Raw genomic sequence first — 288358 nt, forward strand, 5'->3', positions numbered from 1 at the left:
GTGTGAGGGCAGAGAGAAAGGAAGAGAGGAAGACGAAGAGAGACAGTTAATGACAGACAAAGAAAAAGAATTGAGTTGTTTTCATGTCCATCAATAATTCAGTATGTGTATTATTTCCTGTTGTGTGCAGCTGCAAACTTCATGCATCAGCAGTTTTAAGGAACGGCAAACTATCTGAGTCAGACACTCTCACACCCACCCACACAAACAGGAGGATTAGTGATCATTTGTGTCGTTTAGCACACAGAGGTGTAATTTATGTAAAGATGGGATTCTTGCTATGAGAAATTCTGACCACTGAAAACACATGGGTTGGTTATTAGTGTACCTTTTTTATCGGTTTCTCATTTCCATTTATCAGCACCTATACTTAGCATAACTCTTCACTGCAGCTCCATTAAATATAAGTGCACCATCTCTTTGTGCTTCTGGCAGGTATCTTAATCTTCTGACTTTCTCTTTTTCTGGATATAAGTAAAGCTACTCCTTTTAAGGTGCTTTTAAACTTTATGTCCATGTCAACAAAGGATATATGCCTAGTGTGAAAGTGATCGTTTGCACTGATATACATTATTTTGGAAGAGGGAGGTTTTGCTTTACTCTGACCGCCCAGGTGGCTGTTTTGAATACAACATTAAATAATAGATGAACCCACCTACCCAGCATCAAATTGCAGTGAGACACATTGTATTTTGTCTACAGGAGTTGGTGGAGACCAAACAAGAACTAGAAAAAGATGTAATGTTGTACTTACATTATTTCAGGTTTAAAAACATGACTATTAAAATGCAAATGTCACTCTCTGTAAAAGGCAGCTGTTTGTTATGCAGTATGGTGCCCATAATTAGCACAAATATCTGTAAAGAAAATCTCTTCCTGTAGATTAAAGGCTGGACAAAATCAAGCCAAGTTATGGTTAAAGAGGACATGAAACAAAAAACGAGAGATGCTGACTAAAGTGCTTAAAACCAATAACAACATTTAACTGATCAAAATGAAACTGAGTTTATACTGTTGGCAAGTTTTGATGACGTTGCATGGTGCTTAAAGATACGATGGTGGGATCTGAAAATGGCTAAAAATGGAGAAGATGTGACAGTGAAGGGTGAACCAGGGTGGGATTACACTTGATCATCTTTGCACTTTGGACTGGGCACTTGTAATGGCAAAGAGGAACTGATCTGAGAAAACGAGATGTAAGATATAAGCTTTTGTGAATTAATGCAGTTGTATTAAAAATCAAAAAATGTTATATTAAAATCAATTTGATATTTGACTGGTAAAAGAAGGCACAGAGGGGATTTCTTCTCTCCTGTCGTTACCTGTGAGGAGTCTTGCTACTTCTTTAAAAAAAAAGCTGTAATCCCCAGGTATCTTTTTAGCACTATAGTATATAAATGCAGAGTCATACTTCACTATTTTGGGGACCAATTTTGGGGATTTGTTTACGCATAGTTTTCATGCTGTGTGGATATTCTTAGATGATCTCTGGTAGCCATTGTTCTTCTGTATCTGCTGCTGCTGTTGGAGGGCAGGGTATGATTTGTCGGGGGGTCAAATAATCTCATAACATCTGCTCATAAACTTCTGTTTGTCCTGCAGCAGCAGAATTAAATGTCATAGTTGAACAGGTGTGCACACCAAGGCCAAATGTCAGGCCCCGACAGATCAATGGCTGCTCACAAAAGATGTATGTGTGTGTGTGTGTGTGTGTGTGTGTGTGTGTGTGTGTGTTTGGGCAGGGGATGAGGTAACAAGGACTTTGATTAGACTGGATAAAAGCCAAAAGCCATTTTTTCAGCTGCGCCTGCTCCCATCATAATCCTCTTCATGCTCTTGGGTTACTAAACAGATGCATACTGCCAAATGTAACCACATTTGGCAGTATGCATCCTTTATTATTTTCCCTCCCTGCTTTTCTCCTCTTGGGCAATTAGAGGAACCAGAGCTAGCAAGCCAGAGGATAGCCATTATGTCGTGTTGTGTGTATACCCATGTGATGTGCTTCAGGGCAAAAAGAGAGAAACCATTTTCTCTTCCCACAGCAACAGGAATGGATCAAAGTAATTGGACAGTTTTGTTTACACCTGGGCAGTGCAAAGCTTTATGTGCTTATAAGTGTACGTGTATTTGTGTGTGTTTGTGTGCTTTCTATGCCCCCAAGACCGAAAACGCTTTGCATACAACAGCACACATCTTTTCAAACACACACACACACACACACACACACACACACACACACACACACACACACACACACACACACACACACACACACACACACACACACACACACACACACACACACACACACACACACACACACACACACACACACAATCAGTAAAAAAATGTCTCTACATTAGTGTTGAATAAAACATGGTAGTAAAAGTGTGTCAAAGTCTCAGGGCAGAGGGAACAAGATGGAGGGTTTCTGCTCCAATATAATATCAGAAAGGAAGTGTGCATGCCTTCCTGTAAGGGCAAGGAAAAGATGTTACAGAGAGCAGTCTGGGTGTTTTGTTGCTTTGCTGCTCTGTTCTCATCTCTAGTATCTCACAGGCTTTTTAGTTAACTTCCTTTCGGTCTCATTCTCAGTCTGTCTGGCTGTCTGTGTTGCTTTTCCTCCCACTCATTACAATCTGCTGTATCTGCGCTCAAAAGCCTCTACTAGTCGCACACACAAGACACACCTAATTAACGCAGGTCTTTCTCACACAGTACACCCATCTCTTGCAAGGGGGAGGATAGCAAAATAAATGAGAGAACAAGGGTAATGGATGGGAGAGGAGTGGAGGAGGAAATTAGTAAATGGACAGAGGAGGTTATTACAGGGTGTGATCAAAAGAGGGACAGAAAAGAGGAGCAGGCATAACAGAAATGTATGAGCTGCTCCACTGATCAGCCGGCCGACACTGATCGCTCTGATTGTGGCAAATTGAATCCCTTCTGAACTTTTCTGCATTTTTTTGTGTCTGATGATAAAATTCGCTGATGGAAAGATATTGAGCTTAATTCATTCTTTTATCTCTCCTATTACTGTAGTTACTTTTGGGGAAACAGGGACGACATATAAAACACACACACACACACACACACACACACACACACACACACACACACACACACACACACACACACACACAAACACACACACACACTGACCACAGAGAAAGCTGTCGTTAATCTGTGTGGTTCTTCTATTGATTGATGTGATGAAGGTTGTTTTGCATCTAATTCACATTAGACAAACACCAACGGGGTATTTCTGTACTTGTGAGGACCCTCATAAACATAGCCCATTTCCTAACACCTTACCCTAACCTTAAAGGGTAACACCATTAATTTTGCACTCTAAGTCTATTACCATCTCTTTGGAAGCACTACTGTGAATGTAAAAAAAAACATTGTAATAAGTATTTTGTCGCCCAAGAGGGAGCTGCACAAAATCTGCAAAATTGCTTCTTCACTTGGACATTATTCAGAGCAGAAGACTACAAGTTTGAAAAATATAAAAAATAAACTGTTGGTGTGGGTTCAGAAATAAGTGAGCTCCAAATGTCAGATTTAGGTTATCAGCTTGAAGTTGAGTCTACATTTCATCACTTGAGATGCATTGCTGGTACTATAGGAACTTGATTTCAACAAAAAGGAACAACGCATGTACAAAAATAAAATCTTTATCCCAGTTTCTGCTGCATCGAATTTAGACCCTTTTTAAAAATGTGTCCATCACAAGTGTTCATATGAGTGCAATGCTAAATGGGTGGAGTAATCTAAGCCCTAACCCATAAATACCAGCTGCCTAGCCCTGAATTAAACCTTAACCTAATTCTCACCTCTTAAACGTCTTAACTTCTTAGAGCCAGGTTTTTACCAAACGGCCATTTTGAAGGTCCCACCCAATTACTACATTTTTCAAAATGATCTCACTTCCACGGTCTAACACTCAAATAAGTCAAGACAAAAAAAGACATACAAGCAAACATACACACACAAAGACTTAAAAAGACATGTTCAGACATCGTGTCTCCTCTCATGCAAGCCTTGATGCCCGTGAAATACATTTTCAGTTTAATAACATTGAATATTGTGCCTCCAGATCAATTTAATTCCAATCAAACACGCTCCCTCCTTCTCGTTCATGTGTTGGGAGGAGCCGGCGTGTTGTTGTGGAGAAGTAATTATTTGCTTGGCCAGTCTGAGCCTGCTTTGAGTCTCAAGGACGGACTCGCCTGCAGCTACAGTACCAACCAACACTGCGATCACAAAACGGAAATTGGCAGTGAGGGTGTGTAAAAGCGTGTGTGTGTTTTGTTTTTCTGTGTGTACGCTGAAGGGGCCGTGACTTGAATCACGGTGTGTCCTTGTGTTTTTTGTGTGTATGCATGCAGAATGTATAGTGTGGCTCATATCTTTCAGAGCTGTGTTGGTATGTTTGTGTGTGTGTGGGCATATACTCGCGTCGGGATGTGTGTATGCCTGTGAGCCTGTGTAGAGCAATGGCTCGTTCCTGCAGGTCTCCACCTTAGGGAATCACAGCCCCACCATAACGTATACACACACACACACACACACACACTCTTTTGTCACACTATAAAAACTGGGATGGGGAGCAGGAAATTGAGGTTGGAAAGGAGATTGGGGAGAAACTGGGAGCGTGTGGGTGGGGAGGAAAGGAGGGAAGAGAAGGTTTCAAAACAGCACAATGTGGGGAAGACAGAAAGAAGGAAGAGAGAGGAAATATAAAGAGCTAGAATGATAGAGATTGGAAGGAGGCCAATTGAGGAAGAACATCTGTCATGAGAGATGAACTGATCATCACGGAAGGGCCAGACAGATAATGTTTCACTTTCTGGCCCTATAAAATATGTTTTTACGACGGCTTTCCCCAGTTGACTGCTACCTGTTTTTATATGGCTCTGTATTTGTATTTATGTGTGTGTGGGTGGTACAGCGTATTCAAAACATGCATGCTGCCATTTGTGTGACGTGTGCTGGTGTCCATGCATGTGTGAATGTCCATAAACAGGATGATTATCGAGTGTAAAGTGTGTGTGAAAAGGATTTCATGGTGTCATTTTCTTTGGTGTGTTTTTCTGAGTTTCTGTGTGTGTGGGTGCATCCAGTGTGGTGTGCAGCTGTAAAGCTGTGCCAGAGAGTTTTGAGTGATTGCCTTGGACTACCACAGCCAAGAGACCAATAACAGGAGGCGGCTCAAGAAGGCTCCTGCCAAGTGACCAATGATTAGATCCAACAGAAGGACACCAGAGCTGAATGGCCCGTCATTCCTCGGCTTCATTTCTCCTCAGAGCCCAATTCCAAGCCTCCCCGAGAAACTGGACGGCTTTTCTATCGTGAGTGTTTCAGAAATGCATTGGTTTACACCCTGGGTCTTTAGTTGTGTTCAGGGCTCCGTAGCAGGGAGAGCATGTGGTTGGAAAGCGTGCTATGATTGGAAATGATAAAGTGTGTTTAGTTCAATCAGTTAGGGTTTTTACAAGAAATTATCTAAACAGGATGTGGTAAATATTGCTCATGAAGCTCTCTGCTAACTCTTATGTTATTTCTCTGCCTGGGTTATAGTTGTCAAGCCTACTTGGTGTGTGTGTGTGTGTGTGTGTGTGTGTGTGTGTGTGTGTGTGTGTGTGTGTGTGTGTGTGTGTGTGTGTGTGTGTGTGTGTGTGTGTGTGTGTGTGTGTGTGTGTGTGTGTGTGTGTGTGTGTGTGTGTGTGTGTGTGTGTTTAGTGTCCAAAGGTGATCATACGAGAAAATGCTTTGTTCTTTGCCTTGCAATAGGTTGGTAGTGTCAATCAGACAAGATGCGGAGATTTATTAAGACATTGTGCATTTTTGCTTATGGCTTAGTCATCGAGATATGTATATAAGAAGAAGACTTCTGCTTAGTGTATGAGTAGATTCACCCCAAAACCCCAATCTTCCTGTTTTTATTGTGGCTCTCTTCATCTGTTCATGTACCAAAATACATAACTGATATTGCACCATGTGTGTAATTCTCAGTAATAACACTCCAGACTTGTACTGTTCAGGCAGTAAGACCCTCGACCCCCTTAAGACCAGAAAGGTAGGCACAGGTGTGTGCTGTAGGTTTAAACATAGGGTAAACGGAGAGTAGAGGAAAATAACAATCTGGTGAATTCAGAGAAGTACATTACTAAAGCGGTAAAAGACAAACTTTACGATATTATGATATCCACAACATAAAACGGTAACTTGTGCCATATGAGGATATCAATATTATATAGATACATACAGAAGGGGCTGGTAAAATAAGATTTTCTTCTTCTTGTAAAGTGTACATGTTTTGTTTTAAAATAACTGCCATGTGTGGAATAAACAAATAAACCAAAAGAAAACAAAAAAAGGAATGTCTCAGGCCTGACTCAGACCTTTTTTATTAAAGTCCCATCTAGGAATATTTTTGATCAAGGTTTTATTATTTAATGTAATCTAATCCCAATAACCCAACAACTGTTATGCACCATAAGAGACTTGAAGAACAAGAAATGCACAAAAAAAATCAAGTTTAAGGTTTAAATATCATGGGGTTACGGTTGTAGCCATCCATCCATCCATCTTCTCCCGCTTATCCGTGGTCGGGTCGCGGAGGTAGCAGTTCCAGCAGAGAGCCCCAAACTTTCTTTTCCCTGGCCACATCAACCAGCTCTGACTGGGGGATCCCAAGGCGCTCCCAGGCCAGAGAAGAGATATAATCCCTCCATCTGGTTCTAGGTCTACCCCTTGGTCTCTTCCCAGCTGGACGTGCCTGGAACACCTCCCTAGGGAGGCGCCCAGGTGGCATCCTAACTAGGTGCCCGAACCACCTCAACTGGCTCCTTTCGACGCGAAGGAGGAGCGGTTCAACTCCGAGTCCCTCCCGGATGACCGAACTTCTCACCTTATCCCTAAGGGAGACACCAGCCACCCTGCGGAGAAAACCCATCTCGGCCGCTTGTACCCGCGATCTCGTTCTTTCGGTCATGACCCATCCTTCATGACCATAGGTGAGGGTAGGAACGAAAATGGCCCGGTAGACAGAGAGCTTTGCCTTTTGGCTCAGCTCCCTTTTCGTCACAACGGTGCGGTAAAGAGACTGCAGTACCGCTCCCGCTGCTCCGATTCTCCGACCCATCTCACGCTCCATTGTTCCCTCACTCGAGAACAAGACCCCGAGATACTTGAACTCCTTCACTTGGGGTAAGGACTCATTCCCTACTTGGAGTGGACAGTCCATCGGTTTCCTGCTGAGAACCATGGCCTCAGATTTGGAGGTGCTGATCCTCATCCCAGCCGCTTCACACTCGGTTGCGAACCGATCCAGTGAGTGCTGAAGGCCGCAGACCGATGAAGCCATCAGAACCACATCATCTGCAAAAAGCAGTGGTGCAATCCTTAGTCCACCGAACTGCAGACCCCCTCCCCCACGACTACGCCTCGAAATCCGATCCATGTATATTACAAACAGGATTGGTGACAAAGCGCAGCCCTGGCGGAGGCCAACCCTCACCTGAAATGGGTCCGACTTACTGCCGAGGACCCGGACACAGCTCTCGCTTTGGGAGTACAGAGATTGGATGGCCCTGAGTAGAGACCCCCTCACCCCATACTCCCGCAGCACCTCCCACAGTGACTCCCTTGGAACCCGGTCATATGCCTTCTCCAAGTCTACAAAACACATGTAGACTGGATAAGCATACTCCCAGGCACCCTCCAGGATCCTTGCGAGAGTAAAAAGCTGATCCGTCGTTCCACGACCAGGACGGAATCCGCATTGTTCCTCCTCAATCTGAGGTTCGACAATCGGCCTGACCCTCCTTTCGAGTACCTTAGAGTAAACTTTCCCGGGGAGGCTGAGTAGTGTGATGCCTCGGTAATTGGCACACACCCTCTGATCCCCCTTTTTGAAAAGGGGAACCACCACTCCGGTCTGCCACTCCTTCGGTACTGTTTCCGACTTCCACGCAACGTTGATGAGACGTGTCAACCATGACAGTCCCTCAACACCCAGAGCCTTCAGCATTTCTGGGCGGATCTCATCCACCCCCGGGGCTTTGCCACTGTGAAGTTGTTTGACGACCTCAGTGACCTCCCCCCGGGAGATTGGTGTCGATCCCCCTTCATACTCCAGCTCTGCCTCTAACATAGAGGGCGGAGTTGTCGGGTTCAGGAGTTCCTCAAAGTGCTCCTTCCAACGCCCTAACACTCCATCAGTTGAGGTCAACAACGTCCCATCCTTACTGTACACAGCTTGGATGGTTCCCTGCTTCCCCCTCCTGAGGTGTCGGACAGTTTTCCAGAACAACTTTGGTGCCGCCCGAAAGTCTTTTTCCATGTCTTCTCCGAACTTCTCCCACACCCGCTGCTTTGCCTCGGCCACGGCTGAGGCTGCTGCCCTTCGGGCCTGTCGGTACCTTGCAACTGCCTCGGGAGTCCCCCGGGATAACAAATCCCTGAAGGCCTCCTTCTTCAGTCGGACGGCTTCCCTGACCACCGGTGTCCACCAGGAGGTTCGAGGGTTACCGCCCCTTGAGGCACCTAGGACCTTGAGACCACAGCTCCCCGCCGCGGCTTCGGCAATAGAGGCTTTGAACACCGACCACTCTGGTTCAATGTCCCCAACCTCCACAGGAATGCCCGAAAAGCTCCGCCGGAGGTGTGAGTTGAAGGCCTCCTGAACTTGGGCCTCCTCCAGACGTTCCCAGTTCACCCGAACTACACGTTTGGGCTTACCAGGTCTATCCAAAGGCTTCCCCCGCCACTCGACCCAACTCACCACCAGATGGTGATCAGTTGACAACTCCGCCCCTCTCTTTACCCGAGTGTCCAAAACATACGGCCTCAGGTCCGATGATACGATAACCAAATCGATCATGGACCTTCTGCCTAGGGTGCTCTGGTACCACGTACACTTATGAGCATCCTTATGTTCGAACATGGTGTTTGTTATGGCCAATCCATGACTAGCACAGAAGTCCAGTAACAAACCACCACTCCGGTTCAGATCAGGGGGGCCGTTCCTCCCAATCACTCCCCTCCAAGTGTCTCCATCATTGCCCACATGTGCGTTGAAGTCTCCCAGCAAGATTAAAGAGTCCCCTTCAGGAGCCCCATACAGGACTCTTTCCAGGGTCTCCAAGAAGGCCGTATACTCTGAGCTGCTGTTGGGTGCATAAGCACACACAACAGTCAGAGTTTTCCCCCCCATAACCCGCAGGCGTAGGGAGGCAACCCTCTCGTCCACTGGGGTAGACTCCAACAACGAAGCACCCAACCGGGGACTTGTGAGTATCCCCACACCCGCCCGGCGCCTCACACCTTGAGCAACTCCGGAGAAGAATAGAGTCCAACCCCTATCCAGAAGTAAGGTTCCAGAGCCGACGCTGTGCGTAGAGGTGAGCCCAACCAGATCCAACTGGTAACGCTCCACCTCCCGCACAAGCTCCGACTCCTTCCCCCCCAGAGAGGTGACGTTCCACGTCCCCAAAGCCAGCTTCTGTCGCCCGGGTCTGGTCCGTCGAGACCCTCTGCCTTCACTGCCACCCTTCTGGCAGCGCACCCGACCCCATTGCTGTTTCCCGTAGGTGGTGGGCCCGCGGGACGGAGAAGCGGACGTGTTGCCCACGTTGCCTTTTCGGGCTGTGCCCGGCCGGGCTCCGTGGCAAGCCCGGCCACCAGACGCTCGCCGACGAGTCCTCCTTCTGGGCCTGGCTCCAGAAGGGGACCCCGGGCTTCCTCCGGGCCGGGTATCCTCACTTCGTGTGTCGTCTTTCATGAGGTCTTTTGAACCAATCTTAGTCTGGCCCCTTGCCTGAGACCAATTTGCCATGGGAGACCCTACCAGGAACACAAGGTTCCAGACAACACAGCCCCCAGGTTCATCAGGGCACACAAACCTCTCTACCACGGTAAGGTGCTGGTTCTTCAGAGAACGGTTGTAGCGTCCTCTCTTTTTACAGATGTCAAGAAAGACTGCCAAATTGCATAGAATCTCAGAGCAGAGCCTTGGAGAAATCTTATCTTCTTTTGCTTAAGATATTTTTTAATCTCTTTGATCCAATAAGAAAGAGTGAGAGTCATTATAAAACAATAGCTTTTTGTACGTCGACCGGCTGCTCCTCACAGCTCCAAACATCGGCGTAAATTCCCAAATATGCGTTATTTTGTTGAACTAATCGCATATTGGTAATATAAATGGATACTATCTTGCCTGAAAAAGTGACATAACTTCATAGCAGTTCATTTGACAGCTTATAAACACTTTCATTGGAAATAAAGGTTCAGAAAGCTGGCGACCCTCATTAAAATATATGCACTTACGCTCTAAATGGAAATGCTAACACAAAATATAGCATTGTGGAATCGCCCTAGATCAGACAAAGAATAAGGTAAATAGACAGGAAGTCTGATCAACACCACTATGGCCCTTGGTTGTTAAACTTGGTGTGACTGCCTTTAATTGATCTGCTTTCCAGTAGCACACACTGAGTTGTGTTGGAGTGTAATTTCTCTTTTCTTGTGTATGTATAGAGGGACTTTAGCCCATTATAGTGCTAGAGGACAGATTGGTTTTCTTTAGCACTCATTTTCTTCAGAACGTTATTTTCCAAAGCAAAATGTAATGTAAATTGTTTTGAAGCATGCATTTATCATGTTAAGCCCCAAACCTGTTTTAAGGTCTCAGGCTCGAAAATGACATTCCCAGAAGAAATGACAGGGGTACATTTTACCCCTTTTTAAAAGGGGTAAATTAATCATATTTTTTCTCAAAGCAATGATAAACCTGTGAGTTGGATGTAGAACAGTCAGAATCAATATAGCATTTTTTTATTTTAAAGTAAATTCAGATTGAACAAAATTTTAATTATAGTGTCCGTCCAAAAGAAAAACATTACTGAAAACCACCCTTGAATGATGGGATCGGAGACTAAAAGCTTTAGGAATCCAAACTATAACATATAATAAGTATACCCTGTATCAAGATTGAAGCAAAACAAGTGACATTTGACCTTTCTAGAGTGGTTTAGCAACAACAACAAAAAACACCTCTGGGGTTATTAGGGTGGATTTGCCGTTTCTCTGGAACCCATTGGTCGATTTTGATGATTGACACCTCTTGTCAACCGTTAGAGCCAATAGAATCGAGGGGGAGATCCTAAATCCACATGCACGTTAAACATTGAGGAGTGAGAGTGATGCACACGCAGTTTGCACAAACCGAAAGCTTTGTTACACTCTGAAAACTGAAAACTAGGTTTATTGATGATGGATTATCAGTAATCATTTCAAAATGACACAGACACATTGGATTAACCTTCATCAGCGTTTTTATCATTTTAATGCCATTGAACACAACTTTTGATCAGAACAAAAGCAAAGGTAAAAGTATTTGCCGTTTGGCTCAGTAAAGCTACGTTTTGTGATGTCTGGGTTTGCTTCCCCCTTTTGATCGCACAGTGATGATGCTAATACTTCTAGAATCTGTGGATTTCTACCGTGAGTTCTGTGCTAAGTGCGTTAGCCTTTTTTCGCTCAGGGCTAATTCAGAGTTTCGGCGTTAGACTTGTGTTTCGTTTAGCTAAAAATGGTTCATATCGTCAGTTAGCTGAGTTTCTTCCCGTTAAGTGGATATGACACATTCATAGTTTGTTAAATGTTAAGAAACCCCGCTGTTTCTTGCAAGATATTGCGTTTTGCCGGCGGGGGCATGGGGCTTAACAGGTTATTCTAAGGGTTTTGTCTTATTTGGTTTTTAATTACTACTCTGTACGTTTTAGTTCTAGTATTTTCTCAGACTGTATAGTTCCTTCTTTTTGTTTACCCAAAAAAAAAGTCCTTCTTAGAATTTGTGATGCTTAACCGTGTCTGCTGCTTCATACTTGCAGATTGGGAATAATGATTGCTAACGAAATGAAGAAGATGGGGTTTACTGCGTGTGTAAAAGAGGAAGCCTTTATAGAAAAACAAGGTTAAATACACAGACACCTTTTATAAATAGAAAATAAATAGAACATTTAAATATTGACTCCTCCCTGCATTAGAGTTATAATGTTTACAGATTGGTGATGATTTAACTGTATGGTTTATTCGGATGATTTTGTTGGTTTTATCATCTGTACCTGTTTCTTCTTTGTCTGTGCTATTGTAGCATAACTCTCATTAGTTAGTGTTATAAGCTATGAAGCAGTTTTGTTGTTGTTTTGGTATGTTAAACTTACATAGCTCAGTTTATCAGATAACAGTTTAGTTATGCAGGACTCAGGAGTCCCCAATGATGGACACACAGTGTGTGTGTATTGAGTTGTAGAATTGATCAGATAGAGCAGCAGGGTGGTCCTGCATATAGTTGTCAGTACATCCTGAAGAAAAGCCCATGTGAAATCTGGCATAAATAAGCAGTAAGAGTTTAATCTGCTGTATTCATCGGCTCCGTTCAGTCTTTAATTCATGGGTAAAATGAGTCAGGCCTAGCTGTTGGTCTACGGGGCCAATTTATGAGCAACACATCTTCCGTCTGTATAATTCACAAACTGACCTCGGCTGTTTGACTCATTGATTTTTGCTAGAGTGGGTCTCCTAAAGCATCCCTCCCCTCCTGTTGGTGGGACTTCGTCCAGGAACCACTGTGTTCCGGCTCTGTGGCTCGGGCACATGCTGTGGTCGTCACAGGGTTATTGGGAAGGTGAGGAAGGCTCTGGCTGGCTGGTCTGCTGGGTGCTCCGGGTTTCTGGATGTGGATGGCTCCCACAGGACCTGCTCCCACTGATCATTACTGTCTATGAATAGCTGCTGCATTGCAGATGGAGGGAGGAGAAGGAAAGGTACACGGGAGGAAATTATGGAATGGGTAGAGAAGAGCTAATGGGTTGTGGAGAAATGGGGAATAAGGAGGTATGTATTTATGTTTTTTGTGCGCATGTGGGGAGAACAATTTCATTTTCAAGGATACTCAGGTCCCCCACTGTTTTCAATTTCCTGTTTTCAATAGCTGCTGAAAATAAAAATCAGCACATTAGAACACAAAAACAGCCAATTGTCGTCAGATTACTAAACAAAGTGTGTGTGTGCAAGTGAGAGACAGAGAGAGAAATGTTTTCGGTGAATGACTGAAAACAGCCAGACAGGGTGGAAAAGAAGATGATGAAGAGGATGTGTCCTCCGCCTTCTTATTGCTGAGCAGCCTCAGGAACCACCATGTTCACTTATTATGCGATGAACACATTCATAGGACACTGCCATTTTAATTCACTGAAGTCTGTATCCTACATTTAATCAAAGACTGAGATATTCCTTTTTTCATCACCAACATTAGCTTTGACCTAAAACCAAATCGTATCCTAAAATGGAATGGCTAACGGGGATCTACTTCTGAGATTTAACTCCAACTTGACTTTGTAAACAAATTAATGTCCATATCTGAGTAATGCCGGGCTAGAAAAAGGGGATTTTTGATTTTGTCGATTCCTCTGATTCAGGCAATACAAAAAACGCACATTCAGACTCACACAGAAAAGATAAATATCACCCTTGTTATGAGAAACATGTTGCCAATATAGATTGACTGGTGGGTTCCACCGACTCTTCAGTTATTTGATCGATTGTCTGGCCTTTTTGATGATGATGTTGATGATGATGATGAAAAGTAATTACCATTTCGCTCTGCTACAAAATTCCTGTGGCCTAAACTGGCAGAAATGTGACATTATTTTGCCCTTGTGGCAAATGTTTGAGGTTTGGTTTCTGCATGAAAATGCTTTGGCACTAAGGTTAAAACTCAGACCTCTCGCTCTCTCCTCTCTCTCTCTCCGTCCCTCTCTCTCTCTATCTCTCTCATAAATATATACTCTCGGCTTCATTCCACTCACTTCGTCCAGTCGCGGTTAACGGACGCGCGGTTGCTAGGAGCTTTAACGGCAGAGCGGCACGGGCTCTCCCCCGCCATTTCCTCGTGTCGAGCCCTGGAATGTCGAGTAGCGGCTCGGGCTCTTCCTCGCGGAAGGAGTTCGATGTGAAACAAATCCTCAGGATCCGATGGAGGTGGTTCGGTCACCCCTCGGTCCCTCCGCCTCAGTCCCCGCCGCTGGGAGACTACTTCGCCGGGAGGAGGGCGGGTGGCACCTCCGGAGATGGACCTTCAGTAAGCGGCTCTAGCACCTCCAATTCAGCCAGCGCGAACCCTAGCTCCGAGAGTCACAGCGGGCTGGTGGCTAGCGGCAGCGCCGGGTCTAACCTGTGTCACGGTGCCAACAGAAAGTTTGGTGATCCGCCCGGGAGTCGTGGCGGTCCGGGTGGAGCGGCAGCAGGAGCCACGGGGAGCTCCTGTCCCCGGTCCTTCAGCCAGCCAGAGTGCAGGAGCCCCTCTGCCGCGCTGTCGTGGGTCTCTCCGCCGCCTCATCGTCGCTCCCGTCCGGGTACGAGCATGGATCCCCCCGGAGAGGCTCCGGTGCTGCCGCTGGTACCCGAGCCACCCGCTCCTGTCAGCGTGGAGGAGGAGGCGCAGGCACTGGCAGCTTCGGGCACCGAGGAGAACAATAACCACTTGGAAACCGACTCCAGCTCCTGCAGGTAGGAGCGGGCTCGGATTGGTTAATATGTGTTAAATGTCTGTCTCGGGACATTGTAGCTCAAACTAAAGTTGTAGGGCAGAAAAAAAGTCAGTAATGTTCTCAATCTCAAAACCCAACTCCCTAAAGTTAGGGCAAGAACATCTCCACTGGTTGACTAAGCTTTTACAGGAAAGCAAATGGGTGTTTTATAATTTAATGAATCATTCTGCTTTATCTTCAGAAGTTGTAGATAACTGACATTAATTCGTCATCATTGCTGGAAGGTGCACTTTGTGGTTATGTTATGTGGATTAACTGAGAAAGAAGCTAGTCACAGAGTATAATGCAGCAGTCGAGGGCCATAGTACAGACAGACAGACAGAGAGAGGAAAATGATGGCTGAGTATCCTACCTTTGGGACAGCATGTGGTCCACTGATTTCTCCCCTCAACCTCCTAATGAGGCTCCAAGAAAAAGCTCTTAGAAAACACAAACGCACACTCTTGTAAATATGGGATTTTCAGAGTCAAATTAACAATATGACTCCAGGGCTCCTCATATAGCTAGATACTACACTTGACATTTATATTGTTTTGTCTTCAGTGACTGATTATCTTAAGCTTAAAGCCTTCACAAATCCTCAGTGCTTTGCATGTTTATGTGCACACGCGTGATGGTGTGTTATGCATTGGTGTGGCCATCCAGCTGTTGTGTTGTAAAAATGGCATTAAAATATTAGTTGCCATAGAGACAGCAAATCAAGCCAATTAGGGCATCAGAACTCCTGTCGAAGAAGATTTATGTTTTTTTTATGATGCAGCTGTAAATGTGATAGAGTAAAGGGAAATACAGACTGTGTGTGTGTGTGTGTGTGTGTGTGTGTGTGTGTGTGTGTGTGTGTGTGTGTGTGTGTGTTTTTACTATACTCGCATAATGATGCATCTGAGCCTCTTATTATACACTGTGTTCCCAAGACACGTCAGAAAATATAAATGATTCATACTGTAGGACATGCACACACTCTCACACTTTAGAACAGCTTTCTTTGGGAGCAAAACCTGATGTATTGTTTTAAATTGATTAATGTTGGAAGTGCTCACAATTTCACAGCATGTGTATGATTGTGAGACAGAAACAAATAAATGGAAAGAAAAATGTGTTTTGAAAAATGTCTTCTTCGTCTCTTCAGTGATGATGTCTGGCAGGGCGGAACATGTGTAACCTCTGCTTAATAGTAATGCATATTTACACCCCAGCCTCATTTACATAAGCAAAGACAAATCATGAAACTTGAATATAATTTGGTTATGTATTGTGCATGTGCATGGAAGTAGCCATGTCCCTCCCTGCATGGTGGTTGCCATACCAACACAGCTATTTCTAATGTCTATAGCTAACATGGGCAGTTCTGTGCATCACATTTTTGGGTGATTTCTGTATGAATTCATCCCCTCCCTCTGAGAGCTCCTGTGTACAGCATGATATTCCAACAACGAGTGGCAGCATCCCAAGTGGGATCATGGAGAGGGACACACACTAAATCCCAGAGTGGCTGAAGGCTCGGCTCGACTCCACTGATCTCCTCCTCTCCTTTTTTACTTTTCACCCCACCCAGCTCCCCCCCTCCCCCTTTAATCCTGGTGTGCCTCCCTTACTCACTCTCTCTCCCCCTCTGTCCCGTGTTCATCTCTGCCCAGGTCCATTCATTTTCCCTCTCTTTTTTATCCCTTTTTTAATGTGTTGGGAAACAAGAGTTTGTATGTGTGTCACGGAGCGGGTTACGTGTGTGTGTGTGTGTGTGTGTGTGTGTGTGTGTGTGTGTGTGTGTGTGTGTGTGTGTGTGTGTGTGTGTGTGTGTGTGTGTGTGTGTGTGTGTGTGTGTGTGTGTGTGTGTGTGTGTGTGTGTGTGTGTGTGTGTGTGTGTGTGTGTGTGTGTGTGTGTGTGTGTGTGTGTGTGTGTGTGTGTGTGTGTGTGTGTGTGTGTGTGTGTGTGTGTGTGTGTGTGTGTGTGTGTGTGTGTGTGTGTGTGTGTGTATACACAGTGGTGTTAGTGTACTTGCCTGGTGCAGGGCTTTAAAAAAAATCGGGCTGCATGGTGTTGCCCCAGACCCTAGACATATTCTCTCTCTGTCAATGTTGAGTGCCTGCCAGGCTCAATTAAGGGGACTGGAAGGCAGCCTTCCCCCACTTCAAAGCCATCTCCTCTGGCAGTATTTAGCCACGTTCGTTTGTTACATACACACGTTCCGTTCGGCCCAGACACTCAAATACACACACACTCAAACACACACACACCCTCAGTAGGACAGGAAAGCTAGCCAAAAAGCCTCCTTGGAGGGTTAGATTAGGATAGGGGAGAGAAGACTGAGGTAAAGATGGATGATAGGATGAGGTGGAATGAAGTGAGTGATGGATGAGATTATCTGAAGATATAAAAGTGAGGACGGGAGGCGGCTAGAGAGGAGCAGAGGACACAGGAAGATCACTCCTGCTATAGCACATCAGCAGCCAGCACACACACACACACACACACACACACACACACACACATCTAATTGTGTGCATGAATACACACAATGAATGCCACGTAAACCAGTGTTTACTAAGAACCGTTCTTATCAGTGAGAACATTTTTTAATTCAGCTCATTTCATTTTTAAGAGCTCAAAATGATTAATATATGTATTTTTCAACTGTTTGGACAAAATACTTTGATATCCGGTTTATAACAATTTATAGGGCTGACTATTGAGAAATGCTTAATGCTCCACATTGTTTACCAGCTAGTCACTAACTTTGTCTTTTTTACTTTTGGTGCCTGGCAGGTAGTGTACAGAAGGTTCATCTGACATTTTCTTGCATTAAAACTGAACTTAAAAGTATTGTTGCCAACTGTGAAATAAAAATATAATGATACTAAAATGCTTGACTTATTCTCATTCAATTAGGACTTTACTATTTAAAGATTATGACTTGTTTTATTTTGAACATTATCTGAAATCTTGCTGAAATGCATTTGAGTTTTAAAAATCTTTGTATATTAGTTAGAATTAATGAATATTTCATTGAGGTTCAAAGGTGCCATTTGGACATTTAGTAACGCTACTTCTGCAAACAAAAAGATATACATGAAGGGAAGAGTAAACATATCTGCATACATGTGTGTTGACTCAAAAGGATGAGTCGCCTAACTGCATTATATTTTATTTTGTTTTGAATTAAAACCTCCAACTTGAGTTTTATGTTTAATGTAAAAAAATAGAAAGAGGACACAATAGAGGCACTTTATTTCAGTTTTATAATCCTGTATTTTAATAGATTATGTTGTATTTATGGTGCACACAACCACATGTTCCACTCCCTTCCCGGAATCTAGGTCCTCATCTCTCTGCTTATTTCTGCGAAAATATGCCTGTGTAAAATTGTAATTTAGGACAGTTTGATTTGCAACATCGCAACCACTCACACACATACTTCCACTTCCCTAAAAGCGTGTGAATTGACTTTAACTGTAGAGATGAAATGATACAATCCGTGGAGTATCGGCTCATTTCCTATCTCTTTGTGCTGTAGGGCCAGTCCTGCCACTTCTGCTGCGAAATTAAAAATGGAAATACAGCCCAGGCTCTCATAAATTAAATGCTGGTTTGGGAGCAATGATGTCTTGTACCGGTAATTCACAGGGTAGCTATACTTCGGTCCTGTACTTTGATGAAGACACATGCACATACCATTTCACACACTCAAACCCTATCAGCTGGCAAAGGCAGAATAAGATATAGACCGCTCCGGGCTGCAACACTTCCACCAGTGAATAACGAATGTTGAAGCCATCCTGGCCCAAAACACTTCTTCATGTCTTGCTGATTGTAACGATACAAGGGAACTGTTTGTTATTAGGGAGCAATTACTGCACATCTATTGGCTCTGCTCCCTAAGCAATTTAATTGGCAGCTTTTCTTTTAAGTGAGCAAAATTTATCTGGCCATTAACTCCTGGTAATTAGACCATTATAGAGTTTTTTCGTCTGCTTCTGGCGACAAACTGTTACCCTGTTGAGAATAGAGGAAGAGAGCAAATATGTAGGAGGATGTGGCACAAGAAAAACAATGGCACATGGATGACCCCCAGCAGCTGGTGTAGCTCCACGCATCTGTCTCTTTGTCATGAATAAATTAAAAAGTAGCACCAGGAACACATGCAATCAAAGCTTATGTCTCTTTCTGTTTGTCCATGTGTTTGTGTAAATGTCCGTCTTTGACAGGACGTCCAACAGCAGCGCCACACTGTCCTCATGCGTGTCGATGGAGCCATGTGCATGTCCAGAGGATTGTATGTTCACGGCTCTGTCTCACGCCGATGTCACCTTCCGCAAAATGGAGGGCCACCTGAGGTCCCGGCAGCTGTGTGATGTCACACTGGTGGCTGGAGAAAGGCGGATACCTGCACACAGGTAAGAGCCAATGAAAATGAAGATGTTACACAAACATGCATATAAAAGACGTCACCTTACTACTTCTTTGATGGCACCCGGAGGATTGTTGACATCCACCTGGATCCATTTTCATCTGCTTCTTATATATAGACACATTGTCTTTTCTAGCATTTGGACTACCTATGTTATAAATGTATTATCTTTTTAATTTACACACAAAATCTATTGTATGTCTGTCCGTCCTGCAAGAGGGAGTTTTCTTCAGTTTTTTCCCCATTAACTGTGGGGTTTCTCTGGGAGTTTTCCATTGTCTGATGGAGGGTCCAACGACAGAGGGTGTCGTATTCTGTATAAACTATAATACCCCCCTCAGGCATGTAAAAATGTGTGGGCTGCAACTAATGGTTATTTCATTGTCGATTTAAAAGTATTTTGGTTTAATAGATCCTTTGTGCATATAAAAAAGATATTCCACTAAAAATGATTTTTTTTTAAACTTCACCAGTGTAAAAAATAAGAAATAATACCTCCTGTAATATTTGCAGAATGAACGATTAAATGAAAGCTCTAATCATCATCATAAGTTCATGTAATCCACTTTTGGGCCTAAATTTGCTGGAGACTTTGCAAAGCATACATAATCTATTTAGATCATACAATTGTCAGTTTTCAATTGAAATGCCATAAACGTGTTGGGTTTAGCTTCCTGGTTATAATTTGATGACGATGAATAGAGAAACAAAAATTGAATGAAAATGGAATGAACATAATTGATAGTTGCTGCCCTAAAACTAACATGTACATTTTGCTTTTTGCTATGTACACACATGCAGAAGCACTGCAATTGATCTTCATCAGCACTTATAAACATGTGCCTGTACACACACATTGACACACACACACACACACACATGAGGACACATGCTGCACACACAGGATACTGTTTGAAAATAAGCCACACACACACACACACACACACACACACACACACACACACACACACACACACACACACACAGTAGCAACACAGTCACGCTCATCTCATAAAAGTCCCTTTTATTTTCATAGTCTCTCTGTAACACATAGTCAACTGAGCCCATGAATCATGCATCACACACACACACACACACACACACACACACACACACACACACACACACACACACACACACACACACACACACACACACACACACACACACACACACACACACACACACACACACATGCTTGTCACCCGCCTCATAGTCACCACTATGCTGTTGCTCTCTGGGCATGTAGCCACAGGAGCAGCAGTAGGGTCCATCTGCACAGAGATGAGACAGAAGAGCGGTCCTCCACCAGCAGAAAGACTTCTTTGCTCTCACTGCCTTCCTCCTCTGCCTCGTTTGATTTAGTCCTCCAGGCACAGATGGTGACAAACAAAAGACCCAGCAGTACGGGAATGCTAATGGTGTATGTGAAAGAGTGTGTTTGCATCTGAAGTTGTGTTTGTGTACGGGAATAGGGGTGGGAGTAAGATGTTTTAAAGTGGGTGTTTTGTTTGCAATTGATTTATTGTATGTGTAGGATAAAACGCTTCTATGGGAACAAAAAAGACACCCTCTATCTCTCCCTCTTCCTCTGTCTTACATGTACACACAAAAGCACCTAAATGCTTAATAGGCCACTTGTGCTGTGTACAGCTGCAGATCTCTTGTGGAGTTTGTTTGTTTGTGCACTTTGAGTAAGACTCGTGCTTTATATGTTCTTTGAAATGTAGAGCTAAATTATACTGTTTGTCTCTAGGGCAGTGCCCTATACTAACACACTATCTTGCAAAGCTATTTTTGTACCCTCAAGTGGACACCTCTGTTGTGCTACCTCAACTGATTTCAGTTAAAAAGTTCAGAAACGTGTGTACTGTTGTTGTAGATCAATAGCTAGGCATTTGGGGCCCACTTTGTGCATACTGTGGTTCAGCTTTACTTTACTTGTCATATGTAGGTAAATGCAGGGTTGGCAGTCAAATTAAATATATTTGACGAGAGAACAGGGCCAAGTCACTAATAAGAGCACAAGTAAATGAGTCACTGAATGAATAAATGGATAAATAAAAGTTGTTAACCTTTTTATAAAATATAAATGTTTTGTCAGTTTTTAAAACAAAAATAAAAATATGTAAAAGAAACATTAGCGATAACATTTAGATGTTTGGCCGACATAATGTTAACCATGTTCACCAAATAAATTGAGCATTTTAGCAAGGGCCTTAAACCTCTACAGCATACAACACCCTGTATCCCTAGACTAAGAATTGGACAAGGAAAACCTCCTTCATAAAATCTTTAACGTTGAAAAATGGTAGAAACCTCAACATAGTGTTGGACGAACTAAAACTCTGGTCCAATTGATTACAATTCATTCTGAGGGGTGCATGGTGATCCAGCCGATAATCCTGTAGACATTTCACTTGGATATGGGATGACTTTAACCTGCTGGTGGCATAAGAACAAAAGTTTTTTAAGAAACATCCTCTGGGGAACAAAAATATCTTTGCCAAATGTTCAATCCGGACAGAAGTGGTAACAGACAAACCATGCTGCCATCTCCAGATCTATTCCATTTGTGTGCCTAAAAAGTGTATAAAATCATAATAGTTGAGTAAATCTCTCCTACCAGTCCTCCTATTGTTCCCCTCTCTGTTTTTCCAACCAGTCTGCACCAAGCAGCACATCCACACTCAAACACAAACAGACGCAGATCAGTTTCCAGCATCCTTCCTTTCCTGAGTCCAACTCGTCTGTTTCCTGCTCTCTTCCCTCTGCCGCTTTGTCTTCTCTGTGCCTTTCCATTACTGAGTGACACACTGTCTGTCATGTCTCTATCCTCTGCAAGGTGCATTTGCGTTTAAATAAGCCGGTACTGTATATAGCCTGTGTCGCACACCGCAAGTCAGACTTAGATCCACATGAAATATTAAGGAGTCAAAATACTGTGTGTGTGTGTGTGTGTGTGTGTGTGTGTGTGTGTGTGTGTGTGTGTGTGTGTGTGTGTGTGTGTGTGTGTGTGTGTGTGTGTGTGTGTGTGTGTGTGTGTGTGTGTGTGTGTGTGTGTGTGTGTGTGTGTGTGTGTGTGTGTGTGTGTGTGTGTGTGTGTGTGTGTGTGTGTGTGTGTGTGTGTGTGTGTGTGTGTGTGTGTGTGTGTGTGTGTGTGTGTGTGTGTGTGTGTGTGTGTGTGTGTGTGTGTGTGTGTGTGTCAGAGAAAGAGAGAGGAACAGATACCTGACTGGAATACTGGCAGAGCAGATTTCTCCTGACGATAGTGTTACTGTCTTTTTTTTACATTATTCCTGTAAACAAACACACGCCACTCTTTTCTGCTTCAGGCTATCTGTCAGGGTCCCAGTGTCACACTCGGTAATGAGGTTATACACATTTCCATACACACGTTAAATGTGAACACATGGTTACATATCTGTCAATCGCAACTTTAATGTGAGCTTTCTAACTTATCACCCATATTTAGATTAGGACATTAATAATACTTTACCCTGCGGTGATCTGGAGGTTGACTTTATGTGTCACTGCCATTTAGCATGTATTACACAGTCAACACCCCATACTCAAGGACAGAGCAAATGGTGAAAAATACAGATAATAAAAACAAATATCTTTTCGTAGCCGTTTATTACCTTGATATTTAGGTGTGTGTGTATTAATTTAAACATCACAATATTGCCAAGGGGTAATGGATTGTTGTTGTGGTGGGGAATTCATGGACTGTCTTTCCCAAATGACATTATAATTCCTCTCTGTCCTTTCTCTGACTTGCTCTCCTGTATACAACTTATCTTCTCCTCTTAGACTCTCTACCCTCTTCATTCTACATTGACCTAACATTACCATATTCCTCTCTCTTTCTCTCTCTCATCCTTGAGCTCAGCTGCTGTGATTGACACATGCAAATTGATAATCTCCTCTGTGGCTGCAGGGATTGGCATGTCTTTTATATACCATAGATAGAGCATACAGGGACTTGATCTGACTTGGGTAGTGTCTTATTTTAGCCTATATTGATTTGTTAAAGGACATTTTGAATTCTGTTTTAAAACGAGTGTAGATTTTTAAAAGGACATTAGGGGAAGAAACAGGCTCTTCTGTTACTGTATATCGTTGTCAAGCATCTGTTTAGTTTCAGAGATGGTCTAATGTGGCACCATTTTCAAAGATACATAATCCTAAACAGATGAAGTTAGGCCACTGTCCCATACGTCACAAGTTATGAATATGTGTATTAGATACCAAAAACAAACTGCTGTTGGGGGAACACATCTGAGCTCTTTATCCTCAATATGCTCACTGTGTACAAACATCTGGAGATGCCCGAGGCCCGTGCCAGGCTGTTGTTAGCACAGTTTTCTTCTTCTACCTCGAATCACATTTCCTCCGAGAGAGGAGATTACAATGATAGTGCCAATTGGAGGGAATTCATTTATTTAGAAGAATCAAGTGATTTATTGTTAAATGCAGATTCATTTTGAATCCTGTGTGGAGCACCAATGTAAAGATTTGATCCCATCTATTGCAGCAACAATAACAGTTTATTAACTTACTGTTTTTTCAATGACTTTTTTTGAGAGATAGAAAGCAGTAATGATAACAGGCACCATTAAACTAAACTTAAAAGTGTAATTTATTTCAGAAACACTTTTTGTTATATTCTATGGAATGCTCTTAACATCCCGATAGCAATGAATACATTAAATGCTTTGACAATAAATAAATACATAAAACAATTTCATCTGTGGAAGCCGTGGCGCTGGGCTAAAGTAACTGGATGGCCTACCTGCCTGTTAGCCTTCCATCTGTGCACAAACTTATCTCGTGCCCTCATTGGTCATGTGCGCGTTTGTGTGTGTTGTATTTTCAAATTCTAGCACACTCGAGCTGGTTTCTCCAAAATGACCTACCCCACCTTTAACTAACAAACAAACATTTAACTTCCTTTAACACCCTTTATGTTTTTTACTTTATAATTCAGACCTATGCAGTTAAAAGAAATAGCAGTCAGATAATGAAACAGAAAACATCTTTGATCACCTCCTAAACAGCTAGCTAGATCTCTGTTTAATCATCTGGAGAGAACTGCATTTGAATGATACTGATGCCTTTAATGTGACTTCCATGTGTTAACTAAACTACTGTGTGATATGTTGACAGAACGATAATCTGATGTGTTGTCAAGCTGTGTCGTTTCCATGCATCTCTGTTCTGAGTCTTCCCCTGTCAGTCCACCCTCTTCCTGTCAGTGAGGTCAGAGTCGTCAGTTCCTCCATCACAGCTGTCCGTCTCTTTGACTGATGCCTGACTCTCTCCACTCACAGGCTGGTCCTCTCATCCGTGTCCGACTACTTTGCCGCCATGTTCACCAGTGATGTGAGGGAGGCCAAGCAGGACGAGGTGAAGATGGAAGGAGTGGACCCTGATGCATTGTGGGCCCTGGTGCAGTATGCATACACAGGTATACAGGCTTACTGATCGCCTTTTTTGTGAAAAATATCAGTAGAGTAGTACTTTCAAGCAAACGGCACATACCATTAAGATTAAGGATATTATTTTTGAATCTTTTTAGAAAATTAAATAATTCTTTTTTGATCTATTTTCAAAATAAGCATCTTCAGTGCTTCTGACAGGGTTGAAACTGGAGACCAACCAACATATTGTTCACATCAACCTTACAATAACTTTGATTTGGTCAAAGTAACTGAGTAATACAGACATTGAATGGAGCTCCATGTACTGTACTGTAGCATCCCATGTGCCATGCATTTGTTAGCCACAACTTGGGTCAGGATAATCCCATCGGTAACAGACTATACAAAACCACTCCAGCTAATGTTCTCTCCAACATAAGATGTGACATGGGAGAGAACCCTGGATAGTTTTTATCAACTGAAAGTAACACACTTGTACAGAATACAGGGGGCAGTAAAACACTTTTCTCATTTTAGAAAGGAATAATTGGCCATTAATTGAACACTAATGGCCAATTCAAGTAAAAATACAATCTTATAGGCTATCCATGGTCATCTTTGGCCACCATCATGTTTTCAATGATAAATTAATGGACTTAGTATGGTCCTATTGCTATGTAACATTAAGGACTTTAATATCCAGTTGCTTTAGTTGATGGCAGTCTGACTCTTGATCTCAAAACCTTTTAAATAACAAACACTTGGATATAAATGTCTTTTTGTTGTCTGTAACTGTCTTACATGTCCTCGCTCTGTTTTCAGGCCGTCTGGAGTTGAGGGAGGACACCATTGAGTCCCTGCTGTCAGCCTCCTGCCTGCTGCAGCTGTCCTCTGTGGTTCAGGCCTGCTGTTCGTTCCTCATGAAGCAGCTCCATCCCTCCAACTGTCTGGGTATCCGCTCCTACGCTGACGCTCAGGGCTGCAACGACCTTCAGAGGGCCGCTCACTCCTACACCATGGTGGGTTTACGGCCAGGCTACATCCCCGCGATTGTAGAGGCACCTTAAGAAAATGAATAAAAAGCGTGTTTTGGAAAATGTGGTTCTGTCCATGATGATACAGTTTTCCTCCATCAGAGTTTGGTCATTTTCCAGTCTTTGTGTGACATTGAAAATGGGTTTCTCATTCACAACGCACGACATACCATTATCGCCACAATGGCAATTTTTTTAGCACAGGGTTGCTATGGTGACTGTGAAATAGCTCCTCCATTTACTTGGTTATTATTTTTCTATCGTTGTTCTCTCCTGTCTTAACAAGCCTCTCCTTTACCCTGCCTGCCTCTGCGTGTCTGCATCTGTCAGTGTTACTCTCTTTCTTCCTTTTTTCTCTTGTGGTAATTATTTAGAGAGGTGACTTTATCTAGGTGTCTGCCTTCGTCTATAATTCACTCTCACACACACAGACTCATTAATACACAGCTCACGGGATTATTACTGCCATTATGAAAGAGCCATACATAAAGTATACAGAGAAGGCTAGACCGTTTTTCTTCCCCCTTTTTTGATTCTTGTAGGTTCTGATTCCCTCAAAATGATTTAATAGATGTATTAAAAAAACACAAATGAGAATAGGAAACTATACAGTACAATACAAACTACTGTCGTCACCTTCCTTATGTGAGGCTGACAAAAATACTTAGCATAATGTTGGTAAACTGGGGATATATTTGTACTCCCGGTGATCGTGTCTGCCTCATCTTAATTTGCTCGTTGATAAAGAACAACAAATACTTGTGGATTATTTGATCAGTTACATTTTCAGATTGTCAGAAAATGTAACTTCATTTTTTTTTTTTTTTTATTAATAATTTAAGACATCTTCTGGTTTCAGCTTCTTCATTCTGATGGTTATCTTCTGTGTTTATCGAGTTACTTTATCTATGTGTTTAACCATTTTAAACCAAACAATAAATTGGTTAAATTAGGAAATTAGGAGTCCATAATTAAAATTACTTTTGCAGCTCGACTCTCAATTTCTAAAGAATCATGACATCCTTTGCTCAACCAAGCCCTTTTTTCCGCAGCTTTCCACCCTTCTTCCTCTGACCTTTCTCAAGCCCTCATTTCCTTCCTATTTGCCTCTCTCTCTTCTTGCCCTTTGATCCCTTCTCCACTCATATCTTCCTTTTTTTTCTCCATCTCTCATCTCCTTTTTTCATCTGCAATTCATTATTAATTCATCCTTCCTATTTTAAAATGAATCTGACTCTTTACTTCTCTTCTCTCTACACCTTTTTTATCTCTCTGTTCACCAGGAAAACTTTTTAGAGGTGGTAGGAGGCCAGGAGTTCCTTTTGCTCCCATTGGACGAGATGGAGAGGTTGCTCACCTGTGAGGACGTAAATGTGCCAGACGAGGAAACCGTGGTAACCTCTTTGCTAACATGGGTTAGTCACGACACCACCACACGAGAGAGCCACCTTCCTTCTCTGTTGGCACACATCCGACTGCCGCTGCTGCAGCCACAGGTGAGAGCTTTGTTGAATATTCTGATGTTGTAATTGACCCACTTTAAGCAGATATAACCAATAATGATATAATAATAATGTGACAAACGACAGCGCAAATCAATGTGAAAGGGGTCGCTATAATATCGTTATATATAATCTGTAACTGCTGGCTGTTTAGATAAGTTTGCCATATCAACTTGAAGGTGGATGAAGATGTGTCATTTGTAAATGTCAACTAGTTCCCCTTGTCACCAAGAAGCAAACTGATTATTGCAGGTTTAATAACCACGCGACATGATATGCTGTTGAACTTAAAACCAAGTCAACAATAACTACAAATGATAGCAGAAACACTGAGATGTTCTGCATTTTTTTGAGAAAAAGACTGCAATATGTATGTCCTGTCATGGCCAATAAGCAATCTGTTCCAAAGCTTAGTATCACCACCAATTGGTTTATCGCTTAGTGAGACTACCAATAATAATAGTAATGTTGTAGTCTTCCCCAATCTGCTGCTCTTTTCCCATAGCTCTCTGCTTCCCACTTGTATTCTATACTCCTGACTCCATTTTGTCTTTTTGTCTCAAGCCTCATTTGTCAATTAGAGGGACTATAATCATTATGCTAACTGTAGATCACAACCATAACTCTGTCACTTGAGCCGGTGTGTGTTTTGTTTGTGTATTTAAGTGTGTGCATGCATTCTTTTATCTCTCCTTTCTCCTCTGGTAATGTGGAGAGGGGAGGCAGAACCGCAGTTACATACACAAAAACACACACACCCACACACATGCATGTGTTTTGGACCTTAATTAAGTGGGATGCCTCTCTTAACTGCAGCTAAATTATTTGTTCTCTTGACCTCATTCATGACTCATTTTTCCTACTAAAGAAACCATAGAGATAAAACTCCCCCTGCGCCCTCCTCCCCTTCCCTCCTCTGTGTGTGCGGCCATACATCTTCCAGGTTTGCACTTGTTGGGTATAAAGTATGAACATCTCAGATATACGACTTTGCCCTGGTCAGCTGGAATCACAAGCAGCTGTAACATGTAATCAGGCGAGAAGACGGATGGCGCCGGTGGAGAGGTAGAGCAGTAAAGAAGCACCAGAGCAGAGAGCAAAAGCAAGACAGACAAAGAGCTGAGGGAGGATTCAGCCTTTAACAGTATATCCCCCACCAGCACTACCATGCTAAATTGATAAATGAATTAACATTCAGCAACCTAATGATCAGCAACAAACAAATATAGCGACGTATAAACCTCACACAGACAGTTGATCAATATTCATCAACCAATTAGTCAGCTCTCTATCTCGGCCGCTGTGTGATTTCTCATTAAGAGGATGTCAATGTGCCAAATAAATACCCTTTAATCCCTTCTCTCCTTAACCACTGCAACACACTGACACACACACACACACACACACACACACACACACACACACACATACTCTCTAATCTTCTCTGAGGAGCATCTGTCAGCCATAAATCGGACAGTGTGCACCGAACATATTGACAGGGCAGTAAGTGTTTGTGGGTGTCTTCATCAAGGAGACTACTTCAACCTCTTTCTCGGTGAATCAGTTTCTCTTAAAAATAGAAGCAAATGGTTGTAGTAACCATTTGAGAAACAGCCCAAACACCAAAAGGGTTAATACATATGTTGAAGGCTTTTTTGACTATTTGACCGCAGCCTGAGTATTGTAAGGGACATAAGAGAGTATTAAAGCATAACAACAATCTACACACCCTTAGGGTGGGAGTATGGGAGTGTGTGTGTTTGTTTGTCATGTGGTCAAAGCCCATGCTGCAACGCAGAGGAATACTTGCTCGCTTCACACTGGGAGGTAAAGAGAGGAGAAGGTCGCATGCCTGCAGGATTCAGTCTTATCTCGCCCTCCACATTCAGGCCTTCACAGCGTGATGGAGAAATAGCACAGGAGAGGACAAACACGTTTTTCTATCTCTGTCCTTCTTATACACACACACACACACACACACGCACACGCACACGCACACGCACACACACACACAAATGAGTGTCGAAATAGGGTTCACCCTAATTTGTGCCTCAGTGATTGTGTGCAATGGAAGCGAGGATTCACCCTGCCGTGTAAGCTGCTTAACCATTTACCATGCTTGCTTTACTCTCTCCATGTCTCGCTGAGAAAATTGATTTTATATTCAGTGACCAAATTTAATTATCTGCACTATTTATTTATTTGTAGTGGTAAAAGCACCGAAAAAAAGAGTGTGTAAAGCAACCTTCAGAGGATATAATGCAGGTTCCTTCAGCTAAATCTTAAAAACAGATTGATTATATTCTGGTCAACAAACGTTATTCTGTGTAATTATTAAAATAAGATTATAAGATTAACATTTGATTATTGGTGAAGTTGTCATTTTAAACGAGGTCTGTATTTTGTGATATTATTGTGTTATTTTGTTTGTTTGTTAGTACATTTTTTATTATAAATTTCAACAAAATATCAAAGGTCTGTTATTATACTTCTCTCATATTGAATCTCAGCAGCCATGTCTGAACATAGCCACTTCTGTTCACGCAACACATTCGGGTATACACACTTCTAATGATGTTTAATAAAAAATCTGGCTCATCTTGAACCTCTACTGCTTTCCATCTGTCAACACACACATACGCAAACACACACACACACACACACATACACACACACACACACACACACACACACACACACACACACACACACACACACACACACACACACTCCTATCTAAATGTAAATCATGTGATTCTTGCCTGCAGGGAAAACTTGCTTCACACCCTGCCTCTCTCACAGGCAGATTTCCTGTGGATGTATTTTAAAGAACAGACTGGTGAAATTAAGTGCTTCATGCTGCCACCCCTGGGGGAGGGGGGGGGTGTATTAGTGTTGGGGCGGGGGGGGGTTAGAGGGTATCGACTAGAGAGCTGCTGAGATGTTGAGGAGAGATTAGTTCTCTAGTGTTTCAGAGGATTAGTCTGCGCAAGTGTCCGTTTGTGTGTGTGTGCGCGAGCGAGTGTGTGTTTGTGCACTAATGGCTTCTGGTCTGATCTAATCTCTCAATCAATGAGGGAACAGCTTTCTTTCGACCCTCAGACCCCCACAATCAGGGATAACATTGTAACCCGCACATGCAGTACACAAATACCCTGCATTTGTTTGACTGTTTGTTAATAGCAGTTGTCACATGTCCCTGTGTGTCTTGATTCTTCTTCTTTTTGTGTGTGTGTAGTTCTTGGCAGACCTGGAGTCCAACCCTCTGCTGCGGGACAGCATGGAGTGCCAGCGGCTGCTGATGGAGGGGATGAAGTATCACCTCTTGCCTCAGCGGCAGCCCCTGCTGCAGAGCCCCCGTACCCGACCCCGCAAAGCCACTGTGGGGGCCATGTTCGCTGTGGGGGGCATGGACGCCACAAAAGGTACAAACAGTCCCTTTGATGTTACCTCACACCTCCATATATTTCATTTATATAGTATATTATAATTGAAATGATAAAAATCCTAATAATGATATCATCTTTATTCATAGTGTTCAGGTTTTTGGTTCCGGCACCAGAACATGCTCTTTTTGTTGAATGTAGGACATGTGTGTGTGGGATATAAAGGACACATTTGTTTTTTTTATTGTTGTATTTTTTAGTTTGAAAGATTTTTTTATGTTTTATTTTTATTCTGTTGATTTTTTTGTAGAAGGTCATTAAAAAAAATTGTGTGTGAATGGAAGAAAAAAAAGTTTATCTTATCCTATTGTAAGCAAGGGCAATGTTATAAAAAAAGGTAGACAGTAGAAAGACAATATATGCTCAAATATAATAGGTGGAAAAACAGCCCATTAAAATAAGACGGACCATACACCTAATGCTCTTTGTAGGTTGCAGCCTTGGTGCGCAATAATGCTCATCAAGGCCAGCTTTTTATATTCTACATGTTACTTTGTTGTTTTGTCCAGGGGCTACCAGTATCGAGCAGTACTGTCTGCGTCAGGACACGTGGAGGCAGGTGGCCATCATGAGTGGACGGAGGCTGCAGTTTGGTGTAGCGGTCCTTGACGGCCGTCTCTACGTGGTGGGGGGGCGAGACGGACTCAAGACCCTCAACACTGTGGAGTGCTACAACCCGCACAACAAAGCCTGGAGCGTCATGCCTCCCATGTCCACACACAGGCATGGCCTAGGTGAGAAGCTTGTTTCAATAGAAATGTATTATACACTCAGTGGACACTTTATTTATTACAAACGTCCTGAGATGATGTCTACTTCAATGATTGTGGTCAGTTTTTGTGTTTTTTCACAGTCATTGAGGTGTAAATCCAATGATATATATTTAGCATTAAAGTCATGGTGTAGAATAGATGTTGTACTGGTCTGTATTATAATATTCTGCCTCCCTCATACAGTATATGTAAATTGAAAGGACAAATAATTAGCATGTAACAGCACTTCACACCTTAAATACAAATGCAATATACCATACATTTTAAGACAATATCAGTGAACATCAAACATTTCTTTGATTGATCTTTGGTTCTTTGATAGATGTTATGGGAGGGATGTTGTATTGGATGGTATTACATGTTAAGTGCTTCATAAGTTGGCAGAGGATTGTTCCTACATAACAAAGCATTACAAAAGTTGAAGGAGTGCAATGGTGGTGCTTTATTCTTTTTTATAAATGTGAGCATGTGTGTGAATGGAGATTCTAGCACACATCTGGTACCACAGATGTTCTGGGAGATAAATCCTTTGAGTGTGGAGGTGTCAACATGCTGCTAACTCTGCATGCTTATGTCCACACAGCTCACCCTCTCGTCCTAAACGCATATGGTTTCATGTGCTTGTTCAAGCTGATAGTGTCTTGGTAGGTTGCCCTGATTAAATCATGCACATGTGCTTTTGAATCACAGGTGTAGCCGTCCTAGAGGGGCCCATGTATGCAGTAGGAGGACATGATGGCTGGAGCTACCTCAGCACAGTGGAAAGGTAAGAGGATACTTCACACAGCTGTTTTACTTTGTGTTATTTTCTGCTTAAAGGTTTAGTCTGAGATTCTAATCCAATTTACTTTTATATTGATCAAAATTCTCGTCATGGTCTGCTAACTGTCCATTCAAAAACAAATCTGGTCTTCACAAACGCTCTTTAAATAAGAAATAAATAGGGTGTACTGTATGTGCTGAAATGACTCCTATTGGAGTTTTTGAATGAATCTTTAAATGTCCATTTAGCTGCCTGTCTTTCTTTGTGTGTGCAGCAGACAGGATACCATTGAAAGAATGTCCGTTTAGCCATGTTTGTTTTTATTATGTGCAGGACTAAGAACTTTTCACCTCTCTTTTACCAGGTGGGACCCCCAAGCTCGCCAGTGGAGCTTTGTTGCAAGTATGGCTACACCCAGAAGCACAGTGGGAGTAGCTGTACTCAATGGAAAGTAAGGAAATTCACTCACTATTGCTTTACATTTCTACATCTATCAAAGTTACATAGTACACATGCACTGTAACATTGAACATGCGTTTAGATCTTTGTTTAGGACATCCATTGTTTTTGGATTCAGTATGGACTTGGATAAATCAATCCAAATTAATACATTTACTTTTTTAGTAGAAATGTAAAAAAAAAGTACTTACTACAGATATATATACTGCATCAACCTACCTCATTATAGTAAATAGCCAATGTATGCCCAAAAAAAGAGTCAAGTAATTAGCAACATGTAGTGCTTGAGCCCAAAGGAGAACATCTGTCAATGGCCTGAAACCAAATCGTTTTGGTTCTCTGGAGTAGGAAGAATTTGACTTCATGGGAAAACATACCTAGAGCTTCACACACTCTGCTTGTTTGGAAAATTGGGGTTACAAAGATCAAGTTATCTGCAGTGCTTTGCTGACACAATGGCAATACTCAATTACACACCCACAGTCCCTATTGAACCAATGCACCTAATAATCGTGGGATTTAATACGTAAAAGAGTTTTTTTGCAATATCGCAGCGCTGTTTTATTATTCAGTGCCTCTTAGAAAACTGGGGAGAAAGGCTTTTAAGATGCTAATTAATACAGAAATAACTGTTTTGTGCTAAGCATGCCCGGCAGAAGTGTGTGTGAGTATGTGTTGTGACTTCTCTGGGCTCTTTGCCTGATGGAGCTCATTCCGTGCTTGACTGGCTCTGATGCTGTCTTTCTTCGCTCTGCCAACTCCCCATCAATGAATGTGTGTACATACAGTTCACACACACACACACACACACACACACACACACACACACACACACACACACACACACACACACCCACACCACTGACCGAGGGACTGCTCTGGGTTGTGAAACCACCAAGAGTTTTAGCTGATTGATTTCTCTCACCTCACTGTATCCCCAAATACTAAGAAACACTCATTTAAATACACCCTTGCCCTATCTGTTTCGATGTCACCAAATTGAAAAGGGACTTCCAGAGTCCTGAAATGTGCAGGGTGTTTGGTAAGGCAGGTGTTTTGTGTTATCTCTGTGTGTGTGTGTCCAGAGGGATAACACTGTCTCCTGTCTTGCCTCCTCAGGCTGTACGCAGTCGGAGGTCGTGACGGCTCATCCTGCCTGCGATCAGTGGAATGTTTCGATCCCCACACCAACAGGTCAGAGACACAGGACTTCATTTTGCCAGAATGAATTGCTGTCTCCTGTTTGCTGTACTTTCTAATAAAGCGCCTCTGTGTTTTTAAGGTTATTTACCCACAGATCAAAGGAGACAGCTAACCCTCTCAGGATGTTAGAATAAACCGCATTCAAACAACTTCTGTTCAGTACATTCATTAGGTTCTTCACAAGGGCTCAGACAAGGTTGTTATTGGTCCCCTGAACATAGAGTTGTTCTTTATTTTAGAGCACATTTTGGAAGATTTTGAGTTTGCACATTTTCAAGGTGTTAATTATTGGAACAGTTTTAAGGCAAGGCCAAAGGGGAAACTAATTTAGAGGAATATTTGTATTTCATTTTACATTTTTGAGAATAAAGCCTGGAAGTTACTTAGTGTCAGATATTACAGTTTATTTTTCCATTTTGAGAATAAAGTTGAAACAAAAACAAGAATCAACTGTTCGGATAAAAATATACATTTTGAGATTAATTCTTGAAATGTAAAATAAAATAAAAATCTTCCTCCTCAATATATTGAGTTTTTCACCGTGATTATTCTCTCTTTCTCTCCTTGATGGTGACAACCTCCATTACAGGTGGAGTGCTTGTGCTCCTATGGCTAAAAGGCGTGGAGGTGTGGGCGTGGCCACGTGGCACGGCTTCCTGTATGCCATTGGGGGTCACGATGCTCCGGCCTCATCCCTCGCATCTCGGCTCAGTGACTGTGTAGAGAGGTGGGTCTATATTGTGTGTTAATCTGAAATGTTAAATTGTCAGTGCCCAATTTACTGTGTGATGTTAAAATGTACATACTACACGTTTTCAATTCTAGACATAGCGGTTATAAAAGAATAGGTGAATGCAACCAACTCTTATCCGGCTTATTTGCAAAGAGCAATATGAGAAGCTCGATACCACTGGTGTGTGGAATATTGAGAAGAACATGTTAAGCATTAAGTGCAAAAGCAGGACAGCTGCTCTGTACAAATAAAACAAATATGACGACCAAAAACAGTGAATTTGACTAATTACCACATTGGTTTTTTTAGCCGTTTGATGAGCGCATACAAAAACAGAAGACCGTTTATATTTGAAGGTAGAGTTAGGTCTAACTATTTTCTGATAAACAGATGACTTGCAACTTGCAACCTCATCACTGAATGAGATAACAATTCAGAATCACAATAGTGATTGAGTCTATTTGCAGTGTTCTGAATTGGACGTCTGGTGCAATTCTATCAAAAAAGCTAAATGCAAAGCAAACATCTGCTACTGTTGTAGATTCTAATTAAAAGTATTTAACCTGTGAAACAAGAGTTGACTTTTATTATAGTCACAGCACATCTGAGCTTCACCCTTATGGCTATCGTTCATCAAAAACGCATTTACATATCAAGACAACAGCATTTTTTGACAGCGGATCAGTTTGAAATATAGCAGGGAGTAATATTAGAGTCAGGAGCTGTTAGATGAATAGCTGCAGGCGACAGACAGACCTCCAACTTCTCAGCGAGGTTACCAAGTACTTTCAAAGACTCATGCCATGTGCAGCATCAAATCAGATCCCAGTTGCTCACAGAATGATGGAAAAAAAGCCAATTACTGCGTGACTTCATTATTAAAATTAACCTGGGGCCTGTGTTACTAAACTGTATTTGCTGTAACCACCAGTTAATACTGTGTTGCCAAATGCCCCATGAGAGAAATCTTATGGATTGCAATCGATGTACTCAAACATGAAATTGGATTGTCATCTAACTGGTGTGTTTCCCAATATGTTGAACTATCGAACACGCATGGTCTGCTTACAGGTATGACCCGCAGACAGATGTGTGGACGGCAGTTGCACCCATGAGCATCAGCAGAGACGCGGTTGGTGTTTGTCTCCTTGGCGACCGCCTCTACGCTGTGGGCGGTTATGACGGCCAGGTGTATCTCAATACTGTAGAAGCGTACGACCCTCAGACAAACGAATGGACACAGGTAACTCTCACAAACACACAAAACTGCAACATGCACATGAATGCAGTTTATATGCTTGGAGGGAAATAGTCAGTACAATTTAATAAGCTGTGTTGTTTTAAAGTACACTCATATACAGCAGATTTATATGTATCCACTTGATTGCATGTACATAGACACATGACTCTAGTTCAGTAAAAACGGGTAATAAATCCTGATGCACGTCAATAAAGTTGTTATATAAACACACACAGTTTGACCTTCCTGCAGCGCCTCTCTCATTTATCATTGTGTGTTTTCGTTGCTTTGTAAATGTGTATTTTCCTCGAGTTAATATTGTCCTTTGCCGACGCAGCTGTCAGAAAAAAGATGTTCCTATTTACACATGTATTTGTTTAAGTTGAATGATCACATATTTCAGCATCAGCATATCTCTGATCACACTACAGTTGTTACCTTATCTCCTGCATAGCCCCAGAGGGTTCTCACTCAAAGACGCTGAAAATCTGCTATTTTGGAGACAAGCACCATGCTGAGAACAAGAGGGGTGTAGAGATGGGTGGATAGAGGAAACTGACACTTTGAGATGAAGACAAACTGAGATGTGAGCGGGCATGTTGAGACCGTTAAATGTGTCCTCTGTTTACTGTCAGAATCTGAAACAAACAAGCCAGAGGATGGGTTGTCTGTCCTTTCCTGGTAGCACCACTTATCCTCCTTGCTTGAACACAAACTGTCAATCTTTTTACTTCAAAGTCAGACAACGTAGGTGGTAAATTCATGTTTTTAAACTGTCCGTCAGCTTCGACTATCGGTGTAGAGCCAGCGGCTAAAGGTCTTAACAGGACTAGACCACAATACAAATCTCAAGCCTCCCCTTGAAGCCAAAGAATAACCCTCACTTCCTGCGCCCTGCCGTGCTAAACTCTGTGTCTCCTTTGCAGAGAGTGAGGAGCTGAGGGAAGATTCACAATGCAATCCATTCCCTTCAGTTGACTAACTTACTTCAAAGATCAAGTGTTGACCTTGAAAACAACAGTGGGCAAAGCAATCTCATCTTAGATCTCATTTAGTAGTTATACTGGAGTTTCAAATCAAATCACATAATCTTTATCAGCAGTAAAGTGGGATTCATGGCTTTTTCACACCAACAAAATTGGCTTACCGAAAATAACATTATTAAAGCAGTGAGAGTGAACCAAAGGTTGCAGGCTGAAAGAAAGACATGCTGAAACTCGCTATAGAGCTCCCTAAAGATGACGGAAGCTTGGCGATGTGTTGGTTGTGTTTATCAAATAGTTGGTCCCTCCTTCCAGTAGTCGCATTGCTGAATTTCTTTTTTTTAATCAAGCTGTACCTCTGATTCTGGTTTTCTTTTCATTATTACCAGGTAGCACCTCTGTGTCTGGGAAGGGCAGGAGCATGCGTGGTGACCGTCAGACTCTGAAAACACAAACATCAACACCCTATGCTAGATAGTGCATGTGGCTCTGAGACCCTCAGTGTACCGCTACTGGTCAAGAAACCATCTGCCTGCCATCGTGCGACCAACGCCGGGAAGTTAGAGACTGATGACACACTTCGGCGGAGTCAGATTGAGCTGCCTTTCATTCATTTGAATGTTTATGTTTGGGTAAGCGTTAAATCGTGTGTCAGGTTTCTGAAAACGTTTAGGATTTGAACATCCTGATAACATATGCCACAGAAGTGAACCGCCATCGACACCCATGATGAAGAGGAATGTAGTGTTTATATGAGCATGAAGGAACACCTGTCGTCTCGCAGCTTATTTTCTTGCTTATTATTTTGTTCCTGCAGACAAGGCGGGACACACATGCACAAAAACCTACATGGTTGCTTTCAGCTTCTATTTCTGCTGACAGAAAGCTGAGAGAGACAGAGAGATATTGTCAAGAGACTGTTCGCGGGGCCTGATCCTTTTACGCTCTGGTTTCTCCTAACAATATCTGATGCCTTGCATTGATGCTATTTTAATATAGTCCCTATTATTTTATGCTGCAGTCGGTGAGTTGCTCTCCTCTGTCTTTCCGTTTCCTGCCTGCTGACAGATGAAAGAAAGACTTTTGACATAATCAGCACAAGCTTATGAAGGGCCCTGAAACTGTGACACACTTGTTTCTTTTCAGTCAAAAACATATCATAATGGTTTTTTTCTAATGTTTATGTTTACGTCTTCCTTGTTGCATCAGCTCACATCTGGAGCATACAGTATACTGTGACATCTATTTTATTGTAGCTTTTCTTACAATCTACAATGATATCATATCCGTTCTCATAGTTGAGGTCCATTTAGCACTGCTATTAGGTTTATAACCAGAGAAGTAATAATAATAATACAAGTAACTGTGGCCATTTGTTGATCCCATTTCCCACAGGGTCAGCTATCAGTATAGTGTGTGTGTGTGTGTGTGTGTGTGTGTGTGTGTGTGTGTGTGTGTGTGTGTGTGTGTGTGTGTGTGTGTGTGTGTGTGTGTGTGTGTGTGTGTGTGTGTGTGTGTGTGTGTGTGTGTGTGTGTGTGTGTGTGTGTGTGTGTGTGTGTGTGTGTGTGTGTGTGTGTGTGTGTGTGTGTGTGTGTGTGTGTGAGTGAGAGATTGCATGAACTATATATTTTCATCTCAAAATGAGAATCACCACATCCTCAATTCCCTGCTGTTTTCTCTTCCTCCCCATTTTCCCATTTCGTTGCCACACACACTACGTTTTAGTGCAGAATGGATACCCAGACAAAATGAACAACACATCATATAATGAAACCTTGATCCAGCTGGTGCCAATGTTTTTGTTTGATGTTGAGTTCAAAGCTATTATTATTATATGTGATGCTGTGGACAAAGTATAAAAGAGACAATGTGAATACTGTGAAACAACCTCATGTGTTCATATTTTTGCCCATGCTTTTGTGAACTTGCAGGTTCAATGCTGACACGTGCCACCAGCATTTTGTGATTCATACTTAATTTGTAGGCTCAACCTGCTTCTCTGGTGTGTGTGTGTGTTTGTGTGTGTGTGTGTGTGTGTGTGTGTGTGTGTGTGTGTGTGTGTGTGTGTGTGTGTGTGTGTGTGTGTGTGTGTGTGTGTGTGTGTGTGTGTGTGTGTGTGTGTGTGTGTGTGTGTGTGTGTGTGTGTGTGTGTGTGTGTGTGTGTGTGTGTGTGTGTGTGTGTGTGTGTGTGTGTGTGTGTGTGTAAGCAGCCTTCCTGTCTGAACTGATATATCTAGGGCTAATGTAGCCCCCAGGATGCACTTCACAAATACACGGACATATCACACACACACACACACACATACAATGACACACTTAACCACACAGCTGAAAGCCACGTGCCCCAGGAGCCAGTGAAGATTGAACAGCCTTCCAGATTTGCAGGCATGATATCTTAAAAGCAGAGACTGTAGGCTAGCGATTCCCCACAGCTGAGCCGATGTTTATTCAAGCCTAATGCACTGCTGCATTATTCTATTTTCTTCGCCTTCATACAGCTGCTTATTTAGAGAGTCATTCTCTTTAGATCAGAGCAGAAGAAGTGTGTCACCTCCACTGTGTAGAGGTAGTCAGAGAGTTTGATCTCAGTCAGAGGTTAAAAATAAAGACCGACATTCCAAATCATGTTATATATTCTGTGTATATTCTGTACATAAATAAATATCAAATCTGTATGTAGTCTAATTGCATTATGCTGTATATTATACAGCGCCAAATAAATCTATCATGTGTTATTGTGCGTTTCTGTTTTGTATTATGAATTGAGATGAAGCCGGGGTGTAATAAAGTGACACTGAGAAATGGTACAGTTGCTCATCTCCTCTTTTTGCACCAGAATATTACACCTTTTACTTTCCATTTCAATTATGTAATATATGCTTATGTAACATACTGTTATCAATCTTTTACACTATAAAAGTCAGGATGTGATTTGTTCCTGTTTTCTCCTGTGTAAAATAGTAATATACAAAACCTTACAATAACATCTAACTCATATTAATGTTACTGATTTCTGCAGTTTTTATCTGTCACAGATGCACTATAAATGCCATCATGGTGTAAATGTGTATGTTTATGTGTGGCTCTTATCTCTTAACAGCATCCCCATCAGAGCAGCCCTTTGCAGTTCACATTTTCTATGGTTTTTATGCTCCGAATTAATTTTCTTGGCCTGGGTGTTTAATATGAGTCCTTTCTCTTCTGTGCTGATGCTCTAACTTAGAAGCTACAGCCGGAGTCAGAGACACAGCGGCATATTGAAACGTTTTAAACAAGCCTGTAAGAAAGAGGAATGCTCACAATTTACAGATACTTTAACCCCAGGACAACAGCCAGGAGCCAGCTGATTCACTGTTATTTATCGCAGGGGAAGCTTTTAATCATAACCAGCTCTGACAAACGGCCCTCGGTGGCGCTGATAAATGAGACCAGTGACCTTGTCTTGCCACCTGAGTCCATTATGTAGGAGACAGAAAGGTCCGGACTGTCTGACTCCACATGTTTGTCATACAAGTGTTGAGGTACCCGGAAAACTATTTAGACATGCAGCTGCCTATGTGTCAGTGCTGCACACAAGTACACACATCTGCATCTACTAACTGTACTCAACTCATCGGTGAGTCAATGCAAACGTAAGCTGTGCAGCCAACTGTTGTCTAAAGCTTTATTTGAAAATCTAGTGTTGATCCGAAGTTTCCAAAAACATTGCGTCTGAATAAAGTATGTAAAACGATGAACAACATTTTTAAGAATATGGATTTTATTAAAGGAAGCAGCCATAAGACAGTCTTGTGTTTTTACAAGTCATTCAGAAGGAAGTGCTATAGCTTAATCAAGCAGCCAGAACATATCATAATGAGTGAATAGAGTGATACTGTCAGACTGTTTCTAAAAGTGTTCATTACAATCAACAGTGTTCTCACAATGTGCACAACTCTCCAACTACTCATCAGTTAGCATAGTCATCACTTTGTCTATATGTTTTTCAATGCCACTTCTTTTAAGTACTATATCATAACCTTATCAGGGATATTGAAACATATTTGGAGTACGTTTGTTAACCTTAAAGGTACAAATTGGCACATTGAATTCTTGTTTTAAGTGAAGCATGAAAGTTTGGATTCTACTGGTTCAATGTGTTGTTAAAGGTTAGATTATCCTGCAAGGAACGTCAATGGGAATCAGGCAGCCTAAATCGCAACATTAAAGTGCCTTGCAGCACTGCCAGAATCTACAGAATACTTAAGTAGGACTTTGTAATGCTTTCTCAATGTCTGTATAATTCGTTTTTCGACTTCACAACTGAATCATAAGCCTATTCTTGTGGGCTTCTTTGTACGGAATAAGGAAGAGATTAATTAACTGCAATCGATCAGAAGCTAATTTCCTCTGCAGCTGTTTGACCTCAACAGTGAATTTTTGAAAATGACATACTTTGTATGACTCATTGCAGGATTGCTTGTATTACAGTGATGTAATTGATCTTTCATTATTGGATTTAATAACAATGTAGTTCAAAAAAGGTGAATTGCAAAAGCATTGATTCACTCTTACTCGTTATCACTGGCAAAAAAATGTTTTTCACCATTTTGCTTGGAAATCATAAGTCGGCTCCCTTATGCGCATCTTAATAAGATCTAAGTCAGCATGGTGCTGTCTGCATCAGCTCGCTGTAGAACAGAGAGGACTATTTGTGTCACACCGCTGGCATTTCATTTCAGCTCCCACATTAATAGAGCTAAAATAGGCTCTCACCCTTCCATCAATGCATGGGAAAGTAAAGAGGGTGCGGAATCACCAGAGTGTTTCCTCTGCCTTTCATCAATAATGAAATAACCCAAGAGAAGAAGCAGCATGATGTATTTCAGATGAATGAAAGTACAGTGAGCCTGCTCAGTAAAGAGTTAGAGAAGCAGAAGATGGTGTATCCTTTCTTTCAAAGAGCATTATTGCTTATAGCCTTCTATCAAAAGATTAGAAGGGACAGAGCAGATGTCAGAGACAATGTGATAGTAAGTCCTAGAAGTTGTGCGAGTTTGCCGTCTACTGGATATGAGGTGTAAGCACACTTTCACAGAACATACTGAAGTACAAAATCATTTGCATTAAAATATACTTGGAAGTGAAAGTATTTAGGCATACGTTTTTGAGGCAGAATGGCTATTTAAATAATAATATACATTACATTTATGGATAATAACCATTAAATACCTTATCCAGTACTAGGATCACACGATCATCAAACCAAACCTCTAAATATAACATTTCAATATGTCTTCTGTGTAAAAGGCATATTCTGAGATTTGAATTTCATCCTATGAATATAGCCCGACAACGATCAATCTTAAAATGTCACATGATAAATGAATAAGAAAAGTATGGACAAAATACAGGTAAAAAAAAATAAACATGAACAGACTTTAAAAACAACAAAATAAGACTTTATTAGAGTAAAGATTAATACTTAGCAATCAACAATAAATAGGCTAGCTTTTTTAACTCATTATAAAGGCTGTCTGATGAAAGTGGAGTATATATATATATACTCTCTCAACCTTCAAATCCTGCCTGAAAACCCACCTTTTTAAACTGGCGTATTCTATATCATAATTCCTCTAAACTGATTATTGTTTTTAAGATTTTGTTTTTTAAGTCTTGAATTACTGTTTGACCTTCTTTGTTGCTAGTTTTTAATTATCCTCTGTAAGGTGTCATTGAGAGCTTTGAAAGGCGTCCATAAATAAAATGCATTATTATTATTGTAAGTAAAAAAAGTCAAAGATTCAATGTCATAAATATATAAGAAATAACCAATAAAACATTTTAAAAAATAGAGCAAGAACCAACGGAACAGAAATAAAAAATAGTGCAAGATAATGTTGCAAATGACCAATGTGCAGGTAAAGATGGTTAGAAGTAAACTATGTATGTAAAATAGTATATGATGAGCTAAAGACAGAATGTAAAATTAATTACAGTACAAGATTAAAATATAACCTTTCTTCAATATTACAACTCGTATATTATCTAACACAACTCATATTATGCTATATAAATATTTTAAACAAAAAGCAGTACATGTTCACCAAGCTCTACTTTAGAGGCCCCCCATTGGCTAACGGCTGTTGCTATGACATCGCCGTAGCTTCTGCAGACGCTTCAGAGTGAAGTATTGTGGGATACACACAACAGTGTCGAGGATGTTCTTTTTTACAGTAACCATCGATTAAAAGTTGAACTGATTAAACGCCATCAAGATGAAGGTGGGTACCAGCCAATCCATGTAAAGCGATTACATTGGTTTTTAGGATTTCAGGCTTGAGTTTGAGCACAGGAACGGCTTCAGACGACTAGCTAACGGAGCTACTTGCTAACGTTAGCGTGAATTAGGCAGCTAAGTTACTGTTGTGTGATCGGTGTATTGGATAAAGTTAGCTCGTTAGCTAAACCAGCTATTTTGTTGGCGGTAGCAAACCAACTACCAACTTATTGCGTTTCTAGGTGCAACTAACTCATTATAGAACTATGTATACCAAATGTCAGGGTAACATTGAGATATTCACTAAGATCATGCATTGTATCAAGACAACATTTAAGCATGGTGCTAGGTTAGTAATAATGAGCACAATAATCATAACCCAGAGTAAGTTGCGTCTTATAGTATTTACATAACTAAGTTCAATTTTTCTTTGGGAGCCACTGTCTCTTTTTATGCCCAGTTTATATTATAGGTTTTCTTTGTTAACTTAATATAATGACCATACAATTACAAATAAGGGAAACAAAGCAGACATCTAGCAAAAGTGAATGAACGTTTTACTGCATTGTAAAAAAAAGTATTAGCATCCAAATATACTTAAAAGTACCAAAGGAAAAAGCTGTCACTATGCAGAATGGCAAAGGTTATGTAGAGCAGTATGATATCGGCTTCCAAAATGTCTTCTATTAAAATACAACAAAATTGTTCTGGAGTTCAAAACTTATAGTAGTCTAATTTCACCACTTTTAGTCAGAGTTTATGTCTCAGCAAAGAATCATACAGCTCTGGAAAAAAATAACAGATCACTGCAGAATGATCAGTTTCTCTAGTTTTACTATTTAAAATTCAACAGACACTGGAATGGAATGGCTGTCATACATGTAGAGATTGAGATTAAGGAATAATCAGTGGTCTAATTTTCCCCAGAGCTGTATGTTTGTAATACATATGTCTGCATATGTTTATAACGTTGAAACGCGTGTAGATACGTTTTAATGTTCACCTGTTGCAGATGACAAATAGCTTTGGTAAAGGGTGATGATATCACTGTCATGCTTGGAACAAATCACTTTTATATAAGCACTGAGGCTATTTAATAAGCATACAAAAAGTGGTAAAAAGAGTGATTCGTCAGCTTTTACACTTTTATAGTCTTGGACCAAGAGAGGCTGTCAGACGTTGCTGCCTGCGAGCCCAATCTAAGATTGCTTGTATCATGTAAATGATGTGGAGTGAGCCATTTAAAAACACAGAAAGTGCATTCAAAAATAGTCATGAAAAAGATGGTGATTTAGATGTGTTCTATCACATGTTTAGGATGTATGCATTCCCTATAGCCCAAAACTTGATATCTAACTTGTTTTGACTGTTTATGTACACAAATATTCTTACTGGTGTATATTACACTGAACAAAAATATAAATGCAACACTTTTGTTTTTGCTCCCATTTTTCATGAGATTAACTCAAAGATCTAAAACATTTTCTATATACACAAAATAGCAATTTTTCTCAAATATTGTTCACAAATCTGAAAAAATCTGTGATAGTGAGCACTTCTCCTTTGCCGAGATAATCCATCTCACCTCACAGGTGTGGCATATCAAGATGCTGATTAGACAGCATGATTATTGCACAGGTGTGCCTTAGGCTGGCCACAATAAAAGGCCACTCTGAAACATGCATTTTTGCTTTATTGGGGGGGTCTGGGGGGGTCCGAAAACCAGTCAGTATCTGGTGTGAGGGTTAGGATTAGGGTTAGGGTTAGGGTTAGGGTTAGGGTAATGTTGTGAATCGAGTGGCCTGTGTTCATCGTCCATAACATACCCCTGCCCATACCATAATCCCACCACCACCATGGGCCACTCGATTCACAACATTACCCTAACCCTAACCCTAATCCTAACCCTCACACCAGATACTGACTGGTTTTCGGGCCCCCCCAGACCCCCCCAATAAAGCAAAAATGCACGTTTCAGAGTGGCCTTTTATTGTGGCCAGCCTGTGCAATAATCATGCTGTCTAATCAGCATCTTGATATGCCACACCTGTGAGGTGAGATGGATTATCTCTGCAAAGGAGAAGTGCTCACTATTACAGATTTTTTGAGATTTGTGAACAATATTTGAGAGAAATGGTTATTTTGTGTATATAGAAAATGTTTTAGATCTTTGAGTTCATCTCATGAAAAATGGGAGCAAAAACAAAAGTGTTGCGTTTATATTTTTCTTCAGTGTAAGTTTGATTGAAACTTTTTTATATTTCAGTGCTGCTGTACCCAGTGAACAGTCATAGCGCACATTCAATTATCTTTCTTTTTATGATGATTGTAAACTATTCCTGAGTTTGAAATCTTTTCAAAGGTTTATGTAGAACACTGCATTTGCTACTTTAATTTCAGTTATTTATATGCCTTTTTCCGAATAAAACAAACTAATCCTTGTGTGACAGAGCGTTTTCATCCTCGCTGATAAAGCCTGGGCGGGTTCTAACCTTCTGTATAAGTGGCAGAAGAGCCTTGGAAATTATATTGCTGTTGCAGGGTGAGTAATAAACAACAAACTTGCGTGATGATATACTTCTCTTGATATAAGTCATGATGGCACAGTGCCTAAAATGTGCATGGTATTTCTAATCATACAGGCAGGACAATTCTGTGAAAATATTTGATAGACATGGCCACCAGTGGACAGAACTCAGCATACCAGGGTAAGTGTGTGAGAAGTTAACATTACTTGTTTTCGTTCAGATCATAATCCCTTGCTGTTTGAAAAGGTTTGACAGTAAGTTCCTTTCATCATTTGACCCACCTCCCTCTCCCTTAGGCGCTGTGTGGGGATGGACTGGGATAAAGATGGGGACATTTTGGCAGTGATAGCTGCAAAATCCAGCTCCATCTACTTCTGGGATGCCAGCGTCAATAAAACCTCCCACATAGACAGCGGAATGAGGTATGGCCTTCCCCCAGAGAGAGAAATTAGCATTGGCTTAATCCTCTGAAAATCCAATGCCAGTGTTAAAGCATTAATCATTCCAGCTCATTTCGCTCAAAAGCAACTATCATTCTTTTTGGAGTAAAGCGGCTTTGAAATAATTGTTATTCACTTCTTAAACCCTGAGTATGCTTCCTGCTGTTTTTGCTTTCAACAGAGATCAGATGTCCTTTATTTTGTGGTCTAAGACCGGCCCACTGTTAGCAGTTGGGACAGTGAAAGGAAATCTATTGATTTACAATCAGCAGACCTCACGCAAGATCCCTGTACTCGGTAATATACAACTAAACACAAATGCACACACAGATTCTTGCTTATAGTTTTGTTAGTTTTCAATCTCTTCTATACTTGTTTATCTCCTTCCCCCCACCACAAATACCAGGTAAACACACAAAGAAAATCACTTGTGGGTGCTGGAACAATCAGAATCTCCTGGCTCTGGGAAGTGAGGACAACACTCTGAGCATCAGCAATCATGAGGGGGACACCATCAGACAGGTAGCCAAGAAGTACATCTTATCTTATCTTAAAACACAGGCAATACAAATCTGTTAGCTTCGCCGAGGCCATGAAACGACGTGGTTTTACATCAGATTATTGCCATTTGACTGTTAGTGTCATCAGTCAGGTCTTTGAGTGGGGTCATGTTGGGATGCCATCCCCATTGTAAGCACAAATGTTATGTTATTTTCCCCAGGCCTCACTGCACGGTGAGCCTGCTGAGATGACCTTTTCAGTGATGAAGACGGATGAAAGATCCGGTCAAGGAGAGAACACCGTAAGTCTAGGTTTTCTTCTCCACTTTCTCACTAACTTTAATTATCCACATTCTTCTGAATCATTTTTAAATTACATTTATAAAACATGTTTTCATATTAGTGTCTTGAGCTTAAGAATCACTTGTTTGCTTTGGTCATGATATCCACCATTGCCGATGTGTTTTAACTGTAAAAACCTATTAAAGCTGTCCAAAATGTACACAATATAGCAATATATTTCAAATGTCATTGTTTGAGTTTTACTTTATGCCATATTTGTACCTTTCTTGACTTTTCAGGTGAGTTTGTCTGTGGACAAGAAAATACTGATACTCTTCAATATCCACGACCCTGACAACCGGATAGACTTGACCTTCCAGCGTCACTATGGAAACATTGTGTCCTACCGCTGGTACTGCACGTTAACACACACTAACAAAACACTTGTGCTTAATCTTATCAGTGAGATATGTGTACTAAAGTCACTTCTCTTCCTCTGTGCGTCTCTCCAGGTATGGTGATGGGTATATACTGATCGGCTTCTCCCATGGGTACTTTGTGGTTATCTCCACGCACATCAGGGAGATTGGTCATGAGCTCTGTCAGGCTCACAACCATAAAGAAAGTCTCAACAGTGTGGCCATCTCAACAGCTTTAAACAAGGCTGCCTCCTGCGGGGACAACAGGTACACACTGGCTTTCAAGATAAACACCAGAACTGTGTTTATCAAGTGAACAGAAACTAAAGCCTTTTGCTTTCTGTTGCAGCATTAAGATCCACGACTTGTCTGATTTCAAGGACATCAGCAATGTAGTGCAGCTGGATGATGAGACTAAAGGTAAGACAGTCTGCCAGTTTTTCTGCCAGGGCTGTCTTGAAGGCACCACCACACACTTCTTTATGCTCTCTCTCCTCCTCCAGGTCTGGACCAGCTGAACTGGACAGACGACGGGCAGCTGTTGGCGGTCTCCACTCAGAAAGGGACGCTGCATGTCTTCCTCACCAAGCTGCCGATCCTGGGCAGCAGCTTTGGGACCCGGCTGGCGTACCTCACCTCGCTGCTGGAGGTCACCGTGTCCAACCAGGTGGAGGGGGTGAGAAACAGTATTACTTTAAACCCCTGCTCACACCATGTTATTTTTTCACGTCTGGTTTAGAGAGATATATCGATCCCTAGCTGCTCTGCAATTACAAACCACTTTCAATCCCTCGTTGCTGCCTTTTGCTTTTCAGGAGAGTCCTGTGACTATAGAAGTGGAAGTAGAGCCTACCTTTATTGCGCTGGGACCGTACCATGTGGCCGTGGGGATGAACAATAGAGCCTGGTTTTACGACTTGATAGACCACAAGCCTGGTGTGTGTTAACCAAGAAAAACCATGTTAATTCATAAACATATTATTATTTGTATAAACTTATATCATTAGATGAATACCTATGGCTTAACAGTTTTGTTTCTCACTCAGGTTTTAAAAAGTTGAAGGACATTGAGTATTTGGGGACGATAGCAAGCATGTGCCTTAACTCTTACTACGCTGCAGCGCTGTTTGAGGGGAAAGTGCAGCTGCACATGGTGAGTCAGTGCTCTGCTTCTCTTTTTATCACCAACAGTCATCCTTCATTGAGCAGGCTTTCCCATTTACTGTTTTTAGTGTGACTTTACTCCATATACTCAGTGTGTATTATGTTTAGATTGAAGGCAAAGATCAGGAGGAGAAGAAACAGATGAAGTTGTTTCCAGACGACGACAGAAAAGGGCGGATCCTTTGCCACGCACTCACCGCTGACTTCCTCTACTACGGCACTGATGTAAGGCCCAGCTTATCCTCCCCTCCGTCTGCCAACTAAAATGTATTCTAGCAGAAGTACTATTTTGTTAAAGTGGCCTTTTTCATTAAGACTTTCCTTTGGCTTATTAATGTAAGCTACAAATGTCTCTTAGAGCCACATTGAAATTAGGTTGCTCAGTAAGTAATGAATAGAAGTCTGACTTTGCACTTTTCCTTTTATTATTCCCCTCCCTCAATCCCCGCCTCTCCTTTTCTAACGGGTGTTATCTGTTTGCCAGTCAGGTAATGTGGTGTGTGTCTTGGTGGAGGACTGGGAGACTGTGAGCAGCTTCACCCACTCGGTTGGTGTGAGGAAAGTGTTCCCTGACCTAAATGGCACACGGCTGGTTTTCATCGACGACAAGAACGGTGGCTTCCTGCTCTCTCCTTCAAATGTTAGTACATATGGTAACTTACAGCTATGGTACTTTGGCTGCTTATAAAACTAGATACTTAAATATGCAGTGACTAAATATCATGGTAAGACAATACGTATTATATTCCATGTCTTTGTATGTGTCCAATCTAGGCCACAGACTCCTGCTTCGAGCTCCCCAACTTCTCTCCCACCATCACTGGAGTGCTGTGGGACAACTGGCACTCTGACAGAGGAGTGTTTGTGGCGTATGATGATGACAAGGTCTACACCTACGCCCTGCACAAAACCACCATATATGGTAGGATCACCACCATCACACACATTGCTCTGATGTGCTCGGAGGACAATATTGTCTGAGCCAAAACACTGCAGTAAAAATAAGCTTGATATTATTCTCACTTTCGCTGAGTTAATCATTTGAACCAACAATATTTTTAGCTACATAGTTTCTTAGTGACTAAAGATATGAGCTGTCTTTGAAATTCCCCCCAAAAATTACAATACGAACTGCAAATATTTGAATATGTAAATCAACAAAATACTATCATCTATCAGTACGTAATGAAAAACCAACGTGCCTCTCTCTGTCTGCCCAGGCCCCCGGGTGGTGTTGGTGGGAAGCACCGCACTCCTCTTTTCCCAGAAGCCTTTGCTCTTGCACAACGGGGACCTGACATGTCAGACAGCGAGCGGAAAGACCAGTGAAGTCACTCTGAGCACACACTCCTTCCTCAAGAATTCAACCGGCACCGCAACGGACTCACCGCCGGAGCTCAGCAAGCAGGTCGCCCAGGCGCTGAAGCTCAAGAGGTCGGTCATGTTGGAGATACTGACCATGTTTGATGTGTTATATTTTATATAATCCTCAGTTGGAAGTATATTTGGTTTTCAGTCAAATATGGGGGTTTTTCTTTCTGTGGTTTTGGTTAGATGCCGTTAAGGGTACATTAACAATATAAAGACAACTGTATGCAACTCCAATGTAACAGAAGATAGGTTTTTACATCTTTAGACACTATATGATATAAATAATATGTGTGTGTGTATTCCTGTGCAGGTTCCATGAAGCCCGGGGTCTGTGTCAGTCGTCAGGCAGCAGCACAGACTGGGCGGAGGTGGGCGGAGCCTGTCTGGTCCACATGGAGGTGGAGCTGGCCATCCAGGTGTACCGCATGAGTGGCAATGTGGGCATGGTGCTGTCCCTGCAGGGCATCCAGGTAACACACACACACACACACACACACACACACACACACACACACACACACACACACACACACACACACACACACACACACACACAGACCGGGGGAACCTGTAAATGACAGACACACGGTTTCAGGCTGACAAATCTGATACATCCCCCCTTCCCCCCTCTCTCTGTCCAGGGCATAGAGGACATGAATTTGAGGGCGGGACATTTGGCCATGTTTCTAGGTGACTACAACCTGGCCCAGGACCTGTATCTGTCCTCAGGCTGCCCAATCGTTGCCCTGGAGGTAAAATCGTAGATACTATTTATGTGTGCATGCGTTCGAACATGTGACAAATAGTTATTACTTATTTATTTTAATCCAGTAAAAAATGTAATTAATATTAGTGCGTGTGCGTGTGTGTTTTTTTTTAGATGAGGAGAGACCTGTTGCATTGGGACAGCGCTCTTATGTTAGCTAAGAGGTTAGCAGAAGCCCAAATTCCCTTTATTTCCAAAGAATATGCTGTCCACCTGGAGTTTATGTGAGTACACACACACACACACACACACACACACACACACACACACACACACACACACACACACACACACACACACACACACACACACACACACACACACACACACACACACATCTGATCTATCTACACTGTATTAACCGCTCTCTTTCTCTCTTTGTAGCGGTGACTATGTGAACGCTCTAGCACACTATGAAAAAGGCATGACCCAGAATAATAAGGTGAGTGCGATATATTTAATCTCAGCTTCCTGCAAAGATAACAGCGTCACACGTTTTAAACCTTTTGCTTTTTCTGTTGCCATTTGAGATTTGTCCTATCCATACCACATGTGACCTAACTAGCTGGTTAGCTTTTTGTTAACGCTGTTATGATAAGGAGATACTGTCGAAAAACAGATTTGTACTGATGTAACTGATGATACATTTCAGATTTTTAGGGATACAAAATGATTTATTATGTTCATTCAATGGCATGGGAAATCCATGTTTATGGTGTGACGCTCCCTAGTTAAGAATAACACAGAGTACAGAGCGTTTTTTCCAAAGAATACATTAAGGTTCCAGTCTGAGTAATGATATAAAATCATTTCAATTGAACTTTCTTTGAATCAACTCCGACATAGCCCCTAATCCCATTTGAAAATGTTAAAAGAATTATGACTCTGCACTTTTACATTTTGTTTGCAAAAAAACTACTTTATTCACAGTTGACTATCCGCCTATTTGCCCATTCAAGGTTTCAGTTTTTTTCATACTTCATAAAAAAAGCACAATCATATTGTATTATATTTATTTAATGCATGGTCAAAATACTCCTCTGGCGGAGCAGTTCCAGGAGCATGACGAGGCGTGTAAAGCCGGCGTCGCCAGGATGTCCATCAGGATGGGGGACATCCGGAGAGGAGCCGCTCAGGCCATCCAGCACCCGAGCAGAGTGCTGAAGAAGGAATGTGGAGCCATCCTGGAGAGCATGAAGGTAGAGAGGCAGCCTTTCCTCGTTAGAACTATGCAACAGCATTCTTTATGGTTCACCCGCATACATCCTCAAAAGACTTCAATATGTCCAAAACTCAGCTGCCTGCATGCTCACCTCCCCCCGACGCTCCGACCACATCACCCCTATCCTCCATGACCTCCACTAGCTCCCCATCAAACACCTCATTGACTTTAAACTCTTACTGTGGGGGAAACTTCTGTGTAGCAATGCAGTGGGAGTCACCGACTCAAAAGCAGACACGGGGAGAGCTGGAGCTTTGATGTCAAATAGTGATGGGTTTATTTAGGAGCTTCGGCCGGAGAATTCACAAAACAAGTCCAGAGTCAGAGGCGCCGACTTCACGGTAGAGTTGCCAAGTCAATTCTGAAGAACTCTACCCCAGACCCATGTATTTAGCTAGTTCAGAGAGAATAATCAACATTGTGCATAACAAGATAGAATCATAACACCTCTATCAGCTGACGCCAACAGGCAGGAACAGGGAGACAGAACACTGAGAGCACAGCAGCCAAGGTTACAGGTGTGTTTGCTCAGTCAGGACAGTTTGAACTGATACACTGGGTCAAAGTTATGGGCCTTGGAAAATATTTCCAGAATGGTTACTATTCACTTTCCCCCCCCCCCTCTCTCTCTCTTTCTCTCTCTCTGGAACTCCCTCCCCAGCCACATCCGATCTACCAACACTCCCTCTAAACTCACCTTTTCACTCTTTACTTCAACTCCTAATCCACTAACCCCCCTACCCCCTACCCACCTAGCTTAGCACCTTTTACTTTGTTGTTATTTTTCTTCTTTACTTGCTTGTAAAAAGCTTTGAGCATCAGGAAAAACGCTATATAAATAACATGTATCATTATTATATGTTTTGGATGTTTTAAAAAAAACAATATCATAGGTTACTGTGAACTACACAGTAACCTATGATATGTGTGTTTGTAGAGCATCAGATAATGTCTAAGTATGTGACAAATAAATTCTCATGAATCTCTTTTACAGCAATTCTCTGAAGCTGCTCAGCTCTATGAAAAAGGACAATATTATGACAAAGCTGCCTCGGTCTACATTCGTTGCAAGAACTGGTGAGACGAACACCAACACCCTCCTGGAACTTTATCCTTCTTTGTACAAGTTCACTTTATCCTTCTTTGTACAAGTTCACTTTATCCTTCTTTGTACAAGTTCACTTTATCCTTCTTTGTACAAGTTCACTTTATCCTTCTTTGTACAAGTTCACTTTATTCTTCTTTGTACAAGTTCACTTTATTCTTCTTTGTACAAGTTCACTTTATTCTTCTTTGTACAAGTTCACTTTATTCTTCTTTGTACAAGTTCACTTTATTCTTCTTTGTACAAGTTCACTTTATTCTTCTTTGGCGCACAGGGCGAAGGTGGGCGAGCTGCTCCAACATGTCTCCTCTCCTAAGATCCACCTGCAGTACGCCAAGGCCAAGGAGGCGGACGGAAAGTAGGTTCTTAGTGAATCTGCGTCACCTTGGAGATATTATATCATTAAAGGAAGAGCAGGTGTAATGTGTAATCTGTGCACCAGGTACAAAGACGCAGCACAGGCCTATGAGAGCGCCAAGGACTGGGACAACGTGATCCGCGTGCTGCTCGACCACCTGAACAACCCAGAGGAGGCTGTCCGCATCGTCAGGGAGACGCAGAGCATCGATGGAGCCAAGATGGTGGCCAGGTAGGACACAAGAGCAGAGGTGTCTACAAGCAACCACAGCCAAGTAGTTCTGTACTTTACTTATCGTCACTGTAGAGATAGTACTAGTAACCTTTGGTTTCATTAGCTTAATTTGTTTTTAATATTATTACATTGTTAATGATCCCCCTCCTTATTTAGTCTCCTGGTTCCCTAAATATGCTTTATAACATTTTTTCACACATGCTTTCAGTGTTGCTAACATGATCTGTGACTTTTTTTAATTATTAGTATGGCAGTTCAACTAATGACTTATTACCCAAATTGGAATTATAAGCATTGAATTGTCTAGCATTTGAAAAGCACTCTAACATTCATTTGAACCTTTTAGTGCTGAGTGAGTAGTGAGTATTTCCACTGCAGATTTGTTTTTTGATTAACTGTTACATTTAGGAAATGTGTTTATCCCACCAAAGTCTAAGACTCATCCACTTTAACATAACTATTCACAATGAATTAAAACAGACAAGATGCATCTCATTTGAAAAGCTGGTATGAGCAGATTTTAGATGTCTTCACTGATTAGTGATCAGTGTCGTTGCTAACTAGATTTCTGTGGCGTGATTTCTTAACTTTGTGTTTCATGTCCCAATCCGTCCCCTTTGCTTCTTTTTTTTACTTACTACATTTTTCACATATGTTTGTGTGTGTCTCAGGTTCTTCCTGGGGCTGAACGACTACGGCTCAGCCATCCACTTCCTGGTTCTGTCTCAGTGCAACGACGAAGCTTTCCAATTGGCCCAGCAGCACGGGCAGATGGAGGTCTACGCCGACATCATTGGTACGTCCCTGTGTGAATGTTTATATAGAACATACAGACTATTCTATAGCTGAATGGGTCTTACGTTATTTCCTGTTGCAGTATTTGCTAATAATGTTTTACCACTAGGTCCAATAAAACTGTCTATAAGTTGAATCTTAATGCTTGACTGCTGCGGTGTGTTCGTCAGGTCCTGAGGCCACGCAGGAGGACTACCAGAGCATCGCGCTCTACTTCGAGGGAGAGAAGAAACACCTGCAGGCCGGAAAGTTCTTCCAGAAGTGTGGCCAGTACAGCAGAGTGAGAACCCTCCTCGATTTGGATTTCGTTTTTCTGTGGTGGAGGAATTATGCAGATTTTTTACTTGGATACATTTTCTCATACCGCACTGTGAAAATTCTACAATTCCTGCATTCAAAAGCTAACTTCAGTGAAGGTACTTTACTGTCTTATCAGCAGAATGGATCAGTAAAAGAATAGAATATATAAACATAGAATTCATCAGGATCCTGTTATTGAAGGTGTTTTTGAATTATTATCACTGCTGTTTTATTATGTATGTTGCATTTATGGCTGTTGATGTAGGTTATGCTGTTTTTAAGTTTGGAAGTTTAATGTAAAGCAATGCATCATATTCTAAAACGCCATCATGAAAACATTATCCTGCAGTTTATCACAATCACACCATCAACACATCTGGAGATACATGGCTTTTCTCCGGACAGGAAGTAGAGCTATGGAGTAAAAAGACAGGGTGTCCGCGGGGTCTTAAAAACTATTAAAAGTTGATAAATCAATTTAGCGAAAATTAAGGCTATTAAAAAGTATTAAACGGCATTTTCCAAGGTATTAATTGTTGTAGCTTGTTTTCAATAAGTATATACATTGTCCAAAGAGGTGGTATTCTAAAGTGTGCCTGAATGTAATCACTGCGTAGGTGTGTAGTGTGATTCTGTGTAGTTTATTTATGGCATCCCGTTGGATTTGACATCATCACTGCTTGGTAGCGCGAAGGTCCGTTTACGCCGGTTGTTAAACAACATCGTTATGGGGAAATGCAAGTTTGCGTCCAAATGGTTGGAAGATAAGGAGGAAAGACCAATCAAGGATCAATACTGTAGTAAATGTGAGGTAAAGTGTGTCGCCAATGTGACCGGTTAAAACTCGAAGTGGCGATGAGGTCTTAAAATGTATTACATTTGACTTCAGGATTCCTGCATATACCCTGAAAGAACAATATGAACCTCTGAGACGAGTGGAGAATAAAGTAGCATAAATGTTTTCTCCCTGCGTCCCAGGCCCTGAAGCACTTCCTGAAGTGTCCCAACACTGATGACAACCTGGCTGTGGAGATGGCCATAGAGACGGTGAGAGCAGTTTGTCTCACTGAGCATCGCACTGCATGTACAGAAGAACGTCAACAGTTTGTTCATTGTTTTTGATGTGGGTTTCAGGTGGGTCAGGCCAGGGACAGTTCTCTGACCAATCAGCTGATAGATTACCTGATGGGAGAAAGTGACGGTATGCCCAAGGTAAAGAACACTCTGAAGCCGTCTCCATTGCATGTGTGTTAACGGCTGTGACTTCCCTTTGGGTAGTATTTCCCTTTCCCTTTAGTCTATGGGTGGGATACACCTCTTTAATGTATTCATAGCCAATTCTCCCTCTCCATGTCTCTCCTACTCCTCGTCTGGTGTGTGAAGTGTCTCTTCATTTGTTTTTGGGTTCATGTTTTTACACACACTGCAACAGTTAATGAAAAAACTGGATGTTTTTGTCAACAACTTTTTCCGTCACTGAAATGATAACCAACGTGATATTGTCGACCAAAAAAGATGAGACTAAAAGAAAAGCTTTACCCAGATCCTTCTTTCTATTTTCATCCCAAAATCCACATCTTCTGAATGCAGCCGTTTTGTGTCCTTTGCCACGTTGCCCCTTGTGAATACAATGTGTGTGAATCAGTCCCTGAGTGACACTGTGTACTAAACTGGTGATGGTTAGATGATCTTTCTTTCCTCTTCCCAGGATGCCAAGTATCTGTTCCGCCTGTACATGGCGCTGCAGCTGTTCAGAGAGGCCGCTCGCACCGCCATCATCATCGCCAGAGAGGAGCAGTGTGCAGGCACGTCTTCACACTGTGCTGCACCAATAACATTCTGTGAGATTTCCAATCCTCATTCTTTTTTCTACATGTTATTCCTCCAGGGAACTACCGTAATGCCCATGACGTGCTGTTCAGCATGTACACGGAGCTGCAGGCCCAGAAGATTAAGATCCCTGCTGAGATGGTCACAAATCTGATGATCCTCCACTCCTACCTGCTGGTCAAGGTCAGAGCGCCTGCTGTGTGTTAGCGATGTTTACTGTTGTCATGGTGTCTAGTAGTGATGTTACGTATTGCGCAGAGGCTTCGGAGCGTGTGTCGAGTAATTCCCGAAGCTTTTTGTGAAGCATGTATCGAGGCTTGTCTCGTTTTGGGCCAGTGACGTCACCGAGGACGAACGAAGCCTCGCTGCCCGTCGATACCACGTGACTGCTTCAGGAAGCGATTCAGATCGGTTGAACCACAACACTCATATTACCCATGGATGTATAATAAGAACCATATTACCCCTCCTGTACCCAGGCCCGGTGACACGATGGAATTAAGAGAGCTCAGACCCTCACTTATATAGAGGTCGGAACATGTCATAAATATAAATAAATAAAAGCATAAATAAATACAGGAATAAATAGCGTGCAGTGTTTTCAGGTAGATTCAGTGTGTGTGCTGTGGCTCAGCTGGAAAGCAGTTTACCCACGACCGTAGGGTCCCTGGTTCAACGACTGGTTAATACGTCTTTTTTGTTGTTAATAAAAGCTACAGCTAAATGAGATAATTGAGTTAATAAATGTATTCTTTGATATGGTTTAGCCTTTCCCAGGCTACAACATGGTTAAGCTTACGAATATTACTAAGGAATACAAATCCCGCTTTGCAATGTTTGCCAGCCTCCTTAGGCTTTTCAATCACAATCATTAAACTGGAATAAAAACAATATTGTTAACATGAAAATATGATTTAATGTCCGTTGTTTAGAGTTATTCTAAGGCTTTACTCATTGGGAACTCGGTATGAGATAGAGCACACTTTTGAGATGTCATAATGTCCCTGTTTTACACACTTTGACCAGCAGGGGGGGGTCTGTGCTCAGATGAACCCTTTTGCGAACCAATTGGCTTCATCTCGCCATCACTAGTGTCTAGTGATTCTGAGTCTCTCACACTCTTCCAGACCCACCTCAAAACTCATATCTTCACCTCTGTCTACCCATAAGCCCCCCCCCCCCATCATCAATCCATTCCTGTTGACTGTCTTTGTTTGTCCTTATTTATCCGTCCTCCCTTATACTGTAAAGCGTCTGAGTTCAAGAAAAGTGCTATATAAATATAATGTATTAGTTATTATAATTAGTCTTTGTTCATAGACTGTTAAGGATAAAAAATACATATAAATAAGTAATCATAGTATTGTATCTCATAAAGAAGTCATTGCAGAGCATGCCATAAATCGATAGTATGTCATAAAAGGTTATTTCATGTATTTATAGTATTTCAAACAAAGGTCACGGTATATTATGTTGTAAAAAAGTTTTAAAAAATAATTTGTCAATTTATAATCGTGTAGTATGTGAGTGTTGTAGAAGTAGTAGATCAGCTCATACAAAATGGCAAAATAATATAGTAGGATGTCAAGAACGTCTTTTGTAAAAAATTGTAGTTATTATAAAGTCTTCAGTCTTAACATGTGTGTTGTGTTTCTGACTTTGTACATTGTGTTATTATGCAGATCCATGTAAAGAGGGGGGACCACCTAAAAGGCGCTCGCATGCTCATCCGGGTCAGCAACAATATCAGCAAGTTCCCTGCACGTGAGTCCACACAGTGAACTCTACATATCACATGATAACAAATCTAAATCAAGTGGAAATGTCCCCAACATAAAGAAACCCAAACAGAGGTCTAATCAGTGTTCGTGTGTAGATGTTGTTCCCATTCTGACGTCAGCGGTCATCGAGTGTCACCGCGCCGGACTGAAGAACTCGGCCTTCAGCTTTGCCGCCATGCTGATGAGACCGGAGTACAGGAACGAGATCGACTCCAAGTACAGGAAGAAGATCGAGGCCATGGTTCGGTGAGAATGTTCACACCTCCTGTGTTCTGTCAAACTCCCCCCTCCTGCTGTTCTAACCTCCCTTCCTTTCCTACACGTGTCCTCTCCCTGCACATCCGTCCTCACCTCAGACGTCCCGACACCTCGGAGCTGGAGGAGGAGACGACCCCCTGTCCCTTCTGTGGCGCTCAGCTGCCGCAGAACGAACTGCTCTGCATCTCCTGCAAGAACAACCTGCCCTACTGCATCTCCACGGTACAACACAGAACCACTGACTCGTTCATAACACCCCAATAGTTTCCCTTGTGTTTTGTATCTTTACCCTTCTGTTTTCTCAGGGTCGTCATATGCTGAAAGAAGACTGGTCTGTGTGTCCTCACTGTGAATTCCCCTCACTCTACTCTCAGTTCACTCTGTAAGTTATGCTTTCATTTATATTTAGTTTGCTACTACCCACATGCAGACAGTTTAGGCACTTCTTTGTTTTCCAAAGAGATGTTTTTTAAATGTGAAATCTTCTGATCCTGAAAGATCAGAAGGTCACTGGTTTAAACAGTGGCCTTCTGATTCTCAAATCAACTTGGACGGTAGCAGTTTGCTAGTTTAGAGCTCCACTGGCACCTTGGTTTTTCTAATTCAGAATTAGTTGGGCTTTTTAGGAAATGCGCTTATTGGCTTTCCTGCTAAGATTGATACCAGGATGTCACTGTACCATACACGTGTTTTCGTAGAGTTTAAACCGACAGATTATATTGTGTTTATCAGATGTGCTGGCAGGCACCTTTTGACAGAGCCAGGCTAACGGTGTATTCCGAAGCTATAACTTTATATTTAACTTGTGAAATGAGGGGTATCAATCTCCCACTTTTCTCATGGTCACACTCTCACATCTATACTGAATGTATTTTGGTGTTCAGGTTGCTGGAGACAGAGACGACGTGTCCCATGTGCTCCGAGGCTCTGAGTGTCAAACAGGTGAAGAAGATAACCGACTGTTCCAAATACCTGCAGGCTGAGGACCTCGATCAGTGACAACATACTACTCATCACATGTATATAGATGTATTGTCCTTTTGTATTTGTTTAAATATGTCAGATATATATATTTTGGATGGATTGTAAGCAGCTTTTAGTTTTTGTATGTGAAAATCATAGTAGTTACATTTGTTTAAGATGCTTAATATGCTAACAACTGAAAAATAATAAATCAAATAAAGAAAGCTGTTTATTTAAATGAAATGTTTGTATTTTTCCTGGAGTGGCTGAAGATGATTCAAACGGGTCATTATGCTCTGGATTACTGGAGGAGTTTAGAAATGATCATTAAGATGATTTGTGGTTAAACCCTTCATCACGTTGCTTAGCAGAGTGAACACTGAACACAACTTCAAATCTGTTGCGTGAATTTTCCTCTGAGCGGATTAGTTTTTTTTTTAGATAAATGAGAGTCACATGATCTCTTTATAAATGTCATCCATCTGATTTTAAATCAAACGTAATACCAGCCTAAAACATTTTCTAAAAAGGATCTGATAAAGAAATCAACCAAAGACAAATAGGACCAACATATTTCTCTATTTATCCTCATGAATGTTTTTTTTTACAAAATCGCAATTTACAGGAACCTCAGTGCTAAGCGCAGAGCTCCAGCGTCTCTGTATTAAAGTCCTAACAAAGTCTGACAGTCCCGTACATCCGAGTCACATTATTTACAGCCTCCGCTCCTGGATCACTAACTGATGACGGTGGAAATGCTCTCACCTCCTGATGAGACGCACGTCACTACAGAGGACACATGATACAAGCTGGTATTATACATTTGTTCATTATAGAGACACTGAGCGAAACGACAGGAAGTAAAAAAAAGACATTTCTGAGCCATCTAGTCAAAGGAGAGGGACGAGTGAGTTCCCAGCGGAGGTTAAGACCCGACTCACAGCACACTGATGCTCAGCAGAGGGTCTCTAAGTGCAGAGAAAGAGTGTAACAGTCTCTGGGGGCTGAGGGGGGGGGGGCAGAGCAGGACCGTGTTCATTTCTTGGCCTTTCCTTTGCCTTTCCCCTTCCCAGAAGCCTCCTTGGTCTCCTTCTTCTCCTTGGTCTCCTTGGTCTCCTTCTTCTTGATAGGTTTGCCCTTCTTCTGCTGCAGGGAGGAACACCGCACAGACGTTAGAAGATATGAACACAGCGCTTTGCACGCAGTGAATGTTAGATTGTTGATGCTCTTACTTTGATCATGGCGTCCAACTTGACGCCCTCGTCCTCAGACTCCTGCGATTCATTGTCCACCTCCTCCGCTCCCAGCTCCGACTCCCCGGCACCCCCACCCCCGCGGCGGCCCTTCTTCACGACCTGCAGAGAGTACGGCGTCAGGTGGACCTCCTTGTTGTAGGCCCGGGTGAACGCTGCCTTCACCTGAGAGGAGACAACATGTTGCAGTGCAAAAATGTTACAATAAATCACTCTTATTTCCCCCTTTCACAATATTCAATATAGGCTCTATATACCCACAAATATACAAGGAGCTGTGGTTGTCTTTGACCATTTAAAATCTATTAAGCAGTAACCAGTTTATTTGAGGTTGTGAAGAACAGTTAAAATAACAAATGATAGAGAACAGTTGCTGTGGGTCAAGTGAGACCTATTTAAAATGAAAAAGGAAGTCGTACTGAAAAGCTGGCTCTGGAGTTTGTTGGGTGCAAATCGGCAAAGGTAAAAAAACATTTCTAATCTGTGACAATTTTAGCCTCTGTGATTTGCTGTTGAAACAAAAGTGAAAAAAGTTTTTAATAGAAGCTGCTATACTGATTATTGTTTTAAATTCATAATTGACTACATGTCATGTAGTCATGTATGTAATGTGTTTACTCTACTTGCTCAGCACAAAACAGCATGTATAAATAAAGAAAAGCTTAGGAACATGTTCACATTTCAAACATCAACTCGCTTTGTTAATGTTATTAAAGCTTGTTTCTGCTGCTCCCGATTTCTCTAAAAACACTCACTTTTTAATTTTGCCCTTGATGGAACAATTAAACAGGTGAGGAAGTGTATTTAGAATTGGCTGTCACAGTTATAGGTATAGAGGGACGAAGCAGAATGACACTCCGATAGATGCTGGAATAACTGGTATAATTTGTTATGCGTTTCCAATCCAATCTCCAAAATCTCAACAATTTAGACTCCTGCTGCTAACCTTTGACTCTAGTTTAGAGTAGGGGTCTGGTTGCCCCCCCCACACGCTGATCTCCATGAGGCTATCCACGTCCTCCCTGACCAGCTGGTAGTCATCCAGCAGCTGCACAGCCTGGGCGGCGCCCTCCGCTCCGAGCCTCTGCAGCGGGCTGAGTAGCGCCTGGCGCAGGTAGAACAGGTAGTCCAGGTTCACCGCCTCCCGGCTGCTCATCGTCCTGCAGGGGCCACACAGAGGACAATCTGATACTGTGACTACAACGTGTGAGTACTCAGGACAGTCAGATACTGTGACTACAACGTGTGAATACTCAGAGGACACTCAGATACTGTGACTACAACGTGTGAATACTCAGAGGACGGTGAGGAAGGCCGGCTCACTTTAATCCCATGTGTGAGGAAAGCTCCTGCACGATGCGAGAGTGCTTGCTGGTGGAGGAGTGCTTGCCGAGCCAGCTGGGGAAGGTGGGGAACTGACTCATGTAGCCCCTCATGAGCTCGCCGGGTAGCACACTGGCATAGACAGCCTACGAACACACACACACACACACACACACACACACACACACACACACACACACACACACACACACACACACACACACACACACACACACACACACACACACACACACACACACACACACACACACACACACACACACACACACACACACACACACACACACACACACACACACACACACACACACACACACACACAATCATATTTTCAACTGTATACGTTTGCTATGTCTGACTGTAATTGATATATCAGGTTGTCTGTGGGTTAGTAACAGTTGATCCATCAATGTAACATGTGTATTTGTCCAAAGAGGTTCAACGCAAACATTTGCATAAATGTAATCATTGTGTAGGCCCTTTGTGGGACTCTGTTGTCTTTGTATGGAAACCTTTTTATGATTAAACTGTGACTTTTTAGTTTTTTCACAACATACTATTCTTGGTCTTTTTTTATTATCACTTTGACATTTTAGATGGCATGCTCTACCCTGATATCTTTGACTTTTTGTCTAATATAAGGTAAAATGTACTTTATTGATCCCAGATTGGGAAATGTTTGCGTTGCAGCAGCATCAAAAACAAACAAGGGATTGCACATAAATAGAAATGAGTAGAAATAAACAATTCTAAACTGTAAACATCTCAAAATAGAAATAAAACACCATTTAAAAAGTAGAAAAATATACAGTAGACCGTGAAGATAAGAAATCTATAAACTCTGACAATAAAACACTATTGTGCCAATTTTCAGTTAACACAATATAACAATGTATTTGACAAACTAAATCATGACCTTCAAATACTCCTGTGTGTGTGTGTGTGTGTGTGTGTGTGTGTGTGTGTGTGTGTGTGTGTGTGTGTGTGTGTGTGTGTGTGTGTGTGTGTGTGTGTGTGTGTGTGTGTGTGTGTGTGTGTGTGTGTACCTGGGTGGGCAGCAGGGACCAGTTCTGCCCCGAGCGGATCCGTCGGTCCACCAGGTCTCCGTCAGAGATGGAGTCGGCCGCCTTGCTGAGCAGCATCAGGTGGGACTTGGGGTCCCCACTGTGAGGAGAGGAGGAACAACAACACACAAAGATGTTAAAGGAAAAGTCTAACCGTTGGAAATATTGGTTTTTTTCTGGTTGAGAATTGAGAAAATAAATGTCTTTCTTGTGGTTTAAGCATTAATCTAGGAAGAGCCAGGATGCAATTAGCTTAGCTCAGCACAGACACAGCGAGCCTCCCTCACCCCGCAGCCTTTGGCCGAACGTGCAGGTAGTTCTCCTGGACGAAGAGCGGCGCTAGCGAGTAGTCGTGGAAGAAAAGGTCGGATTTGTCGATGAAGCTCATGTGGGCGGTCTCGTCCCCGAAGGCGAACACCTTCCTGCAGACGTCAAACGGACCCATCTTCATGTCCTTGCGGGCGCTCGTTGCATCCGTCTTGCACTGATCGTACGTCATCACCTTGTCTTTGGCCGACCACATGCTGAGGTTGTGAATCACCTGGAGAAAGAAAAGAGGCGGCATGGTGAGGGGGGAGGCCGAGGGGGGGGGGGGGGGGGTTTAGAGATAACCCCAGAGATTATTAATGATGCTTTGTCTCCTTTACCTGTCGGATATCCTGATTGGAGGCCAGGATGATCTCATTCAGAGCTGGAGGGGGGATCTTGATTCCCTCCTTGAAAGCAAGGGACATCATGGCTCCCTGAAAAGCAACATTTAAATATTAACATTTGAGTGTTCACTTTACCAATTTAATTTGTGTGTGTGTGTGTGTGTGTGTGGGTGTGTGTGTGGGTGGGTGTGTGTGTGTGTGTGTGTGTGTGTGCACCTTGATCTGTTCCACTCGGGGCCTCTGGAAGCGCAGGTCGAAGCAGTGGTTTGCCAGCGACCTGATCTTCATGTGGTTACGATCGTTGCACATGAAGATGATGGGAACCTTTGACGTTTTGATCAGACTGATCATCTCCTGCAGAAAGATGTCAGAGTTCAGTAACGAGAAACATGATGCAGCCGGTTGTTGCTTTCAGTCCCCTGCTGCTACAGCTTTGAGGAGCAGTTCATTTATAGTCATTGTTTCTGTAGATGCATTAACAACAACCGACAGTAGTCTCATCACAAATCAGACATGTGAACCTCTGCAGTACATTTGTTTTATTTAAACCACACCTTTAATTTTGCACGTGAGAATCTGGTCAGAGAAATGTGTTATTTCTTTACCTGGATTCCTCCGCGGTCCTCGTTGCCGGCCATGCCATCGACCTCATCCATGATCAGGACGTGCTTACTGGTCACTTTCTGAGACGTGCCTACAAAACACACAACAACAGTTACACACACTACATAATATTCAATTAGATGCTAGACAAATGTATGTTGTGTTGATTCTCTAAGAGAAAATTATTTGACCTCTAGGTAAAACCTTAACTTGAAAATGGCAAATATGCAACATTACTATACTCTGCTTTTACTACAGTAACGCAGCGTCCACACGGCAGCGTGCGTCGAAGCTTGCCGGCGGGCGTGTCTGAAGCTCGACCAACAACCAATCACATGAATCTCCCGCCCCAGAAACACAAGCAGGCGGTTTGATTGGCTAGAGCTTGTACTGGCATATGATTTGATATGAAGCTTGAAAAGTTTAACTTTTCTCAACCTTCACCGCAAGCAAAGCGACGTGAAGGAACCACAATGCAGTTCGGCAAAGCCTGACGTCACCCCATTCAAAGTGAATGGGAAGCATTCAACGCACGCCGCCGTGTGGACGGGCCGTAAGTGACACCTCATCCTTTAGAAATCACAGCCTTTAAATGATTCTTGCAACAAGCTTTCATTTCAGAAACATTTAGAAGTACATGTGATAACACACTTCTAAAGCATGGGTGTCTAGTTCTAAGGCTGGATATGTGTTTTTGACAACCTTAACACCATTTTTGTTTTAGCAAACTCCATATCGAAATGCTAACAGTTGTCAGTTATGTTCTTTGCAGTCCTCTCATGCAACCATTCAATTAATAATAAAATACTTCTCATCGCTGCAACATAAGTACACCTTTTTCAGAAACCAGCACATGAATAAACGCTGACGTTGGTTCAGATGTGTCGGTACTGAAACAGAGAAACAACCGTAAAGAGGGATCACCTTTGTAGAAGCCTTCGATGCTCGTGTTGTTGAGTGACTCGGACACGACTTCCTTCAAACTGTTTTTGCTGCGAGTGCAGCTGGCGTTCATCTCCACAAAACTGAGGCCCAACTCCTGCAGGACCACACACAAACAACGGGAGAGGTTTAGTCAAACAGAGACCAAAGCAATATGTTTAAATGTTTAAGTTTAAGACATTTGTCCCCACTGGAAGTCAAAGGGGCAAGTCATAATCAGATAATAATACAGACTGGGAAGAAAAGCACCTAAAAACACTAAGTCTGTGTGTTTATACTGACCTCACAGACCAGGGCTGCTGTGGTGGTCTTCCCCACGCCCGGGGGTCCAGAGAGCAGAGCAGCTTTGAATCCTGAACCGTCATCTTTGCCGCGTCCAAACTTACCGAACTTTGCAACTACACAGCAACAAAACATGTTTCATGTTAAACTATGATTGACTGACTTTTCCCACCCACAAGCTGCATCCCTACCCTCAAAAACATGTTCACACCAGAGATCAAATCTAACATGAAATAAGTCTGACCACACGGACTGTAATGTGAATTGTGATCTGATTACTAAAAAGGCATTTCACACAGTTTTTACAAAAACTGTAATAAACGTTGCTTTGAGAAGATGATTTGTTATCATTACTCGGAATACTTCTCACACCTAAAAACACAACATGATAAACTGTGTGCTACCTGGTGGTTTGGAGGTGCCGTTGCCGTGGTGTCGGAACCAGTTCTTCAACCAGCGGAACAGCTTGTTGGCACAGCTCTGATCTCCCTGCTGGCCAATCACAGCCTTCAGAGAGAGTGGGCGGTACTTGTCCACCCACAGCAGGCTGGCGTCCTCCCCTTTCTCTGAGGGGGAGGCTGCTGAGGAAGAGGAGAGGCCCAGCTCCCTCCGGGCTGTGTGGGCCGAGCCCCTCCCCGGGGGGGTGTCTCTGCCTCGGGTCCCGGCGCCGCGGCCCGGAGCCAGGCCGGTCTTTGAGGGGCTCGGGGTGTGAGGGGAGCGGGAGTTACCCTTAGAGGGAGAGATCTTCTGAGATGTGGGGGTGCTCTTTGAAGTCCTGCCGGGGGGGGTCTTGGTCTTTGAGGCTTTGTTCTAAAAGTCAAGATCAACTGAAAGTAAATGGCATGTTTCTGCTGCTATAACAGATAGGCGCTGTATCAGAATCAGTATACCTGGATGTGGCCCAAAGAGGGGACATGTACATTGTTGAAGCAAAAGTGAAGAGCCAAAAATAACAAAATATGAATTTAGAGGCATGTATTTGTATACATGCCTCTAAATTCATATTTTAAGAGAAAAATACAACAATAAAGTAAATAAAGAGAGGCTACTCAGCAGTGAGTAGGAGCTGCTATTCGAGCGAAGCCATTAAACATCAGTCAGCTAAGTGAGCATTTGATGCATCGCCCTAACTGTTGTTATTTCTTAAAATAATAAAAACGACTGTGACTGTAAAGAACAGATGTTTCATATTCTTACATCTTCTGGGTTCCAACTATTCCACTGCTGGCAAAATCACTTTGTGAACAGCTTGTTTAAATAAAAAATATGAGAGCTTACCTCAGCTTCTGCAGCGACCTCGTACTTGGACTTCTTTCCAGGTTTGGTGCTGATCAGCTCCAACAGACCATCTTCATCCAGGATCTTGGTCCCAAGACTTTCCGCCTGAGCACAAAGCCACAAACTATATAGGTCAAAGGACAGATCCAAGGAAAAAACTAATGTAGGGAAATGTGTAATAGGACACAATGTATTAAAGCCAAATATCAAAGTGATTATAAGCTCCTATCAGCTAGTGTGTATAACTTAAGAAACAGTTCAAGTTAAATCAATCACACATATTTTCTACAGAAACATTTTTTTGTATTTCTGGATCAGGGGGGTCACCTTCTCGAGTTTGGAGGCTCCGCTGTCTCTGCCCTGCACCATGTAGGTGGTCTTCTTGCTGATGTTGCCCGTCACCTTGCCTCCATAGCGCTCGATCAGGGATTTGGCTTCATCCCTCTCCATGGACTCCATGACCCCCGTCAACACAAACACACAGCCCTCCAAACAGTTCTCTGCACCCTGGAGAACACACACACACACACACACACACACACACACACACACACACACACACACACACACACACACACACACACACACACACACACACACACACACACACACACACACACACACACACACACACACACACACACACACACACACACACACACACACACACACACACACACACACACACACACACACACACACACACACACACACACACACACACACACACACACACACACACACACACACACACACACACACACACACACACACACACACACACACACACACACACACACACACACACACACACACACACACACACACACTGATAAGGAACCAAAACAAAGGCAGTTTGAGGAAAGATGGTGGACGGTGTGAAGGCCGCTGTGTGTTACCTGAGGGATTTCCTTTGAGCCCAGAGCTCGGGGTCCGTCCCTGTTGAGGAAGTTCCTGAAAGCTGCCGTGTTCTTCTTCTTCTCTGCGTCGTCAGGACTCGTACTCGTGCTCTGATCCGTTTAAGAGGGGTTATTATAATTGTTTTAAATCTAACAAAAACAAATCTCACAGAAAGTCATCACAGCTTCTTTCGCAAACAGAACACTCATCCATTATGACTGCACCTTGGCCAATAGAAAAGGAAAAAACAATTCTCCATTACTATTTGTAGCACTTAACTAAATTTGAAGCTAATGCAGTAGCACTTTGGATCATGGAAAAGTTCATGTACTGTTCATGGATTCATGCTTTTCCAAGTACTGTATGTATCTTCATGTTTGATTGTGCTTATAAGTTGCTTTAGAGAAAAAGTGTCAGCTAAATGAAATATAATGTAATATATGTTGTGTACATACATGTGTTTTTTTGCTAATGTTTAATTATGATGGAAGAAATAAATAAATGGATTGATTAATAATCTCTACCAGGTAAACATGTACCTTGCTCACCTCTGGTTTCTTGGGAGACGTTTTAACCGTGGTTCCTGTTTTGGGAGTGAACTTCTTCTCGTAGCTCGGAGAAGCGAGGGGTTCCTTTTTGGGGGAGATTTTGATTTTTGATGGCGAAATTATTGTTTTGCTCTTTGACGATACATCTCTCTCTTCTTGCTCTTTCTTCATCGAGGCCAGTTTGGAGCTGGCTCTGACGGAGGCGGGGTTCTTCTTAGGGGTGGGACTAATGGCATCCTCCGACATGCTGCCTCTGCGGCTGCTCTTTGACGGACTGCTCAGGCTGTGCACAGCAGAATCTGGACTGCTCTTTTTAGGTAATGTGGTAGGGGCTGGTTTTTCATCAGAGCCTTTACGAGCCTGGATGAGGACACATGCACAAAATCCTATTTAATGACACTTGTGAAAATCAAAAGGTGGATATGCCTTTGTGTTGTTGTTTTTAATTACCTTCTTTGCTTGAGGCTCCTCATCCAGCATGGCCAGAGTTCTGGCAAACTCCTCATCCTCATGGACCTGCTTCTCCAGCTGAGTTAGAAAAAATAATGAAATGAAAAAAAATGGAAAAACAATAAGCTTACTTTTGAACAACATCAGTAGGTAGTAGGTTTGGTCAGAGCACCAAAATATTTATAATGTCAAAACTGACTTAAAAACATTAACAAAAAATACAAAATATTGAAAATAAGAACTTGTTTTTGGTCAATAGTCTAACCCAGTGGTTCTCAAATGGGGGTACGCGGACCCCTAGGGATACTTTGGAGTACTGCAGGGGGTACGTGAGATTTATTTTAAAAACAACATAAGTAATGCATTTAAACAAACTACTAATAGTAGATTAACTACTTTATTCAAAAGTTTACAGAAATTCTGGATAATAAAATGGGAAAAAAATGGAGAGCTCTCTTTTCCTCTCCCTCTCCCGGCAGCCCGTCAGGCTCGTGCAGCTCGCTGAACCTGTAATAACTTTAAGTGACCCGACAGTAAAAAATAAATATATTTATAACTAGTTTAGCTAGTTCCAGAGTAGATAAACTAGCTAAGTGTGTTAGGTCTAACTCTAAGTGAATTTTGCTCCACTCAACGGTCCGTCACAGCGGCGGAGCTGTGATCATGCAGAGCTGCGTGTTCTCCGTCAGCAGCTGATCTGATCTCTGATCTCTCTCTCTCTCTCTCGCGTCCGGTTAGACTTCACTCGCGTTTATGTCCAAATCTATCAGATCTAGCTAGTTCTAGTTAATGATATGACTGCCTGCTTATCAAAAGGACCTAAACATAAGCGTTGCTTGGCAACGTTGTGTGGCCGCAAAGTATAGTGCACCATTAGGCATAGCCTATGTTTATATGAGGGGTCAAAATCCCATCCTCATAAAATGCTAAACATTTGAAATATAGCATTTAAGTGTTTCTCAGTTACAATGTTGTTGTTTTAATAAATCAGACACCGATGGTGCAGCGCTGTACTGTCCTCTTTCTATAGGCATTTTGTCCCTAACAAATCGTTTCTGCGCTGATCAGGGGGTACTTGGCTGCATTTTTTTTTCAAAGGGGGTACATTATTGAAAAAAGTTTGAGAACCACTGGTCTAACCAATCGACTTGTTTTCTCTGTAATTCCGAGTGCAATGAACGAGCCGCTGTATGGTGACCAACCCACCTCCATGTCCTCGTGCATCTGCAGCTGTTTGGCGATTTGCTCATCACTCAGATCATCTGTGTCCTGAGTTGGCTGAGGAGAAGATACATTTACAAGGTCACTTTGTTGTGAAAGGATCCTGGTTTCATACTTTAATGAAAGACTGAAAAAAGCTGTTATCAGTAGAGTTGAGTGGTTGATACTCAGGAAGCCACAAATCCTGACAGTTTGGATGAAAAAGCCGTACACGAGGTGAGAAGACACAATCCTTTATCAGTACTCACCATCTTTCGTTTGGTGCTTGCTACGAGCTTCTTCTCTGAACGTTGGACAGCTGCACTGCCGAAGTAGTCGAGTACTGAAGTGGGGGTGTGTTTGGGGGCAGGAGGCGGGGCGGACTTAGGGGTGGCGGGTGTAGGAGGAGACTTCACCGCAGTTTTCCCCTTTGTGGAGGAGGGAGTGACGGGAGACTTCAGTCCCTCTTTGGCTCCGGGGCGAGCGTCTGACTTTGTCTGTTTGGCCGTGCCGTTCTGCTTGGGTTTAGTTTTGGAGACCTTCTTCAGGGTCTGAAAGGAGTCGCTGTCTGAGTCTACGACCAAAAACAAAAAAAGTCTTATTAAATACTGGCAAATCCAGAGTGCAAGTGTATAATCATTGAAATGTCCTCAATCGCCATCAAGACAAATGTGGCAATCAATGATGAAATGGATATCAGTTGATATGGACCCATTACCTGTCTCAGAGACATACTGCACAGGGTCCTTTTTGGGAGGCGTCTCTGATTTGCTCTTCTTCTGTTTCTCTTTGGGGGATTTCTTTGACTTTCTCACTGGCTCCTCGTCGTCGGAGTCTGAGAAGAAAGAAAAACATGATGCGCCACGAATACGCAGCAATGTGTTTAACCTTCCATCACAGCTGATCAAAAAGTCCCTAATTAGTGATGAAAGATAACTAACTGTGTCCCCTGAAAAACAGATCCTATGCTTTGTGCCTGACATGTAATGATACCATACAAGAGGCACAAACAGCAGCACAGTGCATCATGGGAATTATGCAGTAGCATAAATCTGACAAGTCAAATCAAGCAATCTGATTGGTTCTTAGCCGTGATATAATGCGCGTATACCACGGGTAGAATTGTAGTTACTTTTCACAACAAGTCAGTATCCCTCCACGTCTGAGAAAATCTACAACCGTTACAACTGTGACATTACGTCTGTTAAAAAAACAGAAAAGATCATACATACCAGACACTATGACTCTCTGCTTCTTCCGTTTTTTGTCACCATCCTTGAGTTTCTCCTCTGTTTTGGAGCTTTTCACCTGAAGCATATGAACTTGAAATTAAACTTGATCAATAAGATGAGGCAACAGATGAAGCACTACGGAAAGGAGGCAGGAGATAAGCATAACGTTCTTGCCTTGGTGGTCTCTTTCTTTTTGTTTTTCACTTCCTCGTCTGAAGAGAGAGGATTCTTTTTCTTCTTCTTTTTCTTCTCCTCCTCCTCCTCTGTTTTGATGTTTCCATTTGGAGCTGGTTTCTGCACCGCAGGCTTGCTTGCAGTCGCTGCAAAGAACCGCCTGATGTCCTGTTTGCACAAACACAAGTCAAGTCCTGTCCTTTAACTATTTAGTTCTAGTTTCTAGCAAACATGGCAGAAAGTAATGCCTCTCAGATGTTAAGATGTCCTGCTCCTTTGCTGAATAACTTTGAACACACTTAAAGACATCACCTTGGACTCTGAAAAAAGGGAGGGACAGTTTACACTATTTATGGAGGAAAGTATGAATCTAGAAAATAATCTACAGATTAATTAATAATCAAACAGAGCATTATTTGCAGTTCTAGTTATATCCTCACATAATGACAAATTGTGAATATACAACACTTTATTAGATGCAAATTTATGCTATGGTGTAGTTAAAATATTTGTTTTCAACAAAATGTGCATCATTTGAACTGCTTTAACAAATCAGCAAGCAAATGTAAATGGACACAACAAGAGAGCAAAATATGAGTATGTGTTGCTCGCTAACTTTAATTAACTTCTGAATATGTTTCCTCTTTAGCTGCAGCTAACACACTTAACTTCAGGATCAGCAGCAGCGATCAGGTTCAACAACAAAACAGGGTTACTTTAGGCGTTATGCAATCACGGTGTTTACGAAGACAGCGTACAGAGAAGTGCAAATAAATCGCTTTAAATGTGTCACGTACCATTATTGACAGGCTTCCTCGCAGTTTAGGGTCAGAAAAGTAATGAAATCCCACAACTGATTGGCGCGAAGCTGGATCCTGTCGCCTGGAGATGACGCACAACCGGGAGTCTGTTGCTGTGCGTCAGTTGCGTGGTTTTCGAAAACAAATATGTACTTTGTAAGAATGAAAAATAAATAAATAATATATTTTTTTAAAACACTCACTTAACATTTGGGTTCTGAAGGAAATGTTTGCTTTTTTGACAACCATTTCATAAAGCTGGGAGCAAATGTGCAGTATTATAAACCCTTATATATGTAAACAAAAGCAAGACACTTTACCAGACTGGCAATTTATTGATTTTTTGGGGGAATTTCACATGAATAGAGCCAGGTTCTTCAAGTCTCTCCTATAGTTTGTACCTTTCAGGGTTGAATTTAGAAACTCATACTGAGTCAATATGTTAAATATACAATAAGAAATGTTCCTATGTAGATATTATATAAAATACAAGACAAGGGTTTTGAGTACCTGAGACACTTTGATATGCTCTGTATAAAAAGAGGTAAAAAAAATTCAGACCTTCAAAATTAAATAAAAGATAACTCTTTTAAAAATACTCCTGCATTTCTTTTTTAACTGTGTAACTTGAAAAAACACAATAAGAGTGTGAATGTTTGATAAGAGAGCATTGACCCTGGAAACATACAATCCCATAACATATTTGATTTATAAAAAATAGTGCGTTGAGCTTTGATTTGTGGACAAGTATTCAAATTGATGTCTGTCTGGTTCAACAGGCTGCACATCAAGGCCAAAGCAACAGAGAAGATATATTTCCAGGAGGTTTACTCTCAGCCTCATTTCTTTCTTACTCTTTTCTCTCATCACTATCACATCAGCTGTTTCAACATCAACCAGGATGCTGACTGTGTCTCCACTAGTTTGTGCCATGATGGCTCTGACTAGAGCTAATGGTGATGGTGAGTATCTCTTGATACATTTTGTGAGCAGTAATATCGAAGCAAACCTTTATTGTTGAAGCTAACTTCACAGAAAAGCATGTCAAAAACCATATATATTGAACTATTAAATGCATCATATTCTGGCATATATGCAAACCATATGCATTAATGATGTCCTACAACACAAAAGTAACAAAGATAAGTAAGAATAGGATCTGGCTTTTGGTAATTGTTTTTCTATTTAAAGGATATGATTCCATATAATGATATAATTGACATAGCTTTTTAAATTGTAAGAGAGACCAGACATTGACAGTTAAAGCAGGAGACATGAAGGGAAGAGGATAGTCAGGTCTAAACTGCAGATACAACTTATTTTACTATCACTCTTTCGCCTAATTACTAATGAACTGTTTAAGGCTTTTTCTCCACATGACTAAATGACACCCAAACCAAGCTAAACCTGAGGTAACGGTAGCTAGTTTTAGATGAGCAGAATAGCAGTAGCCGCGATCTCCGCTTTTGACCATAGTTGAAAGCTTTAACAATATAAATGTGCTTTACAGAAGAGGTTAAAGTGCGTCAAACAGCCTTTTGCCCTATTTCGCTGAGCTGCCCTTCCGCAGGAAATACAATTTAAATGTGTTTATTTGAACTCTTTACAGAGCATTCTGAGACCCTCTTCTTCTCTATGTATTTCCCTATTATGCATATTGATATAGGCACAACTAATTAAATGTGATGTATTGTCATTCAGGCCTTTTACAATAAAAGGATTACACACTCATTTGTAAAAACAGACACAGCGACTGCCTGCCTCCGATTAATTATGTGACCCACTCTCGTGTTTGTCCTCAGGGGGCCTGCGGTCGAGGGTTCAAAAACCACCGTCCTCTCTCAGGCCAAAGGTCAAGCACCACGCTCAGGTTGTCTTCTTGGAACACATGGTGATTGACGTTTCTTTTTTGAACCAGCAAAAAGGAGTTGGGTTAAGTCTGAGGTAGAAAAGTATGAATATATGGATTTAGACTGCTTTTGAATAGTCTTCTGATGTACTTGTATGATTGACATTTCTATTGTAGATGCAGTCAGAGCCTGGGAGGAAACCTTGCCTCCATCCATAACTACGCTGAGTATAATCACCAAGCAGATGGCTTCTGAACCAGCGTGGGTTAGAGGAGCAGCTTGCCAACACGTAAGGTTTTGGTGGTGCCAACAGAATAGAAATATTAAAAGCTTTACATAACAAATCATCTTTATTTTGTCTTCCAGGGATTGACTTGGCTCTGGAGTGATGGTCTACCTATTATGGTGAATGGTGTCCGAATCAACCTAAAGGTGGTACAGAAGAGTGCCCTTTGCAGATCAATTATGGGGGTAAATCACACTTACTTTGAGAGCTTATTATAAATAATACGTACTGAAGGCAGTAGGATTGTTTTTGTAAATGTTGCAAGTTAATGGCTCAGTTGTAAATTGAATCTTAAAAAAAATAAAGGGTTAAAAATTGCACAATGATGTTTTTACATGAGAACAATGCTGGGATGACATACGTTGTAACCATAGACTATATATATGTATATATTGTAACACTCTGCGTCCCAATCTGTGTCAAGGCAGCCCACTGGCTCAGCCTTTACAAGGACCCTGAAGAGTCATGAAAATGCTGCTTTAAGCACTTTGATGCATTATCAATTATTATCATGATCCTATCCATCCCCACCCGCATCAATCACCGGACCTGGGGGGACAGAGCCTTTTCCGTTGCTGCTCCCTCCGTCTGGAACTCACTCCCCCAACACATCAGAGACTGCACTGACCTCACCACCTTCAAAAAAACTCACCTCTTCAATCTGGCTTTTAATGTGTGATTGTCTTTGTATTATTTGACTTTAAATAATTATTTGTTGTTCTTTTCACTATATCTGTAAAGCATCTTTGAGCACCTGTAAAAGCACTAACAAAATAAATCTATTATGGCAAAAATAAATAAAGGCTGAAACAAAACCGTTCAGCAAGTCTTTCTGAAGTTTACTAGTCAGTAAAAAAGTACACTTATTGATCAAACAAATGTGAGTTTTTACTGCTTTATAGGTGCACACATTTGACATACTAGGAAGTTATGGAATAATGTATTCTGATACAGGTCAATCCATATATTGACCACCTCCATGTACTCCCATGAATGCAGTATAACCATTGTAAGTCATGAGGTTGAACAAAAGCAATAGCATAATAATATTTAAAGCTCATTCAGCTGAATGGCTTTTCTCAAATGTATTCCCGCTCAACGACTGACCTGCAGCAAATCAAATGAAGGGGACAAAACAACTGAAGAGATTGGCTGGAAAAGTTGGTAGTTTTATTGGTCATAAGGACATAGTGAACAATTATTCAGTATCCTGCTGGACCACGGTGGTCTTCTCGCTCACATAGATTCCGTCCAGGAACTTCCTGATGTCCTTCTTTTTGACCGTGGTGGCCTGTTGGATCAAGGCCGCTGAAAATGTAACAAAGGAGAGTGTGAAGGGACGATTACATGAGGGTAGAGGAAAGCCTAATGTTACCACAACATGCCGAATGATTAAGGCCTGCAGGACATGAGCACTCCTACATAGGCTTTGTGTTTTAGAAAACAACTTCGATTAAACAACTGATTATAGATGCATGCAGTGGTTTGGGTTTAAGACAAACCATAAAGCTGTAGTAGAATAGACTCAGTGAAACCATGCTGGAGTTATGTGATCTTGTGTTGTCTCACAACAGAAACATTTGTTTTTCTTTTCACTAATTTGAAATCTTATGAACAAGCTACATCTTCAAATAGGATTAGTTGATAAACAGTATAGCCCGTTAGATTAAAAGGGAAAACATGGAGATGCTTTGAAACAGAAACATGTTGCATCACCCCGAGACAACAGAAAGGAACGTGCAAAGACAGAAACAGATGAGAACACAAGGGAGGCTTCGACGGTAAGTCTAACCTCAATGAGTGCAGATGTATATTTTACTGAGTGGCTTCCACTACTGTTCCCTTCTCAGACACGTAAACACCATCCAAGAACTTTCTGATATCCTTATTTTTGACTGTGGTAGCCTGTTGGATCAGAGCAGCTGGAACAAAAGGAGGTTGGGATAACACGTCACATGGGATCACAGTGATTACACAGGAGGTCAGAGGGAACACTGAGGAAGGGTACTAGAGATGAGGAATGAACAATGAGTCAGGAGGGACAGGTATAATGACACGTTTGGCTTTGCATTTCATATTTGTAATGAAATAATGACATGTTTGCATTTCAGCTTTCATTTGGTTGTGTGTTACCATGCACATCATAATTAACCAAATCCTTTATAAAGCTACAAGTCAAGCAGTCAATTCAATTACAAACCCAATGCACTGGGGTACGAAGCCAAATCACATACGTCGGTCCTACCGAAACACTAATGTATAGCAGTGGGCATGGGTGGGGGGGGGGGGGGCCAGGCTTAAGATCTCCAGTAATTGTCAGTGTAAATGTACTGTAATATCCTGTTAACTTCAATATGTCCCAATGGACTTCATTCCTGACATAAAATAGCTGAAGTCAGAGGGTCTGAGATGTATATCTGAGGCATTGTTTCGTTCAGAGCTCTAAAAAAATAATACAAGTTATTTCTGCTGAATTACTTTCAAACATATGCAACCTCCGCTTTAAACTGCAACAAGAACCATCAAGCGCTCTAACATGTCAGTCGTAAAAATATATGTGAACCATGAATGTTAAGAGGGAGTTCCACTTTTAAATGGTAGAATAAAATACTCACGCCATTTAATGAAAGAGTGCCAAACTCATGTTCGAGTGAATATAATAGTTTTGTAGCAAGGACAAGGAAAGGATCAGACAGATAAAACTAACAGCTAGTTTCTGGGGAGAGGCAGCAGCCAATCAGCCGCCCTCATGTCACCAACAGATTTCCGGTGTTATTTGTTTACATCTGAAAGTAGTCTAAACCAAGCTTGAAGGCAGCTTTGTTTAACTGAAAGTATATTAGGGATCCTGTTAGTCATTCAATAATGTGTAACACTTTAGTTAAAGAAGCTTGGTCTGCGACAGGGGGTCCAATAAATCAGGATTTGGGCTTGCAGACGGGTCAGGATATTTAACCTGCTAGATACCTCTCAGTGGCATCTTTAAAAAATGTAGTGATTGTTGACAAAAGGGAAAATGTTTCACACCGATGGAGTTTTGTTAAAGGCTAGGTAAAAGAAAAATGGCTTTAAAAACAACCTGTTCAGCTGTAGAGAAAGAGCGGTTACCTGAGTTTGACACCAGCTCAATGTCGTTTCCCTCCAGGATCAGCTCGTCCTTCTGGGCAGTGGACACTGCACAGTTCACACCTGAAGGAAAGAGATTCACTTTTCAGAATGGGATACAGCCTGCACCTCTGAGGAACATAAAAAAATACATGTAGCTCAATATTTGACAGAAAACACAATATTTCGATAACTTGCAGCAGACTCACCAGCCCTCATTCGGACGCGGCGGATGTATTTCTCTCCCAGGAAGTTCCTGATCTCCACCAGAGTTCCAGTCTCCTGGATGACGACGTTGATGGGGAAATGGGCGTACACCGAGCGCATTTTGTACCGGAAGCCCTGCAGCCAGACAGAACCAGAGATGCATTCAGCAAAAAACTAAATTGTTCAACCAACAATGGCCAGCCAGACGGCACAGACACAATTACTACAGTACATACTTATCCCATTGTGAAGTTGGATATGATCTTGATCTGTAAGGATGTGATTTCTGATACAACTCTGTATTGGGGATATTTCAGCTACTATACCAATTGTACTGTGATACTTATTATTAGTCGCTTTGGATAAAAGCGTCAGCTAAATGCAATGTAATATTATTCATTCTCAGAGAATTTGTGCTGTAAATTGTTCAACAGCTCCACTACACTAGTGAATCGTTAGTAATAATATTTACATTTAAAAAAATGGCATGCTTGTTTGAAAAATATTGCACATATGTTGTATTATTTTTGTTTCTGTTCCCTCTGTCAGTTTTGAAATGCAAACATACAGCAGCCTTAGCATGTTTTATTCAACAGAGTTTATAACTTAATTCTTGGTTAAAACATCATGCATTCACAGAACAAGGTACACATTAAAAGACAGATCAAGAGTTAATAAATAGATTTATCAGGTGAACTTCAATATAAATCAGAAAATAAACATTTTTAAAATCGGTCTGTACTCACCAAGGTGACTCCCTTGATCATGTTCTGGACGTGGCTGCAGATGGTGCGGACCGTGGCCAACTCCTTCCTGTTACCCCACCATTTATCCACACGAAGCTGAGGAGGACAGCATGAGTGACATTAGTCTCCTTGTCTTTAATCAAAAGCTTTTGGAAAGATTGGTGGAAAACCTCTGGAATTTTGCTTTTTTTTTTAACTTGTTACGAGCCATTTTGAGATACAATAGCAAAAAAAACTCATCAGAATTGCTGCACGTAGTATGCAGGTGTAAAAATATATATCTAAAAACTTCAGGAACTTTTTTTAAATAGTCAAAACAGCTGATCGGCCTCTCAAAGTGCAATGCTTTCCAACTTGTGATGGCATGTTTAGCTTTCATTTTTAATCTAGCAAGAGCCCTAACGTTCTGGATCATGTCCATGCAGAATTGACAGGATAACACTTCATAACTGAGGGAAACAGATTACAACCTTTTGCATCACTTTTAATTTCTTATCTATAGTCTTTAAATTGTCCTGGTAATCCATTCAATGATCACCCAGAGACATGTCATCGTGCCTACACATTTCCATTACAGCACAAACAGAGCCTTACCTTCTTCTGTTTCTTGCCCAGCAGACTGAGCTCCAGGTTGATGTGGTTAAACTCCCTGACGAGTTTGCCACGGGGCCCCTTGACAGTGACTGTCCGCCCCTTCAACCTCACCTCGACTGCAAAGAGAAAAAGCGTTTAGAAACCACACTCCACAAGTTAGGTTAAAACGCATGTACCTCAGGAATTATCCTGGTAGTGTGCACAAATCATCTTTCTTACCCTGGTCGGGGATGTCCACAGTCTGACTGCTGAGAATGGTCTTCATTCTGTAAAATCGAAAAGATAACATGTCAGTTTATGGTCTGAAACTTATTAGCATCATTTATTATGAGACATCTTCACTCTTCATAGCTACATTTCTATAATGACAGGGTGCAACATATCCAGTGCTGACCAGTCATGTTGTGCTTAACATTACAGGATTATGTTTGAGTCAACAATAAAACGTGATCATTGTAAAATACAGTATGAGCATCTCAGCACAGCCATACTGCTTTATAGCAACTAGCATTTGTGCTAATGTTAAGGGAAAGATACATTAGGCAGTGACACCAGTGTTACCCAAAACAGGACCAACTCTAAATCCTGATACTCAGAGTAATTAACAACTGAAACCACAAGAATACTGCACTCCAAAAACTTAATATAGTTAAACGAGCTGCGGCCCTGAGAAGGGACATGGCAGCCAGGCCTCAGACAAACAGCGGTGATGAAAAACAACTAATATATTTCTTAACACACCTAACGTTTAGGCAAAATACAGCTTATGTAGTGTAAAATAACTCTGCTTGCATTAGTTAGTTCACAGGTAAGCAAAAAAGATGTTTAATTGACACAGATGGAGTTAGATAAAACTCGGGGAATAATTTTCAGCTATCCTCACCTCGCCGGTAGCAAAGGAAAGGGGGAAGGAAGGACGTCACGACGCAAATGTAGAAAACGTGCGTGCCGTCATCAGGCATAAATAGACGATTGACGAACCAACACAATTCGTAAAATACTGTAGCTTTAAATTGAAAAAACACACAAACGACCACAGAAAAGTAGTTGTGTGTCTTTAAAATAGTTTTTATTATTATCAATCATTTTAATTACTCAACTTTCTTTACTTGTATACATTTGTTATGCCATCTCAATAATTCAATCCTTTTTAATATCTTTATTTCTTGCTTACAATATACGTGGTTTGTTACTAATTCTTATACAAATATAATAAATAACTCTTTAAGCGTATTTAATCAAGGTTGGAATAATCATGAACGCCCCAAGTCACACAAAAAATAGATATTTATTTCTCACCAATCTGCCTTATTCACTTGAACGCATCACCAGACCAAAGCAGCCGATTGTGGAGGTTTGTTTTCAATGACAGTCGCTTGTAGCTAAAGTCATGGCGCTGCTCAAACAAAGCTGTTGTGTCGCCGGACGTTTCTCCACAAATCATCTGTGGATGAGTCCGAGATGTATCACACATGTGAGTATTTTAACTGCTCGAATATTTTACAAACAATGACGGTATGATGGTTTTTCTGTTATTGGCTAATAATAGTATACTAAGCCTGCTGGTCAGAGGCCTTGAAGAAACGTGACGTATATAATTGTTTTTACTCAGCTGTAGTGACAGTTAGAAGGCTGTTCATAAAACTCCTCAAATAAAAGCTATGGTTTACTGACTTTATTGTTAACATGGTTTGTATATACTGCAATGTATAGCAATCAACAGTGACCAGGTTGTGTAAAGAAACTAATTACATGTACTCAAGTACTTTACCTAAGTATATTTTGAGAGACTTGTACTTTACTTGATTATCTCCATTTGTTGCTGCTTTGTATTGCTACCCCACTACAATTCAGGGGTAAATCATGCACTTTTACTCCATAACGTTTATGTAATACTTTAAGTTACTTTACAGATTTGGATTAATAATACGAAATATAATCAACACTTAAATAAGACTTTAGTTACACCTGGAGTAAATTCACAAGCTACCCTGCAGTATACAAAGTCATTCAAACTAGCTGCACCTTTACCAGCTTTAATGCATCAATAATTATAATCAAAACATATGACATATAAATATATATTCTGAAATGGGCCCATCTGCATTATGAGTATACTTCTTTAAGTATCTTTAGACGCTAATACTTTTGTACTTTTCCTTGAGTAACATTTTGAATGCTGGACTTTTCCTAGTATTCCTAGACATTGGTATTTCTGCTTTTACTTAAGTACAACATATGAGTATATCTTCCACCTCTAACTAACACTCTGTCCTTCCTCTGCAGGTTTACAGCAGCACTGTGACTTCTGCGGCAAAGTCCTCCCCAGACAGGGCCGAAAGAAAGAAGGAGCTTCTGGGTGAAGATGGGCCTGACCTACAGGACTTCATTTCAGGGGAATTATCTGAGAAAAGCAAGTGGGTCGAGTACAAAGGGAACCTGAAGAGAGACAAGGGAGCGAGGTGAGACATATTGCAGCAGTGAGAAAGTACACATTTTCAGTTTCTCCATGTGAGTGATGAATGTTATCAGAAGGGTTCAAAGACCAGATCAGACCAACACTTATCCAACAGACTTTAACTATGATAAGTCAACCTCAAGCCTGGGTGGTTCTGCTGTCATACCTTGAATGGTAATATTTAGTAATGGCATGCTACCCATGTAGATCCTCATACATCTGACATTTGCTGGTTGAAATTGAACTTCTGCTCATTTAAATCTAAATGTAGTGACATATATATTTTATCCACAGAGAAAAGACATCATTAAGTGATTTACTTTGCTAATGTTTTGTGACAGGCTGCGTCTTCCTCCGTGGCTGAAGACGGAGATTCCCATTGGAAAAAATTTCAACAAACTGAAGAACACTCTGAGAGACCTCAACCTGCACACAGTAAGTTGACAGGTGACGAGTTAAAGGAAGTATACGCAAAAGTGAGTGGAGAAATGTAATGAATGCTGACACTTCTAACTGGGGAGGGGGCATTTGCTTTTCCTGTATCATTGGATGGATGTTCACAACAAATGAATACCATGTTTTATTATTTTTTGATTGAACACATTTTATTCATACCTGTCAGAGCATACATTTCAGATATAGTTGCTGTCTCCCCCATGGTATGATATGTCAAATAGTCTTCATTTTAACAACCTTTTTGTTTAAAAAGGAAATAATCTCAAAACATTTTTAAATTGAATGAAAACGGAGAATGGTGGTTTGCTAATATTGAGTCTGGACTTGCAGATGTACAGTGGGGCAAAAAAGTATTTAGTCAGCCACCAATTGTGCAAGTTCTCCCACTTAAAAAGATGAGAGACCTGTAATTTTCATCCTAGGTACACCTCAACTATGAGAGACAAAATGAGAAAAAAAAATCCAGAAAATCACATTGTCTGATTTTTAAAGAATGTATTTGCAAAGTATGGTGAAAAATAAGTATTTGGTCAATAACAAACAAACAAGATTTCTGGCTCTCGCAGACCTGTAACTTCTTCTTTAGGAGCCTCCTCTGTCCTCCACTCTTTAACTGTATTAATGGCACCTGTTTGAACTCGTTATCAGTATAAAAGACACCTGTCCACAACCTCAAACAGTCACACTCCAAACTCCACTATGGCCAAGACCAAAGAGCTGTCAAAGGACAACAGAAACAAAATTGTAGACCTGCACCAGGCTGGGAAGACTGAATCTGCAAAGGTAAGCAGCTTGGTGTGCAGAAATCAACTGTGGGAGCAATTATTAGAAAATGGAAGACATACAAGACCACTGATAATCTCTCTCGATCTCGGGCTCCACGCAAGATCTCACCCCGTGGGGTCAAAATGATCACAAGAACGGTGAGCAAAAATCCCAGAACCACACGGGGGGGCCTAGTCAATGACCTGCAGAGAGCTGGGACCAAAGTAACAAAGGCTACCATCAGTAACACACTACGCCACCAGGGACTCAAATCCTGCAGTGCCAGAAGTGTCCCCCTGCTTAAGCCAGTACATGTCCAGGCCCGTCTGAAGTTTGCTTGAGAGCATTTAGATGATCCAGAAGAGGATTGGGAGAATGTCATATGGTCAGATGAAACCAAAATAGAACTTTTTGGTAAAAACTCAAGTAGACGTGTTTGGAGGAGAAAGAATGCTGAGTTGCATCCAAAGAACACCATACCTACTGTGAAACCTGGGGGTGGAAACATCATGCTTTGGGGCTGTTTTTCTGCAAAGGGACCAGGACGACTGATCCGTGTAAAGGAAAGAATGAATGGGGCCATGTATCGTGAGATTTTGAGTGACAACCTCCTTCCATCAGCAAGGGCATTGAAGATGAAACATGGCTGGGTCTTTCAGCATGACAATGATCCCAAACACACCGCCCGGGCAACGAAGGAGTGGCTTCGTAAGAAGCATTTCAAGGTCCTGGAGTGGCCTAGCCAGTCTCCAGATCTCAACCCCATAGAAAATCTTTGGAGGGAGTTGAAAGTCCGTGTTGCCCAGCGACAGCCCCAAAACATCACTGCTCTAGAGGAGAACTGCATGGAGGAATGGGCCAAAATACCAGCAAAAGTGTGTGAAAACCGTTTGACCTCTGTCATTGCCAACAAAGGGTATATAACAAAGTATTGAGATGAACTTTTGTTATTGACCAAATACTTATTTTCCACCATAATTTGCAAATAAATTCTTTAAAAATCAGACAATGTTATTTTCTGGATTTTTCTTTTTTCATCCTAGGTATACCTAGGATGAAAATTACAGGCCTCTCATCTTTTTAAGTGGGAGAACTTGCACAATTGGTGGCTGACTAAATACTTTTTTGCCCCACTGTATTAACTAGAAGCTAAATGAGGTTTGTCACTCAGACTTCTTGGTAACATACGCAAAATAAGTGTTTCCTACAACTATATCCTTCAAATATATGGCCTCAATTGATAAGAGAGTTTTACTTTGGTCATCACATTTTTCAAATGCACCCTAAAATGGCTTTTATATGAGGTGCTATCTATATATAGTTTTTGACACTGGAGACAAGCCAACATTAATCCTATGTTAGTTCTTGTGCACCTAACAACTGTGTGTGTGTGTTTTCTCAGGTGTGTGAGGAGGCCAGGTGTCCTAACATTGGGGAGTGCTGGGGAGGAGGAGAGTACAACACAGCCACAGCCACCATCATGGTAAGTGTCCGGGCTCACTGTGGCATCTTCTGCATCTACTTTTTCCTGACGGTATTAGAAGAAACGAGCTGCGGCCTTGATGACTGTGTGAATGATTTTTCAAAAATGTATGTAACTTAGGTTTTCTCTCTCTCTCTCTTTATATGTAGCTGATGGGAGACACGTGTACCCGGGGGTGCAGGTTCTGCTCTGTGAAGACGGCCCGGCGGCCTCCACCTCTGGACCCCAACGAGCCCTACAACACAGCCAAGGCCATCGCTGCCTGGGGACTGGACTACGTGGTCCTCACCTCCGTCGATAGAGATGGTAATGGCATCCTAACTTAATGCATTTCATTAATTATTTTCCAGGTGTTGCTTAACACTATTGCTGCTTATGAAACTTTAATTGTTCAGGGAAACAACCTGGAAGATAGGCTGATGTACAATTATTATTTATTCTGGAATTTACATTGGAATGTAATCCGGATGAATCAGTTAAACTGCTGTTTTTATAAGATTCATGTACAGGCTGGGTTTATTAGCAGTATCCTTACTAAATTACTTTCTATTGCACTCATGTCAACAACACACACTGAGTAACAGACCATATAAGCTTTACTATTAATCAATTACAATTAAACATTTGTGTTTTCCAACATGTCAGCTGACTTATAAATCCACAAAATATGTTTTCAAAACATTTGTTATTTTTTCAGATTTCTCAGAATACGGCATTTCTTTGATTAGATTTAAAAAAAGGTTTACAAAAATATAAATGTCCACACAGTTTTGTCAGCAGTGATGTTCTATTAAGTCACATTTCCCTTTCATTTCCAGACATTTCTGATGGAGGGGCGGAGCACTTTGCTAAGACCGTCTCCAACCTGAAGGAGAGGTATGATCTCTCATCCTTTTTGGAATCAGATTCAACATTTTAGTTTATAAAAAATCTGTGCAAAGTGAATAAATAAGCACTTTTGTCATCCTCATCTCAGGGACTCCCGCATCCTGGTGGAATGTCTGACCCCTGATTTTCGCGGTGACCTGGCAGCAGTGGAGAAGATCGCCCTGTCAGGGTTAGATGTGTATGCCCACAATGTGGAGACCGTGCGAGAGCTGCAAAGGTACTGACTGGGCCTCAGCATGTTGCCTCTGTCATATTTACCAGTCCTTTACATATTGGCAGAAGTCAGAAGATGAGCCTCTGATCTCAGTTTTAACATTAAGAGAAGCCTGATTGCTGTGAATCCATCGGCTCTCTGATTGTAGTGCTCAGCCATCAAGCAAAGCAAAAACTGGGTTTTTGAGTAATGAAAATATGTTACAGATGTGTCATTATAAATTGCTTAATGAGTATTCTTGTCCTAAAATGGAAACTATGAACTATAAACTATGTTTACAATGATGTGTGTGACACTGACAATGTGGCCCTAATATTGCATTGCATTTTATTTTTTATTTTACAATACTGGAATTGTAAAAGCTGCATTATTCATATTTCATAATTTAAAAATATTTTAATGAAGTAATAGTATTTATGTTTCTTGTCAATGCACACACTGACCAGTAGGGGGCACATCTGAGCTAGAACTAGAACTGCAGATGTGCAAAAGAGAAAAGACCCAATGGATTCGATGTTTATTGAAATTGTTAATTTACCTTTCTGATTATATATTTCAAACAAGATGTCCATTTGTCCATCTGTTTGCAGGTTCGTGCGTGACCCCAGAGCGAACATCGACCAGTCTCTGAGTGTCCTGAGGCACGCTAAGAAGGTGAAACCCTCTGTGCTCACCAAGACATCCATCATGCTGGGACTGGGCGAGACTGACCAGCAGATACACAACACCATGACAGGTGTGTACATGATTTACTTATTTACTAAATGTTGATGTTAGAAGAGCCTGGAACTTAAGATTGTCATTGTCAAAAACTACACACTCAAAGTTCTTCCTATGAAAGTAGACTGAACTATTTCCTGACTCACTGTTCTGGTGACGTTGCAGAGCTGCGAGAGGCAGAAGTGGACTGTCTCACACTGGGCCAGTACATGCAGCCCACTAAACGCCACCTTAAGGTAAAAACATCAGACTTTATGGAGTATTTCAGATTTGGTAATGATTGCACATTGTGATAACGTGTGTTTGGGTTTAGGTGGACGAATATGTGACTCCAGAGAAGTTTGCCCACTGGGAGAAGGTTGGGAATGAGATGGGCTTTGTTTACACTGCCAGCGGGCCACTGGTGCGATCCTCCTACAAAGCAGGTATGAAACACACTCCACCCTGTCTAAAAAGTACCTCAATCCAGTGGCACAGGACGACATAATTACATTATAAAATAATGATAACCCCATACTGGTTTAAATAATAGTTTAATTGAAGTTATTTCCATGCAAAAATGGTAGTAAAGGCTGCTTCCAGATCTCCAAATGTGGACATTTCCTGCTTTTCCCTGTTTTATATAGTAATAAACTGAATAACTAAAGTTTTAAAAACATTACCTTGGGACTCTCTGCTTTTTAAAGACCAACGGATAATTTTAGAATTGATAATAAAAATAATATATTTGGAAAAAATCAAGTTGAATACAAATGACTTCATGCTATGTCTTTCAGTAAGATAATGCGGTAGTATGAAATAAAAGTTAATGAAGATTTGCCTTTTTGTCATTTGGGGGAATCAAGATGATTGGAAAGGATCCTGGCTTTGATGCTTTTCAACTGTGAAACTCAAATAGATCATCTAGCCAGTGCTTTATTGCAACAGGAAACATTTATTACATTACATTTAGCTGACGCTTTTATCCAAAGCGACTTACAATAAGTGCATTCGACCAGGAAGATACAAACTTGAAAAAACAGAATCATATAAGTACATCAGGTTTTATAGAGCCAAACATTTTAAGTGCTACTCAACTGGCTTTAGATAAGCCAGTCCTTTATTAGTATATAAGTGCTTTGTTAATAATTCAATCGCTCGAAGTGGAGTCTAAAGAGATGAGTTTTCAGTCTCCCTCGGAAGATGTGTAAGCTCTCTGCTGTCCTGATGTCAATGGGGAGCTCATTCCACCATTTTGGAGCCAGGATAGCAAACCCACGTGTTTTTGCTGATGGGAACTTGGGTCCCCCTCGCAGTGTGGGTGCAGCGAGCTCTTTGGCTGATGCAGAGCGGAGTGCACGTGCTGGGGTGTACAGTTTAACCATGTCCTGGATGCAACTATCATTAACCGTCATGGTAAACACAACATGCGTCCAGGTGATTGTGTTTGTTCATGAAGCTCGTATGGGTCACACAGAATATATATAATTTGTCATCTTTGTCTTTTATCTTTCCAGGCGAGTTCTTTCTGAAGAATCTACTGAAAAAGAGAAACACAGATATCGCCATCGGAGAATGAAAACCACCAAACCAGCTGCTGCTAGAGGCTTGACCCCTTAGTCCCTACCTATACCTATATACTTATAACAACAAAATTAGCGTATCTCCTGCTATACCATCATGAAAAACTAGTCTTAACAGCAAGTTGTGCAAGAGAATACAGCTGGTGTAGAAGTACTGAAGTGTAGAAGGACCGTTCTGTTCTTTTTTGAGCTTTTGTTCTCTCCTGTTCACCCGTAACAACTCAAGAGGTTTTAGGGAGGGATCAAAGGGAAAGGGCAGCAGTTATCGGGCTGCAGATCTCCAGATAACCTGGGCGCAGCCGCTGCCAGGAGAAAATACGACCTGGTGTTAACAAGAGCTGTAATTTGCCATCTCTGCACCTCAGGGGCAGCTAAATCACATCCCCCCCCCCTGCCCTCAGGGGCCTGGGCTTCAGGAGCAGAGCCACTCATCTCTCACCAAGCTCTGTTAATGAGCCCTTTGATGTCCGATGCTTCTGGACACATTTAATGAAGCGGTTCTTTTGGTCGGAGGGTTTTTGCAGCGACTTAATATCTGCTTGCTGAAGATATGTACAGTAACACTGTTTTTAAAATTCTATGACATTAAAAAAAAAAGTATTTGTTTGGCCCAAATTGACCTTTTGCCAAGTACGGAAGTAAAGATACATACTTTTTCTACAATCTGTATCTGATGAAAAGACAATTTGGGTTCAAACTATACTTTTTTTAAATGTGAAAAATGTAACTTCACACGGAGAAAAAAAGTCTGTATATTTTGCAGATAAATTCTTTGGACAAAATAAACCTTTAAAATGTACATACAACTATCAGTTCACATTGTCTTGTGTCATTTATTTATGTTCTTTCCATCAATTCTGAGGCACACATTAAGGAGAGGTCACATTTTATTGTAGTAAAAAAGTCACTGATACAGAGGACAATACTGATTAACTTACAGTTAAATGGTTTATAAAAATTGAATTGCAATTTAGCAACAATACTTGATTACATAGTAAATGCTGTAAGAAAGTGGACGGTGCATATATAACTGCATCTAAAATGTTTTCATTGCTATTTGACTTAAAAATAAAACCGTTTATTAGCTTTATCCCCTTTCTACGGACCCAAACTCTTTTTGGGTCACATTCTCACACATTTGTTCTAAAGGCTCGACCTCCTCTCAGACCGACTGCATGGAGCAGCTGGTCACGCTCTTTCTGCCTTTTTATTTATTAAAATGAGGGGGACCTGAATGAACTGTTTAACCGGCAATAAAAAGGGTAACGGAGGAATGTGTTGGGTGTGGAGGCGAAGGGAGGTTTAGACTTTGGCTTTCTTGGTGGGAGGTTCAGGGGCGGGGATGCTGCGACAAATGGCTGCGGCGGGGGTGTAAGGAATCCGTGATGCGACCACTTTCTTACCGATGGTCTCGACCTGCAGAAAGAAAGACAGTCGTTACTTGTAGAACTCGGTTCACAAACGTTCATTTTGATTATGTATGAGATGTGAGCAGCGTGGTGTGTGTTGTGTCCGCTCACCTGGAAGCCGATGTTCTGGAGCTGAGTGTGGAGATGGTCCAGCACTCTGCGGCCGTCAAATATAAAGGCCGGCTTCAGCATCTTCTTGTAAATCTTCTCATAGTCCAGCTCCTATGGTGGAATTAGAGGAGAAGGGTGACTTTAAGGATTTTTTTCCACCAAAGATGAAGCAGTTTATAAGATGGTAGGACTCAATGTGTGACTGTGACCTTAAACATGTCCCACTCGGTGCAGATGACCAACGCATGGGCCATCTGGCATGCCTCATACGGGTCAGTGGTCACCGTCACCAGCTCAGACACTGAAAAGAGAAATCATTTTGTGAGCTAGGATTCAAATAAGTAACAAAAAATAAGAAGTTTTACCTTTAAAAATATTACAAATAAAACCAAATAGCTAAGGGAACTACTAAGGCTATCCTGATTTCAAACTCCCTCCTAAATTGAGTTACTAATGAATCACTCAATAATAATCATTGACCATAATGGCCAATACAAATTGCTTCAAAGGCGACTACCAACTTTTTATTATAACTGATCAATCCGCCAGATATTTCTAAATCATTCAGCCTTTTAATATGTTGGAAAAAGGAGAAACAGTCATATTTGGAACGACACCAGAGAATGATCCTCATCGTGTGCTATTGTATAATTAGCCTTCTGCACACTTTTGATTGGAAGCTTATCAATCATTTATGGTTGCAATCTTTGAACTGCAAATATTGCTCAACAATTGCCCTCCGGGGGAATAAAGTTATATCTTATCTTAATCTGGCATTATTAACAATTTCAGAGGATGGAGCTGCAGATTAATTGCCATTTCTAAATGTGACTGCTCATTTTCAAAACACTTCTGAGAGTTTTTAGTTTGTGTTTCAAGTTGAAAACACTGAATACTGTGTGTTATCGCAATCTGAAGTTCCAGTCTTTGTTGCATGTATTTGTCTCTGTCTGTCTCTTTTCATTTTCTGCACATTCCCTGCTGTTTCTTATGTAAAAATAGATGAAAGGGTGCGTTTGAACCTTGGTAAATACACGCACGCACGCACCTCTCTGTGGGTTGTCCTCGGAGATGTTGGGCTGCGAGAGGTCATGAATGATTTGCTCCTTGAGGACTTTGGGATCGTAGATGAACAGCTTGGCTCCCTCATCCATCAGATACTTAGAGATGTAGATACTGGACGACTCCCTGGAACACACACACACACACACACACACTCTAATTTAAACTCTGACCAGAGCCATAGTTCACCACAGCATGTTTGCAGTAGTGTATCACACAAACAACCCCAGGTTAATAATTAACATAACAAAGCTGTTGGAAAGAAATATGAAATAACTGGGAGTTGTCAAATGTCTACAAGGGTGTGAGAAAGTCATTACAAATTAATCGGCACTAACCTTGTGTCACCCGTGTCTTTTTTGAAGGAGAAGCCCAGCAAAGCAATCTTTTTTCCAGTAACGGTGTTGAAGAGGCAGTCAATGATCCTGCAGGCAAACCTCCGCCTTTGGTACTCGTTCATGTCGATCACCTGGAGACATCATAAATAAAGCAATAAACCACTAGAAGATGTTGTTTACAAGGATTTGAGAACATTTAGTGACATAAAGTAAGTTACTTTAAACTTGTATAGAGTGGGTTATTAAACATACCTGGCAGTATTTAATTAAAAAAACACACAGCAACATAGATATAAAATGTATTTTACCTTTATTTAACCAGGATAGGTCTCATTGAGATTAAAAATCTCTTTTTCAAGAGAGTCCTGGCCCAAGAATGAAAGTATTGATGATAAAAAACAACTTTTCCGCCACGCATTGTAGTATTGCAGCGACATTAATTGCGCGGTAGTAAGTAGCAAGGACATAGCATCAAGCAGCGGCTGAAAAGTATAGAAACCAGGGGTAACCTTTCCTTTTTTTTGTACAGTGTCATGAGAGACGGAGAGCCAAGTTCAGCCTAATTTTGGTGGTTCAGATATTTTTGGCACACCAGGCGCGAACGGACCGAATTCTCTGTTCACGCGGTGTTAGCTTTTTTTCTTAGCTTGTACAGTTCCTAAAAAATAGCGGTTCTCACCTGCTGCCAGTAGGAGGCGACCTCAGGCAGGTTGAGGACCTCGCACAGGTAAACCAGATTCAGCACATCCTTCTGGAAACAGCTTCCACCAAAACCTGGCCAGGGTGTTAGAGAAACAAAGAGACAGAAAGCAACACTTAATCTGAGTTTAAATTAATCAGACTTTAGATAGACACTCACTTTAAACCTGGCTGAGTTTCTTACCTATGCTGGCTTTCAGAAACTTGCTCCCTATCCTCTGGTCCATCCCGATGGCCTTGGCCACCTCCTCCACGTCGGCCCCGGTGGCCTCGCACAGAGCGCTGATGCTGTTGATGCTGCTGATCCGCTGGGCCAGGAAGGCATTGGCTGCCTACACAAGTAAACACCAGTTTTTTCTTTCAGATTGTTCATGCGAAAATGACATAATAATAGAGGAAACTCCAAATAATATAAAGTAAACAATTCAATTCGGTCACTTTTGGCTCATTTATCACTATGCCTCTGTTACGCATCCTACACACGGTTCCGTTGCGAGCTTCAACGGAGACGCTTCCCATTCACTTTGAATGGGGTGACGTCATGCTTTGCCGAACTGAATTGTGGTTCCGTTGCTTCGCTTTGCCTCCGTTGCTTGCGGTGAAAGTTGAGAAAAGTTACACTTTTCAAGCATTGAAGGAAGCGCCAGCCAATCAAATAATATGCCACAAGTGCTAGCCAATCAAACGCGCTCTTTGTGTGTCCAGGGCGGGAGATTAATGTGATTGGTTGTTGTTCGTTAACCCCAAGCGCCAGACACGCCCACCGGCAAGCGTCAACGCGACGGAACCGCATGTAGGTTGTGTTACAAGTAATTTAAAATATGTGGCCTGAGAAAGGACAAAAAAGCATTTTTCACTATTTTCCTGACAAAAGAATAAAGTAATTTACTAAAAATGTAACCTTTTTTTTTTGGTCAGTTGCCGCCCTACACTCACCAGTTTGGACAGCTCGGACGACCATGTGTTGGTGGTGATGATGCGATCTTTAGGGACCCAGTTTTCATAGACGGCACACAGCGCTTTAATTGCCCTCTGACCTTCAGCTGTTTCGTCTCCACCAATCAGGACACGGTCTGGGTCCTTCAGATCCCGCACTGCTGTTCCTTCTGCAAGGAACTCTGGGTTGGAAAGCACCTAAAGCAGCGGAATGAGAACTTTAAAAACTTGCAGATCAACGGATATAGAGTTGAATTCTCAGACAATATTTCACACCTGTAGGTTGAGGCTGGGCTTGGTGTTGGCATCAAATATCCGACGAATGCTCTCAGCCGCTCGAACAGGGACGGTGCTCTTCTCTGTGACGATCTTGTAGCCATCAGACTGCTCGACTATCCGCCGAGCACACGCCTCGATGAACTTAAGGTCAGCTGCACGACCCTTGCCCATACCATAGGTCTTAGTTGGGGTGTTGACCTGTGGGGGGAGAGCGACTTCAATAAATTCACTTATGTGTCATTAATGACGGATTTATTTCTGTAGCCGGTCAAACTGTGTGTCAGTATGTGTGTGTACGGCGATGACTCACAGAAATGAACACAAGGTCTGCGTCCCTGATGGCTGGGTCTATGTCTGTGGAGAAAAACAAATTTCTCCCTCTGCATGATTCAACCACTTCTTTCAGACCCGGCTGGAGTGAGAGGAAGTGGGAAAAAAAGACCGAGAGGGTGTGTCAGTGAATTTCTTGGACAAACATGGCATAAACAGTTGAAATATAATACGAGTTCTCCATGACTACTCATTAACTGCCCTTTGCGCTAGTCAAGTCATGACGATGTAATACTTTGTGGCTATGGTTGACGTACAGAGGTTGCGAAACCAAACAATCTGGAAGTCATTTTCATTCATCCCACAATGGAGCAATATTGTACAAAAACATGAGCTGGACAAGGTGCCTAGCTACATCAGCTCTTTCAACATTGTTAAGAAATTCAACAAATAACACAGGCAACTCCTTTAAAAACAAATGGCTCTCAAAAGAAGATATGAATATAAGGAATTATAACAAATAAGATATGAGCCCCTCCCTGTTGGAAAGTTTGATTAAAGCTGTTATAATACCCTCAGCTCAGTGTCTTTCAGTTATTACATTGATATATTACCTCGTATATGGGCAGAGTGTCTGAGTTCCAGGCTTTGATGCGAGACTCATTGACGTCCACAACGGTCACCGTGATCTCTGGACACATGTGGGCGATCACACTGCATGTCGGGCCTCCTACATACCCCGCCCCAATGCAGCAGATCCTCTTTATCTGAAACATCTGCAAAATGTAGAGAGAGGAACACGGTTATCTACAGATATTAACTACTTATAGCCTGCCAGGTTTTTTGGTAACTGTACTGGATTGAGAGTTTTAAAACCATCCTATAATGATCCATCGGCCGATGCTTCTTTGTAAAGCATGCCTGAAAAAAACGTTTGAACACATACTGAAATAACCACACTGTAAGGATCAATGTTGTAAATACCTGTGTACAATTAAATGTACTTGAACAATTTCTAATACTTACATTTAATTGTGCACTTGAGTGCAAAATGAAATTCTACAGAAAAAAAATATATTTTACAGCTATACTATGGAGACACACATGAACACAAATACGGAGAAATCATATTAGAACGGTAGTTTCCCTGAACTACAATGGGATATAGTCATGAGCAAAATTATTAGGTGTGGGCATGCAGTAGTTGGACATAAAGCAACAAATCTGTTGGAAGACATTCAACAACATTTTGGTTACAAGTGGACCCTCACAAGTCTGTACCTTTATTACTGTAGAGCAAGAGAAGCTTGAGAGTGAATTGTGAAACGTTGCCAGTTAGAGTCCAGCTTGTTAATGACATTGAATTAAGTGGTTATGTAAAGTGAAGCAATACCAGTCTGTATGATATTTCCTCAAAATATTTCACATCATATTCTCTACATTTTGAGTTAGCATGTGCTGGTTATTATCAATTCAGAAGAGCAATTCTGTATCATGATGATTTTGCGATGATTAAATTGAAAAAGCTAAAAAGGTAGTTTATTGTAGTTTATTGCACAGGCACAGTCTTGTAAATTGCACTGTTGAGGAACCTGGGATCCAAGTGTATCATACATTACATAATTACACTTAGTTTTGTATATGTTATGACAATAAACCTATGAACCTTGAGGTAAATGCATAAATAATGTTTGATACAGTATCTGAAGAGGGAACATTTTGCCATCTATTCTGAATAAACGCCCCGTTTTACTTGAATTAAACGTGTTTCAACTTTAACATTAGGAATGTAATGTAGTGATTAACTCTAATCTTCAACACATTTTTTCTTTGATGGTTTAAAACTATGTTTCATAAACCTTCAAGAAAAAATGCCAAACATGTAGTTATTCCAGCTCAATTATAAGAATATGCTGCTTGTCTGTGACAGTGTAACTCAGTATAAACGTTAGTTCAGTTTTGAATTATAGGTTATTCCAAATAAATGTTACGGCATCATCTCGGGCTTAACAAATTGATAGAGGAAACTTGCCCATTCATTGACAATGAAAGTAGTCATTCGCTGAAGCCCTATTCTGTAGTCCGTATATTTCACTGTGATAAAAGTGTCTACCTTCTACAAGGAGTAGGAAAGCTCCTTCAGAAATGTTAAGCTTGTTTATTTCTAACACTTTGATCTTCATTATTAAACCCTGCTGTTCAATTCATGTTCACTGACTCGTCAGTGTTACACTACCAGTTGCACCGTCACAGCCCTGCAGAAAACTGGAAATAAAGAGCCTTTCATTGCAGATCAGCCACGTCTAATACGGACGTATAGTGACCTTTTATCCCTGTTACCTTTCAGCTACTTCACGGTAGCAGTGCTGCAGAGGAGGTGTCAGCGTTGGTAGGGTACCAATAAATTACTCATTAACAGGACAATAATTACGGTAGTTTACATCTTTCATAATGGTGACTGAGCAGAGTAATAAGAAACAAATGAATGGAGGTCTGTGTTAAATGAAGCAGCTAGCTAGCAGTTAGCTTACGTTACATTACCTTTGCCAACTCGACAGTCAGTCAACTTGAAGAATGTGCAGATTATGTTAGCTGTGTCGAAAGAGTCTTCGGTTCCGCAGCCGGTAGTGAATTAAAAACCTATAACCGTCTTTAACTAAATGTAAATGTGTACTCGTTGATCAAACTCACACCATCAGGGTCTCTCAACTTTTCCTGCACTACCTTTGCCCAAACTGAGGTACTTCTGCAAGTAACGTTACCTTACAGCCTATGGATACCACCTCAATCGTAGTACCCCTCACTGCAGTGCGCAGTACCTCGACGCCCCTCCTTCTCAACCTCAAGATCGCCCCTCCTTTGAGACACGTGACGAGACGCCCTTCCTTCTCAACCTTTGAGGCACGTGACGTCCCGACTCCCGTGTTGTGTTACCCAGTCACAAAAGTAACATATTATATCTTATATTATTAATATATATATAATTCTGATGTCTGTGGTTATTTAAACATTCCCTGATAAACGTTATTTCAGCGTCAATAAATGAGTGTTAATCCCAGTGTGTTTAGTGTGCAACATCACATTTCAACTTCAATTCACGGTTTTCAAAACGTTAGCCACATGCTAATGCTAACCGGAAAGGAAGAATTTTCAGAATAAAAGTGTTAAGTTAATAGTTAGTGTGAACTTCCGGTTTTTTCTAAATAAAATTGCTTTATATTGATTAAAACCCTGTATTTAATTTAAATTACGTCATATCAACATTGATTTTACTTTCTTACAGTAGGAGAGGTTTTGGGGTTTAGGTTTGGGAGGGAGGAAGGAAGATTAGGATTAGGTAAAAAGGTAGGGAGTGGTTAGGGTTAGGATGGGGGGAAGGGAAGGGTTAGATTAGCCGCGTTCACACCGGAGAACTTTTCCCACTTTGGTTCCGATAGAGTTCCGAAATGTCGCGTTCACACCAAAAAGAGCCGGAACTAAAATTAGTTCATGAGAACCTTTTTACCCCCTTTTCCGTCCCTGCTAGAGAGCAGGGACTCTCATGCGGCTCTCTTGTGAGAAAAGAGCTATATTTCTGATTGACTGGGCGGATTGCAAACCACGCCCCGTAAAACTCAAAAAATGTGTTGTGAAGCCACCATTTTATTATCCTCGCATTAGCATTATTAGCATTAGCATTAGCCTAGCGCAGAAACGCAGAGAGACAAATTTATGGCAACACAAAATAAAACATGGGAGCGGTGGAGATGAGGAGGTGTCGGCGTTCTGGCGATTTACTCGGAAGGCTTCAGTAGAGCCAGTCCCCAACTCTGGGGACTACCGGCCGGGGATTTTGGGCGGCAGTATACGCCGTGAAGTTGTTTGCGGCCAGTAAACCCAAAGTAGAAGAAGAACAAGTGACGTCAGCGGCTTCATTTGCCTAATCCACCCCCAGGGACTTATTCCGCGATCTGTACTTAGTTCGTCAGAACTAAAGAGTTCTGATGAACTAAGTTCTCATTAACCTTTGTGGGAAAAGTACTGCAGTGTGAATGCGCCTAGTGAAGGGAGGGAAGAGAACTGCTACCCCGGAAACAGGATGCAACGCGTCATCACTGATGCTCGCCACGTGCCTCAAAGGTTGAGAAGGAGGGGCCGTCCCGTCACGTGCCTCAAAGGTTGAGAAGCAGGGGCGTCCCGTCAGCGTCTATCGTTATTCCAACCCAGTTTAGATTGAACCACACCCACTTCCGCATTACGCAAGGATCGACGTAGCTCTACGTAGACACGGCACACCCACGAAATCTGAATCTGACAATGAATCTGACAATCAAAATACCGTCCTTATAAACGCTGCATAATATCATAGACTGTATGCATAATATACAATATCTTTGTCAATATGACTGACGACCACACTTATGCAGTGCTGAGGTAATGTTAACTCATCATTTAATATTAATTCCTGATGGATATAAGAGGGATACATTAGCAAACATCTGTATATATAGCCTATATATAATGTTTCGTTTTTTTGTTTGTCATGTAACATGTCAACGTTTATTTAATATTGTATAGACTTTTATAATATGTTATAAATGCCTATTTTAACATTAATATATATATATATATGTTTATAAATGAATAAATGTGTGTAGGCCTATATATATATACAATAGTATCATTAAATAATGCTAATACTTACACCAGCTGAGATGATAAAACACCAGTAAACATCTGTGTGTATAAATGAATAAATACATGTGTGAGTACATATAAGTGTGTGTTTATATATATATATATATGTTTATTAATGAATAAATGTGTGTAGGCCTATATATATATATATAAAATAGTATCATTAAATAATGCTAATACTTACACCAGCTGAGATGATAAAACACCAGTAAACATCTGTGTGTATAAATGAATAAATACATGTGTGAGTACATATAAGTGTGTGTTTATATATATATATGTTTATAAATGAATAAATGTGTGTAGGCCTATATATATATATATATAAAATAGTATCATTAAATAATGCTAATACTTACACCAGCTGAGATGATAAAACACCAGTAAGACAAAAAACAACTATTCCTGCTTTACCGCGACCGCTATGGCTATAACTGCCGAAGATGAAGTCTATGACGCTAAAGCTAAGTTCTTGCGTAATGCGGAAGTGGGCGTGGTTAAATCTCACGTGTCTCAAAGGTTGAGAAGGAGGGGCGATCTTGAGGTTGAGAAGGAGGGGCCTGTGGTACTGCGCACTGAAGTGAGGGGTACTACGGTGCTCAAAGGTTGAGAAGGAGGGGCGATCTTGAGGTTGAGAAGGAGGGGCCTGTGGTACTGCGCACTGCAGTGAGGGGTACTACCTGCGTACTGCAGTGATATGTTGAATCGGCAAGAAAAGGCATCAGGTCGGAAGAAAAGACCCGATGGTGCGGCGCACATCACTCCGAATAGGGCGTGCCCACGCTCATGTTCGGCTGACTCCCATTTACTGCCGATTTCGGGCCGGTGTATCTGGGCCTTTACGCCCACAATCTGCAGCATTTACACAAATTAATAGAAACACTTTCTTAGTACAACCCAAAACAGTGGCTGACAATGTGTTTTTTTTACCTTTGATGTTGCACTTGTTATTTGTTATTTAGTTTGCTATAGTCACTTTAATAGAACAACCTGTCAATTGATCAAACTGTATTGTCAATACTCTGTGATTCCAGGAATAAAAAACCAGTGAGAAAAAACACAAATACAACAAATGAATCATGTTTAACATAAAATAAGCACTGAATGATAAAGAGATCTGTTTCTAAGATTGCGTGATGTTGTTGGGTCTTGTAGTTTAAAGAAAACAACTCATCAACAGCAGTTCAAATTATTTTAGCCTTATATAGTCATAATTTTCCTATTGCTGCTTCAAATGAAGTTGTATAACATGTTAACATAGATATATATTTTATTTGTATTGCTGGTTTCCTTTGGTTTTTTGACATGTCACCATGTCACAGAAAAACGACTTTCAAAACATAATGCAACACATAAAACACACTACAATTAAACTTACACTAGAGCTGCTGGCTAATGTATAATTTAACTGTTACCATCAACAATTGTTAAAACACAAATATTATTTTCGAAATGGTACAGTTTTATTTGGAGGGCTCCATGGAGGAGGTGGGCTATCTCGGAGAATCGTTTGTATTTGTCTTTCTTCTTTGTGTCTCTTCTGTTCCAGATCTTTCCGTACCTGGAAAAAAGGAAATCACTTATCAGTATTATTAACCATTCCAGATTCCTTAGATATAACCAATGCCATTTGTCAGTGGTGCCACAAGTAATTGTACTTACCAGCCAGCTTTCATACATCTCTAAAGCCATTTTATCTCTCTCTTCTTTCATGTAGCGTTCCTCCTCTGCTTTATTTTGTATTTCTTTACGCTTCATTGTCACTATTACATGGATAACATCTTTCTTCTTATCATGCCTAAAACATTTTTGGGGAAAAACAAGTAACAACAGATTAGAGTAGATATAAAATGATGAATTGTGTCTCGACATTACGCTTTGACTGCCATCTAATGGTTGATCAATTTCATCGCTAGATAAGTTTGAGTGATGGTACAATAATGTGTCACTTCTTATATCGACATACAGCTTTAAGATTTAAAAAAAATCAATTGCCTTTAGACACTAATACATTTTTTATAGTAAAGTACAGAACGACCATTCTATGACCAAAAACTCTGCAATGTTGCCATTCTAGCCACCAAGTGACAGTAGTGTGTAATGTTTTGGTAGGCGTTCTCACATTGTGCAGCATCAGTAGCTGTCGGACTGTTTTGGTTTGACTGTTTAGACATTACAGCCAGTGTTACATTCCCTGAAAAGAAAAGGATTTTCACTCACCAACCAGAAACGGCAGATTTGCTGTCATTTTTCCTTTCCTTCTCCTTTTCTTGTTTTCCAAACTGAAGTCTACTTTCAGCTTCTCTTTGTTTTCTGGACTTTTCTTTGAGGAGATGATCATGTTCGAGTTTCCATTGTTCAAACACCTGTCATTTTTACAACATGACTGATTAGCATATCTTCCCACAGAAGTGTTTGTGGTAGCTTTCAGAATAACAACAAATAAATAAATAAATGTACCTGTTTAGCAGATTGCATTTTTTCTTGTTTTCCTTCAAGCTCTCTTTGCTGTTTCGCGATCGCATCTTCCTTTTCTTTGGCTTTTGCTTTGAGACTTTGTGATTTCTGCTTTTTCCAAGCCTCATATGATGCTAGAGCATCTCCCTTCTTAGCCTCTTCTTCCTGTTTAGTATTTAAAAGATGCATATATGTTAAAATAACTTGTTTTCTTAATATTGTTCTCAAAGTTGGGTCTGCTGTATTTACGAAACTGATTATTCACCCTTTTCTTTTTCTCTTTAAGGATGTCCTCTTGTTTCTTTTGCTGCATGTTCTCTCTTGACTTTTCTTTTTTCTTTTCAAGCCATTCCTGTGAGGAATACATGTTAAAGGGGGAATATTAGTTTACATAGAATTCACTGTAGATAGACGGATAGATAGACGGATAGATAGACGGATGGATAGACGGATAGATAGACGGATAGATAGACAGATAGATAGACGGATGGATAGACGGATAGATAGACGGATAGACGGATAGATAGACGGATGGATAGATGGGTGGATAGACGGATGGATAGACGGATAGATAGACGGATGGATAGACGGATGGATAGACGGATAGATAGACGGATAGATAGACGGATGGATAGACGGATAGATAGACGGATAGATAGACGGATGGATAGACGGATGGATAGACGGATAGATAGACAGATGGATAGACGGATGGATAGACGGATAGATAGACGGATAGATAGACAGATAGATAGATGTCCTTTATGGATCCAAAACTGGGAAATTCTTATGTTACAACAGCAGCAGGTTATCAAGGTCTTGGACAAAAAAAGATACGCAGTAAATATATATATTACACAGAATAGAAATGTATATATAATATGTCTATGTCTCATTCTTTATATATATATATATATATATTTAAAAACACAAAAAATATATATATCAAATTGAGCAAATGTCTTTGTTTTTTCAAAATGCAAAGAGGTAGAGTGTAATCATAACGATCAATACAGAATGAAGTATGGTTAAGAAAGAAACTGCACTGGTTGTATATTTTTTTTCAACATTGAACACTTTAACATTTTCAACTGTAGCAATGTGGCTCTGAACACGGTCTCATTTTCACACTGACCTGGTAAATGGCAGCTCGGATGGAATCTGCTGTTTGAGGCTGAGACTCCTGGAGTGACACTTTACGATCCAGAAGTTTGAGCGATCCCAAATATTTTGATTCCACATTTCTGGAGCAGGCACTCTGAGATCTCTGAGTAGTCTTTGAAAGAGAACTTGATGTCCTAATTTAAATGACATGACATTAAGTTAAGGTACTACGGTGTTCTGTCAAAAAATAGTTATTTAAGTATCCATTTTTCTAGCCAACCTGGTATCAAATGATTTTTCACGGACATGAGAAGTTTGATGTGAGGCATCTCCCAATCCTGCCTGAAAGAAGATAATAGACACATTTACTGAGACTAATAATCAAAACAAGAGGCCGAGCACTTCTGACGTGTCACTTGCAACCACAGTCACACCTGATGATTAAGGACTTACATTGAACTCTTCAAATGATGTGGAGTACTTGCTCTCCTGCTCTTTGCTGTCATCAGAAATAAAGTCATCTAAGAAAAAAGAAAGAAATATGAGTAGGATTAATAAGCTAAAAATACTATTTAAAAAAAGAAAAGTTATGGTGCTGATGCTGAATATACCAGTTATTACCTCGGGATCCAGAATCAATAGTGGACTTTGAAGAGAGCTGTGACTGTTCACTCTTACTTGAAAAAGATTTGCTGAAGCTGCATGAAAGTGCGCTATCTCCTTTTGTCCACTACGTTGAAAAACATAACAACAATGGGCAGCAATGAGAAGACGTTTTAAATTCAGAAGGGACCGTTCACCCCAAAATAAAATAATACATGTTTTTCCTTTTAACAGTAGTGCTATATGTCAGCTATCTTCTTTCTACTGAACTACAGCTGCCAACCTTACCACCGCACAGAAGAAAGTGTGCCTCTATGTTTGCAGGTGTAGTTCGGTAGAATCACACAAAAACAATCTTGATTGATAAATGGCACTATGTAAGAGAACAAATATGTATTTTTGATTAGGGGTTGGATTGTCCCTTTAAAATACTGACTAATCAAACAATGACAGATGAGTGTCCTTACAGTGTTGTTGCTGGATGTGTCAGTGGAGAGGGGAATGGATGCAGAAGAAGTCTGGGGCCTGCTTACTTCCTGAGAATCACCACTTTCAGCTATTTTCTCCTTAGGGTGGAGGCTCAATCCGAGAGTCCTTTGCCTCGGTTTAGGCTTGGGCGGCTGCCTCTCTGTATTTAAATGATGACAGTTTGTTAAAAAATACATTAACAATCCTACCCAAGTCACATTTAATGTTTCCCTTGTGATTAATACTTAAAACGGTGTAAACAGACCTGCTGTTGACACGTGTGTCAGGTTATTTGCTGATAACTGCGCACGCTGGTAGCTTTCTTCCAAGTTGCTGTTCTCATCGGGAACTGGAGTTTCAATCACACTGTTGTCAGATGGTAAGGGCAATAGCATGTCTGGTAGAGTGTCATCTGATGTTTGGAACGACAGAGATTTTACTGAGCTCTGTCTCCTGATTTGTGGATCAGCAGTCTCCCCATAACTGCTTTTATAGTTTATGTTATCTTCACTAACGTTTGTTGAGTGTTGGGTGGATAATGAGTCATTATAATTGTTATGTCGATTGTCGGAAGTGTCGGACGGATCGTTTTCTCCCAACTCTGGTGCCGTCGTTACTTCCAAGGGAGTGTCAATCCTTTTGGATTTCAGAAATGAAACTCTCTTTATCCTGCTGTGATTGTCCTCATCGTCTGAAACCTCGAAGGCGTTGATTTTGGATTTACTCTTCCCAGCCTTAAAAGCCCTAGCCCTCTCTTTTCTTGATTTGAGGAGTTGATTTAAAAAATCTGTGTGAAAAGAAAAGGAGATGACAGGCTAGGACGAAGCAACAAACTATATCAATTGACAAATAATAACAAACAAATGTTATTTAACACTTGTGTCTTAAGAGGAAGTACAGTACATTGGATAGAACACAACTATAATTTACACAAAGACACTTAAGAGATCTAAATCTTCAGGGTCACTTGCACAATCCAAACTTATCAAGATATTTTAATGCTCTGTCTTCTTACCATCCTCATCTTCATTAAAGTCATCAGAGTAGGAGTATTGGTCTGTTTCGGTTTTGCTAGCCCTGGCAGACACAGCAGCCTGAAGTTCATCCTGCAACGCCATAATGTCAGATTAGATTCAAATTGACTTTATTGTCCATCTCACTGGAAATGTGTCTTTGGCTTCTCCAAAGTAGTGGGGGAAGAAGTATTCAGATTATTTACTTGAATAATACAATACAATAAGGATAAAAGACTCCATTACAAGTAAAAGTCCTGCATTCAAAAACGTACTTAAGTAAAAGTACAAAAGTATTATCAGCAAAATATACTTAAAGCCACAAAAAAAAATGTAATTGTGCAGAAAAATGGACTCCATGTGTGATTTATTATTATATAATAGACATTATTAGATAATATTGTTGCATCAAGTAGCATTTTACTCTGGTAGACGAACAAAGTTCTGATGCAAAATATTGACTTGTTGGTGTATATGTTGGATATATTTGGATATTAAACAGTTAGTCCACTAGCTTTTTTGTTAGAGATACATTATATTAAAGTTCTGAAAAGTAGCTACAGATGTTTGTTTTTTGTACAGATGAGTAAAAGTCCAATATGGACCTGCTATGAGATGTATTGGAGTAGAATTCTAAAGTAGCATTAAATGAAAATGCAAGTACTTAAGTATAGTACTTCAGTAAATGTGCATATTTACTTTCCACCACTGCTCCGAAGCAACGAATACAAACCAATGAAAACATACAAATAACCAGTAAAGAATGCAACAATTCAAAGTGGGCAGGCAGAAGCAAATAAGTTGTAGTTAAGGTAACATGAGTCTTCACGACCCTCCCTGGGGGGCAGTCGGTTAAATCATGGTTTCTCATTTGGTCGGACACTGCAATGAATAAAGCTGTTACCTGGAATGTTGTCCTCCTCGATGTTTTGGGGCTTTTCGTGTAAGCCAGTGTCGTGAACTGCTGATTTGTCATTCTGAAAACTATGAACAATTTCCTCTGGTCGCATTCATTGAGATTAGCATGCTAGCTAGTGCTCAACCAGTAGCTAGGTTCTCTTCTAAGTTTCCCATGCGCACGATACACATAGCTCGATTACTTGTAAGCGTTGATAATTCTGACTACCTGTTGTCTGATTACGATACAGTTATTCGGAAATGGTAGCTTCTATCGAAAGGCAGACTGTCTTTTGCTAACATTAGCTACAGTGGACTGACTGACTTGTTGATGGTAACCCTAGGAAACGAGGAGAGTCCCGTTTCTCCGTGTAACCAATGCGCATGCTCAGAAGATAGCAGTTTTGCACATTTTGTTTTGATAAATTCAGAATAAGATGAGCAAAAAACTAATGAAAAAGCATTGCAATCGTTATAATGTTCACTGGTACATACTAACTGCACACCTTTTTTGTGGGATTGTAAGGTTCCTTCTATTTTACAGTCTTATAGTGTTATATATTTGTATGGAAAATGCATTGCTCTTTGTTAGATAACTCCCATTTTTTCACATTTGTTATCAATACTTACAATATACAGATCTTGATTTAAAACAAAAAAAAATTCAGTTTGGTGACTCACATATGGCTGTGACTCTGGTCTCTGTGGAAAAATGCATTTTTAATGTTTTATCAAGGATTAGAAGCCAGAAAATAATATTTTCCATAACGATATGGTGTTTATCTTCCTGAATGAATGCAGGAAAGTGCAAGATGTTTTAGGTCCACTTTTATTCTCTATATATATCAACAGTTTAGGTGAAAATGTGGATGAAGCTACTTTACATTTTTATGTGGATGATACCGTGATGTACTGTGCAGGCCTCCATTCAGGAGGCTGTTGTTAAATTACAGGCTGTTTTTAACATTATTAAGACTCAGCTCTCTGAGCTTAAGCTTCTTTTAAATGTTGATAAAACCAAGGTAATGCTCTTTTCAAAGGCTAAAAAGACTACAGACACTGCTTTGGATATTGTTACCATGCAAGGACAAGTACTTAAAGTGGTTACCTGTTATAAATACCTAGGTAACTGGCTTGATGATTGTCTTACTTTTAAACTTCAGGTCATTAATCTGCTTAAAAAGCTGAGGGTTAGACTAGGTTTGTTTTTCAGAAACAAGTCCTGTTTCTCATTTGAAGCCAGGAAAAGGCTGTGACCCTTTTACCTGTGCTGGACTATGGTGATTTGATCTATATGAATACACCTGCCCATTGCATGGAAAAGTTAGATGCCGCCTATCACAGTGCTCTGAGATTTGTTACTAACTGAAAAAGCACTTACTCATCACTGTACCCTGTATACCAGGGCAGGTCTGCCTTCAATAACTGTACGGAGGCTCAGTCATTGGTACATGTTCATTTACAAAGCCATGTTGGGTAAACTACCTTTTTATATCTGCTCTCTGATCTCTCAACGAATTGAAAGTACGTATTGCCTGAGATCTCATGATGTTTTTTTATTAAATGTGCCAAGTGCTAGGACTGTCTTAGGGAAGAAAGCTTTTAGTTGTGCAGCTCCACTAACTTGGAACAGTCTGCAAACATGTTTAAAACTGAGCACTTTGGTTCCCCTGCATCATTTTAAAACTTGGCTGGGTGACATGCTGTTTGATACTCATGGTACCTGTCACTGTAAATAGAGTTTATAAACTTTACCCTGTACATTATGTTGTATGTCATCCTTATTGTTGTTCTGTTGTTTTTATGTTACATGTGTAACTAATGTCCTGCAGGTCACCCTTGAAAAATAGATCTTTTGATCTCAAGGGGCTTTCACCTGGTTAAATAAAGGCTACAAACAAACAAGATTATGAATAAAAATAGCCAGGCAATAAGACTGAATCATTTTTTTTATTTTGTTATGGGAAAAGTGCATAGTTGAAGCCCTTTTTTCTCTCAGACAAAAACAGTGTAACTCAAGGTCTCCTGTGATAGCAGATAGTTCACTGGGTAATCTCAACTATCTAGCATGGCTTCCCCCTTAATTATATACAACTGCTTGTGGTTTCTATCTTCACCTCTACTTTCAATCACCAGTGTCTTAAGAGGGCATTATTGGCTGATGGGAATTAGGAGTATCTAGCCATCTAAAAATGTTTTTACAGATCATATCCATGTTCTTACAATTCATACACAATGTAACAAGAAATACATTTTAATTTTAAGAGTAACTCGATGTCATTTTCTGATATCACTGGGACCCAAGATAATAATCCACTGCCCATTTACACTTTAATAGCCATGTTGCCATGACAGTGGCACGACACATAGTCAGTGACCAGAAAAACAGGAAACCCTTAAGCATATATTTTACAATCCAATAGCTAATAGAAGATATATTACATACAAAATCCACCAATTGTAATGTTCATATTTTGTATCAATCAAAGAAGGGAAATTATTTGAGTCTGCAGTTTGTCGTGCAGTTGTATTAGGTTATACGTTTTCACCCACCTTTACATACAAGAAAACATCCACCACCATATTGTTCTGATTTAGATTCCGTACTATTTTTTCCGTACATATTCACCTTTAATCTAGCTGACAGAATGTATAACATGACTATTCTAGTAGAGCTCTGGTTCAAGAGAAATGTAAAAATCCTGTAAGAAAAAAATATATTGTTATATTATCTTATATTATTATGACAGAAAATCCCTCGGAACTCAAATTTCAAATTAAAAATCAAATATTGCTGTTCTTTCACAAGAGCAGTTTTTTTCTAAATTGGAATCCACTCTTAATATTCACATTGGCCCTTGCTTCCTTCTTTTTAACTTGGTTTGAAATCATTGTCATACAGAAGTTGTAGAATAAACTTAAGATTGTTACCATTACATTTCCCGGTGAGAAAACAACTCCTGAATCAGTACAAGATAAGGAAACAACATACCACAACAAAAGTGCTAATACAAAAAAATATATATAACTCTGCTACCATTATTCGAGTACACAATTCCGTTTTTGTATCTTTCAGCCACAGAATAATTACAGTACAGGGATTAAAATGTTTGTGCTGAGTAAATAGTTTTACAATGATTCCATTCAATAAACCCCAACTGTACGCCTACAATTCAGTTCATTTCAACTACGTGCCATAAGTTTGACTTGAGTTGTATCTTCTTAATCAGACTCTTTAAGATCCAGCACTGCTGTCTTATACACTTGTTTAGGGACAGTAATCAATGGTCATACATTTTTATGGAAATTAAGTTAATGTAACAGACCAGACTGTTTTCTGTAATACATTATATAATTAAGGCTTGGATGTAAACACAGAAGATGATTTTGTTGCATTTAAATTAATATGCCATATAACTGTAAACCTAATTCTGAATTTAATGCATCCATATGAACTTATCCCATTGAATAATATTGCTGTTTTGAATATGCTTTAATAACATTAGTGAACATGACATCATAACTGGCACCGTTTGGACTAGTAACTTGAAAGGGGAAAGAGAGGAATGTTTCAGAAAACCCGCAACCCTCTATTACTCAGCAAGCATTTCAACCAAAACGTAACCTCCCCTCTCATATCCACCAAAACATGTTCCTTCATTTAGAGTTCATGCAACTGCAGATCAGTCAGCATCAGAGCTGAGATCAGGAACCTAGAACAAAGCCTCAACTTCTGATTAAAGACTTGAGGTAAATAACACATAGAGCCCAATGGTTATATCAACATTCTGATATTGTCGGTCAATATTATAGGTCAAAATTGTAATACCTGCCTTTATCTACACCGTGTACACCAAAGGTATACATTTTTAGATCTTAGATCAATTGGAAATATCATAACTGTATTGGAGTCATCAATTGTCTATCAGTTGGGCTCTAGTTACATGAATCATAGACAGATCCACCCGAAATGTAACGGCTTTACAATTGTAGAAAAGCAAAAGATATTTAAATAAAAAGGGGAGGGGGCACTGTCCTGGTCACGGTCCCTTGCTAGCTGTGCAGCGCCGTCAGAGCTGCTGGGGGGGGCTGTACTCTCCACTGTTAGTCAACAGGTGGTGCTGGCGGCTCTCTTCTATCGCTCTGCAAAACAAGAAAATTATAAGTGTTTTCAATGGAAAACACACAGTTTTTATGATGATATCAAGTAGCAAACTATGAAACAAATACTGTGATAATATTACTCCTTTTAACTGTATTGCTATACTGTACAATGTCACCTTTTCACTAAGATAGATAATTCCTTATCTTTACAAATATTGACCAAACAACTGAATCATAACAATATGTGAATGCTTTCTCTATTTTTTTAGAATGTTGTTTTCTGTAACTTAACTACCACAAAACAGAACTTACTAGCTCATATTAGATAAAACGAGCCAGAAAATATTGACATTTAACATTCACTTTCTAAGGCCTTTTTTATCAGAAACATTTTGACATGTAATATTATTATCATTGAGAAGTTGAAACTGCTCATGTATTCATTACTCCACTATATCCTTACATGGCAAGTAGTTGTTTAATGCTATATTATATGTTCGGAATATTATATATAGCACCTATATCCTCATACCGGCAAATTGTGTCTCTTTGAGTAAGTAAGTGTAATTATTTTTTGATTCATTATCATTTGAAGGCAGAGCAGTACTGAACGTATATATATTTGTATTAATCATATGTTTGGTTGTGTGATCAATACTGACATTATGGGGTCCGGAGGCTTTGCCTGTGGGACGGGAACGCCTGAGACTGGAAGGCCGCAACAGGAAAAGGAGCAGAGCAACCACCGCCCATCCCATCAGAACCAGGGGCAGGGTCAGCTCCCCTCCTCCGGCCACCGACCCACCGGGAGCTGGGACTGGAAAAAAATTAATAATAATAATAATTTGCATTGTAACATATGTTATTAACTACACTCATGTTTCCGAATCAAAACAATTGTACAAGACACTTTTAAAAAAACTAAACAAATGGGTTTAATGTGGTTGTACGTACGTTCCTGAGGGCAGTCTGTGTCTGTGCAGTAGGACTGAGATTGCCTGAGCTGAAAGGGAAATTACAGAAAGAACAAAGAAGACTTAACACAAGAGAAGATGTCTTGCTCATTTTTCACCTAACTCAGCACATTTATAAACTCCTCTCAAGTTGACAAGTATGCCTTTCTGTTTCTTTCTTCTTCTATGTGGCAGATTTAACATCAAGCATGTACAGACCAACATTGATGCAGGTTTGTAAACACTAAGAAGCAGCATTGTTACTTCCTTTTTATACCTGCTACTTATCAGTCTTTCCTTCAAACTCTCAAACAAGAGTTAGTGATTGTTGGAACAGAGGAAAGACAACTTTGATAAGTATTGGTTTGCTTGTGCTTTTTAAATGATGAGAGGTAAAATTACTGTTGTCTGATTGAAGTTGGGTGGCTTTCAAGTAGAGCATAAATATACGTTTTTTATTTGTCCATATCCATGTTGATCTTATTTGGCAGAAAATAACCTCAATGCACATTACATAGCATTGTGGCGTAAATGGTGAGAAAATGTGTGTTTGTCCACCCATCGGTCGTGTTCAGTAGGATAGGAGCTGGAGTTGTTAAATAACATGACAACTGCAGAGAAATTTGTCCTAGAAAATTAATGCAGGTTGTAACCTTTCCAATTAAAAGAAAACATCTGGGTGTGCAAATTGTTTTTTTTTTTTTCATGGAGAGAGGGGCTTCATTTTCTCTGCTTACCATTGCTCTCTCTTCTAGGAAGAGGGAAAACAAATGTTGACTTTTAAGACGCCGATGATAACAAATAGGCTAATACAAAGGAGTTCATTCTGAAATCAGATGACACCTATTGTGTAAGTAAATAACCAAGTCACAACCTACTTTTAACAACAGCACATAATCACATGTGGAAGGTGTGAAAAAACTAACATCTGAGTTCTGCTTCCTTCCCAACAAACATTGTATAGTACGGACTGGTAAATACTGTGTACATGATTTGGTTATTTGGACAACACCCTTTCCTGCTGCAAGCAAATCAGAAACCCCTAGGGTTGTTTCAAGCTCTAAGCCAACTGCAGCTTGCCATGCAAGTTACACCTGTGCACAAAAGAGCCAATGAGGTCACTTGAAAACTGACACAACATGATCACAATCTGTACTCCTCCTTTAAAGTACGTTCTCTAAATAACTTCAACCTAATCTACTTCAACATACTTTCCATTTAAAAAGTGCTGGGGGTATTAACAAGCAAAATGCATATGTGGCACTGGCAACACAAAGTGTGTCAGAGTTTAATTTCTCTGTAACTGATAGCATCAAAAGGTAAATACTGAGCAGGAACCAGGATATGTGGCTCAATGTCAGTCGGCAGCTTTTCATTTCCTTCTTCTTTTTCTTGCTAGTTCCTTCATGCCTGACTGTCTTTGCTGCCTTCTCTCCACTTCTACAGAAGATATTTTTACTTACTGCATACTTGGAATACCTGTCACTTTACCTTCACTCTGTAATGAGTCTGCCTCGTAAGATTTCAAGTGACAGAGAAGGACACTCATGACTTACCAGGTTGATGAGTCGCCTCATCGCGTGCTCGTGGGTGCAGATGCACTCACAAGGGTCAAAGCCTCCCTCTGCCATTTCTCACCAGATGTTGTCCACCCTAAAACAAAATGAAAGAACTGTTTTTAACTCAGATGTTCATGAGCAAGTGAGAGATTTCTAATGCTCCCTCTAGTCAGTGTTGTGCACACACAGGTTAGAGGGAGGAGACTGCTCAGTTTAGTACAGTCAACAGACAGTTTTATTGCGGTGCATGTTAAGTAGGTGTTTGCTTAACGTGAGGGCTGTCACCATTGTTTATGTAGCCAGTCAAAAGTTATCTGAACGCTGTAGGCGATCACATGTTTGCTGTGCAGCGATGGCACTTTAATTTGATCACCTTAAAAAGTTTACATAAAGAACAGAGAATATAAATATCTTTGGACATTTTGTTCACGATATATTATTGGATATTTTGTGAGTGGATTATGATGCTGTCCATGTATTTATTTCATTGAGATTTGGTCTCGTCTTTGCCCAGTTTTTGTGTCATTCTTTGCAGTGTATCGGGACATTGTGTTTTCATCATGTATGTATTGCAATCTATTCAGTATAGCCTAATTCTAACATTAGAATTGTACAAGGAAGTAGCGGTCAATCAGCTGGACTACATAAAGCGAAAATATAAATCTTAAAACAAAAACAAACAATTACCACGTTATTTTAACTTAACTTGCATGGCTACATTTCGACTCAATAACAATCTCACTTGTTACCGAGTTGTATTACATGAAAAAAAGAATACGTTGTATTTGACATGGTTGTCTGCTTGCATATTTCTAGAGTGGCACCTTTTACTAACCAACGCTTAAATTGACAATCATATAATATTGCTCTCGAACTAATTTAGCTAACATCAGACTAGCTCATTGCTAACCAAGTCAGCAAAGAAGACTCGTACAGCGTTGTTTTTTTCTCGAATAATACAAATGAGTATATAATTTAGAGACAGATGTGACAGCAAAAGGCATCGAAACACAACTTACTTGCGCCTTATTGATGTTGATAGGACGTTAGGTGTCTTTTAAGGGCCTGTCTGCTCTGTTGTTCTGCACAGAAACCATCAGACTGCAGAAATGTCAACCTACCGTCTGTGATTTGTTTGGTACACGTGAGCCAACCAGCGACAGATATCCCGGAGCTACACACAATGAACGATTTAACCGTCTCTTATTGGTTTAGACATTTGATGGACAGGTTGTCCGGCAAATCACAGTAAGGTACGTCTATAACGACTCGAAAGTAAACAAACAGTCTTCCTATCATTACACAGAGACAGATGAATCGAGCCCCATTATATATATAAGGCCCCAACCTATTTTATACAGTCTGGCCCCAACATCTGTACATGATTGCGCTCTAATTATGCAGTTTTTTTAATTCACAAACAGACAATTTCTAATCTACCACTTTAGAGCTTTATTCTCTACTTAAAACAGTCAGGTTATTAACATCAACAAAGTAATAATACCATTTGTAATATAATTTGTATTGTTTTTAATTATATTTGTATGTAATTTTCGTTTATCATTCTAATTGTATGTACATAATTTATTATATGTGTTGCAGCTACTTTTCTATATTTTTCTAATATAACATCTGTACGAATGTGTAACATCTTACACTGCTGGAAGGTAACTTGAATACACATCTACATGTCAAAATGACATACATTAAAAGTGCAACATCACAAATAAAGGGAGATTGTTCTTTATTTGTTATTATGTGGTGATTAACATTTTGTTTGCAGTGGATTAAATGTATACCTTAACTGTTGAGACTACGATTAAGTGGATATTTAAAGTGACAAGTTAGGAGGTAAAGTTAAATTATTAATATTAGCGAGTTATATAAGTAAACATTGCACACAAATAATAATACTTTGGTATGTAATTAGTCACATTCCATAAATGAAATCAGATGGGTTCAGCAAATTATGAGAAATGTCCTGATAGCAAGTTTGAAAATAACATAAACCCATGTATATACCTGCTGGAACCATTAATGAAACTTCCAGTTTCTACTACATTTAGCTGCACTGTGTGAGTGCGTGTTCTGGACTGACTGACGCTGAGCGCTGGCTAGCAGTCGCTGATAGAAGACGGTGAAAGTGAAAGAAGGACTCCATAACTGTGGAAAGCACCAGAGCAGGCAGTCCCCACACCGGAGCAGAAGGCAGTCCCCACACCGACAGTCAGCACAGGAGGGAGAAAGAGCTCCGGGTCTGAGGCAGCAGCAGTTCAGCAGACACAGCCATGGCTAACATCGCGGTCCAGAGGATCAGGCGGGAGTTCAAAGAAGTTCTCAAAAGCGAAGAGGTGCGGTAACGTTTGTGGATATCTTTATACTTTGATTGAGCTATTTTTTTCATAACGTTTTCAACTTAACCAACATGTGAGGTGTGTGGAGTGTGTGAAAGAGGTTCAAATTACCTAACGTCAGGTCCCAGTCGTGTGTTGCAGCAGGTCAGGCCTAAACAGGAGAACTTTAGCTAGCCTTAGCTCGATGTCACTGTCAGGTGGGTGTGTTCAGGAAACACCGGGGATTCAGCCTTTCAAGTGAGGGGCCCTGTGTTCTAGCAAACAATACTGCACACCTTTAGTTCGTTGCCATACTGGAAAAACCTCCCTTGTACGAGGAAACACACACGCCTCATACACGGTACCGTGTGTGTTTCCTAACAAGATTTAGTTGGTGACACTTGTATTAGCTTTTAGCTTGCTAACGAACTGTTGTTTTGACATCTCATTCAGTTAGCATTAGCCTGTGGTGCTATGATGCAACCTTCACCAACTCGTCACCTTTAGTCTCAATAGGTTAGCATTTTTAAGGGGTTATTTTGTCATGCTCGTGTCATACAAATGTTGTTATTGTGGGTTTGTTGTTATGTCAACTTTTGCTAGCTTGGTTCTTGTAGCAAGCTACCCGTGTTGTTTACGTATTTAAATGTCGAGACGGCTACCGTTGAACAATGGTTTTTGGTATACAATTACAGATATTGTGCCGTTTTTACCAACCAACACATATATGTAGCTTCACGTTTGTTTGTAAACGTATGGTGAAATACTTGACAGAGACATGAAAGACTGTGACACCAAGGGTAACTGGTTGTGTCCCTCTCATTTATCTCAACCCACAGACAAGTAAAAACCAGATAAGAGTAGAACTGGTGGATGAAAACTTCACAGAGCTGAGGGGGGAGATAGCAGGTCCTCCAGATACACCATATGAAGGTATGGTCACAAACAAGCATTTCAATGACCTGCCAAGATATTTGCATAAGAATCTAATGACATGCCTAACATTTTCCTCTTAAGGTGGCAGATTTCAGCTTGAAATTAAAATCCCAGAAACGTATCCTTTCAACCCACCAAAGGTACGTCATTCACTTGTTCCCATCTGGTACACACTGTATGTCCTTCACTTGCACATTGTCAGACCTGGTATAGCATTTTTGGCAGTTTTGAATTAAACATCTTTGTTTCAAAAACGTTGATATGCTGTTTTGAGGAAGCCGCTTGAAGTACAGTTATGGGAATTGTAAACATCTTATCCGGGTTTCCTATCACTGTCTGTCACGTGCACATAATTGCCCTTTAAATCTTGTAAGATAGGGTTGTCACTAAACAAATTCTATGTTTGATACAATACTCAAAAAAAAATTGATGCTCGATAACATTTTCAATAACGTTTCACAAAGTTTACAAGCGGTAATAAGGCCATAATGTTTTGTGATAGTAGGCAATAGTGACACAATGAAAAGTAAAAGAGACAGTCTGGAATGGAGTTTCTGAGATGTTCAGGAACCAGAGACACAAACATTAAATACTCTCTCAGTAAATTTACATTTTCAATATTGAGATATATATATATATATATGTGTGTGTATATATATATATATATATACGTGTGTATATATATATGTATATATGTGTGTGTATGTATATATATGTATATACAGCTGCTGCTGGTAGTGCCCAAGACCAGGCTCAAAACCCGAGGTCATTGAGCCTTCGCAGCAGCTGGCCCTAGGCTCTGGAACACTCTGCCCCTCCATGCGAGGTCGGCCCAGACCCTAGGGGTTTTTAAATCAACACTAAAGACTCACTTCTTCTCCCTGGCCTTCTAGTCAGAGCGGAGCACAACTCCTGACATTTCCCTGTGTGTGATTTTTATATTTGCTGTTGTACTTTATTGTCTTCTGTTTGCTATTGTAGTAATGTGTTTTTTATTTGCATGTACAGCACTTAGGCTCGACCAAAAATCGTTTTTATATTGTGCTATATAAATAAAACCTGATTTGATCCCCAGAAATAGGTTTAGCTTATGGCTACCACAGTAAAGACGAAAGGACAAAATGTTACCAAACATGATCAGAACTTGAAACGTATGTGCATATTAAAAACTCATTGTATCTGTTTTCCTCAGGTGCGTTTCATCACTAAGATCTGGCACCCTAACATCAGTTCTGTGACAGGAGCAATTTGTCTGGACATTTTAAAAGACCAGTGGTGAGTGAGATGTATCTGAGCCTCACCTTCTGCACATGAATACAATTCCTGCGTGTCTCCTACATCTCAAACACCCTCATTCACCTGCTCCAACTTGACTTCTGTCCCCCCCAGGGCAGCAGCTATGACCCTGAGGACGGTGCTGTTGTCTCTACAGGCTCTCCTTGCTGCCGCAGAACCAGATGATCCCCAGGATGCAGTTGTAGCAAACCAGGTGAGAACGATTTTTGTACACACACGCCTAATTTCCATAAACATAGCTTTAGCAAATTGCATATAAAAAACAATTCTTATTGAGCTCTTTGTCTTTTATCCTCAGTACAAGCAGAATGCAGAAATGTATAAACAGACAGCGAGACAGTGGTCTCACGTCTTTGCAGGCGCGCCTGTCTCCACTCCAGACTACAACCGCAAAATAGATAAACTCTGTTCCATGGGCTTTGAAAAGGTCAGAACCACTTTCTGTTTTATTGTACACATTAAACGAATGTATTGAACAAAGTATGGTGTGGGCCAGGAAAGTTATGGGTTTTCCAAGTATCTCTTTAAGTATAGGAATGTTAGTCGAAGGAAACAAGACATTTGAGTATATAGCTTTAGGCTCTGGGAAAACCTATGCTTGGTATTTTTATTTTACTGTATTCTGACATTTCACAGACTACATATATAAAAACTACAGTATATTAATCACCATTTTATAAAAAAAAAAAAAAAAGTTATTTGGCAGCAGAGCAAGCAAAGTAGTCTCACTGTAGAACATGTCAAAACATTTACTCTTAACAAGTCCCAATTTTATTAAAAGATAATTAATATAAAAGTAGCTCATTTGTTGTTTTACGGGTTGACATTTCCTTCTCATTAAAGCGTACTTTAAAATCAATCTTTTTTGTACTTTTCTCTCTTGCAAACAGAATGCAGTAGTAGCAGCCTTGTCTTCAAAATCCTGGGATGTGGAAACGGCGACAGAGCTGCTCCTTAACAACTAAAACGTAGCCAGGTGTGAGGATCCCCAACTCCCATTGTCATAACATCAGCCCCCCCGCCCCAGCATCCATTCCACCATTGCCTTGTGTTACACATACAACCGCCCCCACCCCATTCACTACAGCAGTCTGAGCCTTCTTTATAACAAGTCGGTTTGCTACGAACTCAACACCACAATCACCTGTTCATTACCGCCTACTCTTCCCCTAACTCAACATGTTTACTTGTAATAGACCACCCAACACCTTCGATCATGCATCTTGTATTCCATGCCCATTATTTACATCGGATCTGAAACGTTCTTTCCCACATATCTTTCTACCTGAATATTGCAAACAATCAAATAACTGCCATTGCTGGAGGATTTTAAACAATGTCAAGGAAGTCCTGCATACTGCTCTCAGAGTACGTCACCATTCGCTCTCCAGCAAATGGTTGGTCCTGGTCTTGCTTTATTAAATTGACTGGATAGTGTTCTGCAAAGAGCAATAGAATGGATTTTTCCTGAGCAGTTTCTCGGATGCTTTAATTACCTGCAGTTTTTTTTCTCCGATCTGTAGATGTAGGTAAGATCACACAAACATCTGCACAGAAGTTATCTGTAAATAGATGCGTGTACATTTGAAAATACAATGGGATATACTTTTTCTTTTCTTACATGGCATTGTAGAACAAATTATTTTAAATATAAACTATGCCTAGTTTACAACTATACGGAGATATCTTTATATGCTTTGTGATTTACGAGAAAGCTCTCTGAATGGCCCGTTTCTTTTTACTAAGATTGTTGTTTAGGGAAGACACAACATCCTGGTCCTAGTGGGACAGGAGCTGAGAGCCAGCTCAGGCCCCTGGAGGTCATGACAAGCCATCTTTTCTTGCCTTTGCATGCTCTCTGCTGCCTTTTTATTTGATTTGGCCAAACGATGTGGTGATGGGGGGGTGTCTGTTCATTTCAACATAACTTTGTAATCTGAAGAGAGACAGCTGGAAGCTCGGCAACCGACTGAAGCTCTCCCAGTGATATCTGTAGAGAACCAGTGTTTCTGTTGAGCGTTGGTGGAAAATCTTCTGAACAGATTCGCACGGCACCAGCGATTCTGAATTTCATCAATTGTTTTGAGTTTGCAATGCTGTGTTTTGTTCATTTCAGAGCAATCATTTTCAGCCACGTATCAAGGACCTGCTCACCCTCAGTCCTGCTGATGTAGAACATTTAGTGGGGGGGTTTATCGCTCGTCACTGATCCCATCCCGCAGGACTCGATCCAATCCTTTGGCCATATATAGGAGAAGCCACCAGACATGCTTTGCTACTCAGCCAAATACAATCTTCATGGAAGTTGTGTTATGAGTAATACAATAGACTGGCACTCCTCTGAAGCACATGGCAGGCCTGCAGTGTTTTCAGACATTTCTATGAAGAAATGCTCGGCATAAAGAGGAATGGGGTGTCAATGAATCCTCACATGGCTTCTTTCAAATAGGAAATATCTTTTGCTCTACCAACGCAGTGGCATATTACAGTACTAAATGGAGTTGTCGTGCTCTATCTCCACAGTGAATTCCCCGCCAGAGCCAGAAGAAACACGGTTCAGAGGTAGAGGAGCGCACCATTTCTGTTCATTGTAAATAGCCCAGTGTCACGAGTGCACCATTGATGGCTGGATCTATATTTTGTAAGAAAAAAGGAAGGACAAAAAACAGGAATGAAGCCCCTTCCCTGGTTTTTCTCACTATGTACTATATTGCACGATGATGAAGCATTAGATAAGGGGCTGTTTGCATCTCAGTTTCTCCATTTGGATTGAGACTTATTTTCCTCGTGTCCTTGAAAGTGAGCATCAGCAGTATAAAAAGCATGGTTATTTATTGTGACAGTGTCATGTTTCTTTGATTAAAAAAAAGTGGAAAATCAATTCTTTTGTCATCATTTTGGAAGAATGCACTCCATAAACACTGATCAAGACAAATGTACTGCATGGTAACATCTAAGAGCATTTATTTTTCTGGAAAAAAATTAAATATGATCATGAGAATAGGCATACTTTAACTACAGTCAAAATAATTCATCAAAGCATCCTGCAAGGTTTCAAATCACCCAGTTACTTAAAAGCAAGCTTTACCCAGCTGAACATCTGAAGTACAAAAAAAGATTTAATTGTAAAAGAATAAACCTGAACACATAGTATAGTAATATATCATTTATGCATTCAAAAGTGAAGTACTAAATCATACTTCAGCAGTACAAAACCAAACTGTAATTCATACCCAGCTCGATTTCAGAGGGGAGGAGGCGCCAAACGGAGCTTGAAGCAAAGTATCCAGAAATGTTTGACCGCTTAAATGTGTCAAACACTAGAAATAACCAAAAGGCTTTTAAAAGCATTACAGGTGGCGGTTAATAGGCCCACGTTTCTCCTGGACTTCGAGGTGCTATGGTCAAGCTAAAGCACCTCAACATACTTGTTAGAAGTCTAAACATACTAAAGTTTATAAAATGTTGGTGTTGGGACAGTTGCTAAATGCACAAATCTTATGCTATGATGATCCCGGATTCCAGCCATAGTAACCGCTTTGGATATTCAAAAGGTTCAACTGCAAAGTTGAACATGGGTATTTACAAAATACAACTGCAAGTAACACTAGTGAGCTCAAAATAAACAACAAAAAACTATTGTGCAACAGACTCGAGGAGGAAGAGGTCAGGAGACATACACAGACATTAGGATTTTTCCCAGGGAATTTAATAAGCAACAATCAACCAGATTAAAACGTTTGTAAAATGTCCATCCTGTTTTTTTCTTTAAAACGGCTCCACAAAAGCAAACAGCAACAAACTGGGGGAAAAAGAACATGTTTTTTGAGTAAGACCTACATACGATGAGCTTCATGACTATAAGGTATTTAAAACCGTCTAAGATGTCAGAGATTTGTGTCTGCGTGTGTACATGTGTGTTTAAGAAAGGTCCATAATGAGTCCAGGACAGCTTTAGAGTCAGAGGAGCGTGTACGCAGCGGAGGAACGAGGCAGAGTCCGGCCTGTTCACTACAGTCTTGATTTCCCCTTCAGTGGTTTCCTCTTTACCTGAAACACAGCAAAAGGTTTCAGCACCGTAACATCGATGTAATCATCTGTTGCTTCAAGAATACAACTTTTCCTCGACAGTAGCTCTTTAAACAAATAGATTAACATACAGAAACCATTTTTGCAAACGTCACTATTTATTTAAAATAGCCATGTTACCTGCTTGGTAGAAATATTCTATTTTTTGGGGGAAAAACCTGAATATTTGGTGCCTTCAGACATTAACTGTGTTTATAAACCTCCTGAGCTAAACCAACTCACTGCCAGCCCACTTTTGGGCTCTCCCGGCCTGCCAGAAGGAACCCCCCTCCTTGAAGATTTGGTTTCTCCCTGGTTGTACAGGTCGGACCCATCTGCCTGGCTGTTCTGCTCTTTTGTGGGGGGGCGTCTCTCTCTCTCCTTCCTGATCTCTGGGCTGGACTCCATCTCTATCTCAGCGTCGCCCTCACTGCCCAGGAAGGGGGCGACTAACCCTACAGCTCTCCCTGTCTCCTCTCCTGACTCCCACGTTCTCACTTTTTCATTATCTCTGCTCACAAACAGCCACCTGAAGAGAAGAAAGTTGGCAACTGAAGGCTGATCAGTCTTACGACAGGATAATAAGCCATCAGTGAAACAGGAATTCAAACTGAACAGCACCACTGTCAAGCCTTTTAACTTTGTCTCTTTCCTCCACTCTCACCTCTGCAAGTCGATCTGTCTCTTTGTCCCTTCTTCATTCTGCTGCTGCTGTTTTGACATCTTGATGTTGATGGAGTCTGCTGAGGGGTTGGATTTGGGGTCAGCTGCTCTCTTCCTGCCTCTGCCAGCTCCTCCTGTCGGTGTCACTGGAGCCTCTTTCTCAACCACCACCACCGCGGCGGCGGCGGCAGGAGCAGCTGTTTTAGGAGGGCGGCCGCGTCGTTTGACGGTCGATGCTTCCGTCTCTGCGTCAGGAGTCGCATTCTGACTTGCCTCGTTCTGAGAGATACAATGAGGATAGTAAAGTCAAGATAACCCTTCTTAAAAAGGGACAGTTACTCAAAAAACTAATATATATATTTTTCCTCATACCTGTAGTGCTATATTTATCAATCGACATGTTTCTATTGGTTGCTGAGTGTTGGAGGAATCTGTAGAGATGCGTGCCTTGTCTCGACTATAATGGAATGAAATGGCACTCTGTTTCTGAACAGAAATCTGCACTAAAGATAATCCACAGACTGGCTGTGAGGAGTTAAGGTAGGAACCATTCTCTTTAACCAACCACACTCGTCAACCGTAACACAACACAACAGCTCGCGTGCATTTACCCAGTGAGCTAGCTCAAATACAGCTCAGCCGAGGAGGAAAGCATTATGTTTACATCTCACGCCACAAGCAGAGTATTTGAGCTTGTATTATAGATAAGGCAGGCATCTCGCCAACTCACACCAAAACTATCTTTCTGGATAAAAAGCCCTTAAGTTAAGAGGAAATATGTTTTTTCCAAGCTCACCTTCTTCCCCTCGCTGTTCTTGATGACTGGGTTCTCGTTGTTTTCCTGCGCTGGGCTCTCTGATGACTCAGTGGCAGCATTGTTGTTACTACAAGACATGTTTGAATATTGTTAAAGCCAACATTACTTTGAAATGGTGTGTGTGTGCGTGTGCGTGTGTGTGTGTGTGTGTGTGTGTGTGTGTGTGTGTTTACCTGTTCTTGATGGTGGAGGCGTTCAGTGGGGAGGAGTTGGTGCTGGTGTTGCTGGCTGTGTCTAGGGCAGCTGCTGCTGCTGCTGTTGCTGCTGCTGCGGCAGCGGCGGCGGCGGTGGTGGTGGTGGTGGTGGTCTTGTTGAAGATCCTCCTCCCCGGTACCGTCAGAGGTTTGTTCGCAGCTCCCAACACTGGAGCTACTTTAGGCTGCGTGAAGAACGGAGGAGATTAAGGGTGCCGTTAGTATTATACTGATAAGCATTTGATTTTTTATCAAGGCCCTAAACCTTTTAACTCATTCGATCAGGCATGATGACCAAAGGGTTATACTCATACTGATAATACTAATAATTATATATAGATGTCTCTAAACTAAAGCAAATATTTTTCTCTTACTCAACAATAAATTCAAAAGCAATGTTTAAATGTTTAAATTAAAGTATACACATAACAGAGATGTGGCTCAGTAAATAGGAATGTTCATCGTTTACCTTTCCAGAGAGCAGCATTTGTCTCATCTCTGTCGACAAATACTCCATTTCATTTTTGAACTCCTGTTGAAAGAAATCACGGCAGAAAACTTTGATTAGCATAAACCGGTAAACCACAGAGGTCATGGATGTGGCATATATCTTGAAATGTGCCCATATCCATCCACCATGCAGTGGATGCAAGTCATTTTTAAGAAGACTTTGAAATGTTTCATCTTCAAGAGGAAAGAAAAAGGTTATGTTTTACATGAATCCAATCCTGTGTGTGTGTGTGTGTGTGTGTGTGTGTGTGTGTGTGTGTGTGTGTGTGTGTGTGTGTGTGTGTGTGTGTGTGTGTGTGTGTGTGTGTGTGTGTGTGTGTGTGCGTTTATTGCCTTGTCCTGCACGATGAAGAAGTTGGAGGGTAGGACGGGGTCTTTCGGAGAGTCCAGGTGACATGCAGTGCTCTTGTTGGCGATGACGAAGAGAGCGACGTCACAGACAATATACATCTTCTGTAACCAAGACATCATGAGACACTGTTAGGATTGTAATTAGGTGACTTGCCCCAAAGAGGTCTTAGTTGGGATGAAAAGTAACATTTTTCAAATTAACCCATGGTGAAATGACCGTCTGTCAGAATGATCGTTTCAAATGTTAATCATCATTGGAACCATAACAGAGCTTTGAGAAACACACAGTGAACTCCGTCAAGCATCAACAAAAGTCAGGTTTGTTGTCCTTAAGCACGACACTTGGGTTTGTTTCAGGTCAATGGAAACATGGTGAACAGCACTTTGGAGAGATGTCCGCCTTCAGGACCCAGACTGAAGAGGGTTGCTCGTTTAAAAGTGCTGAAGGAACTTTAAATCTAACATGGGTCTCCAGAACACACAGTAAGAAAAGGTTGTTTGTACCTCATTGGCCTTTGCGTCTTCAGGACACTGTGCGTCCTTCGTCTGCTTGATGTTCTCGACCATCTTCCTTAGGAAAGCATGACTGTTGTTCTCATTCTTGGTCATCAGCACTTCCAGCATGAACCAAAGGCACCTAGGCACATCAGCACAATGAACATCAATGGGCTCAGATTCACTCCTCAAAACCTGGGTCTCTTGAGCGTTGTAAGTCAAGAGTATACACTTTTATATTATTTGTAAAATAAAGATTACAAAAATAAACATTTTCAGCTGTATGATCAGATTTAGTCAATAAAATCTAAAAGAAATGTGTCAACACTCACTCCTTGATATCTTTGAGCTGTTCATATTCCTGAGGTTTTGTGAAGTCTGGGTCGTGTGCCAGCAGGTGGATCATATAGGGGACGACAAACTCAGGAAGAAGGGAGGCAAGTTTTTCTGTGGAAGAGAGAATAACACATTCATTTACCATAATCTTCGGACTATAAGCCGCGCCTTTTTCCCCATTTTTCGACCCTGCCGCTTATATAACGGTGCGGCTAATCTATGGATTTCTACAGCTAACGGCCACTAGGGGACCTCCTAAATCTATGGATTTTAAAGGTTACAGTCCACCACCTTTAACTCTATGGGCTCTATGGCCGCTCCGCGCCCCCCACCTTTAAGCGGCGGGCTCCAGCAGGAAAAGCTGGAGGCCGGAAAAGAGTGAGACAGGTAGCGCGCAAATGTAAAAGTGGAACCGAGAGTGGTACGAGAGACAGAACGAGAGCAAGACAGTTTGTGCAAAGGTGTTAAACGTGCGCTGGGAGCGCACCGTTTAAGTTTGAAAGTTGAAAAGTTTGTGTGTCTGAAACACTATGTGATACAGTACAGTTTACACAGCACAGTGCATGTTCTGTAGCTACTATTGCACTAAATGCTAACACTTGAATACGTTATGCAAATATGCAACTTGTTTGTTGAAATGTTAATAAATGGGAGCTTCCTCAAACAGCCATCTCTTTCCCGACAATCCCCTCTGTGCACAAACCTTTACATATGGTAATTAAACATTAAAACACCTGCGGCTTATAGTCCGAAAATTACGGTACATTAATTCGTTTTGGACTATTTTTTATTTATTTTTTAATTGCAACTTTTACAAAAAGTGCTTTGAGTGAAAAAAGACGAGAAGAAAATTGCTATAATGATGAAAGTCAATGTACAAAATATTGGTATTATCACTATCACTATTAATCGTATTTTAATCGCAATTACTATTTTGGCGTGCAACTATTATGAAAACATAATCGAAATAAAACGATTATTTTTAAAAATTAGTTTTTCAGTTGAATTATACTTAAAGTTCAGGGTAATCAACTGTTAAAAACATAATGTTCAACATTTTTTTTCAATAAATGGATATTTTCTAAGTAAATGGATAATCGTTTTTAATAATCGTGATATCAATTATTGACCCAAATAATCAAGATTCTGATTTTTGCCATAATCGAGCAGCCCTACTACACAGTGAAGAAATGCATGACATGGAGAAGATGGTGTACCGACAAATGAAATACTTTTGCTCCAGGAAAAGCAGCAGACGACAGAAATCCAACATATGTGCAGCCATGAGAAGGCAGTAAATCTTCTCATAAAAGCATGCAGTTCACTTTGTTTTGTAAGCTGGAACAACTGACCCTGAGCGAGTGGGTTTTGTTTCATATACTCTCGGCGGACGGAGATGTTTTTGAGGAGGCACTGTCGGGCGTGGGCGCGGCGCTCCTTCACCGGGTCCTTGGCACACAGGGCGAACACTGCCAGGTACTCCAGAGGCAGAGTCAGTTTGACCAGAGACAGGTGCAACTTCTGGGCGAAGATCTGACGCACCTGGTAGCACTCGTCCTGTACGTGAGAGAGAATAGACTTAAAATAAACAACTCAATCACATTAAAGGAGATTATCACTACTCACTAATGGTAAATAGGGATTCAACAAACATCATTTTCAATCTTCATTAATCCTACAATCTTTCAGTTGGTGATAAATATTGTAAATCTAAAGATAATTGGTTAATAAACAACAGAGAAAGGAAAACCCCCATAAGGAAGATGCTAAAATTCCTTCATGAAAAATCATTTTAAGGTTTAATTGGTTATCAAAATATTTGCACACACATTTTGTTAAGTTGAAGCTCTAAATACGTTTTACTTTCATTCATATAGTTCATTGTGACCTATTCTACTTATATGGAAGTAGTTTATTGTGTTCACATACGGTACATTGTGAAAAGGCATATTGCAATATACACAGACACTTTGAATAGTTATCTGCTACTTTATAATCATAGCTAGGGTTGCTAAATTCCGGGAAACTGATGGAAAGAAAGATGAAAACTTTCCACGGGAGTTAACGGGAATTTATGGGAATAGACTGGGAATTTTCTAAATTGAAGGTTGGCTCTTCATAGGGAACTTAAATATAGTTGGGGAAAGTATATTTTAGCATAATCTTGACTAAAACAAACAGATGCCGGAAATCCGGAAATGTACCGGAAACTTCCCGCCCCTTTGCAAACCCTAATCATAGCTGCTTCTGACAGTGAGACATTGAACACATTAGTATTCAACTTGATCATTTACACCTCCCCTCCTACTGTCACATGTTCAAATCTGTTCTGTTATGGAAAGTAATGTTGGGACTGACGTTGATAACGAGGCCGCAGAGCTGGAACTGTTCAGGTGTGATGATGTCATGATAACAGGGCTCCTGGGCCAACTTCATGATGGCTCCACCGGCGGACAGCCTCAGACGAGACATGTCTGACTTACTGTGAGGAGAAAGAATGAATAGGCAATATGAAATAAAAGACCTGCGCAGTACAACCTGACGCTACTTCAGCTCTTGTGTGACTGAAGCTCCGAGTTACCTGATCTTCTTCTGCTCCGTGAGGTCTCCCTCGCTGACCAGCATGGCTGACAGCAGGCGCAGGGTGGAGTTCGCCGACTTGGATTGGTTGTTTTTCATCCCTAGTAACCAACGCACTAGCAGCTTGATGGCCTGGACCTGGGGAAACAGGAAGAGTGTGAATCCTTTGCAAAGTGAGGTTACTGAATCTAAACTAAATCTTAAAACGTACATGTTTCGACAACAAAACATTTGAATACAATCTGAATAAACACTGATCGTAATTATTGGTTGTTAGCTAATTGGCCGTGACCAGTGACATGATGAATTTTCTTGAGTTTGCACTTTTTAAAAACAAAAAACATGTTTTATACTGTCAACATTCAATTGTTCATGAAAGAAAAGTTTCCAAAAATGTTGGTAAATGCTGTCAATTGTATTTCATAGAAAGGAAACTGTGAAACATCTGAAAAAGCAGGCTGCAATTGGTGCATCTCTAGAACACAATCTATGTTATATCTATGCATTGAGTGAAAATCCAAAATCTAAATTTGACTGGTAGTGAAATGGATGCCACCGATGTCTTACCTTAGCTAGGACTTCAGGTGAAACTTCCTCGTCAGTCGTCCACAGCTTCCCATTCTTGTTTCCCACCGACTGGAGACATAAAGGACACATCACATTAGGACTCTTTTCTTAACTGGGTTCATTTTCATTTAAGTTGTCATTTATTAATCATGTTTCCAAAAATATATAAAAAGATTGCGCACCCTGTCATTCATGAGCAAATCCTTTACAATGAAATTAGCCACGATTGACTTCATCGGTGAAGCAAACTGATCTGGGGCCAGCATGGAGATGTGGCCCAGAGACACGAGGGGCGTGATGAGCTGCTCTGGGACGTCTGCGTTCAGACTGCGTGACAGAGGCTGGGGGGAAGTAACAGTGCAAGTGACAAGAAAAGATGAGTCACAGCGTGAAAAAAAGGACATGAAAATTGTGAACAATGCCAGTAAAAAAAAAAGAAAAAAAGAGATTGTTGTTATTTCTGATACTACGTAAATCCGGGTAATACGTAAGTTGTAAGTTACCTACCTCAAAAATCTGTGCCAGCTGCACTTCCTTGTTGTTAAAGATGGCGTGAATACAGTGCACGGCCTGCTTGGCCTGATGAGGCGTTCCCCGCTTAGCTTTCTGATGCAGGACAGGGATCAGAGTCCTGACAGACACATAACAATAAGCATTAAGAAAACTCACCACGCACGGATTATTCCTCTCAAAAAGTTTTGACCAATGGCCTGGAGATTTAAAAAGCAACAGTATACACATCAATGTCTTGTAATTTACTCTTCAGAGTTGGTTCTTACGATCTTATCTGTTGTAGCTCTGTCTCGATCTTCTGCCCTGTGTTCCTGAATATCTGAATGGCTGCCTCTGCCACTTTTTCATCCTCCATCTTCAAACACTGCAGCAGAGACTCGTAGGTTTCTGCAGAGTGGAACGCTGTGGGGTGGGTGAACGACAGCACCTTGAAGAAGTGAAACAAAGCAACAATCATTGATGTGTTGCACAATTCAACTTTAAAACACTTTAGCTGTAATCTGCATGTTCAACAACCTTTTTACTAGAAATTACATCATTTATCTCTGTATGCTTGGTCCATGCTGTTTACCTTAAGGAGCTCCAGGCCAGAGCGGATAGCTGTATCCGGGGTAACGCCCTCCTCATCGTCATCAGCCGTACCCTCAATGGACTTGTTCAGCAGCTTCACCAGAGCACTAAAGTAAAACACAATTATAACTTATTACAATACATTTTTCCTAAAAACATCCAAATGCGTTCCACGCGAAAAACTGAAGTACTTCAGTGTCTTATAAAGACATGAAAGCAAATATTTAACATGGGAGAAATAGTTGCACTGCCAAACTTAAGCACATAAAAATATTCAGTATGAGTGTTTCCTCTCTGTGTTTTTCCATAAAGCAGAAAGGGTTAAACATGTTCACTGGCTAAGGCCTGCAGGTACACCTTACCACCACTAGGTGTCTCAGTGAATGAGAAAGACTGCTGTAGATGGCATTACACAATGACAGGGAGAACATGTAACTCACTATCTCTGAGATAAGAACTGCTGCTCTGTTGTAAGAGTTCCCCTTTTTGTGTGTACTCAAAAAGAAAGCTGAATCTTTCAAAACTGGATTTAAAAAGGTTTCATCTTTTTCTACTTTTACATTACATGTCACTTATTAGACGCTTTTATCCAAAGCGACTAACATACAGTACTGTGGGCAATCCCCACAGGAGCAATTTGGGGTGAAGTGTCTTGCCCAGGGACACAACGACATGCTGACTGCAGTGGGGTTTGAACCTGTGACCCCCTGATTCGAAGTCCAGCACACCAACCACTGAGCCACAGCCTCTCCAGCCTTCTACTTAAATCAGAATGTACTTTTATTGATTGTATTGGTAATATAATGTACATTTGAACATTTTGTAATAGTTTTGGTCTTTGTGAAACTTTGAGAATAAAACCCCGCTCTTGGTGCTTTGAGGAGTTTGTCTGACCTGATGGCCTCAGAGTCAATGTGGACAGGGGCGATGCGCTCCAGCAGGAACTTCACCATCTCCAGGAAGGGGTTGGTGGGCTGTTTGGGGAACGTCAATTTCCGAGTTATCTCCCTCTGCACAAAGAACAAACACCATTAACAACAACATTCATGGATTTGTGATGATATATCTGCATGGACATTTTACACCAGGGCTAATATTAATAAATTCAGGCAAACCTTGATATATAGTGTCTTTATTTCTAACCCTGGATGTACGCTAAGATTAGTTTAATATTTCATGAATCAAAACAGCAGTGTGGGACATTTCCCAATTCCACAGTATGAAGATATGACTGCTTCTAGTTTTAAATAGAGATGAAATGATCCCTTCTCAGTAACTAACACAATGAAACAATGCCACAAATGAATTGTAAGACCCTTGAAATACCTCAGAAAATAACAATTATTATAACATTACTGTTGTGTTATAATATACCAACTATGGTTATCTCATTCTCTGTTTGTGAGCTTTATTACACGATGAGAGTATGATTGTTCCTCTCACCACACAGATCTCGGCCTGTTTGCAGGAGCAGGTGGGGCTGATGAGCATGTCCAGCTGCACTCTGAGCTTCTCGTCCTCTCCCAGAACCTGGTTGAACTTCTTCATGAAGTCCTGGGCCTTTCCAGCGTCTGGCAGATTCTCTGTGAACAGAAAGAGAAGAAATTGTTTTTCCTGTTAAGTGCAACCATTTCGAAAATCTGAGCGTGTGGACTGAAAGTGTCCTCTATATGTTTGTGCGTACTGGAAATATTCATCAGCTTCCCCATCTGGGCTGAGTTATTGGCCTCCGTCTACCAGGGGGAAAGAGAGGGACAAATGTCATGGATCTGCTTTTCATCAAAAGATATGAAGATGTTTTGAGGGTAAAAGTATGTCAACACACCGCTGGCAGCTTGTGGAGGTCAAGCAGCTCTTTGACGAGGCTTCTCAGCATGTTTTGACACTTCCACATCTCATTCAGAGCCCTGAGAGCAAAGGAAACATCCAGAGGTGTGAGAAACAAGAGGGAGGTGTCAAAAGAACACGACTATAAATAAACTGCCTTTGTGATATGCACATGTTGAACTATTTCTGTTGTTTAAGATACAGGTTTGCTAGCAGTTTAGATGTTTTGTGTCAATAGGGCATCTTAACCATCTTGATTATTTTTTAAATGTTTAGTGTGGTCCATAAATTATCAGAAAATACTACAAATAGTCCATCCAAGTAGAAGATGTCTTTACATGCATAGTTTTGTAAGTACAGAACACAGATATGATCAAATGTAAATTAAATAGAGAAGCAGGTCACTGCCATAAAACAGCATCTTCTGCTATAATAAGTTAACAATTATTTGATTAACAAAACAGTTTCTGGTTATATATTTGAACGGTTGCAATCACTGCAGCCCTAATAGCCAAGATACAATAAAAAGATGCAGGCTAGTCTCATCTGTACAATCTAAACGTGTGTTTTTGTTGAAGATTGTTAATGTTGCAGGTGTACTGACTTGACAGCGTTCGTGTCCAGGCAGGCATACAGGTAGTAAAGACACTTCATCTTCTCCTCTGTGTCAAGACTGTGAGGAACCATGTACTGAGCGAAGATCTTCTCTACTAATAACCTGCAGGAAGGAGGAGAGCTTCGGTGAGTTGTGTGAAAACAGAGAAAATGCCAAACGGAATACATTTGACATACTTATAAACTTGAACGCAGTAATCTCAAAGATCTTTAGTAATATCACTAGTTTTAACCAGGGTTCGAGCTTAAGGACGTCACGTCGTCGAAAAAAATAGTGTCGGGGAGGATAAAGAATTATTTTGGGACGAGAGATGAATGGCGATGAAAATGAAACTGACTGCACGTTTTGTGTAGCACACAGTTATTAAACCTCCTTGTCAACATAAACGCACAAAACATTTAGCAACCCGTGAAACACACACACACACACACACACACACACACACACACACACACACACACACACACACACACACACACACACACACACACACACACACACACACACACACACACACACACACACACACACACACACACACACACACACACACACACACACACACACACACACACACACACACACACACACACACACACACACACACACACACACACACACACACACACACACACACACACACACACACACACTACAGCTGTGCCGCTGGCTGTCAGCCATGTTTTATCGTTACATCACAAAAACGCACAGCAGAACCAGACTCTGGAGCGCCGGCCTCTTTATTTACTTACTCCACTTCATCCCCTATGGGTAATAAAGCTGAGATGAGAACCCTCCATCGTATTTAGTCCTTAGCAATATGCTGCGCCTCTCCCCATGTAGGGGTGGGTACCGAGCCCTGGTATTAAACGGTCCCCGGGCCGGAATTATTAAAGACAGTGGTAACGTTAAGCTCCGAAGTTATCTGACTTTTTATCGGTACTGGAGACATTTAAAAAATATATGTCATATGTAGTATTGCTACATAAACATTATATCGCAGTTTTAGTTTATCCAACTCCGTTTCTAATATGCAATAAGACTACAACATGCGTCTATGATGTATTTTCGAGCTTTCTAATCCAGACGAGATCTCTCTCTCCCGTCTGTGTGCGAGGGGGCGGGGCAGTTTGTAAAGGTCTCCTGACTGTGTTACAGACTGTCCTCCTGGTTAGTGGTTACTCTGGGTTCTGTCTTAAGGACAGAGTGTTGGATTTTTTTGTTAATTGGATGGGACTTGATTGGATTCAATATTAGAGTAATTTTCTCGTTTGTCTGTTTGTTTAAATATATTTGGCCTTTGTTTATGTGATTGACTGATTTACTCAAATAAAAAAGGTTGATGAATTATCATCTAATGATTTGTATGATGTTTTATTTATGTTAAAGCTCACTTTGAATGATTCTAGCTAATGATAATGTAGAAAAACTAATATTTTAAATTTCGGGACGGTCCACATTAATTTCAGGACGGCTAAGATTGTATTTCGGGACGGTTCCGGGAGGATGGTGAAAAAAGTTAGTCGAGAGCCCTGGTTTCAACCAGTCCATTCGTCCTATTTATTATTGTCTGTTCATACAAGTCTCACAAGGTTTCAAATAAATGTATTATTCTACAAACACAAGATGTATCAAGGGCTTATTTTGGTCATGGCAACCCCCACTTAAGTAATGTTCCCATGGCTGTAAAATGTCCAAAACAGCTGTGTTGTCCTTCTCCACATGAAACCATCTGTGTATAAACTCACTTGTCATCAATGCTGTTCTGATAGTAGATGTGCAGCAGTTTGTCTTTGATCCAGCTGATCTTCTGGGCACACTCTTTCCCGGCCTCATGGTGCAGACAGTATTTCTTATAAAGCTGAGCAAGGCCCATCATGCCCTCTTTACGCACACGCCACTATAGTGGGAGGGAGAGGAGGGAGGAAACACAGGGCAGGGAGGACAGAATAAGATGAAGGTGAGGAAATTCAATCAATGAAAAAGCAGCCCAGAGTAAAGGAGACCCTGATCTGTGGTTTACTCTTAGTCATGAGCAAATTCAATCTTGATGATGCCTCCAAGGCGCTCAACCAATGAATAACAGAGCAAATCACCATACTACTATAGATGCTATAACAATCTGAACATGTCATTATAAAGACATTTCCATACATCAGAGCGATGCCTTTCCTACATGCCAACAATAAAGAAATCTTTACTCGTGCGCCATGTTTGTTCATATTTGTCTCACCCTCTTGTCTAATGTCCTCTCTCGTACGAAGCCCAGCAGCTGGTCATTGATTAAGTTGAGGTCTTTCTTTCCAGCGTTGATGATGGTGACAATGACATCATGACGGATGGCCTCCTCCGGGTCATGGGAACGCACCTTCAAATACTCTGATTGGATAATAAGGAGAGGGATATGGAACCACATTTTCATTCGTAGCATGTTGTGAAAGAAAGAGCAGAAGTAGAGGAGAGAGGAAAAGTGAAGAAGACTCCCTGAGACAGAAAACCCTAACCCACCTGTCAAGTCTTTGGCCAGATCCGGGTGGTTCATCAGGCAGTGGCTGGCAAACTTTACACACTCTAGCCTGACTGGAACGTGGATGTCATTAAACCTGGAGAGAAACATCAGTCACACATAGCGAGATCAACTGAACCATGCTCTATCATATTATAAAAGGCCAGTGACGGACTGAGGAAATACAAATGTCACCAGGTAGACTGCTACAGGTCATTTTAAACGCTTTTTCAATATGTGCTGTCAGTTCAGTTATAATGGATGTCTTAACTTTCTCATTTCAGTGCTGTACAGACGTGCCCCACATCAACTGCATGATAATAGTTTAGATTAGATCACAATCAGAAACCGGTGTATTGCAAAGTAGGTTAACACATACGAGGAATGTGTGTCTGTGTTTTTGGTGCCTACATTTCTGTGTACTATCTCATGATCTCTACAACCACCAGTCTCAAGAATCCACAGCGGGAAACTTTTAGTCTGTCCTGTGTGTGTGTGTGTGTGTGTGTGTGTGTGTGTGTGTGTGTGTGTGTGTGTGTGTGTGTGTGTAACTCACCGTCCTAAGAAGCACTGCCACAGCGGTCTGTTCTGTGACGCTAGCTCTGAGTCTTTGGCTCCAAACAGCTTAGCCAGCAACCGTACAACAGCGAGACGCTCCTCACCATCATTACTCTGCAAACGCAAAACACATGTTAAACACAGTTGCATTTTCAGGGTCTTTTTTAGACTAATAGTTACTCAATTTCTGTCCTGCTCACTCTCTTACTGCAAACACTGCGACAAACTGTCAACCATCCTATCTTAACAAAACAAAGTTTCATCAATTCTTTCTGTGACCTAAGGGGAAATTATAATTTTGTAGGGGGCGACAATATGTTTGTGTGTGTGTGTGTGTGTGTGTGTGTGTGTGTGTGTGTGTGTGTGTGTGTGTGTGTGTGTGTGTGTGTGTGTGTGTGTGTGTGTGTGTGTGTGTGTGTGTGTGTGTGTGTGTGTGTGTGTGTGTGTGTGTGTGTGTGTGTGTGTGTGTGTGTGTGTGTGTGTGTGTGTGTGTGTGTGTGTGTGTGTGTGTGTGTGTGTGTGTGTGTGTGTGTGTGTGTTAACCTTAAGTTTGAATTCCAGCTGTGGCATGACAGAGGTAAGCAGCATCGGGTCGATGGCAAAAAGTTCCTGGATGAGGTCAAAGACGTGCTCCGACAGGTCGCTGACTGATGACTTGCCCATGACTAAAACCTGATTGAAGAACTGAGAAAGGAAAAAGTACTGTGAGATAAACACCTTAAAACAATATCAGCTGTAGAAACAGACAACATTTTAAGTACAAATGAGGACGTAAGCATAAAAACAAAATCACAGTTTCACTAACAGAAAACAAATAAGGCTCCTCCTCACGTTTGCGATGCATGTCTCGATGGTCTGAACTGTCCTCTTCAGCAGAGTCTTAGCAAGGTCGTACGCTTGTTTGTTTAGATTCTGTTTGAAGGAAAGTTAAACATGGATTAGTATATTAAATTGTCGTAGAACATCTTACCCAAACATTCACTGATACACAGACCACCAGCTTGAGCAATATAATTTAAGCAGACAGCAACGGATTATAAAAGGCTAAAAAAACCTTCATGTTCCAAAAAGACACCACTTATGTCTTTGTGAATAAGTCTGCAACTAACAATCGTTTCATCGTTGATCGACCAATGGTTTATTCCACTAATCATTGCAGCTCCATTTCGAACTGCATAATACAAAAGGATGTGTTGGTCCCACCTTGTGAGCAGGAATGAGGTTAATGAGCATGGTGTCCAGCAGCTCCTGTGTGACTCCGTCGCCCTCCATGATGATGGAGCTCATCAGGTCTATCATGTGCATCTGCACCTTCTGGTTATGGCTGTTACTGTGGAGGAAGAGTTGAAAATGTAAGAAAACTGAAACAATATTTAATCAAAAACAATGAGCGATTACTCATTTGAACCCCCTCTACACCTGGGGTTATAATGGGTTGTCATGGTAACTAGGTGTATACTTTTCAGCATGCGTTCTCTAGGTAATCAAAACATGTTAAAAGGAAAATAAAAATGGAGCTTAGGTGACAGACTTAAGGGCTACTAGCTGGACTGTGCCGGAATTAAAGAAGACTCTCATGAAAAGTGATTGTAAGGAATGCAGTTTAAACATTGTAAATGTATAAGATGGAGAGATTGTAAACAGTAGGACACAGCAGCAGATAACAAGGGCCTTACTTGATGACAGAGAAGAGTGATTTGAAAAGCTGGATGAAGATCTCGTTGCAGTCCTCCAGTTCGAAACATATGTTGTACGACTTCACCCACGCCAGGTTCTAGAGAAAAGCATAACAGACATTTGTTATTCCAGCCCCTGAACCACAATGAACAAAATAAAAGTGAAGCTCCTTGTTGTTTCTACCACTTAAGTTCCTTACCTCCAGCAGGTAGAAGTATCTGTTGAACTGAGGGCTCTTAGTGTCCTCCAGGCCCTTTAGCTGTCTGGTGATGAACAGGAAAATGTCCTGGAGACAAGACAGGACAACATATAAATATATATGTTAAATATACGACAGTAGCAGCGGCATACCATCTTAGCACCAGAGAAGCTAGGAGGGAGCTTGAGGTGCGTGTCAACAATAAACGTCTGGAGGTCCAGCAAGCCCCGAAGTACCTCGGTGTGCGTCTGGATCGGACACTGTCATTCAAACAACACCTTGAAGAAGTCAAGGCCAAGGTAACATCAAGGGTCGCGCTGATCCGCCGCCTCGCTGGAACAACCTGGGGAGCCTGCGCTAAGACGCTGCGAATATCGACCCAAGCCCTGGTCTTCTCTGCAGCGGAATACTGCGCCCCAGCCTGGAGCAGAAGCCTTCACGTAAGTAAGGTTGACGTGGTCATCAACAACGCCCTCAGGATTATAACTGGATGCTTGAAGCCTACCCCTGTGTCCCTCTTGCCAGTCCTCGCGGGAATAGCTCCGGCCGGCCTCCGACAGGAGGCTGCCACCCTCGCCCTGGCCAGGAAAGCCCAAAAGCATGACTGGCACATCCTGCATAACACGACAACGAGAGCAGCGCCCCTAAGTAGGCTCAAGTCCCCTTCAACAAGGCAGCACAAGAGATTCTCAATTCCACCTCTGAGATGCATGGTTGGCGGCTGCTTGGAAGCAGGAGTGGGAGCTAGCCGGGCCCTCCCGCATCCATCGCTACATCTGGGACCCAGGAGATGGCGCCATAGGAGGAGACGACCTACCACGCCGGCAATGGACCACACTAAACTGCCTACGAACTGGGGTCGGTCGCTTTAAAACATCAATGAAGAAGTGGGGCCTGGCAGTTTTGCATGCGAGTGCGGTGACCCTGAACAGACTGCCAAACATATAATAACCACCTGCCCTTTATATAGACCACCCTCGGAAGCCAGCCTCTTCGACTTAGGACCAGAGATGCGGGCATGGTTACACGACACCGAGTTGGACCTCTGACGTTACACGAAAGAAGAAGAAGATATAAATATAAATAAATATTCAAGTGTGCACATTAGTTATTTTCCCTGTCCTCTCTGGTGTGATTCACTGCCTGTAGGAGCCACAGGGGGTAATGCAAGCAGGTACAGTTGTCAAACATAGATACTTGGCAAACAAAGCTCAAAAAGTTTGACCTCACATTAAAGAACAACTTGCAGGTTTTTTTTTTTTTACTACATTCATGCTTAACCTTGCCTGAAAATTACAATTAAAGAAGTGAATGCTAATGATATGTTTTACGAGACATAAGGGCAGGAATTCAGAGGGAAAGGAGCCGTTTTGAGCTCTGCTACTAAAAACGGCTTTTTTTTTAACGTCAAACGCGTCATATTACGTCACATAGGGGAGCAACTTTCTCGGACTCCTTCTCTGCCCAATCCGCGGTAGTAGTTTGTAGTTGGTTTGAGCGGTTGTGATTTAGTGAGCTGGTATTTTCTCGGTAATTTTACATTGCATTTCACCATTTGTAATCATGGTGAGCTGGAGACAAACTCCAGCCTGTAAGGACATCGAGTCCACAGTTTCCCTAACAGGAAAAGGATCGGAGCTAGCTTTCATTCCTGGGTGCGAGGTGCATCCACCTCCCTGCAGCACATACTCTCCACAGCTGAGGCCTATCAAATAAAAAGTTTATCAGGAAACCGTATTACATCTCTCTGCCCCCCCTTCGCTGCTCTCTCTCCCCTCCAGTACACAGCACGTAGTGTGGAGTTGCATTAGGTAACGCGAGATGCGGCTGATACTTGCGCATTAGTTATGGATCAGTATCAACAGTCCTGCCAGTAACGTTACTATATTATCAATACTGCTTTAGTCATTTTTCATGGGATTGAGGATGAGCCAGGACGAATTGAAGACTCTTTCCCAGACATATCATATAAAATGATACATTTAATAGAATTACTTTTTATTTTATTTTATTTTGCACATGTTCTTGATATTCAACTACAGCTCCTATTACCTGCACAGCTGTCATTTCAATTGTTTTGAGTTTCAGCAAAACAGAAAAGCTTGGTGTGTTTTTATTTTGAAACAGGGGCTTGATAAAGGATAACAAGCACTTGTCTAGGATCAGCTCCTAACCTTGAGTTTGTCGTGGGAGGTGTAGGGGGCCTCGGGAGCATAGATCCTGAAGATGTCAGCCAGACAGCAGGCCACCAGCAGCCTCACATCTTTGTTGGGATTCCTGAGGAAGAACTCTGAGGCGAGGTGGAGCGCCAGGCCGAGATACTGCGCCTTCTCCTCCTCAGAGTCTTGGTCCATGTCCATGTAGGTCTTCACCACCATCTGTGAGACAGAGTGACAAGAGAGGTGGGTGAGAAAGGAACATTTTGGGGAAGCCTTATTACAATTATTTAACGTAATGTTAAGAACTGCATGGTTTGCCCTAGTGCAATTATCATTAACTGGGCATATCTGTAAAGGAGACACTCGTGGGTATCCATAGAACCCATTTTCATTTTAAACGTTGCCTTCCCAAGAAGCATGAAGTTGTTAGTACAAATAGATTTTGGAGGCTTTGCATTTCATATGATAACAGTACCTTTACTTAAGCTTTAAAAAAGCAAGCCCAATACAGCCCAAGCAATACAATAAAATGGTCTGCAATCGTTAGTTCATCTACAGCACAAAATATCAACAGCAGCCCTTTAATGTGTGGTGATTGTACTTGCAATGCTACTGGGGTTACTTTATAAATATATTTAGCATATTTCAGCTGATTCTGCTGTTCAGATGACACCAGCTGGGCCAAAAAGACTTTCCCCATAAGCAATATAGAAGAATTAACAGCTGCCAAATGAAAGATGCACTTTTATGAGCTTCCAAACTACCCTTAATCGATACATGTGTGTATCCATGGTTTAAACAGGGCAAACTATTATTTTATTTCGACAGTGATGTAACTGGGTCAAAATAGCAAAGAAAATCAATAAAGTTGGCTACAAATTATAAACATAAGCATTACAATGCATACAAGCTTCAGCAATGATCCAGATAACCCCATTGCCTTCTAAGTTACAAATACCCTGGTCTGTCAGAGCTTGTTTGCTAGAATCGGCTGCATTCAGTTTTATATGAAGAAACCAGAGCAGAGAGACACGACCCTACAGCTTTTGCGCGTCCAGAACAATCAAAACGGAGAGCTAAAGAGCCTAAAGCAACGTAGAGCTTTGAAGAACAAACAACCCTTATATAATTAGCTCATTGAAATCACAATAAGTTTGAGACATTCCAACACTTTTAAAGCACATAGCTTGGGAAAAACATTTCTTTCCCAGTGCTGCTTAGGGGGCTTGACTTCTAATTTCAACTTGTCCGTTTTGATTAGTTCAAGGCGAAACAAATAAGGCCCAAGGTTAAAATGACAGGACACAATATCCATTATTGAAATTGTTAAACATAAGCTCTTGTGTCTCAAGAGGTTATATGCACACATCAATGTCAAACATCTCAGTTTAAGATATTGATACTAGGACTACCACTTCCTCTAGCAGAGCAATGAGTGAGTGTGTGTCTGAAAGAGGAGCACAGCAGAGCAGTGGCGCTCTCTATACAGCCAGGCAGTGAGCCGGGGTGGGGGATGGGCCAACCGCTCCAGCAGACTGAAGAGAGAGTGCCACACTCACTCCTACAAACACACACACTCCAACCAACCGTCGGCTGCTCTCAGCTAAAACAGTCACAACCCAGCCGGTGAAAGCTCTCCACAGAGACGAGTGTGTGGGGCGGTTGAGCCGTGGAGTGTATGTTTCTCTGCGCCTTAAATGTATTGTTGTTTTTTTGTCTCTGTCTAAAAATATATATGTGGCATGTTTATCAAATGATTGCAAAGTCTGAGACTCCACACAGTTGTTGTGTTATCTGTATAATGATTATCTTACATTAAGCTGCAATTCAACCCTTCAATTCATGCAAGCAGCTTATATAACATCTAATAAACTGTAACAACCATTTTTATCTTCATGAGTCATCATGTCCTCTGTGACCACCCCCCTACATCAGGGCTGCAGCTAACAATTATTTTCAATATTGATCAATTGACCAAACAATTACTCGGTTCATCAGTCTATTTAATTTCAGAAAAAGTGTGAGCATATCTTTAAATGTCAGAAATAGTAAACATGTCCACCCTAAATTGTCAAAGCCCAAGTCGACGTGTTGAAATAAACAGCCTTTTCTGCCAGTTTTGCATGGAAAAAGTACTAGTGGGTAGTGGACTTATAGTTGCAGCTCTACCCTTCATCTCATTCAAACAAGTCAGCCAAGATATTAAACCCTTCAGCTGTATCCAAACAGACAACACACACACACACCCAAGTCTTTCATTCACGTCTATTTAGTGAGCACTATGGAATATGCAGTAGCTGGATTCTACACACTGGACGAGTCAAACAAGCAGGATACTCTCCTGGTACTTTAGTATGGATAAGAAATAGTACAACCATCCTGTTCACCTGGCAGCAATCAACACCACAGGGGAAACCTTGTTACCAAACGTTTTTTTTTATACATTTTTTTAACTAAACAATGGAAGAACTTCGTTGTAGCTTTACAGTAAATCATACAAGTTGTTGGCAAGACTCCAGACAGCTGCAACTTCAAATATGCATACAAACGGGCGGGATTTATCTTGTCATCTTACTTTGAGCAAGAGGAAGGGTATTTACAAAGTGTTGAACTATTACTGTAGCTTGGGAACAAAAGCAGATGATTTTTCCTCGAAGGAATAAAGGTTATTTCACTAGTAAACAATCCGTTTAAGCTTTCTGTTCCTTCACAAAGGGCTTTTCTTTGATAAATCAAAGAGTACCCCCCCCCATCTTCTTTCTCCCCACCTTAAAGACAACTTGTGCCCACCTATTATCAAACAACAAATCATCTTCGACAATGAGATAGTTACCCTGAAAACGTTACACGAGGATGTATATTAGTTAAATCGACACTAGTGTATACTGAAATCTGTTTTGCACCATAGCAACATATATACAAACTACAAAGCAAATATTCAACTTTCAGTTAGAAGAAACAACAATGAACATATATTGACTGTAATAAAATACATGCACACCAAAACATGTTTTCAAAAATGTAGTTTTTTTAGATACAAAAAGTGCTTTCATGAATATATTGTAGTAAACCCTTTTGCAATACTCATGTAAACACCTTATATGCTCCTTTTGTTGCAAACTGACATGAGTAATCATTTCTATGGTGGAACTCACTACAAATGGTAGCCAATCAGGTGCAACAACTCCTCCTTTTTAACGTTCCACATGCATTTGACCAAACTACAGAATAACTTGCGATATCGGCTGAATGTAGATGAAGTGACTTTAAAACTGCGAATAAGCTCTCTGCTTGCTTAATGCTCTGCTGGCAATACAACATGAGTCATGAATCCCTTTCTGAAGTTGCTAATTGGAAATGTAATTAGTAATTATTTCCAAAGCACAGCAGTATACGGCAGAGTAAATAGATCTGTAAACATTTGTCTTGCACAGGCAACAACCTGCCATTCAGCAGATGTGTCCTGCTTGTAGGGATGGGTATCGTTAGGATTTTATCGATACCGGTACCTGTACCGGTACTGCTTATCGGTATCGGTATTTTTCGATACTCTTATCGATACTTTTCAATAATTTGGTTTTATTAACACTAGCAGTATCGCTAGCACCGTTTAAGATTCAATGAGTGTCTCGTTTGCAAATGCTTCATTAAGTTGCTTGTGTTACCCCCTTTACAAGCAACTAATTGAGTACATAGATTGCACCTTGCACTATCGCCACTTCATTTTTTAAAAGTGCATCCAGACCTTCGATCGCTTCGCTCTGTCCGCCATGCCTGCGGGAGTCTCACAACAATAATAAGAGCGCTGTTGAGAGAGATTAGGAGTGGCATTTACAGTGGCCAATCAGAGGGGTCTCAAACCGGATACATCACACGGGATGAGGGTTCCCAACCAACCAGAATGGTTTAAAGTTAAACTAAGGAAGTAGACGTAACAGATATACCGATAGCAGCACCGTTTGTCCAGCGGCTTAACGGTATACCGATACCGTCCAATCAGGTACCGGTATTGACTTAGTACCGGTTCTCGGTACCCATCCCTACCTGCTTGTCAACGGGATGTGTGCTTTATGGTCACAATGCTACTTTATAAACACCTCTAGGATGTCAGGAAACCAGTCTAGTAGTAAACAATCTAACTTGATTAAGAAGAGTCACAAGATCCCTGTAAACACTGAAGCACAGTTGTCAACTTTATACTGCTGAAGGTTTGAAGTGTGGGGGAGGCTGAGGGGAAGATATCAGGATGCATTGAAACAGGGTTTAGCACCCATGTTTTAATTGGCTATAATAAATATGTTTAAAACTACTGCATCAATTCTAAACTTGAAAATGAGAATTATTGCCTTAATCTTAACTGGTGAACATAATGAAGCATTAAGCCGCTAAAGCCAGAGCCAGATATTTCTCTCAGGTGTTGACTGAGCCAGAAACTGATCTCAGGTTTCCCTCACCTTCCAAAGTAAAAAAACAGCAAACACCATTGAAGCATTTTAATGTTCATTTTCAAGCTCCTTCCATTTGTAGTAAAGTTAAGAAGTATATAATGTTAATTGCACTATTAGATCACATCAAACTGTGGTATCAACAATCAGGAGAGCAACCCAGAGTAGGGAGACGTATTAAAATAACAAATAATAAAAGGTGTCGTGTTTTGTTTCACCAGTTTATAAATAGACTAACAATTTATACTGTCGAGATGTCAAGCAGATACAAGCACTTTATTCAAAATCTAAACACTTTTCAAAACGTAACAAACACGGAGAGCTAAAAAGCTAGAAGTGAGAGCAAATTTGACTAAACTCCAAATGCAACGATTCCAATATCTCAAATGAATAGGTCAGTAGTTTTATTACTGCTACCGGGAAGTGCCCAGAACTAAAATATCCATGAATCAAGATAAATATACGCAAGTATACATTGAATAATGTGACCTTTCTTTGAAAAGGGAATGCAAACACGAGTGAATGTGTTGTTCCCTTGCAGTAAAAACCGCTTCAGTATGCAATGTTAGCTTTTCTTAAGTTGATATTTTTGGGATAAGCCCATTTTTGCAGTCGAACAAAATGAAATGCTGATAAACTTCTGAGAATGTAATGCTACTGAACAACAATAATTCATGTCACAGAAGTTCGACAATCACAATCATATTCTAGAAGCGATATTGAGTGTTGTTATCAATCTGAGAGAACTAAACAACACCACAGAAGATTTGGAAAACGGCCTACCGTACAAGACAAATGTCTTCTTATGACTTAATGTACAGTAGTATACAAAGTTAAGAAGGATTGGCATTTTGCCAGGGACTGGACACAGATACATGGGATAAGGACTTGCAGAAAATGAATCTTGACAGGATGAAACCACACACACACATACATACATACCTTTAAACGTTTGACCACCTCATCGTTGCTGATTTTGTCCGTAATATCCTTCACTCCGGGGGGGTATATGATCTTCCCGTCCACCGCCGGTTTCTGCTGTTGCGGGAACTCCATGCTTGTTGATGTCTGGTCCACACGGTCTTCTACTGGCCTCTATGGGTCAGAAAACAAAAGTTCAGCACCACCATGCTACCGCACTTACAAAAACCTTGTTTTAAGCATCATTCTCATTTGCCAAGTCTGGAATTTACTCGCCGAATTAGTCAAACCGCACCTGTGTACTAAACGATATTATAATCCAGAATACTTTTCAGAGAGAAAGCCAACATTAAACCATCTGCCTGCATAGTATTAGCTCGCATGCTAAAACAACCCAGCTAAACATCAGCTCCATATTCCCAGTACATTTCTCATCAAACACTGTATCGCTAGAGAAACAAGCAGTGCTGCTATTCCGGTAAGCTTACAGCCATTTGAATCGCTAATTGTGTGGAAAGCCAGTTTGAAAACAACAAAGCAGCAGCAAATGTATCTTTACTGTCATACAGGTTATCAAATTAGCCAGCTAGCCAGTTGCAGTGCAAACATCATTGGCTAGCCGCTAGCATTTTGCGGGAAGGAAGTAATAATGCTAGCAGCGAACGGCTAATACACGTTAGCCGTGCTAGCTAACTGGTTAGCCTACTTTGCTAGCGTAGGCCGCAAACTATGGAGGTACCCATCACATCTCCAGCTACATACAATCACAGAGGAAGTAAAGTATCCTATCACCTCTGCCTCAAATAGCCATGCCCGTGTTCAGTTCGTGCGGTTTAAAACAAATGCAACTACTTTGTGAAGTTTTAAAATCAAGCTAATTTACTTGTTTCTGTCTTTTTTCAACTTCAACGCATCGCTCCGTTCTGCCGCTAGTTTACAGGCGAAGCAGGGCTGCTACCGTCGCCCTGAGCCCTCCTCTCTCACACCAACTTGCACCCACAGAGGATTTTTAACATCCTAACAAATGCAAAATGAATCTATTTTCAAATATACTCCTACGACTAAAACAGCAGCACATTTGTCAAGCATTTCCTCGTTTGTATTTACCTCTCAAGTGGGCCGTTTTAATTCATTAGTCTGACACAGGTTGGTTTTAGTTTTCGGCACAAAGCTCTCTGTCCGTTCAGTCAGTGGTGTCTGTGAGGCTGGGTGCACAGCGCCCCCTCGGTCTCACTGCGGCACTGCAGCTCCACATACATGGCGGGAGTCAGAAACAAACAACTCGCACACTCTAATCACTTTCTGTCTTTCACTGTATCGTTGCCAATGTTTTCATATGTGCTGACCAGAGCCCTAAAGAGAAATCTCTCTAGGGCTCTGGTGCTGACCCAACATGTCTGCCCTTCACACCAACATGTGGTTGGGCTTTACAATTATATGTATGCACATAATGCAAAACAAATTACACCGCCTAATAGATGTATGATTTTGTGATGTATTTCCAAGAATTTTGACATTACAGTATAACAAATAAGCAAATAATTAGGATTATTCTCAAAATAAATTAAATGTATAATTACAATAAATACACATGATTGGGTTTACTTAATTAAAGAGACAAAACTACGAACATTAACTCAGATAAGGCTTCATTTGTGTCTCACATTGTTATGAGCACCACCAATACTACTTTTACTTTAATTACTTTTGGCATTAACACCTTAGCAAATTAACTTTCACTATTACACAATTAATTGTGAAAACAATGACACCTGGTGGTGAACTGGTATAACAAATACAATGTAATCGTTGCAGCACCATCTGACATTAAGTAATGTTTCGTTTGTTTGACCACTTTACAATTAAATAGTTTCACATAAGTACTTATTATACTTCACATTTTTCTCAATAGTTCTGTACCAGTGGCGGTTCTAGTGGCCCCCCAATTTGACTGGGGGGGGGGGGGGGGGGGGGACAGGCTGGGGCCAGTTCTTTTCTGAGGGGGGCGCAATAAATGCAGGACGAAAAAGACCAAGAAAGTATGAAGTAATTGTGCATAAGAAAACAATGCAATACAGTTATTGGTATTTGTTTCATTACACATTATTATATGCTTAACTTTACCCTTTGTGTGCTGTTTGGGTCTGTGGGACCCATTTTCAGTGTTTACTACAAGAAAATGTATGCAATTTAATAATTTTAACCTGCTTTATTTGGGGGGTCTGGGGGCATACACCTCCGAAGTTAAATGTATCAATCTGGTGCACTTTGAGCACAAAATAAATATATGCAGCTCTCCACACTCATATGAAACGGAGCTGCATACTTTTCAATAATCCCAAAATGATCTCAACCAATAACAAATAATTTTTTTTTTTTGTGACATTGTTTTTTTGTTGTTGTTTTTTTGCCCTCACAAAAGGGACCCACACAGATACAAATTATATAGACAATATAGAAAAAGAAAAGACAAAGAAAGAAAAAATATAGGGAATCCCTTTCCCATGCCACCCCGTCCCCCCCTCTTCCCACCCATCTTGCCATTTCACAGAAAATCCAACCTGATGTTTTTTAGCAATCGTCTGAGCTCATCTATATATTATAGCATAACAATTTATAGCATAACAATTTATCCACATAAAATAAATTCATACCTTTTTTTTTCCACATACCATTTCATCTGTTTAAGCTGAATTGCGATTAACTCCTAATAATCTACAATTACACCAAGGTGTGCGTATATGTACAATCATCATTTACATGAATGATATTACCCGATCAGCAGCTCTTTGAATAGGCTCTAATGTTTCCCCCTTAGCCTTATTAGCAGAAGCGAGGCATGTTACGCCATGCGTAGCCTATGTGTGCGTCAAGTGCAATAAATATATATATGCAAGTTGCAACACCCAAACAGTAAAACTCTGCCCCTCATGTGTTGAGGCTTGCATGATTAGGATATGTTGTGTAGATTCTGCCAGAAGGAAAATCACGGTCAAACTCCTTATGAAGCGGTGAGGTGCCGCTCCACATTGCTTTTCTTCCCGACTGCAATGCTGGTCCCGCAAATCAAGCAAAAACGTGATTGGGCAATATTCATTGTGGGGGAGGAGGGGTGTTGGATAGATGGTGGCCGTTTCTCAATCGCGAGGATACTGGCTTGGTAGTCGCATACTTCCAAGTCACTTCCTTCAGAAACGAAGCAAGTATACTTCCAAGCCACGGCTTGGCTACATACTTACATTTAAATGTGTGCTGCTGCATCGGTTCAGCCATTCGCCGCAAGGGTTTTTGAAACTGGTCCGTGCGCAAAGCATTGTGGGGAATTGAAGGACGCGAAGTCTACCCATGTGCAGCCTCGAAATTACCCCCAAACCAAGGACGTGGCCTCGGTGGAATTCCAAGTATGCTGGAGATTGGAACAGTCCTTCGGCGGCACTCGATGACGTAGTATCCTTGAAATATTGGCTTGGAAGCCAGTTTCCTCGCGATTCAGAAACGGCCATAGAGTTGTAGTAAGTATAGAGTTCACTATGATTGAGGTTTCGTTTATGCATAGGGTAGATTCTTTTAATTACATTTCCTTTTTTTGTGTGTGTATTTTTACATTTTGGATTTGCTTGGCGAGCTACTTATTGAGGGCTTGCGAGCTACCGGTAGCTCGCGATCAACGTGTTGGAGACCCCTGCTCTAATGGGTCCAACTAGAATGACAAATATCGTTAGTTCCGCCTATTCCATCAGCCAAGAAATCGTTTAATCATAAACTTTTTCATTTTTTTTCATTTTCAGGGGGGCCACAGGGGGACCAAAGTCAGTGTTAGGGGGGCACTGCCCCCCCAGAACGGTCCCTGTTCTGTACCTCTACTCAAGTAATATTTTTATTGTATTTTTCATACTTTTTCATAACCCATATGTGCCCGAATACTATAATATAGAACAATTCAAATAATTTGTTCTGATTACTTTAAAGGCTTGAAATCGTGTATGGAAATATTTAAGGAAGGTATCTATTAACGACATTTTGACACTTTGAGATCCCATGAAAAAGCATACTTTTCAAACGAGAGTAAAAACGCGTATGCTATTTAATAAATGTCTCATGTGTGAAATGTTTTTTATTTTGGTATTCATCACTTTTCAACTTGTTTGTGTTCATGTTATGTTCATGTTAGATGATTCTGTTCTTAGTAGTAGGCTATAGACAGTTTCCTATCATACAGATTTGGTGTTTAGGAACAAGTTTTTTTGTGAAATGTTTTGAAAAAAATATATAAAAAACAAAAGAATATGAAAAGAAAAAACAAACAAACAAACGTATCAGCCAAACGTTTCAATAATAATAAAAACATGCATAGACAGATCTATATAAAACTTCCACTAAATGAGATGCAAATGTCAGTAGCGGGCACAAATAACACACTGCTTTATCGAACCAAAGTAACACCACTGTTTCATCGGTTTCATCCACATCAGTCCAGGCATTGTTCCGAGGGGCAAACTCAATTCTCATTATTAGGGACCCTGTGCCGGGAAACCTTTTATTTTGAAGTGCTGTCTTGATTTCCGGTTTGCACATTTCAGGCGGACTTGGCACGATTCACACTATCTGATGTATTTCCACCACTTGGAGTGCTGTTTAGATATTCTAACCTTGAGTTGTTGCACTTTGGTTACTCTCCCCGACTCTAAAGAAGCATGATTTCAGCTCCCGGACACCCTTTCTGTAGCTTCTCTGCTAGTTAGTTAGCACCGTGTAGCCGCTAATGCGAGGGGACGGTGGCTCCGGTATGCCTCGGCGGAAGAAAAACGGCCAGAGCCCGGCCAGAGTCCCAGGCGGCGGGCCGCTGGAGGGGGGGAGCCTCAACCGACTACCTCCGGGATTTGACGGTGCCATGGCCAACAACTTTACATCCAGCACTTCGCTCTCCAGCTCCGAAAAGGAGACAATCGTCCAAAGCATGAAGGAGATGTTCTCACACCTGGACCCCGAAGTTATATACATCGTGCTGTCCGAGTGTGATTTTAAAGGTAGCACTAAACACGGAAGACAAACCTGCTGTGTGACTATTTAGTGTGCTAAGCCAGTTAGCTTGTTAGCTGTGTATTTCTGACAGATATTTACTACATGATATTACTGCATAGTTCCATTATTATTGACAGTATCAGCAGTCCTCTAAATAAAACTGCACCTTGCATTCCTTGGCTCTCCAGCCTGTTCCACCTGTTGTGCCTTTTAGAGTCCCGCACTATGTTCCTGAATAACATATATATATTGTATGTGTCAGACAGAATCTGTTACTTATTATTTTTATTACACTTTTAAAACTATTTTTTCCTTTAACGATCAATTCAAATTGAATACAGTATTGCAACATTGAATCATGACTTGAAACCCCACTCTTTTTGTGTTGCAGTTGAAAATGCAATGGACTCTCTCTTGGAGCTGTCTGTGGCTGCTGAAGTTGCAGCCCCTATGCCTTCTCATGTTTCTGGCTTTGAGCTCACTGCTGCAGCCCTTCTCAGACCGCTTCACTTTTCTGAACCTAGACCTGACTCCTCCAAACCACCTCAGCTGCCCTCTCCTCCCTCCACCAACCTCCTGACAGAAGAGCTGGACTTGCTTGTCGATCAGGAGCTAGAGACACTAACCGCACAACAATACGCTAAGGAAGATCACCACAGCAGCCCGTATTTATCTGTTGGTATGTCCCTTTCCTCTTTCCCTCCTCCACCATTCCCACAGCAGGTCCTCCCTGAGGTGCTTCAGTCCAGCATGCAACCTGGATCTAGAGGATCCTCTGGAGGTGGCCCAGTGGAGCATATTTCCAGAGCCTCCTCTCCGCTTGACCAGCTTAGCATTTGGGAAGATGAAATGGTTGAGAAGCAGCAGTCGAGGGTGGATTTTACACATCTGGTGACAGAGAATCCTGCAAACAAGACTAAATCTCCTCTGGACCTGGCAGCCTCGGGACGTCCCTCGGCTTTCCAGGTGTATAAAAAGCAAGACCCATTGCACACTCTACCAGACAGTGCCAGGGTCATGCCCTCTAAAGCAATAGTTGGAGGAGCGAGATCTAAGGTAAACATGTTGAATCAGGAACCGCTTGGCTACATACCTTTGCCCTGGAACCCTCAGGCACCAGTGTTTTCTCCCCGTGTCCATGGAAACCAGGGGCCAGCCTTCATTACCCCTGTGGCTTCCAACTGGCCCAGAATGCCCAGGCATGCCTCTCCCTGGCTGAGTCAGGGCCCGGTCGGCCAGGCACCGCTCAGACCTTCTGCTACTATCCCAAAGTCCTGGGCCCTGTCTGCTGGGCCACATCCCCCCCCCCAGTACAGCAGGCTACGCTTGGAAGGGAGGGTCCTTGTGTTGTTACGCGGGCCTCCAGGATCTGGGAAGTCTACCTTGGCAAGGTGAGAATGCTGGGATACTCCAAAAAGCAATACGCTTTAAACTTTAGTAACATATGCTGGTATGGGTCAATTTAGGATTGTATAACTTATTTTGATAGAAAACACAGGTTCAATTGATGTGGTGCTGTCTGTCTTTCTCTCATTGAAGAACATTTAAAATTGAGCCTGCTTTAAATAATACAGGAATTATCATCTGTTAGAAAAATATCACTCGTCACCGGCTTCAGCTTCAATATCCGGATACATGTATTTATTATCCTTGCAAGAATGGAAGTAGTCATCACATAGAGCATATGGTACAACTAGTTCCTGAACAGTGTCCTTCAAATTCTTACATACAAGAGAGGCTGTTACACAGTCACAAGAAGCAGAAATACCAGTTCAAAGCACTATAGAATGTTTAGTTTAGATTAGCTAAGGCCCACGTCAGAAAGGATCATCATGCTTGTCATATGTCTATCTCCATAGAGGCTGATTCATGATGTTAATCGTTGTCACATAGCTATCATATCCCTTAACAGTGTGTCCTGAAGCTTTTCTAGGTAATCATATGTCCTGTCATGTACACACAGCTATGTAGGGTCTTTGTTATCATGTGCTATTCTGATATTGAAAGAGTACATTCAGTTTTTTCCCAACATTATCAAAAAAACACACACAATGTTGCTCTTTTTTGGTGCAGAGCCTTGTTAGAGCACAACCGAGGTGGGGTTATTCTGAGCACTGACAATTATTTCACTCGTCACGGAGAATATCAGTTTGACCCCAATGCTCTGGGGGAGGCCCATGAGTGGAACCATAAACAAGGTAAACAACACACACCAACAGCTATGGTAAGATGTGATGCATCAGTAGCAAGTCAATAGATTGTTTTATCTATGTCATTGATTGACATTGTTTAATTTGAGTGCTGTGTGTAAAATGACAAGTGCTCTGTTTCTCTTGTTTGAACTTTATTCAATAGCCAAGGAGGCATTTGAAAGGGGCGCCAACCCCATCATCATTGACAATACCAACATGCAGGGCTGGGAGATGAAACCCTATGTGGCTCAGGTCAGTCTGCTCGCCTGTTTTACATAAAGCATGGTTACTCAGCTCTCCCATGGCTAACTGATTTTGCTGTAACAATAATTGTTTTGGAGGAGAAGTTCATAAAACTCAGCCTGATGAATACTTTAGTACTGCAGAGATAACCTTCAGCTACGTCTCGGTTTTGCCCTGTCATTGAATACTAATACTGTCTGATTAGCCATTTAATGCATTAATGTATTACTCAAAATGTACTTACTGGAGCACGTTTCATTGCATCATTTTTACCTTAATAACCTGCCGATGAATCCCCAGGGCTGTTGATGAAAGATTAAAGGATGTTATTGTCATATGCACATTAGCTACAGTTTAGTTATGGCAATGGAAGTCTTAAATCCCAATCACCTCCTACAATGCAGCATATTATATAGGACATAAGACAAAAACATTATTATACCTATTTTATCAGGTGGACAAAGAATGTAGTTCTTAAACAAATATATTGTTGGAGTACAAAGCATTTGAGGAAAAGTTGGTTTAAAAAGTTGCTGGACTTAGTATAGATAATTTTGTTCTGAACCGTAAAAAAATGGTTGGTCCCCTGTCTGTTGTAGGCACTGAAAAATGGATACAAGGTGCTGTTCCGAGAGCCGGACACTTGGTGGAAGAGCAAGCCCAGAGAACTTGAGAGGTGAGGGAGAGGGAATAATTACAGCAACAATCTGTTTTTCCTGTAGATTATTTTATATACCCCAGATGTGTGTTTTGTAACTCTGTTAATGTGTTTCTATGTTTCTCTTCATGCATATGCAGACGTACCAAACATGATGTGCCATTGGAAAAAATCCGACGCATGCTTAATTCTTATGAGCGCTACGTCACAGTCCAGTCCATCATTGGCTCACAGATGCCTGAGGTGAAACAGCGGCTTGCAATGGAGAACAGAAGCCCACAGTGAGTTTCAACTATGAATGTTTGTATTGGAGACAGGACGTTTGATTTGTATCACATTGAATTCAGTTTTGGCCCATTATGTCTGACACAACCTGCAAAGCTTATCATTTATTTATTTATTAAAAGTGTCCATGTAAATATTGCCAAAGTCAAGTAATTTAAACAGTACTGAAACTGACTGAGTGTAGTCTCAAAGAGCACAATATTACGATTCTTGCTGAGAACTGATGAAATCTAAACCAATCGTATCATTATTTTTAATTTCACTGCATTACAACCATATATAGTCTCTAGTTTCTACTGGTGACTTTACCTGCACATTTTCAAATAAAAACAAATGAGTATTAATTTGGAATATATATTTACATAAACATTTCTCAATTTTTCCTACTGCATTTAGCTCTCCATTACTGTTTCCCTTAAGTGAACAATATTTTTAAGTTGACCTCACTTACACCGCTGAAACAATTCCAGTGTTCAATTGCTAACCTAGTTGTATAAATCAATGCTTTCATTTATTTTTCTTATTTATTTTTTGCATTTTGATTGTGACTGCATATATTGTATGTACCTTGTCACCATTCCCTCATTGTTTTTTTCAAGTTTCCTAATCAAAGAAAGTAAGAAATGGATAATCTGAGTTTTATAGTTGCACAGAAGGTTGTAAAACCCATTGTGGTTAATTAACATGAAATTACATCACATGTTACTTGTTAGACGCTTTTTTTAAGCGACTTACATACTCAATACTGTGGGCAATCCCCAAAGGAGCAATTTGGGGTGAAGTGTCTTGCCCAGGGACACAACGACATGCTGACTGAAGCGGGGTTTGAACCTGTGACCCCCTGATCCGAACACCAAGGCACAACCCACTGCACCACACGCCTCCAATGAATGAATATCAATCGATTTTTTGTTCATCTAATAAACGGAATTCATGCAACATCATTGGCCTAAATCAGACCAAATGTTGATATTTTTTCCCCATAATGAGTTATTTTAATTGTACCATTTCATATATTTAATTTCCTCTAGGCCGGTGTCTTCTGAAACACCTCGCCCTGACCTTGTGGGGCAGTCTGGATTGACTCATGGATTTAAGCCCCGCCCTCAGCTGTTTTCCTCTCTCCCTGACGTATCATCTATTGGTCGCTCTGGTGAGGTGGGCATGCTGGAAGATGGCCCCAACGAATCTGCGGAGTCTCTAAATTTACAACATACAGAAAGTTTTACGGAACACCCTGAAATAAATGACGAGGAGGAAAATATGGATTTGGGCGAATTAGATTCTGAGTTGGACGCCCAGATAGATTCAAATCTTCCAATAGGAGATCAGAGAATCCCTGACTGTATCGTTGAATCTGTAATGAGCGAAGGTCATCGTGGAGATGAATTGCCCGTGGCTTTCTCTGAGTCTATTGCACAAAGAGTGAGGAGAGAAAGGCCAAGCAGGAGGTCTGAATTTGATAGGTCGGAGCCTGCAGATGTGGTGAAAGATACTAACCAATCAGACAGCGAGGCAAAGGAGAAGGAAAAATCAAAGGAAGCAGAAGGGGTTGAAATAGTGAGGGATGGGAGAGAGAAGGGAAGGCCTTACATTTTAGATTTTGTAGGAGATTGGCCTTCTGAAGGGTCCCTGGAGCAGAGACAGGTGAGGAGAAGTGAAAAACATGAAGAAGCAAATGGGAAGAAAGAAGAAGTGTCTCAAGAAGCTCAGAAAAAGAAAACAAAAGTGCAGTCTGGATCAAATGTGACAGAGTTTCAGAAGCTTCTGGATCTTATTCAGACGGGAGTAGCTGATATTCAGACCGACTCTTCCCGTTCGTCTTCTCTTTCCCCAACCCCTACAGACGAATTAAAGAAAGAAGAAGAGGCAGCTGGTATATATGGGGACTGCCATGAAAGTAGATCCAACAGAGACGAGAGTCAACAAAACATGACCCAGGATAACTTCAGCAGAGCTGAATTACCTGACTGTGTGTTAGACTGGAAGGCAGCTGACTCTGCGAAGGTCAAGGACTCGAGAATAGATCATTGGGAGGGACAGAAAACTGAAAATGAAGCTAGTAGAACAACAGGAGGGAATGTGTTAGAGATGGGAAGTGAAACAGGCTCTGTAGATGTGATATCAACTATCCAAACAAATCCCCTCTCTGATCCAATTGCTAGTTTACTCGACACCCCCAACACTGTGGAGGCAAGTGTATGCCATGATGGGCAAGCAAGCCACAATATTGAATGTGAGGTAGGCACAGAGCCTGAGACAAGTGTTGAGGCTGATCAGAGTCATGTTAGTGATGCGTGTCAGAGTCCTGTGTGTGAAGGCTCTGTAGAAACAGGGAGCCGTTCCATCAGTGGAGGCAGTCAGGAAAGAAGGCTGCGCCCCGGTCGTAGATCAGGGAAACAGTGCAAACTAGCCCTCACCTTCACTCAAAACTGTCCTGCTTCTTCAATGAACAATCTTGAAAGTCCCAATACCTCAACCCAAAGTATAAACAGCACTCAGGACAGTATTAAGACAGATATTGAACCTGACAACTGTGACATTAGCCTTAGTATTAAACCAAACACTGATCTGTCCATCGAGTCCAATTCTGAGGTCCAGCTGCAGCCTCCTTCCCCTCTCCCTCTTCCTCTGGTAGACGGAGGCCACCACACCCAAACTGAACCTCAAGACTTTGCCCTCCTATGGCGTCTCAACCATAAAAACAGCAGTGATGATGCAGTGGTCACCGGGGACATCACAGTCCTGTCTGGAGACTCCTTTCGCTTCGCACCAGAGCGTTCCTCCGCCGTCTCTGCAGCTGTGGCAGTTCACCACTCCGGCCAAAGAGAGGTGCCCTACCACGTGGCGCATGAGAAAGGCACACAGGTGGAGGAGAAAGATATCGGGTCAACTCAAGACCAGCTTGAGAGCCTGCGCATCCTCAGCCGCCATTTCAAACTGGTGAGTTTCGATATGTTAGAAGATCTGTATGACAAATGCCATCAGGACTTGGAATGGACGACCAACCTGCTGCTGGACTCCGGAGAGAGGTTCTTCAGAGAGGACGATGGTGGGAGAGAGGAGGACGACGGTGGTGGGGATGAAGATGAGCAGATCACATCCAGTCTGTTTGGAGCTTTGGACAAACCTGAAGGAAATAGCTTATGTCCTCATGTTTTAGACGAGCATCACCCTGAAGGTCAGCCAAAGGGAGAGCAGCATGGTGAGCAGTCAACCTCTGACACAGTTGGAGAATCAGATGAGAGCAACAATAATACTGATGTGCTCAGTTTAGGAGGTGCCGCTGTTCAAGTTCAAAACAAAGAGCATCCTGATACAACCTCACACTTAGAAAGATCTCTTCAAACAGAACTCAGTCTTCCTCATGGCGTAAACGAAGGAGGGAGATGTGGCGTCACTGAACACAAGGTTGCCTCAGAAGCTGTTTTGGAAGGTGGCGTTTGGGGTCAAAGCTCAGAAGACGGAGTAATAATTGAAGAGTCAAGAGTTGAGATTGAGGAAGAGATTGCCAGCATGGAAGAGGTTCACCGGCTGCTGCAGGCTGAGTTAGAGGAGAGTGAGCAAAACCAGAAGGAGAGGAGTGAAAGGAGGATCATGGAGGAGAGGAGGAGCAGCCACATGGACATTCAGAGTGTGGAGCTGAAACTACCCACGGAGCTGGCTCTGCAGCTCACTGAGCTGTTTGGACCTGTAGGAGTAGACCCAGGTAATTAAAAACAGAAGATGCATATCATGTGATGGCACATTCACCAAAGACGAGGAATGACATGTGTGATTGTTGTAATTTGCCCCGCCAAATGTTGCAGCTACTGATACTGTTTTAGGAGTCAGTAGACAACGTAAGGGGGCAGTTTGTTGTTTTTATAAAATGATAAAGGATTCTGTATGCAGCTGCCCTCTGAATTGAAATGTAATACACTGTTATACATTCTGACAAGCAGCAGGCATTTTGCTTTAAGCTGAACCAAAAAAAGAAGCGTTTATACTACCCTGGTATTTAAAACTGACAAAAGTGTGTCTATCCTCTCCTGTCAACGATATTCAGGATCATGCCCAACTGATGATTATGCAGTGAAGATGGACCTGCACCTGGCCAAACTGCTCCACCAGAAGTGGAAGGAAACCATTCAGGTGAGCTTGTTAAGAACCATTATAACAATTGATATGTTCATAATAACAAGATGTCCATTGACAATGTGAAATGCTTCTCTCATGGTTATCAACATAATCTGCAGCTCCTTTACAGAGCTTTACTCATCAGTTATTACAAGTTTCATATTTAACAGCAATACTTAACCAGCATCAGTTCTATCCATGCAATTAGAATTTTATGCATTTTTGTATCAGGACAGTGCACAGCTTCTTAGCTGTCCCAGAGTTAGCTATAGGCTAATTTACATTTGTAGTGCCTTGGCAGGAAACACAATTACATCTCTGTTATATCCACCCTGATATTCTGCTAATTGTGAGTCTCTCTGTTTTTCTAATTTGACTGTGAATGCTGTTTTACAGGAAAGGCAGAGACATGCAGCTCTTTCATTTCACCTGCTTCAGGAAAGTAAGTACACACACACACATTTCAAATCCATGGAGCACCATGGGATAATAACGGCATATTTTGCTCAACATATTATTACCTCAGTTACATTCACACTCACAGACTTTTCATCTGTTTTTTTTTATTTACTTTTATTTGTGTTCAACCTTATTGTCCCACTCAAACAGAAATGTAGTTGGTTTTCACACAACATAATTTTGTTTCACAACCTCTGAATGTATAGGTTCAGCACACTGGGGAGACTCACAGAAGTCCAGATCTGGATCTCGAGAGCGATCACAGTCAGCAAGTTTCCTGATTAGTGCGGATGGTTACGAGTCACTGGACAGCCAACCAGAGGCCGGTGCTCCGATGCCATACATGGACCACTGGAACATGTCCCAACCACATGTGTCTCTTAGAGATATTATCAAAGAGGAGCAGGCTTTGCAGGAGAACGTGAAAAAGGTATCACATTTGTTTCAATCCTGTTCTGTGTAATAAATGTCATTTATATTAATAAAATACGAGTGTTTATTTATACGCATTTCCTTTTAGTTTTTCCAAACTATTCCTCAAATTGTATTCTTTTAGTTTTTGTTTCACACATTATTTCAGCAGTTTATAAGTCCACAAAATCTCTAAATTTCAAAGCATGTGACTTCATGTATGTATGTAACATTATGTCACTTCTGTTAAACATCCATTCCATACATATTTTATTGTTATACTACGAACAAAATTCTTTATTATTCTGCGCTGCTTCTCCCACATTGAACATCGCAGAAACTCTGTTCAAACAACAAAACTTTTAAATCTGATTCTTACTTTTACAGATATTAAACATTGTTCAGACCTTGGTAAAGAGGCCTTCTTCAGATTTTAGAGTGCGTGATGTCACAGCTAGAGTGGAGGACAGATTTAATTTTGCCTTCATATTTCTTTTAAACCTGCCATAAATAAACCCTACATTCCTGAGACATAATCTTTCATCACAAACGTAGGAAAACATCTCGTAGCTTGAAAGAGTAAAAAAAATTAAGCAAATAATTAAACAAAATGCCTCTTGAGGGCATGAAGTGACAAAAACTTTCAACATGTCTCCATTAAAACCCATTGTAACTTCAGCCTCACCTTTCCCCACCACAGCAGCCGCACACCTTTAGTTAATCTGCCAAAAAGGCCACATTATTAACCCGAAAGTACACAAAAAGCACACTTCAGATGCTCAAGTTCCTTGACATGCTTCACGCTTTGAAATTTCACCGATATCTGTTGTGGTTCTTCCACAAAACAATCACATGTAACAGGTTTATCTCTCATTCAGAACAATGAAAATGCTTTCCTCTCACTAATCACCATGGAAACCTTTGATCTCTGGACCCGTCGTTAGCTCAAATATAAGCACCTGTGTCATGGAACACGATTATGTCATAACTCTAATTGACATAATTAGAGCAGCAGACTAATGACGTGGTCACTGGAGTTTAACAGACTGTCTCAGCCTATTCTTTTCCGTCTGATGGAGACTTCATACTGACTTCCACATGTTCCACATATTTTAGACATTATTGGTGACGTAAGCTTTTAGTTCTAAAGTTTTCAGTTAAAATATTCTGCTTCTTTTTCATGCATTTAGACTTTTATTTTCTTGTTCTTATTTCACATTCAAGTCCCCTCTATTCATGAACCCTTTAAATTACTCAGCCACACCACTTACAGTGGGGCAAAAAAGTATTTAGTCAGCCACCAATTGTGCAAGTTCTCCCATTAAAAAGATGAGAGGCCTGTAATTTTCATCCTAGGTATACCTCAACTATGAGAGACAAAATGAGAAAAAAAAATCCAGAAAATCACATTGTCTGATTTTTAAAGAATCTATTTGCAAATTATGGTGGAAAATAAGTATTTGGTCAATAACAAAAGTTCATCTAAATACTTTGTTATATACCCTTTGTTGGCAATGACAGAGGTCAAACGTTTTCTGTAAGTCTTCACAAGGTTTTCACACACTGTTGCTGGTATTTTGGCCCATTCCTCCATGCAGATCTCCTCTAGAGCAGTGATGTTTTGGGGCTGTCGCTGGGCAACACAGACTTTCAACTCCCTCCAAAGATTTTCTATGGGGTTGAGATCTGGAGACTGGCTAGGCCACTCCAGGACCTTGAAATGCTTCTTACGAAGCCACTCCTTAATTGCCCGGGCGGTGTGTTTGGGATCATTGTCATTCTGAAAGACCCAGCCACGTTTCATCTTCAATGCCCTTGCTGATGGAAGGAGGTTGTCACTCAAAATCTCACGATACATGGCCCCATTCATTCTTTCCTTTACACGGGTCAGTCGTCCTGGTCCCTTTGCAGAAAAACAGCCCCAAAGCATGATGTTTCCACCCCCATGTTTCACAGTAGGTATGGTGTTCTTTGGATGCAACTCAGCATTCTTTCTCCTCCAAACACGTCTAGTTGAGTTTTTACCAAAAAGTTATATTTTGGTTTCATCTGACCATATGACATTCTCCCAATCCTCTTCTGGATCATCTAAATGCTCTCTAGCAAACTTCAGACGGGCCTGGACATGTACGGGGGACACGTCTGGCACTGCAGGATTTGAGTCCCTGGCGGCGTAGTGTGTTACTGATGGTAGCCTTTGTTACTTTGGTCCCAGCTCTCTGCAGGTCATTGACTAGGTCCCCCCATGTGGTTCTGGGATTTTTGCTCACCGTTCTTGTGATCATTTTGACCCCACGGGGTGAGATCTTGCGCGGAGCCCCAGATCGAGGGAGATTATCAGTGGTCTTGTATGTCTTCCATTTTCTAATAATTGCTCCCACAGTTGATTTCTTCACACCAAGCTGCTTACCTATTGCAGATTCAGTCTTCCCAGCCTGGTGCAGGTCTACAATTTTGTTTCTGGTGTCCTTTGACAGCTCTTTGGTCTTGGCCGTAGTGGAGTTTGGAGTGTGACCGTTTGAGGTTGTGGACAGGTGTCTTTTATACTGATAACGAGTTCAAACAAGTGCCATTAATACAGTTAACGAGTGGAGGACAGAGGAGGCTCTTAAAGAAGAAGTTACAGGTCTGTGAGAGCCAGAAATCTTGTTTGTTTGTTATTGACCAAATACTTATTTTCCACCATAATTTGCAAATACATTCTTTAAAAATCAGACAATGTGATTTTCTGGATTTTTTTTTCTTCCTCATTTTGTCTCTCATAGTTGAGGTATACCTAGGATGAAAATTACAGGCCTCATCTTTTTAAGTGGGAGAACTTGCACAATTGGTGGCTGAATAAATACTTTTTTGCCCCACTGTATATACCATGTGCGACTGTTGCTATGTGAGTTAATCTTTCAAATACAAGGTTGCTTGTTTGATTCAAACTCTTGTAGTCAATATGTCAAGGTATTTATCCCTATTTTCTCAGCTAACTAATGACACACAAATGTTTTAAGTATTGCACATCGTTAAACATGACTCTTATAAATTACTTTTAAAACCAGCGATGCACTACAGTGTCAGCTTTTCTAAAATAGAAAATTATTCTACTTTTCACTGACCTACAAATATTCATAATAATAATCCCATCTTCAAACTGTTCATATTTTTTGGTCAATTAACAAACCTGTTACAAATGTGTTGTTCAACAAATTTGAGCCTTTGCCACATTTATTTGATCACCATGGAAACCTTCGATCTCTGGACACGTCGTTAGCTCAAATATAAACACCTGTATCATGGAAAACGATGTCATAACTCCAACTGACATGCTCAGAGTAGCAGACTTCAGATAATGGTTAACACAGCTCTACATCAAATCTGATGTTACGTAATGTGGTGTTACTATGGCAACGCGTCCCTCGCCATCAACAGCTCAATTATGGGGTGTCATCATATGCCGTTTCCATCCCTCGCCTTAAAACACGATGTCGCTGTAATTCCAATGGACACGGTCCGATCGCCCCCCAAACTTCGCTTGTATATCACCGGTCCATGCCTCAACAGCTTTACGCCAAATCTGAGGTCTCATCTCACCATAGGCTGTTGCCATGGAAATGCATCCCTCGCCATAAAACACGATATCGCTGTAGCTCCAATGGACACGGTCTGGTTGTCCCACAATCTTCACCTGTATATCACCTCTCCATGCCTCAACAGTTCTATGTCAAAACTAACATCTCACCATATGCCGTTTCCATGGAAACGCATCCCTTGCCATAAAACAGTGGCGGTTTTCTCATAACTTCAATGAAAATGCTCCAAACGGCCCAAAACTTCACAGGTTTGGTTACGATCCAGCCATCAACGCATCTAAGCGTATTATGGGATGTCATCAAATGCCGTTGGCATGGCGAAAGATCATTCGCCATCAAGTTAGTTCAAAAGTTTGCAGTTCCAATATTCTGCTGCTTTTCCTAGCCTTTTTACTTTCTTTTCTTCTCTCATCACACATTCAAGCCCCCAGTGTTCATATATAATTTCAATCTAAATTCTTCACTTTCTTCTTAGACATTACATTTCAGCATAGCAGTTTAGCGTCAGCTTTTCAGCATAAAGCATTCCCACTAGAAATGTCGTCAGGGATTGCATTCTCTAGTCTGGTTTGTTCCCCACATCCTAACCTCTTTCCAAACCTCTTCCTCTAAGACCAGACAAAGCCGCGCAGACCTGGACCTGCGTGATGGAGCTGCCATGTTGAAAGAGAACCAGCTGTTCGCCCTCTTCCCCACCATTGACAGACATTTCCTCCAGGACATATTCAGAGACCACAAGTAAGAACATTACATTGACAATTTATTTGTTTGATTTGTTTGACAGACTCTATTATCGATTAAACATGTATGTGATGTGTTAAAGTACAGTTCCTTACTCTGTTTATTTGTTTATTCTTGCATAGTTACAACCTGATCCAGACAGAGCTGTTCCTTCGCTCTCTACTAGACGAAGGGCCCGTAAAGACGGTAGTGGCCCCCGAGCCTCCTCGGTCTGACCACCTCAGAGCAGTCAGCAAGGAGCGGGAGAAGGTACTGGCAAACACCAGCATAGAGCTGAAGAGATGTGTCCTTACTGGTTACTGGCTTTGCTAAACTGCTGTGTGTTTCTCTATGTTCCCTTTTGAATTTTCCAGAGGCAGAAGCCCCCGGAGTCAACCGTACTCGACTATCAGGATACGGAGGACCCGGACTACCAGGACTTCAGGGCCGAGGCCAGCCAACAACGGGAGCGACAGCTCGAGTGTTTCTCCAAGGCTGCTGAGGCCTACCAGCAAGGAAGGAAACAAGTTGCTTCATTTTACGCTCAGCAGGTGAGGCGCTGGATGTCTTACAATAATATTTTCACTCGTAAAGCAATGTCTTTTGCCCAACACTGGGGGGAAACATTATCATTTAGATCTTCTTGTATTGTCTCTTTGAATTTGCAGCTCTTATTTTATTTGTAATCCTCCACTCACAGTTTACGCATTTGCATCACCTCTCCTGTAGGGACACCTGCATGGCCAGCAGATGCGTGAGGCCAATCACAGAGCAGCAGTCCAGATTTTTGAGAAGGTTAACTCATCGCTGCTGCCCAGCAACATCCTGGACCTCCACGGGCTGCATGTCGATGAGGCCCTGCAGCATCTGGCCCAAGTGTTACAGGACAAAACCACAGGTAATGAGGGCTCTCCTATGCTGTATGTTTAACAATAATAGTCATTGGAGAATTCATTTTTTGTAAATGTTTTAGGGGCATTTTACACCTTTTTTTATTTGTTAGTCCAAGTTGACCCATGATAGAGAATGAGGGGAGATGCATGTTGAATGGCACATTTAATGCCACTTAAGTCATAGCCCACCACTGCCACTAAAATCCAAAACATTTTCCTGTATTTCCTTCTGATCAGTCTCACGGTCCTGAAGTGGTAACCCTTCTCTTTTCAGAACATTTGGCAACATATTTTGCTAAGCATCAAGATGATAGATGTTGCAAAATACAGAAATGACTATCAAGCATTGATAATCAGAATATCTTATCAAGGACACTTGCAGAAGTTTGTGTTCCCGTCGCTTTGTCAAAGTTTGTGCGAGCTTCTCCCCTTAACTGTATGGTGTGTGTTGGTTTGTTTTTCTTTGATCCTCTTTCTGAGTAGACTTTGAGCAGGGTCTGTGTCGACCTCAGCTCTCTGTCATCACAGGAAGAGGGAACCACAGCCAGGGGGGCGTGGCCCGCATCCGCCCTGCCGTTATAGACTACCTCACCAACAAAAGCTACAGGTACACACACACACAGAAAACACACACACACAAACACAAAAAAAAACATACAAGCAGAGCATTTTCATCGTCACCCACCTTTTCTCCTATCTCTTCATCTCTCAGGTTCACTGAGCCAAAGCCAGGTCTCGTGTTGGTCTCTTTGAAGTGAGAAGAACCGGGTCTATTGGATTCAAGCTTAAGCTGCTATAGAGGACAACATACACACGTACACAGACATACACTTCTACAACGCTAAATATACAATTACTATAGTTTATACAGTACAATACACTCAATTTGTTTTTGGTACCTTTTTTATCTTGCTTTCTCTCTATGTTCACTCCATAAGTCGTCTTAATCTTTGGGAAATTTAGGAGAATTTCGGTTGAATCATAAACTTGATTCAGATCTTAAAAGAGTTTTAATTTGTTAGAATACATTTTTACAGCACAAAAGCAGCTGTAAAGCTAGAATGTATGTACATTTTAAAATAAAATAGTTTTATAGTGTTGCAGAATATACTTTATCTTTAAGCCTTTTTAAGATAATTTTAAAATCGAAATCCCTTTTTGTTTTGAAGGCATGATGTTTAATAAGGTGTTATTTAATTGACTCATCTGCAGTAATATTTGAGACGTATTATGAGGATTTTATCAGACTTGAATTATGATTGCATGCTGTCTTCTTGGAGGTTGCTCTCTAGGAATTTAAGTATTATGGCATATTTTATGAGGCACTAAAAAGTATGGATTTAATTCTCCATTAAATGCATGCGATCTATCCAGATGCTAAGGAGAAGGTTTTTTGTGTCTCTTGGTTTTAGTGTTTCACAGCCAGTTCTTAAATATTGTTAACATCCTCCTTTTAGAGTTCTGCTGAACATAAAACGGCAACTGCTTATTTTCTTAAGGCCGAACCAAGGTTAGCTGCTAATATGTGGAGATTCAAACTCAGGAACAGATACATCAGTGTTTGGTTTTCTTTTTTCGAGGCCAATTGACTTACTTCTCCAGACCTTTCATGGTAGCTACTTGTTTTTTAAAGCGTTGTGCCAAATTTTTATAACAGTTGTATTCCTCAGGTTGCTTCTCGATTTTTGTAGATTTAAAATAAATCCTCATTTTTTCTATCTGTGTGATATTTTTCATATTGGTTCAACAACAATGTTGAACAATTGTACTGACTGTAAATAATGTTGTTGAATTAATTATAAAGAGAAATGTGTATTTTTATATTCATTTGTTTAAATGGTTTTACAGATAATATTGTATTGTGGAATAAACTCACATTTGTTTACAATTCATGACTGCTGCATGTATGGCTTTACACCAGAAACACATGTGTATCTTGTATTTTTTTATTTATTATTAAATATCACTAAAATAAAAACCAATAAGCTATAGGAACATGAAAAAAGAAAAATCAAGATCCATTCACATTTATAATTCACGATCAAATAAGGATACATACAGTATTACCTTCGGTTCATAAACCAGTGTCCATTTATTCTTTCTTTATCCACTTTATAACACTTGAGCAATTCAAGAGCATTGTCACTTGAGTAATTGTTCATTATGATAATACATTACAGTTGTGATCAAAGCAACAACTTTTAAGATTTTTGAATAACATTTTGAAAATCCACAAAGGAGAAAAACATGTAAAAGCCCAGCTGCTGTGGGGGAGGAAGGCAGAAGATTGTGTCACACCTCCACACTGCGACGAGCGGATGTGCTTTACTTTTCTTTTCTCTCATACTTTCTCACTTCCCTCCTCTACTTACCGAACTAGGCTTATTCAGGCAGATGCCAAATTACTTCGCCCGTGTGTCTGATCGTCACAAGTAAATACAGACTTTAATAAATGTGTTTGAGGGCATCCGGTTCAGCTGATTATTATAAATACCAAATTGTTTCTGGAGTTTAAAGGATTTCGTCTTCTGTCTTCAAAAGCGGCATCCAGCATCGACCGTTTAGAGATCAAAAAGACTGACAAGAAAGGTAATTTTCTTTTTCTTTGTCTTGATTTGTTTCCATTTATTTTATTTGAAAATGTAATTAATACTTCATAATGATGGCAAAAACCGACAATATTTTTCAGACATTTAAACTATGAAGTAAGTGAAGAATTCGGGGTGTTCCTCTCTCATTGGAACAAAAATACATTTGTTTTATGTAAATTAAAGCACACTTTTGAAAATGAATTGCTCTGCCACTGGACTTAAATTAAGACTACTTTCTGAGAGATGAATTCAAGAGTTGAATTGTGGAAAAATACTCTGATTAAATTGTCCCATTTACGGTTATGGTGGTCTTTCCATCTATGTGCCATGGCAGGTGGTTTTGAGGTTGTAACGTCTAACTGCTGCCTAAATGAATTCTTCAACGTGTATGCACCAGAGAAGTAAAAATAAACCATCAGCAGTATTTTAGCAATCAATATGAAATGAACCATCAAGATTTCTATCTTCCCGCATGTAAGACTATAACAGACATAATGCTCCACGATCAGATGTCTGTTAATGGGTAAACTGCAGAATCAGGACTGGTTATAATTACAGGGAATGGAGCCTGTAAGGCTATAAATATAAGCTTGGTAATACTGAGAGAATGAATATGTTGTTAGTAAGCTCCTGTTAAACTCTTCAAAATTATATCTTGAACTCTGGGTCACACCCAATCACATAAATCTTTACTTCCGTATTTAATCAATACTATATTGTACGTGACGTTGACCTTTCTCTGTAAATAGAAAATGGTGCTGCCATAAAGACAAAATGTCATCTTCAAATACAATACTCTAGCGATTGACTATCTTTTTTAGTGTGTAAGCAGTTACTCATTTGTCATGTTTAAACATGTTCTATGAAGAGCCACACTGCTGTCGTTTTGTACGCCATGTTGCATGATGTATGAGAAGAAACTGTAAACTGTTCTAGATTAAGGTTTGACTTAAATGAAAAATTAGCTAAGGTCTTTCAGTTTCTCTATTTTTAAGTAAGACAACCTTTTGCTAACTGTCCTCTTATGATCGTAACATGTCCTCTCTTCATCAGTAGACATCCGTCCTCAACTCTGAGAGGTTCAACCTGTTTGGAAAGGATGACAGCCGTCATTAGAGAGAAGGACCGACATCCGACCTCGCTGCAGAAACACAACAGAAGTGATACGAGACAAGATGGATTAAAGATCTGAGATTTTGTCTGGGGCGTGTGGGAAGTTGATTTTAAACCTGTTCCATATGAACAACGTTAAAACGCTCTGAAAAGAGACATTATAGTTCAGTTCAACAAACTGAATGACCGCTGAAATCTTCAGAAATTGAGTTACCATATGCCAGGACTACAAATCACCTGCTATGAAAACTACCACTTGAACACAGAAGTACGCTGCCTTTTTCTACAACGTAAACGTGTTACAGAGAGACTATCCCTAAGACTTTCCACATAACCACAAATATCCAAAGGAGTGAGACCGTCGGCAGCAGCCATGAACGAGACCGAAGAGATGGCGCTGAAGTGCGTCCTGGTCGGAGACAGTGCCGTGGGCAAGACAGCGCTGCTGGTCCGCTTCACCTCAGAAACCTTCCCAGAAAACTACCAGCCCACAGTGTTTGAAAACACAGGGGTGGAGGTGTACATGGACGGGGTTCAGATCAACCTGGGGCTGTGGGACACGGCGGGCAATGACAACTTTAGACAAATCCGACCGAGATCCTACCACCAGGCTGACATTGTGCTAATCTGCTACTCTGTGGCCAACCCTAACTCTCTGGCCAGCGTCCAGAACAAGTGGATTGCTGAGGTTCGAGAGAACTTGCCAAGGGTGCCGGTGCTGGTTGTTGCAACCCAGACAGATCTGAGGGAGGTGGGGCATTACCGGGGAAACTGCATCTCAGCAGCGGAGGGGAGACGTGTGGCTCATGAGGTCCACGCTAAAGGCTACCTGGAGTGCTCCTCCTTAGGTAACCGTGGTGTGCAGCAAGTTTTTGAGCATGCAGTACGAACAGCCATTAACCAGGCTAGGAAACAGGCCAGACGACGGATGTTCAGCCTCAACCAGTGCAGGGTCTTTTGACCTTTGAACTTGACTCGGGGGGCACCTCAGCCTTCATGAGAGGAAATGTTTTAATAAGGGTCCTAGTGTGCTGTTCAAACTCAGTGAGAATCCATTAAGGTACAAGAACCCAAAGCTGTATTTTTTATGTTAGGTAGGGTTTTTCTACACTGATGGGTCTCCTGTGCCCTCCAAAACACTTCTCTAAACTCAAAGAATAAAAATGAAAATACTTTGATTTAGTCATGCGTCTACTCAAATTAAAGTTCTACTTTTGTTTGATTCAGGGAGACGTGAAAAAAATACTTCATCTTCAATTCCTCTGAACTGTTTGTGAATGTACCGCAGCACATCTCAGGGGTATTTCAAATGTGGTATCAGAATTGTTTTGTGTTTAACAAATACTCCATTGTTCAGGGCAAGGCACACTTAAATGCTTAAATTAAAGTTATAATAGATTTAATCTTGACACAGCATTGTTTTTTCTTAACATTCAGTTTGGGATTTGATTGGCAAATGTAAATATTATCTGGGTTATAGAATGGATGTGAAGATAAATGATTTCACTGCCACAAATAAAATGAGTTATACAAGTTGTACAGTTGCATGGATCTTTTACAGATTTTTCAAGAACTAGGAAAATAAGGTTCTCAGGCTCCCAAAATATAATTATTATCAAGTCAGGAAATCATTTTGACTGCATATTGAATTTTGTCAGCACCTATTCAAACGCCTCAGAGTATGAATAAGACAATTTGAGCTACATTTTAGCTGCATTAGGATATACTGTATATGTAAAGCATTTCATGAGATGTGACCAGGCAATACCCTGTTAGTAGCTCAATGCAGGCTATTTGTTTCTAAAGGTTATTTCTTAATTTTTATTTAATTTAAATATGCCTGTTTATGTATTGTTAGAACGTATGACCCGTTGCAGTGAAATACAATGTGACTAGTGAACACATTTCAGTCATTAAAAAGCAAGAAACCTTAAAACATTGATTAAATTGTTGTTTTGATTCATACAAGATATCATTTGTAAGTTTCTTTTATACAAGTAGAGAATCCCAACTTTTAGAAATTCTACAATAAAGTGAAGAAACATTGAACATCAGCATTATCGGACTTCTTGACACTGATCATTGTGCTAAATAACGGCTTTTGTGATTTTATTTGTATAACTGTTAAAAAAAAGAAGACATGACCTTCTACTTATGTTTCTTGCAAACTTGTCCATACATTAAAGCTAAGGATTCAACACATTGACACGGCATTGTGTAATTTCTGCAAATTTTGTTCGTAACAAAAAATGCTTTCGGAAATCATCTAATGATCTATGATGAAGTATTTGTAATTCCGCCTTGGTTTTTACCTGCCTATCTTTTAGCGAGAGTTTGCGTTGGATTTGAATATGTGTGCATTCATCATCAATGCGCCCTTTTATGCCTTAACTCCTATAAACTCAGTAAGAATTTATAAAGGATCATTTATACATTTTTATGGAAAGAAGTTCTCTTCTTAAAAGAGTATTGTGCCCATGTGTCTCATGTACATACTTATGTTACAGGTTTTGTATGTTTCGCATATCACATCTTAAATCAAACTTATATCGTGTGAAGTGTATTAAGCGTTTGCCAAATCTATGTATTATAATACACAGATGAAATGCATTAACAAATTATTTAGATTAGTACATTTAAGTAGCGTCTTATTCCTATTTTTCTTTATTAAATCTAATTTTCGGATTTGAATAGATTATAAAAAGTTTTTCTTGAATGATGATTAGTAAAAAATGTTGTTTGGAAAGCAATAAAACAATAGACTTGTGTTCTTTATGAATGTATTACAACACAAGACGACTTCAAATCTTATCCAAGTGAAGTCAGTTTTTTATTTTTATATTTATTTATTATATGACATGGTCTCTATATCACATGTCAGTAAATTTGATATGAGCCTCTGTGTGTGTTTGTAGCTTTGAATGTAAGAAGATGACTTGAGGAAATAAAAACTATTCAGAGCTTAAAGATTTATTGTAGCTGCATTATAGAGACGGCGAACAGTCGACCAGGAACAACCAGGAAAAAGTTTAGAAAAGCTATTCCTCCCCCTCATGCTTCTCTCCCGCTCTTTCTCTTCATTTCTTTGTCTTATGTGGTGTTAAAAGGCGGCTGAGAATGAGAGATAAAATACAGGCTTTTCAAGGATACGCCGAAAAACACTTTACCACATCCCAACAAAGACACACACACAAACTTCTTTAATGTTACAATTGGTAAAAGAGAAACTTGTGTTTTTCTTACATTTCATTAAGGGATCAATACAGTGTAATCTTGACGTAGCCTATAACAAAACTTGATGGATTGACTATATTTCACATTATAAATCTGAATCTGAATCCTCAAAGTAACTAAAATGATCAAATACATGTTGTGAAGTAAAAAGTACAATATCGATTAGAAATATTTAGTGTCAAAAAATGGAAATACTCATGTTAAGTACGAGTACCTTGAACATGTATAAGTACGGGCTGCCATATAGCTCACTTGGTAGAGCTGGTGGCCCATGTATAGGGACTCAGTTCCCATGCGGAGAACCCAGGTTTGAATCCGGCCTGGGACCATGTACGCATGTCATCCCCTCTATCGCCCCCTTTCAACACTGTCATCTCCCATAAAGGTTAATCTGGCCCTAAACATTTTTTTTAAAAGAAAATGTATAAGTACTTGTGTACATGTAATCATTTAACTTCCACCACCCTGACTATGTGCAAATGAATTCCCAAAACATCTATCTTAATAAATGTACCCCATATAATCCAAAAATATGGTCACATACTGTCCGTAATACGGTTGATGTTTTTGTGTTTTAAGTAATAAAGAGAAAAAACTGTTTAGCATGTTAGTCGGCCTGCCATGGACTAATCTTTCATCTGTCACTGTGCTCTCCCACAACTACCACAAAGTCTTAACCCACTTACTGTCTACACACACACACACACACACACACACACACACACACACACACACACACACACACACACACACACACACACACACACACACACACACACACACACACACACACACACACACACACACACACACACACACAGGCATACTTCTCAATCCCTTTTGATATGTTACCAAGGAGCTTTTTTCACGGCAGACATTTTGACTAACTTTGAACAAAAAGTAAGTTTGGTAATGGCTGCATTTCATTTAGGTGTTGTTGTTCCACAATCCTTATATTGTACACAAATACAATAACAAATAATTCAGCTAATTTATATAAACCCAAGTTGTAGAATAGGAAGATAACTTAAGCAAATGTATTTTGAACTTAGTTACAGTTAAAGATTCAGATTAAAGATACTACATACAATGAATTATACATTACATTGTGATATAAAGTAGATCAGGTAAATCTTTATTAGCTTCCCCTTTATCAGCTGCAAAATAAAATGTATGTTCAATTTGATCAATGTTGATCAAAAATTATAATGTCATCTACATGTTTCTAATATTATAGATTCTGTTTAATTAATGCTTTTATGTTTTGTACTTGTATTTCTATTTTCACCTCAGTCAACTAACTGAGTACCCGGCACCAGTTGTGAAGAACCTGGTATAATGTTTTGTTTAATATTATACAAGTTAAATATACAGCTTTGCGACGCAGACTATGCTTGTTAGTAGGATTAGTTAGTGTTGCTTTGGATTTGTTGACTATTAGAACATTACAGAATATCACCAGACTTGATCACCCTACTTAAGATGACTAAAGTATTGTAAACCTCAAATTATGTCTACGTCCACAGGCAGGCATTGTTCACTAGACGGTGCTACCCCAATATTTTGCTAATTCAGTTGTTATCTGTCTCTACTTCAAAGAGACAGTAAGTCTCATCCTCTCCTCTGAAGCTCCCCCCCCCCCACACACACACACACACACACACACACACACACACACACACACACACACACACACACACACACACACACACACACACACACACACACACACACACACACACACACACAGGAAACACCTGTCCTATACAAGCTCAGTACCACCGAAACCTACTGACACATTAACACATCATATCACCATACACAGTAACTGCACAATAATATAATAGAACAATTGTCGCTGACATTTCTTACTTTAAACTGAAAGGACCCTGATTCAATTGGAATTACGAAGTAAAAACTAAAATACTTTAACAGAAAAGCTAAATATTTCGTTTTTTTAGAACAACTGCGTTGCAAGCAATAATAAATGATGTGTTATTGGCAGTGGCGGCACCAGGGTATGGCTGGGGTAGGCTACAGCCATACCAAGAAATGGCTTAGCCCCACCATGAAAAATTATGTTAAAGTAAGCAAATTAAATAATAAGCAAAATGCTAAATGTTGAGAACGCGGCTTGCGAAAATATACGGGTCGTGTCCACAACACACAAACTGATCCTTCTGTTACAACAAGTGCACGTTACTGATGCAATATGGATTAGACCATTCGGGCTTATGCTAGAAGAGGGGTGCAAGGAATAAGTAGTAATAATAAAAATAAGTAGTGGGGTAGTTTTATCCACTAAAGGTGTGGAAATTCTCTGGCGTTATAATATCAGCGCGGCCGCGGTCAGATCATAATGCCTCCGAATGCAATTTGCCACACACACACACACACACACACACACACACACACACACACACACACACACACACACACACACACACACACACACACACACACACACACACACAATACTCAAAACACAGATCAATCCAAAATGGGGCCTGCTCATTCAAAGACAAAAAGTATAACACACAAACAAGGTTTTAAGCATAAAAATGAAGCAGGATACAAATCTATTTCCATAGTATTCCTTTATGATGGACACATAACATTGTTAACAACAATAAAAAGGTGCACCTACATTTTGAGGAGCTCTAGCAGAATAGTTTGTCTCTGTTTTTCGTTTGCTGGTCTTAAACAGCCTACAGATGTAGAGGGTGCCATCTTATCACTGCATCTAGTATACAGCTTTACTCTTTTTATACATATGATCTTAATCCTGAAACCTGATCCTTGATCTGCATCTTGTTCGTTGCCATGTAGCGTGAATGACATGTGTCATGACATGTTTGTTTGTGTGTGTTTGTTTGTTTGTCTTGACAGACCTGACCAAAGTTAAGAAAGTGTCGCAGTACTGAATGTGTGTGAGTGACAGATGTCATTAGCTGTGTGTGTGTGTGTGTGTGTGTGTGTGTGTGTGTGTGTGTGTGTGTGTGTGTGTGTGTGTGTGTGTGTGTGTGTGTGTGTGTGTGTGTGTGTGTGTGTGTGTGTGTGTGTGTGTGTGTGTGTTCGGTGTGTGTGTGTGTGTACTACAGCAGGTTGTGGTCATGTACACAAGTATAGGGCTGCAGTATCACATTTCACACAGTGCCTGTGTGCTATGTGATACTACACCTGTGTATGTGTGTGTTTGTGTGTGTGTGTGTTAGCCCCAGGTCCTGTTCCGGAGCAGCGATCACACACAAAGAGACAGTGACAGAGAGGAAAACTGCGACTTACAACTAGCGAAGCATTCAGAGCTTCTGACAGGATGTGAGATTTGGAGAGTTTCTCTGTGGTCTCGCTCAGTGTCAGCATGGGAGAATGAAGTTCAGAATAAACTGACGCTCTGGATTTGGACCTGGGCTGTCTCAGAGACTACTTTGCTGAATAATTGATCCATTGGATTGTGACTAGTTGAAAATGAGGAAGACAGCGCTGATGCTCTGGATCAGCCTTTTGGTACAAGGTCAGTTCTGCATGTGTGTTTGATGATAATATCTGACCAATATCATAAAGTCAATTCTGACCTCTAATACTCTTGGATCTGCAATTTCCTGACATTTCTCTATTGTGACCTGACCTCTGTTGTCCTCATTTTCTGCTCTCCTCTTGCCCTTCAGTGTCCCACGGGGCTCAGGGTCAATATGCCCGCAAACTACTGACTGACCTGATGGAGGACTACTCCAACGCTCTGAGGCCGGTGGAAGACACGGACGCAGCCCTCAATGTCTCCCTGCAGATCACTCTCTCACAGATCAAAGATATGGTGAGTAGAGAGCACACTCAAGTACGTAGGCTATCATTAAATGTGCACCCCAGCAACATATACAGCCATTTAAACAACAACAATAATTTCTTAAAATGGGTCTTTAACTTGTTCCATTGTGGTGTGCAATTTCACATTATATTTGACTAGAAAACCCCTTTTGAGATTAAATTGCTTCCTTACAAGAGTGTCCTGGCCAAATCAGCAGCAGCAAATTAAATCAGACACACAGATACAAACAACAGATACAAACAATTACATGTCAGGTCCCAACAAGAGTATACCAAAAAGTAAGTCTCAGGTTGTAATATTCTAGATCAAACAAGTTAAAAAGATCTATCAAATCATACAACATGTTAAAGTCTTTAAAAATAGTTAAAGACACCAAATAAGTCTGCAACAAATACCAAGCAGCAGGAGCAGCATACCTATATCTGTTTTCCCATTCTAATATGGACATTGGGTAAAGATACAGGAGTACGAATATTTTCAATATCAAATGCAGAGCTGAGACAGTAGCTTCCAGATTGTTATGTTGTAATATGTGTTATGATGTTCATAAATATAAAGGTATCAAGTTCAAGATTGCCTTATAAATAAGGACATCCCATTCATATAAATAGAAGAATGTGTACTTTCTGGTTCCAAAACTTCTTTATAGCTGTAGTACATATACACTGACTGATATATTTAATTACAAGACCCAGTTTATACCCAAATGGATTTAGTATTCTAGCAGAATGTATCAAAGATATACGAAGACTGACACAACTTTGATAATAAGTATACATTTTAACTTAAGTTAGTTATTAGACTGCTTCTGTATAACCAATGCAACCAAGTCTTCAAATTATACTCCATTGTTTCAAGACTGTGATTCATAAAGTAGGCGAAAGAAAGATGGCAAAAAAGTAATTCAGCAGAGGTCATCTAAAAACATTGGTTTTCGGACTTAAGTCATGCACCTCTAAAGTGTGTTTTGTTAACATGGTGTGTTTCCACAGCCCTAGTTTGTAACTCAAGCTTTCAGTTACATATCTGCATTCCCTGTTACTGAGCTGAGATACACGGGTGTTGTCACTTGATCACTCTTTGACCAAGCTCCTTCAGAGAGAAGAAGGAGACGGTTTTCACAATCCTCCCTGCGACTAATTAATTGACTTTGACATGTGAATCCATGGAGTGTTCCTCATGGATAAGAGCTGGAAACTTATCTATATGCAAATGTGTGTGTTCAGACTGTTTGTATTAACAGTACTGCCTTCAGTCTTGTTTTCCTGAGACCACTGGAGTCCAGTGTTGAATATTAAGGAATACTGGATTATTGCTTACACTTAACTTTAACCTATGTGCAGTACCCTTCTATACATTTGATTTATTTTGTCAATCATACACAATTCCTCTTTTTCATGTATGTTTAGATTGCTTAATTGATATTTACTTACATATCTAATTTTCCTTTCCTTTTTGCATTTGTGCAAAGTGATGGATTATTTTGTAACTTACTTTTCAATTGTTATACTTTATCTATGTCTTTCTTTCTAATGTTACTTGTAATGTATGTCTAACTTTATCTTTTAATTCTGACCTTTCCTACACATGTAATTGTATGGTTTAAACTTTGATTACTTGAATATGTCCAATAAAGCAAGAATTGGCAGCATCCAGTCTGTAAACATTTTTTTTCAAGGAAAATCCCTTTTCAATGTTACCCCTCTCTCTTTCAAAATGTTTTATATGTGTGTATAGGATGAGAGGAACCAGGTGTTAACCACATACCTGTGGATCAGGCTGGTGTGGCATGACGCCTACCTGAAGTGGGACAAGGAGGACTATGATGACCTTGAGATGATAAACATACCCAGCGATCTGGTTTGGAAGCCGGACATCGTCCTCTACAACAAGTCAGTAAAGATAAATGTTGTTGTGCACTCATAATGCAGATTTATGTATATCTGACTACATTGTCTCTGTATGTCTGTGTAGGGCAGATGAGGAGTCAAGTGCATCAAGCACTAATGTAAAGCTGCGGTATAACGGAGAAATCATCTGGGACTCTCCTGCAATCACAAAGAGCACATGTGTGGTGGACGTCTCCTACTTCCCCTTCGACTGGCAGCAGTGCAAACTCACCTTCGGCTCCTGGACCTACAATGGCAACCAGGTGAGTTTGAGTAGGGGCGCTGACTGAGACAAGGACCTTCTTTCTTCTTTGAATCAGTTATTATTTCGAGTTAAAGAACGTCTTTTATTAAGAATGATCTAAATGCATAAAAATGATGATTCAACTCGATGATGACATGACTATTCTTTTTACTGATTTAGGATATTCAACATTTTAAGTAGCAAAAAGGAAAATAGGATGATTTTTTGTGGGATTTGCATTTTTCTTCTGATGTATCAGTTTTCTGATGTTGTGAGGAAATGTAAACCGAAAATAGTTTATACGGTAGTGTGTACCGATCATGTACCATCCTTTTGCTCTAGACTGTTATTGGCTCCAGTTCCTCTGACCTTGACAAGGTTAGATACATTAAGAGTGAATAACCTCTTGTTTTTACACTATATTACTAAGGGGTCATGGTTGTTAGTTAGCTTCTTTAAATGTACATATATCCACAATGCGTGTCCTCTACGCAGGTGGACATCAGTTTGGGGATGGACAGTGGTGACCTGTCTGACTTTGTGGAGAACGTGGAGTGGGAGTGTCACGGCATGCCGGCAGTGAGGAACGTCATGATGTACGGCTGCTGCTCCGACCCCTACACAGATATCACCTACACTCTGCTCCTGAAGCGCCGCTCCTCTTTCTACATCTTCAACCTGCTCCTGCCCTGCTTCCTCATCTCCTTCCTGGCCCCGCTGGGCTTCTACCTGCCGGCGGACTCGGGGGAGAAGGTTTCCCTCGGGGTGACGGTGCTGCTGGCGCTCACTGTGTTCCAGTTGTTGGTGGCTGAAAGCATGCCACCTGCAGAGAGCATGCCCTATATAGGTGAGAATTATAGTCTCTTAATTTCATTATATATTATTAATTAATCTAGAAGATCAAATGTTTTTTTTTTTAAGTCAATATTGATAGAATATTTTTATATATTATTACCAAGTCACAGATTACTCAATGTCCTATTATTTGGACTTCATATCTCATTATTTTTTGCATTGTAAGTATACATTTTGTCTTAGTGTCTCATAATTCTTATTTTGTATCTTATAATTATGACTGAGTAAGTCACACTTTTGACTTATCATGTTGTAATTTCTGCTAAATATTGCATGATGTTGCATTGTCATGAGAACAACATTTTCTTTTTTTATCCTTTTTCTTTTCCTGGTCGAAATGGGCTTCTATATAAAACTTAATTATGCAATTTTGAATTTGCTGTTAATTAGGCTGATATATCTATGTTTAAAGATGAGACAACAGATTTCCATAGCATGTCTTTCCAGATAATTGCTGATGAAATAAGCAAGCTGTATGTCATCGTTTAACCTGGTCTGCAAATAAGGTAATTTATCTGTTTTGTATGGGTTGCATTTCCACTTCATAAATGTTTCCTTTCTTTATCCTTTCCTCTAGGAAAGTACTACATCGCCACCATGACTATGATCACAGCCTCCACCTCTCTCACCATCTTCATCATGAACATTCATTTCTGTGGTGCTGAGGCCAAGCCTGTTCCTCACTGGGCAAAGGTGCTCATCATAGACTACATGTCCAAAATCTTCTTCGTGTACGAGGTGGGGGAGAACTGCACGACTCCAGCGAGTGAGAGGACCCCGCTGTACCCCGAGGAGCCAGCCAGCGATGACCATCTCCACGACTACCATGACGACAGCGATCGGCACCAGTACAGCAACGGCCACGCCATGCCTCACCCCAACAAGCATCGGAAAATACAAGCGAACGGCAATGCCAACAATAGCCGTCACCATTATAACAACCACAACAACCATACATCCGGATTAGAGAGGGGTGAGGGGAAGACACCACAGCGCTACCACCACATCAGGAGGGACGAGCTGGAATACCAGGCTTCTCCTCGTCCACAAAACCTCCAGCAGCTGAACGGAGGGCTGAAGGAGCAGCTCCTCTATCCCCCAGAGAAAGTCCCGGCCTGCCCCTGCTGCTGCCCCTGCCTCCAACATAAACAGGTGCTTCTCCATTTCCTCTCTTATCTGATTACTCCTCTTCTTCTAAAGTTTCTTTAATTGCTTTCTCTTATCTGTTTCATCATCAGTTGGTGAAGAACATCCAGTACATCGCCAACTGCTTCCGCGAGCAGAGAGCTACTTGTGTCAAGGCTGCAGAGTGGAAGAAAGTCGCCAAGGTGATGGATAGGTTTTTCATGTGGATCTTCTTCATCATGGTCTTCCTTATGAGCATCCTCATCATCGCCAAGGCATCCTGACAGCCTCCTTCCTCATCATCCTTTTTCCACCCTTACAACATTTATCCCACATCACTGTTGTACCGCAGTGTTCCTCGAGAGGCACCTCATTTTTACTTGAATTCAACAAATCAGAACTGTTTTATATGTGTGTCAGCATTGTGTGTATGTGTGTATGAGGGTCATTGTGGTTTTTGGCTTTGACTTAATGAAGACAAGTTCAAAGCAAACAAATCATCCATTTAACCACACGAGCACACAAACACAGAAATTCATCAAAGCCTCTCGGATAGTTAACCTCAGGTGTGAGTGCATGTGTGACGGAGCAGTGGAGCGGTAAGACGATCCAGGCCTCGCTTTGAACATGCCTGGACTCTTTATTATGGATGAGCTAACAGCCAGACCCTATAGGCATTGCATTACTTACACTACGTTTTAGGAAACCACATGATACTGTTTTCCATAGTCAGTTACAATGAGAGCACCAGCAGATTAAAGTAATACTTTACACGCAAAATTTGCATTTGTATATAAATTTCTCGAAATGTGTTAAGTTGATTTCATGAAGAAAACATATTTCTCGCATGCCACCGCAGTGAAAGAATCATCAAAAACATCAAGTCTTGATGAATTGAAGTAAAGGGGAACTGCGTTCAACTACTACACAACCAACTCATGTACTGTAATCCAAGTCTCATTTATCCAGTCGTACACTCACTACTTCCCAAGCACATGCATTTTTTGTTTACATTTCATTTTAATCAGTCTCACACTAGCACAAATGCATGTGGTTTTTGGTTGAAATATTATTTTAAACACTAAAAAATCTACCTTACATCAAAATGGGGGCAATCTTCCTCTCCGTTCTTGATCGTCATGGAATTGTTTGCAGGGTTATGACAATAGTCTTTTATGTATTTTTTTTGTTTAGAAATAAAAAAATTGGTTTACCTAAGTTGTGAATATTTGAGATTGAGAATTTGAAGAGAATGTTTACCTTTCTTATTCTACAAGGAGCCCTTACTCCTTTTAATGTGATATTCAGATCTTAAAACCTACCTCAAGAGTGTGAACGGTGAATAGTCTACCTTTTAAACCTCTTAAGCCCCACGGACCCGGTTCCAGGGCCGAAATCGCGTCATTTGCAGGAAACAACGTCTAAGCAGGACCGTTTCTTCCTATAGGCGTATGTGAGCCTCTCCGCTCACACAGGGTTCAAATAGGGACGGAAAGAGCAGGTTGGTTGAACACAGGCGTTTATTAACTCCAAACAAAAATATACCCGGGTCTCACACGTTGCCCGGGTGGGAACCTTCACAGGTCCTTTGGCGACCTTCCAGGATCCCGCCTACTGCGAAACAGACCAGAACCAGGTTACGACATGCTTTTATTCCGGCACTGATTACCTGATTCCGATCAGCTGTCTGGCCTCCTGCCGAGCCACTCCCTTCACTCCAGCAGCCAGCGCCCAAACCACACCCCGCTGCCACAGCGTACTATGCAGATGCATAGGGCCCCTGTGGCCTGGCCCCCATGGTGCCTCCGATTTTTTTGTCAACAAGCAGTCCTAAAAATGTACATGCACAAACGTTTTCTATCTCGGTATTGCAAATCCGTATAATGCAGTCATGTCTACTAGACTTTGTGTCGAATAACATGTAATTTGTTTTGGCCACATTAAGGGATAATTTATAAACTGCAAACCAGTTACATAGTATTTCTAATTCTGCATTCACAATTTTAACAAGATCGCCAAGATTATGATGGGAGCAGAGAATTCAAAGTTCAGGTTCAGCCTCACTATATTTGGGGAGAATTAAAATGAGCCGTCTTTATTTGTAGACAGCCAAGCCCCCTCCTGTGTTCGGTGAAGCATTATATGCTTAAAAATCCAATGTAGGATATAAACACGACTAAACTGCAATGATAGCAAAGCTGTGGCTTGTGTTTTGGGGTAATAAAGTCCAAATCATCATTGGGCTGTCAACCAATGAGTGACGTCTGAGGAAGATGAAAAATGTAGATTAAACATTGTTGAGAAAATTATGCATATTTTGCATTTATTGACATAGAAGAGCCTTATTGTTTGCCTTTTTAATATCGTTTTTTGTAATTTTCAATTGCTTGGTTTTTGTGAAATTAGCCTGTTTTCCTATTAAAGTGTAACAGATTGACGGGGGAGATGTCATATGGTTTCCTGCTAAAGCTGTGGAGAGTATGTGCTGCAGGGAGGTGGATGCACAACGCACCCAGGAACGAACGCTACTGTAGCTCCGGTCCTTTTCCTGTTAGGGGAACTGTGGACTCGATGTCCTGACACTGACAGGCTCGAGTTTGTGCAACCTGCACAAACTCCAGCTCACCATGATTAAAAATTGTGAAATGCAATTTAAAATTACCGGAAAAAATACCAGCTCACTAAATCACAACCGCTCAAACCAACTACAAACTACTACCGCGGATTGGGCAGAGAAGGAGTCCGAGAAAGTTGCTCTCCCATGTGACGTAATATGACACGTATGACGTTAAAAAAAAGCAGTTTTTAGTAGCAGAGCTCAAAACGGCTCCTTTCCCTCTGAATTCCTGCCCTTATGTCTTATAAAACATATAAAATCCTGCATTAACTTTTTTAAATTGTAATTTTCAGGCAAGGTGAAGCATAAATGTAGTAAAAAAAACCTGCAAGTTGCTCTTTAAAGGCTTCGGAATCCCCCCCATTGTAGTTAAAAAACTGTAAAAACTAGGGCCCCCAAACAGCATCTTGCATAGGGCCCCCAAAAAGCTAGAAACGGCCCTGCGTCTAAGGAACCTTAATATTTAATAAACTATGAATATTTTATGTCCCTATAACGGGGAAAAACTAATTTAACTGATCTTTTTCATTTAAAAAAACAAACAAAAAACACACAATGCTAACAGTGAGCCTCTGAATTAGCCCCAAGCGAAAAATGCTAACCTATTACTGCACCGAAAATCACTCCTAGCTCCCTTATTACTTATCTTAGCTGCACATCCAACACATCGTTTATGATCGTAAAGACACAGAATCTAACGGTGCCCACCTCAACACTGAAAGATACAAACTACAAAAAACTGCTACAAGTAGCACTAGGTAGCCCACAACGCTAACATGGCTTACCTTGGATTTGTCTGGTCAAAACTGGTCTTCAATGGCATTAAAACGATAACAACGATGATGTAGTTAATCCATAGGTTAATATCCAATGTGGCTGTGTCCCCTTTGAAATGTTCTGATAATCTATAAGCAATAAAACTGCAATTCCGTTTTAAAATAGTAGAGCAGGCCATTCTTACGCTCTGTAGCAAGATTGAATGCGCGAAGACGCCATCTTTTTTTTAAATATGAGTGTGTGCGGGACGATTTCCCTTAGATTCTATTGGCTCTAACTAACGGTCAGAAAAAGATGTCACATGTCAAAATCGAAGAAGGGGGGCCAGAGATAAGGAAAATCCACCCAAATGGCCCCAGAAGAGTTTTTTTTGCTAAATCTGTCTAAAAAGGTCAAATATCACTTGTTTTGCATCAATCTTGATACAGGGTACTCATTATATGTTGCACTTTGGATTCCTAAAGCTATTAGTCTACTAACCCATCATCTAAGGTTAGTTTACTTTTCACTATAAGTAAAAAATATTTTTTGGACGGACACTATAATTCTTTTAATCTGAATTGTCTTTAAAATAAAAAACATCTATATTGATTCTGACTTTTCTACATCCAACTCACAGGTTTATCATTACTTTGAGAAAAAAGATTATTAATTTAACCCTTTTAGCAGGGAAGATATGGTCATTTGTTCTGGGAATGTCATTTTCAAGCCTGAAACCTGAAAAACAGGCTTGGGGCTTAAGAGGTTTTAATAACTTATGCTTTACTCATTGGTCCATTAAGACATAAACCTTTGATATAAAGTATTAACTAAATAAAATGTGTGCAGATCAAAACATGAGCAGGAAGGTAAGAATGGGCAGATATATTTTTTTCAGGGATAGTGAAAGGTACATAATCAATGCAGTCATTAAATCCAAGATTGAGGGGAACACACACACACACACACACACACACACACACACACACACACACACACACACACACACACACACACACACACACACACACACACACACACACACACACTGAAAACTAATTGCTAAGTAACATTTTCAGAATGAATTAATAGTTGGAAGAAATTCTTTCGATCAAAACATTAAATCAGTAACACATTTGTTTCTTCACAAAACGTTTTATTAAAGATTTGAATGTGATGGATATAACAAACAATAAGGCCAAATAAGAGCTGTAGTGATGATGTAATATAATAATATAACAAGGTTTAGTGCCTTATGTAGACAAATCAAGTAAAAATAAACATCTTAGTGCTTAACATTGTGAGATTATGATTTGAATTGTAATTCTCTTATAAAGTCATAATCTGTTCACCAGACTCAAACTAAAGTAAATTATTATCTCTAAATAGGCGTTTTCAATTAACCCTCCTGTTGTCTTCAGGTCAAATCTGACCGATTTACTACTTTCATCAATCATAACTTTTTTGTTTTACATTCGATTGCATTAAGGCTTTATGATATGCTTCACAGTAGACATTTGAACATATATACAATTGCTGATCACCACTGTCATTGCATTTTGGATGATTTAGTCAACTTTGTAACACCCATGGTGAATTAGTAACCATCCGGATCAGATAAAACACACACACACACACACACACACACACACACACACACACACACACACACACACACACACACACACACACACACACACACACACACACACACACACACACACACACACACACACACACACACACACACACACACACACACACACACACACACACACACACACACACTCTAGATGTGTGTGTGTGTGTCCCTTATGTGCCCAATCCCCCCCATGTGAATCACACCTGGCACTCACAAACACACACACACAGAACAATTTGACACATTTCCTGCTCTTATGTGCCCATCCCCCCACATGGATCACACCTGGCACACGCAATACATGTTCAGTGTCTATTCTTTGTATATTTACTGCAGTTTTCCATGTATACCAGTAGTCTGATACAATATTTACAGTTTGAAAGAGTGTTAAATGAAATTTGGTGATGATTAATGGTTTTTGTGTTAATGTAATATTAGCAGTTAAAACAGGACCGGTCAAATTTGACCGCGAACACCAAAGTAAGGGGGGGAAAACGAAGACAATAGGAGACTCCAATAGCCAACCCCAACTGCCATAAGTTAAATGAATACAAATAGATAAGTCACAAAACATCTAAAAAAAATATAAAAAAATTGAATATGTTTTAAAATCCACTGTTAATCATTTGTATTGCTCATTTGCTCGTGGCACAAATTGATCTCAGGCTCAGTCAGTCTCAGCAGAATGTCACGATAGAAACAGTCAATATGTTTTGTGGTAGAGACATCACACAGCCGTGTCTTGAAGAGGTCATTTTTTAGTGTCAATTTTGGTCTGCCTTTGTTTGGTCCAGAACTTTGGTCCAGACTAAAATATTTTAATATCTGTCTGATGGATTTCTATTGAACACAATTGGACAATGTATCAAGTCTGCATGACAACGACTGGAGAGTGATCCCTTGAGAAAAAAAACCTAATAACTTTTAGGAAAAAGAGACCCAACGATCTGTCAGTTGGACTTTAATCACACTGACCCCAAATACTACACAACCCAATATCTTGAATCACAGCTCTTTATCTCTGCTGGACCAAGATCTCTTGTTTGAGTGTCAGAGATTTGGAGATAAAATCTGGTGTTCTGTGTGTTTCAGAGACAGACGATTGCACTTTCTCCAGACATTTGGGATATTCTGATGGTGATGGTTGGAGTTCAAAAGGGTTTAACATGTCACAGGGTCAGAAACACCCACAGTGTTGGGATCTATATAGCCTAGAGTTAACCTATATTGTTTTATTTTGTTCTCGACTAGCGACAAGACGCATGATGTCATCCATTAGCAGGCAGCTGTCTTCTATCAGAGTTTCAGGTAAGTTTTGATGTTTTTTCTTTTGAACATAACCTATCCCCCTTTTTTGTCTCTACAGTCAATAAGCCGTCCTCCTCCTCTGCTGAGGTCAGACTGGTCTTGCTGGGGGAGACTGGCAGCGGAAAAAGCTCCACCGCCAACTCTATCTTTCGCAATAAGGTCTTCGACTCAAAGGTTAGCAGCTCCTCCGTCACCCATCAGTGTCACAGGGTCTCTGGAGAATTTCTCAACCAGAGCTTCAAGAATAAGGAACAAGTGTCGGAGATGCTCGCCTTAGTGGACAGCATGATGCAGGAAAACGGAGGAATATGCTACAGCAGCACGATGCTCCAGAAAGCAAAGGAGTAACTGGCTAAAGAGCAGCAGGAGGAGAGGAGGCTGATGGATGAGAATGAGACGCTGTTAAAAAACAAACAGGAGGCAGTAATAAAAGAGCTATATGGAAAACAGCTGGAAATGGTTCAGCAAAAAAGCAAGATGGAGATGGAGGAGCTGAAGAAAAGACAGCAGTTTGAGAAGAAGGACGGGGAGAAACTGTCAAGAGATCATGAGGAGGCCTTCAGAAGAGCGATGGAGGAGTATGTCAAGAGGGAGAAGGAGAAAAAAACACAAGAGATGGTGAGATTGATGGAGAAACGTAGAGAGGAAGAGGAGGAGATGAGGAACGCTCTTCAAGGGAAGCTTGAAAAAGTCACACAAATGCTTGAGGACCATGTGAGAAGAGCAATGGAGAAGAATATCCAAAAGGAAAGAGAGGAAAATGAAAAGAAAGAGAGAGAGAAGGAACTTTGGCTAATACAGCCTGCTGGCATGGCTGGAAATGAGGAGAGACACTTTTCAGAAAGAGCTGGATAAACTCACCATGAGCTTGAAAGAGCAGAGCAAAAAGGAGGAGGACAAAAAAAGGCAAATGGAGCCGCTGATCAGACGTGAGAGGAAGGACAGCCAGAGAGAAAGGGACATACAAATGGAGAATATGAGAGCGGAGAAAAGGAGAACCCTGGCCCTCCAGCAGGAACTGGAAATCATCAGAATGAAAGGTGAGCAACAACAAGAGACAGAAGAAAACCTTAAAAGACAGCTGGAGGAGAACCTGCAGATGGAGAGGGAAAAGTGCATCAAAGAAATGTCTGCGTTGAAAAAGCAGTATGACAAGAAGCCATGCACTGAGACGATGAAGAAGAGGTCTGCAGAGAAACACAGCACGTTGACAACTGTGACAGGATATGAACAAGAAATGGGACTGTTGGGGCTGAATGCAGCTTTAGAGACTGTTGGAGCTCCCTGCTGTATTCAGTAACAAAGTTGACATTTCTACATTGGATTTCTTTTTTTTGCAAGACAAAGACATTAATTATAACTGCGTCTTTATTATGCATTGGTGTGACCATACCACCATTTTGTAGGAATGTAAAAGTACACTATGTTGTGAAATGAGAATTATTGTTATTAGATTCATCCATTCACTTAAAGTCATGGAAATAGAGAAGATTAATATGAAAGCAATTTCATTTCCACTAAATGGATTTGATTCAAGTGTGTCCTAAATCAACCATGCCCAAAAATAGTACCAACTATAAAAAATGATGGAGATTATCTGATTATCAACTCCCCGCCCTCTGCTTCGGACTGTCTGCCTCTGTGTCCATCATCTAAATCTGTATTCAAACAAAACCCTGTTGCCATTAATAAAGATGAAATATTGCTTGATTGCTATTTCAGCAGTGCTCCAAACTCAGCTGTGCCATTTGGTTCTGTTCCCGGTCAAAAAGTCTGCTTTTATCCACTGCAGTGTGTGTGTGTGTGTGTGTGTGTGTGTGTGTGTGTGTGTGTGTGTGTGTGTGTGTGTGTGTGTGTGTGTGTGTGTGTGTGTGTGTGTGTGTGTGTGTGTGTGTGTGTGTGTGTGTGTGTGTGTGTGTGTGTGTGTGTGTGTGTGTGTGTGTGTGGTATTACATTTAGAGTGCAGTGTCACAATATGTTGTCTGAACAATGCTGTCTAAAGGTCACATGTAGAGAAGCAGTGATGCAAAAACATTTGTCAAAAATATAATTAGAGTAAGTGAATCTGAAACTATAGATTAATAGATGAAATGTATTTAGGCAAAAATATGTTCATAACTGTAATGTTGCAGCTGGTAAAGGTGGGGCTCATTTAAATTACTTTATGTGTTGCGAGGAAGCTTAACCTATAATGAGTTGTCAAAATGCAATTGATTGTTTAAACTGAAACTAGAAATGTAAAGTGCAATATTTCTTCAAATCTGACAAAAAGTTTTCCGTTGAACAAATCATCAACTTTTAATTTGATATGGAACTTGTGACCAAATATTTGCTTATTTGCACCTCCAGCAGATAGGAGGCCACATCACTTTTTAATGTGGACAAGCATTTCTGGCCCACTGGTAAATGCATGTCGAAAGTTAGTACTTTCTCTGATTCTTCATTATACATAAAAATGCATTTGAATACGTGGCTCTTTGAATATTATATAGGGACCAAGCAGTAAGGCAACAGGACACAGGAGAAGTTTAAAGAAATGGGGTTTTATATTTACATAAAAATTAAACATGAAACATTATAAACAAAAAATCTCTGATACTAGTGATAATTAAGTATTAACTGTTTAGAATACAACCAAACACATTATGATTAACCAAACTGTATTGGGAACAGATATTGAAATGAGGGATCATCTGTGGATCGCCCGCTTCGCTCTGCACCGTGTCTCTGAAGACTTTGGGGTTGTTGCCTCGTTGGATGCTAAACCCATTGAAGGGAACATTGGTACATCAGGCTGTCACAACAACTTTAGTTCCAAGGAGAGGAGGAACAAAGGGGGATTTCAGTATATACACCACTGAGATACATGCCAACCATCTTAAATACCCCTATTCCCTGCTCTGGTGGACAGCATAATAGATGTGATTAATCTAATCTGTTCTCTGTAAAAGTACATTGAAGAGGCAATCAGGAGGCTGAGAGCAAGCGTCACTCAGCACCTCTGTGTCTATGATCCACACGATGGCGCTGACAACATGAGACACCTCACCAGTCAATGCTCTGCCTCCATTTTTCATGACTTCTCTTCAGTGGTAGACTACTGTCAGAGGTGGGAGAAGTACTCATATCTTGTACTTAAGTAAAACTAAATTTGCCAGAATACTCTGTTAAAAGTAAAAGTCCTGCACTGACAAAGGAAAGCTAATTTTAATTAATGGAGCGAAGCCTGCAAGCTAGTTCAGGCAGTCAACTCGAGAACCAACGATACATTAACACGTGACGCGATTGTCCCTCTTACAATCAATCAAACACATTCTCCTTAACTTGCCACTCAACTGCCAGATCTGCCTGCCTCTGCCTCGTTAATGCTGCTGCTGCCACTGTTCAGTTGCTACTGCATGCGTTTATGTTCCTGCTGTTGTGTTTCACGTGCTGCTGCTCGCCTGCCCCAGCTGCCACCCCAGCTGGGGGGCACCCCAGCTTCCACCTGTAGGCTCTGGGGGATAGTTATATAATCATCACTCAATGTTCTATGTACATCTGTGGAGTAATGAGGTCTGAGCCTATAGACGCCAAACTCAAACTATATGCTGCTTCTAATAAACATTAAGAAACACGTGAGTTGTCTGACTGAATTTTCTATACTGCAGGGTTGCTTGTGAATTTGCTCCAGGTGAAACTAAAGTCTTATTTAAGTGATACAATGTAATATCTTTAATAAAAATCTGCAAGTAACTAAAGGTAATAATTAAATGTAGTGGAATAAAATTACACTATTTAACTCAGAATTGTAGTGGGGGAGTACAAAGTAGCAAAACAATTGAAATGTACAAGGCCCTCAAACATTTTGTAAATACTTAGTTAGGCCTACTTTATACCACTTACTGGCAGTGGCGGCCAGCCCATAGGGGCGCCAGGGGCGCCGCCTCCCCTCTTCCCACATGTTTGATTGTCATTGTGTACTGTTGCCTCAGGTTCTTTTGGCGGGAAAAAAATGAAAATGCCTTAATTGCTGTAATGCACTGTTACACTTTTGTCTTACATGTGAATAAAAATATTTAAAAAAAAAAAAAAAGATTATTTTTATTTTTAATGAACAAGGTAAATATTTTATCGTTGGTATCAGTAAAATGTATAATCTACAATAAAATCTCGTTTAAAATTGTTTTACGATGTCTAAAGTAAGTCACATGTTTCCTGCCTGGCCGCAGCGAGTATCATTACCCTCTCTCGTCCCGTGGTAGAAAGGTATGAGGTGTGACTTGTGCCAAAGAACGAACTCACTGAGCTCACTAAAGTGTCGATCGCCGTGGCTATGCCGCAAGAGAAGTAACGTGACACTCTCGTCGCCACCTCTCTCGTCTGAGAAGCTACGTGACGTCTGCGTCTGAAGTTACTTTACTTTGACCAAATAACCCAGTAATGTTACAGCTACGCAGTTGCTGTTCAAGCGAGACTCTATTACAATATAGTTTTGGTATTAAAATAATGTTACACCCCTTGTATGCCCTGAATGCAAAAACAACCACAGACAAGAATATATATTTAAATATGTATTGTTTTATGTTTAGTTGACAAAATAGTCACTGTGCTACATTTTGCTGCACTCATGCATACATCTGAAGACAAGAGTTGTGTCCGCCTTTGGCCACAAGGGGGAGTATTGTATATTTATATTTTGTATAGATGTTGCAACAATACAGAGCTTTGGCAATACTGTATGTAAATATGCATGCTAATAAAGCTTTGAATTGAATTGAGAGATACAATCCTTACGGAGGCGAGACGTAAGTCATTTACGCGCTAATGCACACGCACGTCATTCACACGCTTATCATATGATAGGACTTTCTAAGCTACGCCGCCGCCACGTGATCGCATACTTTGGGCGCATACTTTGGGCGCACCTATGATACGTCGCCGTGACGTCTGACGTCTGACAACGTCGTGACGCCGCCTGTATTGTACGTCAACCCATTCAAAATGGATGGAGGCGTTGGCGTACGTTGACACGTCAGTGCTCCGCTCAGTTAGCTTAGTTATCTGTTCTTTGGCACAAGTCACACCTCATAGAAAGGAGCCCTCAGCCAGAGCAGCAGCAGCCAACAAGCTGACTGTTGCTATCTGTAAACTATGCCGCCGAAACATAATTTCAGTCAATCAGCGTCGTCAGATCTGATGCTCAAAGGGCGCCCTGTCAGCGCCCTGGCCTGTGTGTCTGTGAGTTGTTTGGACTCGTATCCAAGGTGACGCTACAGTATAGTTGATGAGGATGGCTGCGCCTGCAGGTGGAGACTCCGGTGCTATAGTGGATCGCCGTAACTGCAGATTAACATTGACATGCTTATTGCAGTTATAAGTGCAATGCCTGTGGCACAAATCTGATAAGGTCAGAAATCGGGAGGAATGCGGGAGAAGGCAATGAAATCGGGAGTCTGACACACACACACGCACGCACGCGCACGCACGCACGCACACACACACACACACACACACACACACACACACAATGTTCGTATTTAGTCTCCTCATTTTAAATGGGAATTAGTGATGTGTTTTGAACGGCTCTTTGGTATGAACGAGGGGAACCGAGTCGTACTGGGTGAGAGCCGTTCTTGTTATCGTTCAATCGTTAGTCCGCACTCACTGCCTGCCAAAATCCAGTCGCCTGTTAAAAAGCTTGATTTTGTTCCCCAAACGTATTCTGTGAAGACCCGCCCCTACTCTGATTAGTAGGATTCAGCAGGAGGAGTGAGGTGGGGTGGGTCTTAACGGAATACGCGAGAGAGAGAAGTCATAACAAGTGGTAGGCTACAGGACAGGTAGACGACGTGTTTTTCGGATGGAAAATGAGCCAAACGCGAAAACGCAGCGCATTTGGATGCACTTCAACCAAAACCCAGGCAGTGATAGAGCGCACCATTTGTAAAGGCAAAATATCCTTTAAAGCAGGGTCAACAAATGATCTCCATCGCCACTTAAAAACAGAGTATCTAATATTAAGAGTTGCGTGAATTTCATTCAAGGCAAGGCAACTTTATTTACTTAACACATACGGAGGGTAAATTCAAAGTAGTACATTCACGGACATGAATGACATGGATATGGCGCCACCTTGTGTCGTGTTTACAAAGCAGATTATTGACATTAGGTCTGGCAATACAGTCAATCATTATCCTGGTGAATATTTCACAGACAAACCTAGTAACCCCGCCAAAAAAACGTGTCTTTGAAAGGCTCTTTTGAACGGCTCTTTTGAAAGAAACGGAGCCATAAGATCCGGCTCCCTTCAAAGAGCCATAAATCCCATCACTAATGGGAATTAAATCATTTGAGTGTTCCCAAAGCACCAGTGTTCTGAACAGTGGCGGATTTAGGATTGTAGGAGATCCGGGGCTTAGCCCAGGAGTTGTTGGGGGGTAAAGTGCTATTTTTTTACAAGTGGGGGGTGGACCGAACATCCTTGAGGGGGGTCGTCGCCTCCTTTAGGGGGGCATGCACACCCGGAATATTTTTTTTTTAATATTGAAGTCAAAAGCATCAATCTGGTGCACTTTGAGAGCAACATTAACCCTACCTTAATAATACCTTAAAGCTGACAAAAGGCACTGGAGAACACTTATTCATTAACATCCTTTAAGGAAGCAAACTAATGCCTTAACTCACTCAAATACAGTTGTTTACTTATTTCGGTGAAACGAATGTGCGTAGAGTTTTATAGGATAGTCTCACCTTGATTCTGGCGCATTGCTTATCGTTTTATAGATATATTCTCATCCACCATCTTTGTTTGTGACGTAAAGAGTGTAAGAGTCACGTTTCTGAATCGGACACTCTGAGTGGATGCAGACACAGCCAATCGGAGTCTGATTCAGAGGGTTGCCTGTCAGTTCCGTTGCCTGTCAGTTCCGTTGCTATGGTTCCATTGTTAAGTGTACTGAAACGAGAGCCGGTATAATTCCAAAACAATATATGAATTGGAATATGTTATTTTAGTGTCTTAAAGGTAGACTGAGGTATGAAGGGTTAACGTTACATCTTAGGATAATTTTTAGTCATGTTCTGTATACATACTAACATATACGGGTATAATTAGTGTGGTTACTCCATGTTTACTAGCTATAACATTAACATTACATCATTCTTTTTCACTTCTTACTCAGTCAGCCAGAGTCCAGATATCACCATTAGATTCACAAACCTGAAACATCCTCAATTTTTTCACTACTAGTGATGACATTGTTGTCAGCTGCTGATACTATTGCTGCTGCAGCAGCTTGTGGCGCCTTTTTCAATGAAAATAACTTTCTAATATCCATAACTTTATAGGCTATTAGCAAGGCCGGATTAGTACCTCCAGGGGCCCCTGGGCACTGAGCACTCATGGCCCCCCCCCAAATCCACGTACCAACAAGTAACACCACGCCTACCCAATCCTACCAACATGACCAATATTTAGAATTTTCCGTCAATCTGGCATTTCAAATCACACACCTATTTGTCAAAAGCAGGGACGCAGCCACATATACCTCATTCACACCAACGGTGTTTCAGGGCCGGTTCGGAGCTGGAGCTTGAAAAGCACCGGGTTTTCCTGTTCACACCGCAGCGGAGCAGCCTCTTAGTTCCGGAATCCGGTTAGTTTCAAGCACCACATTTTTTTCCGGCTAGAGCTAAAGCACCGCATACGTCACGCTTACGTCGAGGCGGGGCAGGGGCGGGATCAACTCCTGAACAACAACAAAAAGCCCATGTTTTATCCAGTTTGTACACAACGATGGAGAAACTTAACAAGCAGCAGTGGTCCACTGAAGAGACCAGTTACCTACTGGGAATCTGGTCTTCCGAAGAGATACAGATGAAGCTGGAGCACAATCGGCCATTGTTGTTGTTGTCGGTGTGAGCTGTGAGGGGTTTCCGCGCGGTTTGGCTTTATGAAGCAGGCACGCAAACGGTTACGTCATGACACAAACGATGACGCAGCACCAGTCGGACTCTGGGCGGTGTGAAAAGAGCCGGAGCTAAACCGAAGAACCGGTTCTGAATTTGAAAAGCTCTAGCACGGAGCTTGAACCAGAGTTGCGTTGGTGTGAATGAGGTAATAGTCCAACCAAAGTAGGTCTAGCCTTTTGCCCTTTCAGTCAAAAATCACAAGACAAAGATACAATGGATAAGATCTCAAGACAGTGTGTGGCTCAAGAAGACCTAGGTTATATCAATCAAAACCTCAGAACAGCACCCCACTTAATGCCAACATATGACTGGCTGGCTGTACAAGTACACAAGGAGTTATATTTGTCACAAACATCGAGAGTTACAAAAGTAAAATATGTAGTGAAATTGTGTGGTTGCTCAAGGGTGGGGCTGTGATTCGGCTATACACCGCCGCCGCGTAGTAATAAAGTTGAGCGCATACATAGTGAGACCTACAGTACAGAGACCTACAGTAATTTGACCCTATGGAAAAGCTGTGTTATTTATGGCGAAGTGTGAGTGTCATTTAAAAGAATGTATGATGAGTGAGGTTGTGCCCGAAAAAAAAAAAAAAATATATATATATATTTTTTTTTTATCTTATCACTGAGGGCCCTCTTTGCTCAAGGGCCCCTGAGCACTTGCCCAGGTTGCCCATATGGTTAATCCGGCCTTGGCTATTAGCTTAAAACTCGTCAGGCACTAGCAGAGCCATATGGCGCTGGGCACTAGGAAGGATCCCTTCTTCTTCAGGGCAGGGAAGGCTACTCAGTACGCAGGGTACTGTCCCGCAGAGGCTGCCTCTCTGGTGGACTCCGGTACTGCACATTACTCCCGAGACGTTTAAAAAAAAAAAAAAAAAAAAGTATTATTTAAAAAAAAATTTTTTTAAGTGAAACATCCGGGGCTTTTCAGAAAACATCCGGGGCTTGAGCCCAAGTAGCCACCCCCTAGCGCCACCACTGCAGTGTCTCTCACGTCATTGTATGTTTTGTGTGTTATTTGTTGAATATGTTTAATTTTTTCTGTTCCTTCGGATGGATGGGTTAATCAATGAAAAAAGGCCAATAAAAAGTTGTTTTTAGAAATATAAAAGTATGAAAGTTAAAAATACAAATAACTGTATGGCAAGCAGTTTATAATGCAAAACAGGATATAGGTCATTGTTATATCCACAAAAACAAGGTCAGGAATTGGGATCACATAGGTAATTATGAACCTGATGGATTTGCTCTACCTTGGTTTATCCCATAGCCTTATTCATTTTCTATTTATAATATGTATTTTCGTATAAACTAAGATTTATAATATGTATTTTCGTGATTTCATTCCTTTATCATAGGGCGACTGTGGCTGTGAGGGAGTGTGGTCGTCTTTCAACCAGAAGGTTGTGGGTTCGATCCCAGCCCATGCAGTCAACATGTCGATGTATCCTTGGGCAAGATACTTAACCCTGAGTTGCTCCCGATGGCATGGCCAACGGTGTGTGAATGTGTGTGAATGTTAGGTCCTAGAGTAAGGTACACTGCTCTGTATGAATGGGTGTGAATGGGTGAATGACATGTAGTATGTAAAAGCGCTTCGAGGGGTCTTAAAGACTGGATAAAGCGCTATATAAGTACAGTCCATTTACCATTTACCATTTATTTCACTATTCAAAAAAATCGAATTCTATTTAATTACATTCTCTTTTGGATACTTTTATTTGCCTGTGCTTTTACTGTATGTGCCTTTCATTGCAGTGCTCAGTCCTAAGTCACAATAGAGCCACTAATGGCACCTATTGAGTGGGAAAGTGACTTGGAACATATTTTGAAAAATAGAGGTAATATGAAACAGTGACGCTCAAAGAAAGTAAAGATAATGTGAAAGTTCTCTCCTCGCTGCGCGTCTCTGCTGTGCACTCAGCAGTGAGTAGCCTACAGCTGGTGATGCCTGTGGTCCCTGCAAATATGCTCTGCGCTCGGAGCTTCAGCAAAGAGCAGACTGGCTGGAGCAGGATGCGCGCTTTCCACTCTAATTGATTCCTTTGTTTTTGTCTGTTAACACCGAGCATATGTGGATTTATAGTTTTTAAGTTTGAATATGACCGAACACGGGACCAGGCAATGAATAACACAACCGGCTTGGCATTAGCAGAAGGTAGCCGGAAGGATTTACCGGCGCTCCGAGCTTTGACCGGCTCCCTCCTGGCGCTGCTTATAATTTGGACGCTTTTCGGCAATTTAACGGTGTGCGCAGCCGTTTGTCGCTTCCGCCACCTGCGCGCCAAGGTAACCAACATCTTCATCGTGTCCCTGGCTCTATCGGACCTCCTAGTCGCCGTGCTGGTGATGCCGTGGAAAGCAGTGGCTGAGGTGGCTGGTTTCTGGCCGTTTGGAGGGTTCTGTAAGCCCTGGCTGGCCTGCGACATCATGTGCTCCACGGCCTCCATCCTCAACCTGTGCCTCATTAGCGTGGACCGATACTGGGCCATCTCCAGCCCTTTCCTTTACGAGAGGCGCATGAACAAGATGCTAGCCTCTGTGATGATCGGAGTGACCTGGACTGTGTCAGTGATAATCTCCTTTGTCCCCGTGCAGCTGGACTGGCACCGTACGGAGATAGGTGATCCGGCTGGGGAGGCTTTTGCGCTTAACGCTAAGGGTGTTGATGGGAGATGTGACTCCAGCCTGAGCCGGACTTACGCCATCTCCTCCTCCCTCATCAGCTTCTACATCCCCGTGTTTATCATGATTGTCACATACACGCGCATCTATCGGATAGCCCAGCAGCAGATCCGGATTATTTCCTCCCTAGAGCGTGCAGCGGAGCACGCGCAGAGTTGTCACTTGGACGTACCCGAACTTTGTTCTCACCTGTGCACTGAAGTCGGTGCCAACTCATATCAGTCTCCTATAAATCACAATCCTGATGCTCAGCCCCCTAATCGGTCTCACCGGGAGCTCAAAGTCTCCATCAGAAAAGAGACGAAAGTTCTCAAAACTCTCAGCATCATCATGGGGGTTTTTGTTTGCTGCTGGTTACCGTTTTTTATCCTGAACTGCGCTCTGCCCTTCTGTCCCGGACCAGAGGAGCCTGTGGCGCTGCGGGGCCCTTGCTGCGTCAGTGAGAAAACCTTCGACGTCTTCGTGTGGATCGGCTGGAGCAATTCGTCTCTTAACCCGGTAATCTATGCCTTTAACGCGGACTTCAGAGACGCCTTTTTTCGCCTGTTGCGCCTCCGCGGACAAGGCTGCTGCTCCACGATGAGCGCGGCGGTGGAGACGGTGATGGCGAGCAACGAGGCCGGACACCTGAAGCCGGAGAGCCCGCTGAACATGAACCAGGAAGTCTATGCCGTGAAGACCAGGGGCAGCGAGGACAGTGGGAACACAACGGTGACCCTGTTATATCTCAGAGGAACCACCTCTGAGCAGGTGATGGACACTGAAGAAAGTAAAGACAACCACAGACTGACGCATATACCGATATAAATTAAATGAGCGGGGTCAGGGAGCAGGAACAATATGCAAAGAAGGAAGATAGTGTGAACATCCAACCCCTGCTGAAGTAGATAAGAGGCATCGAGCAAAGTACATTTACTCCAGGTCATCCAAACAAACATCCATGTGAATACAAATAAACTAAACAAAATTGTTTCATAATTATTTATTTTTTCAAATCCCCCATTATCCACAATTTTACCATGCAGAAACAGGTGATGTATGAGTAACCTCCTTTTGTCCGATATAGCAAAGCTTAGTTCACATGGAGGATGTTTACCCAACAGGCTTTGTAAAACGCATTAACACATTTGTGAGCTTGCGTCAATTCAGTGTTACATTGCATTTCAGCGGAAGGACTGCTTCACATTTACCTCAGCACAACAAACAGACGGGTTCCGATCTGGGTAAATAAAACAAGGCCATACGCACATTTAAGAGACAATTTAAAAATAATTTTAAACTTAAACCATTTGAAATAGGTCACCCATTTTGTTGGAAAAGCACTCCAGCTTGACCAGTGAAGATGGTTATTGTTGCATTGTGGCTTCCATTCAAGGCCTTTCCCCACCGTGTAAAGAAAGCTTTCAGAGGTCAGGATTTCTCTGAATCTGTAGAAGTGGGATTATGTAACGGACTCACATTTGCAACCATCAGCTGTGCATCTTGTATGGATGCTGTGCACTCTGTTTCCCCCCTCTCCCCTGAAAGAAACAAACATGAATAATTTGTAAAGGTTGTTCCTGTGAAAAATGGCACAACCAGGGAGAACACACAGAAGCTTTTACACTGATGACCATGCTGTGTGATGAACTCTGCAGATTAACATCTGTTCATTTTTGTTTAATGAGACTTCCTTGTCAGTGCTGAAAGGGTTAGGATTCAGCATCAATGATTCACATGTGTTAATGGAGCCGAGGGAACTATGATTCTATTTTGAGTTGCAAATATGTTGTTGGTTTAAATGAAATCACTTTCATGTCCGTCCGTTAAATATGATGTAAGCAAGCTCTGGTTAGTTTATGGTTTAACACAAATACTTTTTTTCTTTAATGAGTACAATTACCTAAGTATAATAATAATAATGCATTTTATTTATATAGCGCTTTTCACAACTCAAAGACGCTTAAGTATAGTTTTACAGGGACTCACTGTAATAAACTTGGCCAGTTATCAGGACACCAACAGAGTTAACATTACTCCAGTCCCAACTAAGAAATATTAAAACACACTTCTGAGTTTCAGAGCTACTGCAAAGTGTTTTGATTTCCTCTTCCCTTTGGACAGAGCGGGGATAGCTTTTCCCCCTAAGCTCAACTGGCTCCATTATTTAACGTCAAGCATTACAAATCTTCTACTCTTTTCAAGTGATAGAATAACCATATTTCCCCAAAATATCAAACTATCACTTTAAAGTACAGCACATATTATGGATCAGTCTTACTTCTAAATATCACTGCAAGTTATCACATGTATTATCTCTTGCATGCACCTGGGATAACATGTTTGTGTTTATGACTACACAGGACTGAGAAAACAAAGAGAAGGTATACACTGTATTACTATTTGCAGACGGTTGTGAAGCCTTTAGGTATTCGGGTTGTAATGGGCTTTTAACCTACATAGGACATCCAACAGCTGTAGGCGCCTCCATCTGTATGTAAGAATAGGTACCATATACTCAAGAGGATTAATAGGTCAAATACTTTTTTTTAAAAGTGTGTCTCAGGGTTACAGTTCAACAAGAGTTACTGAGTGAACAAGTCAATACAGGTGTGACTGAAGTGCAGTTCAGAGAGATGTGAGACGTTTCTCTAAAGAATGTAAAGGTGATTATATAATCAAGATGGACTCTCTTATGGCTCTCCTTGTTTCATTCATCCTCCATAGCATTATTATGTCACCCAAACAGGAGCTCACTTCATCAAGGGGGGCTGTGTGTGTTCACTTAGAGCAACTTTTAATGGATCACACCTGACCACCTTGAATGAGCCCTCAAGGCTGCAGGCAGGCCAGAGAGAAGAGAGAGAAAGAAAGAAAGACTACTTTACGTTTCATCCTGCAAAGGTATAGTAACTATTGCTCTGAGGCCTCTCCATATGGGTTTTCAAAACAACAGTTTCTGAACGCTTTACTCATCCTATTTTAACAAGACTTTGTAACCAGAAATGTGTAACATTAAAACTATTCTAGACTCTCCGTCGAAGAAACCATCAGTCCAGTCAGCAAATACCCAAAAAACAACAGATTTACATTCAAGTGACAAAGCCCGGGAAGCAACTGTAGGAATATTGTGATTTTGTCTGAAGCAGTTATAGAGCCATTACATTTACAGTGGGAGGAGGATTGGGTGATTGGAAGGGTTAGCTCAACGAAACGTTAGGGTTGAATACAGACACTCAACATTTTGTGGCCGTTCTTTAAACCATGGTAAAGAAGTTATTTTTAACCGAACCGCGTATTGTTAATGTGCCTAAACCTAATGGAACCTGACATCCTGCTGATATTTGCGACAGATCAGGAAGTGCTTGCACCCATTGCTCACAAGGAAGATTGACCAATGACATAGTAAAGAGTAGGATTGTTTTTTATTGGTTTAATGCTTGGATAGGCTTGAAAAGTGTCAAAGAACGGTCATGTTTTGGGTTAAAATAACTATATGATGATGTAAAAATGTATCTTAAAAAAGGAACTAATGAGGATTATCGAGCAAAATGCTTTGACTACCCACTCTTACACCCATTCATAGCTGTGTGAAAATATATATATTTTTAGCATTACTAAAAATGAATGATGCACTTCATTTCAGAGAAGACCAGTCCCAGAAAGTGAACTATGTTACATTTTCATGTGTCTTGTGTTTACATCAGTAACTATTTGTACCTCTAGACTTCTAAAAAAAAAACTGTTAGAGGATCAAACCATTCAACTGACACTTTTATTCCACAAAGCCGTTTGTACGCCTAAACTGATTAAATCAGACGTTAAGATTTTGAAAGCACTGACCTTTTAAAATAAAAGTATAACATAAAACAAATAATATAAATATTTTGTCGAATAAAACCTCTATATGTTGTGTATTTTGACTGATGTATTTGCTATGACATCTCACATACTGCCTTTTTTCCCTATGATCCAGTTTAGGAAGTCTTTCTGTCAAAAATATCTATAATCTCCATCAGTCTCTTTGGGGACATGGGAATAGGTCTTTGCTTTGTATTCAGCAGTAATCCTGGTCCCTAATACAGGGAGAGGTCCCTGGTGTCTGCGAGATTACTGACATATAAAGAACACATTTGTACAATCATGTCTTTGAGCTCAATACATTTTTTTTATAAGAGTTACTTTATATGTTTTACACAAATCAGAACATGTTAAAGAATTGAACACCGCACATGTGTGTTAATGTTATATTTAGTGTATGAATTAAATTCAATGAATTTCAATTACTCTGGCAGAAAAGTTAACTAGGTCAGATGACATTAGCTAACCAGACAACACTGAGAGAGGAAAAGGAGAGATGTGTGTGTGTGTGTGTGTGTGTGTGTGTGTGTTTGAATAAATAAAACTACTACATTTTTATAACAATATTCATATAAAATATAAGATGCGTTGCTTCTTCACTTAAGTATTACAATATAATACTGCATAGATTTGGAGTAACTGGGCCAAATGACATGGAGTCCAAGAGTTTTCCTAATCCACTGATTATTTCGTAAAAATATTCCTTTAAAAGGTCCCATGTCATGCTTTGCTGGTTATTACCTGTCCCCTTGTGTGTTATCAAGGTTTTTTAATGCATGTAAACGGTCTGCAGAGTCAAAAACCATCAAAGTACACCCTGTAGCGAGCAGTGTTAATTTTGGCAGCTATTTTTGAGTTAGTCTTAGTCAAAATGGTTATTAGTTTTAGTCCCATTTTAGTCATTCCTATCCTTCAAAGTTTTAGTCTAGTTTTAGTCGACGAAAACTCAAAACGTTTTGGTCTAGTTTTAGTCGATGAAAAATTACATTGTAGTCAACTTTTAGTCAAAATGTTTTCTCTCTTTAAACCAATTCAGTTAGGCAAATACAGGTATCTGAAATTGGAATCAAGGTAACAGCATCAAGTGTTGAAATTTGTAAAGCAACATTTCACTCTCTTAACACTTTACTTAGTTAGTTGGATAGCCTCCCTAGACTCTCACATTGATGCAATACTGCTGTGTTGTCCTTGCTGATCCTAAGGTAAGGATAGTGCATACACATAGGTACAACTGGTACTGGTAACATAGTGGAATGTTCTTTACTCCAAGTCAAGAACCAAAACATAATTTTTTTTAGCCTTCTTATATTTATTTTCCGAAACCTCAAATAAAAGTGACACGTATGCCCAAAACAGAGCAGTAAATGATGAACAGTGACATGACACCTGAAGTTATGGATCACGAAAATTACAGACTTGAGTTAGCTCAGTGACTCAAACCTTAGTCCATTCTACATTTAGTCCATTCTACATGTATCAATAGTGTGTCAGTAACTTGTCAACACAGAGGGTCATCACTCACAAGATGCAGTGCAAAGAAGTAACTTGTATAAAATATTTGTATTAATTTTATTTACTTGTATAATATTGTAAGTGCATACACCTATAGAATAAGATAAACCTTGAATAAACTTGGCCTTATAAACAATCACCTCTGTAGTGCACTCTCATATCAAGTAACAGACAAAGTACAGACATCCGTAGTAGCATTAACAACCTTTTAGCCTAATGATCTCTATTCAGTTTGAGGAAAGCACTTCTCTCTAAAATGACTCTTGCTCTATTTTGATGGCCACGAGTGAGGTCACCTGCGATACTAAAAACTCGCTCAGCAAATGCTTGAGATGCCAGAAGATCAGAGGCAAGAGGTTTTAGGCTCTGATAAACAGAACCCTGTGCAGCCCAAAAGTCAAGAGCAGTCTCTTTGTTCATGGGCTGTGACAGCTGCTCCTTGAATTTCAGCATTTCCTGCCTGATACAGGGCTTTGAGACTGAGGCTAGATCTAGATGGCCGGCTTGCACTTGCTTTTGACAGGAATCTAAATCTTGGCCGCTTTGTCTCTGGTAGTGGTAACTCTCTCCTTTCTTCTTCATCCTCATTGTCATCAGTCTCCTCCTCCCGTATTACTGGTGACACCATCTAAGCAATGTCATCTTCTGCTTTTCTCAGAAGCTCCTGAATTTGTACGTCGTCATGCTCATTTTCAATGAGTGCTTCGGGTGAGACTGTTGGGTCGAGGAAGCATGCTGCAGCAATGAGGGGTGAGAATCTTGTATCACTGGGATCAAGAAAGCAGCTGAAGCGTTGGCCCATGTTTTCCTTCATCGTCTGTGACAGGGAAGCTAGGTCCCTGTAGCAAGAACCCTGGGCCTCTGGGAACTCAGAGAGGTGAGCATTCAGGTCCAGGAGGGCGGGCAACACCAGGGATAAGGGCATTGTGTCACTCTGGAGCATCTGGGTGTGCTCAGCAAAGGGGAGGAGCAGATCTCTGAGAGCAGTGAGCTTCTGCCACTCACTTGGCAGTAGACAGTCCCAGCCCATTCCATCAGCTACCTGAACAAGGGAGTACTTCACTTGGAGAAGGCGTGATATCATCAGGTGTGTGCTGGACCATCTAGTAGGGCCCAGGGTCCCCACCGGCGGGGACCCTGTTTTTTTTTTTCAGGACACTGTGTCTCAGGGGATCTTAATATTTAAGAACCTATTAATGTGTTATACCAGATTAACGGAAATAATCTCAGCTAACTGACGATATAAACCATTCTTACCAAAATAAAACACAAGTCTCATAAGAAGCATCTAAATGACCCCTTAGCGAAAAATGCTAGCGGACATTGGCACAGAACTCAAGATAAAAGTACCCTTATTACTTATCGTAGCTGCACATACAAGATATTTGATTAAAGCTGAGGTTCCACAGATTATTTTAGGTATATAGTATCATCACTGAGTGATCCGAACTTGCGACAGGGGAAGCAAAGACAGACATCACAACACGTACCTTTACGTAATTTCTAGGGAGATCGTCTCACCGTAGCTGTTAATCTGATCAAAAGACGTGTTCAATGGCATTAAAACGAGAAAAAACGCGGCTGAATTGGTTAATCCATAGGTTGATAAAATTTCTGGGCAATAATTTGAATTATTTATAATCCATAATTCCATTTTTATGTAAAAATCGCAGAGCAAAAGTTAGCTGCTAATGGTAGCCACCAGAGTGGCTGCATCTTCCGGTCTTGGCAATGCAGCAGCCTAACACATACACATGACCAAATAAGGACTATGTGGGAGTTCCCCTCAATTCCATTGGCTCTGACGGTTAGAAAGAGATGTCACATGTCAAAATCCAGCAGGGGGAGCCAGAGATATGAAAAATCCACCCAAATGGCCCCAGAAGAGAGGTTTTTTTGCTAAATCTGTCTAAAAAGGTCAAATATCACTTGTTTTGTATCAATCTTGATACAGGGTACTTATTATATGTTTTACTTTAGATGCCTAAAGCTTTTAGTCTACTAACCCATCATCCAAGGTTAGTTTTCACTATAAGTACAAAATAATCTTTGGATGGACACTACGTTTTTACCATGTTCAATCTGAATTTTCTTTAAAATAAAAAACATCTATATTGAATCTGACTTTTCTACATCCAACTGACAGGTTTATCATTACTTTGAGAAAAAAGATTATTAATGTAACCCTTTTAGAGGGGAAGATATGGTCATTTGTTCTGGGAATGTCATTTTCGAGCCTGAAACCTGAAAAACAGGCTCGGGGTTTAACAGGCTAGACAAACATGAGGAACTGCCACCAACACTGAAAACGTGACGTGGATCATAAATATATCAGCAATTAAACAACATCTTACATTTCTTTTCACACACTACGTCTCCTCGCAGTATCAACACTAATTCGGCTGACTTTTATATTTGATCCAATTGGTAGATAGGCTGTATTTACACCATAAAGATGCATAGCTGATATAAAGGGACACCTAGTGGTTAAAGCAAGTTATTGAATTTCATTATTTTTATTATTAGATATTAATAGGATCCCTATAAAGTATATTCATTACTCGTTATTCTCTACTAATAGTTAATTAAAGACTGTATATAATGACTATTTTGCACATCCCTTTCAAGATTTTCTAAGGTTTATTGACATATCATATACACAAACGGTGTAATTATGCAATGAATGAAAAACTTGGATCGCAGGTTCCTCAATAGTGCATTACAAGACACCTATCAATATTTGTGCATACCTCCAGCAATGTTGAAGCACTTATTTTAACTGATATTATACATATGTATTATACTCTTATAAGATGTATGTAGTGTAAGGAACTGAGAGGCGGAGTAGTGGGAGGCACCTACATTCCCAATAGGTGGCTCCACCCGCTTCCAATTAACAGTATTGGGAGCAGGTGTGGAGACCTCACACCTGGTGCTAATCACTCCCTCAAGGGAGACAAAGCACACAGAGTTGCTCAGTTGTGTGTGGCACATGGAGGGAGCAGGAGACTCCCAGCGTGAGGAAACATTTTGTAAGCTGGTAAGTCGGTTAGCGGCCCGGCTACGTTAGCCTTTGTATAGTTAAAGGTATTTTTGAGTTTAACAGCAATAAAGCCTCTTTTTTGGACTTGAACACTGCCTCTTTCGTGATTGCTACACTACCACTTTTCTCTTTATCTGCCCAGTCCTGTTACACTGGTGGAGAATGCGGGCATAAGGACTCTAGTGGTGGTGTTAGTTTTTTCGTTTTCAAGATGGAGGATGTACTAAGGGAGTTGGAGCGTATTTCTACTGAGCAGCAGACTCTGCAACGGCAGATGATACAGGAGCAACAGAAACAGAATGCGCTTCTCCATGTGGAGGTCCAAAAATGCCTAACAGCAGCCTCTCCTATCCAGAGGGAAGCAACCGTGCAGCCTAACCCAGGTCTATTCATCCCCAAAATGACGGAGAGTGATGAGATAGAGGCCTACTTATAAGCCTTTGAGCACACAGCTGAAAGAGAGGTCTGGCCAAGGGACTCCTGGGCTGATCTGGTTGGACCATTCCTCCTGGGCCCGGCACAGCAAGCTTACTTCGACCTCCCTCCTGACCAAGCAAAGGATTACGTCGTTCTTGAAGAGGGAAATCCTGGCGAGGTATGGCTACAGCTTAGCAGCAAGAGCCCAGCGGTTCCATGACTGGAAATACAAGGCAGAGTTGTTAGCCAGGGCCCAGATGTATGACCTAGGCTGGGTAACCAGAGCATGGCTGACATGCAACCCCGAAAAGTTGAGTGTTTTAGAGAGGATAATGAGGGACAAATATATTCGGTCTCTGCCCTATGAGTCCAAGAAAATGGCAAGCTAGCAAAATCCAGCCAGTCTGGATGAGTTGGTTAACGTAGTGGAGAGCCACCTGGTCATAGCGGACCTGCTTAAGTCCACACGACCAGACACCGAGTGGGGCCGGAAAGTCAGTCGGGAAGCATCACGGACTAGACGGGCAGGAGAACCGCGATGGGAACCAGAAGGGGTAAGGCCACGACAGTCCTACCTGCCAGAGGGCCAACCGCGTTGCTACCAGTGTGGGGAGACAGGCCACATTGCCCGGGACTGCCCTGGGAAGGTTGAGCTAATGCCGACCGCCAACTCATCTGGTGCAAGGCGCTGCCACCTTCTTGACTCTTGCTGGGTACAGGAAAGCTCCCTGGCTCAAATGATACCAGTCAAGGTAAATGGAAAAGATGCAGAGGCGCTAGTGGACTCAGGAAGTGTGGTGTCCCTCATTCAACCCCACATCCTCGACCATTTGCCATCTGAAGAGACTACCCGTCTCCTGTGTCCATGGGGACACTAAATTATACCCCACTTGCCTCATCCACCTTACCACAATTAAAGGCAGCTGTGAGCTGAAATGTGGGGTGGTTCCTTCCCTACCAGTCCCAGTCTTGGTGGGGCGAGACTACCCATTATACAAGCGCCTGCGGCCCCAGAAGGAGGTGAGTCCCAAAAAGCCCAAGCGTGCCAAAGGAAAGCAAGAGAAAGGACAAATTGCCACCCAGGGTAAGTCTCCTCAGCAGTCCCCCAAAGTTGTGTGTGCTGTGCCGGAGGAGCAGAGAGGCAACCAATCTTCCAGTGCAGACGAGGCAAATGATAACCCTTTTGTTGCTTTCCCGGGAGACCTGAGCACAGGTGATGAAGAGGGTGAAGTCGCATTGCTTCCAAGTTTGAAGGGCCAGTTCGGGACCGCCCAGATGGAAGACCCCAATCTGTTGCATGCACGCAGCAATGTTACGGAAATAGAGGGAAAACCAGTTCCAGGAGTAGGTGAGCTTACATGTCCTCATTTCCTAATAAAAAATAATCTGTTATACTATGCCAAAGAGGTTGAAGGTCAGTGAAGAGACTTGTTGGTTGTCCCAAAACAATATGTGTCCACAGTGCTGCATCTGGCTCACAGCCATGTCCTAGGGGCCCACCTAGGGGTTGAGAAGACAAGGCAGCGGATTGGGAGCCGATTCCACTGGCCAGGGGTGATAAGAGCTATAGAGGATTATTGTCGCACCTGTGTTGAATGTCAAAAGATGAGTCCCAAGGCACACTTTAAAAATCCCCTAATACCTCTACCGATAATCGAGGTACCGTTTTCTCGCATTGCCATGGACTTAGTGGGACCGCTGGTGAAGTCTGCCAGGGGACATCAGTATATTCTTGTGATTCTTGACTATGCAACCAGGTACCCGGAGGCCATTCCCTTGAGGAACATGACAACGAGAGTGATTGCACGGGAGCTGCTTCACCTGTTCAGCCGAGTTGGGATTCCTAAAGAGATGCTAACAGACCAAGGCACTCCCTTCATGTCCAAGATAATGAAGGATCTCTGCAGGCTCTTCAAGGTAAAGCAGCTTCGTACATCTTTCTACCATCCTCAGACAGACGGATTGGTAGAACGCTTTAACAAGACGTTGAAATCCATGTTAAAGAAGGTTGTTGACAAGGATAGTCGTAACTGGGAACAGCTTCTGCCCTATGTCCTGTTTTCAATCAGGGAAGTTCCACAGGCTTCAACCGGTTTCCCCCCCTTCGAGGTGCTGTATGGCCGACAGCCCAGAGGACTTCTCGACATCGCGAAGGAAGCCTGGGAGGAGCAACCAAGCCCCCATCGGAGCCTGATTGAGCATGTAGAGACGATGCAGACGCATATGAAAGATGTTTGGCCCATGGTCAGAGAGCATATGGCTCAAGCCCAAGAAGCCCAGAGGAAAGTGTATAACAGGAGTGCCCAACCGCCTGAGTTCCTGCCCGGGGATAAAGTGCTTCTCCTGGTCCCCACCACAGAACACAGATTCCTGGCATCGTGGCAAGGTCCCTATGAAGTGGCAGAGAAGGTGGGACTAGTCAACTACAAGGTACGCCAACCTGGCCGTCGCAAACCATCCCAAATATACCATGTTAACCTGTTAAAGAAATGGTACGCCCGAGAGGCACTGCTGTGTTGTTGTTCCCCGGTTGTGTCCCCCTCTTCTCCAGACCATGAGGTGGCCGAAGTTGAATATGGTCCAGGGCTGTCCAAAGCTCAGTTACAGCAAACCAAGGAACTGGTTCAGCAGAGTTTGGATGTGTTCTCAATACGACCTGGACGCACAACGATGGTGGAACATAAAATCCACACAGAGCCTGGCCAAAAGGTAAAGATGCGGCCCTACCGGGTGCCGGAGGCAAGACGGGCGGCCATTGAGCAAGAAGTGCAGAAAATGGTGGCTATGGGGGTGATTGAAGAATCTCACAGTGAGTGGACCAGCTCTGTGATTCTGGTTCCTAAGCCAGACAAAACCAACAGGTTCTGTAACGATTTCAGAAAATTGAATGAAATCTCCAAGTTTGATGCATATCCTATGTCCAGGATAGATGAGCTAATTGATCGGCTTGGGGAAGCCAGGTATATCAGCACTCTGGACTTGACGAAAGGGTATTGGCAGGTCCCACTTGAAGCAGCCTCAAGAGAGAAGACGGCCTTCGCCACCCCCACAGGGCTGTACCAGTATACTGTGCTTCCCTTCGGGCTTCATGGAGCACCAGCCACGTTCCAGAGACTGATGGACAAGGTTCTGAGGCCACATCGTGAGTATGCAGCTGCCTATTTAGATGACGTTGTTATCCACAGTGACTCATGGCATAGCCATCTCATAAGGCTTGTAGCAGTGCTGGAATCTCTCCGCAGGGCGGGCTTGACAGCCAATCCAAGAAAATGCAAGCTTGGACTGGAGGAAGCCGAATACCTGGGCTTCACCATTGGGCTGGGCAACGTTAGACCACAAGAAAGGAAGGTTCAGGCGATCCAGGACTGGCCACGGCCGTCAACAAAGAAACGGGTGAAAACCTTCTTGGGTCTGACGTCCTACTATTGCCGTTTCATCCCGAACTTCTCCACAGTAGCCTCTCCCCTTACATACCTGACCAGAGACTCACAGCCTAATGGTCAAGTGGACGGGAGAGGCTGAACACGCCTTTGAGGGACTTAAGAGGGCTCTCTGCGCACGGCTGTTGTTGGTGACCCCAGACTTCAGCCGGGGGATGATTGTGCAGACGGATGCGTCAGAGGTGGGCATAGGAGCAGTACTATCCCAGGAGGTTCACGGTGAGGAACACCCCGTCATGTACATCAGTCGGAAGCTGAACACAAGGGAACAAGAGTATGCTACTGTGGAGAAAGAAGGCCTAGCAATAAAATGGGCGCTTGAGCGCCTCTGGTATTACCTCTTGGGACGTCACGAAGAATTATGTGTTATTGTTGAGTAAATGGAGAATTGCACAGGGGAAAATAACGTATCTATGCCACAATTTTAGATGCAGATTTTGTTAAACTAATACGTTTGCGCTGTGGACCAACACTATACATTGACAGGGAAGGGGGTAGCAATAAAGATAACAGCATTAAACAGTTACACAACATAACAGAAATAATATCGATAGCAGCGTTCCTAGCAACCATCTTGGTAACAATGAAAATGTTGTATGGAAACAATTTCCTGAAGTAATCTTTGTAATAACTAGCAAACTGAAGATCATGTACACCCACTGCACACTTAATCTGAAATAACAACTCATATTTCTCACATCAAAACGCATTTTAATGGCCAAACTAACTTTAAAATAGGCATTTTCCACCGAGAATATAACAAAGTTCGGCCATGTTTTTTTTTCTGCAGGGAGAAATTTGAAGATCACGTGACATAGGAAACCATTGGACCATTGGAACCATTGGAATGAATGGAATGCAGTTGGAGGTCAACCAATCACAGAGCTTGAGAACTAATCACGGGGCTTGTCAAACAGAGCACATGGTGTAGTCCTAAACGATAGCTGGGGATTCTGGGTAGTGTAGTTGTCACACGCTAGTGTGAGGTTCCTTTTTTATATACCAGCAACTAATTTCCACCGTCAAAGAATAGAGTACCACAGGACAGATTTTAGGTAATTTATTATAGCCTACTCAATAAATTACAGTTTATAAATAGATCTATAGAAATGGTTAAAAACAACAAGGTAATAATACAAAGGTAGACAATACTAGTTAAAATAGCTAAAATAACACTCCCATGTAAAACTGGTTAGAACCGAGACCAAGCAGAAGTATTGTCTTTAAAAATACTGTCAATGGCAGAGTCCAGTAATATTCCACACGGGGGGGAAGGGCTTGTCACCGAGTCAATCCGTCAGGACTCGCTGCCTCGTCCTCCTCGGCGTCTCTCCTAGGCTCCGCCTCTCGTCACTCCTCGACTCTGCAACACTGATGCGGCGGGGGTGAGAGAGAAAAAGCCCTCAGTGGCGCAGACACAGACGCTCAATGGTAATAACACCAAAGACAAACAGTATGTGGTCTCCTCCGGCCCGATTGCTCCCAGCGTCTCTCCTCTGCTTCCTGGTTTCCTTTATCTTTCTCTTCCTTCGTTTCTCCGTTCTCCCGTTCGTTCCTCTCCTTGCACCTCTTCCTGTCTTTTTCCTCCCTTCTCAGCTGTGTCTGATTGTTTAAAAGCAAAATGCCGTGCACTATCGGCCAATGATGCGCCATGGGGGTTTGTCCAATCAGACGCAGCCGGTTTCGATAATGCCAATAAATGTCAATCCCAAGAAATACAAACAAGATTCCCAGATAAAATCATGCAATAATCACTCCATTAAAGACCACACAACACAAGTAAATCATGCAGTGATCGTTATAAAATCACACCTTAGAATAATGTTGATTAAAACCAAACTTGAATAAATAATTAAAAACATGCACATTTTGGGATTTCAGGCCAATAGAATACTGCCACTCCTACATTTCCCCCCCTCTTTAACAATGGTCGTCCCGACCAATTAGCTGCGATACCTGGCTGGAGGAAGCCCAGAATTTGCTCGCTGCGAGTGACGGGGGCTTCGGTTTTGCTGTCCTGGTTCATTATTGAGGGCTACTGGTGCTGCTCGAGGGTCAGGTGGATCAGCCTGTGCTGGGTCCCTTTCAGGTTCTGCTTGCTGGATAGGATTCATGATCAACCCCGGAAGCCACCAAGTAGGAGGGGGAGGGTGATTTGGCTGGTCCATTGCCAGGGGGCTTGGTTCTTCTGTTTTCTCCCTGGTTTCCTGCAGCATGTTCAGAGGGCATGGCCGGAGGATATTACGATGTACTGTGCGTGTAGGTGCCTCCTTACCCTCTGGTCGAACGACATACACTGGGTGGCCCTCCCGCAGCTGGCTCACCCCGACAAATGCTTCTGGGGTCCACCTTGGTTTCAACTTTCCTCTCGCCCTCCTATGGACATTTCGAATTAGGACCCGTTCACCAGGGAGTAGGGGTGTTATCTTAGCTCGTAGGTTATAACGGGTCTGGTCTCTTTCTTGTTGGTGCTGGGACTGCTGCTTTACCGTCTGGTATGCGTGGCTTAGTGCTTTTTGGTGCTGCTTTACCCAGCCCGGTAGAGTGTGAGACTCTACCGTGGGGCTAAGACCGGTTGCCCAGTCTACTGGTAGTCTGGCATGTCTCCCAAACACAACATAGCGTGGGGTCATCCCCGTGGTGCTGTGGGTGATGTTATTGTAGGCATGGATGAGGGGTGGCAGCCGGTGCGGCCACTGTGCCTGGTCGATCTCTGCTAAGGAACTTAACAGTTTTAACAATGTCTGGTTGAATCTCTCACATGCTCCGTTCCCCTGAGGATGGTATGCCGTTGTGCGGCTCTTTTGACATCCATAGCTTGCATAGCTCACTCATTATAGCGGATTCAAAAGCAGCCCCTTGGTCGGTTAGAATACGCTCTGGGCAGCCGAAGGTCTGGATGAGCCCGCTGTACAGGGCTTGTACTGTTGTGTTTGCAGACTGGACTTTGGTAAGGACTGCAAAAGCATACTTTGAGAACAAGTCGGTTATCGGCGGAATATAGGGGTACCTGTCATCTTGGCGTCCCAAAGAGAGATAATCTACTCCAGCCACTTCAAAAGGATATGATTTGGCGATGGGTATGAGAGGGGCCATTCTAAGCAAGGCCTCGGTCCACTCCTTTATATCTTGAGTCATTCTGGGCCAGTAGCAGCTCTGCTGCAAAGTTTTCGTAGTCCTTTCGCTGCTAGGGTGGCCCATTGCCTGATGATACGTTCTCCACACATCCTTCGTTTCCTGTTTTGGAACAATAACTTGGAAAGCCTCAAGTCCAGAACCCGTCTGGGTCCACAATCTCCCCAGTACACCATTTTGAATTACAATTTTGTCCCACTCTCTCAGTAGACCTTTTGTGTAAGGGGAAAAGGACTCACCAACATCGGGATTGGGCAACTGCTGTTCCTTCCATTGTATCATTTGAGAGAGCTCTCTGTCCCTGGTTTGGCGTTCCTTCCATGTCCCATCTCCTTCAACCGTGACTAGGTCAGAATGCAAGGCCACCATATCCTTTTCCTGCTCAGGCAATCTGGACAAGGCATCAGCATTTCCATTTTGTTTACCTGGCCGGTATTTGATGGTACACTTGAAGTTCGCCAGTTGGGCCGCCCATCTCTGTTCCACTGCTCCAAGCCGGGCCGTCTCAAGGTGGACCAATGGGTTATTATCTGTAAAGATAACAAATTCAGCACCATAGAGATAGTCTTTGAACTTTTCTGTGACTGCCCATTTCAAGCCCAACAGTTCCAACTTGAAGGAGCTGTAGTTCTGGTCGTTGCGCTCAGCTGGTTGGAGGCTGCGGCTAGCATAGGCAATTACCCTGTCTTTTCCTCCTTGTACCTGTGCAAGCACCGCTCCCAGTCCTTCAAAGCTGGCATCAGTGTATAACCTAAAAGGTTGGGAGAAGTCAGCATATGCCAGGATAGGGGCATTCAACAAAGCTTATTTCAGCTGGTCAAAAGCTTGCTGGCACTCGGGGAACCAGCTGACTGGGACATTCTTCTTTGCATGTGTGTTGCTACCATGCGTCAGGGTATTCAGAGGTGTTGCAATCTTAGAAAAAGCAGGTATGAAACTGTGGTATTAACCAGCAAAGCCAAGGAAGGATTTGACCTGCTTCACTGTGTGGGGTACTGGCCAGTCTCTGACTGCTGCAGTCTTAGCTGGGTCTGTAGCCACCCCTTCCTCACTGATTACATGTCCCAGATACATCACCTCTCGCTGGAACAGGTGGCACTTTTCGGCTGCAATTTTAGTCAATGTTGATGCAGCCGCTGAAACACTTCTTCCAGGTGTTGCACATGACTGTTAAAATCAAGAGAAAACACAACAATGTCATCCAGATAAATCAACAAGGAGTCGTTTACTAGATTTCCCAAGCAGCGTTGCATCAGTCTTTGAAATGTGGCTGGGGCATTACACAAGCCAAAGGGCATCCGTTCGAATTCATACAGACCAAATGGCATCGTAAAGGCAGTCTTCTCCCTGTCAGAGGGTTCCATTTCCACCTGCCAATAGCCACTTGCCAGGTCCAGCGTGGAATACCATTTGGCAGCTTTCAGCCCGGTCAGTGACTCCTCAATGTGGGGTAGGGGGTAGGCGTCCTTGTGGGTGAGTGCGTTCAGTTTCCTGTAGTCCACACAGAAACGCCAGCTTCCATTCTTCTTTTTGACCAGTACAATAGGGGCTGCCCAGGGGCTCGCACTCTCTCTCACTACACCGCTGTCCAGCATGTTCCGCAGTAAGGTCTGTAGTTCAGCATACAGGCTGGGAGGGACAGGCCGGTACTTCTCACGACTTGGGGGTGCTGAACATGTTGGGATTTGGTGCTTAACAACGCCAGTGCAACCAAAGTCTTCCTCACAGCTTGCAGACACCTTTTTCCACTTCGGGAGAAGGCTGTTCATCTTCCCTTGTTGATCAGGAGTCAGCTCATCTCCCTGTAAGCTCATTGCAGGATGCAATTCATTTTCATTGATGACCTCTGTGATCCCTACCCTTCTTACCGCCACTTCAATGACATCAGGCGCCACACTGTTGAGGACCAGCTCTTGTTCCCCTTGTATGTCGGTTGTAGCCACCTCCGTGACTTGGCCCAATGGCTGTCGCTGGGGGACCTCTACTGGGTAAGGGTTGGGGTTGCAGATCCTGACCGGCACCCGTCCATCCTTCAGTGTGGCAAGGGTTCGTCCCACACGCCATTCTGTGTCACTGTCAGGAAGAGGCTCAACAACAACATTGCATGCATGGTTAGCTGCACCTTCAGATACCTGTGTCCACAGGATCATCTCTGATTGGGGTGGGATGATGACCGGTTGTTGTCGTGGCAATTTTGCTATGCCCTGATAAGCTGGGAGAGGCATTCTGGTGATGACTCGTTGACACTCTGTAAATGCCTGTGCCCAGAGCTGTCCGGCAGCATGAGGCATGATGGTTTTGAAAGCCGACAGTCCTGGGTGGTTCCCCTGAGTGAGAGCAGACCAGACAAGTTGAATAATGTTCATGCCCAGTAAGCCCTTATCGGGTCCCAAACAATCATTAACAATGATCACTCCTTTTCCAGACACTTTAATGCTTCCTACCATACAGTCAACCAAGGCATAACCCACGTACGGGATCTCCAAGCCATTTGCAGCACGAAGGGTCAGCCATGAGACCTCATCAGCACTGCTCACATTGGTCCCTTCTAAGCATTTCCTGAACAGGCTCTGGCTCAGCAATGTGACCTGTGATCCTGTATCAAGCACAAAGGGAATTGGACAGCCATTCATGTTTACAACAACATTTGGACACTCACCAATCAGGGCAGACTTAGGCTGGGATGTGGGCTCCTCCTGGGAAATTACTCCTACTGCTTGGCCCTCGGCTGTAGGGGGTTCTAAAAATCCTGAGTCCCTGATGATCCGTGGGGGCATTGGCGCTGAACATGGCCGGCTGCAACACAACTCCTGCAGATGGGTCTGCCCTGTGTATCCCACTGGTAAACTGGTGCTGCTGTGTCTGTTTGCCTTCTTCTCGCCTGGGGGAATCGTGTTTCGGCTGGGTGATGATGCCGATTCCTGGTTGGGGATTTAGGCGTAAGAAGCACGTCCTTCGTCGAGAACTGCATCCTCATCTCCTCCATCAAGTTTGCAGAAAGAGCTTTCATTTGTTCTGCAATCTCTTTCCTCATTTCCCCCCCCCCCCCCCCATCAGCCCCTGTTGTAGCTCAGCTTGTATCTGGCCCTTTAATTGTTGCAGATTTGAGTTTGGTGTGGTGGGAGCAGTTACCCTTCGAGACAAAATGGCGTCTTCTCCATCATGCAATTCCTGCTCCAGGGCCTGGGCTTCTTTGCAGGTAGCTGTGAAGGTCATTCTTTCGTTCCGCCGGAACTGTCTGCTTATTTCTTGTTTTATTGGTCCTGGTGTTAGACCGACCATTATCTGGTCAAGCAACAAGTCATCACCCTCTTCGGTTCCACCTTCATCACGCTCTTGCCACTTGTAAAATTGTTCTCTTAGCCGGAGTATAAAAGCACTGACCTTTTCATCAGTCCGCTGTTTACAATTAAAAAAATGAGATCTCAACTGTGCTTTTGTAGGTCGTTTAGCATACAGTGTTTGCAGAATATCCAATACTTTCTGTCCTGTGTCTTTGTCCCTTGGAATAACAAGCTGTAGTTCACGCTTGGCTTCTCCCTCCAAGGCGCCCAAAACAAAATCAGCCTGTTGCTGTTGACTGAGTCCTTGGGCCCTCAGCATGGCGTCCACCTGAGCCCTCCATTCAACAAATGTAGCTTTTTCTCCATCAAATTTAGGAATCCAGGCAGCCCCCATAAACCATGGCATCATAAATTGAGCAGTTACAGATGGACTAGCACTAGGTCTATCCCGGGATTCCTCCATTCTTTAACAGTGGAGCTGGTATCCTGCCGGCAACGCCAATAAATGTCACACGCTAGTGTGAGGTTCCTTTTTTATATACCATCAACTAATTTCCACCGTCAAAGAATAGAGTACCACAGGACAGATTTTAGGTAATTTATTATAGCCTACTCAATAAATTACAGTTTATATACTAAAATAGATCTATACAAATGGTTAAAAACAACAAGGTAATAATACAAAGGTAGACAATACTAGTTAAAATAGCTAAAATAACACTCCCAGGTAAAACTGGTTAGAACCGAGACCAAGCAGAAGTATTGTCTTTAAAAATACTGTCAATGGCAGAGTCCAGTAATATTCCACACGGGGGGAAGGGCTTGTCACCGAGTCAATCCGTCAGGACTCGCTGCCTCGTCCTCCTCGGTTTCTCTCCTGGGCTCCGCCTCTCGTCACTCCTCGACTCTGCAACACTGATGCGGCGGGGGTGAGAGAGAGAGAAAAAGCCCTCAGTGGCGCTCAACGTTAATAACACCAAAGACAAATAGCTGGCTTTTCCGGGTGACTTCCATTTACTTAGCTGTTTTCAAGCGTTGTATGTGGTCTCCTCCGGCCCGATTGCTCCCAGCGTCTCTCCTCTGCTTCCTGGTTTCCTTTATCTTTCTCTTCCTTCGTTTCTCCGTTCTCCCATTCGCTCCTCTCCTTGCACCTCTTCCTGTCTTTTTTCCTCCCTTCTCAGCTGTTTCTGATTGCTTAAAAGCAAAATGCCGTGCACTATTGGCCAATGATGCACCATGGGGATTTGTCCAATCAGACGCAGCCGGTTTCGATAATGCCAATAAATGTCAATCCCAAGAAATACAAACAAGATTCACAGATAAAATCATGCAATAATCACTCCATTAAAGACCACACAACACAAGTAAAACATCATGCAATGATCGTTATAAAATCACACCTTAGAATAATGTTGATTAAAACCAAACTTAAATAAATAATTAAAAACATGCACATTTTGGGATTTCAGGCCAATAGAATACTGCCACTCCGACATAGTGTCTTCTGCCATCCTTTACTCCGAAAAAATATTTGTTTCTCCGAATCGAAGGGGGAAAATACAAAAGCATTGCACACAATTTAAACCAATCAATGTCGTGTAATTAACAAGGATAATCTGGTGTTTTTTAGTCGATGAGTAGTGCAGATATCACTTTAAAATCAATCGACAGTAAGGGGAATACTTACTTCCGGGTGTACAATTCTCCGTTATCCAATGGGAATGGACGCTCACATTGCCTTTAAGGGCAGCCGACACAAACGAATGCCGTGCTTCCATGAGCGTCAAATCCCGCCGCAGATGGGAATACATTGCAATCAGTTGAAAGCTATTTGCGTTCCTTTATGAAGCTGAAGGAGCCTAGGAGCGTCACAACTGCACGCCACGGGACCCTGACCAAGCGTAGGTCTGGTCGGGGACTTGAACCGGGGACCCTACGGCTCACAGTCCAAGCCTCTACTGACTGCCATAGATTTAGTCCCTAATTTTGCTCTCAAAGTGCACCAGATTGATGCATTTAACTTAACAAAAAAAAATCTTGCTCCCCCGGACCCCCCTAGAGGAGGTGAGGTCCACCACCTGCCCACACCCCCTGTTAAATTGTCTCACCCACATTGAGGATGCTTCCTACGCCGATGTTTTATTCCATGTGTCAAGTCAGGCAAATTGGGTCAAAATGTTATTGCATCAATGATCTGTTAACATTAAAATCACTAAATATTTGCTGTAACTATTTTGCTCTAGGCAACTCAAGGGCTCAGGTAATGTGATTACCATATGAATAATGGTCCAAAATAACATAAAAATGCATAGGTTTTTTTGTGACATACTTTCGTCGCCGGCGGGCCGATACATGCCGCGCATTAAGTGGGCCTGTCTGTCAATTAATCCCCAAGCCACTTTTTCCCCCCAGTCCGCCCCTGGCTGCTGGGCTCATCATGTACATGTTTTTTCAATGCTGCAACCATGTTGCTTCCATTATCAGTTATGCAGGTCTCCCTTGAAAAAGAGATCTATGATCTCAAGGGACCAATCTGGTTAAATAAAGGTTTGAAATTAAATGAAAATGACTGTCAGAATTTTATGTTTTGGTATTCCCCAGTCCTCTGTGCATCGTTCCACAAGTCTTTATAGACTCTGCAGTGTGTGGGTGGGAGATCTGGTCAAGTCTCAACAATATGTGCTTCCCTTTATTCTCCTGAGTAACAACAGCAAAAGTAACATGCACTAATTGCCAGGAATGATGCTGTAAATCCTTTTTTTGTCGTTATGTCCAGCCCAATTGTTATTTTGCGTGCTGTGGCAAGTCTTTCTTTGAATTTTTGTTTTTCGTCAATGTAAAGCTTGTCAACTAAGTTGTTTATTTCGTTTTTTTTGGGGTATGTTCAGCCTCTTATCAAAGGTCTCCATCATAATGGGAGGGGGCAGCGATGGAGAAGGCTGATTCCCAGAATTTGGGATTCTGGGAATCTGCACACGTCACTCACCCCCACCCCAGCTGCAGCAGGTGGTGATGATGTCCAAACAGTGAGAAAATAACAAGATGACGGATTATGATTGTGAGAACTCACTCCCACAACACATCAGAAACTACACTGACTAAAACTCACCTTTTCAGACTGGCTGTGATTAATGTTGTGTCCTTGTGCTAAATGTTCTTTCATTGCTCGATTTTCTATTAAAATCTCTTATCTTTGTATTTATTTATTTATTATTACCACTGTGAAGTGTCTTTGAGTACCTGAAAAAGCTCTTGAAAAATGAAATGTATTATTATAATTATAGTAACACTTTATATGAAGGTACACTTATTCACTATCAACTGGTTGTTAATTAACATATTAGAATCAAACTACTATCTTATTTGTTATGAACAAGACTTCACTTTAAAATAGGGAATTCTGAGTTAGAAATACCACATTTTTTGTTATTTAGACACAATTAATACTTTTAGTTTCATGTCTTGTTACATAAGAATAGACCATATTTGTTAGGTGTTATTATGGGAGAATTACTATTCTTGTGGTACTACTGCCTTATCAGGCCCATATTGAGCATATTAAGACCAAAACTCATGAACAACAACTTCCTTGCAACAAATAAGCACTAATTAGAGGGTTATTGAGGAAAAACTCCTTACTAATGGCCTAGTACTTGTAGAATATGGTCATATAGAATAAAGCATTAATAAGTGTTTAATACCGAATATAGAGCCAATATACTGCTAATATGCATGTTAATTAACAACTAGTTAATGGTGAATATGTACCTTAATATAAAGTGTTACCATAATTATTATTATTATTACGTTACATGTTAAATGTATGACCATTTTTTATCCAGCCTCATTTTTATTTGTGACTACACAACTAACAAAAACTGAATCTCCAGAGTGGAAACAAAATAAGAGAGAGAGATAAGATCAGATAGTACTTTATTGATCCCAATTTGGGAAATGTTTGTGTTCTGAAGGTTTTATAGAAAGGATATTAGACACATGTGGTAAAGAGGCGAAATGAAGCCACACCTTTATATCAAGAGACTTCATTATCAAGAAGTAAATGTTTCCAGCGGACAGTCACATGTTGGTGCAGCTGGGAGCACACCGACTGCCGATTCTCATTCCTGCTGCGGTTTGAAGCAGTTCAATTATTAGTGAACGTGTCTCACAGTGTGTGTCTAACCTCTAAAAATAGTTCAGAGAGGGACACACAGAGACAAACAAAGTTATCATGGTCTTACTGGTCAGAAAATAAGCCTGATACATTCAAGAGGATTCAAGAGGAATATGAATTTTCACCCACGCAGGAAAGTGAAATTAAGTGTCAAAATGATTTATTGTGTTAGAGGTCTTGAGTATTGTATTTGCATTGTATCTCTTATCAAACAAGCAAGATGTTGCACTGTTTCATAAAGAATGTGCTATCATTAAAACCATTTCTAGGTGAAAGACTATAGGATTGTACATTTTGTTGAAACCGCAACACAAGAAAGCATCTTGTTACACAGAGTTCAAAATGTGGCAACAGTAAAAATAACATTTGGTTGATGATTAATGATCTGTGCCGGTCAGATTCGCTCAAATTGTAGACTTTGCTCTCACAGGAAACAAATAAAAAAACAAATATATATGTTTACACACACGGAAAGATATCCTGTTATAACTGCAAAGTGGATGTCCTTTTACCCAGGACAGCATTTACTCTCCAGGGTATACACAGTGCAATTCTATTGAGGTAAACATCTACATTTGGTCATACTGTTAAAGAGCACAGTGATTTGCTGCTACACTGACTATGTAAATATATAATGATGCCATATATAATGATGCCTCTCGGGTGTTTGTGCAGCAATTAAAAACATTTTGTAATATGATTTTAATCCTTCAGATTTTTGTTTCATATGCTCTCGGAAACTTCTTTCATGATAAAAGTAAGCTTTTATTGTAATTTTCCAAGATTTTAAATGTATATAGTATTCAGAAATATGGGCCTCAGCTATGTTATCAGCAAGGACAACTTTCTTCACTTGGAACTGGTTAGTTTTAGGACATTTGTAGATGCATAAGAAGTTATATGTACTGTATGAATGTGACATTTTTTTATTGATTTGATTTTGATAAAATGTTTGTGTTTTTTTTTTATCTTTAAAGGTTTCAATTTTATTTGAAAATGTGATTTCTGTCTTAGACTTTTTATAGTTAAAATCATAAACTTTACACCTTGTGATTTATAGGGCATGGGATAATTTGTTATTTGTTATGGAAAATTCAAACAATCTTTTGTTACATTTTTAATCCTTGAGACTTTTGTGAAAAACAATTGTATCTACTAACTAAATGACAATGATTTTTAGATTAATTGTTGTTTGTGTTATAGCATATTGCATTTTAATATATTTTATATGGTTTTTTTACATGTTATGCTTTACAGTTTTGTTTTTGGTTGTTTTGCTGTCAGTGAAACATGGATTCTGCACCTCTATACAAACAGGTAAAGATAATGAAAAACACAAAAACTGCATTATACACGGCATCTATTGCACGTCTGTCCGTCCTGGGAGAGGGATCCCTCCTCTGTTGCTCTCCCTGAGGTTTCTCCCATTCTTCCCTTTAAACTGTGGGGTTTTCTCTGGAAGTTTTTCCTTGTACAATGTGAGGGTCTAAGGACAGAGGGTGTCGTATTGTCATACTGATATTCTGTACAAACTGTGAAGTCCACTGAGACAAATGTAACATTTGTGATATTGGGCTATATAAATAAACATTGATTGATTGATTGATTGATGTACAAAAGTCTATTGTGCTCATACATTGTACTTTTCCATATCAATACTATTATATTTTTTATTATTTTGGAATAAAGTTTTCAGTATACTGTATGTGTTCACCCTCACAGGCACAAAGGATGTTAAGAGGTGTCTAAACCTCGGGACAAACTTTGAACATTTAGAGAAATGAAGGAACAGGTCCACGTATGTTGCGAGGAGCTGTAAGGAGATCATAGACAGATATAATGAACATGAGGGTAAGCAATACTTGAAAATTAGACAAATGTTCTTGTGCAATTTAAAATGAAAGTATTTGATTAATTCAATGTGTACTGTAAAACTTCCCTAGAAGACATGTTTTAACTCATATAAACACTGACATTTCCAGATGGGTTGTACTTCCTGACCACTGCTAATGACATGGTCTATCAGACTTTCTGTGATATGACCACAGCTGGAGGCGGCTGGTCGCTGGTGGCCAGCGTCCATGAGACCAGCCAACAGGGTAACGATGCTAACCTACCAGATGGAGACGGAAACTGGTCCAACAGAAACACCTTTGGAGCAGCAGAGGGCGCCACCTCGGATGATTTTAAGGTACTAGTATGGAAAGCCATCAGTGCCATTTTCTTTGCGCCTTTAATAGTTTATAATAATAATAATACATTTGATTTATATAGCACACTTTAAAAACAACGTCATCTCAAGGTGCTTCACAAAGCTACAAGGAAAAAATAATAAAACAAATAAAATAAAAAGATATCTTAATATTGAATAAGATATGGTAATATAAAATTTAAAATAAAAGGTTAAGAGCAAAAAAGGTTTAAAATAAAAATAAATAAAGTAAAGGACAGTCAGTAAAATGTGGTGCGGAAAAGGTCGGTCTTGAGGCATTTCCTAAAAACTGAGAGTGATGCAGAGGTCCGTATGTTCTCTGGAAGCTGATTCCACAGACGTGGACCCAGCACGGTCTCCCATGCTGACCAGTTTTGTCTGCGGAAAAGTTTACAATTCTGCTTTTTATGACGCTTCTCTTATTAGTTACAATGGCAAATCAAATCAAATCAATGTCCTCCATCTCCCAGGCTAACAACAATCACAGGGCTAGGAATCCCATTAAAATTGAGGGAACAAATGAGACAGACCTGCCCAATGCTTTTAATTTTATTCTCGATTCGAGAAAAAAGATTTTTCCATAAACACCTCAACCCTTAGAGAGTCTCTTTCCCCTATCTCAGACATAGCCATTGAACAGGATGAAGTTAGGAATCTCTTAAAACGAGTCAATATTAGGAAGGCCCCAGGTCCAGACCATATTTGTGGGCGTACACTCCAGTATTGTGCTAGCGAACTCTGTGGTGTTTTCCAGCATATATTCCAATTGTCACTTGAGAATAGCCAAATTCCTGATATGTGGAAATCCTCAACTGTAATTCCCATCCCTAAGAAACCTCGTCCTAAAGTCCTAAATGACTTCAGACCGGTGGCTTTAACATCATTGGTAATGAACATTTTTAGCAAAGCTTTTTATACTGCACGCCCTCCACAAACACCTTAAAAAGCCACAAGCCCACGCTAGGCTTTTGTTTGCTGACTTTTCTTCAGCATTTAATACAATGCAGCCGCATCTCCTGGTCGAGGCCTATTATGTCATTTTAAACTGCCCGATCAACTTGTTTTATGGATTTTAAACTTTCTAACTAATAGAGAGCAGAAGTTGTCTGTCAATGGACGCCTCTCTGACTCTGTCATCACTTCCACGGGCTCGCCTCAAGGATGCGTTCTTTCACCCCTACTTTTTATAATGTGTACACTGATAAATGCAGGAGCATGCAAGACAACAGCTACCTGGTTAAATTCTCTGACGATACCGCCCTCTTGTCCCTCCTTAGCAGCTCAGAATCAGGCCACGAGTGTGCTCTTACCGATTTTATTTCCTGGTGTGATGACAGTTTTCTGGATTTAAATGTCTCTAAAACCCAGGAATTGATCATTGATTTTAGACGTCATAAGGATGTTCCTAAGGAGTGCATCATACACAATGACAAGGTAGAAATTGTCACACCATACAAATACTTGGGCACCATTTTCGATGACCACCTCAAATTTGATGTGAATACTGAGTGTATTGTGAAGCGGAGCAAACAGAGAATGCACCTTTTTCGCAAACTGAACTCTTTCTCTGTCAGGCTTTTCATTCTTTGTCGTTTTTACCAAGCATTTATTGAGAGCCTTATTTGTTTTTATTTTATCTGCTGGTTCCATAGCCTTACACTGAAAGACAGGAACAGCATCGTTTAAATTCTTGAAATGCTTTTAACTTGATTATTTATTTATTTATATATTATTGTGATCAAATCAAATCAAGTTTTATTTATATAGCACATTTATAAACGATTTTTGGTCGAGCCAAAGTGCTGTACATATAATAAAAATAGCCTACAGTAGAGACACTTTACAGCTAATCCAACAGCACAGATTGTTCAGAATATCAGTATGAGAAAAAACGACACCCTCTATCCTTAGACCCTCACATCGTACAAGGAAAAGCTTCTGGAGAAAACCCACAGTTTAAAGGGAAAAATGTGATGCTATGAGCTATGAACTATTTATAGTGTAAATTGGAATTATCCACATCTGTGCCTCGGGTGTATCTGTGTGTTTTCGTCTTGTATGTTCCTGCCTGTGTACATGACATAAGCTGCTGCTCATAACCAATTGCCCCTTGCGGGATTAATACAGTTGTTGATTGATTGATTGATATTTGAATTGCTTGAAACATCGCTTTTTACCGTGCTTTTGTTGTTAAAGAATATGCTGTTTACTGCCTCAAAAACACATAAAAAAGCGCTTTTTGCAACGTTCTGTTATGATAATGAGCCCCTTCTGTTTTGCATAGCCAGTATCTGAGTGTATGTGGTCAATCAGCAAAAATAAAATCAGCAGAAAATAACTCCACTAAAGTGTAGTAAAAAGTGGTGTTTTCAGGAATTATAATGCGCAAAAAAATTGCATTTTCTAACTGATAAAGAAAGCGTCATGGACTTCAAGCTTGAAATATTGCACATAAATGTATTTTTTTTATCTCACAAGCACAGCTGTTTATGAACAATATGATAATAGCCACAGTTGCCATTTTGACAGTAGTGTGTAACCTCCATAGAATCCAGGCTACTATGATATCATGGCAGAAGACATGTCTGTGTGGCACGTTCCCAACAACTTCCCACTGGAGAACTGGAACCTGGCAGCCATCCTCCGCTACCACACTGAGGAGAGGCGCGGGAAGGTATTTTGAGTGGGGGTGCTGAGGTGCTGGACTCCAGTGAACACAAAATTACGGGCACTATAGAGCACGCACAAAAAAACTCCCCACACGCAATCACACAGTAAACCCGCGACTGTTACAATGAAGGCTCGATAATCAGCTCACGGCATATAGGCAGGGGTAAAGTGCTATTTTTTTACGAGTGGGGAGCGGACCTCACCTCCTCTAGGGGGGTCCGGGGGGATGCTCCCCCGGGAAGATTTTTTTTAAATATTGAAGTTAAAAGCATCAATCTGGTGCACTTTGAGAGCAACATTAAGAGATCTATGGATACATCTCTCAACACCCAGATGAAACACAACTGTAATCAGATGTTCTTTTTCTTTATGGATATTTTACAAATCACTCCCCTTTCAAACTGTATTCTTGTTTTACTGCCATATAGTATTTCATAACTGTTTTTCCTTTATTCTCTTATTTTTTTTATAACTATAATGATCATATGAAGGTGTGCCGCGGAAATAATCTTTTGAATACTTTTTGACCAAACCGTTTGAGACCCACTGAGATAACTTAGACTAAAGTTAACTATCTAAACACTCAGACAGTCCTTTAGCTCACCTGAGCCTCTCAGTCTGAGAAGAGAGCTCTCCTCCAGCTTGTTGTGGAACAAACAGCTCCGTATGTCCGTTAGTGCAGCTAGCTAACCAGATGCTAACAACACGGTCCCTGCTGCTGGCACCGGTCTCTCTCTCTCTGCCCCTCTCTCACACACACTAAATGCTCTATTTCTGCACACACACAGAGCCGCGAGCTTGAATGGCACAAGCACACTTTTATTTCCATGCAACTCTCTGATTGGTCCGGTGTCTTGCCTCTGTTGCATTCACTGAAAACGGGAAACTACAGTCCTGCCGTCCTTTCTAGTGTCTTGATGAGGTTCACGTAAAGCACGGTTAATGTATTATATTAATGAGGTAGAATTGTCCGGGGCTACAGAAAAAACATTCGGGGCAGGCCAAAATATTATTTTACCAACAATGTGGAATTTATTGGGTACGTATTACACAGATTATGCACAGCGGGAGCAGCAATAACCGTCAAATAATAATTCAGACAGGGGAGCTCCGCACCCACTGCCTGCCGCTAGGGGGTGCTGCAGCGCCCTCAGCCCCCCCCTTCCCGCGCCCATGTCACTGAGACCCACTTTCTGCGCCTGTATGAAGGAAACCTCTTCCAGATGTTCACGGTAACTTGTGTAGTTGTGCATTGTTATATTAAATCACAGCGGTGGAACCTGACTAATTATATTTACTCAAGAAAAATCTAGGTATTTGTTTCTAATGTGAGTGTTTCCATGTTATGCTCCTTCATATTGTTAATCCACCATGTCAAGGTATTGTACTTTTCTACTCCATGGTATATTTAAAAGCATTGGTTAATAAATAATGAACAAATAGTAAATTCAGATAAGTACAAATACAATTAACATAATGTATACTATTATTATAGATTAGGCAACATGGCAGTATATTTTTTAATTGCTTCCAGCTTTACCTTTTTTTTACAGTGTACCGATCAACAATTGTAATCCACTTATATATAAACCACAAACAAATAAGCCACATTAACTCACAAAACATCAATCACTTATGTGACTCCAAGAGCCTACGATTGTTTAAATCATGGGGATTGACTGTGAGTGAGTGTGGGGGGGAAGAAGTATTTGTTGTCCTTTTTCACTCAGTTTAAGAGTGTAGTTCAGGGGATAGGGATTTGTGAAAGTAAAGTTGTAAAGTTCTGTTTTGGTGTATGGGTGTAGAGTGCAAGAGGAGGGGAAATGATATTCCCCTGTCCTGCTACAACATAAAGTATATTGCTACTTTACAGGCTAAAGTATTTTACTACGACTACATACTGCATTTATCTTCCAGCAATGTCCAGTAAGATACAACGTCGACTCCCCCACCAGCAACAGAGGGCCAGCTATTCCCATTGTGTATGACCATGGAGACAAAGAGTCCACCAAAATGTTATATGGACCCAAATCAAGAGGTAAAACTCTAATATAGTGGAATGGAGATAATATAGAGCTTTTCAACCATCATGTATGAGCATGTATATCACTAATTACTTTAAATACTAATTTTATCAGATTTCCTAAAACAATTAATTTATACAGTTAATCCAAACACAGGAATTATGAAATCTTTAACGTCCAAGTTTAATAACAATGTTATCCTTGAATGACCAAATAGAAGACACCAACTTACTAAACAAAATTTCTCCTGCTGTAATCAAAGGTACTTTTGTTTTAATTGTGTATTTTTCTTATTATATATAAGGGGAGTTTGAACCAGGTTTCATCACATTCAGAGCAATAAACAATGAACGTGCAGCCATGGCTATCTGCTCCGGGGTCAAGCCGGTCCGTGCATACAACACTGAACATGTGAGTCTCAACCCATTTTCACTCTTCTACTGTCTGTCAACACAGCAAGTGTTACACATACTGTTGCTTCTGTGTGTCTCCAGTACTGTATAGGGGGAGGGGGCTATTTCTACACTGATCAATGTGGGGACTTCCCATCATTTGACTGGGACAGATTGGGAAGGGAACAAGGCTGGAGTGCCTCCAAAGAGATGACTGAGGCTGCTGTTTTACTCTTCTACCGCTGACAGGACTATTTGCAAATGCACAGCTATGGATTTTCTGACATGTCAGCCTAGCCAACAATCACAGTTGAAGACAAATCACAGCAGGTTACAAAAACAAGACGTGTGTTTCTGCATATGCCCATTAAAGAAAACAACTAATATTATAGTAAACAGTAATAATAAACAGTTAGTTGTAATGAAGGTGCACAACAGCAAATAGAGTTATCAAACTGCATTTAGGAAGCAATTTGAGTTCAAAGTAGCTTAAACTTCTTTATCATGCTTTCAGTTGCTCAAAGCCCCTCTGTGATATTCTCTGACCTGTATACAGACACAGATAATGTTAGTGAAAGAATCTAACTCCCACAGTGGCGAAGTTGTTACATTCCTCTGTTCAAGTAAAACAGAGGAATGTAACCTCTGCAATTAGCCTGCCCTGTTCTGATACATAAATGTTCAGTATTTTAAAGTACATTTGTAACTGATGTATTATTGGGTTGCACTTACATTGACCTTTCATGAAGAGTCTGCTTGATTCCTGTTTGGTAGGATGGAACCGCAATAATAACATGTTTATGTCTTTGTATATTTCATTTATCAAGTGACTTTAACTATTACAGTTTCTCAATAAATTATACATTTAATCACATGAAATAAACTCACTTAAAATATGCTTTTTATGTCCCATGCATGACTCTGTTCCAGCTTTTCCAAAGGCTGTGACAACAAAAGAAAAAAAGATGTTGCTATGATTTATATATAAGTTAGTATCACTAGAAGCTAACGATTCTAACGACCCCCAGACAGAGAAGAAGCTTACTTTGGCATTGCCCTTTAGTACAGTATATTAAGAGAGAAATTGAGTTTTAAAACATTTTAATTTGTTTTCCATATTAGTATTGATAAGGAAACATAATAGTTATATTAACAATATATTCATCTTTCCATTACACCTCACCCATATCATTTGATGGGTTTGATATATGGCACTAAGTATGCTATAAGTTAATCAGAAATACAAAAGTACAGTCAGGGAATAAGTTAACAGAGGACCTTTGGTATCATTACGACTCCATATTTGGAATATCTTTTGTGAACAGTTTCCTTGTCCGAGAGATGTTACGGTAAGGAACATAATAAATGTTGAAGTAAAACATTAATCAATTTGTACTTTGATCACAGGTTGGACTCTTAAACAAGGACATAATTAGTTGTGAAAATCAAGAATTAGCACAACACTTCTTACAGTGATCAACGCAGGTAGGTAAAATATATTTTGTTACGAAAATAGGGAGCACTGGTGAACGATTTATGACAACCTGGAAATGAAGTGCTGTTCAGTCTTAATGTACTGTTAAAGGTACAGTATGTGTAATGTAATGCTATGTAATATTACTAAAATATGCATAACACAGACTGTATAATAGGATTTGACACCTGGTGGAACTTCTTTAATGTTGGAATTTATTTTGTGATAAACCTCTCAATAATGTTAAGCTGGAAAGAACATTAAGCCAATCTAACAGTGGACGAATGATTCTCAGGCAAATTTCAGATTTTGGTGGATAGATTTATCACTTTAAAATACTTTGTGTGTATTGGATAACATTCTATGTGGTATTATGTATGCACCTTTAACATTTAAATGCATTTTCTTTCTCGCAGAAATGTTATTCCACGTACTTTTGTCATTGGTGGTTTTGGTTTCAGTGGAAGACGCTTCCCTTGCAGCTTCTAATTTACAAATAGGTAAAAAAAACAACACATAACATCAAATGCTTGTGCATGTTTCTTCCATAACATATGTATATTTCTGTTATCGGATTTATTGTTTAAAATGTGGATTTTTCAGAAGATGAAGAGCTCACCCACACAGAAGCCATCAGAGATGATGAGATGAGTCAGAACCTGACCAGGACGAACTTTGAACAATTGGAGAAACTGAGCAACAGGTCCAGATATGTAGCGAGGAGCTGTAAGGAGATCCAGGACAGATATAATGAACATGAAGGTAAGCAGGCATAGCCTTTTGGTTTATTTGTGCAATATATGAAAATGAGAAAAAACGAACTTGTCCAATGGAAAAATAAATGAGATGAATTCAATGTGTACTGTAATACTTCCCTAGAAGACATGTTTTAACTCATATAAACACTGACATTTCCAGATGGGTTGTACTTCCTGACCACTGCTAATGGCATGGTCTATCAGACTTTCTGTGATATGACCACAGCTGGAGGCGGCTGGTCGCTGGTGGCGAGCGTCCATGAGAACAGCATCTATGGACGGTGCACAGTGGGAGATCGCTGGTCGAGCCAACAGGGTAACAATGCTAACCTACCAGATGGAGACGGAAACTGGTCCAACAGAAACACCTTTGGAGCAGCAGAGGGCGCCACCTCGGATGATTTTAAGGTATACGGACAGAGACGTGCTGCATTATTATTCTCTCTTGACCATTGACAAACACATTGCTGAAATGGGATTTAAAAGAATCTGAAATATTTGAATATGAGGTGTTTTTCGATAACAACGGTGGAATAGTAATTAGTAACATGGTCCAAGGCAAGCCAGCTGTTACAATAATAATTATTATCTTAACTGAACTCTTGTGTGTTGAGAGTGTGTCTGCCTCCCAAACAGAAGGAGTTGGTTCCATAGCACCACTTGTCATAATATATAACTTCCACAGAATCCAGGCTACTATGAAATCAGGGCAGAAGACATGTCTGTTTGGCACGTTCCCAACAACTTCCCACTGGAGCACTGGAACCTGGCAGCCATCCTCCGCTACCACACTGAAAACCACTTCCTCCGCCTTTATGGAGGAAATCTCTTTCAGATGTTCTCGGTAACTTGTGTAGTTGTTTTTGTACTTTTTTACTTCATGGCATATTTAAAAGCATTAGTTAATACTTTGTAAATTCAAATACGTAATACAAAATATAATTAACATGATGTCTTATTATAGATTAGGCAACAAAGCAGTATATATTTTCAAAAATTGCTTCCAACTACAGTATACCTTTACAACCGTGCACCGATCCACCATTTTAATCAATTTATTTAACATATATTGCTACTTTACAGGGTAAAATATTTGACTACGACTACATACTGTATATTATGACATTCTTCCAGCAATATCCAGTAAGATACAACGTTGGCTCCCCCGGCAACAGAGGGCCAGCAATTCCCATTGTGTATGACCATGGAGACAAAGAGTCCACCAAAATGTTATATGGACCCAGATCAAGAGGTAAAACTCTAATATAGTGGAATGGAGATAATATAGAGCTTTTCAACCATCATGTATGAGCATGTCACTAATTACTTTAATTACTGATTTGATCAGATTTCCTAAAACAATAAATGTATACATTTAATCAAAACACTGGAATTATGAAATCTTTAACACACAAGTTTAATAACAATGTTATCCTTGAATGACTAAATAGAATGCACCAACTTACTAAACCAAATGGGTCCTGATGTAAACAAAGGTACTTTTTTTAAATTGTGTATTTTTCCTATTATGTATAAGGGGAGTTTGAACCAGGTTTCATCACATTCAGAGCAATAAACAATGAACGTGCAGCCATGGCTATCTGCTCCGGGGTCAAGCCGGTCCGTGGATACAACACTGAACATGTGAGTCTCACTCTTCTACTGTCTGTCAACACAGCAAGTGTTCAGAATCAGAATCAGAATACCTTTATTAGTCCCACAGATGGGACATTAACATTGTTAGAGCAGAAAAGAGCCAAAGACAGCTTAATGTTATCTAAGAAGCATGCATAAAAAAATATTAAAGATTAAAAAAATGATAATAAAAGAAAGTCACACAATTTACAAAATACACATCCTGTAACAATATTTACACATACTATTGCTTCTGTGTGTCTCCAGTACTGTATAGGAGGAGGGGGCTATTTCTACACTGATCAATGTGGGGACTTCCCATCATTTGACTGGGACAGATTGGGAAAGGAGCAAGGCTGGAGCGCCTCCAAAGAGATGACTGAGGCTGCTGTTTTACTCTTCTACCGCTGAGAGGACTATTTGCTGAGACCATGATATAAATAACAGTTTTCACCTTACCCTTTTATAATTTAGATTTTTCTTCTGTCTGAATGAATAAAATCAATTAAGAACCATACTCTTGCCTCTTACAGTTTTTTTTAATTGAGCTGCACTCCAGCAGATTTTCAAATACATTTTTAATTGATTTAGAGTTCATATACTATTTTTCCAGCGGCCTACATTGTCTATAGAACAATTTACTTTGATCCCACTGGCTGTAAGGTAAGTTTTGTCCATGAGGGTCGGATTGATAATAAAAGTATATTTTATTAGTTGCACATATTACAGCTTTTATCAAATACAAGCTTGTCTCATCCACGTTTGACTTGATGAAGTTTCCACCGAGACCGTCAGGTTTTTATTATCATTGAACATTTAGTTTTTTATTTCAATAGGAGTCTCTGTGATTGAAACATTTGCAACAGCAAAAATTAGATTATTTAGAACATAGTAAATTATTTATAAGTTTGTAAGAAAATAAAGTTATTATACTCAGCATAGCATTGAGGGTGCACAATATTACTTGTTAGCAATTATAACAAACCCTTTTTAAATAAACTTGATCTCAATAATGTTGATAAAAACCAAAAACAAAGATGTGATAGTTCACCTATCAGTACATTTCAATGTCTCTGCTATGTCTGTGCATCTGTGCTGTAAAAAGATTAAAGTTAGGAGAAAGCCATATTTTACATATGCTATAAAATAAGCAAATTACATTGAAAGGATAATGGAAGATTACTGTCCACATTATTGTGCTTAGCTTTATGGCCCTTTCTTCAGTAGTTGAGGGGAACATTTCTGACTTGGACCTCTTTGTGTGACAAAAAAGCAAAAGTGAGATAATTGTGAGGTAAATATTGTGTTTAATAAACAAACATCAGTCAGGGAACTGACATTAGTCTGGGGGTGGAGAACAGGGGAATATAAAGCACAATGCACATGTGTAGAGGTGGGGGGACGTATTTATCTGTTACACAAGGTGCCCTCGTACAGTAGGAGCAGGAAGTTCTATATAACATACAGATCAGGATCCAAGTCTACGGTACAAAAACTTAGCAGCAACATGTTAACATCGGAGACCAAGGGGCTAACAAAGTAGTTTCATTTAGAAAAAGTCACAGTATTCTTTAAGCATAAATTTGTTAAAAAGGTAAAAACAGTTCTAGGCATCCTCTAGGGTCAATGCTACTCACAAGATTTGTGTGTGAAATACATAGGTAGGGAAATTATCTATACATTTATACTCTAATATAAAGACCTTCTGGTAATGGCACAGTACAAACTCTCAGGAAACGCGACAAAAATATACAATGTCTTCACGTCACATTTGCAGATTAAAATGTAACTAAGGTCTCTGGCAAGCACAATAGTTTCAGTGATCAAAAAACAACTTCTCTTCAACCAAAATAAAGGACACCATTTTGTTAGTTCAACTATCTTGACAGATTATGTCTTTTTAATACAAAAATAAGGACAAATATAAATTAATATATATTAAAAGATCAGATTGATACATAGGGGATCTACTGAATAAGTACAGGTATTTATGATACAATAAATACTTGTCATTCATGACTGGGGGGTGGATAAACAGAGAGTATATTTAACCTGGCAGGTATTACATATGACTCTTAGACTGGTGAGAGCATTTTTATGTGTGTGTGTTGTTCAGTAGCTGTAAAAAATATCACAAGTTTGAGCGCAGCTGTGAGTAGGATGGTGGACACAGTCTCAGAGGGTTCAGAGGTCTGTTGAGGGAGACTGCAGACTACAGTGGTGGTTTCTTGTGTTGAAGGGGGTCGTCACTGCCCGCCATCTCCCGTGCATTTATGCAGCTTCGCATAGTGGTGAGTCTGTGGTACTACCAGTTAAGGTTACTCCTAAACACACAACTCACAGACAGGAAGCAGGAAGTCTACAGGAAGCAGTTAGCCGTCAGTGACCGGTCAGTCCTCCAGGGCAGAGACAGTGTGGCACACCATTGGAGTCAAGGTGACCAACAAAAAGAAGTAGACGTAAGGGAAGAAAGTCATCTCTCGTGGTTTTTTTTGTCTTTTTCTCCACTTCATAATAAAAAATAAGTCTGTTTTTGTACTTTACAATACAATTCAACATCCCCACCGAGGAAGCATCAATCATCAGTCCAGCACTGATACAGAAAAGAAACTATTTTTTAGTTGTTTCTCTTGTTTTTTTTTTGCCTTTTTTTTAAGGGTTTTTAAAAAAACAGGGATGGTTGGGGGAGGGGACTGTGGAGGGTGAAGGGTTTTCTCTCAGGAGGATTCGGGGGGACCTTGGACAAGGGGTACGAGGATCAAGTAATGAGGGCAAGAACATAAAACATATCTGGAGGGGAATAAATCTGCCAAGGGTGATGTCTCTTAATTTTTCTCTTTTTTTTTACGAGGAACACTTTGTACAGCCACATTTGACCACCTTTTCCACTTCCTGGACAAATGAAGAGCCGTCAGTGCACTGGAAGGTGTATTTCCTGCGTTTGCTGCGGAGGGGGGTGCAGCAGGTGCCCTGTCCTTCTGCTCCCCCCGGGCAGCTGCCCCGACACTCTAGGCGGGAGACCTTCTCCTGGGTTTGGCACGCCGCGTAGCCTTGCTGTCTCTGGTAGACATCTCGGATCCGTTCCCCTCTGCAGGCCACCTCTGCAGACATGCAAAAGAAACACAGGGGTTACAGGATATCCATGCTTTCAGCGTTCACTTGACAAAAGGGATCTAAATGGTGAAAATCTATCACAACATGGTAGGAGAAATATCCTAGGTTAGGGGCTTACAAAGACACATACTGTACACCAAAGAAAGACTTGAATAAAATGACACACAAATAATTCCAAACAGTTACATAACGTGTCAATAGACTGTAGAAAGGACAGAAAGATGACAGTAAAATAAAAATAAAGTGATGAATGACACTGGTAAAAATACCTTGCTTGAAAGAAGCAATAGAGAAACACTTTTAAAACTAACATAACAATCAGGCCACAATAGAATTGAGCCTGAAACAAATGATTTGATAAAGCCTAAAATCATTTGTATATTACATTTTGAAATGTAGAATCTAACACAATATACCCAGTAAGGTCTTTACACATTCATTAGTCTGCTCCCTTTTGTACTATTAAAATAGGATATATCCATGAAATTAGTTCTAGTTAAAAGTAAGTGCATTATCTTACTATGATAAATCCAGACCAGGGCCTGGTTAACTTCAAAATAGTTTAATTGATTGTCTATCTAAAATGAGAAAGAAAAAATAGTTAAAATAAATATCTGAAATACTTTTCTTTAATTGCGCTTTTGCTTAAGAGGACAAATAAAATGTAAGCTACTTTAGCTGCATGTTGCACGGGGTTAAAACAAGGTGAAGTAGGGGGCATTTGGTGAATGTATTTTGGGTTGCATTTAGGAGGAACGAAGGAAATAAAATTAGAAAAAGAGTGCAACAGTAAGATGTGACCGGGCAGCCTCACCTGAGTTGTCCCCCGTGAGGGCTTAATAGGAAGCTCAGGAGATGCTGAGTTGAAAAAGCAGCGGGTTAGAAGCGTTAATGCAGAGACATTAAACACTCTTAGAGACACACAAACACACTGTGAGAGACTATTGTTGAGAGGAACAGAAAGCAAAGAAGAAGCTTAGAGGTTAAAAGAACCATGCATTAGATTAAAAGCCTTCCAAGCAATATATATTTTCCTTTAGAAGAATGAGAGTAGTCAGGCACAGGTACTAACAATACACAGACACGCCCATCATAAATGTTTATCCTATCCAAACATGTTTTTCTCACCTCTGTCGCACGCTTCCCCTGTGTATCCGCTGTTACACTCGCAGTATGCCTTCCCCAGGCCCGACACTCTACATTTGCCATGTTTACAGTGTGACATACTGCAGGGGTTAGCTGTGTCCTGGTCCTGCTCGTCGCAAAGTACTCCAGCGAAACCAGGCTGGCAGCGGCAGGAGTACGAGTAGGAGTTGATTGGAAGGCAGGTGCCATGTATACATCTGAGGACGGAGAAGGCAAAGACAGGAAACATTAATGAACAGATATAACAAATCTAAACCTGGTACTCACGGTTGTTTTAAAGGAATAGTTCACTTCCATAATGACTATTAGTATACATCACTTTACCTCAGCCACATCATAGACTCTATGCATTACATTAATGCACACAATGTTGTCAATATTGCTTACTGCACATATTTTATATTCTATAATTTATTGCATTCTATTGCAATGTCAATTACTGCTTTATTGTATTGCTATCTTACTATATTTGTATTACAGTGTTCTTAATATAGTTTGCTATCTGTGTCCTTTTAAAAAAAAATTATGCACCACGACACCTAGTCAAATTCCTCGTACATGTGAACCTACCTGGTAATAAACCTGTTTCTGATTCTGATCAATTACTCGCCCCATGTTACCAGGAAATCTTTACACTTTCAGGTAACACAGCGTTTAGTTTATATTTAAATAGTAAGGTTTTAGCAGACATGTGTGTGTTTAGGAAGTAGTGAGCATTAGCATTCTTTATTTACTGTGGGGTCATGGGAGAAAAGACAATATCTCTTCATTCAATTGAATTCAACCACAGTCCTTTTGCTGAAAAAGATTGTTGCTTTAAACTCATACCAATTCTGTCATCACCAACACATAGACACAAGGGCACACCCAACACTCACTTGTTGCCATCACATGGGTTGTTGACTTGCTCGTCGCACACTGTTCCCGTCCAGCCCGGGTGGCAGGTGCAGGTGAAGCCTCGATGTCCCGTCGGGTGGCAGTCGCCCTGGACACAGGCCCCTCTCTGACAGGGCTGGCAGCCTGGCTCCACCCCTTGGCCCAGCCACTGTCTGCTGGTGCTCTGTGCCGCTGTGGAGCCCAGAGCCCCCGAGCCCAGCCCGGCCCCCAGGTCCTGGAGCTTCCCGTTTATGTACAGGTTACGGAGGCAGCCGTGGAAGCTGGTGCCGTTACGACCACCTGAGCTGTGCTGCAGGGACGAGGGACCCCCAGACCCTGAGGCACGTTCTGGCATTCCTGGGGGAAGAAAGGATTATAGAGATTAGAACCTAAAGAGCTGCAGTATACCTAAGTATATGAAAAGTAAATAAAAAAAGACATGAACTGTCATTATAAAGTTGATTTAATGTGTTTCAACAATAAGGAGATATCATAATACTATGCATTAAATAGTAGAACTAATCTAATCTGATATTTTTCTTGGGTACTAAAACTCAAGTCAGTCACTGATAAAAGGGTGTATTAGTTTCTCATTAGCTTTCTTTGAGACAAATTGCTGTACCTTGGTAGTGGAACAATTAAGTATTTATCAAGTGTTTTGTCTTTAGTCATTCACACAGACACAACCACCCACACACTCTCTCTACTCAGGTCCTCACCTCCAAGGTAGAGTGGAGAATCTATGTTGAGGGTGGACTGTTTGCTGAGGGAGTTGATGGATTTGGGCGTCCCGCCGTCGATTGACAAAGACAAAGTCTGGTCTGACGCCACCAACTCCACAGCATGGAAGATGCCATCATTCACTGTCTCCACACTGAGAGGGAGAATATAGAGATTGTGAAGGCGGGTGCCATGTTGTGTGTGTGAACATTTGTATCATCCATCATGTGAATATGCCAGTTGTGCATGTACCTGTATATAGCGGAAGGAGGGTATGATCCTGTATCGTAGCTGACCCTGAGGCGTCCCCTGTACAGCTCCATGGCAATGTGATCATTGTCCCCTTTATACAACAACACGCCACTGTCCTCATCTGTAGCAATCTGAAAATAATGGGGATTTATGGTTAAACGTTGACAAAATGAATGTCCCGCATTCAAACTTCTAATTAGGTTATCATCAGCAAAATGTTTATAAACCTGCAATAACTACTCTTTTTCCAGCTTGGGGTAATAGAGCATAGGGATTACAAAAAAAGTACCTGCTGCCTTTGAAATGAACATTGAGAACAGTGAGAGCAAACCAAAATGGCCAAGTTGTCACCGTACAGCCAAACTGGATAAAGCTCTGCAAGAGGGGAGCTGCAGATTCAGGAGAGCCCCTTCTCATATTGTCATTTCATACATTGTCATCATAGACACTTTAAATCAGTGGTTCCCAACTGGTGGGTCGCGGACCCGTTTCGAGTGGGTCGTGGATGTGTGAGTGAAGAAAAAAAAAAAAAAAAAAAAATTGGAATTATTATTTTTATTTTTTGGGGGAAAAAGTCAAACTTTTATATTGAAGGCCCGATTTTCTAACGCTGTGCATGCAGGTGTTCTCAGAGTGTACCAGAATGCATAGTTTATGTTAGTATTTCTAAAAATCTCCTGAGGGACAAACCCCCAGACCCCCTTGGGTTGGGTTTTCAGCATGTGTGCCTTTTTATATAATTCAGCTTTGATTCCATCATCTCATTAAACCTTTTTTAAAAGCATACTTTAGTTCTGTGAAGGGATATATGCATTGTACTTCACTTTTATTAATATTGTATGCTGAAAAACGTATATATTACAGCAGGTTTTTTTGTTGAATAGATTTGAGTGCTTCAAAATGTTGGGTCGCGATTTATTGACCAAGTAAAAAGTGGGTCCAGAGGCCTGAACAGTTGAGAACCACTGCTTTAAATGACACCATGTTATAAGCTTAGTGAGAAATAACTCTTTGGTGGACCTGCCAAAAATGAAAATGTCCCGAACCAAACAAACAAGGGTCGCCAAAAACAAACATCTAAACACTGAGCGGAAACAAGGTATGAATATCTCACCTGCAGGCTGATGTTGGTCTCTGGTGAGAGGAGACTGGAGGGAAGTAGCAGGTAGGACTCGCGGTTGACAAAGTTGACACTGACGAGCGTTTCACAGCTCTCGCCCTCGTAGCCCTGGAGACACTGGCAGCGGGGATCTGTTCCCACGACGACACACTGCGCCCCATTGAGGCACTCGTGGTTGTCACAGGGGCTGGTGCGAGGAAGGACCATCGGAGGAGAGTACTCACAGAACAACCCGCTGAAACACACATTCATACAAACACTCAATAAGTGTGCCTTTTCTTCTACTACTCTTAATAAGGATGGTACATTAAGTATGAGTTGAAGTTAAGCAACCTATAACCAAAGTACTCCTTTTCAGAGTTATACATGTTTTAACAGCTTAAATGTGATTTCTGGCTATTTATTTGTCATATATATATATTTTATTTATTTATTTATATCCATCTATACTATTGTTCTCTACCTTTACCTAGGTAGAGAACATACCTTACAACACCTTATTCTTGTTTTTCAAAATAACATTTTTCTCATATTGGGGTACTTTTAAGGAAAATTCCATATCTGAGATTTTAAAGTTAAAGAAATGACAAGCTAAATTGTTGGGGAACCAAACCTTGAACTCACAAACATGAAAAACGTACTTAAAGTAGTTTATCCTCCCAACAATCATTACAGTAACTGACAGTTTACACAAGGGGGAGCCCCTTCTACACCACTCACTGCAAAATTACATACTGTTAGCTAAGTCAGAAGCCATCTCTTTTTTAACAAGCAGAAACATTTTTATTTGATTTGATTTTTTTACCACATTTAAAACATTGGTCAAGTACATTTAGCTAAAAGGTCACTGATTTAACTATTTAAAGCAGCATTCAAGGTCAGCATGGCAACAATCTTTACATGCACTGCCCAATAGTATTGCAGATACTGTTGGTCAAGAGAAAACTACAGTGATACCATCCTGTGATGCCGGTATGTGTGCCTCACCTGTATCCCTCTGGACAGACGCAGGTGTACCCGTTGACTGCGTCAATGCACTGCCCTCCGTTCTGACACTTGTTGTCCTCACAGTCATCGTAGTCCAGCTCACAGTGCTCACCCACGTACCCTGGAGTGCACTCACACCTGAAAATACACACGCAAAACTGTAATCCTTAGATTGAACAGCGGTTTATTTTGACTTAATATACAGACAATATGGAGGGTTAACATAGCAATACCAAAAAACACTTTTTGAGATGCCTGGTAAAAAGGTTATAGCATTATTCAGTTTATCAAAACAGGAAACACACATAGAGCCACTGACCGTCCCCAGTACACATATCACAAGGGAGTAAAACTAAGATCTGATAAGATTGTAATTGTGAATTGCGTGTGTGTGTGTGTGTGTGTGTGTGTGTGTGTGTGTGTGTGTGTGTGTGTGTGTGTGTGTGTGTGTGTGTGTGTGTGTGAGGTGCACTCACTTGTATCCCTGAGGGGTCAAAATGCACTTTGAGTCATGCTGACAAGGGTTCAGGTCTGGAGCGCAAAAATCCAGTTTCTCTTCACATAGCTCCCCTAGGATCACAACACACACACACACACACACACACACACACACACACACACACACACACACACACACACACACACACACACACACACACACACACACACACACACACACACACACACACACACACACACACACACACACACACACACACACACACACACACACACACACACACACACACACACACACACACACACACACACACACACACACACACACACACCTTTTTGTTACTTTTCATTAACAAAAATAATAACCAGTAAATCAAGTGAACTGAAAACATATAAAACGTTAATATTTCCATTATTTGCCACCTTTTTGCATCGTTTTTGCATCTAAGTATGATTGAGAAGCTCTGTGTGTGTGTATATGCAGTTCCGCATAAATCTGTACTGCCTGCTAGGAAATGTGTGTGTCTGTGTGTTGTATCTGTGTGTACTCCGATGATGGACGACTCTTTTGTGGCCAGTACCAACACAGGGGTCTGATAAATGATCTTATCTCTGGGAATGTAATATTCCTGATGATATTCCTGCGTGTATCCCGACTAGCTGAAACTGTGAACTACGAACAAATCGTTGATGAGGCCTCAGGGAATAAACCAATACTCCTGACGGCACAAAGAGCACTCTGGGAATAATTACATGATAGTTGGGGATCAATAGGTACATGTGTGAAGCGATTTGAGATGCATGTTTGTGCTTTTGAGACTTTATTTCGGTAGCAACAGTGTTACCGCAATTATTTAAAATCCTCACATATTTTATAATAAACCAGTGGGAGTATGCGTGTCCCAGGCTATTCATTTTAGATTGCATCTGCGAATGGCTTTAATAAAGAAAACCCAGCTCCCATTAGGAAAACTGATGAGTTGGATCAAAAAGACTGTGACTGCGTGTTTGTAATTCAGCAGTTCACTAGTAAAAAAACTAAAAATGTTAAAAACATGTGGAGTAGAGTGGATGGATAATGCAGATTTGAAGGCTCAGATGGTTTATTTGTAGTTGCTGTTTTGTATCTTATCTTAAAGATGTACATTATATATCTGTATATTCTATTTAAGAGTAGCCTACAGTATGAGGTTGTTCACCAAACATGCAGTAGCTGATTTCGCCTTAAGAATGGTCTTAAGGTGTTTATTATTATTTAGATGCAGGCAACAGAATAAACATCATCTCAACGTTCTCTCCTTGTGAGACATCAAAAATACAACTCAATAAAAAAAATGAGGCTGTCCGATAATATTCAATATTTTTTAACAAATATAGATGATTATCAACAAACAACAAAACTCCTTCTTTACACTGAGCAACAAACACAATAACTATAGTGCAAATAAATGAATTAAAGGATTGCACTCACATTAGTGAATTAAAAAAAAAGTGTAGCATAAAGGTCATACATTTGGTTGAGTGACCCAGTGTCATATAATGACAATAAATAAACATTTAATTCAATTTAGGTTTATCCATCACACATTGTCCTGCTGCCAGAGGTAATTGCAAGCACACCAATGGGAAAATAGCCCTCACCAAATGCTCTCAACACTAGAGTGCACAGATGGTAATATTGGATATGATTGAGCCCCTAAACAATGAAAGCAAATATTTGTGATCTATTTTTTAAAGATGTATGTCTTCTGAATAAATAAATGGGTTGGGAGTGCCATAGACAGGCAGGGAACTGAAATATATTGAGAGATGGAATAAAAGTAGTCTACCTTTGTCTCAAATGGGAATCTTTACAATAACACAATCATAGAATATCACCAGCGTGCTGCTTTTATGTCAGAATCTTTGCCTGACACATTATAAAATAATATTTACCTTGGCTTAATTAATTCCATGTACAGTATGCATAAACCAGTGAGCAGAACAACTCCAGATATTTGAGAGGATCATTTCAAAACTGCGGTCTGTTGACCGGGAAGGACATGCATTTCTAACATGGAGCATGATAGAGTATGTTACATCTGTGGATATGAAGACCAAAATGACTGGTGAGCGGGGATAAAGCAAAGGAAATGAGGGAAGGAAGCAAAGGATTGAAAGAAGGATAGAGGAAGAGGAAGGACAGAGCGAAGAACAGACTAACCTCTCTCCACCTCATTGGTAGCAGCTGCAACCACAAAAAAACGACAGATGATAGAAAGCAGAGCCAGACACGAAAAAAAGACACAAGACAGCGAGACAGAAAGACAGAGACAGAACACCGCCACAAAGGTTAGCCATCAGAGATGATTAGCACAGTGCAAAAGCAGACAAACAAGTAGCAACAGACCCGTGTTAGTAAACAGAATATGAACATGTCTGCAGTGTGTCACTGTTTAAAAGCCTGCTTTTCCTGGGTATGTTCCGCATGTTTCGTTGGACACACTACGGTTAAAATGTGGGGGAAGTTGGAAGTAAAAGTGCCATTTATTTTTCCCATAGACAATGTGAAGGGACTCACAGTTTGAACACTTCTACAGCTCAGGTACACATGAGACCACCCTTTGATTGTTATCAACCCATTGAGTAGTCATTACAAGTTGACCACTACCGTTCTAATGGTACAAACAGGGCAACAATGGACAAACTGCATGTAAAAGTGCAAGTAATCGGTTGCAGTTTTAAACACGTGATTTATATAATGGTTTAAGACATACAATGAATTGGGTAAGAACTACATATAACATAAGTTAGAATAGGCTGACTTTCGGTTTCTCACAGGAGAAATTCCTGTCTTTCCTGTATTGACCCCGACATCCTCCCTATTGAATGTTAGCTTTTTATAATGTGGTACATTGCTTTTTCCTTTGCTCGCGGCACAATTATTGGCATTCATTCTTATAAGTCCAAGCCATTTGCTATTTGTTTCCGTGATTAAACATGTTACCATATGAATACGGCCATCCAAACAGTTTTGATAGATGCAGCAGACCCCTATTTATCCTTATAAATGAAGCTGAAATGGATGATTTATCACTGATAAGTGTCACCCAATGGCCTGTCATTATTGGAAGCATGTTTTTAACTCATTAGTGCAAAAGATGTAAAATGTATTAGAACAAATCTGGTTCTCCAATAAAACGTCAAAGGTTTAAGCTTGTTTGTACATTAAACTTCAAAGCAAATGTTATTTACAAATCCCAAAAGGTATTTTGGGCAATAGACATCCATTACTTTAAGTGACCATGATAAGCTGAAGATTGAGGTCCCTAATGGCAACAGTGGCTAACGCCTATAGGTATTGTGAAATTTTGAATCATTAACCATATTGAAATAATGATGGACAAAGGGGATTCTGAGAGACAAATTTGAAATCATTAAAACTGTTGGGAATAATAAAAAGTTCCATACTTCTTTGTTTGCTATCATCAATGACAAGACATTTGATCTGGGAAAGCGCAATGGGAAAGTTACCTGTGTATTCTGCTGAGCACATGCAAGTGTAGTTGTTGATTCCATCGACGCAGGTGGAGTTGTTCTCACAGTCGTTGTCTTCGCAGTCATCGATGTTGATCTCACATGCGTCGCCTTCAAAGCCCTCTGGACACACACACCTGAGATCACACAGAGATACAAACATCTGTAAGCATGTAGGTCCGCATACAGAGCAATATCAACTGGATGACAAAGAATCACTCACACACACATTATCCATTCATGCAGCTCATAACAGCAATGTCAGCTCCGTATATATATTCCGAGTAGAGAGTCATAATTCTGTTAACGGGAGCGTGCCTCAACTCTGTAACTACCACTCAGGTTTATTACTGCGCGCACTCACACACAAACTCACACACACAGACACACACCGATCGGTATATTATAGGACTAATAAAGAGCTCTTATGCGGCACACACTCGGGTGGATTAATATCTCATTAAATAGTCAACGGCAGCTCTTCACGATAAATGTTCAACCCCTGATGCCGAGAAGGAAGAGAGAGTGAAAAGATGGAAATACAGAGATGGAGAGAAAGACTGTTATGAAAAGTACCAGAGAGGGGGCAAGGACAGAGAGATACAGGAGGAGTGGGGATCTGAAGGATGTTCTAATTTTCTGTGGGTGGTTCAAATCTGCCAGCAGCACGCAGACAGGTGTTTGCTCCCCTCCTATTAACACTTTACATCCTAATGAAGAGAAGGCCATTTTCACAGTAGGCAGTCTGAGGACACAACCGGCTGAGGGTACGCAGATCAATAATGTGTGCTTAACAAGTGGCTTTAAAAAAACTTTCTACAGAGCAACAAAAAACATTATAGTTTTTTTTTTGTGTTGAAAATCCACTTTATTGAAACCATAAAAGACACATTTATCCGTTTTTTTATTTTTATTCAATAGTCTCTTACCAGAAGTTGCTCTCTTCTCCTTCCTTCAGGTGACAAGTGCCTCCATTATGGCATGGGTTACTGATGCAGGCATGAATGGGCTCTTCACAGTTTTGTCCCTGCATGAAAACAAACACAAATACACTTAGTGTCTCTAAAGAACTTATTTTAATGCCGGTATTTGAATTAGGATTATCTCATCCCTTTCTGATAAAGAGAGACCCCTGCGCCAGAGAATATGACCCTTTTGGCTCTCCACACAGTGTGTACCTTAAATCCAAAGGGGCAGTTGCAGCGGTAGTAGTTCACTGGGTCGTTGGAGCAGGAGCCGTCATTCTTGCAGGGGTTAGACAGGCAAGGCTCACACTTGGCCTGGATATTCATATCTACAGGACCTGTGTGAAGCAAAGGCACACACACACACACACACACACACACACACACACACACACACACACACACACACACACACACACACACACACACACACACACACACACACACACACACACACACACACACACACACACACACACACACACACACACACACACACACACACACACACACACACACACACACACACACACACACACACACACACACACACACACACACACACCAGAGATAAGATTAGCTTCATATAATGTTCTTTATTCTGGGATGCAAGACAGGGCTGACAGCTTGACACTCAGACGTCTGTACATGACCAGGGACCCACATAAACTTTGTATCAACTCAAGCCATCTTTTTGTGCGGGGGAAAAGATGGGGATAATACCCACTTGCTAATTTGTTTATTTGACCTTTCACCTTGAATTTTAAGACAGTGATAATGAAACATTGTATTTTTAAGAACAACATTTGTAAATACATTAGAAAAAAATCAACACAACCAGGAATGTAAGCACCTTCAAACTTGCGTGCAACCATTTTAAAAAGTTGAATGGATATGACAAGCAAGACTTGCACAAATGTTACTGGCCTATGAATACATTTTCTTTGCAGGGCCATGACATGTACAGAGGACACACTTATGCCCAAATCTCAGACAGGACATTAAGCTCAACAGTTGGGACACAAAACTGATCAGAACATGAGGGCTGAAAGGGAAGCAGAACAATAAAGATTTGTAGGGCTCAAAGGACGAGGAAAACTGGGCCGGGACTGTCTTGAGGAGCTGGGGTAGGAGAGACTGAGGACAAATGACTGGGATATGATTAGCTACTTTACCTGGCACCAGAAAACCACAAGGCCCCGGGACTTCTACAGTGGTCAGTTAGATTAGGTTAAAAATAGGATTCAGTCATATATTCAAAGTTAATGTTATGATAAGGTTTAAAGGTTAACAGTTAGTAGTATTTTGCAGTATAATATGTTGTAGCCACAATCATGCTCACAAGCAAAATGTTGTGATTTTAGAGCATCGTATAAATTAAAACAACAATTTGTCACAATCAACTGAAAACATCACTGACAATGCCTGTCAAAAAGCTGTAAAAACAAAAAATTGCACAAATGCTGTAAGGCTGCAAACAATGCTGATTTTTGTTGCAGTATACGTTTTGGAACATGTATAATATACAGATTTACAAAAGGCAACTTGTGGTCTCCTCTGGGAGTCCTCATCCAGTGTGTGTATGTGATGCTGCATAATAATGCATAATAATGTTCTGCAAAGTATGTGTGTGCATTCTTTTGTTCAAACACCTAACAAAGTGCATTTGTACAATGTGTCTATTATAGTGAACATGTATTGACATGTGTATGTATCCCTGAGCTACAGTGCTGTGTCTATATGACAGTGTATGTTTACCTGAGCAGGTGAACTTCTTGGAAGGCGTTGTGAGCAGCAGTTTGTCGGTCATGTCACCAGGGCCGGTGCAGCGGGCGATGCCAGGCTCCTTGTAGCCGCTCTTCACCCAGTCTGACAGCCACTGCATGTGGCAGTCACAGTACAGAGGGTTGGCCCCCAGAGCCCTGCCAGGCAGGGAGATAGAGGAGAACAACGTTCAGACATAATGACAGGAAGGATAAATTAATTAGAGCTACATCACAGATCAGACATGCAGGAAATTAAAAGAGAGTCAAAATCAGAAAGGTCGCGGTGTTAATGCTTACAACATTATGCGTGCACCGTGGTACATTTCTACCATGAATAACTTAGACTGGAGTGAACGTCACATAAAGTGTTTCCTGATGTTTTACAGCTCTGATAACACACTCTAAATTCAGGTCCCTACTATAGCATTGAAGTCACACTGGGATAAAGCCATTAGCATCATCTGCTTTATTCATGCTCACCCATGATCACCAAATAGCTCATTCATTAGCTACTTGGCTACTATCTGGCCACTAAACAATAATATCCATGCGCCTGAACAGCAATACTTTTATTACCAAGGTAATAATCTGCTGATAGTTTTCATTCGAACACCATGTATATATATATATACATATACATCATATGCATTTGTATTTGCAGACTAGAATCATTACTACTCTTAATATTTGAAAACTCCTTCAAAAGACTGATCCAACTAAACTTCTGTACTCTTGTAGATCTGTTGTGAATATAGATAATATTAGGGTCAGTCCATCGCGCTATCCGTGGTGCTGATCCTCGTGTGTGCCCCGGGGGCATTCCCACCAGCAGGTAACTGAAACATGGTTAGCATCATCTTTCACTTATATAACCCCTATGCTCTCACTACAGAGTAGATGGGAAACAGCAGTCATCTCAAGAAAGAGAAACTTCAAAGGTCTTCAGCGTGAGAAGTAAATGTTTCCATTCTTAGCTTCTGTGTTGCATTTAAATATCTGTTCTTAGCCTCTGCACTGGAGTATCTTATCTTTTTTGTTAGTAAACATACATGTAGCATATTGGCTTGAATCTATTATTTGGAAAATAAATTAATGAAATCTCATTGACTCATTGACAACCAACAGTGTCAGCACTGATGTGTGTGTGTGTGTGTGTGTGTGTGTGTGTGTGTGTGTGTGTGTGTGTGTGTGTGTGTGTGTGTGTGTGTGTGTGTGTGTGTGTGTGTGTGTGTGTGTGCGTATTGTGAATGTTTTCTTTATTATTATGACTTGCTCCTTACCTGTATTCAGTGATGTCGTCTATGTAAATATGTACATTTGAGAAACTATCGGTGAAAACTAGCCTTTTGGCTAATTCGAGTACATTTACATGTTTTTAATATGTTGATTAATGTACACTGTCCTTTGTTTTAGATAAATCAATTCAATTCAAATCCAATGGTGTGTTGTAGCTAAGAAGAGTGAAGCATTTAATAGAGGAGTAAGACACTAGAATACAACCATATGTATATGGGTATACATGTATATATACGTATATATATATACGGTATGTAGACCAACCTTTAATTTCAATCGTAAATATTAAAGAAAAAATAGAAGAGCAGGAGAAGGGAGATACAGTAGCTGTAGATACTGTAGGTTTGTAGCTCAGTTACTTCTGGCAACCTTATATATTCACAGAGACTCACTCAAAATACATTTTTCTTTTAAACCATGGGATAGGCTCTTTTGTCATGATAATGTGTTTTCCTTATTTTGAAATTTCATAAGGTTAGTAGGTAAACACTTCCATCCCAGAGAAAGACGTAAATTGTGATGTGTGTCTCTTTATGTTACTCACAGGTGGGAGAGCGATGACAGGTCTTTGAAGGCTCCCTCTGGTATCAGCGATATGTCGTTACCATGGAGAGACCTAAGAAAGGGCGAGAGATAGAGGAAGAAAGAGTGAGGAAAAGGCTCTGGATGTTGAAAGTCTAGCTTCTTTAGCACAGGTTTCTGAGTTATCTACCACACTGCATGTGTTGTGAAGGATACTCACAGCAAACGGAGAGATTTGAGTCCATCGAACGCCCTCACTGGTATGCAGCGCAAGCGGTTGTAGCTCAGGATGCTTTATACACAAAATAAACATATTGGAATTGAGACAAATGCAGATTTTTTTTTAATATAGCTTCAAATGCAGCAAGGGACTTCGGAGCAAAATCATTTTTGTAACTGCATACTGCTGAGTTAAGCAAGAGAGCAATACACACACAATTGAACACACTTGTCAGCATCAAAACAGTTGGAAATTGGAAACACACACACCCACAAGCAAACATCTTGCACTCAATGTGAGAATTTTAACCTTCAATACACTCATTGAGTTTGCAATATCATTTCCAGTAACACGTTTATACAATCTACATGACATCAGACTTACTAGTGTATAGCTGCTGTTTCCCTCCCCAACTAAAACTGATTAAACTATCTTCCAATCTTTGATCGGTTCATTATATTTCTTACTTCTTTTTTTATTAGTTGTTGTTTAATTTGTGATTTTCAACAGCTTATGACTTTATACCAAGATGCTTTGTGATTAAAAAAGTCTAATGATGCACTGGGGAAATAAAACCTCATGCATGGCTCCCATGGGTCGCAGCATTTAAGTTGTTACAGACCAAATATCTGTTCACACAACTCGACTTTGATTTCTGCTTGAATTTTTTGTCAAGTCCAGTTTCTCACTGAGCATTCATGACCCACACACACACACACACACACACACACACACACACACACACACACACACACACACACACACACACACACACACACACACACACACACACACACACACACACACACACACACACACACACACACACACACACACACACACACACACACACACACACACACACACACACACACACACACACACACACACACACACAAACACACACACACACACACACACACACACGGCAAAGGGACTGTAAAGCAGACTCACAGGGTAAGCAGCTCGGACATGTTACTGAGGCTGTGGTTGGACAACGTGCTGATCTGGTTGTTACTCAAATCACTGAAAAGGAAACAATAGCAGATACATGAACCAAACCCAGGCAGCATTGTCAACACATGCTTAAACAAATGCATATACACACACTCAAAAACGATATGTACTACATATTCCTTGGACAAAACTAGGTCAAAAAGTGATTCAATACAGAGCTCGGATTCAGTACCAGTCGGTTAGTTTTGGTCTTAAGAAGCAGAGTGCAGTGGAAACAGGAAGTCACGATCCTCAAAATTGTGTTTGACTGAGCAGAACTCTGACTTTGTGATGTGAGTGTAGGTGTGTCTGCCGCGGTCATGTGGGGTGAGACTTACATGAGTGTTAAGTGTTTGTAATCGGAGAGCTCCACAGGAACCTGAGTGAAGTGGTTGCCATCAAGATACCTGAGAAACAGAAAGAAAGAGAGCGATAGGGAAAGATGGATAGACAGAAATATGCAAGATTGAGGAAGATTGGGAAAGTGAGAGAGAAAATTAGAAGGGAGAAAATTGAGTTATTTAGCCATGTAGGAAATTCCTCATCTCCAGCAGTGTGAGAGTCATTACTGCTGCAGCCATAATAAACACTGGAGTTTAATATCCCCACATGCATCTTATACGTTTTATCCAGCCTCGCACCCACAGCTGAGATCATATTCAATTTGTGACAATGGGCCATTAATCCAGCATATTAATGAAGTCTTTTTTAATATTGGACAAAGCACATTTCCCACAGGTGAAATGATAAAATAAAATAAAACCCCACCTAGCCTGCTGTTTAATTTAAAGTTATAATTTGATTTACATCAGGGATTTTGTGGGTGTGTGTTGAGATGAGTTCTGGAATAAAATCGCTTCTGTGTACCTATGTCTCTATAAGCCTGGTTTCTAAAACTATAGGTTACTTACGTAACCCCAGTTCTCAGAGTAACATGAAGTGAGATGTCTCACTATGGGATGCGCCTCAACGCGTATGCACCAGAAGCATCAATCTCATTACGCCAATCCTGATTGGCAGGTGATCTTGACGCCAACGTCAGGGAATCCACCAACCCTATAAGTAGCTTGCGCCACGACGCAGGCGTCATTCAAAATAAGCACCTCTTCTCGCTTCACCATAGCAAGGAGGGCCGTCTGGTGAGACATCTCACTTCATGTTACTCTGAGAACTGGGGTTACGTAAGTAACCTATAGTTCTCATTCATAACACTCCGTTCGATGTCTCACTATGGGATATTGAGACTCCCGCATTGCCAGACATGCTTATCTCGAAAATCACCAACACAAAAACAGAACTTAACAGGTAGAACCCTGTCCCAATACGGGGCCCAGCACTGCGCGGGCCACACTTGGAGCAGAAACATCTAGCCTGTAAAAGCGGACAAAAGTGAGCGGCGAGGACCAGCTCGCTGCTGCACAAATGTCTTGAATGGAAACACCCTTGAACAAAGCCCAGGATGTAGCCAATCCACGAGTAGAATGAGCGCGCAGACCCGTTGGTGCCTGCAAACCCTGGCTCGTATAAGCCAGAGCAATCGCCTCCACAATCCAGTGGGAGAGCCGTTGCCTGGTAACGGGCTTGCCCTTATGAGGGTTAGCCCAAGATACAAAGAGTTGGTCATTGCACCGAAACTCTTTCGAAAGTGTCCATATAAGTGCGCAAAGCACGAACCGGGCAAAGCAAATTCGGCCGCTGTTCCCCAGAGGAACCTAGCGGTGAAGGAAATGCCTCAAGGTCAATGGGAGTGCATGAGCCAACCACCTTAGGCACAAAGGCCGAGTTGGGCTTCAGCAATACTCTCGTTTGCCCCGGGGCAAACTGAGTACACGAAGGATGCACAGAGAGCGCGTGAATATCACTGACTCGTTTGGCAGATGCCAGAGCCAGTAACAACACTGTCTTCAGTGACAGGTGCTTCATGTCAGCGTCTTCCAGGGGTTCAAATGGAGCTCGAGCGAGCCCATCTAAAACCACTGTCAAGTCCCACAGGGGCACCAATGACCTGGAAACAGGGAGGAGCCGGCGAGCCCCTTTCATAAAACGGCAGATCAAGGGATGTTGGCTAGCCGTCTTTCCCCCAAAGCCCACATGGCATGCGGCAATAGCAGCCAGGTACACTTTGATCGTGGAGAAAGCTCTGTGCTTATCAATCAGATCCTGTAGAAATGATAGAATCACACCGACAGGGCATTGAAAAGAGATGTGTTTCTTTTGAAGACACCACTCCTCAAACACCCTCCACTTACAGTCATAGAGAGACCTGGTGGAGGAAGCCCTTGCACTCTGAATAGTGTTTATCACTTCCTGAGGGAGCCCCACTGTACTCAGGTTATACCACTCACGGGCCAGGCCCATAGCGCCAGGCGCTCTGGGTGTGGGTGAAAAATCATCCCCCCCGCCTGAGATAGTATGTCCCTGCGTAGCGGGAGCTGCCACGGCTGTCCGCACAGCAGCTGATATATCTCCGCCAGCCAGTACATTGCAGGCCAGTGTGGAGCTATCAGGATCAGTGTGTGGCGTTGTTCTCTCACTCTGGCCAGAGTTGGAGGTATTAGAGCCAGGGGTGGGAACGCGTACAGAAGGGCCGGGGGCCAAACGTGCGCGAGCGCGTCCACGCCTAACGGTGCATTTAGATCGCGCATTGAAAAGAACAGCTGACATTGAGCATTTTCTTTTGATGCGAACAGATCTTCCGCGGCCCGGCCGTAAAGCACCCACAGCTGACTCACAATCGTTGGATGTAGAGTCCAGTCTGCGTATAGTGGTGCACCTCTGGACAGCAGATCTGCCCCGAGGTTCATCACTCCCGGTACGTGTGTCGCTCTCAGAGAGAGGAGACGTCCGCAGCTCCATAAGATCAGTTTGCGTGCCAGCATGTGTAACTGTAGAGAACGCAAACCCCCTTGGCGGTTTATATACGATATTGTGGTCGTGTTGTCTGTCCTCACGAGGACATGATGTCCCCTGAGAAAAGGCAGAAAGCGTCTTAGGGTGAGAAACACCGCTAAGAGCTCCAGATAATTTATGTGTGACCGTTGGAGGTCTCTGCTCCAGAGACCCCTCACAGGTCGACCTTCGTATATGCCCCCCCAGCCCGTCAGACATGCGTCCGTGGTGACCATCTTCCGCGATAAGACAGCACCCATAGGCACGCCTCGCACCAGGAAAGTCGGGTGCAGCCAGTGGCGTAGCGCCGTTACGCAGTGCACAGTGACCATCACTCTCCGCGCGCCATGACGCGCGGGGTTTAGTCTGAGGGCAGCTACCCAGCGCTGAAATTCCCTCATGTGTAAGCGGCCCAGACGTACTACTAGGATGGCTGACGCCATGAGCCCCAGTAACCGCAGACACGATCTGAAGAGAACATATTTGCGTGGCTGGAAACGAGCGAGGCAAGCCCTGAAGGCTCTCACTCTCTCCGCTGACAGGCGGGCTGTGAAGGGCACCGAGCTCAGGCGTAAGCCCAGGAAGAGCACCGACTGGGCTGGGGACAACATGCTCTTTTCTGTGTTTATTACAAAACCCAGGTCGAGCAGGTGTTTCATGAGGATATTCGTCTGCATAATAGCCTCCTGCTCCGACTGTGCCAGAAGGAGCCAGTCGTCTAAATAGGTTGCCAGGCGAATACCCTGTTGTCTGAACGGGGCTATCGCTGCTTCCGTACATCGCACAAACACCCGTGGGCTGAGAGACAGACCGAAGGGAAGCACTCTGTACTCGTAACAGACACCCTGAAAAGCGAACCTCAGATATTTCCTGTGTGGATAATATACTGGGATGTGAAAATACGCGTCTTTCAGGTCGATTGATGTGAACCAATCGTCCTGACGCACGAGACGCAGCAGGGATGTGTGAGTGAGCATCCGGAATTTGTATTTTCTGAGATACCCGTTCAGAGCCCTTAAATCTAGGATGGGGCGAATTCCATTCCCTCCCCGTTTGGGAACGAGGAAATATTTGGAATAGAAGCCGCTCTGACTCCGTTTGGAGGGTACGATGGATATGGCTTTCTTTTCTAGTAGCGAGAGAATCTCCTGCTCTAGAATGTGAGCCGACGCTCCCCGGGCATGTGATTGCACAATGCCCGAGAAGCGAGGAGGGGTGACAGCGAATTGGAGTCTGTAGCCCCGTGATATCGTCTTGAAAACCCAAGCAGAGCATGTGAGCATTTTCCACCTTTCGCTCCTCAGAGCGAGCGGGGATGTCACCATATCTCTGTTGTCTGCATCCTGTGACCGCATTGGTTGTGTTATGGCGCCCTCTAGTGTCTGAACACGGTGGCGCTCTAGGGTGACAACCTCGGTCGACACTGCGCATGCGCGCGGTGATGGTGCGTTCACAGACCCGGCCACCGTCCGCATTCCGAGAGAGGCGTTCATAGCCACTCTCAGAAGCGGGGCAGTCACCTGACTGTTTATTGACATTATTATTTGTCTTTTTAATATTTTCGACTGTGCCCTTGGCTTTAAGCCTGGAAGCAACAGTGGCAAACATTTTATTTTTAGACCCTTGTGTGTGTTTGTGTGACTTGAACGACTGGCAGGAACTGTTGTCAGTGTTGTGAAGTCTGCTTCCCTCATGGCGCGAACTGGAGGATGACGTGCAGTCATCACCCGAGGCGGCGGGAAGGCGGGAGCGTGGTTGTCCCCCGGAAACACATGGGTGCTGGATACGTGCGGAACACGATCCAGGGCTGAAAGAGAACAGGAAACCTCCAGCCCTTTCCCCGAGGGGGGGAGGGAAGGCTGTCAGGCTGCCCTCTTCTTCTTCCTCGCCTGGTGACTGAAAGTCTGGGTCGGCGGCGCCTGTGTGGCTGCTGCCGGGACCGGGGACTTTCTTGGCCAATTCGTCCGCGCCTCGTGTCTCGGTGGGAGACCGGGGGCGGGCTGTGGCTTCTGCCATCTCGGGACCTTGAACAGGGCCGCGTGCGGGGTAGCCTGGGAGAAGGTCCGTCGCAGGACCGTTGGGGCCGGCGGCTGGGCTTTCCGAGGGAGGCAAAGCTGGAGAGCTTCATCCTCCTTCTTCTTGGCCTCACACCGTTGTTGCATGGAGGCAAGAGCGGAGCCGAATATGCCCTCAGGGACGATTGGCATGTCCAACACGTCCTCCTTTTCCCGGTCGGGGAGGTTTGTCAGGTTCAGCCATCTGGCTCTCTCCTGCACCACCATCATCCCTAGCGATTTGCCTGTGGCCTGGACTGCACAGCGCTGTACGCGGAGGCAAATGTCTGTGATCGCCATGATCTCCTCCCACACGGCTGGTTCAGGTTTCACCGTCATGTCCGCACACAGCTCCGCTTGGTACGCGGTTAGCATGGAGGAGACATTCAGCGCCCTGACGGACAAAGCAGCCGCTTTGTAGGCCCGTTCAGTCATTGCGGACTGGAACCGGTCCGCCTTTGTCGGCAGTGTGGGGTTCCTGCTCGGGGCCGCCGACAACCGCGGTTGGAGGTGGGCTGCCACAAGCGGCTCCATAGGAGGCATGCGGAGTAACCCGAGCTTCTCCATGCCCTCACAGTCCAGAGAGGAGGCTCCCTGGATTGGGGCCTTGCTGCTGAAGGGGCGGTCTCTCCAGGAGACCGACACCTCGTCCAGCAGCTCTGGAAATACGGGGAGAAGTTGCCTGGTCAGCCTCGCGGCTTGGGGCAAGTTCTTTCCCTCGTATCTAGACCTGGAGGGCTCTCTGGCCGCTTCAGGCCAGGGGATGTCCAGCTTGGATGCAGCGCATTGGCACACGGCCTGCAGGTCCATGCTGAGGCGGGGGAGCGGTGGCTCGCCTTCGCCCGGGGAGGCGGACATGGCCCCAGGCTTGGCAGCCTGGGCAGACGAGACGAAGATGTCATCTTCGCCCTCGTCTGAGTCGGAAAGAAGAAACTCCGGGGCGTATTCTCCTTCCTCCTCCTCATAGTCCAGCTCCAGGACATCCTCCGCGGGTGAGACCATGTTGAGGTCCAGTTGGGAGCCCCAGCTTGACACAGCACGGGGCCCCCTTCCCGCGGCTGCCGCCGCCACCGACTCCCAGCTTGACACAGCGCGGGACCCGGCACCCGTGGCGGTCGCCACCATGCCCTGCTCGCCGGCCGGCGAGTTTACAGGCATGAGGAGGTCTCGGACCGGCATGCTAGCTTGGCGTGCTAGCCGTCGGCGGCGGCTTTTGGCGGTAAAGCGGGAACAATGCCCGCACGCGCCGGGGGTTTCGATAGCCTCCTGGGCATGTTGCAGCCCGAGGCAAGACGAGCAGACCTGGTGTGAGTCAGTACTCGATATCTTCAGCCCGCAGCCGCAGAGCCGAGCCTCCGACACTCCGTCTCCTCTGGTGTGAGGGAGGGAAGAGTCCATCCTAGCTAGCCTTGGTGCGGCGTAGAAGGGACAAACGAGCAACAGGCGTGTTACCGTTTGCGGGAAAAAAATCCAAAACACTACCGTTATCTGTTGGAAAAAAACGGCAGGGTAGATTCTGATATTAACTGGAGTGTTAATAAAGGGAATTCCTGTGCGAAGCAAAAGTAGCTGGCGAGCGTCCGTCGACCGAAAGTTAGCTTCGTAAATCAGTCTGTGGACCGTTAAGCTAGCTAGCTACTGATCTTTCTCGAGATGTGCTCCGAAGCGAGAAGAGGTGTTTGAATGACGCCTGCGTCGTGGCGCAAGCTACTTATAGGGTTGGTGGATTCCCTGACGTTGGCGTCAAGATCACCAGCCAATCAGGATTGGCGTAATGAGATTGATGCTTCTGGTGCATACGCGTTGAGGCGCATCCCATAGTGAGACACCGAACGGAGTGTTATGAATGAGAACTTCACGCATCATCTGACTGGGTACAGCTTTAGTAACATAACAAAATAAGCAAGATGTACAAGATTAAGTTTTATATTTTCGAAAGTAGATAACTTTGATGCTTCCTTGGGGGCAAAGTTAAACAAAAAAGTGGGTCTTATCCCGACTTCACACCAGACTTAAGACCGCATAAGTATTACTGATGCGCCCACACATCCTCCGACCTCCGTTAAGTCTTTACTGTCCTCAGAGCCAGCTGCCCTGTCAGCTGCACAGCTCCTGAGGTGCTGACAGGACAGCAGGTGGGCTTCACCAGGCAGAGAATATTCACCCCTTTTATTGTAGCTATAAAAACCCAAAGTGAAACCAGAGAAACTTTTACATCAATCATCACAGATATAGGTTTATAATGGGAAACTGCAGTGCTGCCTATAGAAATTACATTTCATTGACATCCTGGGAATGTAGATTGATTTTAGTTTGCACCAATCAGTTTTGCCATGGATTGAACACTTGTTAAATTTGAAACAGATATCTTGTTAAGTTATTATTGTAAAATAATATATTGTATATCTTCAAATGTTGTTTTTTCCAAATTTCTGATCCTTTTTCTGTTTACGTGTTGAGAAAATGCTCATACTTTTTAAGCTACATAAACAGAACAGTACTGTTATTGTTTAAATCAAAGTCGATTTTCTTGGAGATAAAAAGGTCTAATCTAAGGTTTGGAAAGAGAGTCATGTACTGTAGAAGACCGGACTCTTTTCTCAGACTAGTTATAATTATTTTGTGTTGGTCTCACTCACAGTTCGGTGGTCTCTTTGGGCAGGCCTTTGGGCAGCGTGTTGAGGCCCTTGTTGCTGCAGCGCACCACCGTGTCCAGACAGGAGCACTCTGCGGGACACCTCAGCACTGGGGAGCAGCTGTTCTCGTTGTTACCTGACCAAAGATGGATGGATAGGAGGAAGGATGGTAGATAAATGATGACGGAAAATTAAAACACATTTATTTTGGAGGTGCAGGTGACGCCATCTGTAAAGAATAAATATGCTCCATCTTACCATCTTCACAGGCAAAGTCCTGGGCAGCTACATCCTGGATGGGGATCTCCTTCAAGAAATAAGGATTCTGGCATCGAGGGTTACCCGTGACGATGCGTTTCCTTCTGAGCCAATCACCGAGCCAGGCCAGGTGACAGTTACAGTTAAAGGGATTGGCCAGAAGGTTGCTGGAGAACAAAGAGAGTATGAAGGGTTATTTTGTGCCTGTGTGTGTCTTTTACATTAATATGTGTGTGTGTGTGTGTGTGTGTGTGTGTGTGTGTGTGTGTGTGTGTGTGTGTGTGTGTGTGTGTGTGCACGCGCATGCGTGTATGTATGTTAAACAGCGAACAGAGGATTCCTGTCAGAGTTGTCGTAGTGACCCGCTAGGTAACAGTTGGTGTTTCCCAGACATCTTTGCAGCCGTGGATATTATCTGTTCTTGTTGAATCCATATTATACAGTATTAAACAGTGTAAGCTTTGGATTTGTGCCCACTTTTTAGTGAAATGTGTATATCCATTGTTTCGAGTGTGATAATTTTCTATTCATTTCCTGTTCACCTGCCCCATACTCTTCCACTGCAACAATCTTCTACTTTAAATGTTTGTCTAAATATTTTTTAAATAAAGAAAATAACTCAAACTCACAAGTGAAATTAGTTTTTTCAAAGAGATGTCCAAAAACATTTGAATCCATAAAAGAAATTAGATGAGAAATAACAAAGTATGCTGAATAACAAAAATCACAGATTCCTGTGTGTGTGTGTGTGTGTGTGTGTGTGTGTGTGTGTGTGTGTGTGTGTGTGTGTGTGTGTGTGTGTGTGTGTGTGTGTGTGTGTGTGTGTGTGTGTGTGTGTGTGTGTGTGTGTGTGTGTGTGTGTGTGTGTGTGTGTACTCACAGTGTGGACAGGGAGTGCAATGTGTCGAAGGCTCCAGGGTTCATGGAGGTGATCTGGTTGTCGTAGAGCGACAGCAGACGAACGGAGCTCAATCCCACAAAACTGCTGTTACTCACACAGCTGATACGATTACTCCTCAGCATACTGCTCACACACAGACACAGAGTGACACACAAAGGATTTAATTTCCTACTTTGAAATATATATATATTATTTTCATGATAATACAAGTCTGTGAATTATGAATGCTCACGTGTTTGTTTTACATGTTTTTGTGCGGTCAAATTTGAATTCTGCACACATCATTTATAAGATCATGTGAGTGCGTCTGCATTAAATAACTGTAGTGTGTGTGTGTGTGTGTGTGTGTGTGTGTGTGTGTGTGTGTGTGTGTGTGTGTGTGTGTATACCCACAGTGTGCGGAGGCCACCGAGTCCCTTCAGCATGAGGTGGTGTACGTTCTCCAGTCTGTTGGAGGTCAGGATCAACTCGTTGACCCCGGAGGCTCCTTCAAATGTCCCCTCCTCTATGTCAGTGATACGGTTATTGCTCAGGTTACTGCAAGGAAAGTTAAGAAGACAGTAAAAGAGAAAAGAGTTAAAAAATGAAGAGAGAGCCTGAGGAGGATAAAAACAGCAATAGGGAATCGAGTACCAGTTAGAGGGAGTAGGGTAAATATAGACAAATGCACATGGTTCAATTTGATTTCTGTGTAAAAACCCGATTACAATCACAGCTTTCTCTGTGTAACCTGAGTACTGTTTCTGACAACCACATGTGACTCTTTGTTCCCGCTATGTTTGCAAAATGTGTGACTCACATCTTTCTCAGCTGAGGCAACTTTTTGAAGATCCCTGTCGCCTCGAGCACAGTGAATTCATTGTTGTTCAGACGCCTAAGAACAGAGAAGAGAAGAGGTGGTCAGAGACAAAAAGAGAGAACAACAGAACAAACGGAGACAGAAGAGGAGGAGGGAGGAGATCGAGGTTGAAGCAAGGTTCCCTCTATACCACACACAGATAGACTTTGTAGTAGAAAGCTACAGCGTGACTCACAGTTCGGCGGTGTACTGGGGGATGTGATCTGGTATTTTGGTGAGTTTCTGGTTGGAGCAGTCCACCGTGGTGCCCTCACAGCGGCACTTCTCTGGGCAGGCCAAGTCGGCGAAGCAGTCCCCTCCAAGCTTACTGCGGTAATCTTCAGTACCTGATCACAATCACAATCACAACGTCACCGAGTGCCCTCATCGTGCAAGAGTCGAATCCCAGCGTTTTCTGGTATGTTCCAACATAAACACAGCACATGGCTGGAGTGACAGTTGCGATACAAAGGAAGAACTTCAAAACAGTGCAGAGGGGTTTGGCTGCTTTTGTTTTCAAAATTGTCAAAAAGATCCAAACATGTTCAAAAAACGTTGGCGTTCATAAGTGTATGCAACATTCCCCATGAGCTACTGTATACTTGAAAATACTGCATTTGTATCAAAACCAAAACGGAGCCACGATTACAAAACACACACACTGAAAATAAATGTCACAACGCTTCCACACAAACGTAGTTTCTTTTTACAGTCCCATCAGACTACAAAGCAACTGTTAGAGTTAGAAACCACAGCACAAACAAGACAGCATCAATCATTGCGATCATAGTAGTAAAATGCACGCACGCACGCACGCACACGCACACGCGCACACACACACACACACACACACACACACACACACACACACACACACACACACACACACACACACACACACACACACACACACACACACACACACACACACACACACACACACACACACACACACACACACACACACACACACACACACACACACACACACACACACACACACAACAAGGGATGACAGGAGATTAATGTGTCTTGCGTCTCGGCCATGCTGTAGGGTTTTGCAGGGCCGTTCCATGGTGCTTGACGGAACCATGTTCCACTTTAGGAACCTTGCAGCCACATGGTTAGATCAAGCACAAAGGAACAACCTGCAGACTGACTGCTCCTCCGCTGGATCACGGGGGCGGGAAGGACAGAGGGAGCAAGGGAGACGGAGAGGACGAGGTTAAGTTGAGAAAGAGGAAGATGAGAGTGTTGGAGGAGGATAATTAGAGGAGAGGAGGAGAACAAGAGGTATGAAAGGAAGGGAAGAGGAGAGTGGTGAGAAAATGGAGAGGAGAAGAGGGAAAAGGACATGCAAAGAGAAGGTAAGTTTACATTAAGGATATGAAGAGGAAACCATAAGGGGGCGACAGCTGAGGAGCAGGCTTGAGGAAATGAATCCCTTATATTGAAGTTAGAAGGGGAGCAACAATAAGGAGGAGGAAGAGATCAGACAGGGTGGAACGTAGATTCAAGAAAAAGCAAGGGAACTGGACAGCAATATTTAAAGACATCTAAACTGTCAGACATCACAGAGGGGAGCAGGAACCGAGCAGCAGCTAGAGGGGAGTGGGAGGAGAGTTACAGCAGCATTGAAGAATGTACAGAAGCACTGACTTCTAGGAACACACACATACATGTTTATCATCAAACATGGACACACACACACATCGTCACACACACAAATGAAGATAATACATATATGAACCATTGAGTAATAAAATGGGTCTAGGTCTTGGGAATTGTGTTGTTTGTAAACAAGTAAAGGAGTCACATAGGGGTCAAAGGACACTTTGGGTGGTAGAGGTCAAAGGTCAGTGGCTGGAACAGGGGACAGGGGACTCGGAGATGACGCAATTTTGCGTGTGTTTGTGTGTGTGTTACTTACAGCCGACATGTTGATGTACTCCTGAGTGTGTGAGAGAGGCAGTAGGAGAAAGAAGAAGATTTAACTTGTTTATTTGAACAAGAGGCGGGAAAAGGGGATGAAACCGAGAACACAATTCTGTGCTTTTTTCGTGTTTAGTCCTCAGGCAGTGTTTCATTTAAAGGGGTAATGACTCGTGAATAGTGAGAATCGTGCTGTAATAACATGACTTTTGGTGGGTGCCTTCATCCAACACACATCCTGGGCTCCTTAGCTTGAAGCACAACTGATTCAAACAACTGATTGGTTTGGGGAGGATACGAAAAGCACACATAAATGTGCCATGCCTATAAACAATAACATTTAGCCAGCTTCAAAGAATTCGAAACGCAAAGCACATTTCTTTTTTGTGTATTTTTTTAACAGGGAGGAAACTGGAATGAAATAATTGTGTTTATACCAATTAAGGTAGGATCAAAAATAATATCCCTTGTAATAGAGGACATGATGCAATTGGGCTAGGGGATTGAAGATGAGCTGATACAAGGTGCGATACCGGGTTGTTTCACAGAATAAAACATGTATAAATCAACTTTTCAACTGCAATGTCTTAAATTATTCAGCTTTGTAGTATTTGGGCTTTGAAACCTATGCCCCCACCTATGTGAGTTAATGGATGCAGCGAGTACACACACACACACACACACACACACACACACACACACACACACACACACACACACACACACACACACACACACACACACACACACACACACACACACACACACACACACACACACACACACACACACACACACACACACACACACACACACACACACACACACACACACACACACACACACACACACACACACACACACACACCCCCTCTGTGTGCTGCTGTGGTAATGACCGCCTTTAGCCCTGCTACTGATCTCATATGCATTTCTGATTTACATATTTCCCAGCAACCCTCTGTGCATGGTAACTGAGTGACCTTTTGATGTTCTGCAGTGGGTGAAACAGACACAGATGCTCGCGGACACACACTCATACATTAGCTATCATTAAATGTAGTAAGAAGTGGGGAGGACTGGTATCAAATATAGTCTCTGTAATTGCTGGACCAATAGACTTTGATTTATACAGATTATACTATGTAGTGCTAAGCTGACATCGGCCTAAGTTTATTAACTCAATTATTTTCCACCTGTTATCGTGAAGATGCCCAAAAATCCCCCCAAAAAATCCTAAACCTAGAGCAAGGGCAAGAGCGTGATTATCAGGTGCCTGGGTAAACGTGATGCATTATGATGTATGTTAGACCATTCAAATAAATTGTCATGGCATTCAAAAGGTGTCAGTCAAGGCAAGTCACTCAAACAAGTGTTCAGAGTGTGTGAGTGTGCAGCATCAGCCGTGATGGACCAACGAGTGTCTTACGCACACACACCCAAGATCACACACACATGCTCGAAGTACAGTACCTGGGATGAAATACTGTTCTCTAGCTAATGGAGAGGGCAGAGACAGAGAAAGAGAGAAAATGAAAAAAAACAACTAAATAATGAAAGGCTTGTCTTAAAGAAAGTACTTACTCTGTGTGTGTATGTGTGTGTGTGTGTGTGTGTGTGTGTGTGTGTGTGTGTGTGTGTGTGTGTGTGTGTGTATAAGTGTGTTTATGTGGTTAACTCAGAAAGAGAGATGCCAGAAAATGCTGAAAACAGGGAGTTGAGGTTAGTAAAGAGAGGCTGAGGGAAAATCCCAGCTGGAAAACACAGAATGAAAACACAGGAATGTAAATCAATCTGGATATTATATAGGGCTGCCCCCACTCTGTCGCTCTTATAATTTGTTACGCTTTTTTCATGCTGAAAGACTTATTTCCAAGAGACACATAAAGAAAGCTTTTAAGTAGTGCTTTGGTATGATTCTCTGTTGATTAAATCCACTGATCCATTAGTTGACAAAATCGTTTGTCTTGGAGGACTACATTAGTCAGGGACAACCCTAATTGTGTGTCTGTAATTATGTGTGAATAATCAGAAACAGCAATAATCAATTATCTAAAAAGATCAATGTGTTTTGCGATGCCACATTTGTTTATACCTGAGCAGCGGAACTTCTTGCTCTTGATTTGTCCGATTCGTTTGTTGGCGAGGCGTCGGGGGCTGGTGCAGCGGGCGCCGCTCGTCTCGATGGGATTGTCCTGCAGGTAGTCTGCCAGCCACTTCAGATGGCAGTCACAGATAAACGGGTTCTGGGCTAAGTGACTGATGACACACACAGACACACAAGTAAGCTGTCAGAACACACATTATATAAAAATAAATTAACTGTCAAGATTCTTAAGCATACATTGTGGACTTGTCTTTTAAATGGAGACTGTTCTTAAAGGGAAAAAAACGTAATTGAAATAGGGAGACGGACACTTTCTTACACAGTAGGCTATCTAACTGATTTGAAGATAATCAAAATAAATGTTTGGTGATAACAAACATATTTTGTACAGATCCTTTTTTTTCTGTGATGCTTCAAATGAAAACATAACCCATTTTGTTTTTGTCTATAGTTGTACGTTTTTATTATATCTTCAGTACTGCTTAGAATGTGACACCTTACCACTAGACTGAGCTGCGTGTGTGTGTGTGTGTGTGTGTGTGTGTGTGTGTGTGTGTGTGTGTGTGTGTGTGTGTTTGTGTGTGTGTGTGTGTGCGTGTGTGTGTGCGCGTGTGTGTGTATGTGTGTACGTACAGCGTTTGTATGGCTCTTAGTGATGAGAAGGTCCCTTTGGCGATGGTTTGGAGCTTGTTGTCATATAGTGAGAGAAGGTTGAGGTTGTGGAGGTCCTGAAATGCATCCACACGCAGACACGCTATCTTATTAGCATTCAGTAACCTGAAGAGAGAGTGAGAGAGTGAGAGAGTGAGAGAGGTGGGGAATGACAGTTTATCCTGTTATCATTCTTCAATGAGTGTTTAAAATGTTACAGGTCATGGCTTTCAATCACAATGTCTCCACTCTGATGACAGTGTTTAAGGTAGGCACTTTTCAGCAGAATATCAATGAGATGCTACCCGCTACTGTGTGTGTGTGTGTGTGTGTGTGTGTGTGTGTGTGTGTGTGTGTGTGTGTGTGTGTGTCTACTCACAATAGCTGCAGAGAAAAAAGTCCCTCAAACAGTGCTTTGGAAATCTCAGTGATCTTGTTCCCGTATAACACCCTGTGGAGCACAAACACTGCATTAATAAGTTATGAATAAGAACACACATACTGTGCAGTAATAATGTTAATATCAACACCCGGCATACACTGAAAAACTTTTTTTGCACTACTTTCTGTTACCAGCAGATATTTAAGTACCTTTTATCCAGCATTACATTCATATTTTGTTAGTGCTTACAAATGTGGCTCCTGTAAATATTTGACAGTGTAGCAGTGAATGCCGCATTAATGTCAAATTCTCGCAGGCTATAATTGCAAACAGCCTGTGGGAATAAAGGCTGTAATTAAGGTGTGAAGAATGTCTTATTACAATACTTCCTCACATGAAATGCCTAAATCTGCAGCAAATTGCCACTTGTTACATTCTTATTCAAATCTGATATTAACAATAATGAAAATGTTCTGGTTTCACCAAAAATGTTTAAAGATTTTCAAGATAAAAAAAACAAATGCAGGCTATTTATCTGTTGTTACTGCCTATGTAAACATCTTTGATAAAGGCTTTAACACAGTTGAACAGTTTATTCATTTCTGCCAACATGACGTGAATGCAGTACAAAACTTTAAGGAGTGGGTCTTTGGCTTTTTAGCTTTGAGCTGACATGATAAGACCTTGAAAACCTTCCTTTTTTTCTCATTTGTCTTCCACATGCCAACCCGTAAAAACTCTATGCCTTTGCGCTAACACCTGATAGACGTTATGTTAACAACACTGACATAAAGTATAACTAGTTCTGAACAGTTTTCATCTAAATGTCACAATAAAAAAACTCCCCCATAAATCTGGCTCCACTGTGAGCAATGCACGTTGTTATCAGAGAAAAGCTTTTTATAAATACATCAGATTACATACACAAACAGGTCAAGGCTGAGACTGCCACTGCCTTGCCCAACAAATACCTTGGACGCATTCGCATTCACACACACACACACACACACACACACACACACACACACACACACACACACACACACACACACACACACACACACACACACACACACACACACACACACACACACACACACACACACACACACACACACACACACACACACACACACACACACACACACACACACACACACACACACACACAGGAAGAGCTATCAGTCATCTTTACACTCCACGCTGAGTTGAGCTGTGTTTGCAGGCAGTCTAAAAACATGTGTTTTCGATTGGCTTATATTTCATTGTGCTGAGTGGCTGTCCCTGAGAGACCTGTGGTTGGGAAACACACGATGCACTTCATTTATGTCTCACACACACATTAGCACATACTGTTTTGCGTGCACTGCCCAAGCACACACACCCATGCACAGACAGAATCGATGGCTCATTTACGTCCTCGCTAACCAAACCCTGACACACAAAATGAAAACACAGTGCAGTTTATAATGTGAAAATCATACTTATGTAGTGTGTCAGCATGATGTGTGTGTCCCATTCTCTCTGTGGTGAATGTGTAATGAGGTGGCAGAAGCCTCCATTCAGCAATTCAGCGTTTATGAATTATTGACTTTGGAGAGACGAGACCTTAATATAACTCCTTTATGAAATAACACTACATCCCTCACTCCCCCTCGTCTCTGTGTATGCTTTAACATACTTTCACACGCAAAGTCCGACCTGAGATTAGGATGTTCTTCTCAAAGTGCATCTCAAATGTCTCTATAATACGGCACAAATAAGGCAACAATAAAGGGTTGTTTGAGTTATCGTAATTTTGGAAATGTTGCCTTTAGATTTGGCCAATATTGCCAGCCATAATAATAAGAGGAACAATTCAACAGGGTAAGAAACATGAACAGTCAGGTGTTCAAAAACAAATCTGTGCTTAATGTCTTTTTATAACTGTTAATCTCTTTTTTAAATTTCAGAAGGATTTGAGGACGAGATGGGAAAATAAATGTTAAGTTAATAAAACCATAAAGGCATTAACATTATTCGAAACTCTGTTTTAATGGTTTTAGCATCCGATTCTGCAACAAAAGAACTCTAACGTGTGCTTTAAGTGGTATGTATTCCTCCTGAGGAAAGGCCATATTGTGGTGTTTTGTTAAAACTGCATCCTAGATACAAACATCACTCAGTACTCACAGAGAGTTGAGGGAGCGCAGACCTTGGAAGGCGTCTGAGGCTAACTCGGAAATCTGGTTGTTACTCAAGTCACTGTGAAGAACAGAGCCAGAAAAAAGAAACAAGAGACAGCGAGGGAGAGAGGGAAAAAAAAGTTAAACATGGAGGTCAACACAATCAGGGCAGGAACAGAAGTTTTTGGTTGACAGGGTGCAAAATACATGAATCTCTTCATCTACTCACATCCTGCGCAGCTTCTTATAAGGAGAAAAGGCTCCAGCTGGGATCACCTTGATGGCGTTCTGCTCCAGTCGTCTGGAACCAGAAACATACACACGGGCCATTGAGGAGCGACATTAACATTTGCTTATCACAGGGCTATCTCTGCTCTATCTCTCTCTGCTGCTCATTCCCGGGGGCTCGGGCTGAAGTGGAACATTTCCCAGATAAAGCGCTTTGAAGACAGATGCCAAAAAGTCAAATGTCTCTGATCTTTTACCCTCTTAACATGCGTGCAGTCAGAAAGACACACAAACACAGGGCCTTAACTATCTGGGCAATGTTCCATTAAGTGCCAGTCTGACTCTGCATCAGTCGGGCCTAAACAAACCAAGCCTGAGAGCCATGAGAGAGAGAGAGAGAGAGAGAGAGAGAGAGAGAGAGAGAGAGAGAGAGAGAGAGAGAGAGAGAGAGTCAAACAAAAGAGAAAAGAGACCCAAACACCCATTCTCCAAACATTTCACGTGTTCAGTCACTGTGAGAAGAAGACGGTGGAACATGATTTGCAAATCAACCATTCGATTTGGAAACATTTCCCTAAAATGAGTTTGTTTTTCATTTGTTGTTCTCTGCCGTTTAGCTTCTCTCCAGTCCTTTCTTTAATACTAACATCTTTGACCCAACACACAGGAGGATTGTATTTCATTGTTTTGTAATGTATCTGTTTTCTTTTTGTTTTGTATTGTATTCTGTCAAGTGAATAGATATGAGTGCAATTCATTTGTGAAGTCTTAAATTGAGCCAAGGCCTGAAAAATCATCACAAAAGGTCTAAAAAAAGTACATGTCAGAATAAAATCATTAAACTATAAGTCAAATCACAAGTCTGGTCAAAGCATCAAGTCAATTCTCAAATCCACATAAAATCTTAAAGTATTATCCGGTCAAGTCTAAAGGAATTTGAGACAAGTTCAGCTTAAGTCTTCATAAACACACATCTCTCAATGCTTACCACTTCAATGATAAAGTATTTGAACATTGTCAATTAAAAGCTTTGTTTGCGTTCTTTACATGCTTTAGCTAAACCCAATTCCTTTAAATGATAAAACATAGTAAATAAATATTCAATAGTCCAGGATTTTGCCAGAAAGTTTCACAGCAGTCTCGCTCAAGTCACGTGTACAGTCCTCCTTTTGGGTACTTTGTCACTTTAAATCTGCCAGCTATCTTCTTGATGCCCCCTTTAGATAGAGATATGATTAGTCTTGTCCTTCACATTAATCTTTTGGTTCTTTCTCCCTCATTCCTTCATTATGTTCTTAAGCAGGAAAGATCTGCATGACCAGGCTTTCTAATTTCACAGATGTGTGGTTTTATTCCACTGTACAGAGAGAAAGAGACGTAGTGAAAGTTAAAGGTGGAACAAGGCAAAGAAGAAAATGGAGAGAGGCACAGTTAAAGAGCAAAAGAAATATCACTGCACCGAGAGTTGGGTGCAGGAGTGCATGCATGTGAATGTAGATCAAAGTAGGTGTGTATGTGTTCATGTGTGTCTTACATCTCAGTGATGGTTTCAGGCAGGTTGGTGGGTATTTCTGTCAGTCCCTTCCCTCTGCAGTCTACGATGTTGTTACTGCAGGTACAGGACTCTGGGCACTGTATCACACTGCAGGAGGAAGATGATGACGACTGGTGACCTACACAAAGACAGAAGGCCAATATTATCCATGGATAACTGTAATACTAGGTGCTAATCCCCAAGGCAAAATGTGTTAAAGCTGATAGAGACAGCCAAAAAATCTAAGTGCGAAAAAGCAGCAACTGTGCAAGTGAGAGAGTCCTTAAATGTGACCTTGTCTATCCACAGTACAATCATCAGTCTTTTTATATAAAGTGCTGTAAAGAAAAATCTGATGAGTACATATTTCAGGTAGTGCAGTGCTTGGAAGCCAAGCCATGCAATAGAAGATGAGTACTTGCCTTCGTCCCAATCTTGAAAAGCATGAGCAAAAGAAAAAGCAACGAGACAAAGCAAAAGATGGGTTTGCCACTGCAAACACAGATGTAAGTCACAAAATACACAACAAAGCAAACAGTCATCTGGACCTACCTGTGCAGGCAAACTCCTTCTTCTGCACCTCTGCCACGTTGTGCCCCCTCAAGTGTGGAGGGGCCATGCATTGTGTGTAGAGACCCAGGCGGGGTCGCTGTCGCAGCCACTCTGACAGCCAGGCCACGTTGCAGTCACACTGCAGGTTGTTGGAGTGCAGGCGACTGGGGACGAGAGGAGGGGGGGGAGGTGAAGGTGATTACAATAAAGGAGAGAGAAGAGGGGGTACAGACAAGTGGCAAGCACAGGTGTTGGGAAGAAGGGTGGGAAATAATAGATTTGAGGACAAGGGAGAGGAGCAGGGTGGGTGGAGGTAGGGGGGAAGAGGAGGGTACAGATCGATCAATCAATTGTACAAACGGGCCTTAATGAGGGAAATCCCTCCCATCGGATAAAAATGTGTAGCAAACACTTACAAGGTCCTTAGCTTCGGCATGTGGTTGAAACTGGCCACAGACAGACGGCTGATGTTGTTGTTGTTGAGGGTGCTGAAGACAACATTTTCAGAAACACGACGCCATTTAGATTCCTTAGATGCAACATGCACTGCAATTATTCAACACCTTGGCAGCAATTATACTGAAAGCAGCCTCAAAATTAATGAATTTAATTAATAATAGTAATTATACTGTATATATATATATATATATATATATATATATATATACAGTATACATATGTATCCACACTTGTTTTCAAACCATAGGTTGGACAGTTAAAAAATGTGCATTTGAAATTAAATGGAAAAATCCCAAATGAATATGTCAGTGATATTTACAGCTCATAACTCAACATTCAAAGTCCTTTTGCATCTTTGTGCTGCAAATGATCAATCATTTTGAAATGGAACCAATTTGCCTAATTGTATGTTGTAAAGTATCTGTCAATAAGAACATCAACACGTTTTTAGTCAGACAGAAAAGGAGTCACAAAAGTGGCAATAATGATGTTGTGATCAATTCATTCATTAAAAAGATGATGATCAGGCATCAAGTGTCCGTGCTGAAATCACATCAAACTCTCTTTTTTTCAGGAGCTGCACAGGCAAATTGAGGCAATGCAGTCTTTCAAAGGTCGACGAGTGTATAAGTAGTTTCTTATATGTCCGCTGTAAATGTTCATCACTCATAGAAGCTCGGCTGATGTTAGCAGGTGAACAGAATAGACAGGTACTCACAGCACTTCCAGGTCACGTAACGCTCGGAAAGCTCCGTCTTCAATACAGCTGATGTGGTTGTAGTCCAACTGGCTGCACACACATTGGTACAATCACAAAAGAGAGAAAGGAAAAAAGGAAGCAATTATAAGATGCAAAGGTGTCTTGCAGTATATTTTCAGTTAAAATTGCAGCCAGACAGCCAACTCATCAACAGCCTCTCCCCGTACCCCGGCCACTTTCGCTTTAGTTCTGTCACCTGAGCTCACTGATCTTTAGAGATGAATTCTCAACAAATGAATGTATCTATGTATCCATTCCCCTTTCCTGCTCTCTTCTATCTGACGTCTTTTATGTATGCGCTGCTCTTTACCTCTTTCCCCTTTCCCTATCTCTCTTTCTCTCTCCGTTTTTTTCCTCAGAACCGCTTTGCTGAAACAATTTAATTAAGACATAAGGACGGTAAATCATTTGCTGTCCCCCGCATGCTAATGCACACACTCACACTCACGCACACACACTGCCCTGTCCTTTTACAATAATTGCAAGGCATTTGAAAAAAATGTTTTATCTGATTTAGAAAAAAACCAAGGCTGAAGCCAAATAGTTAAACAAATCTATATTTCTAGAATTAGTGCTGGGCAATTACTTTACCTGCGAAATGGCCAACAATTATCCTCAATCATCATAACTATGACTGAGGCAAAACAAAGAGAAGAGAAAACCACCAAAATGCCAGGAGCACACACAATTAAACACATTTACGAACACACACACACACACACACACACACACACACACACACACACACACACACACACACACACACACACACACACACACACACACACACACACACACACACACACACACACACACACACACACACACACACACACACACACACACACACACACACACACACACACACACACACACAACTACTAACGAGCAGCGGTGCCAGTCAATACAGCAAGCAGGAGCCACATGACATTTAACACAATGAAATATTGATGCACAGGCACATGGGGGTTTTGCACATTTGCAAACACATTGAAAAGCAATGTGTGTGTGCAAGCGTTTGTGTGGACACACAACGATGCACCACACACACACATACACACACATACACACAAACACACATACACAGAAAGTATTGCAGGAGTGACACTTACAGGTTCTTGATCTCCACAGCTCCTCTGAAGGCTTTCCGTGGAACCCCCTGAATTTGGTTCTCGCTGAGATCACTGGACAGAGAGATGAAACAAGAGAAAAGGGAGAAAGAGAGTGGAGAGTTAAGCCAAGTTGTCAATAAAGCCACTTGCTTTGCAGCACAAGTGCTTGATGTAATCACCAAGATGCTGCGGGGGAACTTCAGAGCCAGACAGATCATCTGCAAAATTGAGTTCCTTGCACACCGAGCACTCCTTCGCAAATATAATCAGGTGGCTCTGTCTATCTCTCAGTGACACAAAAAGCGCTGCCTCTGATAAGTGTCCACGTATCTGGAGGCAGACGCAATTCAAATGTCTGCTTTGAACATCCATCCAACTCAGGTATATGAGCCTATACATGCTTAAACAACCTGTAGGGGGCACTAGTGACCTCTACTTCCCACAGAGCTTCCTGTTCCCCCTCTCACTCTCCCACACCGCCCCCTCGCCCCTGTCTCCCTCTGCTTTTAAGGAGTGAGTGATGGATGTGTGTGTGTACCATAGGGTTTACAGAGATTTAATTTTCAGCCACTTTAACTAAGCCGCAGCTAGAAAAAACAGCGAAAAAACAAAAAGAAAAACACTGTACACACACACACACACACACACACACACACACACACACACACACACACACACACACACACACACACACACACACACACACACACACACACACACACACACACACACACACACACACACACACACACACACACACACACACACACACACACACACACACACACACACACACACACACACACACACACACACACACACACACACGCTAATGCATTTTCCTCTTCACTCACGTGTACACAAACACACTGAATCACATGAACAGGTGTCTCTCTCATGAACCAAATATTCTACCTGCAGCAAAGTGAAAAACATGCTATCCCTGGTTGTTATAGCAACTTCATTTAGTGAAGGACAAATTAGGTAACACACACACTTACAAATGTAAATAAAGTCATGTAAAGGAGAGGGCTGAGAAAGGCAGATGCAAATGTAGGTAAAAAGTGTGTGTGTGTGTGTGTGTATATGTGTGTGTGTGTGTGTGTGTGTGTGTGTGTGTGTGTGTGTGTGTCTTCCGCCACCAATACAGACTAGTTCCAGACGGACTCTGTGACCTTTCACCACTGACCCTCCAGCTCTTGACCCCGGCTGTGGCTGCGTGACCTCCACCATGCTAATCGGCTAACAGGTAATGCCAAGCCACATTCCTCAGATTCCTGCGTGTGATCGTGTAATCAGTCCTGCAGTTATCATCCATCTCCGTGTTTCCACCTGCTTCTATATCTGAATCATGTTCTAAGGGATTATCTTTTTGTGTCCAACTGAAATTATACAATTATTGCTTTTATTTCATGTAGAAGGTGAAATTGGATTGGCTTTTGATTGCCAGCTGACAGAGCAGGATATACACACTGAGCATAACATCTGCAGGTGAAGGTTTAACACGTACTAACTGCTACATATGACAGCAAACTATTAGACCTATGAAGTTACTTAAGTGTGTCTACTTTTCTTCAAAACAAAATATGAATGTGTTTGTGTTTAAAGATAGAAGAGAGATATTACCGCTAGAGTGGCACCAGTGTTTCATCAATCTCAGTCACTGTCACTGTCTAATAACAACATATGAACATCTGTACCTGTACACACACACATGCACCAAAACACACTCAAGTTCAGATCAGGATTCAATGCTCTCTGTTGCCGGGATCAATCAACATTATCGTGGAAGAAGACATTTCAAACAGCGTTAGATGAGAGAGGCTTACATTTGGCTGTTTTACACAACGCAAACATGTGTGTGCTTTTCCTAATGTGCGCACACACAAACACACACGGAGTAGCTGGTCTGAATCAAATATTGTGTATCCTGATACTGTTTTTACAGGACCGGGGGAGTTGGGGGGGGGGGGGCTGGTTGGAAAACCACCATGATCCTTTAGTCGCTGGAGCTCTAAAACTAAATAAACAGAGTGAAAGTGCTCCCTAACCCCGCCACCCCCCCCCCCCCCACACACACACACACACACACACACACACACACACACACACACACACACACACACACACACACACACACACACACACACACACACACACACACACACACACACACACACACACACACACACACACACACACACACACACACACACACACACACACACACACACACACACACACACACACACACACACACACACACACACAGAGAGAGAGAAAGTACCCTGCAGTCTATATAAACTTCGTCTGCTAATCAGATGTAGGAATCCGTAGAAACTTAATGTGTCATATGTGACAGTTGACATCTTGACAGTTTGCATGTCTATGTTTGAGGCCGCACACAGACCTCGCTGTAAACGACAGCACGCATCAACTGATGTTGGCCAAAGTTTGTTTACATATACATTTGACATGTACCCTATGGAGCATAGACATTCACAATTATAGTAATGCAGCTATGCATGGTAAACAAGGTTTAAAATACATGATGGGTGCTGTGCACAAGAGGTGCAGTGTAGTATGTAAGTTATGTGTGTTTATGTGTGTGTGTTTGACATATACATTTATCTTCCGAGGCACTGAGATGATTGGAAATTGATTTTTACACGTCCCTCTGTCCCTGTGATATACAACAAGAGAGACAACTTACAAACAGGCGCGCGCGCGCGCACACACACACACACACACACACACACACACACACACACACACACACACACACACACACACACACACACACACACACACAATGTGATTGGCAGTTTTGGTTAGTGAGGGGCTCTTGAGGCCCAGATACACCGGCCCGAAATCGGCAGTAAATGGGAGTCAGGCCGAACATGAGCGTGGGCACGCCCTATTCGGAGTGGTGTGCGCCGCACCGTCCGGTCTTTTCTGCCGACCTGACGCCTTTTCTTGCCGATTCAACACCGGAAAGTCGGACAAAGGGATAACACTGATTGGCTGTTCAGCTAGCGAATCAGTGCATGAGAAGCGTTAACGGAAGTGAGGGAGGTAAACAAATGTTTTAACACAAGCGTGAATCCAAGGGCTGCTAGCTCCAGTACCTCCCGTTCGTCCTGTTCGTTCATGTTTTCAATGGCGAAAGTGAAATGGAAGAAAAACGCGATTTGTTGTTTGTTTATATCACGGAGTCTGTTCTTCTTCTCTGTCTTCCGGTTGTTGCCTCTTTTGAATGATTGAAAACACACTACCGCCGCCTGCTGGTAAGGAAAGTTATTGCCACTCACGCATGCGCAGTTCATATGTGCTCGGATCGGATTTGCGGTGTGTTCCAGTGCGCGAAGTCGGCAAATACGCAGGAGAGTCTGGCGACGCAACAGTCGGTGTCGGCGACTTCTCATGTGACTGGCCAGTGTATCTGGGCCTTTAAGGAAGTGCAGGAGGCCACTCTCAACCCTATTCATCACTCAGACCACAGAGAGAGAGAAAGAGAGAGAGAGAGGAGAGAAAGAGAAAGAGAGAGAATAGTACGTAAGGAAATTGACTTCTGAGGGACTTAAGAGTGGATTTTCTCCTCAGTTTTGTGCCAGGCACCTGATTCGATTTCATATTTGGTTAAATGGTTGATGTCCCACCCACCACTTTCCTTCTCTTACTCCCTTTATCCGATGACCTCTCCCTTTTACATCCTCTTTTCTCTCTCCCTTCTTTTGCTCTGGAAATGGTCTTGCTTTTGGACTTCCCCAAAGTTTAACCCTCACCTCTGCCCCTGTGCCTAAACCAGGAGGTTACCTTCATTAAAAGAGGCTCCTGCTGAGCCCAGTGTGTGTGTGCGTGAATGCCTGTGTTTTTGTTTGAAGGGGCCCGGAGGTATTAAATCCTCACAGGAACTATATCACGCTGCTAAGTTAAGAACCTTCTGAAACAAGCATGCACACATACGTGAACACGCACACAGTGTTGAACACAGCCATGATGCAAAGTGGAAACAGCCTTAAACACACTTGTAGGATATTGCATCTCTAGTCAACATATGTAGTGAAAAAAATTGTATTTTCAGAAATGTATCCCTGTGTCCATCCTCATGCCTCTTTCTGACCAAAAGGAGGCTGAATACATCTGGAAAAACATCTGTACTACTTTACTCCTTAAGTTAATGTCACGCTACGTTATTGTGGATGGGTAATACATATTTTGGAAAACATTTAATGTAAGGCTGCAGAAACAAAGTGTACTGTAGCAGTAAGATAAGTTAGAAGACGGCGACCTGTCACGTGTAACCCAAAGGCATTACGCGTTTATTGTCAGTACAGCTGATCTCAACAAACAAGTGTTGGTATCAAACTATAGTTATGCCTGTTTTCCTCAGCTTTGGAGTAAATGTAAACAGTGGTTTCAGAATTATTCCGAATCCTGTGTACGTAGTCTTTCCAAATCTACTGACCTTCCTCTTTGTCTGTTTTTCTCACCTCTGGTGGCCCAGGATGTGTGTGTGTGTGGGTGTGCATATGTGTGTATGTGTGTGTGTCCATGTGTGTGTGCGTGATAGAGTCAGGTCTCCAGTGTTAAGAGAGGGGCTTTTGACGGCCTGCGTGTCTAAGAAGACCTGGGCATGAAAGAGCAGCACTCAATTCTCACACATGCACCCCTCATCCTTCCCCTCCTTCCCTGCTCTCACACTGGACACACACACACACACCTACTGTTATACAGTTTCTGAAACTCTTTTGTACGTGCCCTATTGCCACGAGATTCTTCTTGGCTATAGCCGACTTCGAGTTCCCGTGGATGTATATTACAAGTGGAGCGTGTGTGTGTGTGTGTGTGTGTGTGTGTGTGTGTGTGTGTGTGTGTGTGTGTGTGTGTGTGTGTGTGTGTGTGTGTGTGTGTGTGTGTTTGTGTGTGTGTGTGTGTGGCGGAGTATGGGCCAGAGTTGGCAGAGCAGTAAACTAATCATCTTGTTCAAATCCCTTTCGGAGACCTTAATCCTATTAAGTATAAGAATGTGTGAATGGGCAAAGAGGGAGCTGGAAACAGTCAAAAAGGAAGAGAAAGTAAGGAAGAGATGGACAGACTGAGAAAATGTTAATGCAGAAGATACTAGACAGATACTTTGCAGAGGGTAACCAGTTCAGATTTAGGTTTTGACGACAGGATGGTCATGGGAAATCCCAAAATGAGACAGTGTGTGTGTGTGTGTGTGTGTGTGTGTGTGTGTGTGTGTGTGTGTGTGTGTGTGTGTGTTTGCATGGATCCTTCAGCTAAATCAGGGAGCAATGCCATGAAGTGGACCCCCGAAGATCACACTTCTGTGAGCAATTAGGAGGAGAAAGACTCCCAAAGAAAAGAGAGGAGATGAGGGGAGAAAGGAGAGGGAGGAGAGGAGGCTTGCTGAAGACAATGCACAGGATTACTGAACACACTGGGGCAGGACTGGCACCTGGCAATCTGAAGGAATGTGAGTGGGATGGTGCATCCTGGAAATCTTGTGTGGCAGACCTTTTAGAGTTTGCACAACATGATAGAAAAATGATGCTTTATTATGTTCCCTTTCAAGACGCCAACTTATTATGCAGAATCACACACAGCCTCCCACGCATACACGTCGTCTTTCAGCCTCTCTTCAATCGTCCTCTTCTAAACTAATATTGACTTTGCTCATGAATGACAGATCTGCAGCCGTCCTCCCTCTCCCCTCTCTTCCAAGCTCATTGTCTGTTTCCTTTATTCCTCATCACGTCTCGCACATATACTTTAAATGCCAGGTAAGAGGGTTGCTATGGTTACTGGACCACGGTGGACACCTAGGGGACATTTTGACTTGACAGAGAGGAAGTCCCCTTTGTGCCTGTCGGGCTACCGTTATGGCAATCAGCCAGAAAAAGGTGTGTGTGTGTGTGTGTGTGTGTGTGTGGTGTGTGTGTGTGTGTGTGTGTGTGTGTGTGTGTGTGTGTGTGTGTGTGTGTGTGTGTGTGTGTGTGTGTGTGTGTGTGTGTGTGTGTGTGTGTGTGTGTGTGTGTGTGTGTGTGTGTGTGTGTGTGGTGTGTGTGTGTGTGTGTGTGTGTGTGTGTGTGTGTGTGTGTGTGTGTGTGTGTGTTGCCTCCACTATGTTGTAACATAACACAGTGCTCCGTTTACAAAAGCTTGTGAGCTAACAGCTGTGTTATTTTCTTTTTTCTGATTTGCTAAGGATTTCTTTTATTATGCAACGTTTCTTCCCTTAAACCCCGAATACAGATGGGAAAGCCAAGATAATTGCTTGGTAAAAATGCTACATGCTGCCTCCTTATTATTTCCTTCATAAATAGCCCCTGCTCTTTCCATTCAGCTACCAATCGTTTTGTAGTGAGCTCTTAACAAAGCCAGCTGTAAGCCTCTTGCCAAACTTGTAGCACCGGCATCTTGTTGCTGAGGAAACGGCATACTCAACTGATCACAACTATCTGGAAAGATTAGCGGGTAAAAAAACAAAGCTGTAAAAATAAAGATCATGTATGGCGTGTGTACATGCATGTGTACTGTAAAACCAGACTGATTACGTCTCTTTCCAGCCCAGGAACAGATTAGTCAGCGGTCTGAGACCATGACATCATCAGAAATGTTTACACGTGTAATTATAGACAAGTGAGGAATACATCTGTTGCACACACACACATACAGTGGAGGAGAAATGGACAGTGGCTTGCAGTAATACAGTAATTGCATATGTGGAGAGCTGAGAAGCACTCAGAAATGCAGACATGGTTTCCCTCTTAACATCTGATGATGATATTTAGAATTAAAGCTGCCTCAGCAGAAAGGCCTATCATACTGTGCACCTGTGCTCCTCTGAGTCACATATTAGAAAACACAACTCCTCATTTCTGCATAGACTATTGCTAGGAAAGCAGCTCAAATTGAATATCACTGTTGTATGAAACGTTTGCTCACTCAGTCTATTGTAAGAAATACGTTTTTTTTAACTACGTAGCTCACTTGCTAATCAGTCTCAATGTACTTGCTGGTGTAAAAGAATATACCGATTTGTGAAGTAGTGTGCAATAGTTGTACCCAGGTATCTTTATATCATTAACCATAAAAAACTAAAGTGGCTTTCCATTTCAGATTTGATATTCCAACACATTAACTAACATTGACTTAAAAATCTCTATAACTACTTTGGGATTGACTCGGATTCATTTTGCATTTTGCGCTCTTCTATTTCTGGTCAATTTGGAGTTTAATCTCTTTGCTTTCAAGAAGCTGTTTGGCTTAGTATTTGAGAGCAGAGTCAGACAGAAGAAAGTAGAATGCTAAAGATTTTGATCTTTCTCAAACGCTTTGATATTTTAAGCACAAATTAACTTAATGTAATCAATGATTTGTAATGTCACATCTTAGATTTCCCCTTCCCCTCCATTGATTCCTTCCAGCCTTTACTTTTTACATCTCAGTTCCTTCCTGACTTTTTATTCCTCTGCTCTCTCCATACTTCTTTCCCCCTGTTTTTTTATTGTCTTCCTTTTCCCTCTCATCTCCTCCCTCTATCTTTATTCTCTCTATCCTCCCTCCTCTCCACCCTCTGCCGCCCTCCTTTGCCCTGCTCCCTGTGTAATGAGTCTAATCCATCAGCCAGACAGTATTAATCGTATTCCGATAGCAGTGTGTTCACTCGCTGCTCGCTGCCGTCTCCGTCTCTACGAGTCAATAATCCCAGCTCTAACACCTATACACTGCCTATGACAGATAGTGTATGTGTGTGTGTGTGTGTTGTGTGTGTGTGTGTGTGTGTGTGTGTGTGTGTGTGTGTGTGTGTGTGTGTGTGTGTGTGTGTGTGTGTGTGTGTGTGTGTGTGTGTGTGTGTGTGTGTGTGTGTGCATTTTTAGAACCAGCTCAGCACTATGACCACATTCATTGCTGTATTTGCCTGGAAGAGTGTCCAAAACACACACAAGATGTAGACACAGACACACACACCACAGCTGAAATGACCACCGCTGGACGTGTTGCCAGACCGCTCGGTTACCACAAACTCTCGGGCAGTGACATCATATCCTTTTCCTGTTTGCCTCTCACATTGCCATACAACAATAAATAGAATAGATAAATAGAAAGTGGCAGCACATGGACGTGTGTCTGGATCTGTGTGTGTGGGTTTGTGCATCTGTGTGTGTGCATCTGTGTGTTGTGTGTTGTGTGTGTGTGTGTGTGTGTGTGTGTGTGTGTGTGTCAGTCAGTCTGCATATTCCTTGGCAGGTCAGAAAGTTTTTCACCCACGTCTTTGACCTGATCTGCCACAAACTCCATGACCCAATAAGCTGAAGCAGCCTCCTCCCTTCTAGACTGCCTCCTTTCCATTTAAAAACCCTAACGTTTTACAAAAAAACCTCACTACAGGATAATGTATCAATCTGGCACCCAACGATCCTTTGTCATTTTCAGACTTAGCTTTTCCATCAATTTCCCTCCTAGACAATTCCTTTCATCCATCAACGGCTGCTCTATTCTCCTGATCACTCAATCATTGCATCACACTTTTGGTCTATCAATCATTCATACTTTCAAATCATCTTTCATCCAGCTGAGTCAAACCGACCAGAAGCGATGGATTACAAAGAAAACATTCAAGTTAGGGACAGGTGCAGCGAACTCCCATCATATAGCATTACATTCTCTGTCTGATTTGTACTGCCAAATGAAATTCATTAGAAAAGCTAACAGCCCATCTGTTGTTTTGTGCGACTTGATGGGGTAAACAAACAACTGGAGGAAAAATAAAAAATAAAAAACTAAACAGCTCATAAACAATTTACTAATATTACTAGGAAATAATGGAGGTCAGTTGTTTTCCCTGAAACAACACTTCCAGCGTGTTTGACAGCTGAGCCTCAGAAAAGGCAATTTGTGGTTGAGAAGAATGTTTTTACATCATGAATGAGAGTTTATGTATTGTATTATTCAAAAGAGGCATCTCTTGTGTGTGTGTGTGTGTGTGTGTGTGTGTGTGTGTGTGTGTGTGTGTGTGTGTGTGTGTGTGTGTGTGTGTGTGTGTGTGTGTGTGTGTGTGTGTGTGTGTGTGTGTGTGTGTGTGTGTGTGGAAGAGGACTGCAGTTGTGATGACTTAGTCACCCTGGTGTCATTATTCACAGTTTACAATCCATGACAAGACAGGCAAGAGAAACACGCACGCATGCACGTACGCACGCACGCACGTACGCACGCACGCACACAATTCAGCCCTGCCTGCGGTATTGTCTTTCCTTTTCTGTATTTACCCAGCAGCCTGGAGTGACATGCTGGCGAGGCTTCCTCATGCATACACGCCGAAGAACAGATGGACCGACAGACAGTTGTTTAGTTGTTACATGATGAGCTTATGTTGAAGAAAACTAAATGTTACAATGACCATTTTATTGATACGTTAAATGTCATCCTTTAGTAATATTAAATGTATTACCCAGTCCAACTGTCCAAAAGTGAACATTTTACCTTTTACTATCACATAAAAAGGAAACAAGAAAATAAATTATTCTCATTTACTTAAACACATTACTTGAATCATTGATTATAAATGGCTTCAGAATAATTCTCTCTAAACAAATTGACCAATGACACCCCCCATTTTCTTCTCTAGTAACTACATTGCAGCGTTGTCTTCCTTTCTCCCACCAGGATTAACTTCATCCCCTTTGGCTTCTAACACACACACCAGCTACTGGCATTTTTGTTTTTGACACCACTGTCATTCTTGATCTTCTGGTGCTGCTGAGGGACTGGGGGCATTTCCCAGCATTTTTCCTTCCCAAAAGGCTGATGTGTTCACCTCTGTCCAATGTACAAACTTATACTTAACAATTATGGTGTCTGCCTCCAGTTTCTTTCTTTAGGTGCAATCGAAAATGCAAATAAACACAGGTGGATGGAGACGTATTTATAGACAGAACGTGGAGGAGCGAAGTGGTTAGCACTGGTTCAATAAGCGCAGAGACAGATCACATTTCTCCCTTCAGGCACTATTAGCGTGTGCATTAGTGTGTGTGTGTGTGTGTGTGTGTGTGTGTGTGTGTGTGTGTGTGTGTGTGTGTGTGTGTGTGTTTTAGAGACAGAAAGTGTTTCTTCCCCTGAGGCCTCTCACTTGAACTCAGTGTGAGAATGAACCTCTCGTCAATCGTCTACTCAGGGCTGTTTAGGGAAACGAGGAATTCATCAGTCAGCCGCTAGGCTTTTGGATGGCAATGAGACAGCGACAGTTTACAGTATCTGACCCAACACCTGCACAATGCTTTTAGACCAGAAAGAGGGAGCCACGGGGGAGGAGGGAGGGTGGAGGGGAGGGGGCCAGAGGGGAGGACAAAAAGATGGAAGAACAACATTTGTGGCCATCAGAAAGAAATCCAAGCACCATTCAGATAAAAAAAGAACAAATTGGCAGAAAGGCATAGATTCTGCTTTCCTTTTATCACTACTCCTCCTCCTCCTCCTCTCTCTTTTTTGCTCCAAATCTATTCAAGATGTCTCCAGACTCCCCCCCTCACCTCACCTCCCCCGCCCCTCTGTCAGCTCCTGGCAATCGCAGGCTTGCTGAAATATTCCTCTTCAAATAGTTTCTCTCCGTCAATGTTGTCTTTCTTTCTTTCACCACCACAGAGGCTCGGGTCACACACACTTGTCACTCTGGACCAGCTGTCCTGCACCATCTGTCCACTGTCCGCTCTGCACACACACACATTTGCACACACACAGACTTGCACTGCAACGCTGGCACTAAAATGTGGCAGTTACTGGAAAAGACACCAGGGCGGAGAACAATTTAAGTTTATTGGGCTGTGTCAAAATCAATACAATATCTGACAATGATAGCAGAAAGACTAAAAGCAGGAGGGTGAGAGACGCAAGACGGGGCAAAAAAAGTAGACGGCAAACATTTCCAAACAAAAGCCGAGATCCATTTCCACATGGCCAACAGTGAATATGAGAAGTCAAGCATTTGCTTGCTTTCGTGATTGGTTGTTGGGGCTTTTTGTGTGTTTGCACTGAATTTACCCAAACACCATATGTGTTGAGTGAGCAACGTGTGTGTGTGTGTGTGTGTGTGTGTGTGTGTGTGTGTGTGTGTGTGTGTGTGTGTGTGTGTGTGTGTGTGTGTGTGTGTGTGTGTGTGTGTGTGTGTGTGTGTGTGTGTGTGTGTGTGTGTGTGTGTGTGTGTGTGTGTGTGTGTGTGGTAGAGTATGTGTGTGTATGTGTTATGCTCTGCATTCCTATGAGCAGCGGGTCGGAAAGACGGGCCATGAAAGCAAACAGTGTTGGCCATTAAGTCTCCTGGACACCAGCCAGACAACACACACATACACACATGCAAAATACACATGTGCACATACACATTTATATGGGCACACATTAGTCGTAACCAATCAAATGCAACAACAGTATTGGTGACTTGATGTAGATGTAAAGGGATTAATTCTCAGTGATCCAGCCACCCAGCAATTCAAGGAAACATATGTACTGCATTTAATAATGAAAACTTTCTTGCGATGAATACATTCAAGTGGTTAATATCAAATGATAGAAAGTGTCTACAGCAATTATATTTACTCAAATAAGGCAATAAATTAGGATTTTGAGGTAATTTACTGAATTATTTCCATTACTTCTTTATACTTCCAATACAACATTTCAGAAGGACATATGGACATATTTCTACTCCACTGAATGTATTTTCTGTAGTTATTGTAATTGTAAGTTACTGTACAAGTAGTTATTATTGCTTAGCAAATGCAGATTTACATACAAAAAATTGGATGGTTTACTTTTTGATTATATGGATTAATTATCCTCGAAAAAGCATTTCAAATTATGAGCTACAGTTTGAATCATACCTAATTGCAGCATGTTGCATTTCCACTGGACAACTTCTGACATTTCAGCTTTCAGCCTGCATCTGACTTCAGAACTGAATGATGCCACTATTCCATTTACAAACCGCAGCACAACACGAGCAGTTGGACTCGATACATGACCTGCTGTGCTACAATGCACGGTGAGGTTGGGTACCAAATATACAGGCAGGTCCAAGCTTGATGAGTGACTTTAGAAGGTCTACATTCCTGTTGACTTGAGGGGACGAGGGGGCTATGTGAGCAGCCACACCAACACATCAGACTGCTTTAGTTAAATTAGATTAGTGGTGTGTGCGTGTGTGCATGTGTGATTGCTTGTGGTTGTGTGTGTGTGTGTGTGTGTGTGTGTGTGTGTGTGTGTGTGTGTGTGTGTGTGTGTGTGTGTGTGTGTATGTGTGTGTGTGTTTGGGTGCAGCAGGAGTGTCATATTAGTTGGTAATGCACTGAACAGCTGTGAAACACACACAAACACACACACACAAACGGATACCAACACACTTGCATATTAACCGATTAAAATGACCAGAATAGCAAACTGTAGCCTTGACCTCGAAGAGATTGATTGACAATGCGACTGTTTTGTGATGCGTGTGTGTGTGTGTGTGTGTGTGTGTGTGTGTGTGTGTGTGTGTGTCACCAGCCACACTGCAAATCAATGTATGTGTGTAATGGAAGAAGTGGACTGATGTAATGAGGCTGTAATAAGGCTGACGTTTAATCCTGGTAAAGACAGACATGGATCTCTAACCCCTGCCTACACACATACACACAACCACACGCACACACACACAACCACACACACACACACACACACACACACACACACACACACACACACACACACACACACACACACACACACACACACACACACACACACACACACACACACACACACACACACACACACACACACACACACACACACACACACACACACACACACACACACACACACACACACACACACACACACACACACACACACACACACACACACACACACACACACACACACAGTTATTCCTTCTTCGTGCACACAGCATGCTCCTTAATTCCTCCCTTCCTTTTTTTCCTACTCACCCTGTCTTTCTTCCTCCTCATCTTCTTACAATCTTCACTCACAATTTCCCCTTCCTTCATTAGTCCATCCCACCTGAACCTACCTGCTTCTGTTTCATTTGGTTTCTTCTCCATTAACATCCTCCTTTGTTCGTCCTCTGTCTCACTGAGCCTCTTTCACTGCGCCCTTTTACTTCTTTCCTTTCTCCTCTTTCTTTTACTTTCTAGTCCTCTCTCCTATCCCTGGTTTCCCCCAATCTATCTCCTCCCTTCTGTCCTCTGTCCCTCTCACTGTCTCAGTAAATACCAAAGAGAGCAAGCATGCTTCTGTTAAGTCCTCCACATTAGGCAGGGCAATAAAATACAAAAAACTCACCCCCCCAAACACACACACACACACACACACACACACACACACACACACACACACACACACACACACACACACACACACACACACACACACACACACACACACACACACACACACACACACACACACACACACACACACACACACACACACACACACACACACACACACACACACACACACACACACACACACACACACACACACACACACCATTTCACGTGATTCTCTGTCTGTTCTTGGTCTTTGAGACAGTTCTTTTCTGTCTTGGGTTTTCTCAAAGGGAATCATTAGCTTCTAGTTTACACTTTTAGCAGCCATTTCTCAAATTGCACACTGAAACCTGCAAATTCATGTACTGTTCTCAAAAACAAATATTCTCGTTATTTCAAAATAGACTAAATAGAAATCCCTAGTTTCTTTTTTATAATTTATCTTGATTATGAGGTTGAAAACCTCAAAAATCACTAAAAGATGGAGTACAAGGTGATATCCATTTATGTTGTCAGCTACTAAGCGACTGTCTAACCACTTGAACACCAATCATATTGTGTACTCGACTTCCCATGTTGACAATACAAACTTGGGAGTTCTGTTTGAAATCACATAATTTTTCTTTCCAGGAAAAAGTCATCTATAGCTCTGTAAGCGAGGCGTTTAATGTTTCCAGTGGCAGCAACAGCGGTTTGCTTGGAATAAACAGGGGAACAACTATGGCAAACAACAGACAAAAGTGTGTGACCTGCAGGGTTGATCGGTTCACAACTTGTTGAAACTGGGCAATATGCTCAAGCTTGACTTCATGGAATATTATTTCCAGGATGGTTTGGACCATTTTGACCCATCTGACTGCATTTTAAAACCACAGTCAAAAAAACATGTGGCTATTTTGACATACATAGACTACAACTGCACCAACTGGGAATGTAATGCAAAGACGCCCTCACAGTGGCTAATTGACTGCTTGATTGACAGGTGATCTGCAGGACGTGTGACACAGAAATGACTGCTTGTATAAAACCTCACAAGATCAACACTTGAACGCAGCACAGCCCACTTTTGAGGAAAATGGAGCAACTTTAACCACATTGGTTATATTCATTGTGCCAGTCACAGTAGGGCTGGTGGTAGCGAGCTGGAGAGGTTTGCGTTGTGACATTGTTTCTTTTTACCACAGGGTCTTGGGAGGCCCAAGTTGAGGCCATAGTGAGGTGCTGGAGCAGGGCGCCTGAGTAGAAAGAGAGCACTCTAAATACTGACAGGCAGCACTTGAGACAGGCCTGGGAGTGCGGGGGTCCTACTGAGCCATTGTCGTCTACTAACAGGTTAACAAGACACTGCACCAGCCTCTAACCTCTGTCTTTTACATCTCACGCACTTTGTCCTCTTTTGTTGACTTCCTTCTCACATGCACATACACGCAACATGCTCCCCAGTAACCTTTAATATCATTTTATTTTTATTTTCCTCTTGTTACAGCAGAGAAGAGAAGGCTGTGAATAAGGAAACTATTAGCTTGTAAGGACAAAAAGGAGTGTTCTCACCCCCAATAATGAATGTATTCCCCTCTGCACGTTTCTTTCTTAATCAATTATGCTGTTCTTTTTTATTCTGCTCATCACCCATTTATATCTTTCTGTCCTTCACTAGTCTCTCCCTCTCCGTTTTGTCCTTTCTTTGTACTGTATGTCTCTCGCTCTCCCTCTCGAGTTTATACAACCATTCATAACTCTAGGTTATTATTTCAAAAGGCTTTCAATTCGAGCCCCTTACAGAGGAGACGGTATAAAGATGCTGCCCCAGGGCGAGCTTGCGCCCACAGACACACACGGTTAAATCCACGCACACACACAATGCAGAATAACCGCATTTGTAAACAAACTCAAACACATAAACATTAACAAGCAAACATTTTTTCCAGATAGAAACACACACCCTGTTTTTCTCAGGTAAATATACAGATGCTAAGTGGTTTCTAAGAGACGCCAGTAATTACACACACACACCCCCCCCCCCCCCCCCCACACACACACACACACACACACACACACACACACACACACACACACACACACACACACACACACACACACACACACACACACACACACACACACACACACACACACACACACACACACACACACACACACACACACACACACACACACACACACACACACACACACACACACACACACACACACACACACACACACACACACACACACACACACACACAGCAAGAGAGGGGAATCCCTGATTGCTGAGTTTATTATTCTGTGTTGACTCCATAGGAATAAGACTTTTTCCCTTTGATAACATTTACTGTCCTCTTTCTTCTCTATCCTTCTTCAGTCTCTCTTTTTCCTCTCTTCTTCCATTCCCCTGTCTGTCTGAGTCTGTCTGTCTGTCAGTCACGCCTGGATTCCATTCTGTCATCAGTCCCTGTTGCTCTTTCTCTAAAAGCTCTTAGCTGCCCTCAGGGCTTAACTTATAATATTACAGTAGACCTTAGATCTCTCCTTTCTTTTTACACACATGCACGCACGCACGCACGCACGCACGCATACACACACACACTAATGGAGGCGAGCCGTACAAAGGCAGCACTAAGTGAGCAAAGAGCCACTGGACACAGAGAGAAGGAGCATCTTAAAGTGCCTTTAGGGTCTCTTTCTCTCTCTCATCCTGAAATAGCAGTTGCGGTCAGATTAGCGTTTTGGACCTCTGGCCAGATCAATAAGCTCTATGATGCCTGTGTGCACATAATTTGTTTAAACAAACTTGAATTGATAAATGTTTTAGAGGCAATTAGGGAAAAATGGTTGCTGGAAAAATGGTTTGAGGTTTGCATCAAGCTGAATGGGTTGTCGTATCTGTCACATTTAGTCGTGTCTGTTGCTCATTTTATACTTTTTAATTTCATTTGAATAGATCCCAGGGAGATTTGTATCTGCTTGGCTTGCTTATCGGAATCATAATAAATAATACAGAGTATCGCACTGACTGAATATTAGTTTTTCTCAATTGCTAAACCCACTATTTAGAATCAAAATTCATTTCTTCAAAACAAGAACATAGCCATCTAAACAGAAACAGACTTGCCATAACTCTGAATATCTTTTGCAAAATGCACTTACATGACCAAAGCTGAAAATACTGGTCACAAAAAAGAATAAGTCGATCTAAACAGAACAAATTGTCCTCTAATGAGACAAATGTGTTTTCATAACTGAAACTCCGGTCACCATAACAACACATTCTACCATAACAATATACATTTCTTGCAAAGTGCTCTAAGGCACTCAAAACTAAAAATACCCCTTCCAAAACCAGATAGCTTCTCCAAAAACAAACATTTGTCGGCTCATTAGAAGACTATTTGAACAGTCATTACTAAGTGGCACACTAAATACTGACTACAATCATCAATACACAAACCTCAAGCTATCGATATTGGAAACTGAACGGAAAACTGACAAGTTGGGAGAAACAAACTTACATATAGGAAAAACAGTGTGTTACTGTAACTATGTCATTGTTTTTATTGTCTCATTTTCAGAAGAGCACCGTAACAGAAACAAAAGATGAATAGCAATACACTGGAAAAAAAATAACATGGGTAAATGATGTAAATCAGCAGTAAAGAAGAGAATGAGATCTATATAGCTTTACTGATCTGCTCTTTGGCGTCTGTCTGGCCACATAGCCTCATCTACGTCACAGCGTATGTCTTCCCTTGCAAGGCAGCGTGGGAAATATCTCCTTGCGTGTCGACACCACCCTTGACAGGATTCCGCAGAGATGTCCCGACAGCCAGCATTCATTGCGTCCAAAAGGGGCATTCTGTCATGAGGATGATGGTCATAAACCTTCCATCTCCAGGCAGAGAAGAACTCCTCAATGGGGTTTAGAAATGGGGAGTATGGAGGGAGGAACTCCATGGCCATGTGTGTATGAGCCTCAAACCATGCCCTCACGTCACGAGAGTGGTGGAATGCCACATTGTCCCATATGACCACGTGAACCGACCTCACTTGATCCCTCTCTTCTGGTGGCACAAGTCGGTCATACAGGACATCCAGGAAGGCAAGGACACGTTGTGTGCTATATGCTCCCATTACAGGGATGTGAGCATCATTACTGTAAGGTATACAGTACATTCCATGCAGTTACCTTTTTCAATGGGGTGATTGACTGATAACAAGTGTTAATATTTTGCACATCAAGTGTCAATTAGTGTAGCGATGGTCTAAGTTTATGAGGAGTAAGTGTTATCCACTGTGAGAAGATTATTTTTGTTTTGTAGACATGAGTTACACAAAAGATTTTCTGATGTTTGTGTAGAGAATTGTAACTTCAGTTAGAGAATTGTGTGATCTGTTTTGCAAAACACTGCTTAGCATCTACATTTTGTGTGATATCAATGATAAATGGTTTACTGTTGTAGAGAAATGGTTTTCTGTTTCGATGGCTGTGCTGTTGGTTTGATGAAAGGAATTTTGATTCTAAATAGTGGGTTTAGCGATTGAGAAAAACTGTAACGCAAACACACACTGACATGTACACATCTCTATTTAAAACCCGCCTCAATCAACCCAAAGAACTAACTGGTTTCTCCGTACTGCAGAGAGGCAGGAGAGGCTTGAGAGGCTGTGTATCTGTGTTTGTGGGTGTGTGGGTGTGTGTCCCTGAGCAGCATAATAGTTAACTGAAACACACCTTAACCATGGGAAATACCCACTGCACGTTTTAATTACGTACATGTGCATGTTTGTGTGTGTATGTGTTTGTGGGTTTTTGTGTTCGTGTGTGTGTGTGTGTGTGTGTGTGTGTGTGTGTGTGTGTGTGTGTGTGTGTGTGTGTGTGTGTGTGTGTGTGTGTGTGTGTGTGTGTGTGTGTGTGTGTGTGTGTGTGTGTGTGTGTGTGTGTGTGTGTGTGTGTGTGTGTGTGTGTGTGTGTGCATGCATAAGCGTGGCGGGGCGTTCGGAACTGCTCTATTGATGAGTGAATGAAGTCATTTTTCAATGTGGGGTTAAGCGCTGCATTATTGCCGCCTCATTTGGCTCCTGTGGGCCACCATAGCCCTCCCGTCTGGTTTCCATGGCACAGAGAGAGAACAGAGAGGGGAATGTCCCTGCTTACCAGACTGCAAGTTCATCCATCAGCTCACACACACAAACACACACATGTACACACATGTACACACAGGGGCAGGCAATAAGAGCTTATCCCACTCACAGTCAACTTTCCCACAAAGTTGCAACAAATCAAGAGCAGCAGCGCTAAGTCTCTTAAAGCCAGCCAATATCACATTATACGCTAGTTGTGCTTGGGTATACAGAGCTGCACAGAGTGGTGTGCTGTTGTAAAACCAATTCACCTAAAAGGATCCAGTTTCTGCTACTGCTACAGTCCACACAGTCCACAGGCGCTCCATTGTAAACTAAGGAAATCTTAAAGAGCCTATAATGCTACTGAAGGGAAACACTTTCATTTCTCTGTAGGCTTGTTTTTTCTACTGACGTTATTGTCTTTTATATACACTAGGTGTGTGTGTGTGTGTGTGTGTGTGTGTGTGTGTGTGTGTGTGTGTGTGTGTGTGTGTGTTCGTGTGTGTGTGTGTGTGTGTGTGTTCGTGTGTGTGTGTGTGTGTGTGTGTGTGTGTGTGTGTGTGTGTGTGTGTGTGTGTGTGTGTGTGTGTGTGTGTGTGTGTGTGTGTGTGTGTGAGTGAATGGGCTGAGATTTGTTCTGCATTGAGCAACATAAGCGTGCACCACATCACAAACAGTGTGGGGATTGTCTGCAGTAATGGGATGGGACGAGCGGGCTCGCTGTGCACATGCACTTTTTGTGTGTATTTTGGCTGTTTGAACAAGCGCTGAACATGAGCCAACCATGCCGGCGAGCATTGTCATTTCTCATAATCACTCCATTCCTCTGGTGATATCATACAGAGCTGATAGACAGAGCTAAAGAAGAGGAGAGATGGATGAACTGTTCTCACTCATTAATGTAAACTTTGCCAATTTTCTTGCGCTTAACATACTTTAGTTAAAACATGCTGCAAGCTGAGCCCTTCTTTCACTCCCCCTCTTCCTTTCTTTCTTTTAATCCCCCTGAGGTTGGGTCCCTCTCTCTCTCTCAGTTTACAGTAAACATCTCCATGTATCACTGTCATATCAGGACATTCATCTCCTATAGAGTGGCCTGCGTCCCTGCAGTGCACCATTCACACTCATTCATATACTCACGCTGAGCACCGAGGGCATTCACACACACATAAGCTCACAGGCCTCTATGTATGTGCACATGCCAACCACCCGCACATAAACCACTACAACCTTTATATTGTGCTTCAGCTTGTGTGACGTTTTTATTTTTCAGCAACCATTCATCATCCAGGCACAAAAGAATATAAGAATGTGCACAAAATGCCACTCTGCATGCACCGTACACCCAAGCTGTTAAACACAGTATGTCAAAGCGCACTGTGCTTAATCACTGGAGGCAAATGTACGTCATTCTTCACTTTGGATGACCTTCCTTATTCAGAAGAAGACATGTATCACAGTGTTAATTTATGAAATTATGTTCTTAAAGTCTCCAAACTACCATACATCTCTGCTTAATGTATTTCTGGCACATGATCCAATGATTACTTAACCTTGGATGTTCTTACTTCTTGGCAGCACTAGAATCAGGAACGGTAGAGCTTTAGATCTCAAAGAATAAACAGCGCACACGGTGCTGTGATTCACTTTTTAGTTTGTATTGATTTATTGTCAGATTTGTACAGTTGCATTCTTTTTGATGTATTAAAATAGAGCCACTTTACACAAGTAGAATTGAAATTGAAAACATGTATTCATAAAGTGTTATTTAAGTCATTAGAGATTCATAAAATCAAAGAGATAAAGGCAAAGTAAAAAATAGTGCCTGAAGAGGGGCTCCCTGCAGGGTGGTCTAGGGTTCAAGGTGCTGACGATGAACCGGCTGGTGACCTTCGTTACTTGTCACTCCACTTCTGTATACCCTTATACCCTCTCTACTAATAAAGGCATAACATATATTCTTTTAAATTATTAAAAAAGTGTCTGGACTGTAGACAAAGAAAGCAACACGCCTCCAATGTTCACTGATTACTAGATACATTTGTCTAGATTTGTTTTCTGCATTAAAATTGATTGACTAAACCTACATTTGCTTGGCAGTTGTTCTCTCAGTTTTATTTACATGTCTACTTGTATTTTACAAATTCTCAGAGCTACTCTGTAAAAGAGGCCTTGATATTAATGAGACAAGCTGAGGATCTTAACAGTAACTAACATGACCACAGGCATTTTCACATGGACACTTACAAACTGCCGGAGGGGCCCTGTGGAGCAGAGGTGATCCATTTGGATCATCTCTACTTCCCCTGTGTCTATAAAAAGCCTGGTGTCACATAGTGAGATCTCCCGTCCCCTCTCCCAGACTCTCTGACGAGGTGTCAAGCCTTCTCAGCTCCACCTGACATAGAAGCTACATACCGAACATCCTCATTCCTGTTTGTGTGTGTCTGTGAGGGCGCATGATGCCTGTTTGTTATCACCTTCTTATTTTCAGGTTCTCTGTTTGTCTGTGATGTTAAGCCATGACAGTACAGACCCACACAATCCTTCCACAGGCTGCAGTTCAACAAGCTGGAAACGTTCTTTTCTCCAGCCCTTTATGTTCAAGCCTATTCTGTAATGCAATCATCACACAGCAGCGCCCCAACAACTGTATTACACCCATTCAAAGGACACATAACGTTATTAACTCACACACAGCGTGACACGTCTCTAAAGCAGCAGGCTGTGCAGGCTGCCTGCCATCCCGATAACATAACTTTATTAGCCAGTCTATTGACACAGTTGCAGACAGCAAGCTCAACAAGTTCATTAAGTAGCTCATGGCTGGCCTTCAAAACAACACAACTTTATTAATAACAGCACTGCCAGACATGGACACAGCAGTTGTCTTTCTGTCTCAGCTGCCAAAGAAGAAGTTTGGGTTTCCATATAGAAATGAACGATCAGCACAAGTGGATTAAAAATATTCTGTTACCATTTCAAAGTTTCACAAATTAAAAACGGCCGAGGATTCTTTGATGTTTAGTCTCCTTGTTAGAAACAAACTGTAGAAATTAAAGTGACATAAATAAACGAATAGCATACTAAGCTAAACGTGACAGGATATGTTCACCTAAAGATCAATATGGTTGTTTTTGACAGATTTTTGACAGAAAACACCCAGACTTCAATTGTCTTAAATGCTGCAAGAAGATGATAATTTAGGTTCAATTGCAACAAGTACAGTGTCAGGTTAAGAAATAAAGACAAAAAAAGCTGAATTTTATCGTATTTATTGTATCGCCAATATTTCTTATCAGATTTTCATTTGTGGAAATATTCCAACTCAAATACATCATTAAAATCTTAAAGAAATAAACTTGAAAATAATGAAACTATTTTAGCTTAAAACTGATAGTAAATGCAAAACAAGTCCAAACGAACAGTAAATACCACATCTTTTTTGTAGCACGTCATTTGATGTTTGTGAGTCTAGGCAACAAATAAAATACAGTAGGTACATTGAGAATGCACACAAACACACACACAAGCACGCACTCACACAAACAAACAAGCGCAGACACACCCACACACAGTTGGATTCCTTGACTCACTACCATGTGGCATTTGGTTATTGAATGCTTTCCTCCGGAACACATTCATAATTTATGGAAAGATTGGATCTGTCTAAAGTACACACCCAACCGACCCCCTCCCTTCCATCCTCTCACCCACTGCCCCCTGCACCCCCCACTCAGTCAACTTCCCTCCTCCTTGCGTTAAACACTGAACAGAAACAGTTGAAACAAACAGGAAGCAGCAAAGAACTTCTTTACAAAAGTTGTTCTAATGAATATAAATTGAATTCAATCCACTCAGAGGAATACAAATAAACTGATATCACGTTTGTTTTTCTGTTTCTCTCCCTCTGACTCTTTCCCTAGGAATTTCAGAGTAAGTGATGTTACTAATTGACCAATCAGGTTGCACTAACAAGGCTGTCAGACTTTGTTAGGATCATCAGCCAATCGCAGCCCGTTGAGTTGTCTCCCTGGGCAACTGTTAGCCAATGACCTGCAACAATCTGACTCCGAGCTATCGCAATCAACCACCAGAAGCTGAAACACACACACACACACACACACACACACACACACACACACACACACACACACACACACACACACACACACACACACACACACACACACACACACACACACACACACACACACACACACACACACACACACACACACACACACACACACACACACACACACACACACAAACACACAGTTATTCCCTCTTTGTAAATAACAGCCTGTATTGCTACCCTCTGTAACTTTCTGACTTCATGTTTATGGATATTTCCATGTGTGTGTGTGTGTGTGTGTGTGTGTGTGTGTGTGTGTGTGTGTGTGTGTGTGTGTGTGTGTGTGTGTGTGTGTGTGTGTGTGTGTGTGTGTGTGTGTGTGTGTGTGTACCAGGAACAAAGACTTTGCTGCCCATTAGTGGCCAAAGCTTGAGGGCAAGTATATAAAACATGCACACAAACACACTCACTCACACACACACACTGAGCTTTGTTCATTTTGATGTCTTTTAAGACCATCTCTGCCTTGGGCATGAAAAAGTCAGAAGGGCATTTTTATACCACCATAGTATTCTACTTAGCTTCTTTCTTTCTCTTTCTTCTACCTTTCTTTCTGTCTACTATTTGCCTTTTCTAGCAGCCTTTCAACCTTTTTTACCATCACTTTACTGCCTCTTTTTT

General features: G+C 41.6%; 18 protein-coding genes and 1 long non-coding RNA gene across 38 annotated transcripts in view; 10 read left to right on the forward strand and 9 right to left on the reverse strand.

Annotated features, from left to right (window-relative positions):
- The first annotated feature begins 4951 nt into the window (after positions 1–4951).
- On the forward strand, positions 4952–39397 carry klhl5 (kelch-like family member 5). 2 transcript variants are annotated; one of them, XM_079647936.1, is made up of 13 exons: positions 4952–5357; positions 18828–19016; positions 24364–24500; positions 25276–25472; positions 26771–26983; positions 30228–30414; positions 30945–31169; positions 31899–31974; positions 32336–32422; positions 33550–33624; positions 34223–34360; positions 35438–35609; positions 36979–39397. In XM_079647936.1, exons 1-13 carry the CDS (start codon positions 5278–5280, stop codon positions 37033–37035), a joined length of 1833 nt encoding a protein of 610 aa, XP_079504062.1. In that variant the 5' UTR covers positions 4952–5277; the 3' UTR covers positions 37036–39397. The 2 variants fall into 2 exon arrangements, with proteins under 2 accessions (XP_079504062.1, XP_079504061.1); XM_079647935.1 differs by lacking the exon at positions 4952–5357 and adding an exon at positions 13008–14583.
- LOC307017979 lies at positions 11338–13972 on the reverse strand. The gene is made up of 2 exons (XR_013802317.1): positions 13884–13972; positions 11338–13009 (listed from the first exon to the last, which is right to left on the reverse strand). It is a non-coding gene; the product is annotated as an uncharacterized lncRNA (long non-coding RNA).
- A 3327-nt stretch (positions 39398–42724) lies between the features above and the next one.
- wdr19 (WD repeat domain 19) lies at positions 42725–59408 on the forward strand. Its single transcript, XM_079675264.1, has 36 exons — positions 42725–42853; positions 45300–45391; positions 45492–45557; positions 45674–45799; positions 45999–46114; positions 46224–46339; positions 46539–46619; positions 46899–47011; positions 47112–47285; positions 47368–47438; positions 47522–47694; positions 47834–47954; positions 48065–48171; positions 48291–48407; positions 48667–48822; positions 48957–49104; positions 49403–49616; positions 49864–50023; positions 50195–50305; positions 50434–50543; positions 50704–50761; positions 51372–51518; positions 52536–52618; positions 52921–53004; positions 53089–53235; positions 53910–54034; positions 54204–54313; positions 55312–55380; positions 55468–55545; positions 56042–56138; positions 56222–56346; positions 57846–57927; positions 58040–58190; positions 58301–58424; positions 58508–58584; positions 59087–59408. Exons 1-36 carry the CDS (start codon positions 42848–42850, stop codon positions 59199–59201), a joined length of 4050 nt encoding a protein of 1349 aa, XP_079531390.1. The 5' UTR covers positions 42725–42847; the 3' UTR covers positions 59202–59408.
- A 320-nt stretch (positions 59409–59728) lies between these two features.
- Positions 59729–72019, reverse strand: rfc1 (replication factor C (activator 1) 1). The gene is made up of 23 exons (XM_079675373.1): positions 71886–72019; positions 71089–71256; positions 70915–70990; positions 70401–70517; positions 69952–70256; positions 69689–69760; positions 68483–68560; positions 68033–68392; positions 67484–67594; positions 66912–67091; positions 66585–66689; positions 65711–66116; positions 65307–65422; positions 65007–65121; positions 64085–64173; positions 63696–63833; positions 63474–63569; positions 63114–63367; positions 62809–62926; positions 61742–61887; positions 61365–61578; positions 60398–60583; positions 59729–60311 (listed from the first exon to the last, which is right to left on the reverse strand). Exons 1-23 carry the CDS (start codon positions 71886–71888, stop codon positions 60201–60203), a joined length of 3564 nt encoding a protein of 1187 aa, XP_079531499.1. The 5' UTR covers positions 71889–72019; the 3' UTR covers positions 59729–60200.
- Positions 72020–75168: 3149 nt separating this feature from the next.
- On the reverse strand, positions 75169–79055 carry rpl9 (ribosomal protein L9). Its single transcript, XM_079683025.1, has 7 exons — positions 78896–79055; positions 78677–78792; positions 78083–78178; positions 77339–77471; positions 77133–77213; positions 75817–75946; positions 75169–75332 (listed from the first exon to the last, which is right to left on the reverse strand). The coding sequence occupies exons 1-6, from the start codon at positions 78963–78965 to the stop codon at positions 75840–75842; spliced, it is 603 nt and encodes a 200-aa protein (XP_079539151.1). The 5' UTR covers positions 78966–79055; the 3' UTR covers positions 75169–75332; positions 75817–75839.
- Positions 79056–80008: 953 nt separating this feature from the next.
- lias (lipoic acid synthetase) lies at positions 80009–88034 on the forward strand. Its single transcript, XM_079672730.1, has 11 exons — positions 80009–80150; positions 80963–81138; positions 81476–81569; positions 83758–83838; positions 83988–84144; positions 84657–84714; positions 84815–84943; positions 85531–85676; positions 85826–85896; positions 85974–86085; positions 87157–88034. Exons 1-11 carry the CDS (start codon positions 80067–80069, stop codon positions 87216–87218), a joined length of 1170 nt encoding a protein of 389 aa, XP_079528856.1. The 5' UTR covers positions 80009–80066; the 3' UTR covers positions 87219–88034.
- A 62-nt stretch (positions 88035–88096) lies between these two features.
- On the reverse strand, positions 88097–95179 carry ugdh (UDP-glucose 6-dehydrogenase). The gene is made up of 12 exons (XM_079672719.1): positions 94868–95179; positions 92941–93102; positions 92367–92468; positions 92054–92254; positions 91778–91975; positions 91026–91173; positions 90822–90916; positions 90143–90273; positions 89791–89930; positions 88952–89043; positions 88743–88853; positions 88097–88638 (listed from the first exon to the last, which is right to left on the reverse strand). Exons 2-12 carry the CDS (start codon positions 93100–93102, stop codon positions 88525–88527), a joined length of 1494 nt encoding a protein of 497 aa, XP_079528845.1. The 5' UTR covers positions 94868–95179; the 3' UTR covers positions 88097–88524.
- Positions 95180–98255: 3076 nt separating this feature from the next.
- map9 (microtubule-associated protein 9) lies at positions 98256–103911 on the reverse strand. Its single transcript, XM_079655658.1, has 13 exons — positions 103553–103911; positions 102651–102741; positions 101901–102422; positions 101635–101795; positions 101186–101294; positions 101018–101085; positions 100845–100906; positions 100596–100758; positions 99726–99812; positions 99464–99625; positions 99224–99369; positions 98666–98801; positions 98256–98564 (listed from the first exon to the last, which is right to left on the reverse strand). The coding sequence occupies exons 1-13, from the start codon at positions 103622–103624 to the stop codon at positions 98445–98447; spliced, it is 1899 nt and encodes a 632-aa protein (XP_079511784.1). The 5' UTR covers positions 103625–103911; the 3' UTR covers positions 98256–98444.
- Positions 103912–105476: 1565 nt separating this feature from the next.
- Positions 105477–111335, reverse strand: smim14 (small integral membrane protein 14). The gene is made up of 5 exons (XM_079672829.1): positions 111181–111335; positions 110159–110255; positions 108604–108652; positions 108312–108466; positions 105477–107688 (listed from the first exon to the last, which is right to left on the reverse strand). Exons 2-5 carry the CDS (start codon positions 110231–110233, stop codon positions 107650–107652), a joined length of 318 nt encoding a protein of 105 aa, XP_079528955.1. The 5' UTR covers positions 110234–110255; positions 111181–111335; the 3' UTR covers positions 105477–107649.
- Positions 111336–112227: 892 nt separating this feature from the next.
- Positions 112228–117607, forward strand: ube2kb (ubiquitin-conjugating enzyme E2Kb). 2 transcript variants are annotated; one of them, XM_079672809.1, is made up of 8 exons: positions 112228–112512; positions 113334–113427; positions 113512–113570; positions 114623–114705; positions 114820–114919; positions 115025–115153; positions 115617–115702; positions 117250–117607. In XM_079672809.1, the coding sequence occupies exons 1-7, from the start codon at positions 112450–112452 to the stop codon at positions 115689–115691; spliced, it is 603 nt and encodes a 200-aa protein (XP_079528935.1). In that variant the 5' UTR covers positions 112228–112449; the 3' UTR covers positions 115692–115702; positions 117250–117607. The 2 variants fall into 2 exon arrangements, with proteins under 2 accessions (XP_079528935.1, XP_079528934.1); XM_079672808.1 differs by having other exon boundaries at positions 112231–112512; positions 115617–117607.
- Positions 117608–117666: 59 nt separating this feature from the next.
- On the reverse strand, positions 117667–142565 carry pds5a (PDS5 cohesin associated factor A). Of its 4 annotated transcripts, none has more exons than XM_079672644.1 (34): positions 142406–142565; positions 141320–141472; positions 135948–136151; positions 133774–133860; positions 133574–133671; positions 133101–133227; positions 132729–132809; positions 132441–132581; positions 131896–132011; positions 131342–131436; positions 131067–131212; positions 130582–130733; positions 128822–128935; positions 128216–128297; positions 128075–128123; positions 127834–127973; positions 127285–127400; positions 126392–126497; positions 126087–126247; positions 125815–125938; positions 125490–125648; positions 125308–125376; positions 124742–124878; positions 124519–124642; positions 123513–123717; positions 122157–122271; positions 121834–121966; positions 121312–121431; positions 120938–121000; positions 120448–120653; positions 120254–120341; positions 119459–119736; positions 119038–119323; positions 117667–118776 (listed from the first exon to the last, which is right to left on the reverse strand). In XM_079672644.1, the coding sequence occupies exons 2-34, from the start codon at positions 141431–141433 to the stop codon at positions 118738–118740; spliced, it is 4275 nt and encodes a 1424-aa protein (XP_079528770.1). In that variant the 5' UTR covers positions 141434–141472; positions 142406–142565; the 3' UTR covers positions 117667–118737. The 4 variants fall into 4 exon arrangements, with proteins under 4 accessions (XP_079528770.1, XP_079528771.1, XP_079528772.1 ...); XM_079672645.1 differs by lacking the exon at positions 142406–142565 and adding an exon at positions 142182–142329; XM_079672646.1 differs by lacking the exon at positions 142406–142565 and adding an exon at positions 142091–142228.
- A 3069-nt stretch (positions 142566–145634) lies between these two features.
- On the forward strand, positions 145635–161769 carry n4bp2 (NEDD4 binding protein 2). Its single transcript, XM_079672587.1, has 16 exons — positions 145635–146325; positions 146712–147711; positions 148394–148518; positions 148676–148764; positions 149355–149431; positions 149554–149694; positions 150730–153407; positions 153747–153832; positions 154214–154259; positions 154483–154706; positions 158882–159006; positions 159132–159258; positions 159363–159539; positions 159718–159886; positions 160365–160488; positions 160594–161769. Exons 1-16 carry the CDS (start codon positions 146061–146063, stop codon positions 160637–160639), a joined length of 5499 nt encoding a protein of 1832 aa, XP_079528713.1. The 5' UTR covers positions 145635–146060; the 3' UTR covers positions 160640–161769.
- Positions 161770–162246: 477 nt separating this feature from the next.
- On the forward strand, positions 162247–165791 carry rhoh (ras homolog family member H). Of its 2 annotated transcripts, none has more exons than XM_079675817.1 (2): positions 162247–162470; positions 163526–165791. In XM_079675817.1, exon 2 carries the CDS (start codon positions 163959–163961, stop codon positions 164544–164546), a length of 588 nt encoding a protein of 195 aa, XP_079531943.1. In that variant the 5' UTR covers positions 162247–162470; positions 163526–163958; the 3' UTR covers positions 164547–165791. The 2 variants fall into 2 exon arrangements, with proteins under 2 accessions (XP_079531943.1, XP_079531944.1); XM_079675818.1 differs by having other exon boundaries at positions 163529–165791.
- A 4352-nt stretch (positions 165792–170143) lies between these two features.
- Positions 170144–175907, forward strand: chrna9a (cholinergic receptor, nicotinic, alpha 9a). Its single transcript, XM_079659653.1, has 7 exons — positions 170144–170333; positions 170488–170633; positions 172383–172537; positions 172620–172797; positions 173274–173625; positions 174211–174785; positions 174872–175907. Exons 1-7 carry the CDS (start codon positions 170288–170290, stop codon positions 175040–175042), a joined length of 1623 nt encoding a protein of 540 aa, XP_079515779.1. The 5' UTR covers positions 170144–170287; the 3' UTR covers positions 175043–175907.
- A 15256-nt stretch (positions 175908–191163) lies between these two features.
- Positions 191164–192531, forward strand: LOC307024900 (D(1) dopamine receptor-like; the record flags this gene model as incomplete). The annotated part of the gene is made up of 1 exon (XM_079659380.1): positions 191164–192531. One exon carries the CDS (start codon positions 191164–191166, stop codon positions 192529–192531), a length of 1368 nt encoding a protein of 455 aa, XP_079515506.1.
- A 12521-nt stretch (positions 192532–205052) lies between these two features.
- LOC307034008 (uncharacterized protein) lies at positions 205053–220679 on the reverse strand. 5 transcript variants are annotated; one of them, XR_013806744.1, is made up of 3 exons: positions 220056–220679; positions 207351–211611; positions 205053–205347 (listed from the first exon to the last, which is right to left on the reverse strand). XR_013806744.1 is itself a non-coding variant. In XM_079672682.1 (3 exons), the coding sequence occupies exon 3, from the start codon at positions 209886–209888 to the stop codon at positions 208230–208232; it is 1659 nt and encodes a 552-aa protein (XP_079528808.1). In that variant the 5' UTR covers positions 209889–211310; positions 211414–211611; positions 220056–220679; the 3' UTR covers positions 205053–208229. The 5 variants fall into 5 exon arrangements, 3 of the variants coding, with proteins under 3 accessions (XP_079528808.1, XP_079528809.1, XP_079528807.1); XR_013806745.1 differs by having other exon boundaries at positions 205053–207213; XM_079672682.1 differs by having other exon boundaries at positions 205053–211310; positions 211414–211611.
- LOC307034057 (intelectin-like) lies at positions 214356–222121 on the forward strand. Of its 5 annotated transcripts, none has more exons than XM_079672764.1 (9): positions 214362–215130; positions 215284–215326; positions 215827–215886; positions 216292–216420; positions 216552–216760; positions 219330–219455; positions 221369–221489; positions 221780–221886; positions 221970–222121. In XM_079672764.1, the coding sequence occupies exons 5-9, from the start codon at positions 216584–216586 to the stop codon at positions 222111–222113; spliced, it is 675 nt and encodes a 224-aa protein (XP_079528890.1). In that variant the 5' UTR covers positions 214362–215130; positions 215284–215326; positions 215827–215886; positions 216292–216420; positions 216552–216583; the 3' UTR covers positions 222114–222121. The 5 variants fall into 5 exon arrangements, with proteins under 5 accessions (XP_079528892.1, XP_079528890.1, XP_079528888.1 ...); XM_079672762.1 differs by having other exon boundaries at positions 215854–215886; XM_079672766.1 differs by lacking the exon at positions 219330–219455 and having other exon boundaries at positions 214356–215130; positions 215854–215886.
- Positions 222122–223262: 1141 nt separating this feature from the next.
- LOC307034042 (intelectin-like) lies at positions 223263–226251 on the forward strand. 2 transcript variants are annotated; one of them, XM_079672743.1, is made up of 8 exons: positions 223263–223356; positions 223758–223841; positions 223945–224103; positions 224260–224507; positions 224785–224943; positions 225234–225351; positions 225637–225743; positions 226002–226251. In XM_079672743.1, exons 2-8 carry the CDS (start codon positions 223760–223762, stop codon positions 226143–226145), a joined length of 1017 nt encoding a protein of 338 aa, XP_079528869.1. In that variant the 5' UTR covers positions 223263–223356; positions 223758–223759; the 3' UTR covers positions 226146–226251. The 2 variants fall into 2 exon arrangements, with proteins under 2 accessions (XP_079528869.1, XP_079528868.1); XM_079672742.1 differs by having other exon boundaries at positions 223275–223352.
- Positions 226252–227122: 871 nt separating this feature from the next.
- Positions 227123–288358, reverse strand: part of slit2 (slit homolog 2) — a 93293-nt gene continuing 32057 nt past the window's right edge. The window contains exons 1-34 of one of the 5 annotated variants that reach the window (XM_079672599.1): positions 278214–278274; positions 265145–265216; positions 263991–264062; positions 263230–263301; positions 262814–262977; positions 262262–262400; positions 260729–260800; positions 260507–260578; positions 258332–258403; positions 257935–258078; positions 257290–257453; positions 256668–256691; positions 253462–253612; positions 253227–253301; positions 252821–252964; positions 252407–252550; positions 251527–251693; positions 251272–251404; positions 244028–244096; positions 243648–243719; positions 242694–242765; positions 242496–242567; positions 240648–240811; positions 239103–239227; positions 238854–238951; positions 237922–238061; positions 234426–234519; positions 233950–234087; positions 232957–233197; positions 231843–231973; positions 231590–231744; positions 230873–231227; positions 229977–230191; positions 227123–228835 (exon numbers count right to left, since the gene is read on the reverse strand). In XM_079672599.1, coding sequence (XP_079528725.1) covers positions 228579–228835; positions 229977–230191; positions 230873–231227; positions 231590–231744; positions 231843–231973; positions 232957–233197; positions 233950–234087; positions 234426–234519; positions 237922–238061; positions 238854–238951; positions 239103–239227; positions 240648–240811; positions 242496–242567; positions 242694–242765; positions 243648–243719; positions 244028–244096; positions 251272–251404; positions 251527–251693; positions 252407–252550; positions 252821–252964; positions 253227–253301; positions 253462–253612; positions 256668–256691; positions 257290–257453; positions 257935–258078; positions 258332–258403; positions 260507–260578; positions 260729–260800; positions 262262–262400; positions 262814–262977; positions 263230–263249 — 4083 coding nt within the window. In that variant the 5' untranslated portion in view covers positions 263250–263301; positions 263991–264062; positions 265145–265216; positions 278214–278274 and the 3' untranslated portion in view covers positions 227123–228578. Of the gene's footprint in view, positions 228836–229976; positions 230192–230872; positions 231228–231589; positions 231745–231842; positions 231974–232956; positions 233198–233949; positions 234088–234425; positions 234520–237921; positions 238062–238853; positions 238952–239102; positions 239228–240647; positions 240812–242495; positions 242568–242693; positions 242766–243647; positions 243720–244027; positions 244097–251271; positions 251405–251526; positions 251694–252406; positions 252551–252820; positions 252965–253226; positions 253302–253461; positions 253613–256667; positions 256692–257289; positions 257454–257934; positions 258079–258331; positions 258404–260506; positions 260579–260728; positions 260801–262261; positions 262401–262813; positions 262978–263229; positions 263302–263990; positions 264063–265144; positions 265217–277026; positions 277236–278213; positions 278275–288358 lie in introns of those variants that run through there. The other 4 variants (XM_079672598.1, XM_079672595.1, XM_079672597.1 and 1 more) reach the window with 4 other exon arrangements.

This window comes from Notothenia rossii (assembly GCF_949606895.1).
Source record: "Notothenia rossii genome assembly, chromosome: 1".
NCBI lineage: Eukaryota > Metazoa > Chordata > Actinopteri > Perciformes > Nototheniidae > Notothenia > Notothenia rossii.

Coding starts and splice junctions, on each gene's coding strand:
- klhl5 (XM_079647935.1), top strand. CDS start 13,982: ATGTCGAGTAGCGGCTCGGGCTCTTCCTCGCGGAAGGAGTTCGATGTG. Junction 19,017..24,363: donor AGGCGGATACCTGCACACAG/GTAAGAGCCAAT, acceptor CTCCACTCACAG/GCTGGTCCTCTCATCCGTGT. Junction 26,984..30,227: donor TGCCGCTGCTGCAGCCACAG/GTGAGAGCTTTG, acceptor GTGTGTGTGTAG/TTCTTGGCAGACCTGGAGTC.
- wdr19 (XM_079675264.1), top strand. Junction 54,314..55,311: donor AGTGTGGCCAGTACAGCAGA/GTGAGAACCCTC, acceptor CCTGCGTCCCAG/GCCCTGAAGCACTTCCTGAA. Junction 55,546..56,041: donor AAAGTGACGGTATGCCCAAG/GTAAAGAACACT, acceptor TCCTCTTCCCAG/GATGCCAAGTATCTGTTCCG.
- rfc1 (XM_079675373.1), bottom strand. Junction 60,584..61,364: donor ACTCTAAACTAGAGTCAAAG/GTTAGCAGCAGG, acceptor GTCTCCTCTCAG/GTGAAGGCAGCGTTCACCCG. Junction 60,312..60,397: donor AGTTGGACGCCATGATCAAA/GTAAGAGCATCA, acceptor TCCTCCCTGCAG/CAGAAGAAGGGCAAACCTAT.
- rpl9 (XM_079683025.1), bottom strand. CDS start 78,965: ATGTTATCTTTTCGATTTTACAGAATGAAGACCATTCTCAGCAGTCAG. Junction 78,179..78,676: donor TGGGCAAGAAACAGAAGAAG/GTAAGGCTCTGT, acceptor TGTCCTCCTCAG/CTTCGTGTGGATAAATGGTG. Junction 77,472..78,082: donor TGATCAAGGGAGTCACCTTG/GTGAGTACAGAC, acceptor GTCTGGCTGCAG/GGCTTCCGGTACAAAATGCG.
- lias (XM_079672730.1), top strand. CDS start 80,067: ATGGCGCTGCTCAAACAAAGCTGTTGTGTCGCCGGACGTTTCTCCACA. Junction 80,151..80,962: donor GTCCGAGATGTATCACACAT/GTGAGTATTTTA, acceptor CTTCCTCTGCAG/GTTTACAGCAGCACTGTGAC. Junction 86,086..87,156: donor GCGATCCTCCTACAAAGCAG/GTATGAAACACA, acceptor TTATCTTTCCAG/GCGAGTTCTTTCTGAAGAAT.
- ugdh (XM_079672719.1), bottom strand. CDS start 93,102: ATGTTTCAGATAAAGAGGATCTGCTGCATTGGGGCGGGGTATGTAGGA. Junction 89,044..89,790: donor CGAGGACAACCCACAGAGAG/GTGCGTGCGTGC, acceptor TTCTCTTTTCAG/TGTCTGAGCTGGTGACGGTG. Junction 88,639..88,742: donor TCCAGAACATCGGCTTCCAG/GTGAGCGGACAC, acceptor TTCTTTCTGCAG/GTCGAGACCATCGGTAAGAA.
- map9 (XM_079655658.1), bottom strand. CDS start 103,624: ATGACAAATCAGCAGTTCACGACACTGGCTTACACGAAAAGCCCCAAA. Junction 100,907..101,017: donor CATCATTTGAAGAGTTCAAT/GTAAGTCCTTAA, acceptor ATCTTCTTTCAG/GCAGGATTGGGAGATGCCTC. Junction 99,813..100,595: donor TCCGAGCTGCCATTTACCAG/GTCAGTGTGAAA, acceptor TATTCCTCACAG/GAATGGCTTGAAAAGAAAAA.
- smim14 (XM_079672829.1), bottom strand. CDS start 110,233: ATGGCAGAGGGAGGCTTTGACCCTTGTGAGTGCATCTGCACCCACGAG. Junction 108,653..110,158: donor TGAGGCGACTCATCAACCTG/GTAAGTCATGAG, acceptor TTTCCCTTTCAG/CTCAGGCAATCTCAGTCCTA. Junction 107,689..108,311: donor AAGCCTCCGGACCCCATAAT/GTCAGTATTGAT, acceptor CTTGTTTTGCAG/AGCGATAGAAGAGAGCCGCC.
- ube2kb (XM_079672809.1), top strand. CDS start 112,450: ATGGCTAACATCGCGGTCCAGAGGATCAGGCGGGAGTTCAAAGAAGTT. Junction 112,513..113,333: donor AAGTTCTCAAAAGCGAAGAG/GTGCGGTAACGT, acceptor CTCAACCCACAG/ACAAGTAAAAACCAGATAAG. Junction 114,920..115,024: donor ATGCAGTTGTAGCAAACCAG/GTGAGAACGATT, acceptor TTTTATCCTCAG/TACAAGCAGAATGCAGAAAT.
- pds5a (XM_079672644.1), bottom strand. CDS start 141,433: ATGGAGTTCCCGCAACAGCAGAAACCGGCGGTGGACGGGAAGATCATA. Junction 120,654..120,937: donor AAATGCTGCTCTCTGGAAAG/GTAAACGATGAA, acceptor TTCTTCACGCAG/CCTAAAGTAGCTCCAGTGTT. Junction 119,324..119,458: donor AGACAGATCGACTTGCAGAG/GTGAGAGTGGAG, acceptor TCTTCTCTTCAG/GTGGCTGTTTGTGAGCAGAG.
- n4bp2 (XM_079672587.1), top strand. CDS start 146,061: ATGCGAGGGGACGGTGGCTCCGGTATGCCTCGGCGGAAGAAAAACGGC. Junction 147,712..148,393: donor GGGAAGTCTACCTTGGCAAG/GTGAGAATGCTG, acceptor TTTTTGGTGCAG/AGCCTTGTTAGAGCACAACC. Junction 149,432..149,553: donor AAGCCCAGAGAACTTGAGAG/GTGAGGGAGAGG, acceptor ATGCATATGCAG/ACGTACCAAACATGATGTGC.
- rhoh (XM_079675817.1), top strand. CDS start 163,959: ATGAACGAGACCGAAGAGATGGCGCTGAAGTGCGTCCTGGTCGGAGAC.
- chrna9a (XM_079659653.1), top strand. CDS start 170,288: ATGAGGAAGACAGCGCTGATGCTCTGGATCAGCCTTTTGGTACAAG. Junction 170,334..170,487: donor GATCAGCCTTTTGGTACAAG/GTCAGTTCTGCA, acceptor CTTGCCCTTCAG/TGTCCCACGGGGCTCAGGGT. Junction 174,786..174,871: donor CCTGCCTCCAACATAAACAG/GTGCTTCTCCAT, acceptor TTTCATCATCAG/TTGGTGAAGAACATCCAGTA.
- LOC307034008 (XM_079672682.1), bottom strand. CDS start 209,888: ATGCCCCCACGGATCATCAGGGACTCAGGATTTTTAGAACCCCCTACA.
- LOC307034057 (XM_079672764.1), top strand. CDS start 216,584: ATGGTCTATCAGACTTTCTGTGATATGACCACAGCTGGAGGCGGCTGG. Junction 219,456..221,368: donor CTGAGGAGAGGCGCGGGAAG/GTATTTTGAGTG, acceptor TTTATCTTCCAG/CAATGTCCAGTAAGATACAA. Junction 221,490..221,779: donor ATATGGACCCAAATCAAGAG/GTAAAACTCTAA, acceptor ATTATATATAAG/GGGAGTTTGAACCAGGTTTC.
- LOC307034042 (XM_079672743.1), top strand. CDS start 223,760: ATGTTATTCCACGTACTTTTGTCATTGGTGGTTTTGGTTTCAGTGGAA. Junction 223,842..223,944: donor AGCTTCTAATTTACAAATAG/GTAAAAAAAACA, acceptor TGGATTTTTCAG/AAGATGAAGAGCTCACCCAC. Junction 225,352..225,636: donor ATATGGACCCAGATCAAGAG/GTAAAACTCTAA, acceptor ATTATGTATAAG/GGGAGTTTGAACCAGGTTTC.